The sequence below is a fragment of the Mirounga angustirostris genome, unplaced genomic scaffold (assembly GCF_029215605.1).
Source record: "Mirounga angustirostris isolate CCGP_5_RB_7025 unplaced genomic scaffold, mMirAng1.0.hap1 SCAF_5, whole genome shotgun sequence".
Lineage (NCBI taxonomy): Eukaryota > Metazoa > Chordata > Mammalia > Carnivora > Phocidae > Mirounga > Mirounga angustirostris.
Window position 1 is genome coordinate 128,240,209 of NW_026991713.1, and position 209,886 is coordinate 128,450,094.

Here is a 209,886-nt window from a genome sequence, read left to right on the forward strand (position 1 = left end):
TTAGACTAGTTTTGACTAGTTTAAGAACAGCTTGAGCTTCCACTTTCTAATTAGAAAAAAAAAAAAGAGTCCTTGATACATTATCCATTGGATTTAAAAGTTAAAGAATACCGATTGAGATTTCCCCAACCCAGTATCAACAATCATAAAGGAAGGAATCTGACTGCTTCACAGAAAAATATATTTTTAAATTATAATTACCTTTGTTTGAGAAAAAAATGTCATGCAGGGATTCAAGCTTTAGACTATGTTGTACTATCTCAGGTCCAAATAGTTTAAAAGGTAAGGGAATTTTTCCAGATGGTCACTGATAGATTGGTTTCAAACAACCTGAAAGGAACTCAAGGTCTGGGCACATGGACTCTGGATTTTTCTATTTACTTTTTTTAATCTTGAGAAAAGGTTAACCAGTGTTGGGGTCTCCCTGAAATTCACATGTCAAGGGTGCAGGGCATCCTGTGCACTTATGAAAACCACGCAATTGAATGTGTACCTGCAAAACCGGAACTGAAACAAAGCTTTCCTCACTTCTAGTCCCATGGTCTTCGCTATAGATCTGAGTGCTCGGTGTAGTGAACCCACACTGGCTAGGAGTGGTATGAAGTTGGACGTTTTAGGTGGTTATGAGATCAGAGTGACAGACCTGTGGTTGGAGAGTCAAGGGGAGACACCTGAGCAGTATGCCCAGACCTGTCAAGCTGGGGACTGGAGATGGCTCAGGTCACATTCAGGACTCTTTTGTTGCCTGACCAACCTTATAGTAAACAGACCCCAAAATTCACCAACCTGTCAAACACACCAGCCCCTAAAAGCTTCCCAAATCCTTCTCTTCATGGTGATACCACTGTGCCAAATTCACAGAAAGTGCTCAGTGGACACTCTTGCCCAGTTGACTGCTGATACATCTCATCACAGTGAACATCATAAGAACCCAATGCCTGGAACATAATGGCCACTAAATACCTGATTGTACTTTCAAAAAAATGTAAATCAGAATTCTCTCTTGCTCAAACTCTGAGTTCTTTTGTTCAGATTCAGATTAACCAAACATTTACTGAATGCCCACTGGTATGTTCCAGGCAGAGTCACAGATATCTCCACTTGTAGCTATGTGTATACAGCCAGCCCTTTTATCCTTTTATCCTTTTATCCTTCAGTAAACATGTATCTTTATGTTGGGAAGTCACTCCACCGGAAGAAATAAGCAGTGAAGGACAAGAGGTTTCACAATTAGATTTCAGGGAATTGAGCGATGAGGGCGTGACTGAAAATTATTTTTCTGGGTCAGGAGAGCATCTGAGTTCAGCTCTCAGAAAGCCAGGTGCCGGGCATAGCATAAAGAAGAGACAGAGAGGGGCGCCTGGGTGGCTCAGTCGGTTAAGCATCTGCCTTTGGCTCAGGTCATGATCCAGGGGTCCTGGCATTGAGCCCCGCATCGGGCTCCTAGCTCGGCGGGAAGCCTGCTTCTCCTTCTCCCATTCCCCCTGCTTGTGTTCCTGCTCTCACTGTCTCTCTCTCTGTGTCAAATAAATAAATAAAATCTTTAAAGAAAAAAAAAAGAAGAGACAGAGCCACAAATGATGCCATCAGTTAGAGAGAGACAGAAGAAGGATGTGGTCAGAGAAAAAGGGAAAGATGAAAAGCGATGTGGTTGGAAGTTTGCCGTCAGGTTCTGAGGAAAGAAGGATCATCAAAGGAGGCCCAATGGCAGAAATTATTCTGGGGAGAATCTTCAAGTGGATCAAAGCGTGTTGACAGGAGGTAAACTAGATGAATGAGTCTGAGAATTTTGTTATCTCCCCAGTTTCCTGCCCACTGACATTTCATGGAGGGGAGAAATCAAGGGTCTAAAATGAGAAACATTTGGGGCACCTGGGTGGCTCAGTCAGTTAAGTGTCTGCCTTTGGCTCAGGTCATGATCTCAGGGTCCTGGGATAGAACCCCACATGGGGCTCCTTGCTCAGTGGGGAGCCTGCTTCTCCCTCTCCCTCTACCTGCTGCTCCCCCTGTTTGTGCCTTCTCTCTTTCTGTCAAATAAATAAATAAAAATCTTTAAATAAAATAAAATGAGAAACATTCATTTTTGTTGATCTTCACAGCCCACCGAAAAATGTTAGAAGGGAAAGAAAATTAACACAAATGATTAAGGGAATTGAGGGTATGGTGGTGACAAAGTATGGATTTTGGGTGTCTATTTTCTTCTTGTTCCATTACTAGAGTACTCCAGGGACATGTTTGTGATGCACCAACTTGGAAGGAAGGGGAGAGGTCCCAGAAGATAGGGTACAGATGGAAGGAGAAACGCCTAGGGCATAATTAGACAGTGGGAGGCAGGTTGGAGAAGAGAAAACAGTCTTGGGAGAAGCAATGGAAATAGTTGCAAGGCTCCAGAGAGAAGCTGAAAGTAGCACTTAGAAGTCATCATTGAAGAGGCAGGGGACAGCCGTGCACAGAACAGGTGAGGAGGTGAGGGGTGATGGGGTGTAAAGTGGTGGGGAGGGGGATGTAGAAGTGGTGGGGAGAGATGGGGAAAGGAGGTGGGGAGGGCAGACAGGTACAGAGCCTTACAGTGGGAGGGCACCATCACACCCTTGAGTGAAACCTGCTGTTCTGAGGAGACCAATTCAGTTGCTGCCCACTCCAAAGGCCCCTGCCTCCACCTTTGTCATCAGGCCAATGATTAAATCACAAACTCAGTTTCAGGTAAGGGCAACTGCAGCTAAAACTCATGATATACTATAAGGGAAGACATATAAGGACTCTGCTCCCTATTCTCCCACCTGCATCTCCCAAAGAGAATGTCCATTATCCTGGAGCCATCTTGAATAACAAACTCCAAGGGAAGAGAAAGAGAAAAACAGAAGCAATGCAAAAGTTTTGCTAAGAGCAGAATTTTCCATGAGGCAATAGCCACTACGTTCTCTGCTGTTCACAGCCCATTGTGTATAACACATTGCCTGATGATCTGGTGGCAATGAAGCCCCTTGGGATGGAGGGATGGCTCTCCCTAGTCTGTTCAAGGCCACTGGGTGTAAGCAGCCTGTGGGAAGTAACCTCTCTGTGGCCTGCCTCCATGCTTCCTGCCTCCATGCTTCCTCCACCCAACTCTCCAACTCCACCCTGAATGAAGCACACATCTCCTGTTGCAGATGGGAATAGATAATAAAAATGAATGTTTCTCATTTTATTTTGAATATTCAACATCCACAAGCACATCCACACAGTGGGTTTCAAGAAGCTTGTGCCTTTGGCACTCAAAGAGATCCGGAAATTTGCCATGAAGGAGATGGGAATTCCAGATGTGTGCATTGACACAAGGCTCAACAAAACTGTCTGGGCCAAAGGAATAAGGAATATTCTATACCATATCTGTGTGCAGTTGTTCAGAAAATGTAATGAGAATAAAGATTCACCAAACAAGCTCTATACGTTGGTTACCTATGTAGCTATCAGCACTTTCAAAAGCCTACATTAATGTGAAGGAGAACTACCAGCTGATTGTCAAATAAAAAGGTATAAAACTGCAAAAGAAAGAAAGAAGGAAAGGAAAGGGAGAAAGGAAAGAAAGGAAAGGAAAGGAAAGGAAAGGAAAGGAGGGAAGGAAGGAAGGAAGGAAGGAAGGAAGGAAGGAAGGAAGAAGAGTATAGAGAGAGAACCTGAATAGACATTTCTCCAAAGCAGATATCCAGATGGTCAACCGATACATGAAAAGATGCTGAACATCACAAATAATCAGGGAAATGCAAATCAAAACCACAATGAGACATCACCTCACACCTGTCAGAATGGCTAAAATCAGAAAGACAAGAAATAACAAGTGCTGACAAGGATGTGGAGAAAATGGAACCCTGGTGCACTGTTGGTGGGAACGCAAACTATTGCAGCCACTGTGGAAAACAGTATGGCAGTTCCTCAAAAAGTTAAAAATAGAAATACCGTATGATCCAATAACTCTACTATTGGGTATTTACCCAAAGAAAATGAAAACACTAATTTGAAAAGATATATGCACCCCTATGTTTATTGCAGCATTATTTACAATAGCCAAGATATGGAAGCAACCTAAATGTTCACCAATAAATGAATGAAGATGTGGTGTACATATATATATATACACACACACATATATATTCACATATATAAAATGGAACATCTCTCAGCCATGAAAAGGGAGGAAATCTTGCCATTTGCGATATGGATGGATCTAGAGGATATTATGCTAAGTGAAATAAGTCAGAAAGACAAATGCCATATTATCTCCTCATATGTGGAATCTAAAAAAAACCAAATGAATAAACAAACAAATAGCAGAATCAGACCCATAAATACAGAGAACAAACTGATGGTTGCCAAAGGAAAGGGGGTGGGGAGGATGGGTAAAATGTATGAAGGGGAATGGGAGATACAGGCTTCCAGTGATGGAATGAATAGGTCACGGAGATAAAAAGTACAGCTTAAGGAATATAGTCAATGGTACTGTAATAGCCTCGTATGGTGGTACATGGTAGCTACACTTATGGTGAGCACAGCATAATGTATAGGGATGTTGAATCACTATTTTGTATACTTGAAACTAATGTAACATTGTGTATCAACTATACTTAAGTAAAAACTTTTTAAAGAAATAGCCATATAAATATCTTTGCATTTTCTGCAAAACCATTTAGGTATAAAGGCGTAAAGACATTCTCCATGACACAAATTTCACAATATAAAATCCCAAAACATAATGTATCTCTCCTAATAGATCAGTATGGGTGGTTTTGAATAAAGATAACATTTTGGTGGTTCACCACCAAGGCTACATATGAGAATCACCTGGGGCGGCTTGAACAGTTCTTGGTGCTCTGTCTTTACACTGTACCAATTAAGTCAGAATCCCAGTACATGGGACTCGGGCACTGATGATTTTTAATAAGTACTGAGAATCCCTCCTATAGTTTATCATTTTACCTCTCTAAAAATATCTTGACTTCTAAGAAATTCAGAGTTAAATTCCTTATAATACTTGCCCAAGATTTTTCAAAATTTTCATATCTCATCCTCCATGGTTTATAATTTCTATTTGTCTTTTTAATTATCATTAAACATGCCTTATAAAAGTCACCTCAAATCATTTTGGGAAGCAAGTAGAGAACAAGCTCTCATTTTTTAGGAAGGTCATCCATGGAAATCCTTCTAAAACCTATTTGTTTTTTTGATGCTACGGGTTCTTTGGATAACTGGTTCCATAAATTTAGTCTCTGGTGTGGCGCCTGGGTGGCCCAGTCGTTAAGCGTCTGCCTTCGGCTCAGGTCATGATCCCGGGGTCCTGGGATCGAGCCCCGCATCGGGCTCCCTATTCAGCGGGAAGCCTGCTTCTCCCTCTCCCACTCCCCCTGCTTGTGTTCCCTCTCTGGCTGTGTCTCTCTCTAATAAATAAATAAAATCTTTTAAAAATAAATAAATAAATAAAATTTAGTCTCTGGTGTGCAAAGTCATGTTAACTTTTAGGTGTTCAAAAACTAATTTCCTGGGGCACCTGGGTGGCTCAGTTGGTTAAGCGACTGCCTTCGGCTCAGGTCATGATCCTGGAGTCCCAGGATCGAGTCCCGCACCGGGCTCCCTGCTCGGCAGGGAGTCTGCTTCTCCCTCTGACCCTCCCCCCCTCTCATGTGCTCTCTGTCTCTCTCATTCTCTCTGTCTCAAATAAATAAAATCTTAAAAAAAAAACAAAACTAATTTCCTTTGAGCTTTCAATGATGGGCCCTAGTTCTAAACTTCCAGGATTTAGTAAGTAAGTTCTGTATCAGTTTTCTATTGCTATGTAAAAAATATCCACAAATTAATGGTTTAAAACAACACACAGTTGTTTCAGCTCACAGTTTCTGGAGGTCAGAAGCACGAGCTTATCTGATTTCTCCGCTCAGGGACTCACCAGGCTGAAATCTAGGTGTTGGTTTGTCTGTGTTCACAAATGGAAGCTTGACTGAAGAAGGATCAGCTTCCAGGTGGTTGCTGGGGCTCCTGGATGAAGGCAGCTTGCATCTTCAAACAGCAGGACAGATAAAAATCCTGCCGGTTTGAGTAAGAGTACTTGAGGAAAGAGCTTACCTGAATTGCACACATAGCCCCCCAGATGTCAACGTTTCTCTGCTTCGTGTGTGGGGGTGTTTGTGTGTTTCTAGTATCCTTTGTGAAGGCATCCCTGCATTTAGTAATGAACGCATCGGGCTATTGCCTAGGAGGACGCCCTACAATGGTGTCTGATTCTGTTAATGAGTGGTATCTGACAGCTCAGAGTTTACAAGTATAATTTAGACTACCTGCCCCAAATTCATCATTTTAATTTCCCCACCCCCTTATTTCATATATTAGTCTGCTAGGGCGGCCATAACAAAATACCACAGACTGGGGGGGCTTAAACAATAGAAAGTAATCTTTTTCCAGTTCCGGAGGCTGGAAATCTGAGATCAAGGTGTTGGAGGGTTTGGTTTCTTCTGAGGCCTCTCCGGTTTGCAGATATTCTTCTTCTCACTTGTTCTCAGTTGGTTTTTCTTCTGTGTGTGTGTCTCTCTGTGTGTCCACATTTCCTCTTTTTATAAGGACACCAGTTAGATTAGATCAGGGCTCACCCTAACCACCTCATTTTAACTTAATGACCTCTTTAAAAAGCCCCATCTCCAAATTCAATCCCATTCTGATGTACTAGGGGTTAGTCAACATGTGAATTTGGGAAAGGACACAATTCAGTCCATAACACTTCACTGCCCATGCAGAGGCAACTGAAACATTCTTGGATCGATTTCCATCGACTGTATATGTCATTAGCTAGAAGAGCTTACTAATTGTCTAAGCCTTTTATTCCTGCCCTCGAGGAGCTTGTGATATAATCAAACACCAGAGACAACTAGGAAAAAATACAGTGAAGTAGGGAATTAGCTGCTGGTTTGGACAAAGTGGACTGTAGTTTTCTAGAAGTTCAAAGAAAGACATGGATTGAAGGCACCGGTGGCTGTAGCAGGTCAGGAGGGGCTCAGGAGCAGGACTGGTTTGTAGACACTGGCAGCAAGCCTGAGGTTTAACTAGTTGTGCTAAACTCTAGCAGTACCTTAGAATTATCTGGGGGATCAAGCTGGGTCCTTCACTTAAAAAACAAAACAATGGGGTGCCTGGATGGCTGAGTCACTTAAGCATCTGACTCTTGATTTCGGCTCAGGGCATGGTCTCGGGGTTGTGAGATTGAGCCCCACATAAGGCTCCATGCTCAGTGGGGAGTATGCTTGAGATTCTCTCTCCCTCTCCTTGTGCCCCTCTCCCCACCCCCCACCCCCTGCTCACACACTCTTTCTCTAAAATAAATAAATAAATCTTAAAAGAAAAAAAAAAGGCAAAAACAACCCATCTAACCTACGATTAGAATGCATAGCCAGGCTGCATAGCCAGGCTGCGAACTGCTGGTTTGAATGGGTAGATGAGATACAAGAGGGCACCGCAGGTGAGGAGGAGGAGAATACAAGCAAGAGTATGAAAGCAAAAACCTGGGATATCTGAAGGACAAGACCCACCTGCCTGGAGGGGTGGATGTGTTGGGAGTAGTGGAATATAAGTTTGCATTGGCCAGAGTGAAATTCCTGGAGGGTCTATGGAACCCGTGTATAGACCGGAAAGGCGGGAGGAATGCAGACACCAAGTTAGCAAGCTCAGCTATTTGGGTATTGCAGCAAAATGGGTGTAAGAGAACGAGGGCTTTGACAAGCAGTGGCACAAACCCAGAAATGCAGACATGGGTTTAAGGCTGGGAAGGACAGATTAGTAGGACTACCTAAGGGGATAAGTCGATAAGAGATATAAATATGGGAGATTAAGGTTAAGAAAATATGAGTTATAAATGATTTCAAGGTTTCGAGGCTGACGGTCTGGGCATATACTATTAACAAAAAGTAAATGCATAAGAGAAATTGCTGTGGAGTAAAGAGCATAAATTTGGCTAAGTCCTGAGCTTCCCTCTAGGAGATGTTAAATCAGAGATAACATCTTATTTATTCACACTTGGCTTGACAACTCTTAAATTTAACAACCGCTCCACACACTGTGGTTGACTAGAGTTAAATGAGGTAAAATTGGAACATCGAAGTAGACATCAGGTATGAAACCACACATGACAGAGAAGAGAAATGAACAGAGAAGAGATAAGAACTCAGGCTTTGATACAGCGGAGGCCTTGGAGCGCTGTCCCTGATCTCCAATAAGGATTGCTAAGAATCTCGAGCAGTGTCTCCACGCAGCACCTTTTCTCTTCCCCATCTCCTGCCCATGTGGAATGAATGGGCCTCTGCTGTTTTGTCACCCAGGACTCCGTTCCTTTGTTGGTTCCTCTTTTCTCTTGGGGAACTTCCCTTCCCCCAAGTGCACGCAGTCTTGCTGGGCCTGTCAATCAAAGTGCTCTGCCCCACCCTGGCTAGGGTTTCCAACCACTACCTACTTGTTAGGCCTTGTGCCTTACATTAAACCTCTCCTCTTCCCTGAGAGCTTCCCAGACCACTGTACCTACCATCCCCCTCCTCCGCTGAATTTCTAGAGAACTATGCTTCACATTGTTCAAACTAGCAGTGATTTCCCCTTGACCTCAGCTGGGCCCATCAGACTCTCTCCTGGGATTCTGGGTCGTGAGCAGACTAAGAGCAGTAGAGAACCCACATTCTCTTTGGTGACCAAGTCCTGGTGACACTCTCCCCTGGATCTCTGAAATTGCCTGGGTCCCTGTTTATTGAGCTTTGCTGTTAAGTCTCTGAGGTCCCTCAAATCCTTCCAGTTCATCCTTTTTCCTAGAGTTAATCAGAACTAGTTTCCGTTGCTTGCACTAAAGCTTCTTTACTGATTGACCACATTCCTTCCCTTTATTCAAATTGTGTCACAGCTTTATTTTGCATTCCAAATCCAGAAGTGAGTGTACCGTATCCTAGGATCTTTATCTCTCCTTTTCTTTCTTTCTTTTTTTTTTTTAAAGTAAGTTCTATGCCCAGTGTGGGGCTTGAAATCATAACCCTGAGATCAAGAGTCACATGCTCTAACAACGGAGACAGCCAGGCGCCCCTGTCTCTTCTTTTCTAAAGCTGCTCACCCCAGGGATTCTCATTTCCTTTTCAAACAACAGATAGTGATGCGCAGCAGCCTTGCACCTTTTCACTTCTCATACCTACTAACATGGGAAGAGGTCCCCATGATCCTTTTGCCCTGGACCATATTTTAAAGTCGTCTGTTTAAAATGTTGTGTCTTTTCCTACTCCATCTATTTCTCCAACCCTAAATTCCCTTGCAGTCAAGGTCAGATGCCACTGAAGAGTATTTGAGATTATGCCTCTCCATCCCTTCTTTCCTGCATCCCTACCCAATGTCCTCTTTCTTTGGGTGACCACTTTATTTTAAAAACTAAGAACAATGATGCTCTCAGCATCCTCGACGCATGCACCGGAGGCTCTGCTTCTCTTGTATATGAGAGAAACAGGCCGTGGAAGTTTGGGCTTCCAGTGAGTCTAGAGATAAATGCCTTTTACCATCCTGACAACACACACTCTTTTAAAAGCAATGTTACTTGGCATCGATGCAACACTTCTCACCTACAAAGCAATTTGTAGACATTGAAGGGTAAGCTGTCAGTTCTTCCCACAAGAATAAATGCATAGGGGAACCTGGGTGGCTCAGATGGTTAAGCGTCTGCATTCGGCTCAGGTTATGATCCCAGGGTCCTGGGATCAAGCCCCGCATCCGGCTCCCTGCTTGGCAGGGAACCTGCTTCTCCCTCTCTCTCTCTCTACTGTTCCCTCTCGCTCTATCAAATAAATAAATAAAATCTTCAAAAAAAAAAAAGAATAAATGCATAATCCTGGGTATATAGTCCTGTCCAGTTCCTCAGACCCCAACAATGGGGCCCCACATATAAATTGTGGGTGCACAAGATGACTTCTTGGGAGGAAAAAGGGGACAAAGGTGGGGGAACGGAAAGAGGAAGAAAGAAAAGAAGACCTACAATTTATCTAGTTAATGTTGTGAGTCTGGCATGATGGTTTGGAGAAAAACCGCCAGTGTTCTGGCCTGGCTCCTGTTTATCCTACTTCATGACCCGCTGAGAAGTTTCCACGGAGGTTGTTTCCAGTCACCTCTCAAGCCCGTATTTTATCTTTTCTTTTCTTTTTTTTTTTTTTTAAAGATTTTATTTATTTATTTGACAGAAAGATAGAGAGCACAAGTAGGCAGAGAGGCAGGCAGAGGGAGAGGGAGAAGCAGGCTCTCCGCTGAACAGGGAGCCCGATGCGGGGCTCGATCCCAGGACCCTGGGATCATGACCCGAGCCGAAGGCAGCAGTTTAACCGACTGAGCCACCCAGGCGCCCCCCGTATTTTATCTTTTGATGAGTCTTCCTTCGTGTCCCTGGCACACGTCCTTATTCCCCCTTCAAGACCTACCTAGCACACCAAAGCAAATCAACTTTAACATTTGTGAGCGCATGTGTCCACATATGTGTACATACATAACCTCTGTGCTCTTTCTTGCCTCATTACCCGCCACCCGCCACCCACCCCGCTCCCTTCTTATTTGGGGCTGGGAACTGGGAAGGAAGGTAAATAATGAACTATGCCTGTTAGCCCAATGTCTTGCAATGATGTGACCGGAAAGAACTCAATGAGATTAAGGATGGGCTTACTTCTTAAGAAATCATCCCATCAAAAGAAAGACGAGCCTCCACCTGCTCAGAGAAATCGTTGGCTGAACTGAGCAGTTAAGACACCCTGTGAACTGCAAATAAATGCAGGGCGTGAAGGCAGGAGCCAAAGCCTTTCAATGCTTTGCACACAGGTCTTCCAAAAAGACCACTGTATATCACGGTTTAGGCACCCACATAGTATCCTCTTGTGTCCTGATTCTCCAATCACAGCCAGGAAAGTACAATTCTGTCAACAAGCCCCATCTCCCTTCTCAAATACCATTCTATTATGTGTATGAAGCTGTGTGGCATTAAAGAAAACAGATATGCAGAAAACCATATTTAGGACTGATCATTTGATGAATAGGTATTTGTATAATGGGACATAATGGGAGGATTTTTTTTAACTACAAAGTCCTGTTCTCATAAACTCAATAAATTATATTAAACTTTCAATTATAAAATTTCACTTTCCACATCTTATAAAATGAACTATAAATCAAGGCACATCTTCACTTACTATTTGGCTGTTAACACATATGTGTATCCATTTATCTTTTCTTGGACATTCTCAAAGTGTGTGTGTCCCTATTTTACCAGTGGACTGTAAACCTCCTCAAGGTCAGGGACTATCGCCTCCTACCAGTCCAGGGGAATCAAAAAAAAAGGGAAATCAGAGAAAAGAAATATAGTAACCTAAATCTCAGAAACAAGTGAAAATTCTAAAATACTGCACTGGTCCTGATGCTTATTCCCAGCAGCCACAGATGCATTATGCTTATACGCTGAAGTGGAGAAAGGCAAGAAAAAGGTGCCCAGTATGAACACATAAGCTTTCAGTTTTTTAGGTGTGTTGCTACCTTCCTTAAAATGTAATGAAAGTTGAGCAATCTATTCAATCACAATCTACTTAGAACAAGAATACAAGGGCACAACACCCAGCCATGCAGCATCACTACTGCTTTAGTAAACGGGATCCCATTAAGCCAAAAGCTTAACTGAGGGCACACAATAAAAATACACACATGGAGCCATGAGTACCGAACTACAGAACCAAGACAAAGCAGAGGGCGCTCATCAAGTCCAGAGCACAGTGCACATGCTCTCTGGCAGGGCTGTCTCCCTGCCTGCCAGGAAGAATGGCTGGCCTCCTGGAATTTCTTCGTGGAACTACAATAAACCAATTTGACTGATTTAAGTGAGCAGTGACAGGTATGGTGGGAGAATCAGAACAATGAAGGTCAGATTCAGACCTTCAGACAGACCTCTTGAAACAGAACAATGAGGTCTGTCCTAGAAGTACTAAGGAGATTCCAAGTCTTATTTTGTATGCTTCCAATTTTTTTCCTTTACTTAGAATCTAGTTTGTGAAAATAGGAGCCACTTCTATCAGTGGCCTCCACTAGGATTTTTTGAGAATGCTATATATATTTTACTTGTAGGGGAAAGTTAAAAGGGCCACAGATTAATTAAAGACTGTCTGGATAAACCTGCACAGACTTCAGGATATTCTGTGATTTTTGTAATAAAACATAGGGTGAATATGGGTTTGAATCATAGGTCTATAACTTACTGCTTATTATCTAGAGCAAATTATCTGAGCAACAGAGGCATTTTCTGTAAAATGGGAAAAACTGTTTAATTCATACAGCTATAGAGTTAAAAATTAGGTAATATCCACAGGCACTTGGCATTCCCTTACCCTAGAATTTTTTACTACCAGGTTAGTCATTTCTTATGTCTCCTGAATGAATGCATTTGTTCTGGTCCCTACTCTGTTGCTTTAATATAAATGCATTTGAAGCATTCTTGATACATTTGTTCTTTTTTTTTTTTTAAGATTTTATTTATTTATTTGAGAGAGAGAAAGAGAGAGAGCATGAGCGGGGTGAGTGGCAGAGGGAGAAGCAGACTCCCCGCTGAGCAGAGTGCCCAATGCAGGGCTCACTCCCGGAACCCCAGGATCATGACCTGAGCCAAAGGCAGACGCTGAACCAACTGAGCCACCCAGGCGCCCCGATACATCTGTTCTGTTCTCAACTAAATGTTTACCCCCCATGCTGCTCCCTCCTGTCCCAGACCAAGTGGAGTGGCTCTGGAAATGCACACACAGACACTCAGGAAATCAGAGTCTTGGGAAGCTGGGTGAATGTTGGTTCCCTTCCCCCAAACACAGGAAAGCAGAAAGCAGAAAATATTATTGGATTATTATAATATAGAGGTTAACAGCTCACTGAAATCACATGATGACAGTGATATAGTACAGCAAGTAAGAGCTTATATATACCGAGCATTGACTATGATGCCAGGAACTGTCCTACATTGACTTCTGGCAACAACCCAGAAAGGTGCTATTGCCATCTCTGTTTTGCAGACTGGGAAACAGAGGGCCAGAGAGATCCAATACCTTGCCCTGGATCATGCTATCAGCAGGTGACAAAGCCAATTCTAACCCAGGCAGTTTGGTTCCTAGGGCTGTGCTGACATTTGACAACACATAAGCATAATTTTTCACTTAAATGTAAAACAAAACAAAAACAGAATTACGTCCTAAGAGGTTATCATTCTGAATGACTCTTAAACATGGAAAGCATAGCTCCCTAGGCAGGGGTTACAGTTCTGTCTGGGCCTGCCTCATTCGGAGACAGTGCTCGTTAGTGCTGGGCATGCGGACGGGGAAGGGGTGTAAATGTCTGAAAGATGAAAGGCAAGCAAACATAGAATATACTGAAGTTCTACAGCATTTTTTAGAATAGGCAGAAATAATTACTCAGTTGGTGTCTATTCACAGTTTAAGGGCCAGCACATGCTCTATCATGAATGCTGTGGGTTGAGATATCAGCAATAGGTTTTGATGATCTGGTTTAGTTAAGGGAAGACAAGAACTCTAATAACCTTTGGGAGTAGTGATTCTATAACGTGAATAGAAAAGATTAACATATATAATTCAGTGTTGCATTTTTCAAATTGTCAACCTTAAGAGTGATGCATTATTAGCTTGGGTGATGCTCCTGTTGTGGAAAGCGTTTTGGGAACTCATTTTGAACTGCTTCTAAGTCAGAATGCCTTCAATGATGTTAAATCACGTTTCATTTGGCCAAGATAAAGCACCAAATCACTATGAGAAAACAAAGCAAGTACATTATTCTTTTTTTTTTAAGATGTTAAGTTTTTGTTTTGTTTTTTAAGATTTATTTATTTGAAAGAGACAGAGCGTGAGCAAGGGGAGGAGCGGGAGGGAGAGGGACAAGCGGACTCTGAGCTGAGGGTGGAGCCCAACACAGGGCTCAATCCCAAGACCCTGAGACCATGACCTGGGCCCAAACCAAGATTCTGACCTGACTGAACTGCCCAGGCACCCCACAAGTACACCATTTTTGTCCTAAGTTTACAATTAGTAGAAAAGATCATGACAGCTACATCCTACAAATACTGCACAGGATTCTAAATGTAAGAGGAACAGTAATATCAGAGTGCTATGAAAATTCCAGCACAAAAGAAAATCTTTGGATAATTTCATGAGGAACATACCACTTGAGCCAGGCTGTGAAAGCTGGCTTTTAATAACCAGAAGACTGGGCAGGGGGTGAGTGGGGGTCGGGGGGTGGGGGAAGCACAGCAAAGGGAGCAGATGAGAAAGATAAAGACATCCTCAGCTATCTCAAGTAATCTAGGTTGGCTGGAGAATAGTATATGCTGCTAGGATGAAATTAGCCTATAAAGGCAGATTGAGGCAACACTGCAGAGGGCTTTGGATGCCCACTGAAGTCTACTTTAACTTGTAAGCAATGGGAAGCTGGCAGGCTGTAAGCATTAGAATGACTGGAATTGTGCTTCAGGAAGATTAATGTCCTAGTGGTGCATAAAATGGATTAAGGCATCTTGAGGCTGACATCTGAATTTTGGAAAAATTCTGAACCAAGTCTGATGAATAAGAAAAGTGATATGGAACTGTATATCATTTTTGGTCAAAAAAACAAGGTATTGAATAAAATAGTAAGATAGATTTTCTTCTGTGGCTTATAAATGGATCTGAGGGAACTTCCAAAAAAACAAAAAACAAAACTCAAAGGTTTTGGAGTGGCGGCAGCATCACAAAGTAAGTATACAGTCTTTTCTAAAGCACCTGCTTCCAAGGATAACACCTATCCCAGTGAATAGGCAGTTGCTTCTTTAAACACAATCAGAATTATTTAAGTCACACAGTATACTTTTTAAATAGATTATAATCCATCACAGGAATTAGCTTCTAATGTACAATGTGACCTTCTTATCCAGTCTGTGATGGCTTCCAGCAGTTACACAACACTTTTAACTAGATTCTGCTGCCAAGAAATTTTTGCAGACATAATTAAAGTCTTTATCAATTAACTTTAAATAAGGAAGAATATCATGGTGGGCTTGACTTAACCAGCTGGAAGGCATTAAAAGCTGGGCTGAGGCTTTCCTGAGATTAAAAGATGAAAATCAACCTGTGGACAATAGCTTTGGCCCATGCCCACAGAGTTCCAGCCTGGTCTACAGACTTCAGACTTGCGTGGCCAGCCCACCTCAACTGCATAAATCAATCCCTTGTAATAAAACCCTTATTTTATTTACACACACAAATGTATGTACTTAAGGGTTATGTGTGTATATAATGTCTACATACAAACACACATGTAGTGAGATTTTATATACACATCTATATGCATGTACTTATGTATCTCATACTGGTTCTGCTTCTCTGGTTGAATTCTAACACACAGTTTACTTTATGAAAGCTGACAACCTGAAATGGATGCATTATAAATGAATTATAAGAATACCATTGTTAGAAACTATTAAGTTAAAAGTGCGGTACACTACACATTATGAAATGGCTCCATTCTTAAAACTACAGAATCTTTGGCTTCCAATCTGATTCTACATGGCTTCTGACAGGGATCTTAATCGGGGATCTATGACACCCTCAGGAGAGCCCGTAGCTTTCACTAGATTCTCAGAGAAATTGATTTCTCCTCAAATTATTAAGAATTGCTGTAGGGCGCCTGGGTGGCTCAGTTGGTTAGGCAACTGCCTTCAGCTCAGGTCGTGATCCTGGAGTCCCTGGATCGAGTCCCGCATCGGGCTCCCTGCTCGGCAGGGAGCCTGCTTCTCCCTCTGATCCTCCCCCCTCTCATGTGCTCTCTGTCTCTCTCATTCTCTCTGTCTCAAATAAATCAATAAAATCTTTAAAAAAAAAAAAAAAGAATTGCTGTAGCTTATTTTGAAGGTTATAAGGTTATTTATACTCAATTTCCCAATGATTGCTTTTATATACAACTATAAATGGGTAGTTGACTCTCTGCTTGCCTTGTTCCAAAATTAGTGCTGACATTTTACAGATTTTGGGGGGGAAGGGGGACAGGGCATTTGTAATTTGCAGGAGAAATTCACTTCAAGTCTTTCTTTTTTTTAATGTTTTATTTATTTATTCATGAGAGTCAGAGAGAGAGAGAGAGAGGCAGAGGGAGAAGCAGGCTCCCCACCTAGCAGGGAGCCCGATGCGGGACTCGATCCCAGGACTCTGGGATCATGACCTGAGCCGAAGGCAGACAGACGCTTAACCATCTGAGCCACCCAGGCGCCCCTCACTTTTAAGTCTTTACCTGGCTAAAAGTCCATAAATCCACGAAGAGGTGATCCACCTAAGAACTCTACATATTAAACCCAAGCCTCAAATAGTCAAGAAAATCAGTGATGCAGAAAATATAATTTAAGTCATATTTGGTTCACACTGAGACTTTTAACAAAACTAATGATGATCAATAAGAGAATTTCAAAATAATTATATTGCCATATAGTGTCAACTTGTATTGTGTGAAAATTTATACTTTACACATAAAACTCTGTAAGGAAAAAAAGAATTCTAAATTCACATTAAATACCCACGTTGTCTTTTCTTTAAGATTTTATTTATTTATTTGAGAGAGAGAGCGAGCGAGCGAGCATGGGGGGCGGGGCGCAGAGGGAGCGGGAGAGAACCTTGAGCAGCCCGCCCTGGAGCCCAACTGGGCCCTCAGTCTCAGACCCGAGATCATGCCCTGAGCCAAAAACAGGAGTGGGATGCTTAACCGACTGAGCCCCCCAGGAGCCCCCCACATTAAGTCTTTTAACAAATTGAAAGACTACTGCCCATAATATGTAAGAACAATGGTTTTTCTTCAACTTCCTTGCTGTATCCCACACAGAACAGAGCCATCCCTGGATCTCCTTCCGGTGTGCCCTGCGTGCCTTCCCGACCCACTCCTACCACTCGTTCCACACTTCTGATGGCTGAATCCAACTGTGTCTGCACATCTCTGGGTGAGTCACTGGGACCTTCGGTTCTCCGTGTCCAGGACCACTCTCTCGATTGCCCTCCTCTGCCCGTGTTTCCCATCAGACAAACTGCGGTCCCCTTGCGCCTGACGGCTCAAACCCGAGGCCGCGGCTCCGGTGGGCTCCCTGCTTCTCCTTCCCGCCCTGCATCCGGCCCGTGCTCCCCCTCAGCGGCGCCCCCCGGCCCGGCCCCCTTGGCTGCCCCCAAGGCCACCCACACGATTGCCACGAGGCATCCTTCTCCCAGCCGATTTGCTTTCCACACAAACCAGAAAACCACTTCGAAAACCTAACCCCGACCAGCTGTCTCCCTTGTTTCAAGCCCCGCACTGGCTTCCCGCCTCCCGCAAGAAGGTAATCCCAACGTGTCGGCAGCCACGGGCAGCGCCCGGCCCTCACCCCAGCCGCCTCTCCCGCCTCGGGGCGCCTCGGGGCCGGCGTGTGCTTCCGCGCACGCTCCCGTGGGGCGTCCCTGCCCCCTTCACGTGGCTGGCTTCTCCCCACCTCTGGTCTCGCTTCCCTAGCGCCACCTCAGGAGCCCCGCTCACCAGAGCAGGCGTCTTGCGTCCACGGTGCCCACCTCCGCGGCTGCTCGCTCCGGGGCGGTGCCCCCTCGCGCGGCCTGTGCGGCGGCACCGCTCGGACGCGCGCGCGCACAGCACCCAACACCCGCCCGGCCCACAAGGCTCTGCCCCAGGGACGGGTCGCTGCGGCAGCGTTGGGGCCCCGCGTCTACCCGTCTGTCTGTCCTCACAGCGGTGTTTTGGTTTGGTTTCCCTTGATTGAAAAAAGACGCATCTGAATGCATTCTCTCTCAGATAATTAATGCGTGACCCCTTGCCCAACCACTTTTTTATGAGGTCTTACATTTCCTTTTCCTCGAGCCTCTCCATGTGTACACATGACACACCTGTGCTGTGTGTGTGGTGAGCTAATCATTCCTTATTTTCTCAGATTACTTACTGAAGCTGTTTTCTGTGAGCCAACACAGGTAAATACAACAATAACCATGAACTAAATAGGAATTTTGTCTTTAAAATGTCTAAAAATGGTTAAGTCACCTCTCAGGATGCGCCTGGTTAATATAAACATGGAACTGAATTAATCTTTCAGAGACAGTTATTTCCTCATTTAATTTCTGTATTTAGTATCTCTTCTCATCTAGTTCTTCCACACAAACGTGAATTTGTACTTACCTTTATTTAAAAAAAAAAAATTCCTAGCTACACTTGTAAACATAGCATCATGTATAAAGTTACGGAATCACTATGTTGTACACCTGAAACTAATGTGATGTTGTGGGTCAACCGGTCAACTATACTCAAAAAAATTTTTTTTGAAAATTCTATTATTAAAATACTAATTTGTTCTGGTTGAAACTTATCTATAAAAAAGACTAGGCTAAAAGCCCTTAGAGAACAGCGTTAGAATAGAAGTTCTTTTGTGGTCCTGATTCCGCTATAATTTTGGACAAATCTTAACTCCTCTGGGCAGCAGTTTTCTGCTGTGTTAAAATAGGAAGAAAGGACAGGGAGGAAGAAAGGACAAAAGGAAAAGAAACTGGGCCGAATGATCTCTGAAGTCCTTTGCCACTCAAAATTTTTTTGATTCTATTAAAAAAAGAACTTGCTTTTAATACACAGAGGTCTGCAAAGCAGAATGATAATGACAGCTACCATGTATTGGGGGGTTAGCATGTATGTATTGACACACTATATGAAAAGTGTTACATGGGCTCTCATTTAACAAATGCATGAATTTTCGATTTATTTTCCTAATTTATAGGTAAGAAAACAAACTTAAGGCAAAAAACTCAGTCATGTAACATTTCTGTTTGTTTTTTAACGGCAGAAACAATCCTCAATCACCCTAAGAGAAATGGCTCTGTAGATGGGAAAAGTTTATGAAAATGCACATGAAAATGAGACTTAAAAATAGAACTTTTTGGCAGTCTGCTGTATTGGAGGCCCATGCTACATGCCACTGTTCTGCAGGACAAAGTAAACATGTCTGTCCCAACTTGACTAAACCAACTTCAAAAGGTAGGATTTCAGGACCAAGCTAACAAATTCCCTTTCTAAATTCAAGCACAAACATGAAGTACTGCAAAAAAAAAAAAAAAAGAACAACAGATAATGCCAGTGAAATAAAAGGATAATTCAAAACTAATCTTCAGGCAAGCATAAATGATATTTGAATGTAGGAGAATATTTCCTGCACATTGTCCTATATTTACTATTAACATCAAGATAATCAACAAAAATTAAATATACTAGGGAAATAATGTATAAAAATCACATTTTTAAAAGTGAGAGTTGAACTCAATAATGCCCCAGGAAAATTAATGCAAAAATTTAGTGAGTTTTATACCAAGAATTGTACTTTTTATAAAATATTTGCCAAATTTTGCTTAAGTCTTTTTATTATTTATAGTCCAATTTTTTTCAGTTGGTATTAAATACATTTTTTTTTTTTTGGACTGGTGAAGTACCACCTTGATAAAGCCAGCTTCCAAAGCTAAGGTTAAGTCAACTCATGATAATAAATCCCTCTATTATGAGTTAACAGTCAAGTCCCTCAACTGCAGTTTAAAAAACGAAAATATGTCGAAGCACTTCAACTTCAAACAACTGGCCTCAGAAATGGCATATGATATAATGAGTACAAAGATCACAATTTGATCTGTGTATTTTGTTTTTAAAATACTAATATGCAAGTGATTATAACCACACAAAAAGATACGGAGTTTGAGATAACCAAAAAAGAAATCTCTCTCATCATTATGTATAATCTGCCATAACCACACAGAAAGGGGAAATTCTACTCCATTTTTGTATCTTCTTATGTGAGCATTCAAATGTGCACTCCTAAGTTGAAAAACGTATCTCCAACTATTAAAATATTGATACCACATTAGATAGATGCCCTGGGAAACTGTAATGTCAATTTCTTTAAAAATTTTCCAGGATGTAAAACAATAAACAAAAAGCACATAGGAGAGTGTCTCAGCATATTAAGCTAACTGTAATATACTGGCATTTTCTGGTTATTTGATAGCTTGAGAATTCTGTATTATTTTTAGCTATATGCAAACCAAAGCTAAACCAATAGAAAAATTATATGAAAATCTTTTCAAAGTAGGAAAAATATTTTCTATAGTAATAGAAGGTTCTATTTTTTCCATGAAAAAATAATGATTAAGAAAGAACCCATTTCTGTATAACAAATATAAATTTGCCCACTACCCAACAGGTAGCACAAGAAACATAAATAGCACAAGAAAACATAGATAAATCTCAAAAGACTGAGCCAAGAGTGAGGTATTTCAGAGAAGGTATTTTATCATCAGAACAGTATGGTTTCCTATATTTAAGATCTATTTATTATTTATTTTTACAAGTAGCAAAGTCCCTCCATTTTTTTCCCAGCTTAATATACAGGGATATAAAAAGCTATTGATTTCACTCTGCCTCCCACCCCAACCTGAGTGGGGTAACAGGAAGTTGTGAGCTCAGAGCAGGCTCCTGATGTCAAGGTGGTTTCCTCTTTACCTCGGACTTAACTCTGGCACTCTAATCAGTCATCCTCTTGCTGATTTCTTTTCTGTCAAAGGAAACCAAGATACATTATTTGTATATTTGGGGTATTTGTTCAGCCAAGATCACTTTTTCTGTCAGCAAGTATAATTTTCTTGGCAACAGATATGGCTGAAAATCATCATGGGAAAACATGCCTTAACTAATTCATCAGACAAGTTTATCACTTTGGCTCCTGGCCACATTATCCTCAGGTATTCTCTTTCTTCCATTTGTACAAACATTCCCACATAGAAACACACACACACGAGTACAAATACACACATTCGCCCTGAATAATACAGCAGAGAGCTGGACCTTCTCTTAGCTCTATTAACAGTATATAGACTTTCTTCAAAAGCACAAGTATTGTGAAAATTATTTAAAAAGCATAATCATAAAACACATTTTCTATCATTCTAAGCAATAAATTATTCCTTCAGCTTACTTTATATTATTTCATTATAAAATAACCTAACCAAATAAAATCTAGGGAGTGTACAAGTACAGTTAAATATTACAAAGTCAATTTGAAAACAAAGGTGTACACATATGTGTACTAAGTACACATATACTTTACCAGTTTAAGAAAATCTATGAGTTTGTGAGCATCCTCGCCAGTAGACAGGTCTACAAAGTCCTTGGGAAGTCGGTAACTCAGATAGGGACTGGGCTGAACTGTCACTTCACTGTTTGTGCAACGGAAAGCTGGAGAATCCTTTACAAAGAAAAAAAGGGAAAGTCTATGAGAAATTATCTTTTTAAGTCTATTCTTCAAAGTGAAAAAGATACTAGTATAACAATTTCAGCTTCATATTCCCTTCTGTACTAGGTAAGGAAGAAAGTAAGATTCTGAAGTAAAAGAAACACCAAGATTTTAAGAATATTTCCACATGTTCACTAGAAAATAAATATATAGTATCTGAAAACAATGTCCTCATGGAGAGCTATGGCCAATCCCTAAATGCTACCAGCCACTATTCACTGCGAATGGGTCATGGGTTCCTTAGTCCTTGAATGGGCCTGAGGCCTGCATCTAGTTCTCTCTGGCCTTGAGCAATCTCATGCAGGTCAGAGTGCTTTATCAATATTATCATTTTCTACAGGTGCATAGTTGGGAAGTACTGCCCTGGAGAATAAAGTTAATAGTGAGGGCAAGCAAGTGCTTTGAATTCCTAACACTTTTGTGCTTCTCTTAGTCATTTAACTTACGTATTTGTGTATCTCTCTCAGTATCTATGGAAAATTGCAAATTTGAGTATCATATTTAACAAGTCTTCACATTCTTCAATGTACTTGCTTAGAGTCTTGCATTTGAATTTACATGCTGCCTTGTGCCAAAAAGGATTTCAGAGACAGAAGGCCTTGGGTTTGGGCTTCATGGGTGGCAGGTATCTAGGTGAGGGATGGATGGTGTCCAGCAGATGGAGACAGGCCAGGAACTTGAGTGGAACAGGACTGTAGAGCCCTAGAAAGCAGGCCATATCTTATGACAGACCAATCATCTGACAAATACTTAGGAAATACCCATTTTGCGCGGACCTTGTCCTAGGTATAAGAGATCAACTGGTAAACCAGACTGGCAGAGAGCCAATAAGTAAGCAAATAAATACAACAGCAAGATAATTTCAGATAGTAATAGGTATTATAAAAACACAACAGGGTGCTATAGTAAGAGGAGAAAAACACAGATCACTTCACAGGGGTGGTCAGGTAACACTTTGCTGAGGAGGGAACATGTGGACTGAAAGGTATGATGAAAGCAGCCCCATGAGGCCTGGGAACTCAGATAGGGACTGGGCACAGCTTAGAAGGCAGTGGGCACAACCAGAGCAAAGATCCTGAGGTAGGGCTTTGTAGCTGTGAGAACCAGAAGAAAAGCCAGGTCTCTGTGGAGGGGAATAAGGATGGGGAGACAGGCAGGACATGACTCTGTGGAAAAGGTAGGAGCCTGTTCCTGTTTCCCTGTCATCCCCTGACCTCCAATATAATGTTGTTTAAATTAAAAAGAAAGAAAGGATTTGGATCAGAGTGAATTTTGTACAAACTGTTTCTATCCACTGTGTCCCTCGTATTTAAAAATAACCCTGTGCTGAATAATTTACATTCTCTTTCCTTGACATTCAGATTTAATGGCCCCCAAGTCTAAGATGCCAGCACAAAAAAAAATTCTTTCAGTCATTAATTTAACAAAAAATCAACTGTGCCTGAATTGTGCTAAGCCACACAGCTCTGTGGAGAACATGAGAGATACGCCCCCTGTGCTGAGAAACTTACAGTCTGCGGCAGGACACAGGCAAGTACAACACAACAGGGCAAGAGCCATGACACGGAAACAGCCATCTGAGCCAGATCCAGGAAAATAGGGCCAAAGAGGGCCCAGACAGCATAATGATGGAAAGAACTATTTCTGAGATAAGACAAAAGAAAAGATGCTCACACTGAAAGCAAGGCAGCAGCCAGAAAAGCAGGAAGAAACCCAGGAGGAGAGCTTGTATCACAGAAACCAAGAGAAGATGTGCGGTGAAAACACAGAAGAGGGTAACACGTTCAAATGCCGCCGTGCCTCATCCAGCGGCACTCGCGGCGAGCCGGCAGAGCCATTGCCAAGAGCAGTTTCCGTGGAGCGGCAGGGCCAGAGGCTCACTGCAGCGGGTGGAGGGGCGGCCGGAGGAGGAAGCTGGCCGTGAGGCTGTACAGCCACTGAGCAGGTACAGAACAGCGTGAGGGCAGCTAGTATGATCCCATGGGTGTAAAAGTACGTGTGTATACCCACGTCTGGACAAGGTTAACTGAAGGGGTAAGGATGGCAATTTCCAGATGGTAGGATTTCAAGTCTTACCTCTTTCTTTTTTTTTTTTAAGATTTATTTATTTATTTGAGAGAGCGAGAATGAGAGAGAGAGAGAGAGCACATGAGACAGGGGAGGGTCAGAGGGAGAAGCAGGCTCCTCGTTGAGCAGGGAGCCCGATGTGGAACTCGATCCAGGGACTCCAGGATCATGACCTGAGCCGAAGGCAGTCGCTTAACCAACTGAGCCACCCGGGCGCCCCAAGTCTTGCCTCTTTCTAATTTTCTGGGTTTTTTTAAATGACTTGTAAAAATAAAAGTATTTTTTAAAAGATATAAAAAACACAAAGATAATACATATGTAGTACAAACTCATTTATTTTTAAAAGTTTATGTGTATGTATACAGGCATGTTATACATACCATAATGTGTACCACATACGATTTATAAAATATAAACCATGGTTCTCAAAGTGGTAGGACTGCAGGTAATTCAGAATGCTCTTTAAAAATGGGCATGTATTACTTTTATAAGCAGAAAAGGGCAACACAATGGTGTTGTTCAAAGAAAGTTTGGCTGTGAAGGTGAGGAGACAGAGAGAGTTGCTGGCTGAAGACATGAGGTTGAAGGAGGTTTGTCTCTTCAGACAGAAGGTATCTGAACACAGACCCGGCCGGTGGACAAGAAGAGAACCGGAAACAGGAAGGAGTGACTGGCAGCACAGGTATCAGGAGAGACGGTAAGGAACATGCTGAGCAGGTGCAACTGTTAGACAGAGGAGGAGGGACAGAGGGACACTCATAGGTTTGAGGACGATTATATGAAGTCATTTCGCACCAGAGGATTCTCTTCCTGTGAAGAAGGATGTGGCATCATCTGCTGAGGGGAGGAAAGGGATAATGGGCAAGGAGGTCTGAGGGGTTACACAGAGGTGTGGAAAGCCACCATGGGTGGAAGAGAAAGCTGGTGAGGCAAACACTGCAGCAGGGCCCCCTTGATGGGGTCATGACTAGGACTATGACTATGATGAGACCCCGGGCTGGGCACCTGTACAGTTTTCCTCTCTCAGGGGTCAGGAGCCTGGGGCTAGGATCAGGGTCAACATATGAACTGACCCAGGGTCAAGACTCTTCCAGGTGAGGGCGCCTGGGTGGCTTAGTCGGTTAAGTGACTGCCTTCGGCTCAGGTCATGATCCCAGGGTCCTGGGATCGAGCCCCACATCAGGCTGCCTGCTCAGCGGGGAGCCTGCTTCTCCCTCTTCCTCTGCCTGCCACTCCCCCTGCTGTGCTCTCTCTCTGACAAATAAATAAATAAAATCTTTAAAAAAAAAAAAGGTTCTTCCAGGTGAATCACAATGCACACACTCTTTCTGGTCACCTCCATGAGCTAATTATCTATTAGTAAATATGTGTTAGTGCCTAAAGAACAAGTGAGCAATTATTTAATGGATTACAAGGTTTCCTGTAATCCTTTTTTACCCTCTTACCTGCTCCAGAGCATCTCCTTCACTAAAATCACCTTTTAAGTTTCTTCCAGATATCAGTTCTTCCCAAGTAAACAGCAGTGAATCAGTTACTTCACCAAACGGATTAAAATCAATCAGCCACACCTTCCCCTAGAGTACAGACAGAAAAATTAGTAAGCACGGAATAAAAACAAACAAGTCTGTCATCTGTCTTATCCAAAAAGATCGTCTTCATATTATTTTACCCAGACAATAATCTTAAAAATCTTGTAATTTATTTCCAAAGACAGTTCCTACAGGTCCCAGCTGAGAAAGGATCACTTATCTAAAGAAAGGAGTGCCAGATCCAGAGGGAAGTCTGCCAGTGCATTCTGCATTCAGAGAAGGGACCTAGGAAAGAAAAGCCCTGACAAAGGCAGATATGCCATCTCCTGCCTAAAATCACACAAGAACTCTAAGTCAAAAATCCAAGCAGGAGAAAGGACAATTCCACCAAAATAGCATGACTGGAATGCTTTCAAGGGCGTCTGCAATTATCTCGCCTGAGGAAGCTAGGTGGAGGCAGGGAAGAGCCAGCAGATCTGCGAGCACCTTCCTTACCCTTGAGAGGCTGATGAAAAAGGGGCCTTAAAAAAAAAAAAAAAAAAAAAACACATGAAAAACGCAGGAAAATTCTCAGTTTTCTTTAATCTTAATGTAATATTTGCTTTGTCTGCATGATAGTGCTTGTGGCACTTGAAGGGGAAATGAAAAATATCAACCTTTAAAAGAAATTTCTATCTTCTGTTCTGAGTACTGGTAGGCAATCTGAACAGGTTCTAGACTCAGTTATACTAGTTATACTGAGTTTGATTGAATCAGGTGCATCTTAGTACGTAAAGCAACAGAACACTGATACAACAGACCTGGGGAATCTGTGAAATCCTGCCAAGAGATTAAAGCCATATTTGATCACAAAGATACATGTGACATTTAGTAAATGTTTCCTTGAGACTTTTATCTTTGCTCCTCTTGATTTTTCTTCCTGAAACATTCATAAAATTACACCGTTTTGCTGTTGATAATTTTTTGGGTAAATATGTAATGTCTTGATCAGATTTCAATGTATAAAATTACATCCACCTAAGGAACTAGACTGCTGAGCCGGCATTATTAATCTCTAGCACTGCTTCTCATCTGGATTAAAAGACAATTTTAAGAAAGATGAAACATCTTACTAGGACTAACTTCAAACATCAGAAACATCTAGTAAGTAGCCAAAAACCATTATAGAAAGTTTGGACCACATATTTTTTGGTAAGTTGCCTATTATATACTACCCCCAACCCAGGGGAAAGCCTATAACTCTTGCCACCTGAGCTGTTTTCTCACATAGATTCCACAACCACTTGTACAGTGTTTGTGTGAAATAATGTCAGCCATTAATCAACTTCTTTGTGTGACGTTAGCTTTGCTTTAGGGTGATTACAAAGATGTCTTTAACATATTGTATGTTACTTTAACAAAACGGTATTTTCTAACCTCCAAACCCTTTCTACTTGAGTTTTTATAACCAATAAAACCACCTCTTTATTAAAAGGGGGGAGGGAAACCCTATCATACTTGTTAGTAGGGGAATACTGAGCTCTATAAACTAAAAATATGCCATACTATAAAAAACAAGCAAAACAAAAACAGATCACCACTGTTGGGACTAATAGCTGGCAGAGTTTGTTCTGTAGTTCAGAAGGCATCCTCTAGTTTACAAAGGAAAAAGAAACCAGCTATAATCAGGCAGGAAACTATCAAGATGAGGATTTTATAGCTCTAACATATTTTTTATGTAACATCTCAGGCACAAGACATCCTGAGAAATTCTGTTTTTACGCAATCCATCAGATAAGAGTGGGCACACTGACCTTCCTAATACCTAACAACTAACCACCCCACTACCTGCCCAAAGAAATCTCTACGTACCAAACACTACCAGGCATTGAAGCATAAAGACCAGTAACACAAAATTTATTCCTTCAAAGAGCTCAGGCCAGGATACACACACACACACACACACCCCCATGTATACAGAACTGTTCACAGCACAGTCCGTAAAAGACCAGAAATAAGCTATGTGTTCGATAGGAAAATGGCTAAACAAACTATATAGTATATCCACAAAACTAAATACTGCAGCATTGTAAGAACTAGAAAACTCTCCAAAAATACAATGTTTTAGACAAATGTATATAAAGCAAAGTGCAAGAGTAATATCATATACTAACTCTTGTGTATGAAAGATGGAAAAAGACAAGTATATTGCTTGTTTTTGCATCAAGAAATACTGGAAGGATATATAAAAAACTAATAAAAGCGTACCTGTAGGCGTATAGAGGAACAGAGGTAAGAGCAAGACTTTCTACATGTACTTTCACGTTGATTTAATTTTTGAGCAATGTGAATATATTCTCAACTAAAAAGTTTAAAACTCAGTAGGTTTTACAGAGCAGTGTTTGCCAGGGACTACAGTGCAGGGAGGGTCATGAGGAAATTTGGGGCAGTGATGGAGTTCTACATGTTCATTGTAGTAATGGTTATACAAATGGATGTATTTGTCAAAACTCATAGAACTGTACCCTAAAAAGGATTAATTTTACTCTGTGTAAATGATTTCTCAAAAACTCTGACCAAAAAAATTCAGTAGTTTTAAATGATTGAAAATATAGGGATGCCTGGGTGGCTCAGTCAGTTGGGTGTCTGGCACTTAATTTCAGCTCATGTCATGATCTCGGGGTCATGGCCCCACATCTGGCTCTGTGCTTAGCAGGAAGTCTACTTGGGGTTCTCGCTCTCCCTCTCCTCCTGCCCTTCCCCCCCACTTGTGTGTGTGCACACTCCCTCTAAAATAAATAAATCTTTTTTTTTTAAATGATTGAAAATAAAAGAAATGAAAACCCTAAAACATAAGATACTATGAAAAAAATACAAAGAACTGAAATTACCAAATGGAACCTACAGATATGAAAAAATATAGCTAATACAACTTATATTTAGTGAAAGGTTAAATGTATCCAATCGGACACCGCTGAAAGAGAACTAGTGAACCAGAAGACGTATCTGAGAAAGTTACACAACACAGTACAGGAAAGAAAGGAGGTGGAAAACAAGAAGCTGAGACACATGAAGATAAAATGAGATGTGCTAACATTCCTCTAAACAGATTTCCAAAGGACAGAAGACAGAAACAAAGAGGTAACATTTGAAAAGATAGCTGAGAGTTCTTCACAACTGACAAAGGAAATGAATTCTTAAACTTAGGAAGTATTCAAAAAAGACAAAAGAAAAGGAAAAAAATCCCGCCAACAACAAAGGAGCACTGTCTTCAATATGCTGAGACAACAGAACTGGTCAACCAAAAATTCTATACCCAGCTAAGCCTGTCATCCATACATGAAAGCTAAACAAGTTTTCCAGCCAATGGCTGAGGGAATTTCTACTAAAGGATATACTACTAAAGAGAAACTGGATCAAAAAAGCAGTGGTAAGAAGCACTGGTAAGCAAAGAAAGTGAAAATCAACAGTCATGACTAATTTAGGGATATTAAATACAAAGTAGAACTAAAAATCAGAAATCACATGCACTGAGAATTTGTTCTAAGGTCCTTGTATCATGAGGGCAACAGGAAGTGAGATTAACTTTTGAACTTATTAAATAGCCAATTAAGATTTAACGATAAAAGATTTAATGATAACTACCAAAATAACAAGTAAAAAATAAAACTTCAAAATTTGGGGGGGGGGGGAGGGTAGAGTGGAAAGAATAAAGAAAAACCAGTAATATAAAAGAAAGGAGAAAACAAAAACATAGAAAAGCAAATTGAAAACTCAAGATAATATGGTGTAAAACAGGGGCCCCTGGGTGGCTGAGATGGTTGGGTGTCTGCCTTCGGCTCAGGTTATGATCTCCAGGTCCTGGGACTGAGCCCCATGTCAGGCTCCCAGCTCGGCGGGGAGTCTGCTTCTCCCTCTCCCTCTGCCTCTCCCCCTACTGTGCTCTCTCTGTCTCTCTCTCTCAAATGAATAAATTTTTTAAAAATCTTAAAAAAAAAAAGGTGTAAAGCATTCAGATATCAAATACAATATATGCAAACTACACTCACTGTTAAAACCAGAAATTGTCAGTGATTAAAAAAACAAAACCCAGCAATATGCCACTTACAAAATACATGCACACACCTAAAACCTAACAGCTAAAAACAAAAGGAATGAAAAAGGTAAATTCTAAGACCAAAAGAAAACTGTAGTAACACTATTAATACCAGACAAAACATACTTTAATGCAAAACCACAAAAGCATTCTTATAGATAGAGATGGTCACTGCCTAGTGGTAAGAATTCACTGGGAAAACAAAACCATTATGAACATATGTTCTTGTCTAAGACCATAACCTCAAGTATTTAACACAAAAACTGACAGAATTCAAAAGCAGGAGATTTTACATTTTAACATACCCTGTTGAATAATTGATAAATTAAGTAGACCAAAAATTAGGGAAGATACAGATTTTTTTTCATGGTTTTTAGAGTTAAAAAAAATTTTGTATGGAAAAGTTTAAACATATACAAAGTAGACAAAATATAAAGAACCTCAAATACCTGTCACTCAGGTATTTATTATCTTATTGAACCCCAAAGCCAATCTTATTACATCTATATCCCATCCATTCCATTCAAACCTGTATTATTTTGAAGGTCTCCTCAGACATCATTTCATTCATAAGATACAAAAAGATTTTCACAATTATTATTACCAAGATTAATCTAGCAAACATCTACAGAATACTTCACACATTAGTTGTAATTTTTCAAACACACATAGAACAGTCACAAAAATGTGGCCAAGTTGCAAAGCCAATCTCAACAACATCAAAGACTCAAGATCAGAAATGTTTAGTCCTTAGAGCAATGAAATTAGTAACACAACAATAGCCATCACTAAAAGAATACATAAGGAGACTGTAATAATTTTCAAGTCTCTTAAATAGTTATTCTAAATTCTAGTTTTGTGTTGTCATCACTTAAGGAGCTCCTTAAAATACATATACCAAGGCCTCATCCCAGACCTACTGAATGTGTGGGCCATCTCTGACATATGTGATAGTTAGAATCTATCAACACTGAGTCAACTTGCCCAGCTGCAGTAAGAAAAGTAGACACATCAAAATATTGCCAAATTCAAACATACTTCAGTTCCATTGCACATGAGAGACCACCATAAAGAGTTCGTTTTCTACAATAGTCATAAAACCATATATTCAACAAAGTACCTAACAAACACTGATGATACAAGTGCCACCAAGTAAATACAAATGTGTTTTACATCACAGTTTAAATCGCTTCTCAGAAACTGTCAGCATGCTTACACTGGCATGGTTCTCACTTTAAAAACATGCAACTACTTTCAGTTCTGTTAGATCATAGCAGTAATTACATCTGTACATGTCCAACTTCACTTCAGACATTTATGTAACTCTTTCACCAAATTACACATTTGTACTGACCTGCCAGCAATAGTGAATCAAAGCAGATCTGGACATTTTTCAGGGAAACATTGAGAGACCTTGGCAAATTCCAAATTTTTAAATGCCACTAAATATAATTGCATTAAAATATAACTGCTTCAGTTTTAGTATCTATAAAATGAGAATAACACATACCTCACAGGATTAGATGGATAATCTGAGTTAAATACAAATAAAGTTCTTCTGAGCTGCATATTAGGGTAACAAGCTAGGTTTACTCACTCACTAATTGGCTGATTTGATTCCACTTACAACCAGGCCAATTCCCTGGAATGTTTAAGTCTCGAAGATAAGCTCCTTGTAGGTCAGGAGACCATCTTGTTGAAAGCTTTTTGGTAGAAGCATGGCATCTGACAGGACGGGCTCCCTATAAATGCTGGCTGTGTGAGTGACTGATGTGGCCAGTGTCCATCGGTCAGAAGCAGAGCAGGGACCAGAGCCTCGGCTCCTGTCGATCAGCTCCGGTTTCTATCCATTCCATCACACCAGCTTCCCATCCTTTCTCTAAGGTTTGTTTCCACTAGACTGAAAGTGCAAAGTAACATCCCTCTTCCTTACCACATCTCAATTTATAACTCCTCTTTCTAGCTCTTAATAGACACTCTCACCCTTGAACACATAGAGGTGAAAACAGAGTAAGTGATGTCTTTTGGGTAAAAAGAGGCAAGTCAACAGTTAACAGTTATTTTGGGACATGACCATATGGGCCATATCCTTTTGTCCAAAAAATGATTCAAAGTTATCACAAGCATCACAACAGTGAGGCTGATATGAGCTTGGAGAGGGAATGAGAAATACGTGGGTAACATTTGGAAAACATGGTCACATATTCGGAAAAACCTACTGTCTTCTCAACAGCTAAGTCAAGAAGCACTAATCACAGGACATTTAGTGACCCAAATTTTTTTCAAAAGATTGCATGTCTTGATAATGAAACCTCTGCTTTAGGATTAATGAAGTCAGGTTTTTGTTCTCTTTTTCATTACACAAGTTTCCGTCACTTGTAAGATTTAAAGAATAAGCAAATCCTCATCTTCAGTATAAAGATAAAAGTGATTCCAATCGTGCTAAAGATCTTTTAGTTGACTAAAAATAATTATCTAAATATCAAAAGACAAACTCCTGGCCACACTTAAGTGTGCAAACTGAGCTATTTTAAGCAGGCCCAGACCCCTGACAAAAGTGGAAAGCAGGACATCAAGCAGCCATCATCTGTTAAATTAATAAACCCCAATCTACAAAACTATTGAAGATACGTCTCCCAATGTTAAGTATATGTTAAGGGAGATTCTTGACCATTGTGACTTTCAAACACCTTAGCTAGTTTGAGAAAGTACTTTTTAAGCAGTGGGCCCTCACATACATAATGGCTATACACTCTATAAGCCCTGATTTTAAAGCATATCAGATAATTGTTACTTACCCTACTGTCTCTATATATATCGAACACAACTGTAAAGGAGAAAAAACTCAAAGTTAACAATGAGCTACTATTTTCATGATCTAAGCCTCCTTTTGAAAATTAAAATGAATCTTATTATTAGTTACTCAAATAGCAGAATGTAAGTACTTTGAGAACTCAATGCTTCCAAATCTCAAAATTTTTAAAAATGATAAGATAGCCTACAATATTTTATTTATACGATTTCATTTTCCTTTTTTCTACCCTCAGCCATAATCCTTTATACAGCTGATCCTTAACCAATGCAGGGGTTAGGGATGCTGACTTCCCTGCAGAGTTGGAAAATGCACGTTTAAGTTTTGACTTCCCTGAAACTTAACTACTGACAGCCTACTGTTGACCCAAATCCCTACAAATAACATAAATAGTCGATTAACACATATTTTGTGCATTATATGCTGTATTCTTACAATAAAAGTAGAAAAAAGAAAATATTAGTAAAATCATAAGGAAAATATATTTACGGTCCTATACTGCATGTATCAGGAAAAAAAAATCCACATATAAGTGGATTCATGCAGTTCAAACCTGGGTTGTTCAAGGGTCAATTGTATTTAAAACTTCAAACCAAACACACCATCTCAATGAATTCACCACTATAAACAAATTATATGTACTAGTGAAAAAAACATCAATCACTTAACTCATTTGATGAGGAATAATCGACTTCAGTAAAATCTGTAGTAGGAAAGCATAAAATCTAGCTATGGTTATGGCATGATTAATCTTTTTTAAAATCAAATCTGCCATAGAACCCATGTTTGGCAAGTAGAAATCAGAGTAGATTTTAGGATGCACGAAAACTCTCTTTCATATACAATATACTTTCTTAAAAACAAGTCACAAATGTTTACCTTATAACTGATACTATCTGATCATTCAAATAAAAAATCCAGAAAAGTAGATCAGTCAACTGAGCTGATTTAGTCTGAATAACACAAGCATTTTGTTCTCTGTAGATAGACCCTTTGAAATGAATATCTAAAATGATGAGAAATAACTGCCTCAGTATTAAAAAATGACCGATTAAAATAAGGTAAAATTAACATGCCAACCATCAGTAATACCAAATAGTAATACAGCAAAATGCTTAAAAATAGTGTTTCAAATCCAGTTTTAAATCTGTACCACCAGGGTGCCTGGGTGGCTCAGTCGGTTATGCATCTGCCTTCAGCTCAGGTCATGATCTCAGGTTCCTGGGATCGAGCCCCACGTCGGGCTCCCTGCTCAGTGGGGAGTCTGTTTCTCCCTCTGCCCCTCCACTCACTGGTACTCTCTCTCTCTCTAATAAATAAATTCTTCAAAAAAAAATCTGCACCACTATGAAGTAAGGTTCAGTAATATCATGTACTTCATTTCACTGGGTCAATAAAAAATACTCACAGTCTTCATCCAAGAATTTGTACTGTATGTGTTTCTTAAAAAAGTCTTGTATGCATCTGCAAATCTCCTCCTTTTGTTTAGAAATATGATCATAGTACTGTGTATAGTCCCTTTGAGAAATACCTGACAAGAAAATATTTTATATCCATTGTTATGTAACATTCTTTTCAAAAACACCAAAATGTAATTTAAACGTCTTTTTGAGAGAACTATTAAAGTAGATCAGACAACCAGGGTGCCTGGGTGGCTCAGTTGGTTAAGCGACTGCCTTCGGCTCAGGTCATGATCCTGGAGTCCTGGGATCGAGTCCCGCATCGGGCTCCCTGCTCAGCAGGGAGTCTGCTTCTCCCTCTGACCCTCCCCCTTCTCATGCTCTCTCTATCTCATTCTCGCTCTCAAATAAATAAATAAAATCTTAAAAAAAAAAAAAGTAGATCAGAGGACCAATCAGATGAATATTGCATAATACATGATTCAGCATTTTATAGAGATAAAAAACTTATCAGCTGTAAAAAGTTATCCAATCATATGGATAGATATATCCTAAGTTCCATATTGTCATGCATTCTTACTTTAGAAATATTTTTATTTAGTACAATAGAAAGAACTCAGTCATAAATACGTTTATAATGTAAAAAATGAAAGAAGCAGTTTTAAACCTGCGTACACAGTCAATTGCCTCTTCTTTTTTTCCAACAAATTTTCTACAAATTGGTATTCTTTTCCACTTTTCTTTGGGAAACTTAAACTATTCCACGTCTTCCAACTCATATTGTATTTCATAGAAATAGGCTATTTTTCCTGCACACATACTACCCTGCCTTCACAAGCCTGATCTTTCAAGCCATGGAAAACTAAACATTCCTTTCTTCAGAGTGACTTGATGATTTTATTCCAAATACACTAAAGGGATTATTGTAAAAACTCCCTCAATTTGCTCTAGGCATAGGAAAGTTTTCCGCTCTGAAAGAAGGGCTTCTACCCTATTTCTTAATCAATGCCAATATGCCTTCCTTCTTTAGCTCTACTTGTATTGTAGTTTCTCCAGGAATATCTAGCAAAACAATAAACTCAAACACCCCAAGTTTCTTTTAGGTAAGTTAACAGATGTCAACATCATATTCACTAAATAGTGCTGATGTGGGGCACCTGGGTGGCTCAGTCGGTTAAGCATCCGACTCTTGGTTTCAGCTCAGGTCATGATCTCAGGGTTGTGAGGTTGAGCTGTGCATCCGGCTCCACGCTGGGCGTGGAGCCTGCTTAACATTCTCTCTCTTTCCCTCTCTAAAAAAAAAAATAATAAAAAAATAATTTTTTAAAATAATAAATTTAAAAAAAAAATTTTAAATAGTGCTGATAGGATTCTATTCAAATCACGCTTTTCTTGGTTACTGCATGGAAAACATGCAAAGACAAAAAAAAGCAGACGGTCTTTAATACTTAACTTGAGTACATTACAGCAAACAAAATAATAATCTGAGAGGAAGAAAATGGGTGGCTTTTTAAGTAATGCACTTATCTGTCCACATATTTCCTCTTGCTAGAATAATAAACACTGTTCCAATAATAGAAATAAAGATCCCCAAACTTGGCTTTTTATGATGCTTAAAATAAGTAGTGTGTGTTGCTAACAATTCTTAGGAAGGTCCCAAAGAGAAAGCAGGTAACATGAAAATAGCCTTAACTGGGATTGGCCAAGACCATCACTTTCATCTCCAGAATCCAGACAGACATGATTACTGCACAAGATACTTCTCTGTGGAAACTGAATATGACCTCAGGAGCATTATCAATATAGAATTCCAGAGCGTCACTACCAATTGGCTAGAGGTAGCATCTGAGATAAAAACTGATTACTACCCTCTCCTAATTACTAGAAATTCACTTCCATCAAAAGCTTCTCTTCTTGGGGCACCTGGCTGGCTCAGTTGGAGGAGCATGCAACTCTTGATCTTAGGGTCATGAGTTTGAGCCCTACCCTGGGAAAGAAATTACTAAAAATAAATAAACTTTAGAGATGCCTAGCTGGCTCTGTGGGTGGAGCACATGACTCTTGATCTCAGGGTTGTGAGTTCAAGCCCCATGTGTGGTGTAGAGTTTACTTAAAAAAAAAAAAAAAGTAAAATAAATAAACTTAAAAAGAAAAAAAAAATCTTGTCTTCTTTTAATGGGTAAAAAAAACTCACCAATAAGCTTGTTTTCCTTGACAAAACATCGGAACTCAGCCCCAGGAATTAATTCACACCATTTTCGAAGAACAAGCTGTAGAAAGAGGAAAAATGTAACACAACCATGTAACAAGGGAATGTTTCATGGTCTAAAAGACAATTTTATGCCAAGGGTATATTTTAATAATTGCCAATATCAAATAGTTTGGAAGAAAAGGCATCATAAACCATTCTTATCATGAGATGTAGGGGACAGATTTATTAGTCTAGTAAGTGGGGGAAATGCTGTTAAAATTCTTTATGACAAAATGCACCTTTGTCATTTATTTATCACTTTGAGAGTTCTGACATAATATACAAATCCAAGGATGATGAAGGCGAATCCTGTCATCATTGTGTATAGTTGCCCTGTAATTATGTTCCTCACCCCTTTAGCTATATCAAAAAATAAAAGGATATTCTAGTTATCTACCTTAGCACCACTGTGTAATACTCTGATAAAATTATTATTTTATCACGAAAAATCACTATAACCCTCCCATGATTTTGCCACTACTTTAAAGGAAAACAATTCTACAACTGGCCCAAGTCATAAATGGGTTCTACTACTATAATTAATTATTATGTACAAATTCTCCTATATTACTGAATTGCTACAATTTTATAAATATTATAGTTGACAAATGTATGCTTCCAAGTCTGTTTTTAAAATGTTCTTTGGAGAAAACCAGTCCTACTCCTGTGAAGTATTAATTGTAATAAGTGGCCAGTGCCTCCAGCCTCCCTTATGCTGGCATATACTTCTTTGCCCTTTAAGACCTAAGAGATGGAACTAAGCCCCATTCCTGGAATAACCTCCAGTGGGCTCAGTATCCTCCCTTCCCATACCCTGTGCTCCCAGTTTCTTGCACCTAACATTCTATAGTATGCACATACATACCAAGTTGTACTATGATAATTTGATACAAGTCTCTCTTCCCTCCTAACTAGCAACTCAGCAAGGGCAAGGAACTGGGTCTTACTTATCTTTATGTTCCCAGCACAAGTACGTAATACCTAGCAGGTGCTTAAAAAATGTTACAAAACAAAACTGTCAATATATAAGATACACAGCCACTAAAAATCCTGATATAAAAAAATAATTAATGAACTGGAAAAATACACTGTAAGTGAAAAAAAAAACGGTATGCACGGTATTTTATGAAGAGAGTGTGTATATACACACACATATACACTTATTTCAAGAAAGGGAAGTTAAATGCCAAACTGCTAATACTGAGGATATATGTGGGTGGTAAGTTCCTCATATTTTCTTGTACTTCTTAATTTTTGATAATTGCTTTTTTTAAAAAAAAACAAACATATTGTTAAAATATGGCTAAGATTTTAAAATGCACTGATTCCAATTTTCAATTTTGTAAGCTCTTAGTCAAGATTTCTATGTGCTGTATTTTTTTTTTTTAATTTTTATTTATTTATTTGACAGAGAGAGAGATAGCGAGAGCAGGAACACAAGCAGGGGGAGTGGGGGAGGGAGAAGCAGGCTTCCCGCCGAACAGGGAGCCCGATGCGGGACTCCATCCCAGGACCCTGGGATCATGACCTGAGCCGAAGGCAGACGCCCAACGACTGAGCCACCCAGGTGCCCTGTATTTTTTAAAAAGAACCTAATTATTAAATGAAGAACTAAAAAACTAAAAATGTACACAGTTGTCATCTATTAAAAGCTGATACTGGCAAATATAGTTTTTTAGGGCTACAGTAATTTTTATTTAAACAACAAAGAAATAAGTAATTGTTGTAAACTAACATTAATTTTTTGGAAAATCTGCATAATCTTTACTGAAATAATATTTTGGACAAGTAACGCATACATTGTGTGGTTGACTGAAAAAACACAAAAGGGTAAAATGTGAATTATCCCTACCCCGACCCTACCCAGTCCCTCTATCCTCCGCAGAGGTAACCAGTGCTGTCAATTACTCATATAGCTTTCCAGAAGTAATCTACAAATAAATGAGCATGGAGCACATGTATATATCTTTTTAAATACACAAAGAAGGAATACACAGTATACAGGATTCTGCTTGCAACTTTTTTTCATTTTAATTATTCTAAGAATATCACTTTCCTGAGCTTTTAAAAAACTGAGTTTTAAACCCTATGCACTAACATGATAATGGCATAGTCCCAAAAAAGCAATAAAAGAGCAAACTGCTGGTAAAATGAATCTTGGGGATAAAAGATAACATCTCAAAGATTATGGGAAGACTCGAGAAATAATCTTTGTCATTTTGTGTTTTCCAGCACCAAGTGATAAGACACAGCAGGTGTTTAATAGATGTTTGTTCAATGAAACAATAGATATGAATATAACATATACAAATAAAGAATGTTATAAAAATGTTTAATGATTGGGAATATGCTCATGCTATGCTATTAAGTCAAAAAAACCTTCATAACTGGTATGTAAAAAGCTCAATTATAAGTGCTAAAAGATCCAATTTGGTGGCCTGGTAAATAGTAAATGAACTGTTCTACAAACATGGTATGATCACAGACGATATACCAATATACATTCAACACACTAAAAATTTCTTGATACAGAGAGTCAGTGGGCAAGTTTTGAAAGCATGTGTATACAAAGGTGATGAAGCAAACAATGAATTTTTTTTTTAAATGAAGAATTTTTTTTAAAAAAGACCACTGGACTATTTCTAATTGGTGTTACAAATCCAAAAATGCAAATGCTTTGCAATTATAGAGCAGGATGACCACTCTCTTCAACAAATTATGAGCTGTCAAAGTTTTCAAAAGTATTACATTCTGACGATCCAAGTGCAAGAACAACCAGGAGTAGTGATAAGGAAGAGCCTATCAGGGATGTAGCTGAAACCTGGAATCAGATTCACTCATAACAGTTGATGAGTAGTTATTTGAGTCCAAGAACACTACCCATTTCAGGGAGGCGTATGGGGGCGGGGGGGGAGGATATACCTTCAAACTAGGAAAATATGGAATACAAATTTGGGTTTGCTATGTTTGAATTCTTATTGCTATTTCTAAAAATGTTTTTCACTATCCTTTCAATCTAACTTCTGATGTAATTTGTAAAATGAGTGAACAACAAAAAAAATAAAAAGGTCCACTGGGCCTAAATGGTAGAATTGGGGATGATTATTTTTCTTCATATACCAGGTTAAAAAGCTTACCCAGCTTAAGCCAGATGATGGGTATAAAGTATTAGTTTTATCACAAAATACGTACATTCTATAGTATGTATATACTGTGTATACGTGTGTATATATTCATTTATACATATATTTTTTACATATTTAAAAATTCAGTGGCTCTAGGTTCCCAGAGAAATTGATCCAAAAAATTTTATTCATTTTGCTTAAGAATAGATAGCAATTTCCAACACATCTTCATCTAGGATTATCAATTTCAAGATTTAAAAAATAAATCCTTACCTCATATTCTATACAAGGATCTGGAGAATCATCAGTACAATGAATAAATCTTTAAGAGAAAAAAAGGCAATTGAATATTTTTTTTTAGTGGCAGTTTATGTACACACATTACTTATATTCAATGCGATACGTGTAAGGTATTACTGGAAGAATCCAGGAACAGGAGGCTAATTCAAATCCAATGAACATTTATTAAGCACTATTCAACACCAGATGTTAGCCAAGGTACCCCGAAATGGTATTTCACTAGTCCTCAAAACCACCATATAAGCTACTATTATCTCCATTTTTCTGTCAAAAAACAAAGAAACTTAGACCCAGAAACCACCAAATCTAGTGACCAAGCCAGGACTAAAACTCAGATCGTCTAAATACAGATTCCAAATGAAAGCAGGATGGTACTGCTGTTCTCTAACCTTCACTGCCTTCTCTGTGGCTACACCAGAAGTCTACTTCTCTGCTGACATTACCTCTACCATCTAAAGCCACACAAAGTTAATCCAAACCTTACCCTGCAAGCCATTTAAAAAAATATTTGATAGAACTACTCATTCCTTCATTAAGTATACTGCTTCCCCCTCTAAAAGTCCTCCATTTCATGAACAATTTTTCATATGTTTTCTAAATGCCTTTGTTAAATGCCTCCCTATGCCAAGGACTGGCGAGGCACCAGAAATGCTAAAATGACCTGAGTCCCTTGTTCTTTAGGAGGTTAGTCTGGTGGGGAAAGTCTAACAAGTAGACAAAAAAATTCAAACCACTGAAAGCAAATAAAAATACTCTGATAGCACAAAGGAAAAACTGATTAGCTCTCTGTTGGGGGGGGAGGGGAGGGAAGGTGGCAGTCAAGAAGGCTTCATTCAACAGGAAGGGAAGGGTCCACATTTAAGGCAAAGGGAAGCATGCACTAAAGCAGGACAAGAAATGAGAACTGTCACGCTGTATACAGGGAACTATGACGGATTCGCGCCGATGGGAGTGTAGAGCGCAAGGAGAACCACGGGAAGATGAGGTTAGATCTCGTGCACTGTTGGTGGGAATGTAAGCTGGTGTAGCTGCTGTATGGAGTTTCCTCAAAACAGTAAAACTGTATGGAGTTTCCTCAAAACAGTAAAAGTAGAACTACCATATGATCCAGTAATTCCACGAATAGGTATTTACCCAAAGAAAACAAAAACACTAATTCAAAAAGATTTATGCACCCCTATCTTTATTGCAGCATTATTTATAACAGCCAAGATATGCAAGCAGCCTAAGTGTCCATCAACAGATGAATAGATAAAGCAGATATGGAGTATGTTAAACAAACAAACAAAAAGCAGAAACAGACTCATATTTGTAAGAAAGAGACTCATAAATACAGAGAACAAACTGGTGGCTGCCAGAGGGGAGGGGAGTAGGGGGAATGGGCAAAAAGGTGAAGCGGGGTGGGAGATACAGGTTTCCAGTTACAGAATGAGTAAGTCATGGGGATAAAAGACAGCACAGGCGAATTGTGCAAGACTGTTGAATCTCAGATCTGTACCTCTGAAACAAATAATGCAATATATGTTAAGAAAAAAAAAAAAGAAGAAGAAGGTAGCGGGAGGGGAAGAATGAAGCGGGGGAAATTGGAGGGGTAGACGAACCATGAGAGACGATGGACTCTGAAAAACAAACAGGGTTCTAGAGGGGAGGGGGGTGGGAGGATGGGTTAGCCTGGTGGTGGGTATTGAGGAGGGCACATTCTGCATGGAGCACTGGGTGTTATGCACAAACAATGAATCATGGAACACTTCATCTAAAACTAATGATGTAATGTATGGGGATTAACATAAGAATAATAAAAAAAAAGATAGCACAGGCAATCTAGTCAGTGGCACTGGAAGAGTGTTGTATGGGGACAGATGGCAGCTATACCTGTGGTGAGCATAAAATACAGACATGTTAAATCACTATGTTTTACACCCAAAACTAATGTAACATTGTGTTAACTATAATCCAATTAAAAAAACGACACTGAAGAGAAGTTTTTGATGAAGAGGAGTATCCAGATTGTGAAGGGTCTTGTTTGTGTCTCTAGGGAGGCTGTACTTTATTATATATACACTGAGGAGCTAAAAGTTTCTGAACATGTGAGGGCTTTAGGACTACCACTGTGGCAATGGTACTGGATAGCTGAGGGTGGGGGGGGCGGTGGGTGGGTGGAGGGGTGGCAAGTAGGGAGGCAGAGAGACCAGTTAGAAGGCTCGGTCCAATAGACTTGGGGGTGATAAGGGTCTAGGGGCTGCAGTGGGAGTGGGGAGGAGAAAAGCACTATATAAAGATATTCAGGAGGCAAAACCAATATTGCCTGGCGCCCTGTTGAAAGTGAGGGATGGGCGCCTGGGTGGCTCAGTTGGTTAAGCAACTGCCTTCGGCTCAGGTCATGATCCCGGAGTCCTGGGATCGAGTCCCACATCGGGCTCCTGGCTCAGCGGGGAGCCTGCTTCTCCCTCTGACCCTCTCCCCTCTCATGCTGTTTCTCTGTCTCTCTCTCTTTCTCTCAAATAAATAAATAAATAAATAAATAAATAAATAAATAAATAAAAAGAAAGTGAGGGATGAGGGAGAGAGGTCGGGATGACTGAGGTCTGGTTTCGATGACTAGCTGGACAGTGATGGGAATGCCATTCACCGAGACTAAGAGAAAAGTAGGTAACAGGGGTGAGGGAAAGACGGGAGAGAATTATGTTTATATTTGGAGAGTTGGAGACATCCTCGGAGAAGCGCACAGAAATGTCTAGGAAACAACCAGAAATAAGGAAACTCAAAGAGAGGGAGGAGTTGAAGACAATTATCTGGAGGTAATCACATAGGTGTAAGAACTGAAGTCAAGGAAGTAAATAGAAGCGTCACCTCAGGCAGATGACAGAACCTTGGAGAATACCAACAATTAAAGAGTGAGCAAAACTTGCAGTCGAGAGACATTTTTATTAAGAAGAAAAACCCCACGCATAGAAAACAAAAAATACTTTTAAAGATCTCTTAAGCAATTTACAAGTAAAACTGAGTTTGAAAAGCTTTTCAATTCCCCTGACTATTTCATTAGGTTGGAATTCTCTATAATCATTTGTAATTTATACTACAAACAACAACAATTCCAATTTATTTGACTGGCTGAGATTCTCAGAAAAAAACCTTTATTCCTACTAACAACTGGGCATGGGTGGATATAATCTGAATTACAAAGAAAAGTACACCCAACGTGCTTTGTTGAAAACCAGTGGGCTTTCTCTGTATTAATGAACATGCACCAATAATCCTATGAGAAAGTGCCATTAATATCAATGTTTATCACATGAGGTTACCAAGGCTCTGAAAGGTGAGAGATCAAATAAGTGGTAGGGAGGGCACTAAACCCGCAAGGATGGAGGTTCTAGAGCTGCTGTTAGGGGCGCCTGGGTGGCTCAGTCAGTTAAGCATCCGACCCTTGATTTCGGCTCAGGTCATGATTTCAGGGTCATGTGATTAAGCCCCACACTCAGTGTGGAGTCTGCTTGTCTCTCTTGCCCTCTGCCCCACCCACCGTCTTGCGCACGCGTGTTCTCTCTCTCTAAAAGAGCTGTTGTTAAAGCTCTCAGATTTCAGCTAAAAAAATAAAACAAAACACCATAAGTATCAGATGCATCTAAAAAAATGTCCTTGATCATCTTTAATAGTTCCACATAATAAATTTTTCATTTCAAAAGATTCCTTGCGCCTTTTTTTCTAGTTTACGTGTAAACATTTTAATTGTGGGGCGCCTGGGTGGCTCAGTTGGTTAAGCGACTGCCTTCAGCTCAGGTCATGATCCCGGAGTCCCGGGATCGAGTCCCATATCGGGCTCCCTGCTCGGCGGGGAGTCTGCTTCTCCCTCTAACCCTACCCCCTCTTGCGCTCTCTCTCTCTCAAATAAATAAATAAAAAAAATCTTTTAAAAAATAAATAAACATTTTAATTGTAAAAAACTGCTATTTTATGAATTCTTTTACCCTTAAAACAGATACATACTTTTATTCTGACTTTTAATTTTGAGGAATTAAAAAATACATAAAAGTACAAAGTGCACATGTATTGCTTTTATAAGAAGCCTATTCAAGTTTACTTTAGAATTTAATATTTTGTTTTGTAACATATACAAATATGGAATTACTATGTTGTACACCTGAAACTTAAATATAACATTATGCCAATTATACCTCCATAGGAAAAAAAGGTAATATTTTGGCTTCCAACTAACCATTAGTTCATGATCAATGATAAAACTGAACTGTCTCTTTTCTTAATTTAAATGTATCTAAAACATACAGGGAGATGGAAGGAGAGAAATGACTAAGGAACTTGAATAAAGAACAGGGCATTATCTTAATGGTTAGTGTAGTAGCAGAACTACTACCATTCTCATATTTGAAATGTGATTTAATCATGTGGGTGCCATAGTTTTTATAAATCTGGTAACAGAGGATAGTTACTATGATTCTATAAAGAACAAGCCAGATTAAGATTCTATATCTACCTGTTTTTAAAATACTACAGGAAACCCAAAAGGCACAATTCCAAAACACAAATCTTCATTGTCTAATGTTTTTAATGCTTCGATATTCCTACAAATACTGATTTCAGCCCTCGGTTAATCCTCATATTGCTACTTTAAAACACGTATACATTTTAATGTATATTTGCATTCTCCCATCCTGTAACATTTATTTTTTGGTGTTGATTGGTTTAACATTTAATGTTAGTTTAAAAGCCTGATTAGTTTCAGAATGTAGAAGTGAGAATGTCTGTGGTATGTGAGATTATTGTATAAGGCTTTTTCTTATTAAGATGATTAACCAGATGGCCCAGTACAGTTCTTGCAAGAGAAGAGTGCAGAGCCAACTAGTTAAGCCTGAATGTAAAGGTCAACGATAGCATTTTCAAGAGCTCAGCTGAAATACTGCAAAGAACGCTGTGTGTGAATATTTAGATTCCATTTACATTCTGGAGAAGGTAGGTTTAAAAAGCAAAAATGAGTAAGATAATCAGGGTACTGACAACACTGGAATTTTTACAATCCTTATACATAAATTAATGGACCTAAAACTTGTTCTAAGAGTCTCAATTCTTTTTATGAGTTTAATTAAAACACTTCCTTTATATTATCTTTGAGACTTCTGTTATTTTAAATTCATACAGCTCTACTTCCTCCTCTTGTCTGCTGTCTCACCTTGAGGCATGATGTAGTTTTCTCACGATCTTGTTATTTCTACATAAGCGCCTACTTGGTGCAGCTCATTTCTCTGGGGGTCTCACAGGCCTGGGTTGTGGAGTCTTCCCAGAGCACTTTGTATTTGCATCTTCTAGGTGTCTCAAGGGTAAAAATGACTGGAGGACTGACTTTTACATTAATTTCTTAGTTAATGGAAGCTCTTCAACAGGCAGGTGGTTCAAATTCCATTTTCCAAAGTTCATAATGAGATATAGGCCTGAGGTTTCAACTTTTTAAAACTAAAAACCCAAAGCCCAAGGGGTTTCAGTCCTGCTTCCCTGTCTCTGTGCCAATGGATGAATTTTTTTTCTTGTTCACCCTTTACTGAAGGTGCAAAAAACGGTCTCTTTTCCAAATCCTCACTTTATTTTGGCTTAATGCTTGGCTTCCAGTCCTATAAAGGGATTAAAAGTTATGTCTCTTATCAGCTCTGATAATGACCCCTAAAAGGCTTACCTACCTAACCCTCTGATTTTCCATCCTCTTTACATTTCTTGCATCTGGGATTTACCTTTTGTTTCTGTGAATTCAGCTATGCATTAATTTCTGTGCTATAGTTTATATTTTACCCAGCATCTCTAGGTAATGTGTAACAAAAGATTTTTCAAGTTATCTTAGCCTGCTACTTAGCTAAAACCAAAAATTAATGATCAGTTTCTTAAAGCTCTTTTATAATTACAAATAAGAACATTTTGAATCTCATTTGAATATCTCTGCCAACCTGAACAGTACTAGCTGTAATTAGTACTTACTAACCATTTTCATGTACACTTATGAGCTTATTGTGTGTGTCTGTGTGTGTGTGACTGTGTGTTTAAATCCCACTTCTAAATTTTTTTTCCTGGGTAAGTATTTTATTATAACTTGGAAGATTTCTTTGAAATTTTCAACAGGTTAACAACATAAAGTAGTATTAAATCAAAGTCACTGCTTTACAGTCTGGATAGAAAGGAAACTCCTATACTGAATTATAATTATAGTTCCTCTAGCTAGCCATTAAAAATCCAAATATACACAAATGTTATTAAATGATGAATGTTACATTATCTACAATGGAAATTACAAACTAAAAAAAATTCTCAGGTACAAAAATAGTGAAGATTTTATTTTGGAAAAAAACCAACAAAACCCAAAAGTCTATCCTGATGAAAGCTACTATGAAATTATACCAGTGCATTTTAAAAACATTTTGAAATTAGCCAGTTAATAGGAATTTTTGAGAGTAATGTTCTAGATCCAAATTTTTAAAAAGAAAAGAAAGGAAAAAAAGTCTTAGCCCCAAACTGCAAGGACTGTGCTCAGCCAGCACTGATCCCTGGCAGGCAGGAAGGCCATCTTTTTTCTTTCATTTCTACTCAAGGTACTGCCCTAATTATTCCCTCAACTTCAACAAGATTGCATTTCCTGTCAGCCACCAGGTCTTAGCATAAACAGACCCATTCGTTATGCCCTAAACCATGTCTTAAGATTGACATACTTTTTTCTGTGAACTTCCTGTGATCAACAAGTTTTTATCATGCTGTTCCAAATATTTCATACATCAAAAGAGAACAAATGTAATATATTCAATGATAAGGATGTGGGTGTGTGGAACAGAGGGGAGCACAATCAAGAAAATATGGATGTACTCTAGTATACAGATGAGGCGGAATGTGTCCCCTGCTTTGTTACAAGGAAAGGAGGAGAGGACCAGAAAAGGATCCATGTGCCTGCACTGTGCTGAGCTGTGCTACAATTCAGAAACAGACTACAAGAAAGAGCTAGATGGAGATGAAAACAGAGACTACGCTAGTGGAAAACTTTTTTTTTTTTTTTAAGATTTTATTTATTTATTTGACAGAGAGAGACACTGCAGGAGAGGGAACACAAGCAGGGGGAGTGGGAGAGGGAGAAGCAGGCTTCCCGCAGAGCAGGGAGCCCGATGTGGGGCTCAATTCCAGGACCCTGGGATCATAACCTGAGCCGAGGGCAGACGCTTAACGACTGAGCCACCCAGGTGCCCTGCTAGTGGAAAACTTTTAAGTTGAAGATGAAGCCTATGTGTTGGGGCTAAGGGGTGAGATTCTGGCACTGGATGTACAGATTTACAATATTACCTACTCACAGGATATGAGCTGGGCCTCTAATTTGGGCCAGTCACATGGCAGGAGTAGGGGAAGGAGAATCACACTATTGGTATACTCTGAGAATAATACCTACATGAATTTACTCTAGGCAACTTAGATACTACCTAAGTCCATTGGCTGAGATCACAATTTCACCATTTTTATAAGTAGTGAGAAAACATCTTCATTAAAGCTTTCTGAAGTGGCTGTAAACACAATCATTAATGTTTTAAAGTGGCATACCACCCTAGATATTTACTAGGGCACAAGTCTGATTGGTAAGCTTTTTTTAAAAGTTGGAAGGTTACATTATACTTCACTGTAAACAGTAAGTATAAGAAAAAGTGTAAATTATGGGCAAGAAAAACAAAATGCAGAACCATGGAACCTTAAGCGTCAAAGTTCTGGTGGTGTAGACTATTGCTCATGGGGAACCAAGAGAACCAGGTTAAGAGTACTGGTCACAGATTCCATTCCAGATTTCACTGGTGCTGGAAAAACAAAGATAAAAGTAAAACGATACTGAACTAAGGATCATTGGGTACGTTCATCTGAATTTTCATAGAATTCTTCTTCAGAAAGAGATAAAATATGCTATCTAAAATTAAAACAATCTACAGCAGAGAAAGTGTCATCTCATTAATCACAAGGTAAAGATTCTATCAGGTCCAACTTACACACAAAATTTTACTCCTGAGACTACTTGCTGCATTTTAGGATTAATAACCAGTGTTGTGATAATCTTAAGAATGCATACAAATTACGTCAAGCATGGCTGAGTTAAATTACTAAGACAAGTGAAATTTCCTGACCTCTAATCAAATCTATCTTGTGCGTGACAAATCCCTCAGAGAAACACTTAATGGATTAATTTTTTCACTCGCTCAGCCCTATCTTCCAAGTGCCAATTGAATACCAGGTATTATTTTCTTGCCTTGGCTAACTGAAGTGACATTAATCAATAAAATAATTACTGAAAGCAGCCTTGAGCCTCAACAAGTCTAACCACATAAAATGTTTCTATCTGGGGGCACCTGGGTGGCTCAGTCGTTAAGCATCTGCCTTCAGCTCGGGTCGTGGTCCCAGGGTCCTGGGATCGAGCCCCACATCAGGCTCCCTGATCAGCGGGAAGCCTGCTTCTCCCTCTCCCGCTCCCCCTGCTTGTGTTCCCTCTCTCGCTGTGTCTCTCTCTGTCAAATAAATAAATAAATTCTTTAAAAAAAAAAAATGTTTCTATCTGGGCAAATAGTTTGCTCAGTGAATCTAGTGCAGACTGTGTTAAATGTGTCATATTGCAACTTCCACTTTTTAAAGCTCCTATGTACAATAACCAGTTGAGGAACAGGAAAAATAAGAGTACTTAATATTCTGTATCAGCTTACAACTCTGACAGATAGCACAGCTTGTCTCCCTCGAGCTATTCCCAACCTTCATCCTTGCTAACACAATTGTGATTGCTGGATCAGGTAGCACTTGTATTCTGCAGTCCCCTCCGGAATCCCAGGGATGCATGTGCTGCTTAATCTAAGCAGTCCTCAAGGCGTGGGCCTGCACAACCATCATCAGGATAACCTGGGAACTTCTTTGAAATTATATTCTTGGGCCCCACTCCCAGCCTACTGAACCAGAACTTTGGGGAAGGGACCAGCAATCTGTGTTTCATCAAACTCTTTAGATGATCCTGATGCATGCTAACGTCTGACAGCCCTGGTCTAAACCAGTCATTGCAATTCTGTTCCCTCTGCCAACTGCTGGATTAGGCTGGGTCTCTGTATGACCAATGAGCCTACAGAGGCCTCCTGGGAAGCTTCCAGAATGCTCTACTTGCTCACATACAGAGAGGAGTGAGAGGAAACACACCACCCCTTCTATTTTTGGTTCAGATACTGTCATGTCTTCATGTGCTGCCCAGAACTGTAGCAGCAATCTTGAAACCAGTGGGCGATAATCCCAAGTACTTACCACATCAGTAAGCCAAGCATGACCACAGGGGAAAAACTGGAAGAGCCTGGCTCCATGGAGACCTTGAGGAGCAGCTCAATTAACCCCAAAAATACCCACGCTCCAGAGTCCTTGTTAAGTAATATACTTTTTAAAACTCTGTATGTGTAAAATACTTTTAGTTGGCCTTCTGTTATCTTGCAATCCTGACTGGAATATCTTTCTTTTTTTGAGGTAAGCTCCAAAATAATATAAACAATATAAAGTCACTTTTATAATATTATATAATCTTATACATATCACAGATTATTATATAACTCTATAATGTCTTTTTACATTCTATATTTATACTTATTGTTTTTACTTATATTTTTATTATATAAATTCTTACAAAATTAAATTTTTTTTTTTTAAAGATTTTATTTATTTATTCATGAGAGACAGAGAGAGAGGCAGAAGCAGAGGGAGAAGTAGGCTCCCCGCGGAGCAGGGAGCCCGATGCAGGACTCGATCCCAGGACCCTGGGATCATGACCTGAGCCGAAGGCAGACGCTTAACCGACTGAGCCACCCAGGCGTCCCACAAAATTAAATTCTTTATGATATTCCGTATTTTAATTTGAAGCATTTTTAAAAGGAGGAATTTATGACTTTACTAAGTGAAAATATAGAAACCATTTAGAATGGCATTACTGAAATTATATTCTGGTTTTGGTTCTACTAACTAGTTTGTGGGAACAAACGACCAAGCAGATTTAGGCCTCAATTTTTAGCCTATAGAAGGAAAGAGATTAAATTACTGACAGAATCCTGTCTAATTTAAAGAATTACACTCCAAATTTAATCTTTCAGGGGTCCTTAAAGGCCTATGCGACAAAAGTTCATCTTTCACTAAAGATCCCATCAATACAGATTTTTACGGTGACAAGACTTACAGCTCTGCAGCCTCCTACCGACAAATTCTTCCAGAAGGGGGTGACTAATTAGAGCCGCCCAGCTGAAAGACTGCAAGCCCGGTACTTGGGGTTTGTTCCTGCCAACTCCCAATTATTTAGACTAGGAGAAGCATGGTATTCTGTGAGTAAACACTCTTAATCCCAGGCCTCAAATTCACCTGCTGACTGAACTTCCCTCCCATGCAAAAGCCAAAGAGCACAGAAGGCCAAATAGCTGACTGCTATTTCGACCTTCTATTGGGCTCACGTTAGATTCAAGCACGATGAAGAGGGGGAGAGGTGGGCTGGGGAGCAGCAGCATTCACCAAGCCACAAAGACGATTTAAAAAAGCATCAGCCACAGGGAATTAAAAGCAACTTATAGGAATTTGGGGAAAGGAAAAGATGTCCTCATACTCTCACTGCAACTAGTGTTAAAGGGACAGGGAAACTCCTATCTGATGAACTAACAGGTACAGAGCATTTTTAATGTAATATATTTTAAGACCTCTTTACTTAAAAGCATTAGGTATTTAAAAGCTTTATAATGGACAAAGAAGACAGCGACTACTTCCTCGAATCAGAGGGCCTCTCCTAGAACGGAAATGCCACAGCATTATTACTACAACAGGGGCCGCCAAACACCTAGTAACATCTGTGCCAACGTGACCACAAAGGGTGGACAATGAAATATCAAAACAATATAAAGCTCTTCTCTGTAAATGAACCAGAAATATCAATACTGGTAAACCCCCTTTATAATAAACTTACAATTTAACCAGACTCATTTATTATCACCGAACTTCATTCCCTTCATTCTTATAATACTAAAAACAATGGCCAAGCTACACAACTCAGAGGCAAAAGACTAGGTGCACAACTGACATGCAGTGAATTTATTTTTCTGTGCCCGGCTTCTCCTCAAAAAAGGATCTGAAGCTGAAATGGGGTGAATGGGCAGGGCAGACTCCACGGACGGATAGGGAAGAAGTGGCATGGGTACACAGTATTTGCACCCCTATTCACCCGCTTAGTTGCTGGATTTTGTGATATGCTTTACTTTAGAGACCAGTTTAAATATTAGTTTAAGTGTGATAACTGGTCTGTTTACGATGGGTAAGATGGGAAATCTAGAAGAATACCTATTTGATGACAGAACAAGAGAGCATAAAGAGCTCACTGGCAGGTCACCAGTGCAAGTCGGTTACCTGCCTATGAGTCCTTTAGCTAAAGAGTAACTGGCAAAGAAAGGAAAACAGCAATTCCCCTTCCTGAAATGTATGCTGAGAAAAAAATTAGGAACATGCACAAAAATTTAGCTCAGGGATATTCACTGTAGGACTATATAAAAATAGAATGCTGATCAAACAAATCATGCTGTAGCTATCCAGTGGAATACCATTAAGGTAATTTTAAACAATGATACATATAAGTATTAAATGACACATAAAGATATTAGCTATATACTGCAGGCCACTAAGGAATATGAACTACAGGATCCCATTTTTGTCTTAAAATATCACAATATGGTTAGAGACAGGTATATTTATATTATACGTATGCACAGAAAGAATTCTGGAACTATATAAAACCAACTGTGGTGAGATCATGGGTGCTTCTACATTTCCTGTTTTTGTTTAGCTCAAATTCTTAATTTTGTTTTTCTATGATAAGCATATACTGATTTTACAATGAGAAAAAAAGATTACCAAATTAATGGGCAGATACAAAGAAAGCCCTTGATATTTACAAATATTCATTTACTGTCCAAGGAAAAGAAATGTTTGCTTTAATAGGTCCTGTCATATGGAACTGCTGTTGTGTTGTTGGGTTTTTTTTTTTAAGATTTTATTTATTTATCTATTTGAGAGAGAGAGAGAGCACACGTTGCATGGAGGGACAGAGGGAGAGGGAGAAGCAGACTCCCTGCTGAGCAGTGAGCCGGACGTGAGGCTCAATCCTAGGACCTGAGCTGAAGTCAGACGCTTAACTGACTGAGCCACCCAGGTGCCCCGGAACTATTGTTTTTAACGGTACTAGAAGTAATGGGATTTCACCTTCAGCAAAACTCTCATAAGTACAGAAACTACTGACACGGGAGATCAAGAGACATACTTACGGCTGAGTGAAGTCACGAGTGATGAAATCAGAACTCTTGAACAACAGAAAGATGTCGCTGAGGGTTTTACATTTCAGAGAACTGTTCATTGCTATCCAGTATGCATCCTAAATAATAATAATAAAGCACATGCAACTTAGCATATATTTCAAGTCGGTTGCTATGAATGAGGCTCAGGCCGACATACAAAGCTGATAATGCACACTACTTTTAAAGAAAAAGCTCAGTTGAGACATTTTAGCTATACCATTCAATGTCAAATCACACTTCTGAACAACCGACAGCAGGGCCACTGCATGTTGCTTGCTGGGTTATGAACACTGAGCTGTTAAGGCCCTCACCTTCCCACTCAGGCCCAAGCACTTCCCCGTGTTTGTCTTACTGATGATGAAAGAGGGGTGAAGAGCATATCAGAAGTGCTGACACTTCAGCTAAAAGATCAAGATGCAAAGAAAGAGCCTAACCAGCTACTCTCTAAGAAAAAGGAGATCCTTTCTCTCTTCTTGTTCCTGGGTAGTGACAGCCCGGACACCTGAAGTGTGAGGACTGGAGCAGTTCAGACCCATGTCTACCAAATCAGGGAGAGAGGAGATGAGAGATTCTGCATCACTGCAGCTTTCAGTGGTGAATGTCTCCTACCTATGAACCAAAAAAAGGTAAGAACAGCAGGCACACCAGGCACAAAGCTTAGCAAAACACGCCTAAAAATGACAGAATAATTAAGTCATTTATTAAACATACTTCTCCCACAGATCAGACACAGGGCAGTAATCTAATGTTGAGAAAACAAATGATTGCAAAAAACTACCTAATTATCCACACATGAAAGACAGCCGTGGCACATGGCAGGCACACAAAATAAAATATAAATGAACAAAGGAATAACTTCAAACCACAAATAATCTACCATTCGTAAGTGGAAAGCCCCAGCCCAGCTCAGCAGTAAGAAATGATTCAAATTACTGCTCATGTACAAACTAAAAATGAGTTTTGATAACTTCTTTATAATAACTTTTATAATTTCTCCCAGTGAAAAAGATGCTGAACTTCTGGTGGAGAATGGCACACCACTGAAACAACAGCAGATGCACAGAAAACCGTGACCTCCAGGGAAAGCAAAAGGGTGAACAAGAACACCAAGTCATCCTGTACGGTCTCCATCCGATGTGCGCAGAGTGTCTGCGCTACCGGAGTTGCAGGAACACTGCATCCTGACCTAAGCGGAACGGGACAGTACTCGAATGAGGAGAGTGGAAGATCAATCAGCGGGAACGGGAGGTGAGAGGACAGAATCGTCTCGTTCCTGAGGGGGCAGCAATAATGAATATGGACAGCTAAAGGACGGAGCGGTAGAGGAAAACAACGAAAGGATGAACTGAAACAGGGACAGCAGCTGCCGCTGGGGAGTGAGACATGGGGCAGCAAAGGACGTGTCAGGACCTGCTGGTTTGGGGAGCAAAAGTCCAGCTCTTTTAAAAATGTAAATGATGTACATATGGAACTAATTTTAATCAGTAAAAATAAAGGCTAGATTAGGTACAACTTGTCATTCATCTTAGAGTAAGAGAAGAAAGACACATGGGATGATTTTTGAAAATGCAAGTAAGTCTTTGATTCCTTAAGTGAACTTTGCTGCCATAGTGGTTTTCTACTGGATTAGAAAGAAGAGTGAATTTTTCCACAGACCTTGATGTAAAGAAAAAATTTTGTCAATGCAATGTCATAACGATAAAACACAATTTAAGAAAATGTCAGCTGATTTCCCGAATGGCTCTATGTCTAGGTCCTGTGACATTTTAATTCTCATTATTTTTCAATAGAGAAAAATTTCTCTGTTACACTGAACAGCTGAAGTTTTGAAAGGGGCAGAGAATGGCCTTCCTCTGATTCTAGCACGATCAGCAACACAAGAGGTTACAACTGTCTTTTAGCAAAATATATAGTATTTTACAGACTCAGGAAACTGCAAAATCAGGAAAGTGGGAGGGGGAAAATAAAAATAAATACCACAGTGTTTTCCCTAGAATTAGGAATAAAATTCTAGGCTCTCTGTGGGTATATAAAAAGAAATGAATAGCAAAACAAAGAATATTCAAATAGTAAGAGATTTACTGATGTGTTCCTACCCTTGGGGCACTCCAGTTAAGCTTAGGAAATACACTGCCCCCCAGGGAATTGATAGCTTCTTGGACTTTCGTGGTGAACTCGGGAAATTCCGGTGCCTACAGAGAAAAAGGAGAAATCATTTAGACAGGTTGATAACATCACAATAAATACAGAAAACAAGATCAAAATCTCAAACAATTAAGCATGTTAAAAATAAGTTAGAATACAAATTACTATCAGAATTTCTGAACTGAATCAATGATCAAATATTTACCAGAAAGGGAAAAAAATAACAAGTGCCCAAACGGTACTTTCCAAAAACAATCAAAACCCAGGAAGCTTAAAAGACAGATGTCACGAGGCATCTGGGGATATGAGGAAGGACTGAATGGTTCTCTGAACATCTAAAGAACCAACAGTTATTAAGTGAAGAGACAGATGGAATGTCACCTGCACCCATACTCCAAGGCTCCGAAATACCACCTCACATTTAAAGGGCCAGAAGCCTTTCCATCTGGAGGAAAAGATTCTTGGACATATCCCCAAAAGCCTTCAGGAGAATGAGAAATAAATGATGTGCTTAACTGTATTTAAACACTGCTATTTCCAGACAAGTTTTAATATAAACAAAACTCAAAAATAGGATGGTGGTGCAGTTAAAATGTTCTTTCCTTTTTGACTGATTTTAAAATGCAGTTTATATATGCAAGTAACCAAAACGTCCTAAGTGTCACTTCAACTAGGAAGTAAAGAGAAATTGTGTGAAGAAACACTCTTCTGCACTCTTCTGTGAGCCTTATGTCCCTAGCTAAGGAGCACATGAACATTAGCAGAGAAAAGGGGACTAAGAGAATAGGAAGTGTAGCCTGCAAGGGACAGAATACAAAAATATTAACAGGTTTGCTACAGTCACATTATCCCTTTATATCTGCCGCCCCCTATTGGGCAACTGCAAATTTTGAAAAAGTCCAGTAATGACAAGTTCTTCCACAGGGGCAAAAAAAGTTAGACTAGGTCTAGAATGAGCCAAACTACACACTGCAAAAATATATCAAATGGCTTCTGTTGATCCCCTTAATCTAATCCAGTTACAACGGAGAGAAAACTGTGTTAAGAAGGGCGCCTGGGTGGCTTAGTCGTTAAGCGTCTGCCTTTGGCTCAGGTCATGATCCCAGAGTCCTGGGATGGAGCCCCGCATCGGGCTCCCTGCTCAGCGGGAAGCCTGCTTCTCCCTCTCCTACTCCCCCGATTGTGTTCCCTCTCTTGCTGTGTCTGTCAAATAAATAAATAAAATCTTTAAAAAAAAAAAGGCCTTTCCCCTTTTAAAAAAAAACTGTTAAGAGTCTGGGAAACAGGGGCGCCTGGGTGGCTCAGTTGGTTGAGTGTCTGCCTTAGGCTCAGGTCATGATCTCAGGGTCCTGGGATGGAGCCCCGCATCAGGCTCCCTGCTCAGTGGAAAGCCTGCTTCTCTCTGTCTCTGCTGTTCCCCCTGCTTGTGTGTTCTCTCTGTCAAGTAAATTTAAAAATCTTAAAAAAAAAAAAAAAAAAAAAAGTCTGGGAAACAGACCAAAAAACGTCAGTTTAAAACAAAAGGTGACCTATCCCCCAAACTAGAAACCAGCTTTAAGCAGTAAGCTAGTGAGTAAAGGAGGGAGAGATCACAGCAGACTGGACTGGACCCCCCCTTCCTTTCTGCTACAGATGTCTGTGATCTCTAGACAGGTTGGCAGCATCTTTAGTATCTGCCACCGTGTCCATCTTCCGTGTGACATTGTCAGCTTAGACACAGGAAATCAAACAGGAGCCATTCTGAGAGGCTTTCAAAATGAGTAACAGCCTGAGTCCTCTACCATTTGCCTCTCCCCATGAGAAGGAATTATGATCTATGTTAAGCCAATAATTTCCTTATGATCCACTGAAGTTACTGATGTGGCTCAGCTAGGGTTCTATGCATAAAAACTTATCTAAAATCTGCATTAGCAATATTTTCGATGAATGGTGTAGTTATACAAAATTTACAACATGAAAGGATTCATTCTTCAAAGACAAAACAATTTAATTTTCCTAACCCATAAAATTTCACATTGCTTTATATTTATGTATTATATTTTGAGAAGTGACAAATTACCTCAAATCCTCAAATTATTCAACTTCAGGAAATCCTGCTATAAGTATCCTAAAACAAATTTAAATTATAAAAAGTTTATGTATTGTGGAGAAAAATGTGTGCTTCAGTGGAAGACTATGTATTATCTACCTACAGCATACCCTCTGGATTATCTGATTCTAGCTAGGTCTATGAGCTGTTTTATAACTTGGCAAACTGTAGGTTAAGTGATAACAATGAAAAGTTTTTCTATGGACATAAAAATTCTATCCTGCCTGACAGAGAGCCAGTTGTCTTCCCCCGACACACACACCCTTGAGGGAGGCAAAACCAGTTCTGCTTCATTTATGTATTCATTTCAGTATTTCTAATCTATGTGTCTGTCCTTTGGATTCTCTTTGGAACCAGTTAAAACATCTGCCTAGATCCCTCATGAGTTAAATAAAACCTTCAACATGTGTTAGAGTTTTATATCAATATGGAATCATGATTCTACCTTTTTCTGAAAATTACCTTTCAACAGATTTAATAGAATTCTTTTAAGCTCATAGCTCAAGGAGTTGATTCAAATATGCAATATACCTCAGTTTTCCAGGAAAAGGTTCCTGTTGTGATTGATAAAATCTACATTTTTTATCATATCTGGGGACTTTCTGTGATCCAAACCCTCCTGTCTTTCCAACTACACCTACCATACCCATTCTTTTTTTTAATTATGAAATATTTAAAATATACAAAAAATATATATACACCTGTGTTCCTGGATCCATACATTCAACAATTTGGTATACTTTTTTTTTTTTTAAAGATTTTATTTATTTATTGAGAGAGAGAATGAGATAAAGAGAGAGAGCATGAGAGGGGGGAGGGTCAGAAGGAGAAGCAGACTCCCCACTGAGCAGGGAGCCCGATGCAGGACTCGATCCCGGGACTCCAGGATCGTGACCTGAGCCGAAGGCAGTCGCTTAACCAACTGAGCCACCCAGGCGCCCAACAATTTGGTATATTTAACCCAGACCTTTAAATTTCCTAAGGGAACAAGTAAATATACATTTACAATATAAATGAAGCTTCTTACCTCCTCACTCTCCTCCCTAATCCTAATCCTTCCCCTCCCCACAGGCAATCAGCATTACAGACTTGGGCGTATTCTTCCAGAATCATGATTTATACTTAATAATAATATATGCCTGTCCATTAATTATAGCATTTTAAAAATTTAATATAACTGTCATTGATATGTATACTTTTAGCAAACTGCTCTCACTTTTGAGATTTACCCCCCTCAACTGAGTTTTCCCATTTTTAATTCCATGTTTCTGTATCTAGATTAATGGACTATTACCACTCGTCAAAGCTTATATTTCCCTCGTTGGGTCTTGGCCCACACTCCTTACTAAGAGTCTTCTGCCATGAATGTTTCCCTGCTCAACAACATCTAGTTCCACCCAGCGAAACCTGTCACTTTAGTAACTTTTTATTTTGAAATAATGTCAGACTTTAAGAAGCATTAAAAGAAGAGTAATAAGAATTTCCATATACTCCTCAGCCAGGCGTTTACCACATGTTTTAGCCTTCCCCATCCCAAAACTCTCTCTTACAGATCTATGCAGATGTGTGCATTTATTTATATATATGCACATATAAAACAAAATTTTTTCTTACATTCTTAAAGTATGTAGAAGTCACGATGCCCTTTTACCCCCAAATACTTCAGTATGTTTCCTAAAAGATCAGTAACATTCTTTTACAGAACCTAGCAAAATTATCAAAGTCAGGGAGCTAACACTGATAGAATACCATTATCTCATTTACAGATCTTATTCAAAATGTACCCACTTTCCCAATGTCTTTTATAGCAGAAGAAAAACATTTCTTTTTGACTTAGGATCCAGTCTAGAACCACACCACTGCATTTAGCCGTCATGTCTGCGCAATCTTTAATCTGTAACAGTTCTTCTTTCTGTTGTCCTTTATCTTTCGTGACCTTGACATTTTTGAAGAGTACTGGCAGTTATGCTATATAATTTCCAAAAAATTGCATTTGCTGGAGGTTTCCTCATCATTAGATTTAGGTTATGCATGTTTGGCAGGAGATGTGTCCTTCTTAGCGCATCATCAGGAGGTATCAGGAGGTACACAATGCAGGTTTGTCCCATCACTGGCAAGGTTTTTGATCACTTGGCTTCCAGGTCTTTCCACTGTAAACTATTTTCGTCTTTATAATTAATAAGTAATTTTGGTGGAAATATCTTGAGAATATTCAAGTATCCTCTTTCTCATCAAATACTCACCCACGAGTTTTAACATCTATTCCATCAATTATTACTGTGATGGTTGCCAAATGGTGATTTCCAATTCTATAATTCCTTATACATTTGTGAGCTGGTGCCTTTTCTACTATAAAGGGCTTTCCTTTCTGCTCCCATTTATTGAATATAGCCATTTATTTGTCAGTATGGGATCACAGACCACTGATCTTAGCAAATGGCTATACTCCACTAATATCCCTGTTTTGACACTCAGCTATTTGGCCAGTGGGAACCCATTTGAGCTGGCCTCTGTGTCCTTTCTGTCATGTCTGCCTCATTCTTACTTTCTGACACAAGCTGTCGCAAGTTCATCTTCATGTTCCTACCCCCAGCCTTGACTTTCTCCAAGGAGCTTCAATTCCTTTTAGTTGAGAAGGTATCTAGAAACCAAGATCAGGGCACTGGGTATGCTCACTGCTACCATGATGTCACCGTATCACTGCTTCCAGTCCTTAGTAAATGGAGCATGGTAGATACACACATAAATTATTAATTTCCCTATCTAGTCATCTATTAGAAAGCATGAGTTGGCACTGATAATCCTCACCACTTTTAGGGTCCAGGTCAAATATCATGTCTCCCTTTACCCCTTTCTAGATGACCTCAGTTCTAACTGTTCTCTGTTCTGATAGCACTTTGTCTTCTACTCCCAAACTGAGACATCTTTCCCTGGTTTATAAACTCCCTAATGGCAGGAATCAAACCAAATTCATCTTTGTTCAGAATCCACTATAGTGCCCTGAATATAAGAGATAACTAAGATGCATGTTTAACTGAACAGGATTTTCAGAAACGAAGAGTGACTGACTTGCACGATATCCAGAGTAAAATGAACCATGGAAACTTGCCCTTTCTGTATATGTTGGCATGCTTTTTATACAGGAAATATATTGGTTTAGGCATCTCCACTTACTTTTCTTATATCAGGTCTCTTCCATTAAAATAAACAGAAGTATCTTCTTTAGAATTGTATCAGAATATAACCTTCCCTAAAACTAGTTTCCCTTGTGCCTTGTGTATATTTGCAGGGAATTGTATAAAAACCTTTCTCTTTTATCTCAAGGTATAAAAAGTTTCTTCTTATCTACCGTATTTTTAGAAATACGTTTTACTGCACCATTCCTTTAAAAATATTTTTATTAAAAATATATTTCAAGTTGAATTAGACAACAGCATTCTTATCCTGAAAGACTGTAATACACTCAATCAACTTCTACATTTTTATATAAGATATTGGTTAAAGCCACACACTTCTCTACTCTCACTTGAAAGAAACTGTAATTTTCATGCCATTTAAATATAGTTGAATAAGTGACTACATATTTCATTTTTAGGTTCCAGGTATCTGGGAACCTCAAAGTTCAATGTTAGACTTGATTACTTTTTTCAGAGCTCAACAGAAACAAGTCAAAGCACCAACTATGCACTTAAAATATTTCCTTTAAAATCAAAGGGAAAGAAGGGCAGGCCATGTTTGCCTATAAACAATGATTCAAGTTATTTTTCAAAATAATAGATCAAAGCCAACAGAGAAACACACATTTGAAACAGTGAGTAAAAGGGAATTGAGAGAGATGTGTACTGAAACCCTGAAGCACCTGACGTAGCAGCGTGAGGCTGTCCCCACACTGGAATGGCTCTGCTCTTACCGTAAGCGTAGCCGTGTTCTCATCATCCGACCACTGCACGAAGAGGACAGAAACAAAATATTAAATGTGGATAGTGTACTGGGCTTCCAAAAAGCAATGCTCTATCTAAAAATTATACATAGGGCGCCTGGGTGGCTCAGTTGGTTAAGCGACTGCCTTCAGCTCAGGTCATGATCCCACGGTCCTGGGATCGAGTCCCGCATCGGGCTCCCTGCTCTGCGGGGAGCCTGCTTCTCCCTCTCCCACTCCCCCTGCTTGTGTTCCCTCTCTCGCTGTATCTCTCTCTGTCAAATAAATAAATAAAATCTTTAAAAAAAATAAAAATAAAAATAAAAATTATACATAAACGAGAAAGACATCTCTTTCTGAACACAAACTACATGTCAAAGTGAGGTTTCCGTGTAATTTCTCACTTTACCAAATGTATGCTAAGACGTAAATATCAGAACCATTTCAGGGATCATTTAAATTACAATAGTCTATGGAATGGATTATTTTTTTTGAACCAACCTGTATTTCTTCTGCCTCATCATCACTATCTGGTTGAGAATGTGTTGGTGGATCTTCCCTAGAAGAACATAAAACAAAAATTAAGCAAGAAAAATGCTTCGGTACCATGTATGTAGTCCTAATTTCAGGTATATTGACTACATATGGAAAAAAAAAAAGCCTCAGACTTGGAGGAGGTTAGGAAAAGTTCATTTTTTGAGGAGCACCTGGGGGCTCAGTCAGTTAAGCGTCTGCCTTCAGTTCATGATCTCGGGGTCCTGGGATCAAGCCCCACGTCGGGCTCCCTGCTCAGCAGGAGTCTGCTTCTCCCTCTCCCTCTGCCCCCCATCCCACTCATGCTCTGTCTCTCTCTCTCTCAAATAAATTAATAAAATCGTTTTTTAAAAAGTTCATTTTTTTGAGACAGAAACTAATAAAAGTTGATATAAAATTAATGAGTACACTTCCAATAAGAGACAGCAGAAGAAACACTTTCTGCCCTCTTCTCAGAAATCACTAGAACCAAGGAAAAGAAAAACTCAAACTCCAGCTCTGAGGACACGAGCAATCATCTACAACTCTGAATCCCAATATATGAGAAAAGCTGCCACAGACAAGGAAGATCAAGTGAGATGAAGAAGCCAAAAGGAATCATCCAAAGAGCTGTTCTACCGAAGAGCTGGAATACCCCCAAAAGGCAAAATCAAGAATTCTTTGCTTATATAGTGAAAACAGAGCATGTGGGCTGGTGTCAAGAATTACCCTGGATCCTGAGGGTTGCTGGAGTGGAGGGGGGTGGAAGGGATGGGGTGGCTGGGTGATGGACACTGGGGAGGGTATGTGCTATGGTGAGCGCTGTGAATTGTGTAAGACTGATGAATCACAGACCTGTACCCCTGAAACAAATAACACATTATATGTTAATTAAAAAAAATGTGTTCCTGAATAAAAATAATGGTTACCTTAAAATACTCCATCACTGGGGCAAACGGATGGCTCAGCTGGCTGAGCATCCGACTCGATTTCAGCTTAGGTCATAATCTCAGGGTTGTGAGATCGAGCCCTGTGTTGGGCTCCATGCTGGGTGTGGAGCCTACTTGAAAAAAGAGGGGGGAGGATTTACCTAAAATACTCCACCATACCCATCTCCCCAAATGTGGAGGGGAGAAATGAGACAAAAATAGCAAATTTGATTATTGATGTAAGCTGAATGAGGGGTAGGTGGGGTTTAATCATACTGTTTTCTCACATTGTGTTTGAAAATGTTCCGTGAAAAAGTTAAAATAAAATCTGTCCATGGAGGGCAAAAAAAGAATTACTCTGGATCTGGACGGGCACCACAGAAAGCTACGGGGGAAAGAGGGAAAGAAAAACTCGGACATGCTATCTTTAAAGAAGCCTGTGAGCAAAGCACATGTTGAAAAGGACCAGCTAGCAGCCAATCTTCATTGCCTGGGGAGGAAGCAAAGGCTGAAAACACTCAAGAGTATTCCCTCTCATCAACACAAAACCACAAATAATTGGCCTATGAAGAACTCACCACATCAATGAAAACAATAATAATCAGAACAAGAACCAGCATAGGATCTGTACCAAGAAACTATAAGAAGGGAGAGAGAGGCTCCTGGTTGGCCATGGGCATTTATCTATCCCTATGCTCCTCTTGAAACTCTTATTAAAATGGTAGAAAAAAATCCCAAGGAAATAAAGGACCAAAAAGGAGACAACTGCAGAAAAGAGACAGCAATAAAAGTTTGGGAAACAGAAAGCCATTGAGGAGGATAACCCAGACAGCAACAGGCAGAACCTAGACCTACCACAGATGATGAGATGGAAGCTCTGGGCTACCGACAAGTGACCTGTGTGAAGTCCATAGAAAGGGCAGTAAGACACACACAGCCCTCCTCACCCTGCACACCCTAACAACTAATCCTCCTCCATGAACCAAAGAGGCTAAGGACTCAGGTCCATAATGCCCCAAAGGAAAATGAGGGTGAAATGCTAGAGTATGACGAGAAGCCATGTGAAAATCACACTAACAGCGAGGCCACCAGTCCCCTTCCTCCCACCCTGCTCCCAGAACAGAGATTACATTCTTCTCTGTAGAATGTGAACCACCCAGGAGGACAGACCTACAGATAAGCGTTATCTGGAAAACTTCCATCAATACCTGCTGATTGCTGGCACTCTTAGTCAGCAAGTCCCACCTGGATATATAGTGAGTAAGTGTGAGTGTGAGTGTATGTGTTCTCACTCTTAAATATAAATAAAAGCCTAGAATCATTACAAAACTAAAGAAAGGCTCCAAGATGAAAAAAAAAAATTTTTTTAAAGGAGAGAAAAAAGGTATATATAAGAAATAGACAATAAAGGGACCAGATGAAAAATGTTTTTAAATCATTAATATAAAGATAAAACATAAAGAAGGTAAAAGATAAAAAGATAAAAGAAGATACTGCATCCATGAGAGGAAAACAGGAAGCTGTAAGAAAGGAACAGAGGAGGGGTTCCTGGGTGGCTTAGTCGGTTAAGCATCTGACTCTTGATCTTAGCTCAGGCCTTGATCTCAGGGTCATGAGTTCAAGCCCCACCTTGTGCTCCATGCTGGGCATGGAAAGTACTTTAAAAAAAATTTTTTTTCCAAAGACGAAAAAGAAAGAAAGAAAGAGAGAGAGAGAAAGAGAGAGAGAGAAAGAAAGAGAGAAAGAGAGAAAGAGAGAAAGAGAGAGAGAGAGAAAGAAAGAAAGAAAGAAAGAAAGAAAGAAAGAAAGAAAGAAAGGAAGGAAGGAAGGAAGGAAGAAATAAAGGAAGCAAGGAAGGAAAAAGAGGGCGCCTGGGTGGCTCAGTCGGTTAAGCGACTGCCTTCGGCTCAGGTCATGATCCTGGAGTCCCTGGATCGAGTCCCGTATCGGGCTCCCTGCTCAGCGGGGAGCCTGCTTCTCCCTCTGCCTCTGCGTCTCTCTCTCTCTCTCTCTGACTTTCATGAATAAATAAATAAAACATTAAAAAAAAAAAAAGGAAAAAGAAGGAAAGGAAAGGAAAAGAAAAGAAAAGAAAAGAAACAAATGAACGGGGGACAGGACTGAACCTGCAGAAATGAAAACATGGTAGCTGCTATTCAAAAATTCAATAGAGGGGCACCTGGGGGCTCAGTGGGTTAAGTGTTTGACTTCAGCTCAGGTCATGACTTCAGGGTCCTGGGACCAAGCCCCACGACGGGCTCCCTGCTCGGCGGGGAGTCTGCTTCTTCCTCTCCCTCTGCCTGCCACTCCCCCTGCTTGTGCTCTCTCTCTTTCTCTGTGTCAAATAAATAAATAAAATCTTTTTTAAAAAATTCAATAGAATGAATGGCGAAATTAAGGAAATTTCCCAGAAAGAACTAAGAAGAGATAAACAACAGAGAATGAAATAAAATTCAGAGAATCCAACAAGATCCAGTATCTAAATAACAGGAGTTCAAGAAAGAGAAACCTGAAAATAAGAGAAAATTGTCAAAGATATAGTATTTTTAAATGTTCCCAAACTGAAAAATACATCTCTAGAATGGAAGGGCTCACCAGGTACATAGCACAGTGAACGGTGGGGGCGGGGAAGGACTCAGGCAATGCGCAAAGATGGCCACAATAATTCTTCCCATCTAGTCTGACACGCTCCTCTGTGGGGCAACTTTGCCACTCTTCCCATCAAAAAATGGTATTTATGTCCCCATTCCTTTAATTTAAACTGGCTTCAAGACTCATTGTGACCAACAAAATGTAGCACAAGTGACACCATGTAATTCTAGGTGTCAGAAGACTTTACAGCCTCTACTCTCACACTTGGAATGCTGCCACCTATGTAAAGAAGCTAAGGGTATTCTTCTGAGATGAGAGACCGCATGGAAAGGAGGCCCAGCATCAACGGCCAGACATGGGAGTAAGGCCACCTTAAAAGCACCCAGGTGTTCAGCAGAACCACCAAATGACAACAGCAACACGATCTTAGCAAGACCAACAGAGGACTCACCCAGTGTCAAGAAGTGTAAAGGCTCTGAGATTTTACCCTTGCAAGCTGACAGGTTAGTTGGCCAGTTTCGTGGACTCTGACAGAAGACGTTAAGACTCCTAGGTCAGAAACAAAGGACTCTTTGACTGACAGCACAGCGTGAAGCATGAGCTTCATCTGTCCATCAGTTCCCGCTGGCCCCTCTGTCCCAGGGGAGGTCAAGGAGTGGCCCAGGTTTGCGTCACAACTGAGGAACCCTGAATTTAGGGAACCTCATCTTTTATAACGGGCTGCAGGTGAACCTGTTCAGTCTCTGACCCAAGGGCAGGGCAGAGACACGGTCTTTACCTGTGCCAGATAGTAAATAAACCTGCTCTCTGCTAGGGAGAGAGCCATCATATCTACCTTCCAAGGCTGTTTGCTATATAAACATCCTGGAAAAGACAATCAAGAACAAAAGCTGTCAGTGCCTCTGCGTGCAAGACAAGCAGTAACTGAGACCCAAGAATTGTCTCTCAACACCCACCTGAGCAATCACTGACAAACAAAATGTTTCTTGTTCTAAGTCACTATGTTTGGGCAATTCAGAGGACTATCATGAAATACAAAAACATGGAAGAGGAATTCTCAAAAACATTCATAAAGAAAACTGGGTCACAATAAAGGAACACAAATCAAAATGACAGAGGACTTCATAGCATTCTAGAAGACAGTAGACCAGACCTTCAAAATCACAAGGGAAATTTTCTGCCTAGAATCCCATGCTAAGCCAATAATTCACCCCCAAATCTACAGTATAATAAAAAATTTTTTCAGGTATGAAAAGACTCAAAAGTGTTTCCTCCTATGCATTGTAGAGCACGAGATTCGATAAAACGAGTAACTCAAGAGACCCAAAAATGTGATATCCCAGGGACAGAAAATCCAACACAAAATAGTAAAGTATCAAGGTGACAACTGTATACCAGACCTGAAGAGCTACCAGATTGGAACAGGAGGATGGGGGATTGCTAAAGTGAAATCTCCAGGAACGGAAAATGGAACTCCTCCATTTGGAAGTGTCCATAAGTATTTAGAGAAATAGCTAACAGGTTATGACCTGTCTATTGGAACAGTTACTAGGTGACAGCCACATGGGAAACAAAGCAAATTCAAAGAATTTGGTTATTAGTAAAGAAAAGGGAATCATAGTACACAATGTGGCTCAGCAGCCACTATAATGTAATAATACTGTGATCACGGACTACTGATTTAACCAAAAACTGTAATGAAGAGAAGAGACTGCATAAGAACTAAATCTTCAAATACTATAACACACAGTCAAGAAATAATATCTAAGGTGGAGATAATATTAAGAAATAATTAGTGTAAGTATATTGTTAAGAAATACAAAGCTACAGACAGAAGCTCCTTTCAAATCTGTTGAGGGTGTATTATATGGTAAGTGTTACAGTAGCAATCACTGGAAAGGCATATCCTCCTCTATAAATCAAGAAATTGACACACTGACTTGTCAATCATTCAATTAATCAATCTGGTGTAATTCTGGTTAACACGTATCAATTAGTTCCCTAAATTTTCTTTTTTTAAAGTAATCTCTACACCCAGTGTGGGGCTTGAACTCACAACCCCGAGATCAAGAGTCGCATGCTCTACCGACTGAGCCAACCAGGCACCCCAGTTCCTAAATTTTTATCAACCCTTTGCACTCCTAAAGAACTGACTTGCCAGATCCATGAAGCTAAGAACCAGACACTGTGATAATACTAACACACTGTCACTTGTGAATCCCTGTCCAAGGAGCTAGCCTTTCTTTCTCTTGCATCTCTCTTTAAATACCACATATTTTTTTTTATTTTTTTACTATGTTATATTAATCACCATACATTATTACATCATTAGTTTTGGATGTAGTGTTCCATGATTCATTGTTTGTGTATAACACCCAGTGCTCCATGCAGTACGTGCCCTCCTTAATACCCATCACCAGGCTAACCCATCCCCCACCCCCCTCCCCTCTAGAACCCTCAGTTTGTTTCTCACAGTCCATAGTCTCTCATGGTTTGTCTCCCCCTACGATTCCCCCCTTCATTTTTCCCTTCCTGCTATCTTCTTTTTTTTTAACATATAATTTATTATTTGTTTCAGAGGTGCAGGTCTGTGATTCAACAGTCTCACACAATTCACAGCGCTCACCATAGCACATACCCTCTCCAATGTCTATCACCCAGCCGCCCCATCCCTCCCACCCCAATACCACATATTTTTACATACAACATGGTTATCTTTAATATGGCTTATTTAACCTTATAATACAAAAGGCACACAATGAACTTGAAAATGTATCACTTTGTTAGTATAATGAAATACATTTTTTAAATCATATTTATAGCCAGTGTATCCATACAGCTCTTCAGAAGAATTTATTGCAGTGCCTACTGCAAGGTACGTCCCAAAACCTGGTCACCATAAGTGATGGAGAGTATAAATTTGCAAGTTTACTAGACTGGCTTTCTAAGGTGTATCTCTGAAAACTGAGGACTGAATTGGCGAAGTATGATGCTAATATTTAAAATATTCTACATTTCCTGTATCACATTCGCACAGAGCTGGAACATTAAGAGCGATGGGAAACCTTAAGAGCACTGGCTTTTGGAGGCAGACAGAGCTTGAGTGTGTCCGTTCCAGCACTATCAGTCAAGAGCTGTGCCCCATTATCCCATCTATAAAACCAGGATAGTGGCAGCAGTTCTACAGTCATGAAGATTCAAATCATGAACATACCTAACATGGGTTTTATAGCTGGCGTCTATTATTATTCTGCCTTAAGGGAGACAGGTCAGGAAAGAACAAACTCGGGATCAGAAAGGGACAAGTAAAGATTAGTTCCTGGAAGCAGTGAGTCAGACCACCTGAGTCAGATCCAACCTGTGAGCCCAGTTCCAATATCACCTCTACCATAAAAACTTCCTCAATCACCCCACTGATTATTTAAACTTCAAAAACATTATCAGAATAACGGATGCTTTTATTCCAAAAAAAACAGCTTCTATTTATTTACATCTTTGACTTGGCTACAAACAGGGACTCCCCGGGCAGGATATCCCACCCATCTCGTTATTTCTGTAGCACACTCAGCACCCACCTCATGAGGGTGGGACACACCCAATAATGTGCAATAAAATGAGTCACCGTCTATACCAGAAACGCATGCTACCAACCTCTTTTCCCATACCCACTGTAGGCAATAATAATCGAATCAAGCATTCTTTCTCATTGAGCCCTGGATACAGCCTCAGAACCGTTCTCAACACACCACTCCAAAAAACCATTACCAGTAGATCTGAGCTGGCAAACAAGATAAATCCAGTTATCATCCTTAGTCTGTACTATTCATCTGACTCCATTTAGGCCGCCATGGAAAAGAGTGAAGGAATCATGTTCATTCGTTCACTCATTCAACAAATACTTATTGAGCCCAGACTCTGTTTAAGTTATAAGTGTAAACAAGACACCTTATAGAACTGAAAGTCTGGAGTGAACAAAATGTCCTCTATGTGGAGGTAATGGGAGATCAGGCATGAAGAATCGAGAGCTATGGCAGACCCCAATAGCCACTTCCCCATTTCTCTGTTAATAAAACCTCCAATGTGTTCAGAAACTAAGTGCCCTGTGCCTTATGGACTTCTCCCCCAGCCACGACAGTACATACAGACTAATCTACCACCCATGGCTATTCCATCCCCCTTGCCCGTGAGGGACCCGCCCCTGACCAACAAGGGCGAGAGAGCTCCTGAGAAAGTTTGTCCTGCTCTTAAAGAGGGACATGAAACAGGATCTCTGGATATGATAGTGTGAGGACATGATTTTGAACCGACTATGGAGAACCTGGACACTGGAGAGGAAAACCAGGAAATTCACAGAGAAGCTGATTTTGAGTCCTAGCATCCCTGAACTACTATACCATAACTGTCATGCCTTAGGGCTCCTTATGAAATAAGTTATTTGCCTCCTTATTTAAGCCATGTTTAAAACCGGACACTGTCTTTGTCTGGGCTACTCTAACAAAATAACATACACCAGGTATAAACAGGAATTTGTGTCTCACAGTTCTGGAGCCTAGAAGTCCAAGATCAGGGTGCCAGCAGGGTAGGTGCTGGTGACAGCCCTCTTCCGGGGTCTGGCCACCTTCTTGCTGTGTCCTTACATGGCAGAAGGGGCAAGGGAGTTCTCTGGGGCACCTTTTATAGGGCATAAAGACCATTCAATGAAGCCTCTGCCCTCATGACCTTATCACCTCCCAAAGATCCTGCCTTCTAATACCCAGTATCTTTGGGGGTTAGGATTTCAACATATGAATTTGGGGGCCACACAAACACTTGGAGCACAGCAGATCTTCTATTACTTGAGACCAAAATCACCCCAACTGACCCAGGGAGCAAACACAGGGAGTGCTGGATGGCAGGTTAAGGAGATAAAAGGCCACATTCACTTCATGGGAGATGAAACTGAAGAAATTATATTCAGAGGCTTGGTCTGCCTTTTTTTTTTTTTTTTAAGATTTTATTTATTTATTTGACAGAGAGAGACACAGCAAGAGAGGGAACACAACCAGGGGGAGTGGGAGAGGGAGAAGCAGGCTTCCCGCTGAGCAGGGAGCCTGATGCGGGGCTTGATCCCAGGACCCTGAGATCATGACCTGAGCTGAAGGCAGATGCTTAATGACTGAGCCACCCAGGTGCCCCCTTGGTCTGCCTTTTAATTTCTTTGTTGTAACAACTAACTTGGAAACCTAGAGGAAAGCATTTAATTAAGAATTTCACTTTCTGAGATACAGACCCTAATACATTAGTGTTGAGAGCATAAACTGGTACAATGGTTAGTGAAAGCTATTTGGCAATGCTGGTCAAATGTCTTTTTTTTTTTTTTTAAGATTTTATTTATTTATTTGAGAGAAAGAGCGGGGACACGAGCAGGGGAAAGGGCAGAGGGAGAGGCAGAAGCAGACCCCTGCTGAGCAGGGAGCCTGATGCAGGGCTGGATCCCAGAACCCTGGGATCATGACCTAAACTGAAGGCACATGCTTAACTGACAGCCACCCAGGCATCCCCTGGTCAAGAGTCTTAAAAATTTTTATAACCTTTGCCCTGTGACTAGGGCCTGGGATTCTTATTGCATAGAAATAATCTCAGTGTTCCATGCAAATATGTTCACTGAAAAGTTACTTTTCAGTAAAGCTGTAAATGACCTAAATGTCCAAAAACTATGAAATTAGATCAGTAGTAACAAGTACATAAACATGAAAATTAAGCAGTTATTAAAAATAATTTAAAAATTTTCCATTTTAAAAACATGGAAAAATTATGCTATGGTTTCAATGATAAAAGAATAAAAAATCATACATGTAATATGCTCTTAACTTAGACTAAAAACATATTTAAAAAGACTAGAGAAGATGTGCCAATATTTGAACAGCATTTGCTTTTAAGGTGGTGGAACTATAAGTGATTTTTTTCAGCTTCTTTATATTTTCTGTGGTTTTCAAGTTTACCATAATGAGGAAGTATTACTTTGATAATTAAAAATGAGGTGGGGGCAATTTTACACATGATGGAATTCTAAGCATTCATATTGCTCCCACTCCCTACCATTTCAGAATTTATCTTACCAAACAAAACCAAGTCATACATATTCCCAGAGTCTACGCTAAGGAAAGATGCTTAATTGCTCTATCTCAATATCTACAAATAACAAGTAGTAGTTCACTACTGGTCCACTCACAATAAAAAGAATATTCAGTAACTCTAATTCATTAACTCCACTCTACTTATCTGTAACTATAATACTGTATTCTTTGATGCAGGGAAATATTCCATATGGAGCTAAAATGTTCACATACTAATAGATGCAGTTATGGTACTCTATAAATAATATTTGAAATACACACTCATTCACCTGTTACTATCTGAACTCAGGGAGAAATTACTGATAGGAACCAACCTGGATTACTCTGGCCTGAACTCAGATTATGTAGGACTTCAATTGCTGAACAAATGAAAACCATTAGGATGTCCTGATCCAAGGCCGTGAGTCCTATTGCTGATACGAAATCTAGAATAGGATTGTGCTGTTATCTGTAGGGTAACTTGCTCTGTTGATCAATAAGTGATGACTGATACTGTGACTAGTGAGTCTAGATTTTAATCACTTGGAGGTTGTTTTGTTCTCTAAAGTCACACCAACCAAAATTGTTAACTAATATCCGCTTAGATTAGGTTAAATGACATTATTTTTGGGTAAATTAAAGCTCCATAGGGTCTTCTCATCTTATTTTTTTATTCGCCCACTCTTCACTGGAAGGTCAAACAGATTAAGATAGCAAGTGTTGTATGAACTGAGAGGTTAGCATTCCCCTTTACAAGGATGGAAGAGACTCTCAGGCCTAACAACACACATATGGTTAAGGCACTGCCACCTACTTTGAGGCATCTAACCATCTTTTTTCAAGAAACAGACTCTTAACAATAGAGAACAAACTGATGGTTACCAGAGGGGAGGTGGGTGAGGGATGGGTGAACTAGGTGATGGGGATTAAGGAGCGCACTTGTCATGATGGGCACCGGGTGATGTATGGAAGTGTTGAATCGCTATACTATACACCTAAAACTAATATTACACTGTATGTTAACTGGAATTCGAATAAAAACTTTAAAAAAAATAAATATTCATAAATAAAATAAAATAATAAAACAATATAAAATAAAATACCATTGACTCTAAGAAAAAAAAAGATTAGGATAGCAAGGAATATACTAAGAGGGATACACAACCAAGTCCACACACAAAACACAAACACTGAGCTTTAAAAACACACATTTAGGGGCACCTGGCTGGCTCAGTCGGTGGAGCATAGGACTCTTGATCTCAGGGTTTTAAGTTCGAGTAGGTAGAGATTACTTAAAAATAAAATCTTTAAAAGAAAAAAAGAAGACGCATTTGAAGAAAGCTACTTAGCAATGAAACACAGCAACACAGATGAATCCCAAAAGCATTATGTGAAGTTAAAGCAGCCAGACACAAAAGAACACATACTATACAATTTCACTTAACATGAAGTCCTAGAACTGGCAGAACTAAGGTATGGAGATATAAATCAGATCAGTGTTTGTCTGGGGTGGGGCGGGGGGAGGTAGGCAGCATCGGCCAAAAAGGTGCAGCAGGGATTTTCCTGGGGAATGGAAATGTTTGGTATTTTTTATGGAAGAGGTGATGAAACAGGTATATGTATTTATCAAAACTCACCAAACGTTACACTCAGGATCTGTGCATTTTGTAAATGTCCCTCATTTAAATTACACCTATAATTTTCAAGTTTTTAACCAAAAAAGGAATCCAATCTAAAACTACTACCCTTTTCAGGGATGCCTGGGTGGCTCAGTCGGTTAAGCGTCTGCCTTTGGCTCAGGTCATGATCCCGGGGTCCTGGGATCGAGTCCCACATCGGGCTCCTTGCTCAGTGAGGAGCCTGTTTCTCCCTCTGCCTGCCACTCCCCCTGCTTGTGCTTGCTCTCGTTCATGCTTATTAATAAAATCTTAAATTAATTAATTAATTTTAAAAAATTACTACCCTTTTCAAATCAAAGGCTTTTCTCAGCCTGAGCAAATGACATCTTCATTCATCTAGCTGTTCAGCCGGAAATGAGAGGGTGATTCTTACCACCTCCTTCTCTGTCACCAAGTTCTGAAGGTGCAGCTCCAAGACATCTCAAATCCATTCACTTCTCCCCCTCCAGGGTCACCACCATAGGTCAAGCCACTGTCAGTTCACATTGGATCCAATGCAGTATCCCCCTAACTGGTCTTCAGTATCTACATGGCAACCAGTCCTAGTTCAAAACCTGAAATCTGCTCAAGTCACTCTCTTGCTCAGAGCTCTTCAATGCACTCCCACCGACCTCAGAATAAATTCTAGGATCTTTAACAGAACTCCCACACACCCTCTTACCACCTCCCCCATGGCAGCAACCAACTCTTCACCATTCAGCCCTCCACACTCCAGCCACATGACTCCCTTGTAGTGTCCTGCAGGTCAAGACCTTCCATGCCTCAGAGCCCTCCTTAATGCTGTTCCCTCAGCCTGAAGATTCCTCCCTCCACCCTTCACCTGACTACCTTCCACCCAAACTTCCTGTCTCAGAGACGCTTTTAAGTTACTTCTTCCGGGTATTCCCTGCAATCCTTAGCCAGCCCACCCCCAGTGATTTAATGTCTCATCACAATTTTCACTTACACCTTTACTGGTGTGCTTGTTTAATATTCAGACTGAGATCCATGATGATGGTGAGTGCAGTTAATGTTTCCTAATTGCATACAATAACAGTATTGGGTGAGACATTTTACACATGATCTCTTTTCATCTATGTAACAACCCAAGGTAAGTTCTAGGACATCAGTCACCCCATTTACAGACAGACAGAGAAAATGAGGCACAGAACACGAGAAATTACAAAGATATGATCTGACAGTAGGCAGTGGGACTAGAGGACCAGCACTATGCTGTATCAACTCCCACAAAATAGGAAGCTGAACCATCAACTCCAAAAGGGCTGGGTCCCTCTCTGATCGGTACATCCCTGTGAAGCAGAGTGCCCCACAGAGCTGTTCAACAGTATTTAACAGGACCGGCCACAAGCTCCCACAAACATCTGGCCAATGAAAACCACCACAGGGGCTCTTCAGTATGCTTACAGTACTTTCTAATGTTAGAAATTATTTTCTTTATAGACCCATTTATATGACCTCATTATTGTTTTTTTTTGAGAATAAAATTATGTCTTTAAGTATCCCAAAGTTGAGTCTTGGCTGACTATTCTGTTTACTTATCCTGCAGTTATTCCAAGTTAATGAGGCTCTCCATTAATAATTTTCAAGTTATTATGAGGCTGAGAATACCAAAAACAGAAATATAATCCAGAAAGCTACACAGAAAATGCATGACAAGAAAAGCGGGGAGGGTTTTAAAATTAGCGTTACTGTGGAGCACCTGGGTGGCTCAGTTGGTTAAGCGTCTGACTCTTGATTTCAGCTCAGGTCATGATTTCAGGGTTGTGAGATCAAGGCCCACATCAGGCTCTCTGCTCAACGTGAAGTCTGTTTAAGACTCTCTCCCCCTCTCCCTCTGCCCCCCCACTCACGCACTCTCTCTCTCTAAAATAAAAATACATCTTTAAAAAAATTAGTGTTATTGAAAACATATACAATTCTAATTACATTTCTAAGTTCCTTCATCCAACAAATGTCTATCAGGCACCTCTTATGTGTCAGGCATTGCTCCAAAAGCTAGGAACAAAACTGTCTAAGTCCCAGTTTCATGAAGCCGGCATTCTAATACCTGGACAGTTATGGGAATTATGTCAGATGGAAAGAAGTATTATGCAGAAAAATGAAGTGAGGCAAGGGGGTGAAGAGTACAGCACCAAAATGTGCCCACTCATACCGCGGAGCAGTATTCAGCTAAAAGGAAGGAAACTGACACACGCCACAACATGGACAAACCCCAATGATATCATGCTGGTGAAATAAAGCTGGTCATAAAAGGACAAATACTGCACACTTCCACTCATATGAGGTACTAAGAGTACTCAAAATCACAGGCACAGAAAGTAGAACGGTGGTGGCCAGGGGCTAGGGGGAGGAGGAATGGGGAGCCAGTGTTTCCATGGGGACCGAGTTTCAGTTTTACAAGATGAACAGAGTTCTGGAGGTGGACGGTGGTGATGGTTGCACAACATTATAAATGTACTTAGTACCACTGAGCCGTACACTTAAAAGGTAATTAAGATAGTATATCTTGCACTATGTGTATTTTACCATAATAAAAAATTTTTCTAATAATTCCAAGGGAAAATGATTTCCAACCTAGAATCCTACAAAAATGGAGTACAGTACAGCAAGGGTTCCTGTTAGGCTATTTTAGAAAGGCACGTGAGGGATGAGCACTTAGGTGACATGAACTCTGAGCAGAAACCTGAATGAAAAAATAGGAACTTCATTAAATTCTATGATTCTTAAATTTCTTCAAGTTTGCACTAAAAAGACTGAAGCATAGCAATGTTTTCCCTTTATGAACAGAGGAACTACATGAACAGAGAAGGCAGAGGTAGGGTTAACCACGGAGAAGAAAAAGTTAAGGAATTACATAATACACCTAGTGAAGCTGTCTGTTTTTAACGGACAATTAATTTTTATCTTAAAAGCTGAAGTATTTTGGGGCACCTGGCTGGCTCGGTCAGAAGACCATGCAACTTTTGATCTCAGGGTCATGAGTTTGAGCCCCACACTGGGTACAGAGATTACTTAAATAAACTTAAAAAAAAAGGTGAAGGATCTCAAAGGATCATACCATGCCCTCCTCCCCCTGCCACCCTCTCCCTACCTCCAGACAGTAGAGTTATTATCATACCTATTTTCTCAAGGAAAAGATGACAGGAACTGCCCAATTTCATAACCAGTGACTACGAGAGGAGGAAGTACCCAATTCTGAATCTTATAAATTCAGCATTGACAAGAAATAGAGGACAAAGATCAGGACATAATTTTAGCTAGGAAAAAAAACGGGAGAAAATGGGCGGTGCCTGGGTGGCTCAGTCGTTAAGTGTCTGCCTTCTGCTCAGGTCATGATTCTGGGGTCCTGGGATCGAGCCCTGCATCGGGCTCCCTGCTCAGTGGGAAGCCTACTTCTCCCTCTCCCACTCCCCCTGCTTGTGTTCCCTCTCTCACTGTGTCTCTCTGTCAAATAAATATTTAAAAAAAAAAAACGAGAGAGAATGGTTCCAAAGCTAATGTATTTATTTTACATGGTAATCACTGAGATTCAATCATCACAACATTTCTTCATGATAAAGTTTCAAGAATTTTTTCTGGTATACTTTACCTTCCTGAAACCACCAGAGTTCCATCGTCGAGTAAATAATCCTTCACATTCTGAGGAAGTGGAAGAATGACACTTAAAAAAAAAAAAAAAAAAAAAAGGCATTTACCAAAAAGGCATCATTCTAAAAGACCAACCATAAGCAGAGAGAAAAAAATCCAAACTCAATTAATTTTTTAAACACTTGTTCCCTTTATTTTTAATATAAAATGGGAAATGTTAATGATGTACATTTGGTAGTAGCACATTAAAAATTAGAATTAATATGAATAAATCCTGTGGTAAACTAAACTTTGGCTCATGTATTACCACAGTCATGGTAAAGACACAAAACGAGCCAACTACAAAGGACCATACTGAAATTAGAGCATGAAAGGCATTAGCGCAAGAGAATTTTGAGTGAGTACCTGTGTCTTTAAGAAATCAGACACCAGCAGATATTTGCAGCAACACAGGAAATGTAGCAAACTAAGCAGAAACAGCATCTGACCATCTTCTAAGATAGAGGGCAGAGGCAGACTTAAGATCTGGAAACCATTCTTTGTTTGCCAATGAGCACAAAAGGCTAAGAATTCATGATGTCTCTGGGGTGTGTTTTGGTGGTCTTCCGTTCAACTGACTGCTAGAGCTATAAAGCTGCTTTAGTTTACTTTGTTTCAGATAATTAAGGGATGGCAAAGCCATAACTGAAAGTCACTTCAAAATCTCATGGGATCATTTGTTTTTTTACTCTGTAATAATAAATCATCAAGCGATTCTGCCACAGGTACGTAAAAGCAATGCTATTATTTTGAGGCATATATTCTTTAAAAAGTGAAAAGAAATGATGGCCTGCTTTCACAGAGTCAAGAGAATGTCATCGACTTATGCATCATCTAATTTTCTGGCATATTAAAAATGGTTTTTGTGCACAGAAAACATTATTCATGGGCTATTTCAGTTTTAAAGACTAATAGCTGATCTATCAAATTTACAATTTTACATTCAAAAGCCTAGTCCTTCAGGCCTTTAAGGTCAACCACCAGATCTTACTACTCTATTTGTAAATCTGCTAAATTTTAACCAATTTCAAGTGAGCCTTTGAAACTTAAAAGTTGCTCTAAAATTTTTAACTCTTTTATCAAAAGAATCTATTCAATTTTATTTTTAAATATGTCAATTGTCTAATCACAAACAAGACTTCCCAAATATTTACCTCGTAATGGAGCCAGCAAACTAAACCGTAAGTGCAGTCAATCTCAAGTTTTTGCACGCATTCCAATACTACCTAAAACCTTGAAAAAATTTCTTATTCATTCTCCAAGAGAATTTTTGAAGTTTATCTTCTCAGGGGCCTGAGCCTGAAAATGCTGGCAGGGATGCCAGTTCCCAGACATCTAGGGTGGTTTTCCTCACCACGATGAGAACACACGGAGCCCTCTTTCCTTAGTCATGTCTCTAAGCCCCAAATCAATGATTTCAGAGTCCACGTCCCTTGTTTTTGAGTTACACTAATTCTCAAGTCTGATTCTGAATCTGTACTTTCCCTCCAGGTTACATCACCCCTTGACTGGATTCAAAACATCTGTTTACTGTTGGATTCTATTCTGAATTCTTTGCATATTCTTCCTACTGGAGGGTCTTCAACTCTTAAAAGATATTAGCTGACGTCAAGTTAGATTCTGCTTACTTCTCATCAGTCACTGAGTTCTACAGTCCCAGTTATGAAGTCATCCTAATGAGGATATCGTGCATTACGTTATGTAAGTCAAGGAGGATACCAAAGTGATTCCATTACAAACTCAAAGCCTATGACGGGGGAAAAAATACAAAAGAAAAAATCATAGTACAACATGTTAAATGCTGTCCCAGGTGAGGATGTACCAAGTGCTACCAAAATTCAGAAGGAGGAACCGTGCCTGAAAGACTGAGGCCATAAACAAGTCATCGCCAGGCAAGCTTTACACAAAGTTAACGAGGCCGTCAGAGAAGGGCTTAAATCGGTCGCTGAAATCCAAGTGCAGGTAAGAATCCAATGAGGCCTGACTGACGGATGTAAAAGAATTAAATGATGAAGTACCTATCCCATTCTATATCCTATTCAATATCTTATATATTCAACATCCCATTCCATATCCAATTCAAGTGAATATAATTATGCACATAGAGACAAGTTATTCTAATACAATTTTAAAGGTAAAAACAGGCTTTAAAAGATTACTTAATATAGCCTTTATGTTTGAGGAAAGTAACAGATTTAGAAAAGTAAAGGGGCCCAAAGTCATCTAGCTCATGATTCTTAAGCCCGAGTCAAAGTTCTAGGACTTGTCAAAAAGTAAACTTGTATTCTTCCCCACCTAATCATCTCTGACCCATGATTAATAAACACTGGAAAATAATGCTGACTCAATAACAAGAATATGATCTCAGCATTAAAGCTGACAATGACAATGACAAAGCTAATACAACCCCACCAGATTGGCCCAGATGATGGAGGGATATCCTGTCATATGTGAGGTTCCAGTGATATCACCACAGAACTAAACAGACTGAAGAAAGAGTTTAAAGACAGAGTAAAGAACAGTTTCAGGCCACACAGTTTAGTTGTAGACTGTTCAGAAAATCCCACCTCCTGGTTTATTTTTCATTCTCAGCTTCCAATGAATGGTACACATTCTAAAATTATTGTGCTTCAAAGTAGCTTTGATTAAATCCAAAATGTAACAACAAGCAGCATTTCCGTATGTCTACTACATGCCAGAAACTGTGACAAGCATTTTAAATGTTTTATCTCATTTAATTCCCATGACAATCCTATTATTTTCTCAAATTTCCAGATGGGGCTTAGAGAGATTAAGCAATTTGCTCAAGATGCTGGTGGAACCAAAATTCAAAGCCAGGCAGATGGCCCTGATTCCAGAATCTAATTCTTAACCATTGTGCTCTACTGCTGAAGGCAAAGGAAAACTATGCGAGAGGTTGCAAAAGGCACCTGCACAGATTGCAGTTCAAGTGAACAGTGTGAAATGTCTGGCAGGTTCACAATATACCTTCTCTTACACCAACACAAATAACTCTAGCATCATCTCAGACCCAAAGCCTATCTCAACTACATAAGGTAAGACTGGAATATCCTAAGGAAAGATAACTTCTATGTTAGGATGTACTGTCCGCTGCTGCTGTTGAAGCTCTTCCTTTTATTTTGGTGTGACTTCAACCACCTTCAAATGCAAGGATGATCTATCTTCCTTTGAGCTGCTCTAACCTCCAACTAAAAGCAGATTCTATGTATGAATTAACAGGATGGAAAAGAACTGCCCTCTGAATAAATCTCCTTATGCTCTTCCAATCCCTCAGGATTTCAAAACCATTTCCCTCTCTGTATTCACACCCTGCACCAAGAGGACAAAATGAGAAAAGGACAGTTGATACCTAAATACGTGATAATCTAGGCCTAAAGGGTGACGGGACAAAATACAGAAAATCCTGTTCATGAATATGCAGTTCTTTGATTTATCCCTCTTAGTGAGTGAAAGCCTACTCCTTCATCATTCTCCAGATGTCATGATTGCTGTTGAACATTTGGGGGTATTCTCCTAGCTGCCTTGCCTCTATTACCTTGAGTGACCCCGTGAAGGATGAAACAGTTACTCCTCTGTTTGACCTGCAAACCAGGGACGGATTCCCTGTTGTAGGCCAGAGAGATAGAAAACAAATACTGTTCTATTCCTTTTCCAGGAATGGCTTCCTCTCACAGTACGTTACCAACCCTAACAATATATAACTACACTAACGCTTTCCATGCACACTATCATATGGGAGCTTCGCAATAGGATTTCAGGCAGGGTCTGTATCACTGTTCTCATTTCACAGCGACTGAAAGCAATTAAGTCCACCGGGGTCAGTGGCAAAGTCCAGACTACCTAGTTCTCCTGATCACGTCCTCTCTCTGGCAATTCTAAAAGCAGTGATGGTGAACCCCCAAGCCTTGAACTAGCTTAATCCCCCAGTCACCCCGCCTCTGACCTTCACTGTACCACGACATGCCCTTCTGCCTCCCTTAGCACCCCCCCCCCCGAACGCAACACGAGGCACAGAAAACAAGGATCGACTTCATTAATCCCCCCCCACTGAAATACCACTAGGAAGTCGAAATCTCGGCACTGGCCCTCCCATCCAATCGCTATAAGGCCTGCATTTTTTTATTTAATTTTTTTTTTTTTTTTTTTTTTGGATGGAGCTAGGACTCGCCCAAAATGTCGCAGTTCCCTTTTGCCTATCGGCCCGACGTAACCCCTCCTGTCTTACCTCTTGATGGTAAGGCTTCGGAACAGTGGATACCAGGCGGAGAACTGACAGTGCAGCACATGCTCCTTCTTCATCCTCCAGCTGCCGCCGCCGCCGCCGCCGCCTCTCCCTCTCCTTCCAGCACCCTCCCGGAACCCAGGTCTCCCGTCCCGGAAGTACCCGCCGAGCTATTTTGGCTCAAGGACTCTTCCGGTCCATAAAGTAAGGAGGTGGTAGCAGAAAAGAGAGCGAGGAGAATCGCAGGGACTCCTTTTAGTATTCACTCATACACGCACACACGCACACACACACACAAAGCGTTCGCGTCCCGGAAAAGGAATTCCGGAAGTGTTACGCAGGGGATTCTAAGACTTGCACCGCCCCGGAAGGTAATTATCTCAGGCGAGGTTACGGGCGGGGGATTCTACGGGTGCCGGGAGGGGCCGAGTGCACATCCTCTGATCACCGCGAGGTGCGGCTGTGCCTGAAGCAGTAGCACCCGGTCTTCTGAGATTGCTGCCTCGGATTCGTGCTTTCTTCTCTCGTCCCCCTCCCCAAAGGAGTACCCTCCCCTTCACCCCACACCTTGGAGTAGGTAACTGGGCGCGGGCCAATCATGTACAATCCCCTCTTTGGGGACGAGGGAGGGAGCACAGCTGGTGCGTGCGGGCAGCCGCGCGCGCGTGTCCCAGTCTGCGGACTGGGCTCGAGTCCCGGAAAGCGAGGGGGCGGAAAGGAGGGCCAGTTTAGAGAAAACCAGAGACTGGGGTAGAAGAGCTCGGGCTCTTCGGAGTAGAGAAAGCAGGAAACGCCGCAGGTACCTGTTCATGGGAGTGCAGTGGTTGAAGCATCTGCAAAGGGGGGAATGGCACCTCTTCGTTCGTGGAAGAGGATTATGAGAGAGAGAGAGAGAGAATCCTGTCGGTCCGCTCCTGGAGAGTTCGACTTTGAAGGTAGAAGGGAGAGATAAATTGGGGGGAAACCGACAAAAAGGGGAGAGGTGACTCCTTTGAGCGTGAAATTCATTTATCCCAGCCCTGCCAAAGTAGCAGCCTGGAAAAATACAGCCAGATTGTATCAGTAGCCGGGCCATGCTGGAATCATAAGACTGGAAGAATTCTAGCCTGGTGAAATTTGCAGTATCATTCTTTTTCCCTCTTTTCTCCATCATTGTTATTTTCCTTATTCCTTCCGTGATGATGTATCAGATGGCAAGCAGACAATAGAATATTTTAAAAGTTCACTTTTGTTTGTTTCTTCAGAAGAATCAGGTTCTAGCTGCTGAGTAACTTGCCTTGGGCTTGTCCCCGTCACGTCTAAGGGCACACATTTTAGGTATCTCGTTAAAACTGCACACTCTCTGGTCTGTCTAAGCAGTTTTAGATTAGAAAGAGGTGGAAACCCCACCGACTACAGGCCTCTTTGGAAAAGTATTCATTAGGGTAATTACAGGATCCTCTGCCTATTTGGAGTTAGAAACTCCTCCCCCAAAGAGTTTCATGGTTTGTTTTTCTCAAAAATGTTACTGGCTAAGTGGTTTAGTTGGGAGCATCGTTTTTAAAGATACATTTTCCAAAGCAGAGGTAAATTACAATGTTGCAGTGTATGCTGGGGGAGGGGCGGCAGTAGTTTTCCTAAGTACTTCTGAGATCCAGGATTATGTAGTCCTTTCTGTTTTGAGGGGGAAATGAAGCAATATTCCATATATGCTGGGAGAATCGTGCCAGACTGCCAGATCTAAGAGAGACCTAAAGCAGGATCACTCCAAATGTCCGTTTTGATTTGACCTAGAAATAAACAGGTTGCTGCTGAAGGAAATGTTAGCACTGATGAGGTGAATTAGGGTTAAGGTATTTTCTGTTGAAGATAGGAATTAATAGATGTATAGGAGAAAGTAGAAACCGGGAATATAGTCCTTCTGGAAGGAGTAATATGTTAACAGCCCAGGAAACTTGAGTGTAGAGGTTGAGGCAGCTGCAAAGCATTAATACAGAACTGGTTATTTGTAGAGAAGCAGCCAAGTTTGTAAACTTAAATATAAACACTACAGGGCCAGAATTTATTACAGATGTCTTTTATTCGGGCTGTATACTTTAGAAGTGAGTTCGGTGACTTTTTAGTATTACAGTTGATTTTTAGTTAACTAGTTACACATTTAACTAGCCTCAAATAAATCAACATTACAAACAGATGCTCAGGTATTTTAAATGGATACAGCTAAATTCCCTTTGATTATTTTTTAGCCACCATGTTTGTCTTTTCTTCACTTAGCCATGAAGTGTTTATTCTCAAGTTTCTTCAATAAAACCTTTACAACAATGGAAATAGTTGCTTTTTCTCATGCATGCCTAAAAATATCAGTAGCTAAACGATTGTGGGGGAGGGGGTTTATTGGGCAATTCTAAATTAAATAATGAAAAACATTTCCTGCCCTGAATCCCACATGACTAATCCTTCTAAATTAATACTTCCATCTACCTGCTGGTTTTATCCACTTGGATATCATGCCAACATCTCAAACTCCCGTGTATCCGTATTTGACCACCGTACTACCCCTTTCTCCTGATGCCCCAATGTCCTTTGAGAACATCGTGAAATTAGCTTTGAAAACCCCTTCCCTAGACGCTGGGTTAGGACAAGTAATAAGGTTTCATATGCAAGGAATTAAGTCTGTTACCTTGCCACTGCTACCACCCTAGGCCAAACCTATGGTATCTCTTGCTTGGGCTATTGCAAGAGGTTCTTTACTGGTCACATTATTATATGGCTGTAACCAGTTAACCTTCCCAAGGGTGATTAGTTCACAACCCAAACTAAATGTAATGATTATAAATCACCAAGTAGCGTAATTTCAGGAAAATGTTAGTTACCTCTCTGCTCACTCAACCCCGTACCTGCCAGAAAAGAAAAGAAACTCGGGGCTTTCCATAATTAACAAATTACAGGAAGTCTTCATTATCTGAGGATAATTGTCAGCAAAGGAAAGTTCACTTAAAGTAGATCCATTCGATGTGGATACCAAAATTTTACCATAAGTGGTACAAAAGAAGGAATGATCAAAACATCTTTAAAAAAATTCAATTTGGGGGGCGCCCGGGTGGCTCAGTCGTTAAGCGGCTGCCTTCGGCTCGGGTCGTGGTCCCAGGGTCCTGGGATCGAGCCCCGCATCAGGCTCCCTGCTCGGCGGAGAGCCTGCTTCTCCCTCTCCCTCTCTCTGCTGCTCTGCCTACTTGTGCTCTCTCTCTCTGTGTTAAACAAATAAATAAAAATCTTAAAAAAAAAAAAATTAAATTTTTAAAAGTTTTATGATTATAACCAAGACCATTAAATGTAACTATACTAATCAATTACTTGTTTATTATAACTCAAGTGGCTTTTCTGTGTAATTATTCTGAAAGAATGTGGAATGGCATCTTGGACAGGCCTAAGCATTTAATGCTTGACTTTACATAGTCATAAAGTTATTTTTTGCAAAAATTAATCCTCTCCCACTTAACTTCTTTCAAAATGCCTTATTGGAAATTTCTCAATCCAATTATTAAACTGTTTCAACTGCCTGACCTTGGTCAATCAGAAGCTTTGCTTATGATGTGAGCTTCTACAACTTTTATTTGATTGAGCATAAATGATGTTGACAATACTTTTATCTGGGAGAGAGTCACCAGCGTGTTATTTCTTGTGATTTTTTGCTTCACTTTGCAATGTCAGCAAACTGCAGGGATTCCAATATGGTAATAACTGAATAATGAGAAGTCTGAGTGCAAACTCCGCTCCCCTTAACCTGAATCCAGCTGTTGTTACTAGGACTGAAATACCCAAGATTGTGAAAAAATAATCATTTTTCTTCCTCCCTTCAGTCGAGAATTATAAATGCTATCCCCCAAGAGGAAGGAGCTTACATAGTTACAAGAGCTTGTGGCATGCCAGTTAGAGTTGTTGGGTGCTTTATTTGCCCGCAAATTTGGGGGAGGGGGCAGGCATCCAGCCAAATCTGTGTAAGCCCTTAGAAATGTGTTTGCATATGTTGACATTATCCATCATATGGGGTTTGTTCGGCGGGTGCGGGATGATTGAGAACCACAGAGCTTGCCAAACTACTATAATTTCTCAACCCTTCCCCTAATTAATGTCTCTGTTTTTCATGTGGTTCCTTCTTGAAATGCTTTCTATGTCTTCTTGGTATCTAAATCCTATCTTAATATCAAATGGCCTCTTAGTAGTAGCCTTTTCAAAGTCTACTACTTTCCCTGCCTCCCAAGTGGGTGTGATTTGTTGCTCACTTAAAACACCATGGTATTACATTATCTCTATAATAGGCATTTACCCTTCTGGTCCTTTGCAAGTTGAACTATGAAGTCCCCAAGGGCAGGATTATGGGTCAGTTTGCACTTAGTATGTGTGTGTGTGTGTGTGTATTTTTTTTCCCAAGCATTTGAACTGCCCCTCATAAAGCCAGTTAACCTCCTGCCTACCACTGTATGGCAATTCTAAGAATCCTGTGATGTTTCCCTTACAAGAGTTTTTGGTGCCCTGGAAAAATCATACAGCTAACACATCATAGACCTTCAGTGTTCAGACCAAACTAAAACCACATAAAAGTTATGTGAGTTAAAACAGTTGAACACAACATTATGTACACAGGTATTATTTTAAGTATAACATGTACATATTAGCAGCTTAGCAGCAAAATGTAAATGACCTGAAATTCTAGCTAATGAAGTGGATAAAATTTAAATTACACTTTACTTTTAAAATCTAAAAGTAGCATTGAGTCAGCTCAGGAAAGCTCTATCACAGTAACTGAGACAGGAGTGTGCAGCATGCATTAGAGCTTCATTTCTTTCTGCCCTGCCTTACTTGGAGGGACTGGTCCCCAAATGGCACCATTTAGCTTACAGTTTTGAAATGGTGCTAAAAATAATATTCTTTTTCTGGTTCAGTAGTATTTTTGAAATGCTTTTATAATCCTGAACATTTTGGGAATCTCAGAATAAAGAATATATTTTGAAATCACCCTTTAACCACACTTTTTGGTTATATTACAGTCAGCAGATTGCTACAAAATACTGTTGCCTCTTGGGGCTGATTGCATTCCAAGTAATTACCCTGGAGAGGCCCAGCCCTGCTTGCCACTTTTTTTTTCTTTTTTGTAATTTATGTCTGTAGTTTGTTGTCTTTCTAGCTCTCTAACATTCTAGCTTAAATATTTTTTAATACAATCTGTTTGAAACAACTGTTTATAGCTTAACATTTGCTGACCAAAAATCCATCTTCTAATTACTGAGACTGTGTTGTAATGGAGTTTAACTAACCTGGTTAAATGAAGAGTAGTAGATCTGAGGGACCATCCTTCAGAATAGTACTTTTTCACCTTTTGGCCATCAACAATCCCTTTGACAATCTGAAGGAAGCTATAAAGATATAAAGATAAGGGGACCTAGCACATAATTTAAATGTCTTAAAGTTGTATGTAAATCTGAAGGAGCTAGTGGCCCTTCTGCCACCATCATTACTCACCTGGGGACGGGGGGACAACCTTCATTTTGTCCAGACTTTCTGGGAGTCCAGATTAGGAACCCTTTTAACAGAAAAAGTTACAGATGATCTAGTTACAGATGATTCAAGAACTTCAGGTGGTGCATATACTTTTGAGGCCTGCAGTTCTCTGTCTTTAAGAAGTTTGGGTAGGCATCAGAAAAAGTTATTTGGGGTCAAAATACAACTTTTCAAAAGGAGGTCCAAATTTAACTTAACCCAAGCATCTTGCACCTAAATCGTAAACCGATTACGTTGTGCACTAAATGGGGTCCCTTGGTTGCCTGAAAGTTTTCTCTTAAGTGACAGAATTAAAAGCAGAGGAAATATTCCTTCTGTGATGTATATGTTCCTAATAGAAGGGAATGGAAATCTGGAAGATAAAAATCTAGGTAGAGAAAGTTCTTTTATCTAGGTGTGGAGACCACACAGGCAGTGAGCAGTAGCCAACCTTTGATTTAACCCATGGTTAGTTTTCATCTGGGTCAGCAAACTACTTTGATTGCCTCTAACAATGTAAATTATTTGTCATATATAAACCAGTGATAGTTAAAAGATTACCAGGAATAACTGCCTTTTATGCTATAGGCATATAGTCAATATGCTAAATGACTGGCTAGTCTAAATACCCACATAGCTTACTGTTTTGTTACTTTCAAGCCTCTGTTTAGAAGTTACCAGATTAGGGGCGCCTGGGTGGCTCAGTCGTTAGGCGTCTGCCTTCAGCTCGGGTCATGATCCCAGGGTCCTGGGATCGAGCCCCACATCGGGCTCCCTGCTCCGCGGGAAGCCTGCTTCTCCCTCTCCCATTCCACCTGCTTGTATTCCCTCTCTCGCTGTGTCTCTCTCTGTCAAATAAATAAATAAAAAAAATCTAAAAAAAAAAAAAAAGAAGTTACCAGATTAAAGGGGGCTTTCATGATGATGCTCTAAAGATACCAACCCCCACCCCACACCTTCTCTACTCTTCTTATCCTTCTTCATCTTCCTCTGTAAAACTTAGCGTCTCCCACATAAATTTTGTATATTGTTCCTCTGTTTTCTCCCCTTCCTCCCACCAGAAAGTAAGCTCCTGGCGGACAGGGCCTTTGTGTAGTCCACTGCTGCCTTCCCAGCACCAAGGACACAACTTCACTCCCAGCCCCTCTGCCACAGGGTGCTCTAGCCAAGCTACCTAGATACAGTCGATGTTCATTTTTTACGAACATTGATACAGTTTGTGCATACTTCTTCATGGTTTAAATGAGTGTGAAAATGTATACATGTTTCTTTCTCTCATCTTCATTAAGTGGTTTTTACGTCTTTAGCATAACGTCATTTTTTTCTTCCCTAAGGCCTCAAGTTTTGCTTCTTTGCTGAAATCCTTACTGGAAATTGAATTCCTAGGTTTGCCCACAAAATAATCTGCAAGCAACAGTATTGATTACATCTTCATGATACAACAGAAATACGGTTAATTTTACAACAGAAGTATGTGTTGAGTATCAGGCAAAATATACACCCAGAGGACAGTAAAGTGGTCACTTGGGTACAGGAATGCCATGCATACATTACTAGCCTGTTGAGTCCAAAGCAGAGCTCCTTGAACTAGTCTCCTAGGTGTGATCAACCTTTGGACCTAACATGACTTTCAACAACCCAATTATTTGTCTCTTGGGGATTTTAAGACTGCAAAGGTGTTTGTTAATTGAGATGCAATTCACATACCATAAAATTCACGCTCCTAGACTGTAAAATTCTATAGTTTTAGTGTATTTGCCAGATGGTGTCACCATCACCACTATTCAATTCTAGAACATTTTCCATCAAAAAGAAACCCCATACCCATAAGTAGTCACTCCCTATTCTCTCCTTCCCCCCAGTCCCTTGGCAACCTCTAATCTGCTTTCTGTATCTTTGGATTTGCTCTTCTGGATATTTCATATACATGGAATCTTAAAATATTTGGCCTCTTGTATCTGGCTTCTCTCACTTAGCATATTGTTTTCAAGGTTCATCCATTTTGTAGCATGCATCAGTACTTCATTCCTTTTCATGGGTGAATATTATTCCATTGAATGAAATACCACATTTTATTTATCCACTCATCAACTGATAGTCATTTAGGTTGTTTCCACTCTGGGGCTATTACGAATTATACTGTCATGAACAGATATTTGTGTACAAGTTTTTGTGAGAGTATGTTTCATTTCTCCTGGGTATATATAGGCATGAAATTGCTGCGTCGTATGGGAATTCTGTCGTTAACCTTTTGAGGATTGTTTCCCAAAATGGCTGCACCATCTTGCATTCCTTCCAGCAGAATATGAGGGTCTCAGTTTCTCTACATCCTCACTGATACTTGCTGTTATGTCTTTATAGTTATAATCATCATAATAGGGGTGAAGTGTGTGGTATCTCATTGTGGTTTTGATTTGCCTTCCTCTGATGGCTAAAAATGCCCAACATATTTTCATGGGCTTATTGGCCATTTGTGTGTCTTCTTTGGAAAAATGTCTATTCAGGTCCTTTGGCTATTTTTAATTAGGTTGTCTTTTAATTATTGCATTTTAAGAGTTTTTTGCATATTTCAGATACAGTTCTATCAGATTTGCAAACTTTTTTTCCCATTCTGTGGGTTGTTTTTTCCCTATCTTCATGGTATCCTATGAAGCACACAAGTTTTTAATTTTGAGGAAGTCCGATTTATCTGTATTTTCTTTAGTTGCTTGTGCTTTATGTGTCACATCTAAGAGATCATTGCCTAACCCAAGATCATGAAGATTTACACGTATGCTTTCTTCTAAGAGTTTTGTAGGTTTGGCTCTTACATTAGCTCTTTAATCCACTTTGAGTTAATTTTTATATACAGTGTTAGGTAGAGGTTCACTTTTTTTTTTTTCCTGAAGATTCCATCTATTTAGAGAGAGGGTGCATGTGCGCAAGCGGGGGGGGGGTGGGGGAGGAACAGAGGGAGAGAGAAAGAAAGAATCTCCAGCAGACTCTGCACTGAGCGTGGAACCTGACGCCGGGCCCAATCCCATGACCCCAAAATCACAACCTGAGCTGAAATCAAGAGGCAGATGTTCAACTGACTGAGCCACCCAGGTACCTGTGAGGTTCTTTTTCATTCTCATGAATGTATATATCTAAGCCCAGAACAATCTCTTGAAAAGGCTACCCCTTACCCCCCTTGATTGGTGGCATTCTTGTTGAAAATCAATGGACCATGAATCTGTGGGTTTAATTCTGGACTTTCTATTCCATCAGTTTATATGTCTGTCCTTAGGCTGGTACCCACGCCATCTTGATTACTGTGTCTTTTATAGTAACTTCTGAAATCAGGAAGTGTGAATCTCTTTAACTATGTGCCAAGAAAATTTTGAAATTGAGTTAAACTAAGTTAGTCAAATAAAGACAAGTACACAAGGAACTATTCTTCAAAATAAGTCTAAGCAGGCCCCAAACTAACCTAATTTACTTAGGAACAGAATGGCTATCTAGACTTACCCAGCCAGATTCATTTTACTCCTTCTTTCTTTTTTTTTTTTTTTTTTAAGATTTTATTTATTTGTCAGAGAGAGAGAGAATGTTCAAGCAGGGGGAGAAGCAGGCTCCCCACTAAGCAAGGAGCCCAATGCAGGACTCGATCCCAGGACCCTGGTATCATGACTTGAGCCAAAGACAGACGCTTAACCAACTGAGCCACCCAGGCATCCCACCTTCCTTCATTTATTCAGCGGTGATTTTAGGGAGTTTCTATACCAACACAACTGTGAGCAGTGTTGAACACTGGACAACATAAAAATCTAACGTCCAGGAGATGGTTTTGGAAATTTCATCCCAGGTGGGAGGTTTTCAGCCAGAGCAGTGATGGTAAGGATAGGACACTCTTAAGAAATGTTGAGACAGAATTTTTAGGACTTATAATGGATAAATTATAAGTGGTGAAGGAGAATAAGGGATTGGAGCTACTTCTATTTCTGGCTTGGGGGTGATGAGTAGATGGGTGGATGGGATGGTAAAGGAGTAGACTGCACTGGGCTGAGTAAATACACTCAATAGTATCATCTGTTCTTTCAAGAAGTCCAGGAAGGCGGAAGGAAAGAACAGGGTTATGAGAAGGTTAAATGTGTTTTGTTGGGTGTGTTTTAGGATGGAGGATGTTTGCCATCTGGGATAAAAATTGCAAATGAGATGGGTAGTTTCATTATTACTTTAGGCCTCAGAAGAAACAGAGCGGGGCACCTGGGTGGCTCAGTCAGTTAAGTGGTGGCCTTTGGCCCAAGTCATGATCCCAGTGTCCTGGGATCATGGCCCCGCATCGGGCTCCTTGCTCAGCAGGGTGTCTGCTTCTCCCTCTCCCTCTACCTGCCGCTCCCCCTGCTTGTGCGTGCTCTTTCTCTCTCTCTCTCTCAAATAAATAAATAACAGCTTAAAAAAAAAAAAAATAGAGCAAAGACACTCTTTCCTCCAAGACATTTGGTAGGAGGGTTGATGTTGATACTCTGTATTTTCCCTGTAGTAAACATTAGGAGGTGGGGTAGGTTAGGGAACCACAGATCTTAAGAGTAGTAAAGCCTTGGAGTAGCCACTGAGAACTGTAGATAAAATAACAAGGAAACAGAAAATAGGAATGAAAAAGACAAGACAGAGGATCGGTTCAGGAAGTCTAACAGCTAAATACCAGTTCCTAAAAGAAAGAACATAGAAAATAGAGGGGAGGAGATTATTAGTGAAATATTTCAAGAGAAGTTCCCCATAAAGAAGCACAGTATGGTTTCCAGATTGAAAGGACCCATTTGACAAAACAGGGGAAGGGGATTAAAGGTACAGATTTACAGGGGCACCTGGGTGGCTCAGACTGTTAAGCATCCAACTCTTGATTCCAGCTCAGGTCATGATCTCAGGGTTGTGAGATAAAGCTCTATGCTCAGCTGGGAGAATCTGCTTGAGACTCTCTCCCTCTGCCCCTACCCCACTCATATGCGGACATGCGTGCTCGCTCGCTCTCTCTCTCTCTCTCAAAAATAAAAAAAAAAAAAACAGAAAAGATACAAACTTCCAGTCATAAAATAAATGAGACATGGGAATGCAATGTACGGCATAGAGAATATAGTTAACAATATCGTAACAAGTTTATATGGTGACAGATGGTACCCAGATTTTCGTGGCAATGACTTCATAATATATGTAAACGTTGAGCACTATGTTGCACACCTGAAACTAATATAATATTGTATGTCAACTACACTTCAATAAAAAAAGGAAGGACCTGTTTGAGTTCCCAATACAGTAACATCAACACGAAGACATGAATAACTACAGGTTTCCAGAGAAAGAAAATAGGCCAGAGAGGAAAAGGATCAGGAATCAGAATGGCTTCAGATGTCACAACAGCCAATACCAGAAGCAAGACAACTGAGCAAGGCCTCCATATTTCCAGTAGAAAGTGATTTTCGGCCCATACTTCTATATGCAGCCAGGTTATTCAGTCCACTTTGAGGGCAGAGAAAGATTTTCAGACACTCGGTACAAAAAGCAGGAGAACAAGCCAAGAAGAGAGACTGGAGTAGGGTACAATACGGGATGGGGCCTGCTCTTTCCGCGACAGAGCTGGTGCTCCCAGTCAACTCCTGCACAACTCTTTTATACATGTTGAAGCTTTAAAGTGAACAGGCCACAACAATGTGAATGTGTTGAATTCCACTGAGCTGCACATTTTAACATTATTAAAATGGTATATCCATTTACCACAAGTTTAAAAAAAAAAAGATATATGGGAGGTAGACACAGGCAGCACATACAAGTCTTACAGTTTAGCTGTCAAGGGTAGATAAGGGACAGTGGTGAAGGGGTGGGAATGGGGAGTGGTATACAATTATTCTACTGTTTCCCCCTTGGAAAGTTTTTAAATTTGGAGTCAGAAAAATCCAAGAATGTCTGTGTAAGTGCCCAGCTCCCGCCCAGTAGGAGTTTAGTTAACGTGGGCTGAATCTGACTGGGATGGCTGCACGTTCTTTCCTGGCTGTTTCCTGGGGCCTTGGCATTGACATTCCATCTGGGGCAGTCCTCCCAGGTTCCCGTGAGGAAAGCAGCATTGATGACATCAGATAAGTTTTTCACCGTTTAAGTACTTTGAGCGATGGCCTCCGGACAAATGTTTAATTCAGAAAAATAAATGTAGCCTAAACAAATCTTATTATCTTACAGCGTGAACTTCCTGCCTGAGGACTATAAAGACTAAGTAGTTTGAAAATGGAAAACCAAGAACCAGCGGATCCTTCTCAAAATACCAAACAGTCTATTATTTCAGAGGAGGTATAAACTGTTTTTCTCTTCTCTGCCCCCTCCCACACAGAGCTGAGTTTAAATGAAATGTAGAAACTTGTTTCAAATGCTTATATTTAATTCTTTGTGTGTGTGTATTCAATTATTAAACACAGTTTCTTAAACATTGTTCCTACTCCCTTTTTAGGACTCAGGGACACTTTGCTCTTGTGTGGGAGCAATAGTGTATCTCTTAATTATATGTACTAGTGAAGTATTTTTATTTTTATTTTTTTTAAAGATTTTATTTATTTATTAGAGAGAGGCACAGCGAGAGAGGGCACACAAGCAGGGGGAGTGGGAGAGGGAGAAGCAGGCTTTCCGCTGAGCAGGGAGCCCGATGTGGGGCTCGATCCCAGGACCCTGGGACCGCGACCTGAGCCTGAAGGCAGACGCTTAATGACTGAGCCACCCAGGCGCCCCTAGTGAAGTGTTTTTAAAGTGGATTTGGGCTGTTGATACAAAAATTCTCAAAATTTTATTAAAAGTTTCCCTGGGTAGAAGAATAAGTCATATGTGAGTTTTAGGGTTTAGACATTTCATACCTAAGTATCACGTCTTAGTTAGCTGCTTATGGTCTCAATATATATGTTTAAGAACAATAAGAATTTAAGTTGTTAGTTGTAGTCTGAATTCCAGAACTAATGTATGTGTTATATGTTATTTGGTTTAGCTTTTAATAAGTCTCTTTCTGCAGGAACCATTGCAGTGGATAAATTTTAAATCCTTCACCTTGGAACTCTGACCTTGACATCTTCCTGCAGTTGTTTATGATTTAAAAATCTTTCCATGTTGTCTGTGAATAGATCTGCTGATAATTATTAGGTTGCTGCTGGCCAGAAGTGAAAGATAGGATAGTGAGAAAAAGGCTACTGCTTTATGTCTGCAGTGACTCTCTTCTGTCAGTTCAGTATAGTGCCGTAGGTAAGTTAGTCCAGGTAACTGAAACTCAATGTCTAGGCAGAACGATCCTGGGCCACCTGTCTTGGATGGGGTGGGAAACCCATGTGTTCCTAGAAATGCGGTTGTTGGACATGGTTTCCTCAGTCAGCCTTCCGGTGTGGTCATTGACTATAAACCACAACTGAGGAGTCTCTACCCACGAAACACACCTCTGTGATGAGCACCCAGCTCAGAGGATAGAACACTAGGTCCCCGAAAACCCCTCACTCCTGGTCCTCCCTCTCCACTTCCCCGCACCCCCCGTTTTTTAACTCTCATCTCTTTTCACCTCTCAGTATCACTTCCCAAACTCCAGAAAGAAACTGAACCACCCTTCAGAAAAAAAACTTTCCGTACTTTGAACTGAAAACCTTCCTGCAACTACTGGGAGGGGCACATGAGCACCGGGAGGGCCAGGCAGAGAAAATCTGAAAGAAAACAAACCTTCTAAGTAAAATCCTCAGTTTGAAAATCTCCCAACTTAATGTCTCCTTTTAGTTAATTTCCGAAGGAAAATGGGTCAAGCTTGAAAAAACAACGTACATGGATCCTACTGGGAAAATAAGGTAAATGATTTTTTTCCCTTTTGTAAAATGCGCAGTATTTGGGTTCTCAGTCGGGTCTCCATTTAGCATTTGACATAAACTCTGATAGCTTCCTCATTATAAACTTGGTCTTAAATGAAAACTCTAATTCAGTGCTTTCTGTCAGAATGTCTGGATCGCTTATAATCTCTGAATAAAATTACATTGTCAGTTTGTTATAACAACTAATCAGGAATTGATTTTTAACACCATTCTCCCTGAGGAGATTCTTATGAACCTGAAATTTGGGGCCTGCCTCACTTAAGCTGATAAAGCAGCAGAATAATTAGCCATCCGGCTGCCTCCTTCTGGTCACACCAATTTTTAATTTGTAAATTAGAAGGATTGAGGAGGGAATAGTGCTGGGTTTGAGGTAAAACTTACATCCTTTACACCTTGCTTGTGGAAATGTGAATTGGGGGGGAAAAAAAGTTTTGCAAAGCATTTCACTGTATGTACCAGACATAAAGATATGACCGACACCCTTCGACCTAAGTAATCCCATTCCTGAGACTGTTTGGAGTCAGGTTTGTGCATGAAAAATGTTCATCAAAATTTAAAAAGACAACAAATTGAAAGCACCCTAATCATTTTAAAAATTGGGAAATGATTGTTATAGTGCAACATAAGAGAATATGATGTACAGTATGAGGGAACATAGTCAATGATATTGTAACAACTTTGGTGACTACCCTTGCGACTATTTTGTAATGTATATAATTATTGAGTCACTATGTTGCACACCTCAGATACAATATTGTGTGCCAATTCTTCTTCAATCTGAAAGGGGGAAAATAATTTTTTAGTGTATTCGTTTGGTAAAATCTCTGCAGTCATCTACAAAGCAGATTCTGAAGACAAGCTAGCAATATGAGAAAAGTGATTAAGTTGTTCACAACATAGGAAATGGTATATATGCTTTTTAAATTCTTTCCAAATAATGTATTTAAGAAAAGGCTAGAAGGGAAGCTGGCAAAATATTAAAGGCAGCTGTGCGGTAAACCTTTTCTGTTTTCCAAATTTTCTGTTCAGGAAGTTTTTGATTTTATAATTAACTATCAGAGAAAAATGTGTTAAAAATAGATTAAGCATTTCCCTAGTGAAATATAAAAAGGAATGAAGTGGTGAATGAGAAAATACAAAAATATAATTAAATTTAGTATCCAGATTATATGATATAAATTAATATAAAAAGTCCATTTGCTAAGTGATCAGATCACAGAGTTTCTTCATGAGAAAATATATCTTATCATCCCTGTGAAAGTATGCGGACTTGTCAGTAATAACTGAGACCACTTTAATTACATTTACTAAACTATTAAAAGTATTAATAAGGGCCAGTGTTGGAGAGCTGCAGGAAACATTAAGCTATCCAAAGCACTATTAAATTAAAACCTGAAAGTAAGAAACTGGGCACACTGCAGTCCAACACAGGGGAAGCATACAGAACACTTATTTACGTGAGTTTGATGTGCAGAACTAAGTAGGAAATTACTAGCGGGTATAGGAATACAGAAATGTGGCCAGGCCCAAGCCTTCAGGAACACAATATGCTCAAATGTACTTGTATTTGTGAAAATGTAGACAGATTAGAACCCAATTTGTAGTGATATGGTTTGACTCTCTTTTCCCTACAAAGTTGTTTAAGTTTGTAACAGATACAACCCTTAACACTAATTGATCGAAAGAGTACATGTTGGTTTGCACCAGCTCATCTCTTCACCTGACTCATCTTCCTCCATCAGCATTTCTTAACAGGGATGTGCATCAGAATCACTTGGAGGCTTTTTATCACAATATTCGCATCCAGGTCTCACCTCCAGGGCGTCTGTCTCAGTATTGAGGGGGGCACCCGAAAGCCTACCAGATACCATGCTTACATGGCCCTTTATAGCATGTTCACCTCTGTTCTTGCACATGGACGTCTTCCCCATGACTTCCAAGGAGCTCTTTCCAGACACACTGACATTTTGTACCAGCATGTCAGACTTTGCAGAGTGAATCTCTGGACTTTCCCATAGGTCATGATGTATAAACTTATCAAATGTTTTATCTGGTACCTGATACATAAGCATGTTGGTAAGGATGAAATAGCAGCTCGAAAATCGTTTGTGCCACCATGTTATTTGTGGATAAAGATATGGAATTGATTTTAGTTGTGTAAGAATTGCTGGCAGCATCCCCCTTTATGGCCATTCAGGACTGAGCCAAAGTCATCCTTTATTGCCATTCCTGCCTTTTGTGTTTGTTGACTAGGCTAACAATATGTCCTGGGAAAACAGGCTTTCCTATAACAAAGACTCAAAAACTGGAGTAGCTTAACTAGAATCAGAATTCGAAAGCTACAAGAGGCATTTGAGATAACTTACTCTTAATGCCCTAGTTTTACAACTGAGAACAGGTTCAAGGAGTTTGTGGCTATGGGGTTAGCTGGTAGGCAGGCAGAGACTAAGATTTTCTGACTCAATCAAATGTCTGTCTCTCAGAGTCCCTTGAAGATGATTGGAGCTCTCATGGGGCATTCCTGATCTAGGATTCCTTATAAATGCATTTATATTTCCTTGCTCATGATTCATGGCTTGTTACTGGTTATTTTACTTCATCTTAACCACTGTAATGATGCTACTCTTTTTGTTTCCCTTATTCCTAGTGTTTTTGGGGTGGCACCTTCAGTGTTCCTCAGCACTGTCTTCTTCAGTCTTTACAACTAACCTTAAGAGGTAGCAGAGAGAGCTATGCCAAAAGGTGTTTTGTCTCTTGCAGTCTGTATTATTTACTGATCAGAATTGCTTGTTGGTTGGCTTCTTGTTACTAACAGGAATGTTGGGCAGTTGTGAGTTGTCATAATAGTGTTTGGTTTCTGTAGGTTCATTTTGACACATTTGCCATTAGAATTTGCATATAATACCAAAAGATCTACAGTTTACAGAAAGGTTCTTTTTTTTTTTTTTTTTAAGATTTTATTTATTTATTTGAGAGAGAGCACAAGCAGGGGGGAAGGGCAGAGAGAGAAGCAGACTCCCCGATGAGCAGGGAGCCCGATGTGGGGCTTGATCCCAGGACCCTGAGATCACGACCTGAGCCGAAGGCAGATGCTTAACTGACTGAGCCACCCAGGCGCCCCCAGAAAGGTTTTTTTGTTTTGTTTTTTTAACTAGATGAAATAGCTAGATTTTTTCCATAGAAATGTGGCACAGCCCAACCCTTAAGGACAAGCTGGTCAAAAGTGTGAGGGCCCCTCTGGGCAGCCCATCTCCTCAAACCCACTCTTCTGTGGGGAGGCAGACGTTGATGCCTTTCTTACCCTAGTCTCCAGCGCCACTCAGATGTCTTATTTCTCTTAGATCCAAAGTTGATCTGCTTCTTCACTCCCATCTCTTAGCACTGCTCCTTTCTGTTTAAGGGATAAGAGAGTGAAGGGGAATTTCCCTCACGTGTCCTTCCCCTTCAAACACAATTGACACAATTGTAGCAATAACTGGATTTTCAGGACAGCTTTCCCCAGAAAAAAACAGCTAACCACGGAAAGGGAGCAGGAACCTGCCATTGCTCATCTCACTTTTTCCTCTGTGGACCATTTTCCCCTTAGGTAAAGATAGATCTCACACATGCAAAAGAGAGCACTTACCTAAATTTAGTAATTCCTCAATGAATAAATGGAATGGTCCTGCTTTCTTAAATTGTTATTTTAGGTCATGTGTAAATAACATCTCAGGAGTTCATATTCATATTATGCAGAATATCTTTTGTTCTTAGCAAAAAGACTGGACTTTTCATAGGGGCGTAATTTGCACAGACCACTCAGTAGCTTTGTAGCTTAATTGACTGCTCACCTGTAGATTTATGATCCAACCTGAAATATTTCCAGTGGACGATTTGAAAGGCAGCTCAAGCGAACAACAGGCCTTCTCTTTAGATAGCATCAGAGGGTTAGATGTAGGGCGGCATGTTTTCTTTGGAAAAATTTTCAGGAGCTACAGGAAAGCATAGTTGGCTTTTGCTGTACAGACGTGTATGGCTGTGGTCTTCTTGACCATGATCATTAGAACACTTGCATGCTTGGCATTTGAAAGTTCTGGTTGTGGACCGAAAACCCAAGGACATTCCCCCTCTGTAACACCAGTGATTTTGTTTTTTCTTCTCTGCCTGAACAGAACTTGGGAAACTGTGAAACGTACAACCAGGAAAGGACAGTCGGCTGATGGTAGGAGTGCAAACCTGTTACAGCTCTTCATGAAGGAAGTCGCTGCGCATTATTGCAGGAGGCGGGGTTCTTTTTACTTTAACCAAGACCTCAGAGCAGTTCTCTTCAATTATGATCTTTCATCTTTAAACCTACTATTGCTTTTTGCATTGCTACATGACTAAATCAGGCTTTCTTTTTTTTTTTTAAAGATTTTATTTATTTATTTGAGAGAGAGAGCACATGAGAGGGGGGAGGGTCGGAGGGAGGAGCAGGCTCCCTGCCGAGCAGGGAGCCCGATGCGGGACTCGATCCCGGGACTCCAGGATCATGGCCTGAGCCGAAGACAGTCGCTTAACCAACTGAGCCACCCAGGCGCCCTTTTTTTATTTTTTTTAAGATTTTATTTATTTGCGAGAGAGAGAGAATGAGAGACAGAGAGCATGAGAGGGAGGAGGGTCAGAGGGAGAAGCAGACTCCCTGCCGAGCAGGGAGCCCGATGCGGGACTCGATCCCGGGACTCCGGGATCATGACCTGAGCCGAAGGCAGTCGCCTAACCGACTGAGCCACCCAGGCGCCCTAAATCAGGCTTTCTTTTACAGATTTATTTATTTATTTGAGAGAGCGTGGCAGGTGGAGGGAGAGAGAGTTTAAGCAGACCCCGTGCTGATGTGGGGCTTGATCTCACGACCCTGAGATCACGACCTGAGCCGAAAGCAAGAATCAAGACGCTTAACCAAAGGCACCACCCAGGCATCCCAGTCGGGCTTTCTTTATAAATAATCCTGGCTCCTGTTATCTCGGCTCGGTACAATATTTTGAGGGGCAGGTATACTAATATTTAGAGCCAAATTTAAGTCAGTATAACTTGAAGCCACACACTGTCGTCTAGATGCGACTTTTCGAAACCCTTTGTATTCTCTTCAGAGGACCTAGGGGAAAGCCTTTAATTTGGAAAAGTATTTGGCCCTACTTTATGATGGACCAGTTGCTTTATAAGCTGATGAGGAAATGGAATTAGGAGACTATTCCACGCATTCATTTCACTGTCCTTTCCGCGCACAAATGCTTTGACTGCAAAGATCCTGAGAATCACCTCTGATCTAGGGGAGGTTGGGCAGTAGGTCTTTGTTTTTCCCTTTCATTTTGTTGTCTGTTTTTACTGAAAGTACACAGAGTAGCTACAACAGCTGCTGTTTCTGCCTGTGGGGATAGTCGGGGGCAAGGGAGTAGCCAAGAGCTCCCCGTAGGCAATTTGTGTTTTCCAGAACACAGTGGGATTTTGCCTATGTTTTAAGGCCATGCAAAAGGTTTCTCTCTTGGGAGAAAAGGTCCTCGATCCTAAAACAATCAAATCCAGTGTAGCTAGCGTTTACCATAAACAGCAAGACTGACTTGATTCATTGCTTCAAGGACGTACAAGCACACGTAGATGACTGTCCCTTCCCCCGCGGCCTGGCTTGCTGCAGGGTGAGAAATGGGCCTCTGCAGAGGTTAGCGTAAGGCAGGAATGAGTCCTTGACCCTGTGCTAAATGTCCACGGACATTTCATTAGGGATTCCCTTGGTTTGATCTCCTTCTCACAGGCGTGGCGGTCATCCCGGTGCTGCAGCGGACTCTTCATTACGAGTGCATCGTTCTGGTGAAGCAGTTCCGGCCACCGATGGGAGGCTACTGCCTAGAATTCCCTGCAGGTGAGTCCCCGAACCGAGGGACCGCCGGGCCCGGCGCCGAGCACTGCAGCGCGTGGACCCTGAACGCTTTCACCTGTCCCTGTGGTTTTAAGTAAAACAGAAGCATCCCTGCAGCAAGCTGCCCCCGGTCATGTTCTAGTGACGCGCTAAGCCTGAGAGCGAGGCAAGGGTAGTGTCCCAGCTGGCCTTTCCCGGCCACATCTCAGCAACATTCTAACTTCTCTTTGAGGAATTGCGTTTCCCTAGTTTGTCAACTGAGTTCCATTTTCTATCACTAGCGATCTGCCTCCGACCAGAAACTCACAGTAATAACGAGGTCAGACTCTTAACTCCAAAAATTATGAAGGGAAAAGACATCTTGATCTTCCTATATGTACACAGGCTAGGGAAACGGTCTTAACTTCCACTAGAATATTCTCTTGAGTTGCACGGTTAAGTAGAGCTATCCAGAATTTGAAGCTCTTATGGCATAGGACTTAACTGGGTTGTTCCCATCTGAAGAGATTAGATCTCATTTATTTATCATTAGCGGTATAGGTTTTGTACTTTGAAATTCCAGCCCATGAGAAGGCACACCAACTTTCCTTCTCATTTACCAGCCATTTCACTGGAGAAATTAATAACTTTAAAAGTAACAGAATAGGCTGTATTTTGCTTTTTCATTGCGTTATTTCGAGTAAAATAATCCAAGTTCTGTGGTCCTCCCCACTTGGCCTCCCTATCAGCTGCCTCGAGTCCGCCAGCCTCCCAGCCTTCTCCCTCGCAGGTGATGCTCATGCCGGCCTTTCTGTCCAGGCCGCAGGATCGCTCTGCGAGGGAGGAAAGCAAGTAGGTGACACTGTGACCTGAGAAAACTGGAAAGAGTACCAGGCTTCCTGGGCGGGGGCACATAGCTGGGTCCGTCACCGAGGCCAGTGGGCCAACACCACCGAGCCACTTCTCACAGGAATCCGCGCTTTCCGGGCTGCAGAACACAAGTGCCGAGACACTCGTGGGAACAGTTGAGGTCTAAGTAAGACGAACAGATGGGAGCTACCGGAACCTATTCGATCTGCCTAGGGTTTTTTCTTAAAAAAGTTCCAAACCTCAGTCAGTTGTACCTGTACAACCACATTCCACAGTCCTCTGGTTCTTCTCATGTAGCTCAACCGCAATTATACTAGAAGGAGAGGTTCCAAAACCCTGGATTTCTCTAGCCCACCTCACAAATGGTTTGAACTTCCAGGGCTCATCGATGATAATGAGAGCCCAGAAGCAGCCGCTCTTCGGGAGCTTGAGGAAGAAACTGGCTACAAGGGCGATGTTGCCGAGTGTTCTCCAGGTGTGTATTGCTGTCCAGGTGTGCGCTAGGGGACAGACTCTTGAAAATTAGTCAAGCCGTAGATTCTTCTGTGTGTAAAGGATAATGCGGGTGTTCTTTATGCTCAGGATTCAGATGGCTTCTGTCTTGGCTAATTCACTGACAAGAAATCCTAGTTAGATTGGGTCACCCCCTACCCGTGAGCCTCCCCTCCGCAGGGCAGCCAGTTTGACCAAGAAGGCCCTGAAGCTGGAGCAGAAATGTGAAATCCGTTACCTTCCCGAGTTTCCCACGTCCTAAGCTTTATGCTTTCTTACCTCATCCATGTGCCAAGCACCTCACTAGAGTTTGTTTCTTGTTGTGGTGACAGGAGTTGACAGCATGGCAGTACCACCTAACCCCTCAGACTTAGCACACTTAGGAACTCGGGGGACGGTACGAGTGCTGGCTACGCGTACGCTCGGCGGTCCTGCAGCTCCACTAAGCGGATCGGGTCAACCGTCGTTTGCCTGCACGAGTTCTGTGTTAACTATGAATCACGAGCCCAGGTTTCTTCCGAAGACATTTAAGTAATGAAAGAAGTGGCACGTGACTAGTGTCTGTCAAGGTGATCTGTCGCTTCTCTCCGTAGCTGTATGTATGGATCCAGGTTTGACAAACTGTACCACACACATCGTGACAGTGACTATTAATGGGGACGATGCTGAAAACGTGAGGCCTAAGCCAAAGCCAGGTGAGTGTGCAGTGGATACGCTTAAGGTGCTTCTGTTGCGTTAAAGACCGTTGAACTTGCCGCTGATTCGGCTTCTGGCTTGTCAGAATAGGCTTGTAGGTCCTCCGTCAGTACTCCAGGCCCTTTTCCTAATCTTGGGTCCTTTAGCATTTTTCTTTCAACGCTTACTGAGCTTTATGCTTTCTTTTATAAAATGTCAAATTAACAATATTTACGTATTTTCTGTGTGGAGTTTATGCCCACATGGTAGTATGAGCCACAAATCTGAATAGTAAACAGTGAAAATCTTCAGAATCACTCATTTCTGTCTTCGTGTGTTTTAAGAATGGCATAAATTATTGTGAGCAGATAGCAGCTGACTAGTCTTCATGGGGTTCCGTACTTAGAGAAGCGTGTAGGAGGTTCCTGGCTCTATTATTAATTTCTCAGCAAGTCTGGACTCGAGCTTTGATGCCTCTGTCTGTCCATGTCGTCTCCCACCCCGTTACAGGTGGTGATCTCACACACACACACACGGTCACGTGTCACAGCCGTACTCTTCCATTTCTCACCGCCTCACGTGCTCCTGAATGTTCCAGTCCCTTTGCAGCTGATTCTAAATGCTCGGTTCAAACTTGCTAATACGCGTATGACATGCAGTGCAAGAGCCGTCCTCAGAGGTGAACAGGATCACCATTAGCCAGCAGTTCCACTCCTAGCTCTACACCGCAAAGCACTGAAAGCAGGGGCAGGGGCTCACCCGGACACTTGCACACCAGCGTTCACGTAGCCGCCCTCACAGTACCCAAAAGGTGTCCATTAGCCGATGCACAGCAGGACAGCATCCAGCCCTTAAAGAGACCTGCTGGTGCAGCCTGTAACAGGATGAAGTCTGAAACGCTGTGCCGAGTGCTTAGTGCAGCCAGACAAAAAAGTGTAAATAGGGACACCGGGCTGGCCCAGTCCCTAGAGCATGCGACTCTTGATCTCCAGGTCATGAGTTCAGGCCCCACGTTGGGCGTAGAGCTCACTTTAAAAAAGAAAAAAAATTTTTAAGCGTAAATCCTGTGCTTCCACCCATATGAGGTTACCTAAAATCCGTGTATTCATAGAGACAGAAAGTAGAATAGAGGTCAGCGTGTATGGGGACGCACTGCTTAGTGGCTACCACGCTTCTCTTTGTGAGGCTGACAAAGCTCCAGAGAAGGATAATGCTGATAACTGCACAGCAGCGTGAATGTATTTAATGCCTCTGAACTGTACCTTTAAAAGTGGTTAAAATGGTGAATTGTGTGTATTTTAACAACTTAAAAATGCACGTGTCGTGTATCCTAGAACATGCTTTACATGTTGCTATTACACATTTGATTTGGAGAACGATAATTTTGCACTGTTGGAATGCTTTTTACCATGTACCCAGATCAAATTAGTAGAGACCCAGGTTTCTGTTGAATTCTTCCGCCCTTCTCGGTGTGTGTGTTGCACAAAAGCCTTGCGGTGTTTGCCCGCAGCGGGCCCTGCTCTAACGCCGTCCCTCTTGTCTGTTTTCAGGAGAAGGAGGTATGTTACCCAGCTAGCCGTGGCTGACCGTGTGTGTGGCTTAGCGCGGTGGAAATGGCTGCAGGCATTTGGTGGTGTTCTGGTAGGCCCTCTTATTCTTCAGCTTTGTTTTCACTTGCACTTTGTTTGTTTAGAATTTGTCGAAGTAATTTCCTTACCAAAGAATGACCTGCTGAAGAGACTTGATGGTAAGCATTAAGACTATTCCCCAACTTCCTCAATTTTCCCCATCCTCAGCCCCATCCAGTGGGGCACTAAATAGAATTCCCCTTCTGTAATTACAGTCTTCCTCATTAAAGTCAAATACCTAGAAACTGTTGTACAACTGCAGTTCACCAACAGTAATTTTCCTTTCTGGGTGGCAGAGTTTGAAAATGTGAGCAAAACATTCTACGTCAAGTGAAAGCTTTCAGTAGTGTGGATTTTTTTTTTTTTTTCTATAGAAGAGTCAGGATGATATTCCTGTAGATTTGCCAAAACTCTATACCTCAAATCTCTAATCCATGGCAATGCAGAGGCCTAAGTAGGTATCTCTTAGCTGATCCTCCAAGATGCTAACCTGCTGGATGGTTCTCTGTGCAGGATTGAAGCTAAAGGAGAATTTAACACTATTCCTTCTGCAAAGATGGAGGTATAGGAAGAGCAATATATGCTGATATAATGAATCAGACTACCGGTGTGACCCCTAGTAAATCACTGGTCATGTAATTCCTGGTCAAGCCATCTCCTAGGGATCTGGTAAAAAAATTAAATAAGGTTATGTGGACAAATGTCCCCTGATAGAACGACAGTAGGAGGTACTGTACCGGAGACAGACAGAGGCCCGGCTGGGAGGGCCCCATTCACTCATTTGTAAAGAAACAGATAATCTTCCTAATTTGAATGTTTTAAAATTTTTACTTCGAAAAGTAACTTGAAGCACTGTTTGACCTGAGGCTTTGAGGGCTCTCTCTTCCTCTCCTTCTATAAGAACCAGTGGCTTACCATTTTATTTCTGATGTCTGTGTTGTTTTAGAAGTAAGTATGAGCTTCCAAAAACGACTGTGATTTCAGAATTCCCAGAAAGCACTCCTTCCTACTTTACCTTTTTAAAAACTAGACCTAGGGGCGCCTGGGTGGCTCAGTCGTTAAGCATCTGCCTTCAGCTCAGGTCATGGTCCTGGGGTCCTGGGACCAAGCCCCACATCGGGCTCCCTGCTCGGCGGGAAGCCTGCTTCTCCCTCTCCCTCTGCCCCTCCCCCAGCTCATGCTCACTCTCTGTCAAATAAATAAATAAAATCTTAAAAAAAAATAAAATAAGATAAAAAACATAAAAACTAGGCCTGAGGTAAAAAGCACCAGGGTCTCAGATTAGAAACGCTCACACCGAAGCAAGCCACGGTTTACTCAGAGAAAGCTGTAGCTGCCAGTGACGGACAGCACAACTCGGAGTCTGTCGCGTCTGCCTGGGTCCCCTCAGCCGACCGTGTATCAGTCACGAACCAGAACACGTTTCGCAGCCTCTCCCGGCTTTTCTCCTAAAACAGGACAAGGGGTAACCCCCATCTCTGAGGAGGCAGCAATAAAATTAAACAAGATAATGTTGGCACTAAAGGGCTTAAATGTTAGACACCGTGGGTCTTACAGAAGTATTCTCTCAAAGAACTAACTTCCTTCTCCCTTCCGTCCAACTTCACCTCCTTCTAGCCTTAGAAGAGGGGAAGACAGAGACAGATCTGTAGAAAGAGGAAGGGGGAAAAGAACCCTTTTTCCTGGCTTTATTAGAATCAAAATACAGCAATCAAACCATTTATTCAACAAGTTAACATTTGGGAAGGTATTTTGAGTTGTTTGCTCTAAGGAGTAACTTTCAACACTTACCAGGCACCTACCATGCACAGAGGAGGACCTAACCCTGCCTTCCAGGATCAGCATGTCTCTGAGCGTGTTCCTGCACCAGCGGCTAGGAAAACAAGTGACAGGTGCCAAGTCTGATCACCCCCACCAGAGCGACACAGAAGTTCTCGTTAAAGCCCACTGTACAGCGTAAGATTCTGAGACGTCATTCTTTAAAAAAAGAAAAAGATTTTCTTTATTTGAAAGAGAGAGTAAGCACCACCAGGGGAAGGGAGAGGGAGAAGCAGGCTCCCCGCTGAGCAGGGAGCCCGATGCGGGGCTGGATCCCAGGACCCCGCGATCATGACCTGAGCCGAAGGCAGACGCTAAACCAACTGAGCCATCCAGGCGCCCCTCAAACCTCATTCTTGCTGGAATTCCAGTCCCGTCGTGCACACAGCTTAACTTGTGGATAGAAAATACGTATTCCCTAGCAGTGGAGAAGACAGATGAACCCCTCTTTGAGGGACTGAAGAATCACCACTGAGCCCTAGAACGAGCTATAAATGAACAAATCAATCTACAAACTTAGAACGTTGCTGTTTTAACACATAAAACCATCTCGAATGTGTGATCTTCTGCCTTTATGCTTTTTTCTTGTTCTTGTCTCTTGCTGGAACTGTAATCCTGCTTATATATCCTTTCATCTTCTATCTCACTAGAGTAAGATCCTTGAAGGCAGAAAATGTCTTGTTCACCACTTTACCTCCGGCATCCGGCACAGGACCTGGCACATAGTAGTAGCTCAGTAAAGACGGACTGATGGATAAGGGGCATTGTCCTTGATTAACTTCATTATCTAACTTGTATCCTTTGCTTCCTCTAGCTCTGGTAGCTGAAGAACATCTGACCGTGGACGCCAGGGTCTATTCCTACGCTCTGGCACTGAAACATGCAAACACGAAGCCGTTTGAAGTGCCTTTCCTGAAGTTTTAAGGCCAAAGGACAGTAGCCATGTTTTTATAAATAAGACCACCAGGCCTCCTTCACTAAGACTTTGTATTCAGCTTAGCTTACTGTAGACTTGAAATTAGTTTTCATTAAATAAAAGCAACACAGAATACATGTGGTGATATGGAATTGTAATTACAGGTAGGCTGTAGTCTTCATTTAAATGCTAAACTCCAGCAAATAGTTATGAAAAAGAACATAAATGCAGATACCCAGTTTTTACTCCAGTTTATTTTTAAAGTTCAGCTGTTCCTTATCTAATCTACTCCAACAGGTAGGATATTTCTAGAAGAAAAATGACCTAAATTCCAAATTAGGTCAATTATTCCCACCCTCAGCCCCCATATAAACTTCTGTAACTAGGTATGCAAATAACTATCTACTACATCAGTGTTTAAACAAAAGTTTTTTGTTTTTTTTTTAAAGACAGACCTATACAGGTACTTTACTGGTCCTCCTAATTATCCGCTATAGCATAGCAGAGTGTAAAATCAAGAGAGAGTAACATTCATGAGAAGCAAATGTTTACACTTGGCTAGTGTCCTCCTACCCACCTAACTACTGAAGGTAAACAGGCTGTTAGGTAATGAAAAATGGTTGATTCCATTCACTTAGAACAAGGTTAAGAAGCTAATGAAAATACAGGGCCCTTCCCTCAAGCAGGTGTATATACTTTAGAATTTCACTTCCTATCCTTACCTCAGAAGGTACTTCAAGTTTCTAAAACCAAATCCATTTACGTGGCTGGGGGGGCATCCCTGTCTTGGTGTTGAACCCGGAGTGTAGCTACTAGCAAGGTCAGCAAATACCAGAAACCCAATACAACTACCTTACAGGGGAGAACAGGGGCACTGTCTCCGGCTCGGGCCATGCCTAAAGCCCCCATCATCCAAAAGGTCTACAAGTGGTCCTGGGCCGTTTTCTCATCTTTTGGCTGAGCTCGGCCCTTGTGTTGACTTCTGTGGCCTCCAGCAGCTCCAGGAACTATCTTGCTGGATATTCTGAAGAGCCCCCAGTGGAAGTCTCAGAGTGATGCTCCCTGGCCAGCCCTAAATCGGGGCTCAGGCCCCTAAAACCAGATAAAACCAGGATACGAATGCCAGGAATGCTGTAATATAGTTCATTTGTCTACAGCGTCACTGTGTATTCAGTGTATCACTGTGTTCATCTCTGTATGCAAAGATGTTTTTGTGGGCAAAAGTACAAGATCTATTAGACTTCCTAAACAAAGGGGGAAAATATGGAACTGGAGAACTGTCTAGATTAAGTCTACTCTATAAATATTGCAAAAATTAGGCCCCCAACTACTTGCTCTAATAGTAGCCTTCCCCTGTGCCCCTAACCTTTTAAAAAAAAATCCTTATTTTTAATCCTAGGCATCATGATTCTCCAGAGATCTTACTCCTTCTCCCTGAGCTCCCAAAGGCCAAGTTCTCTAATCTCCCCTGTTACTGCCCTCCTTCAAAAATCAAGGAACAGAAGGCATATGGAAAATATACAGACTCGGGCACAGACCAGTCTCCAAACAGACCAGCTCTTCCAAAGCCACTCCCCACAAGAACGGAGAAACCTTTTAAATGTTGGTGGAAGAGAGATCTTTATAACTCCTACCTGTCCTTTCTACCTTTTTCTCTTCCCAAGAGTGCAAATTAGAAGTGACAGCTAAATCCTAGAACATACCCCTAATGCCCTTTATGTTAACCTTTAAACGTCCAAGGCTGTACTTGGGAAGTCAGGTCAGTTCGAAAGCCGGCAGTCTGGATGTTTCCCGTGGCTCACACTGGTCATTCAAGAGCATTTGAAAGTTCAAGCTTTCCCATAAAAAGCCCTATTTCCACCTTCTCTTGGGGGAAAAAAAAAATCATGTATGACAACATTGGATCCACATTTCTATGGTCACAGTGGTCTGAGTCCCTGAGGAGATGTCCTCCAGATGACCACTGTTCCTGTCCTGCAGGTTCTGTTTTATCTGCCTCCCTGTAGCCATTTGGCTTTGTGATCCTGGCCTAAATAAGATGCACTTCCTGCACTTACTCAGAAAGTAAACAATGGAAACCCTGACTTCTGAAAAGGATCTTTCAAAAATGAAGTGTGATCTCTTTGAGGCCGACAGAGCACACAGTTTAAAAAATATAATTATAAAGAGCTATGCTACTTCGGATGGAGACTGGGACGTTACCTGAGACTGCTGTTTTCCTACTCTTTCCGGTGTCAGTCGCGTAACTGAGCACCTTTAAGCTGGTCCCTGTTCCTCAACAGGTTTAGGATTAAACACTAAATGATAATTACATTTGACCTCTTGCCACAACCTCTCAGGATGGGTTTTGTAGGATTATGATGAACCTATACAAATAATCTTAGAAATCATTTAATATCCGATTTTATTTTTCCAACACAACCGAAACAGTTTTATTAAATAAAGTTTTATTTTCTACTGTTTACACCCATGTTGCTGCTGTCACGTACAACAACGTACACAAATTCCTAGCATGAATTACCCATCGTTCACCCCCACTGAACCACAGACATTGCGTGAGAATCAGAGCTTTGCTTTAGGGATTTAAAAAAAAAGATCAGAGCTGGGGCATTGTATCTGCAAAGAGTATTCTCAAGTGATGTGTTGGAATTCGAAGGCATAGCCAATACAGTAAAACAGCACCGACTGCTGTCACTGGGAAGAAAGGAATGAAAACCAGGAGGAGTAATTACAAGCAGGGGTTTCTAGGACCCGCTGGAACTGAAGCCCCACGTGGCCCATGTGGGCTGAGGGGCAGCTCTGAGAGGGGACAAGTCGGGGGGGGGGGGGCGGAGCGGGAGGGTGGGACCGTGGATACGAGGAGTTAAAAAAGTATAAAAAGTTAATTATATCTAAAATACAGATTAGATACAAATGTTCCAGAACTCATTAAATAAGCTCAAAAATACTGGAAAGTGGCAATTTGAACTACATTTATTTTGAACCAAGTGGGGGGAAGAGTGAGTGTTCTGAACGTTGTGTGCAAAACTGATCCACACCACCGTCTGGCCGCCACAAGTGAGCAGGGCACGGCAGCTACACTGCTTTCCAGCATCACAGGCAACACTACACGGACGTTTCCGAACGAATAATGTAAACTTTAGTTTTAAGGCAGCCGGTACTCGTGCTGCACACAGGCTCAGCTCGGCGCCCATTTCACAAATGGGCCAGTGAGCACGTGAACACAAACTGTGAGGGAAGAAAAGGGGAACCAGCGTTACTGGACAAAAACAACGTGTCAAAAGTATTCTCCCTTTCACACACACGAGAAGAAATATTGGAACATCTAGAAAAACAAAGCACCCATCCCACCGACTTCAGCCTGTTCCTTGACAAAAATTTCAAAATACTGATAAATAATAGTGACCGCGAGCAGGATGCCGGTGCCGGAGCCGATGGCCCCGAGGAAGTCGGCTAACACCGACAGGGCGCCGATGCACAGGCCACCAAACGCGGCCGCCGTGGGGATGTACCTGCAAGACAGAGCCTCAGTCAGCCAGCGCGGGACACGGGAGCTGTGTCGTCGGCACACTACACCAGCGGGGGGGGGGGGGGGGGCACCATCTGTGGGATGGCGTGCGTGTCCCACACAGTGCTGACATGCTGATGGAGACTTTGTGACTCAGGGAAGGACGGGACCCCGGTTTCCAGAAACCAGGCAACAGCCAAGAAAAGCAATACGTGATTTTTATGGCAGAAGGCTAGAATCCTCAACAGATTTAAGTATTAAAATAGGTACCGTTTGAAATAGGTCCTCTTTAGCTCACTCTTGTAGATGAAGAGTAAATTTCAAAATGCTTTTTAAGTATCAAATTTACATGACAAGATATGGATGATCCTCTTTTACGGTAACTCAATCTTGGCTGCACGTTAGAATCACCTGAAGAACTCTTAGAAACAATGGGATTGTGTTTAAAATACTCCAGAAAGAAGCGGGGGAGAAGGCGTGGGGGAGATGGTGGATGAACAGGAATGGCAGAATGAGGCTAACTACTGAAGCTGGACACAAGCTGGGTACCTGGAGGTTCATTCTACTACTCTCTGCAACCTAGGTGTGAAATAAATAAAAAGTTTACATAAAAATACAAGTGCCTTTCAACCAATGGCTCTGGAACTGGATATCCACATGCACAAAAAGAAATCTGGATCCCTATTTCACACTAAACACAAAACAAATTTGCGCAAAGCGGTTCAAAGACCTGAATGTAAGAGCCGAGACTCCTAATGGAAAACAAGAATAAATCTTTGTGACCTTGGGGTTAGGAGATGGTTTCTTAAACACTAAGAGCAGCACAAAGCAACCAAGAGAAACTGAACTTCATCTAAATTTATAACTTGTACATCAAAGGACACCAAGAAAGTGAAAAGACAACCCATAGAATGGCAATAAAATATTTATAAATCATATACCTGAGAAGAGGCATATCCAAAATACTTTTTTTTTTAAAGAATCTTACAACTCGGTAACAAAGAGACAATACGATTAAAACAAGCAAAAGATCTGAAAAGACATTTCTCCAAAGAAGATACACAAATAGCTAATTAAATGCATGAAAAGATGTTCAACGTCATTACTCATCAGGGAAATGCAAATCAAAGCCACCAAAAAGCTGCCACTTCCTACCCACTATAATCAAAAAGCACGAAGTGGTGCTTGCAAGGATGTGAACAACTGGAAGCTTCATCCACTGCTGGTGGGAATGCAGACCGGTACAGCCACGCTAGAAAATAGCTGCCGGTTCCTCGGTTGTTAAACACAGAGTTACTAGATGACCCAACAAAATTCCACTCCTACAGCAATGAAAACATGGCCACACAAAACGTGTACAAACATGTTCTTAATAGCATTATTCCTGACAGTCAAAAACTGGAAACAACCAAAATCTCCCATCAACTGATGAATGGATAAACAAATGTGATTTAGCACATCTGTATGATGGAATATCGTTCACAAATAATGCATGAACCCTGAAAACTTTATGCCAAGTGAAAAAAGCTCTTCACCAAAGATCACAAGTCCATTTATATGAAATGTCCAGAAGAGGCAAATCTGTAGAGATCAAAACTAAAAAGTTGGCTCGGGGATGGGAGGTAAGATAGGAATGGGGAATAACCAATAGGTACAAGGTTTCTTTCTGGGTGATGAAAATATTTCTGGTTTGTTTTTTAAGTTGTGTTGTGTTGTGTTTTGTTTTGTTTTGTTTTTAGTACTCTCTACACCCTATGTTGGGCTCAAACTCACGACCTGAGATCAAGAGTCTCACGCTCTTCTGAGCCAGCCAGGCACTCTGGTGACAAAAACGTTTTTTAAATTACATTGTAATGATTACACACACTGAATATACTAAAAACAAGAACACTAAACCATATAATTCAAATGAATGAATTACATGGGATGTGAATTATACCTCAATAAAGCTGTTATCAAAAAATAAACTAATGATGGGATCCACCCTAGACCAAATAAATCACAATTCCTAGAGGTGGAACATCAGTACTTTTTAAAAGCTCCCAGGGGGCACCTGGGTGGCTCAGTCATTGGGTGTCTGCCTTCGGCTCAGGTCATGATCCCAGGGCCCTGGTATCGAGTCCCGCATCAGGCTCCCTGCTCCGCGGGAAGCCTGCTTCTCCCTCTCCCACTCCCCCTGCTTGTGTTCCCTCTCTCGCTGTGTCTCTCTTTGTCAAATAAATAGATGGAATCGTTAAAAAAAAATAAAAATAAAAAAAATAAAAGCTCCCAGGTGATTTTATGTGCAACCAGACAATGAGGACCTCCAATCAGGAATATTTTAAATACTGGGCTGAGCAGTGAAGGGAACACAATTTTAAAAAATAATTTAGATGTCAACTTTGATGGGGAATAATTTTAGAGAACAATTCAGTATTGTGTTAAATTTTGCTTCTTCTGTGTGAAGTAGAAGAAAGATGCTTCATATTCAAACAGGATAACTAACATGACAATAAATTAAAGATTGAAAAACCAAATACATGTATACGTACACACACACACACACACACATCAAGGATTAAATCTCATGACCTTACCTATTAAGCTCATGAACCATAGAGGTATCTCTGTGGCCCCTCATTACCATTTGCTGTTCTTTAAGCTGCTTAGCTACCTGCCAAGAGAAAAACAACTTATAAAATCAAACTATAAATATTTCACTGTTTACTACCTACCAGGTTCTGTGTGAAGTGGCTTTCCACACACCAATAAATCAAATATGAGACCGTTAAGTAGGCACTGTCATATCATTCCCATTACACCTGAGACTCAATGTTGCACACCACCTACTACCCACACATTAAACCAGTGTTTCTCAATCTTTTCTATTTTTCACCTCCCTAAACAGAAATTAAATACTAAGGAATAAGAATTTGTTGGGTACGGTTCAGCTTTGGAGGGTTCACAAACCACTGTAAAAATCTAAGAATTTTTCCACCTTCCAAACCCCTTAGGGGTGATAGTACCTCATTATTAAGACTGTATGACTTAAAAGTTTAAATTATAAAAGTAATTAAAAGTGTTTCAATTACCATTTTGAAAATAAAAACGTTTATTTTCAAATGCAATAAATACTTACATCTTTGGCTGAGGAACCAGACACCTCTATCCATGTCTTAGAAAAGAATGCACATGATCCCAACATGAAGATGATATAAACAACCACATGGACAGGATCCTCAAATATGGCGCCCATGGACTCGGGAGGAGAAAGATAGTAACAAAGGCCTCCCACCGGGTAAGAACGAGCAGGTCCTCCCCCACTGACATCCTACATAACAAGAATAAAAAGGATAGATGGTGAACGCAACTGGTCAAGATACATTTTTATGACTTTTCAAACTCCTCAAAAATTACAACAATGCTTTAAGCTCAGAGCACCTACAGCTAACAATTCTATGTAACTTAAAGATTTACTTTTGTGTCTAATATCTTCACTCCTTCAAAATTATATAGTGAGCATCTATTATATAAAAGACACTGGGAATTTATTACTAACAGAAGAGTGATCTTTTAAAAACCAACATTATAATACATTTACCAAAAAAATCTCTCTTCTTTTCCTAAAGACAGGAATATCATTACGTTTATTGTCAATCTCTGATTACATTTAGAATCTGAAACTTTCTGCACTTTAACTATACAAGAGTTTGCTACATATTTTTTCACTTCAAAGTATTCTATGAAGAATACAATCAATTGAAATATTGACGGACGACTAACAACTCACTGCCTAAACTTTATATGTTTTGTGTAAGAAATAGTCCTTTAATAAATATTTATCAGAGGATTTTTAGCCAGACAAACATTTAAGAATTTTTATAGTAACAGAACTGGGAACAGTGTAAATTCTGGGGTACAGGGGGTGTGAAAGCAATTTCTGGCTGCAATGATTACAATGTCTAGTTCCTGAATACATATTTCAAACTGATTTCTTTACTGTGCCCCTAGAATCACTAATCCCCAATCAAAAGTACTCTTTATAGACATAATTCAATTTCCCAGTAATTCTCTCATTAAAAAGGAACTTAGTTAAGATCACAACACAATCTATATACAGCCACTCAATGCACTTATTGCTATGAAATCATTACAGTAATAATTACTGATGGATTATTAGCTCTCAAAGGGAGGGACCGCATCTTCCCTCATCACAGGCAATCACATTTCCGTTACATGAGCAGAGAAAAAGTACTGTGGATAAAGGGAATCCTATTTCCTTCAACTAACACTCAAAAGTACTGTCTTATCCTGTTAAACTTAAAAAAAGGGGAAAAAAAAAAGACCTTTAGTGGAAGCAGAAAGATAGGTCACTGTAACTTACAATGTAGTAGGTAGCACATTAAGATAAATGCAAAGAATAAGCACCATATTTCAGAAATAATGACTATAAAAAATAACAGTTGGTGAAATATAAATTGTACAATTACATATCCTGTAAAAGAATAAAGAATCATGGTCTCTTTTAATTCTATAGCTTTAAGGAGGAAAAATACTCCTTGGTCATATGACAATTTAAACCAATTAAAATTCGATCTGACAATAACTCACACTTCAGTAACAATGGGGCTGGACTGCTTTGGAAGAAGCTATGACGACAGGATCTCTAAAGGGGAAGTCAGAAAGTGCTGGATTCTATTTCTGGTAACTCTGTGCTCTCTCCATATAGTAATCACAGGCCTATCTCTAGCCCAGTTAACACAACTAGTTTATTGCCACCCAGGCCATGAAAGATGGGGGTATAACGTCTTTCCAAAAAATTATAAACTCTGCGACAGGGAAGTGAATCTGAACATGTTATAGCAACTGCTTCAGTTATGGCTCATCTCTTTCAGTTAAAAATATAACCATGAAATGGAAATTACAATAAATACGAATGCTTAGAATAAATAAAATACTCACAGCCCACTGTCCTAGTAAATTTACTAAAAAGTTGCCACTAAATCGAACAGACAGCATCTGGGAAATAACATACAGGTTTGACACTAAGGCCGACTGGAGAATAATGGGAATGTTCGAGGTGTAGAAGAGCTTGATGGGATAGCTACTGTACTGTCCTCGATACCGGGCCGACTTGATGGGCAAGTCAACACGAAATCCCTAAAAAATGAAAATGAAGAGGAAGTAAGAGCAAGTGCACAACTCAAGTAAAGAACACAGATGACAGGCAGAACAATACACCAGAGAGTGTGAGAAGCAACGCCAGCATTTTCCCTGCACGCCTCTCCCCCACACACACACACGGAACTCCTGTTCTATGCCATCACCACCAATATTTTGCACCTCAGAGTTGAAAGAATAGAATTATTTGCTTGACTAGACTCTGCAGCACTGACTTGTTAGATACTGACATTTCAAATGGCATTCTTTTCTTTAAGAGCATAATAAAAATCCACATTCCACCAATTTCGGTGAAAAAAGTATACATACCTGAAAATATATAACAACGGCAAACACAAAAACCGTAGCAATGAGGTTCATGAGATTGGGTAAGTTCTGACGATAGAAAGCCTCCCTTAAAGCACGGACCTTGTCTGTCCTGGTGGCCAGTAAGTGAAAAAGCGCTATGACTGCACCCTCAAACTCAGTACCTGATAAATCAAGAGAGAAATTCACTGTAGACTCTTTCTCCAAAGCTGTCCCGAAGATCAAACAAATAACCTTGAACCTCCAGTACATGGCAGAAAATAGGAGTCAAAATCATTCATCAATGCTTACGTTATAATACAGCCATGTGTGGAGCTTCCAAAAATCTTCACATCATTGAGGCAAATGTATCTTTTTTATTAGCACAAATCTCAAGTTTTCTCAAGAGACTATTCTTGATGAAAACAGCCAAAGTAGAATAAACCTAAGCAAATATTTAGGTCATAATGATTTGCCTCTCCTTTACTTTAGGGAAGGGAAAGGAGTATTTTTAAGGAGGGGGGAAAGCAAGAGCAAAGCAGAATAAAGATGTCAGACTCAAAAGATCTATGTCACTCTCTCGAGCTGGCTTTTAAGTTTATTTTACCAAGAATACTAGTAAACCATCATTGCTCTTTTCTTAAGGCTGGGATCAGTTTAGACATTAACCGTTATGGAGCCTGGATGGCATTTGAGATAAACGGAGATGGGTAAGGGGAAAGACAGAATGCAGGATTTCAAAATTTAGTTGCTATTACAAAGCCAAGGAGAATAGCAGCAAAAGTATTAGTGCTCCCTGATGATACAATAAATAATAGCGTTTTCATTTGAAAAATCTTAATCCACTACCTTTTTATCCCCCTGGGAATGCGGAAATAGGTCAATGACTTCTGCAGCAGTGGCTTAAGCAAGTAACATTTTAAAAAGCTGTTTGCAACCACTGAAATTTTCAACGAGCAGAGGCTAAGACTTAGATCTAATTCTTTCTGAAGTATTGTTTCATACTCCACAAATCTCTGCTGCTCAACTCTTGAGCAGTTAGCATCAGGTGTCCCCTGGGACGGCAAACCAGGACGTTTACAGGCACGTCCTGCTCCGTGACGGGTTACTCTCCAGCACACACCCAGCAAAACTCGTGCAGTCGCAGTCACTGTGCAATGTACCTCTGCCAGTGTTAATAGTAGTGGGACTAAAGGCCTTCCAGACAATGGTTTCACAGATGTTGGTGGCAATAAAGAGGGAAATACCAGACCCCAAGCCGTAACCCTTCTGTAGCAGCTCATCTAACAGCAGCACAATCAAACCAGCAACAAACAACTGTGGGGAAAGAAATGCAAGTAAGCTGAAGCAAGAATAAACTCAAGAAAGGGGAAGAGGAACACCATTGACTACTTGCAAAGTATGGGCATTTTTAATATTAAAACCTAATTGTTGCAATAGCACTGTTAGGATTCTGCATCTTTTTAAACCCCACTTTAGTCAGAAGTCAGTTCTGCAAGTCAGAGGGGTGGAAACATTGCTACATCATAAAGCAGACATTTCAACATTTAAAGCATATTTATAAACCATCTGAATAGTTTCTCTTACAATGTTTAAGTAAAGCCTATTGAAAAGCACACTAAAAAATGTTCAAACTTGTTCAATTTAGGACAGCAAAAAACTGAAAACATTCCAAACAGTTCCAAGGAAGTGAAAGACCAAATGAAATATGGTATAATAACAAGACACAATTGTATACTGCCACTAAAGAAAAAGTATGGAAACTATGCTGATACATTTTTAAGGTATTCTATGTAATACTTTAATACATTATATTACATATACACTTACCATTGAACAACACAGGTTTGAACTACACAGGTCCACATATACACAGATTTTTTTTTTTTATAAATACTATAAATGTATTTTCTCTTCCTTCTGATTTTTTTAATAATCTTTTCTCTAGCTTACTATATCATATAAATATGGTATATAACATACAAAATGTGAGTTAATCGACCATTTATGCTATCGGCAAGGCTTCAGGTAAACAGTGGGCTGTCAGTAGTTAAGGTTTGAGGGAGTCAAAAGGTGTATGTGGTTTTCAACTGCATGGGGGGTGGTCAGCGCCCCAACACCTATGTTGTTCAAGGGTCAACTGTAATATATAGAGAAAATAAGTCAAAAAGAGCACAAATTAATATGTATAGAGATTATAACAATGTCAAAAATGCACTCCATACCCACAGTGACAAAGACTGAAGGTAAAGGTAAATAAAGTAAAGGATTAAATAAAAAATAAAGTCAAGGATTTGCCAGGTTCTTAAGCTCATCCTTTTTTAAAAAATAAAAGCATACTAAGTTTAATTTATGTGAAATTGAAAATTCTTAATTTTCCTCTTGGAGAAGACATTTCCGTAAAAGTATGCACCAATTAAAAATAATCCATAGCCTGGCAAGTGACCTCCCCAGTCATGTCTACTGCACTGCAGTAACCTCATCAAGAGGGGAAGAAAATATGCTCCTACGCCTCCAACCTCACACCTGTCCCCATTTTAAAAACCCCATCCCACATAAGTAAGGAAATGCCATTTCCAATGCATTCTGCCCAGCTCTGAAGCCTCCCACCCTATTACTTACTCAGTTTACCTGACATCCCCTGTTACAAAAGAGAGCAAACAAGCTACAGTCCACCATTTTAAGCATGCTTACCTTCCGCAGTGGTTTTTTTTCCTTAACTGTCATTTCAGTGGTTGTACAGAGCCTAAATGGTCTATTACAGTCTTTTAGTTTGATTTTCAAAGGATTGGAAAAAGGGCACAATTCTTCAAACTTCTAAGAGTGCTCATCCTTTACTGTTTGAAAACCAAGTTTAACACTTTGACAAGATAAAAGAGAAGTTAGGCCTTACTACTGAGATTTTACTTTGACCACAATTATGTAGTAAGTAAATAAATACTCCCGATCAGAAAACTAACCTTGTGCAGGGAATAGCAGCTGTCCACAAACTATCAGCCCACCAAAAAGTCTGATCATGGGCTTCTGATTAAATGGCCTGTCCAGAGTCATAAAGTCATTCTGAAATACCTGTAATTCTCCAAACCCCCTGTTCAGACCAATAACCATCAGACTACAGGGTGATTCATGTATGTCCTGCAAAAATCAAACTCATATTTTTCTAACTGGCATACAGAAGTCTAAATGAGAAATGGTTTCTATAATCAAAAGAGTAAGATAAAAGACAGTAAAAAGCATGTGAACTATGCCTCCGAGGCGGGAGACATTGAGAAACCAGGAAGTTACAAGCATCTCGTTGACTACAACAGTGAGAGAGACTGAATGCTACCTGCATGCGCTTGTGGAATGTGCCATGCCTATAAATCTCTAAATTAGGCACAAAAATAACTCTTTACATTTCAACTGTTTGTGCATGCGCGCACACACACACACGCAACTGGACAAAACAATACTTACCTTTCCTATGTGCCATGCACACTGATATTTTCTATTCTGTTATTTTAATCAAGACCCACTATTTAGATTTCAAATCTCACTAGTGCAAAGACATGACCACATGAAGGAAACAAGAATAATTAAGGTGAGAAATACCTTACCTAACAGCATGCAAACAGTTTTCAAAGTCTATGTTTCTGGGTGAAACACACTGATCCAATCATCTCTCTTCAGTGTAGCCACATATTTTCAATGTTAGCAATGCCTTAAAAGACACACTACCCACCTATGATCAAACACATTTCTCTATACATTAACACTGAAAGGATTAACCACAAGTATTTGTATGCCAGAATTTCTGTAAAAAAAAAAAGTATATATATCCATTTATTTCATTCCTAGGATATAACTATTCCTTGACTTCTGATACTGGGGAAAAAATTAAAATAGCTTAACTCTGTTTTTATATCAAATTCAAATTTGTAACGACTCTACAGGAGTCAGTGCTTTAACCCACAACTGGTCAGATGAGGTTCTTCAAGAATCCAAAAATACCTTACTAAAATACTAGAAAAATTGTACTGGAGCATAATGTTCTAAGAGCTAGGTGCCAATTCTGTCTTTTAACAATCGGGGTTATTCTGGGGCACTTGGGTGGCTCAGTTGGTTAGTGTCTGTCTCTGGCTCGGGTCATGATCCCAGGGTCCTGGGGTTGGGCTCCCTGCTAGGCGGGGGTCTGCTTCTCCCTCTCCCCCTCCCCCGCTCATGCTCGCTCTCTCTCTCCCTCCCTCTCTCTCAAATAAATAAATAAAATCTTTAAAATATATATAAATAAAAATCAGAGCTATTCTGAACTACAAGCTGCATAAAGCAAAGGCTATTATAAAGAAACAAAATAAGACAACAACTGATGCATTGGTATCAACAATGTCAAAAGCATGTGGAGAGATCCTAAGCACTGAAAGACATCCAAATCAGTTTTCAGAGGATCTTCTCTCCCCAAGCCACAGCAACTCTTCTTTTTCTAATTCTCAAAGGTTATAAATTTGCCAATCAGGGTATTTTTTAAAATGGAGAAATAAGGACAATGTTATGGGAACTTACTAGGGCTCAGAAACCTACCAAAGACTGATATGATAATCCATTAAAAATTCCTCACCTGGTCAAAAGACAAAATATTTCCATCTAGTTAGAAGAGCCCCCCCTTGTTGTTAATGACACCAATAAATACTTGAACAACCCAATTCTCCTTGTTCTAATCATACTCACTACATGATCTTATTTTGATCTGCTTCCTATATAAGGTTTCTCATTAAAAAAGAATGGTCAACCATGCCAATCTGAAATGGTCCTATTTCTCAATGTATATAAGTTGGTATTTCACTTTTATTTAAAAATATTTTTCTGAAATTAATGCTTTGACCATTTAAAAAAAATGTTCCTGGGGCACCTGGGTGGCTCAGTCATTAAGCATCTGCGTTCGGCTCAGGTCATGATCCCAGGGTGCTGGAATTGAGCCCGCATCGGGCTCCCTGCTCAGCAGGGAGTCTGCTTCTCCCTCTCCCACTCCCCCTGCTTGGGTTCTCTCTATTGCTGTGTCTCTCTCTGTCAAATAAATAAATAAATCTTTAAAAAAAAAAAAAATGTTCCTTAGTGAATCCTAATTCCATAGAGTGAGCAAGAAGAGGCATTTCCAAAATAACAAGGACTCTAGATGCTGCATTTATCAAACTTCTTTTCAAAATGCCATAAATAACTATTACATAACTTAAGTACACTCCATTCTTGGGTAGCTTCTCTAAATGATTTTTAAGGACCGTACATTAGAGAAATATCTTCTAAATTTGACATACTTTGAGATACTTAGTACAGGGATAATTATGTTGGACTTTAAAAGTTTAATTCCAAAGGGTCTATTTTTAAAAATCCATGGAATATATGTATACAGGTTCATGTATTTTACTAGCTGTGAGATATTATTTGTAATGTCATTATTTTGTATACTAACAAAGAAAAAAATACTGTTAATTAAACTATGACAATAATTTATCACAAAGAATTTTTATTTTCTATTTACAAAGAAAATATTTTAGATCTACACACAGATTTTACCATCCAGCCTGTTCTGTGCCTTTGCGTACACACAGTGACTGTTCCATAACAAACCAGAGACTTCTGCAGACATTTTAAACAGCAACTAATCTCAAAAACATGTTACACCAACAATGCACATAACCAACTGATGCAATGAACATGTGAATAGCTCTAACCAGCTGACACACATATGCAGACAATGACTACCATCACAACTGCTGCCTGGCTGACGACAAACGTGGGGCACTATCCGCTATAAGAAAAAACATCCTGGGCACACTTAACTCAGTCGTTAAGTGTCTGACTTCAGCTCAGGTCATGATACCAGGATCCTGGGATTGAGCCCCGTATCGGCTCCCTGCTCAGCGGGGAATCTGCTTCTGCTTCTCCCTCTCCCTCTGCCCCTTCCCCTGCTCCGTCTCTCTCACCCTCAAATAAATAAAAATCTTAAAAAAAAAAAAATCCTGATCTCAGAAACATCAAAAAGTAAAAAATGTGCATCTAAGAATCAGTGAAATACAGTTGATCCATAATTCCTTATACTATGCAGCAATCAGGCTATTAAAACAAATTTTAATTTTTTTATATCAACACAATTTATACATGTCACTTCAATAATCAAAATCTTATAATTAAATAATTCAAAAGTAAGAAAACTAATGTATCAACCACTTAAAGAGTTGTTAGAAAAGAAAAAAGGGATCAAACTGTTTTGTTATCTGCAGATGAAAAACTGGATTTCTTACCTGAATAATGATAAGGAGACAGATGCCAGCACCCATTTCAGCAGGATCCCCATACATGCCCGTCATGACATACACAATGGCTTGCCCAATGGTAATGATCATACCAAATACTGACAAAAATTGGGGGAAAAGGAGTACATGCTTACAACCAAAGACAAGACTAGAAAAATATCTTTACCACAAAATTCTCAAATTTGGAAAAGACTCTTTAAGTGTATTAATAGCTCACGTTTCTGGGCTCCATTGAATAGAGCTCTATCTTTAGGTGTGTCTCCAACTTCAATGATTTTGGCTCCAGCTAACAACTGCATAATCAAACCAGATGTTACAATTGGGGAGATACCCAATTCCATTAAAGTTCCTGTAGAGAAGGAAAAAAGTAAATAATCTTTACTATACCCAATGAAGATTAGTTTACAAGTGTTGCAATCCTTCATTATGTCTATTAAAACACATGCTCAAATGTTAACAGGCATATATTCATTCTTTAAACATTGATTTATTAACACATTTATTTACTTAACTTATTTTTTTTTAAGATTTTATTTATTTATTTCAGAGAGAGAGAGAGCATGAGAGGGGGTTGGACCAGAGGGAGAAGCGATGCGGGACTCAATTGCGGGACTCCAGGATCATGACCTGAACCGAAGGCAGTCGCCCAACCAACTGAGCCACGAGGCGCCCTATTTAATTCACTTATTAACATAACCTTGCAACAACTCATTGAGTCAAAATTACTATCCCCAAAAAAGGTAAATTTCTGTAAATTCTAAACTTAAAATGTTAAATCCTTTGAAAGAAATCTTCCAAAATTTCTGTCCAAATCATTTTTAAAACTTACACTGAACATTTTATTTTAATGCAAAATAAGAAGTACATACCAAGCCTGAGAATTAAATACCAAGTTAATAAAAAAATGACATTTAAGGGGTGCCTGGGTGGCTCAGTTGTTAAGTGTTTGCCTTCGGCTCAGGTCCTGATCCCAGGGTCCTGGGATCGAGCCCCGCGTCGGGCTCCCTGCTCCACGGGAAGCCTGCTTCTCCCTTTCCCACTCCGCCTGCTTGTGTTCCCTCTCTCGCTGTGTCTCTCTGTGTCAAATAAATAAATAAAATCTTTAAAAAAAAAAAAAAAGACATTTAAGAATGTTTGTGACTCTTCTAATTCAAATTCTAAAATTACACAGAGAGTCATCTAAATCAATGTTGTAGAACATTTAGTGAGTGGCATGAAAAATATTCATGACTTAGTGGATAGAAAAATAAAACATTTGAAAAATAGTATTACAGTTTGATTTCAGTTAATACTTAGGTGGAAAAATAGTTTCCTGATATTTTAGTCAGGTTGTCAAGATATGGTTATTTTTACCCAGTGAGATTATTTTTCTTTCTTTTTGCCTCTCTTAAGTTCTTTTTTTTTTTTTTACATAAAATACATATTGTACTTATAGTGAAAAATAAGAAAACCAAATATGCCAGTGTACAAGTTAACATGTAAAACAAGTAATTCTACATCATCAAGAATATGTTTCCACTGGTCATTCTGTCATACCACAACCTTAAATCCTGGCTTTTATAAATGTTGAAAAGGTACCCTTAATATGAGAAGAGATTCCATCCTAGGAGGATTCTTCATGTCTTCTCAAATACTTCAACAGTAAAAGGTAACATTTCTATTGTTAAAACCAGTAGGTAGAGATACCATTGCCCAATGGTAATGATCATACCAAATACTGACAAAAATTGGGGGAAAAGGAGTACATGCTTACAACCAAAGACAAGAAAGACTAGAAAAATATCTTTACCACAAAATTGGGTGGGAAGGTAAACATTTTTTTTTTTAAATCAAATCACAAAATTTTAACTGTCAAATGGATCTAGTCTGAGAATAAATACAGTCAAACTTTGATGACAATTTCATATAAGAAATATGGCACCTCCAGGGCGCCTGGGTGGCTCAGTTGTTAAGCGTCTGCCTTCAGCTCAGGTCATGATCCCAGGGCCCTGGGATTGAGCCCCACATCAGGCTCCCTGCTCAATGGGAAGCCTGCTTCTCCCTCTCCCACTCCCCCTGCTTGTGTTCCCTCTCTCACTGTGTCTCTCTCTGTCAAAAAAAATAAATAAAATCTTTAAAAAAAAAAAAAAAGAAATATGGCACCTCCAATCAGTAGGGAAAAGGATAAGTGGACCTCACCAAATGACTGGCCATTTATAAAAAATCACGCCTGCATTTCTTACCTCATGACTTACATCAAAATAAAGGCCCGATGCATAGAAAATTTAACCGTAAGAGACAAATGACAAAAATACTAGAAGTAAGTATGCTTATCATCTTGGAAAAGAAAAAAGCTTTCTAAGCATGACAAAAAAAACCTAGAGCCCACAATGACAAAGATAGATGCTATGGTTAGATACAACTACGAAAATTCCACGTGGTAAAACACTGCATAAAAGTTAAAAAAAAAAAAAAAGGGCAGCATAAAAGAAGAAAAATACTTGAACACAAATGAGAGTTCCTCCAATATGCGAAGAGTTCTTCCAAATCAATTAAAAATGAACAAACCAATAGGAAAAAAAATTTAAAAAGGAAAAAGAGAGAACACAATATGGCTGCTCCCAATGACGGTCTTTCTCAGGAAATACTGACAGTACAGGAGGGGACCCCCACACCCAAATCTGAAATATGTAACCCTGACACTCTAACCAAAGCTGACTCAGCCCAGTGTAAATCCTGTAGTTTTTTTGAGCTAAGAACCGAAGAACCCAGGAATTTGGGGAGCTAAATCCCAAAGAAAAAGTTCCCAATCCCTGCTGCCAATCTAAAGCTGCCCTGGTTTTCTCTCCCAGCCCAGGCTTAGTTGTTCTACCTCCTCTATGGAGTCCAAAAAATAATCACTACCTTTCTAATAAATTCCACTTTTGTGTTTAAACCGGTCAATAATTTTCTATTACTTAAAACAAGTCCACTCAAAAAAAAATTCAAATATTCAATAAAAATAGAAGATGATGTTCAAAGCTCGCCAATATATAAAGAAATACAAATTAAATAACAGATACCAATTTTTACCTGTCCAACTTCCAAAGACTAGAAAGACTAATAATATCCACTGTTGGAAGAAAAATGTCATTCTCATATACAACTGCTCAGTGTATAAAATAATACAAATCTTTTTGGAAGTTAATTTAGCATTATTTATCAAAAATTTAGGTGTTATGTACCTTGCACAGTTAAACTTCTAGAAATTAATTCTATTAAAAAATGACAGGAGGGGCGCCTGGGTGGCTCAGTCGTTAAGCGTCTGCCTTCGGCTCAGGTCACGATCTCAGGGTCCTGGGATCGAGCCCCACATCGGGTTCCCTGCTCCACGGGAGGCCTGCTTCTCCCTTTCCCACTCCCCCTGCTTGTGTTCTCTCTCCCTCTGTCAAATAAATAAATAAAATCTTAAAAAAAAAAAAATGACAGGAGATAGCATTACAGTGATAGCATTCATGGTAGCACTGGTTAAAATGATACAAAACTGGGGAAAAACCTAAATGTGTGACAGAAGAGGACCCTAATGGCCTGGAATCACACTTAAAGGACCCTCCTTACTTTGTCTCTAAGCCCTTTATGATCTGGCTCTTGGACTCATCTGCAACACCGTGTTCTCCCTCATTACTCCTTTTTTTTTTTTTCTTCTAGCCACACTGACTCCTCATCCTTCCCTGAACATTTAAGCACACTCCCATCTCGGGGCCTGAGCACATGCTATTCCCTACAATGTTCCCCCCCCAGATCTTCACATGGCCTTCTCTCTCGTGTCCTGTAGGTCTCTGCTCAGATGTCCCTCCCCTCACCCAAAATGTACTTCATGTAGAGGATATCTCCCCAAATAGAATAATATAAACTCCATGACAACGGGGACATTGTCTTGATCACTGCTCTCATCTCAGCACCTAGCACAAAGCTTGCCACAGAGTAAGAACTCAAAAAAGACCTGAATGATTAAATAATTCACAACATATCCAAAGAATGGAACAGTATATAGCCTGTAAATGAAACCACTCTTTCAAGAAATTGAGTAAACACACTAAGTAGAATAGTTACATAATTTATCTTATTTTTCAGTTTAAAAAAAAAAAAAAAACAAGCACAGGGGCGCCTGGGTGGCTCAGTCATTAAGCGTCTGACTTTGGCTCAGGTCATGATCCAGTGGCCCTGGGATCGAGCCCTGCATTGGGCTCCCTGCTCCGCGGGAAGCCTGCTTCTCCTTCTCCCACTCCCCCTGCTTGTGTTCCCTCTCTCGCTGTGTCTCTCTCTCGGTCAAATAAATAAATCTTCAAAACAAACAAACAAACAAAAAAAAACCCCAGCTGACCCTTGAACAACGGAGGGGTTATAGACACTGACTCCCCCATGCAGTCAAAAATCCACGTATAACTTTTGACTCCCCCAAACCAAAAACTTAACTACTAATAGCCTACTGTTGACCGGAAGCCTTACCAATAACATCGTCAATTAACACATATTTTGTATGTTATGTATTATATACTATATTCTTGTAATTAAGTCAGCTAGAAAAGAATATGTTATGAAAAATGTCCTAAGGAAGAAAAAATACATTTACAACACTGCGCTGTATTTATTAAAAAAAAAAAAAAAATCCACATATAAGTGGACCCACACAGTTCAAACCTGTGTTGTTCAAGGGTCAAAAAAATATAAATTTATATATGTGAATGTATATGCAGAGAAAAGGTCTGGATAGATATTCACCAACCTATTATCTTCCCAGGAGTTACCCCTGAGATGCAAGACTTTCATTTTCAGCTTTATATAAAACTGCATCAAATTTTGGTGCATTTTTTAATGATTAACCATTTTTTCTAATCTAAAAAAATTACCAACAAAACCCCTCATGATCCAGTCCCTATCTCTTTAGCCACTGCCTTATGCACATGGGCTTTTAGCTCAGTCTTCCCTCTCCCATCGCTCCACATATTGAACTCCAATTCAAATACTATTCCAGTACTATCGCCTCTGACACTGCAGATCAGGGTCTTTCAGGCCCATGCAAAACCCATGGACCAGACTGCAGAGGGTCCATGAAGCTCCAAAGGTTTTACGCAAAATCTGTGAGTGTGAGTGTATATGATTTTTTCTTGGGAGAGTATACATAAATTTAGTTATATTCAACTAATGAATCATTAAACATTATATCAAAAACTCATGATGTACTATACCTTGGCTAATTGAATTTAAATTAAATAAATAGGTAAATAAAGTAATACTATACAAAAAAAAAAATTTGAGTCTCAAAGAAAATATGACCCACAAAAGGATGGAGGACAAAGCTCCAGACGGTGCTATCACTCCGTTCTCTATTGTACATCTACACTCTGTACATATTTCTATTATTACAATACACACAGTGTTTTGTAAGTATTTATGTGTTGGTCTCTTTTCCTAGGCAACGGGTTTCTTTTACCATATGCTCCCCACCCCTGTAGACATCAAAATAGTTTTTTCCACATTTTCACATCTACTTGATGTCAATACTAATGTCTCGTATGGAGGCAAAAAAAAAAAAAAAAAGAAGAAAAAAAGAAGTACATACCTCTGTTGGATGCAAGAATAACTCTCATCCAGTAGAAAGGATCTGCAGAATCTGATGACATGATTCCAAATAGTGGTATCTATAGTATTACATAAAACAGTTTCTAAAAATGCATTATATAAATTAAGTTGTAACTTAATTCATAGTTCTTTTACTTAATATTTGCAATACTTAAAAGAAAAAAAAAAACCACTACTTCTCATGTTCTGTAACAAAGCAAGCGTACCCTAAAGGAAGTTTTTTAACAAAAAAAAAACAATAGAAATTACTACTTACACAAATCTACTAGTACACATACCTATCAGGATGAAGATTTGTTGCACAACAATGTGAATACACTTAACACTACTGAACTGTACGCTTAAAAATGACTAAGGTATAAATTTTTTACAATTAAAAAAACACCCCATCAGTAAATTACAGGATATATCCATCCAGTCACAGAATAATTTTGCTAAGCTATGGGTACTAATGACAGCCACAGTCACACTCCAAATGTAAGACTGAAGATTATTTATATATACATATATATGTGCATGTATATATATATAGTGGAATATTATGCAACCACTGAAAAGCAGCTTAAAGAAGCTTGTAATAGCATAAAAGAAGTGCTTATGTTGTAATACCAAGTATGACACTGTGGTTCTCAACCTGGGGCAATTCTGCCCCCCAGAGGACATCTGGCAATATCCAAAGACATTTTGGTTGTCACAACTTGAAGGGAAATGCTACAGGCATCTAGTGCGTAGAGGTCAGGGATGCTGCTGAACATCCTACAATGACCCCACAACAAAGAATTAACTGGCCTAAAATTCAGTGCCATTGTTGAGAAACCCTGCTATAAAAAGAAAGGTACAGAATTATATAAATGAAAGTTCAATACTGTAAAAATGTGTAAAAGATAAAACTAAGTGTAAATACATAAAGTCCTGAAGAGTAATTATCTGTAGGTAGTAGGATTATGGCTGACTTTTTCTTTATTCTTCCCAGCATTTATCAAATTTTCTATAATAAGCGCATATTACTTTCTCATCAGAAAGAAAAAGTAACTCTTCACTTCAGAATGTTTCCTGTTATATGACCAACGTTCAGGACACAGCACCTGGTCATACCCCCTCCCTCACCATGTGGGGATCAGACACAAAGAAAAATACATTTCCAATTTCAAAAACCTTCTTTATACAAAGCTGATTTTTTTTTTTAAGTTCCAAAAGATGCTGCCAACGATTCTGAACAATCCATCTGGTCAACCTCACCCTTTCTGGACATCTGGATTTATCAGCTGGGTAGCAAAACTGGTGAAGCAAGAAACATGGATATTTTATGTACCCTAACGCTGCAGACACTCTTCAGCTAGTGTGAGAGACAGGGAGGAAGAAGTTACTGTATAAAAACCAATTAACACTACAGGGCAGTCCACACCACAATATTCCCTAAGTGGGAGAGAGGTCAATCAGTCAAATTACTCTGCTTAATGGCACCTGATAGAGATGGCCATTACCTCCACAATTAGATGATTTGTGGGACAATGAACAAGAAAAAGTCAGCCAACTTCCCCTAAGTAATGGCATTCCCTCCTTTCCTGAAGACAACAGGATTATTAAACTCAGTGTCTGATTTTATTCCTCTCAGTAAAATCTGTAGCTATGGGTTTATGTACAACAATAGTTGAGCAGCAACTCCACAATGCATAAGAAAACACACTTTTTTTTTTTTTTTAAAGATTTTATTTGACAGAGAGAGATAGAGAGAGAGGGAACACAACCAGGGGGTAGTGGGAGAGGGAGAAGCAGGCTTCCCACCGAGCAGGGAGCCCGATGCCCGGCTCGATCCCAGGACCCTGGGATCATGACCTGAGCCGAAGGCAGACACTTAGCGACTGAGCCACCCAGGTGCCCTAAGAAAACACACTTTTTTAAACATGTACAATAGTAGAAGCTAACAAGAGTGAAAAAAGCTAAGGAAAAAAGGGGTGCCTGGGTAGCTCAGTCGGTTGAGCATCCGACTCGATCTCAGCTCAGATCTTGAGATCAACTCAGGGTACTGAAATCAAGCCCCACATTGGGTTCCATGCTGGATATGGAGCCTACAAAAAAAAAAAAACTAAGGGAAAAGAAAAAAATCCATAAAGCAGCCAAAGAAAAGGGATCGTGAACATGAAGCACTGGCGGTCATGGGGGCGAGAAAACTTCAGACAACTGAGAAGCAGAGAGCCCAGCACAAAGCTGCTCCAAACATCAGGATGGGAAGGCAACACAATCCTCACAATTCCCACAACATTCCAAGCCTGGAGAAGAGCAGGCTGCACAAATAGCCTTATCTTTTTGCCTCCTTTGGTTAGAAGGGACTAGAAACAGCAGCTGAGAAGAAATGGATGAGAGAAGTGAGCAACGGGGCTCTCTCCTGGTGACAATTACAGGGCCACCGTGAGTTGGGAATGAGGGATGATCTGAGGTAAGCAATGGAACAGGCTTCTTCAGTCACCTGGTGAGAACCACCTCGGAAGAAGAGACAGCTGACCCAGGTAACAATTACTGCACTTATCACACCTTATCTCACCTCCCACCACTCCCTCAAGCTAAAGAAAACTGGGTGAGGGGCACCTGGGTGGCTCAGTCGTTAAGCATCTGCCTTCGGCTCAGGTCATGATCCCAGGATACTGGGATCGAGCCCCACATCAGGCTCCCTGCTCCGAGGGAAGCCTGCTTCTCCTTCTCCCACTCCCCCTGCTTATATTCCCTCTCTCGCTGTCTCTCTCTGTCAAATAAATAAGATCTTTAAAAAAAAGAAAGAAAGAAAGAAAACTGAGTGAAACAGGAGACCCCAAACCCTTTTAACTGTGGCTGGGAGGGGAAAATAAACCTGTCTGAGATTCAGTGGAAAGACAATCAAGAAATCACCAGCACTGGGCAGGACTGCCTAAACATGAGAAAGACATGAAACACAGCGTGGCAACTATGCAATTATACTGCAGAAGAAAATAATAAAGTAACATAAAATGCACAAATTAATTCATTGCATGAAACAGTTGTGAGAAATACCACACTTTCTGAGTGACACAGTTGCTATGGTTCTTGGGTTCTAGCAGCCAAGCTTAAAATATTTTACTACCTAGCCCTTCACAGAACAATGTTTGCTGACCCTTAGATTAGAAGATTCAATACTGTCAAGAGGTAATTTTCTCTAAATTTATCTATAAATTCAAAGCAATACAAATCATAATCCCAGCAAGCTTTCTTACAGAAACTGACAAGCTGATTCAAAAATCTATACAGAAATATGAAGAACCTAGAATAACCAAAAACCACTTTGAAAAGGAAAAACAAAGTTGAAAGACTTTTACAACCTGATTACAGGACTTAATATAAAGCTACGGTAATCAGTGTGACCATAACGATGGAATATACACGTATGGAACAGAACAGAGTACAAAAATATATCCACACTTATGCAGTTAACTAATTTTCAACAAAGATGCCAAGATAATTCAATGGAGAAAGAATAGCCTTTTCTGGCTATCCAAACAGAAAAAAATGAACCCCAACCTTACTTACACCATACACAAAAATTAACTTGGACTAGATCACAGTCCAAAACATACAAGCTAAGAGTATAAAATATTTAGAATACAGGAGAAAATCTTCACAACCTTAGAAGATAGGAAACAAAAACCATGAACCATCAAAGAAAAAAGACACACTGAACTTCAAAATGAAGGATTTTTGCTCTTCACAAGATAATCTGAAAATGAAAAGGCAAGCCACAGACTAGGAAAACATAGTCACAGTACATTTACCTGACAAAGGACCTGTATCCAGAAAATATTTTAAAATGCATATAATTCGGGGCACCTGGGTGGCTCAGTCGATTAAGCATCTGCCTTCAGCTCAGGTCATGATCTCAGGGTCCTGGGATCGAGCCCTACATCAGGCTCTCTGCTCAGCAGGGAGTCTGCTTCTCCTTCTCCCTCTGTTCCTCCCCCCTGCTTGTGCTCACTCTCTCTCTCTCAAATAAATTTTAAAAATCTTTAAAAAATGCATATAATTCAATGACAATATAATTTTTTTTAATGGGCAAAATATATGAAAAAGAAACTTCACAGAAGATAAACAAATGCCCTATAAGCACAGGGGGCGCCTGGGTGGCTCAGTCGTTAAGCGTCTGCCTTCGGCTCAGGTCATGATCCCAGGGTCCTGGGATCAAGCCCCGCATCAGGCTCCCTGCTCAGTGGGAAGCCTGCTTCTCCCTCTCCCCCTCCCCCTGCTTGTGTTCCCTCTCTCGCTGTGTCTCTCTCTGTCAAATAAAGAAATAAATAAAATCTTAAAAAAAAAAAAAAATGCCCTATAAGTACATGAACAAATTGCTCAATATCGTTTACCAGGGAAATGCAAATTAAATTTAAAACCACACCCATTAGAATGACTAATACTAAAATGCTCAACACTAAAATGCTCAACAATACCAAGGGCAGGCAAGGATGGGAAGTAACTGGAACTCCTATTCTTGACTGGTAAAAATATAAAACGGGACAACAACTTAGAAAAAAGTTTGACAATTTCTTATAAAGCTGAACCTGTAATTACCATACAACCCAGCAATTCTACTCCTAGGTATTCACCCAAGAGAAATGAAAACAAATATTCACAGAAAGTCTTGCCCAGGAATGTTCACGGCAACTTTATTAGAGCCAAAATTTGGAAACAACCCAAACATCCAACAACAAATGAACAGATGAACAAATGGTGTATAGTCATCCAGTAGAACACTCCTCAGAAATAAGAAGGGATGAATTACTGCTCTACCAATCACATGGACAAATCTCAAAATGCTCATGATAAAGCCAGATGCTAAGGAATGATACTGTATGATTCCACTTAGATGAAATTCTAAAAAAAAAAAAAACAAATCAAATTATAGGAACAGAAAGCAGATCAGTGCTTGCCTGACACTGGGGGGTGAGGTGGAGACTGACTAAGAGATTACACAGAACTTTCTGGAGTGACAGAATGTTCTGTATCCACTGAGGTAGTAGGTATGTGGGTGTATGCATTTGTCAAAACTCTTCAAAATGTACACTTAAAAAATAAATGTATTTTACCATACATAAATTATACCTTTATAAATTGGATTTTTTTATGGAGGGGAGGGGAATTTCTAAGATGTTAAAAATAGGTGGTAAAAATATGGATGATTATTCTTTTTTTCTCTCTACTTTTCTGTATTTAAAAAAAGTTCTCTCCCCCTGATCACCCAAAACAATTTTAAACTAAGTACAGTTTATCTTAATGACCAAATGACCAAATCACTTTACTCTTCAAAAAAAAAATACATTTGGCTTTTCCCCAGACTATGGACTTAATCTGCTCTACCACTTCCTAATATAATTTTTTTTATATTAGGAATGTTATATGTATTTCAATAGCTCTTCAAAATCCTCAAAAAACTTGCAACTAAATAATCTAATTTAATCCTCACAACAATCCTGTGACAGGGACAGGTCACATTTTATCCTCATTTTGTGAACTTAATCTCTGCAAAATATTAATAAAAAGTATCACTGAGTTCTATCAATTTATAAATACAGTATATCACTGGGGTTCTAAAATTTGACTTTTTGGGATTTTTAAACTAATACATGCTATTTACAACATGATTAGAGGCCAACAAAATAGGGAAAAAATATTTGCAATGTATTATGTCAAAGCTTTAACACTTTCATATATAAAAATCTGTCTTAATACGAAAAAAATCTCAAGAAAAAATGGGTAAAGATCATTAACTGCACACTAAGAGAAAAAAAGAAAAAAATGTTCAAACACACTAATAAAAAAAATACACAGCAGGACAAGATAACCATTTTCACCATCAACTCAGATTAAAAATAACAATGCTCAAAATAATTCAGGATATTTATTATTTTAACTAAAATAAATTTCTCAAATTGCAACCAATCAAAACCCTCCAACAACAGCATAGACACTTAATTAATACTTTGGTTACATACCTGACAACATACTAAGAAAATGAAGAGAGTTATGGCAGTCCATAGTACCTTCTCTCTAAACTGGATCTACAACAAAATAAGGATGATCAATCAAAACCAAGAAATAGCAAATACAAAGCAAAATTCCACATTAAAGCGTAACATTCTGCATCATGACAGGTTCCTATTATTTACTATTAAGATACTCTCATCTAGTTATTACCAGCTAAAGCAAACAGCTCAACTTTTCAAACATATTCTTTTTTTTTTTTTTTTAAAGATTTTTTTAATTGATTTATCTGAGAGAGAGAATGGGAGACAGAGAGCATGAGAGGGGGAGGATCCGAGGGAGAAGCAGACTCCCCGCTAAGCAGGGAGTCCGATGCGGGACTCGATCCAGGGACTCCAGGATCATGACCTGAGCCGAAGGCAGTCGCTCAACCAACTGAGCCACCCAGGCGCCCTCAAACATAATCTTCTTTACTTTTCCAAAAATTAAGTAAATTAAATACAGGCAGGCCTCATCACACTGTACTTTGTTAACTGAAACCAAAAAGGATGAAAAGCAAGACACAGATCCAATATGTATGCATTTCAGTTAACACAGCATTGTGCAAAGCGTGGACTGCCCATGATAATATTACATGAATATTTCATGGAATATGAAAAGCTAGAGTTTCTTGGGATTCCTAACATGTAACTGAAACAACTATTTTTAAAACCTCAAAGCAATTGGGCGCCTGGGTGGCTCAGTTGGTTAAGCGACTGCCTTTGGCTCAGGTCATGATCCTGGAGTCCCTGGATCGAGTCCCGCATCGGGCTCCCTGCTCGGCAGGGAGTCTGCTTCTCCCTCTGACCCTCCCCCCTCTCTTGTGCTCTCTCTCATTCTCTCTCTCTCAAATAAATAAGTAAAATCTTAAAAAAAAAAAAACCCTCAAAGCAATTAAAAAAAAAAAAACCACTTCTAAATAAAGCAGTAAGTTTAACAAAAGTTTTACTTATCTCTTTCTACACACCTATTCCTGTTAGTTTTGTGAGATATCAAAAGCACAGAAGGGAATCGGCCAGTGTGGGAATAACAATATTTCTGAATTTAAATACCTGGGCTCCAAAAGTGCACAATGACTGAGGAATAATCTGATGCAGTCATATTATTTTCTGAATGCATTTCTGTGATTTTTCTGTGTATCCAATGATCAAGAAACGGGAGGCATATACTTGCACAATTGTAATTCATTTATGTAGAACAGTCGTATTCATCAAAAGTGACCCAGCAGACTCAGTCATTCACAGTGCAGTGGGTCACTAGAAATAGGAGAATATCTTATCTAACACAGAGGCCAAAGAAACGCTTGGTTTGGAAATGTCTCAACTTAAAGAAAAGTCATTTTTAAAACCAGAAGAGAGGGTGCCTGGGTGGCTCAGTTGGTTAAGCGACTGCCTTCGGCTCAGGTCATGATCCTGGAGTCCCGGGATCGAGTCCCGCATCGGGATCCCTGCTCAGCGGGGAGCCTGCTTCTCCCTCTGACCCTATCCCCTCTCATGCTGTTTCTCTCTGTCTCTCTCTCTCTCAAATAAATAAATAAATAAATAAATAAATCTTTAAAAAAAAAAACCCAGAAGAGAACCTATCTAAACTGGTTTAAACTAGTTTTACTTACTTAGTGCCTCTTGCAAGAAGCAGCAGGTACTATTTTCTCCAAATACACCAGAAAAGGGTTGGGGACAGTAAATCAATCTTGCTAGTTCAGTAGAATAAGTCCTTTAGCTACCCTCTATATTACCAAAATTTTATACTTACTTTCCTTTCAGGTTTCTGAATTTCTGGTAGAACTGCACAGAAAGGTTTGATAACTTCTAAAAATTTGACTGTTAAAAAAAAAAAAAGAATGTCTCTGTTACAAAGTTTTTAAAGAGATGTACCTTTTTATAGAAACAAATACAAACGTTCTCTAACTTTTAATGACGATTCATCCCATTCCTACCTCCAAAAGTAATCACAGTGCTCTCCATTTCAAATATATCGGGGAACAGAAATAATCAAGGGACAAAAGAATCCAAAAGATTTAAGGGTTTAGTCAGTAGAAGCAAATACAAACACCCTTCTACCATGATTTTGCTTCCTCATGCTTTTTATCCAGCCCTTTTATATATACAGAAAAAGAATAATTCCATGAGCATCACTACGTCAAAAAAAAAAAGCAAATGCAGTCTACTATGTTACCCCCACGATAATGCACTATAGACAAAAATAAGACGTATCAGGGGAGAAATACAGGAGGAAAGTATAATAGGAAATGGGCTGAAATTGCAGGACTTAATTTAGACTGAAAGATGATGAAATGCATAAGTGAGAAAGATCATGGAATCATAGAGAAGTTTGTTTTGTTTTTTTTTTAAGGTATACAATCTCTACTTCATTTCACTTAAGTCAACATTCATTGCTTGGTTGCTCTCCCACATAATGATCTTCAAAGTACTTGTGTATGTAGGATATTCAGCCCAGAAAATGACCATGACATTTCAAGAGAAAGTACTGCTTTCCCAGATAACTCATTATATATCAAAGTAAGACAAACCAAGGTTCTTTAAGGATAGACACTATATTCTGGCATAGCTTAAGTCAATTCCTGCCAAAGAACTGGAGAATGAAGATGATATTCTCTCAGTCTTTGCCAGCGTCTGTAATGTGCAGAAACACAAGAAGGCTGGTTCAACCAGCTTAGCTATTAGTTATGATCATCTTCCCCTACAGACGCTGGATTCTGCATCCTAACATCATGACATTGTTTTAAAACTGACCTGGGTAATTACACTTAACATAGTTAGCCAAAAGCTGACTATATAATCTTCTCAAGAAACCTCTCAAAATGATGGCAGTCACCGATGTCTGACAGAAGAATTCAGAAATTCCCATAGGCAGATACTCATTGCCCAAGGGCCATTTTGGACTATTTGGAAAGTAAACCTGAATTATAGAAGCATTCTTCTCTAATGCAACACAAATTATCAACCACGTCAGGAAACTTTCCTAGACTCCTTACCCTTTTCCATCCCACCTCAATCAAAACCACCCTCCCAGATTTCTTGGCATTTTAGGATCATCGGTGTTGGAGAGTTCATGCGTCTGTCGGCCACTTGTCTATTCTTGTGTTGCAGAATGTCACCGATTATACTGTGTCAATTCAAGGTCAGGGGTCTCTTCTACTTCCTTTCTAAATGTCCACTAGTTGGCCAAAGGGTGTACCGCTCAGGTTTGCACTTAACCATTCATCCAACAAACATGTGAACAGCTATGTAAGTATACACGTGAATGCATGTGGGGTTGAGTGTTCAGGAGATGGCTCTCAAAGATCGCCATAATTCAAGGCCTGGTCCCTAAGGCTTATACAACCTTACACACAGTGAGTTTTCAGTGAACGCTACAAAATAACTGAAAATTTTAGGGAAAACGCTATGCTGCCAATCGCACTTCTTTCCTCCCCTAAAATACATGCCTTGCATCACTTTTTAAAAAATCGAAATAAGTCAGAGAGCTTTATTCATCACAACATGCCAAGGAAGGGTGACTTGGAAATAAAAATATGAGCTTCCTAAGCTCCTGAAAAATTCGAAGCGGTCCAGGTTTCGCTCGGTTCCCTAACTCCCCGCCCCCAAAACCAATGGCTTCCCCTCGCCGTCCTCCGCTCCCCGCCACCTAGCGAGTGCAAACGCCGCGACTCCGGGCCCGGGTCCCCGCAGCCGGCCCCGGCAAGGCCGCACCGCCGGAGGAGCCCTGGCGGAGGCCCCCGGCCCGCAGCCTCCGCAGCGCCCGCCGCGGCCCGCTCCTCTCCGGCCCCCGGCCTGGGAGACCCCGGGGCGGACGCCAGCCCCACCGCCCGCAGCCGGTCGGGGCCCGGAGCCCAGCGAGAGTCGCGCGGCCGCTACTCACTGCCCATGGCGGCGGCTGGGGGGGCCCGGCGGGGCACGGCGGCCTCGGCGCTGCCTTCGCTCGGGTCCCACGGCTCGGGTTCTCGCCGCCTGCTCCCGACGCGCTCCTGGCTGGCCCCGCGCAGGCTCCGCCCCGAGCCACGTGACCCGCGCGCCCGCCCCGCCCGGCCCCGCCCCCCAACAGGAGCCCGGCCGTTGGCAACCGGCGCGGCGGACGTCCGCGGGTTGCCATGGTCACCGCCGGCGCTCCTGTGGGCGTGCTCCACTCGGCGGCAGAGTCCAGAAGCCTCCGCAGGATCGCCGCGGCCGGGCCCTTTCCTGCCTGAGCGCTTCTCCGAGCGCACTGTCAAGCAATGCCCGTTTCCTCGGCCTCCTGGTCCGGCCCAGGCCTCCCCGGCCAGGACCCGGCCAAAGCGGCTGCCCGAGGGTCGCGGGCCAGGGTTGCGTCTCTGAGTGTGACCCTAACAGCCCTTTTATTTTGCTCCCCCCTTATCGGAACTTCATGGAAGTTGTCAAAAATGTGTGACACTCTGTCTATAATTAATAGCTTATGGGGCGCCTGGGTGGCTCAGTTGGTTAAGCGACTGCCTTCGGCTCAGGTCATGGTCCTGGAGTCCCGGGATCGAGTCCCGCATCGGGCTCCCTGCTCGGCGGGGAGTCTGCTTCTCCCTCTGACCCTCCTCCCTCTCATGCTCTCTGTCTCTCATTCTCTCTCTCAGATAAATAAATAAAAAATCTTTAAAAAATAAAAAAAAATTTAAAAAAATAAGATTTTATTTATTTGGGCGCCTGGGTGGCTCAGTTGGTTAAGCGACTGCCTTCGGCTCAGGTCATGGTCCTGGAGTCCCGGGATCGAGTCCCGCATCGGGCTCCCTGCTCAGCGGGGGGTCTGCTTCTCCCTCTGACCCTCCCCCCTCATGCTCTCTCTCTTTATCTCATTCTCTCTCTCAAATAAATAAATAAAATCTTAAAAAAAAAAAGAAATATTATAATTAATAGCTTATGAACTCCGCACTATCTCTTACGTGTGCTCCTTCTTCAGCTTCTCCGATAGACGGAGATCAGCATTTTGTCCCCCGTTATTCCTTCTTGAACAGCGTGCATAAGGGAAAGCAGTCTCAGAAATCAGCCTACATTTTAATCCCTCCTCTCCTTCTTAATGGCTTTGGGCAATTAACCTTTCTGAGCTACATCAGTCAGATAAGGGTAATAGCCACATCCTACAGGTGTGAAAAAGGACGAGATTGACACACAGAAGGCCCTCAAATGTATTCTCCTAACTCAATTTTAAACCCCTGCAATGTAACTTCTGCTCTAACTTCTAATGAAACAAGCTATTTCAAAGGTCACTAATGACCCATAATCACCAAATCCAATGATCTGTTCTAATGCTTCCATCTGTGTCCAAAAAGGAAACCAATGACTCGTGTGTGTGTGTGTGTGTGTGTGTGTGTGTGTGTGTGAGAGAGAGAGAGAGAGAGAGAGAGAGAGAGAGAGAGAGAGAGAAAGGGAGGGAGGGAGAGAGAAAGGTTGATTTTCTCCTTGACCAAACTCCAGCCAGGCTCCTGTGAGCCCTTTCTTCACTAAGCCTTACCCTGGCCTGTAAAGACTTAAACATAGATTCTAACAGATCCATCCCTAAGGTGACCCTAGCCCTGCCTTAAAGAATCTGCCTGCGAAAACTCAAAGCTGCCAAAAGAATTTACCATTTGTTCCAACACCTGAAGATAGGATTTCTGTCTTCCAGCCTCTGTGGGAGGGTAGGGGCCTAACTTCCACAAGCTCCAATTAACAAACCCAGATGGGTGTTACATGGACCAATCCCTCCTCCTTCCAGCTTTTTGTCATTTTTCACTTCCTGACTCTGAGCCCGACCCACCCTGTTCTGTCATTCTCCCTTTAAAACTCCAGTCTCCTCCGTATAAATCAAAGTTGAGTTCAGTTCATGTGGGACTCTATTTTCTACTGCAATAGTATACTGCTGATTAAAATCTGTCCTGACCACTTTACCTGGTGTGGGGCATTATCTTTACACACACACACAAGGCAAGCGTAGGCTGGGCAGGCACAGATCTCTGTTCCACTTGGGGTCATCTGGGACACTCCAAGACTGGGGACTTGAATGAGCAGAAGGCTCTCCCACTCACAAGCCCAGCATTTGCAGCTGGCTGTCAGCTTCAACATCTCCATGGGGCTTCTTCATGTTGCCTGGGCTTCCTCAAAACATGGCTGCTGGGTGCCAAGGGATGTCCTTGTTAGTGACCCAGCATCACTTTTAGTGCATTATATTGACAGAGGCAGCCACAAAATCCTGCTCAATCTCAAGAGAGAAGGAAAACAGACTCTACCTCTAGGTGAAGTTGTGGCAAGGTTCTGGAGCAAAATACTGCTCTTTGGGAAAACACAATTTGCCATAGTTAATAACCTCCCATCCTATGACTTCATTCCTACCTCACTCTACTTTGTATTAGTCATTTTTATACTTGTTTAAGCTCCCCTATCCATAAACTTCTAGATGGCAAAAACTTAATTTTTGAATCTCAATTTTGTCATCTATGGTGACTTGCAAATTGTTGGCTTACACACAGTTTTGGCCCTAGGCTGTGAGCTAGTTTCATGAATATAATATCCTTTCAATAAAGATGCAATAAATTGAAAGCCTAATTGACAGAAGAGTTGCCTCCATTTCTCTTTACTTCCTATTTCTGGGACAGCTCCATGTTTCAGGTAAAAGAGCCTGAGAATAAGCTCTGACACGTTAGGTAACTGCTGTGAATTATCCTTCCAACATTCTTCAGTCTTCCTACTACTCATATGCTACCCAGGACTTGTCCTTGTGTGACTACAAGATGCCAATTAATCTACATCAGGAATATCACTCTACCTTGGCCTCCCACAGTGTTTTAGCACATCCAACAAGAACATTTCTCTCTATGTGTAAAATGCTTTGTCATCTCAAATAGATTGTTAGTCCTTTGAGGACAAAGGGCATTTTCTGTTTTACTCCCATGTATTTCTAACGTCCAGAACAATGCCATATATGCAGTAAGTGTCCAATAAACTACTGGGGAGATACCATCCTACTCTTACAGGGTCATTTCTCACTTTTATTCAGTTACAGTTGATTCTGCATATGAATCAGAGAAGAACAGGGAAGCAACACTAAAGTAACATACTTTTATTAAAAGTTTTCTAAGATCGGGAAGCCTGGGTGGCTCAGTCAGTGAAGCATCTGCCTTCGGCTCAGGTCATGATCCCAGCGTCCTGGAATCAAGTCCCACATGGGGCTCCCTGCTCAGCAGGGTGTTGGCTTCTCCCTCTGCCCACTCCTCTGCCTACTTGTGCACTTGCTCTCTCTCTCTGTCAAATCAATAAATAAAATCTTTAACAAAAAGAAAAAAACAAAGTTTTCTAAGATTAACTGATTTTGCAAACGGCAATGGGGAAATAACAGTCTGCTTTAGACTGCGTAGTCAGATTTAAATACAAACATGACAATGAGTTACTACTCCCATTGAATAATTTAGTTGTTTGTTTGTATAAAAGTACGTTGTAAATATTGAGGATTTAAAAACATTTTGTCCAGATTTCCCCCAAATACAATGGCTTTAGCCTGAAACTTAGGAGAAGCTGAAGATGAAAAGCAAATATCCAAGCACATCCAAGGGAAATGGAGGTGAAGCTTTTGGAACCTCAAGATCCAAAAGTCTTGATTCTTATCTGTGACTTCCTTCCTGTGGAACCTCTAATTTCTTTAAACTGCATTTCCTCAATTTTGTAAAATAGATACTATTTCTATTGTCAGTCAAGGAATTTTTAAAAAATAAAACTTCAGAGGTAATATAGTCAGGCTAAAAGAAGTTATGCTTTAGAATATTTTCTAAATAGCATGCATACAGAAAACTGGTTCTTAAGGAAGAAAATTTTATTTTACTAAGAATACGTCACTTTAGACAAAATCAACATTGTTTTCCATGGTTGTTAATACTTCTCTTCAACGAATACCCAATTTGAGCTCTATTCTTCATTGAATATGAAATTAGCATAGATAGATATAAACAGGATACAAATATCACATTATCAAATTTCTCAGAGGAATACAGTAAGTATTTTTATTTTACTTTGCTATGATATTTTTATCCCCTACTTTATTACGGGAGTATTTGATTTGGTCCCTTCCTACAAAGTAATTCAAAATGCTGACCCATGTTGCAATAGTGATTGAGAGTAAGAAGGTTAAAATACAGAAGACAAATTTTTTTTTTAGAAGACACATTTCATGGCTCATGGTGGAGAATATATAAGATACCAGAGATATTCAGAGAAATCTAAACTTTAAAAAAAAAACAAAACCCTAGTTTTCCATCTCATTTTGTGCTTAGACTTTGAAATTTTTAACTCAAGAAACCAAGAGATCTGAAAAAAATGACAGGGCTTTCCTGTTTTTCTAGTTCAGTATACAACACTGATAACCGTTTTCATTAAATAGACCTTTGTAATTGTACCGACTTACTTGCATGGCCCCAAGTTACTTGATTTATAAGGCTTGACACAGGAAGGAAGCATTAAGGTGCATAGGAATAAAAGGGCTGTGAATATTACAGAAATATTAAATCAATACACTAATGCATACATTTAAGATGTGAATCACGAATCTCCTCCTGTGGCCCGAACAACCTACATGTTGATTTTGAAAGATGTCACCAGTTGCCAGGAAAAATGGAGAGGCCATTCCAGTGCTCCGCCACTTCTCCATTACTTCTGAGAAAAACTGTCGTGGCACCAGAATGGTAGATGGCCGAGCCTCTGCAGCACCAAGTCATGGAAAGCTACATACACAGATTGCTGCTGTTTAGTTATGCTTCCATGAAATTTCAGAAGTAATGCAGTGGGTTGGTGATCTCCATAAACCCCCAAGAACCTGGTGCTGGAAAGTTTCCAGTAAACACCACGAATGAACAACATCACTTCATCATACCTTTTAGCCGCAAGACGGACTAACCAGGAGCTGAAATCCCCATGTCAGATACCGAAAGTCAATTAAAAATATTAAGATATCACTGCAATAACAATTTAGGGGGAGAAAAGATACTATGACAAAGCAGACCACAAATCAATTTCACTGTAGCTAAAGCTCCTTAATAATACTATGCCAAAAGATTGTACATCCAGAGTCGTCTGTAATGGGGTGGATATTTAAGGACAATGGGTGAAAACAACTCTCTTGAAGAACATGCATCAGGACTAGTATGGCTCTGCTACAGCGTTTGCTGAAACATTTTCCACGGCGGCTGGGAAGCAGCACCTGAGATCACATAAAATGAAAATATTGGTAGTCACAGGACTTTGAATAAAGAACTGCAAAATTAATGAAAATGACATGCATCAGGCAAATTGAGAAGTAATGTCGAGGTGATCTGTATGTAAGTTCTGTAAGTTCTGTAAATTCAAACTAAAGAATCTTTCCTGGGCACATATAGTTAATGAGAAAATGTAGTCCGACGAAGTCTGGATAAGGCACTAGCTCTCCAACTCACTCAGATCTAAGCAAAACTTAACACTGTTGTACGTTTTTTTGTTTGTTTTTTTTTTCTTTTTTTGTTTGTTTTATTTATTTATTCATGAGAGTCAGAGAGAGAGATAGAGAGAGGCAGCGGCAGAGGGAGAAGCAGACTCCCTGCCTAGCAGGGAGCCCGATGCGGGACTCGATCCCAGGACCCTGGGATCGTGACCTGAGCCAAAGGCAGACGCTTAACCATCTGAGCCACCCAGGCGTCCCAACACTGTTGTACGTTTAAAGATAAAGGTGACTCGTCAGATTCATGGATTGATGGATAATTCCCTTGGCTATTCTGCGTATTCCGATTAAACTGTCCTCATCAATCCCAACGAGGAACACAGACTTTTCATGTCACCTAACAGAAGAAGACAGTAGAGGAGCCGGCTTTTCTTTTCATGGTTGTTTTCTTTTTTCTTTTTTTTTTTTTAAAGATTTTTATTTATTTATTTAACAGAGATAGACAGAGAGCACAAGTAGGCAGAGCGGCAGACAGAGGGGGAGGGAGAACCAGGCTCTCCACCGAGCAGGGAGCCCGATGCGGGGCTCGATCCCAGGACCCCGGGATCATGACCTGAGCTGAAGGCAGCCGCTTAACCGACTGAGCCACCCAGGCGCCCCTCATGGTTGTTTTCTTAAAAGGAAGTAATGCTGGTTCAAAGGACACCATCAAGCAAAGGTCTTGGTGAGGACATCTTCATGCTGCTGCAGATGAAGGGTGCCAATTCCTACAGCAGGGGCTGACAGAGGGGGTCGGCTCACAAGACGGAGCTATGATTAGAGCAGAAAAGAAATAAAATGACCTTTTGACCTGATCAGAGCCCTGCTTTATTCTCCCGAGGCAGTGCATGCATTTCTCTTAGCTTGTTTAACCACAAATCACCTTTCTGGAAAAATAACGGGTTACCTAGAATAGACTGGAAGGAGATATTTGTCACAACTAAAAACTAAATTCCAGGCACCATAAGGGGAGATCAATGCTTGAATCTGTCCTGTTCTTCAGTAACTATTAGTTGATTTCAGCAGTAGAGTTTCCTAAAGTAGAACAAATGAAAATGATTTGATCCAGCAAACTAGTAACAAATGTGTGAACTGCGTTCTAATCAAAGCAGAATAGGAAGATAAACAGAAGCCCATTTGCTCTTCTCATTGTTCTTCCCTCCTGACAGTATAATCAGGAAGAATGTGGCCTTTGATGGACTATGTGCATGAGCTTTGTGCATGAGCCTCAAAGAAGCGTTAGTGGGCACCTCTTCTCCCATATTGTAAAACAAGCCTGCTCGTCACCCTGCTCCCCAGGGCTTGGATTGTGACCTTTAGGACAAGACTAGTGGGAAAGAAAGCTGACAGGTAAGGGCTTTTACTTTAAGTATAATCACTTTTTCTTACATGATACTCGCACATACACACATATATCTTGATAAACATTCAGCATTTTATTCCGAAAAAATAGCGTAAGTTAGATTTTATAGTTCAGTTTATCTTTAAAAGAATTGGACGGCTACTAGGGGAGAAAGCCATTTATTGGCATGCCAGGAGAAATAACACACATACACAAAACACTATAAGAGAGAAAGCTATTACCTTGCAGGCCAGTTGCTTTTCAAACCTTGGAGAAACAAAGCACCATGGACCCATGTTCTGAGGCTCCTCCTGACTCCAAATAAAATCTATAGCAGAAGAAATTTCATTTCAGTACTCCAGGTAAACCTACAATACACACACACTATATATATACAGTATATATGTACATACACAGACACATTATAGCCATATGTACACACATAGGTACATAGTGTATATGTATGTATAGGTCTCTTCAAGTAAATATATGACTTTCCAATATGGCATGGTGTTGCTTTTTTTTTTTTTTTTGACAAATGACAGTCATGTATCCAGCACCTCATTCATGATACAGAACCATTCTATCGACCCCCAAAATTCCCTCATCCTGGCCCTTTCAAGGCAACTTTCCTCCAGCCCCAACCTCTGGCAACCACTGAGGTTTTCTCTCTCCCCATAGTTTTGCCTTTTCCAGAATGTCAGATAAATGGAATTATATGATATGGAGCCTTTGGTTCTGGCTCCCTTGAACTAGCAAAATCCCAAAGGGGGTCCCAAAGCCATAGTTCACTCTCTTTTATTGTTGAATAGTATGCTATTGTAAGGATGTACCCTACATCCTTGTTTATTCATCCACAGGTTGAAGGACATCCTGGTGGCTTCCAGTTTGGGGCAGTTATGAATGAAGCTGCTGTAGACATTTTTCTGTGAACATGTCATTTCTCTTGGGTAAATACCTCGAGTAGACTGGCAACTCTCTGTTGGAACTGACAGACTGTTTTCCAGAGTGGCTGTACCACTTTCCATTTCCTCCTGCAGTGAAGGAGGCTTCCAACTGCTCTGCTTCCTCATCAGCTCTTGATATCGCCAACTTATTGTTTTGTTTTCATTTTAGCCATTCTAATAGGTGTGTAGCCATATCTCATTTTGGTTTCAATTGCATTTCCCTTATCACTACGGGATAAGATGCTGAGCATCTTTTCATATAGTTATTTGTCATCCCATTCTTTGGCTCAAATCTTTTGCCTAACCAAAGGTCATGAAGATTTTCTCCTTTTTCTCCCAGACGTTTTAGAGTTTTATGTTTTACATTTAGGTCTGTGATCTTGAGTTAATGTCTGTACCCAGGGCAGTCTGTACCCACATGTTGAAAAGGCTTGCCTTTTACAGTTACATCGATCTATCCTAGACAATAGTATAACACTGGTTACGTCCAACCTCTCAAGAAATGACAGGTCTTAAAGTGAGAGAAGGGGGGTGGGGCACAGAAAGGGACACCAGAAAAGACAAGGAAACATTGGCTCTAGCATGATTTTTTTTTTTTTCATATTTCCAGATTCCAAAAGATTCAGTCTCCTAAGGACCCTCACTGCCCCTGGAACCTCTTTTGATATGAGACGTTGGAACAGGTTTCAGGTATCTAAAACCCAAAGAACCCCACCAAGAACAACGCTGTACCTTTAACATGTTTGTATTTGCTCATCTCTTGCTGTAACAAATCCAGTGGGAAAGGACAGAGTTCCTCTAACCGGATGATGGCAAAGTCATGCTTTTTGGCCTCCAAGGATTCTCTTTGCTTCAGCAGGGCGTAGAAATGTTTACCGCAGCAGAACACGAGACTCTTGACCCTGTTGGGTAGAATGGAGTGAAGGAGAAATATCTGAAAGAATTGTATCAAAAGAAAGAGGAGACTGTGTAGATGAAAACGCTTCATTACAGAAGCAGGGAGGGGCTCTGCAGTTGGGTTCAGAAACATACTTTGCCCTGACAAGCCTTCTTCAGCAACACATGCCTCCAAAGCTCAATCTTCCACACATACTCTAACTTCTGCCCCGTGGATGCAAAGGACTTCTATCAGGATAGAGGAGATGTGGGTCACTTTGGGTTCCTTAGCATGAAGTAGGTTTCCCACTAATTAAAATTCTACTGCAGGGCGCCTGAGTGGCTCAGATGGTTAAGCGTCTGCCTTCAGCTCAGGTCATGATCCCAGGGTCCTGGGATCGAGTCCCGCATCGGGCTTCCCGCTCCTTGGGAGCCTGCTTCTCCCTCTGTTTCTCTCTGTCTCTCATGAATAAATAAATAAAATCTTTAAAAAAAATAAATAAATAAAATTCTACTGCAGAGCGTGAAAACAGATACACATCAAGTTACTTTTTGGGATCCACAGATGAATCGCCAATGACCGGCTTGAATGTTGTTCCTGGTGCCATTTCTTGAAGAGCTGACACAGCTGCCTAAGGAGGGGGAAAAAGCCACAAATCTATCAACCAAAGGAAGGAGCTGAAGATGGCTTGACTTTTAAGGGGTCTTTACCAAGAAATAACATCAAACTTTCCTCCTAGGACCGTAAGTAAACATATGTACTGATAAACACAATATCTTTCAAAAAAATGCCAATTGTGTGTATTTCGGAATAAAATTATTTTTTCAAGATTACGTAAGATTGCCTTTCGTCTGACGCTGCAACAAAATTTTAAGAATCAAAATTTCAGTTTGATCCCACTTTAGTCTCAATAAAAATATGCTTTCATCTGTTGGAGTCAGAAATGACATTTGTGAACAAAAACAGCTAAACTAGGACAAGGATTTCTGTCTTTAGGATTTTGACTATAATTTATAAGTGAAACCTAACAAGTCAGAACAAGCAAGAACAATACATGAATATTTCTGTGATGAAAAGAAATTTTATTCATGAGCTCAATTTAAGTAAGTACTTGTCTCAAAGAACTTAGCATAGACAACTCTAATACATTTCCCTATAGTCTAGTCCCAAATGGGAATACATTTTGACTGGTCTACTGATAGGTAGCCATGCTGATGTGGGATACTGTGATATAATTTAAAAAATTAATATTAGGGGCACCTGGGTGGCTCAGTCGTTTAGCGTCTGCCTTCAGCTCAGGTCATGATCCCAGGGTCCTGGGATCGAGCCCCCCATCAGGCTCCCTGCTCTGCGGGAAGCCTGCTTCTCCCTCTCCCACTCCCCCTGCTTGTGTCCCCTCTCTCGCTGTGTCTCTGTCTGTCAAATGAATAAATAAAATCTTTTTAAAAAAATTATTAACTAAAAGAATGAAATAAAAATATGTACTTTATATATTATCTATTGTATATATAATAATCTATTATATATAGATATATATTTATTTTATATCATATATATTTATTTTATTCTTATTTTTTATTTATTCTTATTGCTAAATAATGAATGATAGAAGCCATCTTTCTCCATCCTGAACCCTTGGTCAGCTCCCACTTCCTAGGGCAGGAATCAAAGGGAGCTGGAGGGGCGCCTGGCTGGCTCAGTCAGTGCAGCAAGTGACTCTTGATCTTAGGGCCATGAGTTCAAGCCCCACATGGGTGCATAGAGCTTACTAAGAAGAAAAAAAGAAAAAAGGGAATTGGAGTTCAGAGCTGGGTGGAAAATTTCGGTAGAATTTAGGTACCACTTGTCAGGCAAACTCCTGAGTCATGTTTGTCACATGGCAAGCCATCTCTGAATATGCATGGAGAGGGTGGACTTCTGTTCTGCTAGATCACTTGTACCAATAATCTAATTTTCAGTAAGAAATCAGACTTCAATAATGGTGGTACTCACAGTTAATAAAAGGACTTACATGTTTAATGAAGACAGTCAGCTACTTAATAAGAGTAGTTTTTCACTTGAAAATCTATAGGATAGCTGTTGTTATTTTTTGGGGGGGACAGGAGGGGAGAATCTTAAGCTCCATGCTCAGTGCGGAGCCTGATGCGGGGCTTCATCTGACGATCCTGAGATCATGACCTGAGCCAAAATCTAGAGTCGTACATTTACCCGTCAGAGCCACCCAGGTACCCCAGCTTTTGATATTTTTAAGGTTCCAAAGCAAGGCCTCACTTATTTGGTATTTTATATATATTAGACATGGGGAGAGGAGTGGACTATTGGGGCCAGAATGTGAACTCTTATTCTCATTAGAAACAGCAAAAAAATTCTCAATAAAATTTCCAATTGTTCACTCAGTACTTAGTTATACATATATATATTACATTTAATATGATTATACTCCTTTATAGTAACGATTGAGGGAGCAGGTGACACCCTTAGGGGTACAATGAAAGTTGGGTCAAGAATCCCAAACGTACATATTTCTTAGAAATAAATGATAGTAATTTGCATTATGACTTAGCCCCTTTCACACTGCAGTTTCAAAATATCTCTGTCAAAAGAGCCCCATCAGAAAGACTGTGTTAACGGGATTGCATTAATTTTTCCTGAATGTCCTGTGATGCTACTGGACCCCCGAGGCCATCTCAAAATGTGCATGGTGGGTTCGAGGAACAGTCGGTGGAGCAAGTGAGAATGAGGAGATCAAACCCGTGAACCCTGCCATGGGTGAGAGAACGGGCAGTGCCTTGCCCCAGTACGGGCTCCCAGAGTCGGCAGCAGGGAGAGGCAGGGGAGAAGCACGGAGGGCAGGATTTAAGGAGGCACCCACTCTGGGCTCAGGCAGGTGCTGACCGCCGGTGGACGCAACGCACTCACCGCTTTCAACACCCCTTGATTCCAAATATACATTCTCAAACCTTGGTGAGAAGCACAAGGAAGTCTTGAAGAGCCAAATCCTGAATGACTTATTTCACCTCATTTGCCTAGCATCCAAATAAGTGCAAAGGTTTTTTGAATGTTAATCCTAATTAAGACTCTCATATAAAACTGGAAAAAATTCTTGCCAATGGGAAAATATATGCTTAGTGATATTTATTATCTTGAACTCTGCGTATTTTTGTGATTTTAAAAAACATATTGTGGGGCGCTTGGGTGGCTCAGTTGGTTAAGCGTCCGACTCTTGATTTCGGCTCAGGTCATGATCTCAGGGTGGTGAGATCGAGCCCCATGTCTGTCTCTGCGCTGAGTGTGGAGCCTGCTTAGGATTCTCTCTCTTCCTTTCCCTCTGCTCTTCCCCCTCCTGCTCGCATGTGCATCCTCACTCTCTCGCGCTCTCTCTCCCCCACTCTCAAAAAAATAAAAATAAAAATAAAATAAAAAACATACTGTGTGCTTAACACTTAGTTCAGGTGAACCAAGATAAAATGTACCTTTTTAAAAAATATATTTATTTATTTGAGAGAGAGCAGGAGAGAGAGAAAATACATACCCTTTTAAATGTTACAGCAATAAGCTATATTGTCATAATGTTTGAAACAGGAGTCTACCCACAGGTAAATCATTTAACAAAAAAACCTCAGTAAAAGCCAATGAATATCACCCTGGTTTTCATCAAAATACTTAAAATTCCCAACCTGCTACTGTCAATATAGTACATTAGATCTGGTTTTCTCTGGTTTTGCTTTCAACAGTTTGTGTTACCCACAGTCAACCTAGGTCCAGAAACAGATGATCTTCCTCCTGACATATGGTCAGAAGGTCACTAGTAGCCTCACGCTATGTCACAATGCCTACATCATTCACCTACTTCATCTCATCGCATAGGCATTTTATCATCTCGCTCCATCACAAGAAGAAGGGTGAGCACAACAAGGTATTTTTAAAAAAGACCATATTCACATAACCTCTATTACAATATATTGTCATGATTGTTATATTTTATTATTAGTTCTTGTTAAGCTCTTACTGTGCCCAATTAAGAAATTAAACTTTATTATAGGTATGTATGTATAGGAAAAGACATGGTGAATGCAGGGTTTAGTACTATCTGCGACCTCAGGCATCCAATGGGAGTCTTAGAATGTATTCCCCACAAATAAGGGAAGGATATTGATGCTTCCACTATTTGCACTTTAAAACTTTTTCTAAAAAATTATTTCTGCTCACAGTGAGACTGAGTGCTCCCTATATACAAGTTATTCCGGAAAGATTTTTTTTTAAAAGAGAGAAAGCAGTGAGGCCAATTAAAACTAAAAGGATATTTCTGTTTAAATATAATTAGACACAAGGGGAGGTTGGGGGGGGGATAGGTGAAACAGGTGATGGGGATTAAGGAGTGCACATCTCAGATGAGCACCGAGTGATGTATGGAAGTGCTCAATCACCATATTGTACACCTGAAATCATGTAACATTGTATGTTAACTGGAATTAAAATTTAAATTTAAAAAGCCAATAAAATTTAAATAAATAAATAAAATTAGACACAGGAAAGAGAGGAAAGTATGTACAAAAATGACAAAAGGACATTACAGACCAATATCCCTGATGAACATGGAGGCAAAAATTCTCAACAAGATACTAGCTAATTGGATCCAACTGTACATTAAAAGGATTATTTACCACGATCAGGTGGGATTTATTCCTGGGCTGCAGGGGTGGTTCAATATCTGCAAATCAACCAACCTAATATACTACCTTAATAAAAGAAAGGATAAGAACCATACAATCCTCTTAATAGACGCAGAAAAAGCATTTGGCAAAATACAGCATCCTTTCTTAATAAAAACCCTCGACAAAGTAGGAATAGAGGGAACACACCAACATCATAAAGGCCATGTTGGAAGACCCACAGCAAATATCATTCTCAATGGGGAAAACCTGAGACCTTTTCCCCTAAGGTCAGGAACACAACAGGGATGTCCACTCTCACCACTGTTGTTCAACATAGTACTGCAAGCCCTAGCCTCAGCAATCAGACAACAAAATGAAATAAAAGGCATCTGAATTGGCAAAGAAGAAGTCAAACTCTCACTCTTCACAGATGACATGATACTCTATGTAGAAAACCCAGAAGACTCCACCAAAAAATTGCTAGAACTGATACGGGAATTCAGCAAAGTCGCAGTATATAAAATCAATGCACAGAAGTCTGTTGCATTTCTATATACTAATAATGAAGCAGCAGAAAGAGAAATCAAGGAATCAGTCCCATTTACAATTGCACCAAAAACCATAAGATACCTAGGAATAAATCTAACCAAAGAGGTAAAAGATCTGTACTCTGAAAACCATAGAACACTTCTGAAAGAAATTGAGAAAGACACAAAGAAATGGAAAAACATCCCATGCTCATGGATTAGAGGAAGAAATATTGTTAAAATGTCTACACTACCTGGGGTGCCTAGGTGGCTCAGTTAATCCCCTGCCTTTGGCTCAGGTCATGATCCCAGGGTCCTGAGATCAAGCCCCAGATTGGGCTCCCTGCTCAGCAGGGAGTCTGCTTCTCCTTCTGCCCCTCCCCTACCCCAGTTCATGCTCTTTCTCTCTCCCTCTCTGTGTGTCTGATATAAATAAATAAAATATTTTTTAAAAATGTCTATCCTACCCATAGCAATTTACACATTCAGTGCAATTCCTATCAAAATACCACCAGCACTTTTCACAGAGCTGGAACAAACAATTCTAAAATCTGTATAGAACCAGAAAAGACCCCGAATAGCCAAAGTAATGTTGAAAAAGAACCAAAGCTGGAGGCATCACAATTCCGGACTTCAAGCTGTACTATGAAGCTATATCATCAAGACAGTATGGTACTGACACAAAAACAGAGACAGAGATCAATAGAACAGAATAGAGAACCCAGAAATGGACCCTCAACTATATGGTCAAACAATCTTGGACAAAGCAGGAAAGAATATCCAATGGACGGGACGCCTGGGTGGCTCAGTCGGTTAAACGTTTGACTTCGGCTCAGGTCATGATCCCAGGGTCCTGGGATCGAGTCCCACATCAGACTCCTTGCTCATCGGAGAGCCTGCTTCTCCCTCTGCCACTCCCCCTGCTTGTGCTTTCTCTCTCTGACAAATAAAATCTTTAAAAAAAAAAAAAGAAAAGAAAAAGAATATCCAATGGAAAAAAGATAGTCTCTTCAACAAATGGTGTTGGGAAAATTGGACAGCAACACTCAGAAGAATGAAACTGGACCACTTTGTTACACCATACACAAAAATAAATTTAAAATAGATGAAAGACCTAAATGTGAGGCAGAAATCCATCAAAATCCTACAGGAGAACATAGGCAGCAACCTCTCTGACCTCAGCTGCAGCAAATTCCTACTAGATACCTCTCCAGAGGCAAGGGAAACAAACAAAAATAAATAATAATAATTATTTGGACTTATCAAGATAAAAAGCTTCTACACAACAAAGGAAACAATCAACAAAACTAAAAGGCAGCCTAGGGAATGGGGATACTTGCAAGCGACTATCAGACAAAGGGCTAGTATCCAAAATCTATAAAGAACTCATCAAACACAATACCCAAAAGCAAAAAATCCAGTCAAGAAATGGGCAGAAGACATGAACAGACATTTCTCCAAACAAGACACACAGATGGCCAACAGACACATGAAGAAGTGCTCAATGTTACTCATCATCAGGGAAACACAAATCAAAACCACAGTGAGATACTACCTCACACTGGACAGAATGGCTAAAATTAACCACTCAGGAAACAGCAAATGTTGGAGAGGATGCAGAGAAAGGAGAACCTTCTTAAACTGTTTGTAGGAATGCAAGGCTGGTGCAGCCACTCTGGGAAACAGTTTCCTCAAAAAGTTAAAAATAGAGCTACCCGGGTGCCTGGGTGGCTCAGTTGGTTAAGCAACTGCCTTCGGCTCAGGTCATGATCCTGGAGTCCCGGGATCGAATTCCGCATCCGCTTCTCCCTCTGACCCTCCCCGCTCTCATGTGCTCTCTCTCTCTTCTCTCATCCTCTCTCTCAAATAAATAAATAAAATCTTTAAAAATAAATAAATAAATAAATAAAAATAAAAATAGAGCTACCCTATGACCCAGCAACAGCACTAGGTATTAATCGAAAGGATACAAAAATAGTGACTCAAAGGGGCACCTGCACCCCAATGTTTATAGCAGCAATGTCCACAGTAGCCAAACTATGGAAAGAGCCCAGGTGTCCATCAACGGATGAATGGATAAAGATGATGTGGTATATATATACAATGGAATGTTACTCAGCCATCAAAAAGAATGAAATCTTGCCATTTGCAACAATGTGGATAGAACTAGAGGGTATTATGATAAGTGAAATAAGTCAGTCAGAGAAAGACAAATACCATATGATTTCACTCATATGTGGAATTTAAGAAACAAAACAGATGAACATAGGGGACAGGAAGGAAAAATAAAATAAGATGAAAATAAGAGAGAGAAACCAACCATAAGAGACTCTTAACTGCAGGAAACAAACTGAGGGTTGCTGGAGGGGAGGGGGGTGGGGAGATGGGGTAACTGGGTGATGGGCATTAAGGAAGGCACGTGATGTGATGAGCACTGGGTGTTCTATGCAACTGATGAGTCACTGAATTCTACCCCTGAAACTAATAATGCATCATATGTTAACAAACTTGAATTTAAATAAAAATTTTTATTTATTTTTGTTTTTTATTTTTTTTAAAGATTTTATTTATTTATTTGACAGAGAGAGACACAGCAAGAGAGGGAACACAAGCAGGGGGAGGGGGAGAGGGAGAAGCAGGCTTCCTGCTGAGCAGGGAGCCTAATGCAGGGCTCGATCCCAGGACCCTGGGATCATGACCTGAGCCAAAGGCAGATGCTCAACGACTGAGCCACGCAGGCGCCCCTAAATAAAAATTTTTAAAAATGACAAAAGGAGAAAAGCTTCCTAACTAGCTTTTTCTACTTACAGGGAACCTGAGTAACATCTTCGGAGAAGCAACGATGAGGGGTTTTCGGAAGTTCCGGACCATCTGTCTCCTGAGCAAGTGGAAATACTGTGCAGGAGTAGTCGGGTGCACCACGAACATGTTCACTGTGTCTCCATCTACCCCCTCTTCGACGCTGTCACACATCTGAGGGAGAAATGGAAGAAAGGAGCAAATGTTCAGGTTATCGCATTCAATCATAATGACCTGGGCTGTCCTAAGGGAAAGACATCTGTATACTGATAACTCCCAAACCGCATCTTCTACATAGATATGTATGGATCCTGTATTTCTTCCCCAAACTGTAGTTTTGTGTTTGCATCACACATAGTCTTTAATTTGCCTGCAATTTATTTCTGTATTCTAATTTTTATAAAATCATTTTTCTGTATTTTTACCTATCAATATAACTGTCCATCTGTCTATCTACTGTTCTATCTACCTTTCTACTGATCTGTCGTTTAGTTGTATGTTTTATCTGCACATATGCCAAAATCACTAATGATATTCACATACTAAGGTGATGTGTACAGGTATTTCCATTTACTCTGAAATACATCAGAAGATACTACAGGTTTATAGATAGAAGGATGATAATGAGTAGATGTGATAAAACAAGTATAGTATAATAAAATATTAATGGTAGAATCTAAGGGGTTGGCATATGAATGTTCACTGGAAAATCTTACAACTTTTCTGTATGTTTGAAAATTTTAATAATAAAATATTGGAAAGCCATATGCATAAAAAGACGTAGGTTAATGATCCTTACCAACGAATAACTGTGGATATTTCTGGGTGGTTACTTAAGTTTTTTTTTTAATGATCATGAATCATTTTATAAAAATACTATCACTACTTGAAAAAAATTTTAGGTAAAAATACAGATTCCTAGGCCCCACCCCGAAGAATCTGATCTGGTGTTGGTCCCTGTATCTCTATTTACAAAAAGCTCCACAGGTGATTCTGACGATCAGCCTGGTTTGGGAACCCCGACCTTTGCCATACAAGAACCACGTTAATGGCCATAAAACCATGACGCTGGTGTACCCAGATATCACGTTGATAAGGAATATTGACGTTGCATTAAATCTGTGTCTCAAATACTCCAAGGTCTTACAGTTTGAGGTGTGCATGAAGTGTCTACAGGAAGTAGCTCTATTTCAAAGCACCTCGGAAGCAGGAAGCATTTCTTGGAATCCAGAAGGCATGGGACATACCTGCAGGAACCGCTCTATGCGGCAAGAGGAGTGGTCGGGTCCAGCCCCGTCGTACCCGTGGGGAAGGAGAATAACGATGCCGCTCTGTAGGAGCCACTTGGCCTCCCCTGGAAAACCATGTGACAGGGAGTAAGAACTCTCTGAAGCAGGAACAGAACAGCCTGATGTGACTTGGGTAGTGAAACAAATTGAGTTTGCTGTCTGATCCCCTAAAATCATTTCCATTCCATGCACTTTCCAGCAGCGTTACATGCTTCAGAGGAAAATATCCACCCTACTGGCTGAAACCCAATAGGACATGTTCACTGAACGGGCTTTAGCAGATGAAGACAAATTAAAAGGGGAATGTCCCAGTTTCAAGGACAGCATGTATCTCTGATTCCAGGTGGCTCTTGCCTTTCCTCATGGCACCACTTACAACATAGGTCACCGTCCTCAGCCTGAGGGAGCAGGCACTTGAGGACGGCCTCTGGAGACATGTCAAAGCCCAGTCTCCTCAAGGCACTTTTCTTCCCTTTTTTTTTTTTTAAGTTCTTATTTATTTATTTGTCAGAAAGGGCAAGTGTGAGAGAGAGAGCACAAGCAGGGAGAGCGGCAGGCAGAAGGAGAAGCAGGCTCCCCACTGAGCAGGGAGCCCAATGCAGGACTCGATCCCAGGACCCTGAGATCATGACCTGGGCTGAAGGCAGACACTTAACCGACTGAGCCACCCAGGCATCCTGGCACTTTTCCTTCCTTACAAGTACAAGGTTACAGAGAAACACAGCAAAGGGAGGCCTGAAGTGTACAAATTCCAATCGTGGTTCCCCCAGAGAATGGGGTGACAGGGACTCACACTTGTACTTTACTACGTACCTTTGAATTTTACAATAAGCAGGTTCTGCTTTTGTAAATGATGATTAAAAACAATAAAGATGCACAACTACCAGTTTTCAGATACTTGAATATCCCTGGGTTGAGGGAAGTGGATTTTCAAGGCCGCCATTCGCTGACCACAAATCCTCACTAATGTCTCCATTGCCTGCTTGGTATTCATGTCACAGCTGCTCAACATGCCCCAAGCGCAGACCCGGAAGTCCATTGCCTAGGAGCTGGTGGGTACATGCCCTGCTCCCTACAGCCAAGCACACTCCCCTGGAGAAGGTGCTGCCTACAGTCAGAGTGGCCCCCAGCCCTCTGGCAGCGTTCATAACCATCCCATAGCTGCCAGGCCCCAAAAGATGGCAGGGCAGCCCCCCAACTCTCCTGAGGGGCTGTGCTACAGCATCTCATAAGCAGCTATGGCCCTGTCCATTCATTTGTCCCCAAGGGGCTAAGGCTGTGCCCCACATGCACATGCCAACACCAACCTCCAGAGATGAACGTGTCAAAAATGATCTGAGCACCATTGAAGAAATCACCAAACTGAGCCTCCCAGAGGGGCAGTAACTTGGGGCTTTCAATGCTCATTCCATATTCAAACCCCAGGACAGCTTCTTCTGACAACGGGCTGTTGCTGACCTGATGCAAAGGAAGAGAACAGAAACACTGTCATGCAAGGAAAGGTGAGACAAGAATCAGTAAAGCATCACAAACCTCTCAAAAGGGAGGAGGGGCACAGAGGGGAGCTTTCTTTCCATTCATCTCCGCGTTTCTTTGAGAAAGGAGATCTGCTCTCTGTGAATGACACATTTGGGGAACGTTGGCACAAAGAGAGAAGGAGGGGAAAGAATGGAATATGGGCATTAATGATTTTCTTTAAAGATAAGCAAAATTAGGGGTGCCTGGGTGGCTCAGTTGGTTAAGCATCCAACTCTTGATCTCAGCTTGGGTCTTGAGTTCAGGGTTGTGAGTTCAAGCCCCATGTTGGGGTCTACTTAAAAAAATAAAAAATAAAAAGTTATTTAAAAATTTTTTAAATGATAAACAAAATTAACTTCTCAGATAACCTATCTTTATTGCTGAGAGTAAAACTGTGTCATACAAGCTTTAAAAAAATGTATCACAAAACAAAGTCGGGGGAAGTTACCAAAAGTAAGCCTACCTTTGGTTAGAATCCACTATTCTAATATCCTAGCTGCACAATAAAGCAAAAGAACCATCACAACATGTTAAGATAAAAAAGAAAATCAGAACATAAAATTAGATCTCTGAGGAGGCAAAAAAGACAGGACAATTAAATGCAACACAATTCTACTCAGTCAGAGGATAACATGAGTGGATCTAAGGGTACCATGCTAAGTGAAATAAGTCACACAGAGAAAGACAAATACCATATGATTTCATTTGTATGTGAAATCTAAAAAAAAACAAGAGAAACGAAAAAACAAACAAAAGCAGAAACAGACCCATAAATACAGAGAACGAATTGGTGATCGCCAGGGGAGGGGGGGGATGGGCAAAGTGGATGGAAGAGAGACTGGGAAGTCCAGGCTTCCAGTGATGGAATGAATAAGTCACGGGGTGAAAGGTACAGCACAGGGAATATTGTCAATGGTAGTGGAACAGCGTAAGGTGACAGATGGTAGCTAGACTTGTGAGCACATCATGGTGTTGTACACCTGAAACTAAGACAACATTGTGCATCACTCTACTTCAATCAAAAAAAAAAAAAAAAGAGGGGTGCCTGGGTGGCTCAGTCATTAAATGTCTGCCTTCGGCTCGGGTCGTGATCCCAGGGTCCTGGGATCGAGCCCTGCATCGGGCTTCTTGCTCAGAGGGAAGCCTGCTGCCCTCTCCCATTCCCCCTGCTCGTGTTCCCTCTCTCACTGTGTCTCTCTCTGTCAAATAAATAAATAAAATCTTTAAAACAAAGATAAAATAAAAAATAAATAGAAATAAACACAACATGATTCTGAATGGGGTTGGAGGATGAGATGGTAGTCACATTTCAAGGTTCATTTCCTGACGTGGATGGTTGTACTGCGTGGTGGAGGAAAAGGTCCTTGTTTGCGGAAACATGCATTCAGGGCAGGAGGTGAGCAACCTGGTATTTCCAACTTGGTGTCTCAAATGTTTCAGAAGGAGAAAGAGTTCCTTTTGTATTGTACATCGAACTTTTTTTATAATTTCATCTTTGTTTCAAAATGTTTCTAAAAGATATTTGTAAGTCATGTATTTATAGAATATTAGCTGGCAATAAAAAGGAATGAGGTAGTGACAGGTGCCACTTGGATGAGCCCTGAAAACATGATGCTAAGAGAAAGAAGCCAGTCACAAAAGGCTGCTTATTTATACGATTCTGTCTGTACGAAAAGTCCAAAATAGGCAAATCAATAGAAAGAGAAAGTAGATTAACGGTTGTCAGCGGCAGAGTGGAGGAAGGCATGGGGAGACTCCTCCTGGGTATGGGATTTCTTTCTGGGGGTGATGAAAATGTTCCGAGACTAGATAGTGGTGATATTTGCAGCACTCTGTGAATATACTAAAAACCACTGAATTGTATACATTGAAAGACTGAATTCAAAAAGTTGTATCTCTTGGGGTGCCTGGGTGGCTCAGATGGTTAAGCGTCTGCCTTCAGCTCAGGTCATGGTCCCAGCGTCCTGGGATCGAGCGCGGCATCGGGCTCTCTGCTCAGCGGGGAGTCTGCTTCTCCCTCTTCCTCTGCCTCTCTCCCTGCTCATGCTCTCTCTCTCTCTCTGTATCTCTGTGTCTCAAATGAATAAATAAAATCTTTAAAAAAAAAAAAAGTTGTATCTCAATAAATCTTTTATTTATAAAAAAAACTCTTGAGGTGCCTAGGAGGCTCAGTCAGTTAAGCGTCCTACTCTTGGTTTCAGCTCAGGTCATGATCTCAGGGTCGTAAGATCTAGCCCCGGGCCAGGCTCCGCGCCTAACAGGGAGTCTGCTTGAGATTATCTCTGTCCCTCTCCCTCTGCCCCTTACCCTGAGAGGGCAGATGTGCACACTATCTCTCTAAAAACAAAACAAAACAAACAAAAAACTCTGTGAAAAAACTACATCTCCACTATGACTACAAGTATAAAAATTTGTGATTTATATGGTTAAGTTACTCAGTGACAATATAGAAAAATAAAAATAGATGATTTATTACCATGGTTAGGATTGTGTATAATTTGTCTTTTCTGATTTCTCTTTTGATTTCAGTTATAATTTGTATGTTACATTAATTTTAGAAGACAGCTACATTTCTCAGATTCCCGAGTGCATTGTAAATGGGGTTTAGACTGGAACCCACACCTTCTGTCTGTCCTCACCTCCTCATCTGTCTTCCTACCTGAAGCTGACATACCCACCCATGTTCTAAATTCATTCTTCCTTTCTGCTTCTTCACAAGCTTCATCACCTAATGCCTGTTTTCTGAACCCCTCCTCACTGGCTTTCCCCTCACAGCAGATAGAAATCAATAGCTCAAAAATGCAACGAGAAACATTCCCCTGACCCATGCTCTACAGCTGTAGCTTCCTTTCACAGTTAAGCTTCTAGAAGAATTATCTAATCCACTTGTCTCCAGTTCTGTAACTCCTGTTTACCCATCAAGCTAGTGCAATCCAGCTTCTGTTCTCACCGCTCCATGAAAACAGCTCTATGTGAGGTCGACCCTTGACCTTCCAGTTGCTAAATCCAATGGCCATGCTGTTCTTTCTCATCTATGACTTCTCCCTCCTTCAGTTCATGACACAGCGACTCCCAGTGCTCCTCCCGCCTTTCCGAATGCTCTTTTGGGAAATACTTTTCCTCTGCCAGCACCTTAAAAACTGTTTTTCCGAAGACCCTATCCCTTGGCCCTCTTCCCGTTCTGCTCTCTCCCAGGGACATAATCCCACCCTGTGGTTTCAAACATTTCTACACCCTGATGATGTCCAAACGTGTATCTCAAGACTAGATTCCTTCTTTAACTCCAGACATACGTATCTAATTGCCTTTCTGTAATGGACAAAACCTTCCATGTTCTTCAGCCACCTCAAAGGCAAATGTCCAAAACTGAATCCATCATCTTTCCTTACCAAACCCGTTCCTTCTCTTTACTCTGTATTTCGGTGAATGCCACCATCATATAGCAAATGTCCGAGTCAGGAAGCAGGACATAAGCAAGACTAGTCTTTCTTCTCCACTCCCTACATCTACCACTAAGTCCTATAGCTCTTCTCAAATCTGGCCCCATATTCCGTCTGCACTGCTACTGCTCTAATTCAGGTCCCTGCGATTTTCTGCCTAGACAACTGAGAAGCCTCCTTAGAAATTGTCCTTACCTCAGTAAAGCTGGGACAGAGAAACTGTCCAAAATTCTCATCCATCTTCAGCTTCCCAAGTACCATCAGGAGGGCTCTTTCTGATACAAAAACCTGATCACCTGTTCAAAATTCCTCCAAGGTTTCCAGCTTCCGTTACATTCCAAGTCTTTCACAATGTGGGGAGTCTGGCCAGGCTCCTCTTCCTTGCCCCTGTACCCACTTTGCAGCTGACTCTCCAGTCACATGAAGCTATTTGGAGTTCCTGTCCTCTCACTTCACAGGTTTTGTGTGTACGATTGTGCCCACCTGGAATGTCCTCCCTGCATGCATCAGACTAGGCAACTCCTCATGTCCCACCAGCCCCAGCTCAAATCTGCCTTCCTCTCCCAAGCTTCTCCTGATTTCCCAAGTAGACTTGCTGCACCTTCACCTATACATACAATGTACTTTATAAACTTGTATACGCATATCTACCTTCATGTCTTGGATTTATTAATGCTTTTATTTATTCCGAAATGCACTTGAGGTGGCTCATGATATACATAATATACAATGTGATAATGTAAATGTAAGTAGAGAGAAAAAAGATAAAGATTGAGACACAGAACAGAGGGGACAGACAACCTGGTTGTCTTTTGTAGAAACCTGTCTACAGACACCAAGGGTACCATGGCCTTCACCCCTTCCTGGGAGCCAGTGCTGACTGGGGAATGCCACACGGTTGCAGAACTCACGGTGCATATACAAGACAAACCACTGCTCAGTGAGCTGCAACCACTCTCAGGACCACGAGCAAGGAGTTCCTCCCAGGGTCTTCATATAAAGGACATGCTATTAGACAATTAATGAAATCTTTGACAGCATCCTCTTAATAGATGCAAGGCATTTACTTGGGGCTTTCTAAATAGTAATAGTCAAAATGAACTGATACTATGTATCAAGTCACAATTCAGAGAAGGACATGGGGGTGGCAGTATACTTCACATTTCAGTATCTAGATCCCCAATCTGACTTGATGAGGGGTAGATTTCAGACTAATGCAAAGAAAAGATGAGCTTCATGTCCTTTTAAGTAATTGTTCTGGAATCTTGCTTTTGACAAGCTAATTTTTTTAAATATTGAGTATCAGTAAACTCAAGATTATACTCAAACAAATGACTAGAATAGGAAGAAAGATTACATGACACTAAGCATACCTTGAAGGTTAATTTAACAAACATCATGTGCCCAGCACTATGCTAGCTATTAGAGAGATAAAAATGAAAAGACCCAGCCCCTGCCTTTGACTCTAATGACTAGAGCTCAGTGACTAGCACATAGAAGTATATGGTAATAGATATATTTGTCAAGCCCACTAAACTTTAGAAAATAAGGTAACCTTGAGAAAGCTGGGCATTTTTTAAAAAATAAGCTCTGTGCCCACTATGGTGCTTGAACCCATGACCCAAAGATCAAGAGTTTCACGCTCTACTGACTAAGCCAACCAAGTGCTCTAGGGTTTTTTTATTTTTTTTTAATAGGCAAGAAATGTTGACTTATTATCCACATCTTTGGCTTCCTTTAATGAATTCAGCAACACACAGATTACAACGTCACTTCTGGATTGACAAAATGAACATCCTTTTGACATTTACAAGTCTACAGATAAGTAGATGGAGTAACAGCTCTAGTCTACTCACTAGTATGCTCCTTCCATCCCAAGTGTATAGACCTCCATTCTCCACCCATTCAGCACCCTTTATTTCAAAAAGGATTGAACCCATGTTGCTAATGGCAAGATTTCATTTTTTTTTATGGCTGAGTAATATCTAGGTGGTATAACGCTAGGTGAAATAAGTCAGTCAGAAAAAGATAAATACCATATGACTTCACTCATGTATGGAATTTAAGAAATGAACAAAATGAATGAAAAGAAAAAGAGACAACAAACCAGACTCAGAGAACAAACTGGTCATGACCAGAGGGGAGGTGGTTAGGTAGATGGGGGGATGGAGGGAGGGAGGGATGGGGGGATGGGTGAAATACATGAAGGGATTAAAAGTACACTTATCTAGATGAGTACCAGGTGATGTATGGAAATGTTGAATCACTATATTGTATATCTGAAACTAATATAACACCATGTTAATTATACTAATTTAAAAAAAAATTGAACTCAAAGTTGCTAACATCTGCTTCTAGTTGCTTTAAGAATCCTGTAACTATAATTATTGGCACCTGGGTTTTACAATAAATTAAAAAGACATTCTACCTCTAGAAACCCCTTCTGATTAGGGTCCATATGGTTCAGAGGGATATAGGTGTCATCGGTCTTCTGGCAAACAACCATTGCGTGCCTCTGACTAAAAGTTCCACGGCCAACATCTTGCCCACTCAGACGCACATCAAAACCTTAAGCAAACAGGTAGGAAAAAAGAAAAATCCAGATTCCCATGAATAACTTAAGTATTAACAAGGCATGGTGACTCTGAATTCTTACACATCAGCTCATCCTGAAAATTTTCCTTAGCAGAGATTATCCTTATTAAAATAAACCTCTCCTATATTCAAAAGTCTGTGTAAGGTGAGAATATACAAGAGTGGAGAGTCATCATCCACTCTACAATCTTTAGAGGAAAATATCTTTCCAACTCATCCAGCACAGAGCCCTTTGGTTTCCCAGCAAGAAACGTTCTGCCATTTATTCTCTGATGAAGGTTACCAACATGACTTATACTAAGATCAAATTATATTGTCGAAAAGTTTAGAACCTCTCTAGTCGATGAAAATGACAGGAGATAGTTCTAATTCAAAACCTCAGGGGTCACATATAACAAATGTCATACAAAGCACTCCCTACCAGCTGTGCAGCTAACCAGAAACTTCTTACCCTGAGCAAGTAATGAGCCCAAGGCAAGAGCTTCTGCCGTGGCCCAGTCTAACTTTGTTCCATCCATCACTTTCTCCAGTCTGGACTGCAAAAAATGGAAGGGGAGGAAAAAAAAAAAGACACTTTTAAGAGTCTATCCCCTTTTTCACACTGAGTCCAAAAAATGTAATGCAACAACAGTAAGTATCAAAAGCACAATGTTAAGTAAAAGAGTAAGTGCAGAAGGAAACGTAAGAGGATGATAGCACTTCTAGGTTTTCAACCAGGCAAAACAAGCAGGCGCTTGGGTTAGTGGTTAACCTGTGCATGAAGGAGAGGAGATGGTGCCAGGGAGGGCACGAGGGAAACTATGTCTAATATTCTACTTCTTCAGCTGGATGGTAAGTACATAGATTGTTTTAAGAGTCTCTATGCCTGGGGCGCCTGGGTGGCTCAGTCGGTTAAGCATCCAACTTTTGGATTTGGCTCAGGCTATGATCTCATGGGTCATGAGATCGAGCCCCTCGAGGGGCTCCCTGCTCAGCGGGAGTCTGCTTGAACATTCTCTCCCTCTTCCCCTCCCCTCTCACCTCAAATAAATAAATCTTAAAAAATAAAGTCTCTTTACAGACAATAGTAACTTAAAAGGAAGTTAGGATTACAAAAATCATCCAGAGGACAGTGCCTCCATTCAAGTTTAAGAAAGGCGAAGGCCTTTGGCTCCTTGCTCCCCCACTTTCAGCATGGAGAGTCCCACGTTCTAGGAAACTCCAAGGCGCAGGCAAACCAAGACTTCAATCTGTATTTAACCTGAGACAATATGTAAAACTGAGACCTGCGTAAGGGTCTAAACAGTCGCCTTTGGGGTATGCGTGTTGACTTTTATTCATTTTTATTTAAGCTACCCCCCAAATGAAAGTGTTTTCTGCTCACTGGTCAGAAAAATCAAAACAGGCATTCCTGTGCCGCCATATCTATGATAATGGGCACGCAGTCCACATGCATATGATGTACTAAACATGTATGAATAAATAAATAAATGGAGGAAATGAGAAGTAGACCAAATCTGCAATGACTCTCAGTACCAAACCATGTGTGTGTAGGAAGGGAAGAAGAAAGAAAAAAGGAGAAGGGGACAAATCGGAGTTCAGTGACTATCAGTACCAAAACATCACCAGGATCGGCTCCCAGAACCTGGCGACCCACAATCAGTAACTCTCAAATTCGTTAGCCAACCGAAAAGACCAGATCAGTGCCGATTTCTTTGCTGCACGAGACAGTCACTGGAAATCGTAAGGCTCCCTACCTGAACGTACATCTTCAGAAGGTGACTGTGCATCTGGAGGTCCTCTGGCACCTCCACAGACTTCCCACCAATAAACCGCAGGAGGTCGAGGGGCACACCCGTGTCCCAGGTGCTAATGCAGGCTGGCGGCTGGACCAGGCCCTGCCAGTGGGCCTGCAGGTTGGTGGCCAGGGGGCTATAGTGTGCCATGTTGGTTAAATGGTTATTTAACTTCGAGTAGTAGGAGGATTTGATTTCCGACACCTCTTCCTGGGTCATGAGTCCACTGGCAATCAGGTGTTCTGCATAGGTGTCCGGGATGCTCTTTCGGGCTCTGTCCAGGAAACAGGGGAGAAAAGTCCATCTGATTTGCAACAATTGAAGACTGACAGACACAGTCATTGTCAAAGATATCACAGGGCATCATCACCATAAGAAGGCACACAGGGCACGTTCTGGAACTAGACAGCGGGGGTGGTTGCACAAATTGTTGAGTGTACTAGATGCCTCTGAATTGTTCATTTTAAAATGATCCATTTTATGTAACTTTCACTCCAATACCTTATTTTTTGTTTAAGGCAATGGTGAGTAACAACCTCTTGCAAGTAAGCAAGAAAAAAACAAATTCCTCTTTATAAGCTTTCAGCTACATCAAGGTAGAAATAATTAGTAGAGTTTCTCTATGAATTGGTACATTCTGGACAGTTACTTATAAGACTGATCTACATTGTCTACCCCTTTATTTCAAAAAGTATTGAACTCAACGTCACCAACATCTGTTTCCGGTGGCTTTAATAATCCAGTAACTATAATAATCAGTATCTCAGTTTTACAACAGTAATAATGCCACTCTATGTTCACGTAATACTTTAAACTACAAAGTTTGCTCACATACTTTATCGTATTTAGTCCTGACAAAAGTGAGAGGTAGACCAGATAGATTTTTTTTAATGGGGCCCTAAGCCACACCAAGCCACTCAGCATCTAAATTCAAAGCTAAACAGAGAACCCAGACTTGTTCTTCCAAGAGCAGTCTGCTACCTATGACCAGAAAGACCTGTAAAATGTCACTCAATTTATTCCTCTGCTTTCCTTTATACCTATGAAGAAATAAGGTGGGGAAGGGGCTCTGTTGTACTCTCTAATATCAAAAAAAATAAAATTCCAAATAACACATTCCTCTCTGTCACATTACTCTTCTATCCCAGTGCTGTCCAGCAGAAATGTAGTATGAGCCAATGTGTAATTAAAAATTTCTTAGTGGTCACATTAGAAAAAGCTTAAAAAAAATAGGTGGAATTAATTTTAGTAACATATTTATTTAACCCAATATATGCAGAATATGGTCACGTCAATGCTTTATCAACATAAAAATAACTATTGAGATAGTTTACATTTTTCTTGTCAGATGAAGTCTTTGGAATCTGGTGTGTATATTCCACTTACAGCCCCTCTCCAGCAGGACTGGCCACATTTCAAGTGTTCAGTAGCCACGTATGGTAGTGGCCTCCATATTGGATGGCATGGTTCTCAAGATTCCTTATAATCCATCATATTACCTCTTGCCGAGGCACCAAGTGAATCATGGAGGATCTGCTTCTGGTCCTGTCGATGGTATACTAAGTAGCTTCAGGCTACAGGCTCTGCCCAAGTCCTCCTACTTCAGTTTCCCATCTGCCAAGTGGGGTTGGTAAATTGCCTTTGTTTATTCCATGAGCAAACGAGTAGAGGTTGAAGAATATGGGGAGCTTTCCTGGGACCCATAGGGTGACCATCCCAGTTTGCTCAGGACTGTCCCAGTTTTAGCACTGGAAGTTCTGTGTACCCGGCAACCCAGGGAGTTGGTCACCCTACCTCAGAGTGTCTAATAAAAATAGTAAAACTAATGTGAGCACTATGGGGACGAGGGGATCTTCAAAGGAGGTTTAAAATTGTACCTGATGATTTTGTACATGACTGGGTTGGTGAAGAAGGGCTCGTCAAGCTCGTTGTGGCCCCACTGCCTGTAGCATAACAAATCAATAATCACATCCTTCCGGAAATGGCGCTGGTATTCAAAAGCCAGCTGTGTGGCACGGACCACTTCCTCTGGGCTGTCTCCATTGACATGGATGATGGCGCAGCCCACAAGCTTCCCTGAAACAGAGAAGACAGATGAAACCAGCCAGCTATCCCCAAACGACATTAGCCCACCTCCAAGTCCTGTTGCCTGTGTGGGGAGGCAGCCCACATACTCAGAGGTGATTTGGCTGGTTTCTTAAGAACCCATACTTTGGAGTCCAGCTGACAGGAAAGGGGTCATGTCCCAGCTCTGCAACTTACTCTGTGACCTTGGTAAAGTTATAAATCTCAGTCTTCTTATCTATAAAACTGAGATAATAGCTCCTACCTCTTAGCAATGTTGTAAAGATTGCATGAGTTAACAAAGAGAAGTCCTAGAATGTGTTCCCAGTATCTCTATCAAACTAATCACAAAAAATTCATAGGGACCTCTGGCTGGCTCAGTTGGAGGAGCAAGGGACTCTTGATCGTGGGGTCCTGAGTTCAAGCCTCACACTGGGTATAGAGATTACTTAAGAATAAATGAACTTGGGGTGCCTGGGTGGCTCAGTCATTAAGCGTCTGCCTTCGGCTCAGGTCATGATCCCGGGGTCCTGGGATCGAGCCCCATATCGGGCTCCCTGCTCGGCGGGAAGCCTGCTTCTCCCTCTCCCACTCCCCCTGCTTGTGTTCCCTCTCTCGCTGTGTCTCTCTCTGTCAAATAAATAAATAAAATCTTAAAAAAAAAAAAAAAGAATAAATGAACTTTAGGGGCGCCTGGGTGGCTCAGTCGTTAAGTGCCTGCCTTCAGCTCGGATCATGATCCCAGGGTCCTGGAATCGAGCCCCACATTGGGCTCCCTGCTCCGTGGGAAGTTGGCTTCTCCCTCTCCCTCTGTCCCTGCTTGTGTTCCCTCTCTCACTGTGTCTCTCTCTGTCAAATAAATAAATAAATAAAATCTTAAAAAAAAAAAAAGAATAAATGAACTTTAAAAGAAAATTCACATAGATAGCCCCAAAAGGCATCCAGAGCAGGGTCTGGGCGCAAAAATGGAATAATTCCTATCACCTAAGAGTTTTTGTAACTCATGAACTGGATGATGGGTAAAAAAGCCCTGCCTTTCTCCTAATTCTGCCCAATTTCCAGGGTAAAATGAGTCAACTTTGCTTCCTCACATCTGATTTCTAACCAAGACCACTTAGCCAAATTCACTGATTGAATATATCCTTCTTGACTAGGGTTTTGGGTACGCCAGGTCTGAATCTCCTAAGACGAGTACCCTGGTGTTCTACCAACTATATTGATCTTTGGTTTTCACCAGATCATTCAACTGGATACTTGGACAATTTGAGATGGCACACTCTCAGTTCTGCTCTTGTCTTACTTCCTTGGATTCAAAGATCACACTCAGACTTTTTTTTTTTTTTTAAGATTTTATTTATTTATTTGACAGAGAGAGATAACAAGAGCAGGAACACAAGCAGGGGAGTGGGAGAGGGAGAAGCAGGCTTCCTGCTGAGCAGGGAGCCTGTTGCGGGGCTCGATCCCAGGACCCCAGGGTCATGACCTGAATGGAAGGCAGACGCTTAACGACTGAGCCACCCAGGTGCCCCCACACTCAAGACTTTTAAAGGAATATTAATAACACTGTTGGTAATTACTGACCATATCCGATCCAAAATTTAAAATGGGATAACCAGCGAGATTCACTCTTCCAAGTGAACTAGATGTTTCTCTAGGGCGGCCTCCCTGTGTCACGTACCAATATCACTGCAGTATAAGGAAGACCTTCCTCTTTCTGCAGGAGTGGTGTAACCCAGCTGGTTATTGACAATCAGATGGACACTCCCACCAATTCTGAAATGTGGGAGATTAGACAGCGTAAATGTTTCAGGAACAATCCCCTGACCACAGAAAGATGCATCACCGTGAACCTAAATCATGGAGGAGAAAATGAGAAAATGAACATAAGGGGTGTAGAAATTTATGTTTCTAATTGGAATAAATTGTTTTCAAATAATAAACGGAATAAAAACAACCACACTCTCACTGCTCCTCTGCCCTCCCAAAACTCTGCTGGTTCTGTACAGGATTTTCTAGAAGGTTAGGCTGATCTCAAGCAGGTTTCAAAGCCCTTCTCCTCTTGTGGCCACCACCAGCTGATCCATTCTACCCACCCCCACATTATCACTCACACCCATCATTTCTAATATACCCATCAACATTCTAGAACAAACAGCAGCACCACAGAAGGAAGGGCTATTGGAGGTATAGAAGGAAAATCAGCTCCAGCACAGGTTTCACAAAAACAGCCTGCAAGACATGAGGAACAGTGCACAGCTTTGAACCTTCTCTCTTCCCCAGTCATCCTGCCCCTGAAAAGAGTCTGTGTGCAGCTTGCATCCCCTGATCCCCACTGGGTGTGTTGGCCACCACTGTAAACATAAAGGAGGGTGATGTGACTGCAAAGAAGGAGGCGGGGGGGTGGTGTCTCTCACAAGTGGGTGAAAGGATGCTTTGAGGAACCAACAAAATACTACCACACAACGTCTGAAATGTGCTATTCTTCCATTTGAAATCTGTTAGATCACAACATCATCACAAAACCTGACAGACAGGAAGTGATAGAGAAAAAGTGAAATCTCTTTTAGAAAAGTTGAAAGCAAATAATGAGGGAATTGTAGATCTTAGAAAATCTTAGAAGATATGAGTTCTACTGACTTCAGGCTAAAAGGAGATTACCTGTCAAATCAACATATTATACCCCTTAAACTTACGTAACATTATTGTTAAATATATTGCAGTAAAAAATAAATTAAATAAAAGGCTAATATCAGAAACAGTCAAAATGCCGGAGTAAAAAATAAAATGATCTGAGATGCCCTAACAGTGTGACCGTTGGAACTCTAAAAATAACAGAAGTAAAAGACCTAAATAGGAGTGAAGAAAGAATACTTGGATGTAGATTTTTTTAAAGGACATTAAAAATGTCCTTAAAATAGTCTTTTTTTTAACGTAAATAGAATATTTTGGCTAAGAAAGGAAGCACTCCTTTGCAGAAGTAACATTTCCAGGCCACACCTTCCCTTGGCTAGAGTCTATAGAGATGACTCCCATTTTGGAGTATCTACACCTAGTAATAACAAATACCCTCACATTATCTCCACAGCATTAATCCACTCAGTGGGGGGGGGAGGTGCAGATAAGAAAGTCACTACTGTCCTTTTTACAGATGAGAAAACCAAGGTTCACCAAGAGTGCATATTTCACACTGGAGCAGACACTGGGCCTTCTATGGTACCTCTGGGTTTTTTTCTATGTATCTCTCTATCCCTCCACGCCTTTTTCCTGGATCAAGGAACTTATTATGTACATGCTCTCATTTAATTCTCAGAACACTATGAGGAATGTAATATACTCCCATTTACCTATGATATTCAGAGAACACAGGGTAACAGAACCAAGCACACCAAGCCAGAAAGCAGCAAAGGCAGGATTTGAACTCAAGTCTTTGTCTTTTCTGCACCACATTACACTGTAAAGTCCAACCCTTAGCCACCAGGTCCAGGGGCTCTGGGCATCTGAACGCTCCTCCTTGATGATGGGATTTCTGAGGGATAGTGGTGTAAGAGGAGTCAGTAAAGCAAGGAAGAGGGAGGGATTTGTGCCTCTTCTGCTCCTTTACAAAAATGTTACAGTAGAGGCATTGATAAGAACATACCATCTGGGGGAGGGGGGCACCTGGGTGGCCCAGTCTGATAAGCATCTGACTCTTGATTTCAGCTCAGTTCATGATCTCAGGGTTGTGGAACGGAGACCCCCACCGGGCTCCATGCCCAGCGCTGGGGGTGGAACCTGCTTAAGATTCTCTCTCTCACCCTACCTTTCTGTCCCTCCCGGCCCCCTCCCTCTCTCCCTCTCTAAAAAAAAGAGCATAACATCTGGCGTCAACTATACTCAAACAAAAATTTCTCAAAAAAAGAACATAACATCTGCTCATAACTTGCATCGTTTTATCATGGTCTTTGGATTCTTGGCACGAAAGCACACATGTGCCATTTGCTAATTTTATTTTCTTCTTAAATCACAAGAGAAACCACTCCACTATGCCCCATAAAGCTTTTTGGGAATAAGGGTCCAGAAGCACAAACAAATGCTGAGTGAGGTGGGAGCTACTCAGCCAAACACGGCCAGGGGGCTAGACAGACGTACCCATCACAAAGGACAATCTACCTTCACCAGGTTCCGGACCCAGATAAACAGAAGACAGGCAGAAAAAGTAACATCCAGAATCTCACCCACCATGATATTATAGGCTCCAAATTTAGAGTTCCCAGAAGAAATTAGAATTACATCCTTGAACAAGGCAAGACATGTACAGACACAGCAGGGCAAAATAATTTTGGAACACAAAGTAGACAAAAGAGGGCAGTCAGTTTCTCATCACTTTAAAGAAAATGCCATTTTCACCTCTTACTTCTGGAGTCCATGTGAAGACCTGCTTCATGCACTGGGCAAACGTGAATGACAGAAATATTTTAGAGTATCATGAATTAAGTCAAGTGAAAGGTAAAGAGAATGGCTAACAATGTAACATTTCCATTTCAAAATACCATAGTGTAGTCAAAGGCAATGCTGCTACCCTCAATTTACTTACTACAAGTTTCTGGCCCATGAGAAATTAACATGCGATAATAAGATACAGTTGTTATTCGGATAAGTAGCCAAATATTCTCCTGCCTTACAGATTTACCTATTCCTGTGGGGTTTAAAGACTCAGTTACTGATATCCAGAATTAATTACTGCCCAGTAGTTAAAAGTTCATATTTAAAAGAATACTCATAGGAAAAAAATGTGACCCACAGTCCAAACCTCTAGGCTGTTGGGTTACCAAAACTGGGGGTGACTGGGGTGACTGGGGGTGACTAGGGGTGGAGGTGGGGGTGGGGGTGGGTAAAGGAAGCAAGAACCACGCTCATAATTAGTATTGGCTGCCTTAATGCCAAAGACCTTTATTTTATTTCATTATTATTTTTTAAGTAGGCTCTACACCCAGCATGGAGCCCAACGCGGGGCTTGAACTTACAACTCTGAGATCAAGACCTGAGCTGAGACCAAGACTCGGATGCTTTACTGTAAAACAAGCAAGCCTTGTTAGATATATGGATACCACGTAGTTTCCTAAAAGTAATGACATCTGTCCTCTGAAAAGCATCAGGGATACCAGTCGATACTCCCTTAAATAACATGCACAACTCAAGAAAGAAAAACATAAGACAAACCATAAGAGACTCTTAAGCATAGAAAACAAATGGAGGGTTGCTGGAGGGGAGGGGGTCAGGGGATAGGGTAACTGGGTGATGGGCATGAAGGAGGGCATGTATAATGAGCACTGGGTGTTATATAAGACTGACGAATCACAGACCTGTACCTCTGAAACCAATAATACATTATATATTAATTGAATTTAAATTTTAAAAATGTTTAAAGTGGTTCTTAAAAAAAAAAAAAAACAGTGAAACCTCAGTCTAAAAAGTCAGTTGCCTTGAGACTAGACCTCATACCTGCTATTAATTTTAAAAACAAGCCCGGAATCTTCCTTTCCCAAAAGTTAATCTCAATTTCATCTTGAACGTCTACCATCTCCCTTCCCTTCCTCTTGCTCTCCTCAGCCTCCAGCCTCCCTTCCTGAAGCTACAAGTACCTGTAAGCAAATGACTTTGTCCCCAGGCTGAGCCGAACTGTCTGGAGAGTAGTCCCCATCCTGTCTAGACTGCTGCCTTCCTCGAGTCTTCCCCACGGCCACAGGGTTGACGGCTTCCAGGTGTGAGGGGTTAGGCAGCATGGTCACGTGGAGGGGATGGTGCGCGCCGAAGTCCAGGTCAACCGAGGAGGTCAAGTGAGACAGGACATCTCCAGTGGCCGAAACATTTTCCGGAAATTCACTTAAGCCTCTCATTTTACGGAACATCAGCTGTTATGAATAAACATACAAGAGAAAATGTCTTTTATCACAATGGACACCAGAGAAGAGGTGGTTAGTTTAAATCATGCAATTGAAAGAAGTTGACACACATGCTTGTATAACTATGATCACCATGCATTCTTTAAAAAGAAAGGCACAAGCTTCTAACTGCTTAAATGCACAGAACTATTTGGAGATCTTCACCATCAAATGAAATACCAACACTCTGAGAAGAGTCTAACATGACTAGTTAGACATGTAGATAGTAAGAGAGTAAGATGTTAGATAGTAAGTTACCTCTGCCTTGCAATATGCAAAATAATTTTTCTTAAATACACCTGTTAGAATATATTCTCCAAAAGAACTTTTTATGAATCTTGTTAAAGGTAGACAGGAAAGAGGTGCCAGGGTGGCTCGTCAGTTAAGCATCTGCCTTCAGCTCAGGTCATGATCCCAGGGTCCTGGGATGGAGCCCCATGTCGGGCTCCCTGCTCAAGTGGAGAGCCTGCCTCTGCCCCTTCCGCCCTCCCCATTCATGCTCTCTTTTTCTCTCAATTAAATAAATAAAATCTTTGGGGTGCCTGGGTGGCTCAGTCGGTTAAGCATCTGCCTTCAGCCCAGGTCATGATCCCAGGGTCCTGGGATCCAGCCCCGAGTTGGGCTCCCTGCTCAGTAGGGAGTCTGCTTCTCCCTCTCCCTCTGCCCCTCCCTGCTTATGCTTGCTTGTGCACGTGCTCTCTCTCTCTCTCTCTCTGTCAAATAAATATATAAATAAATAAAATCTAAAAAAAAAATCTTTAAAAAAAAAAGAGGTAGACAGGAAAATGATAGAATAGAACATAATCCCATTTAGACACAAGATGACATCCAGGATTAGCTCAAGTCATGCCTAAAAAATTCTACTGTCCAATTCTCAAAGGACTTCACTTCATTTTCACAGTCTACCTAGATATAACCATTACTACCCATTTTTAAAATGCACAAGCAAGAGAAATTAACTAAATTGTTAAAGGTCCTTAGCTAGTAAGTAATGAAGCCGGGTCTCAAGCCAAGGTAGTTACCAAAAACAGCATGTTATCCTCATTTATCCAAATGGTTTGAATGACCCAAAAGCTTCTTACTGACCTATCGACAAATAGGAGCACACATACTTAGACAGTATGGGTACATCCATGTTTCTCACAAATATGATCATTTATAATTCAGCATCTTTGAGTCATGTTTTTGTCTGCAATATTTTAGGAATGCAATTTCTGGTTTAGGGATTTCTGCCTGTGTTTAAGCACATTCCTCCATCTGTCAATCACTTTATTCTGTTGTCTGCCTTTTCGAAAATATTTGTCTTTCAAGAGCTGATTATCAATCTCTCTCTCGCATCAGAAAAACTGAGGTATGAGAAACAGTGGTAAAGCTTGGCCCCAAGACATGATGTCATGTGTACTTTCTAGTGGTTTAAGGATAACGCATCCTTCCATGGGCTCTATTCGCTCCATTAACTCTCACAGTCCCTTTAACACTTACAATTACTTTTAATCTCCTGGCCAACATCAGTAGTGAGGTTTATCCACGCATAGCAGCCATGATCTGATTAAATAGCAAGTCACTCTGATATTCCCGGACATAAAATCTGCAGCCCTAACTCTCCAGTCTTTTGAGAGACTGATAGAGCAGCTGAGTTGGACAGAACAGGAACACCAAGATCCAATTACCTATAAAACCTCTCATGTGGTGGTCTCCCAGGATAACAATGTATTATTAGTTTTAGTACAGTATGTTAAGTATAAACTCTGCACATAAATGGAAGGTAAAATGGACTTCTTGGAAGGTAAAATTATAAATAATTGCACAGATCTTAATGTTTGTTTGAACGATTTCTATTAAATTAGGAAAGCGTTCTTCAAAGAAAAGAAATTATGTATTCACATCATCCTTGAGAAAACAAACTAACCTTTAACTTCCCTGAGAGAAGAAAGAATCCATACAAAAGGACACAGAAAATCAACCCAAATACCAGATCTATCCATCAATTCATTAGGCTACCTCCTGGACCAACTGCGCAGATGTTTACTCGGGTTTCTAAAAGGAATTATTACCATCGGTTCTATTCTGTTACAGCCAATTGTGCATCATAGAAAGTATCTTACCTCTGGAGGGAACTGCAGAAGGCCTGTCAATAAATTAAGCCTCCCTCTGTGGGGCATGCCAATAATCACATCCGTTATCCCGCTGTAGGCTGACATTTTCAGCAACTCGTGGAAAAAGCCCATCATGCTTTCGGCTCCTTCGCCCCCATACCGCTTCACTGTGGCAAACTTGGTGGCCAAAAAGTGGTCAAACTCCTGTGGAACATCACGTCAGACACATTTGTTGCAGGAAGAGAGCCAGCTACTCGGGTCCAAGTCAGACACGTTTATGAGGGTTGTGGGAAGACCCTAAACTACTTCAAGTGGCTGCAGCAATGCCCCTTCATGACATACGCCAGAGACAGGCGTTAACTAGTCCGGAGCATGGCAGGAACGTCTTGCCAAGGACTCCAGGCAGCAGGGGGAATGCAGAGAAAATAACGTGAGTGGTAGAATAACTTAGCCCCAGAGGAAGCCTCTTAGAATTTATTCCTCAGGGGGAAAAAAAAGCATGTGTTCTTCTATTTTTTTTTTTTTTAAGATTTTATTTATTTATTTGAGAGAGAGAGAGCACATGAGAGGGGGGAGGGTCAGAGGGAGAAGCAGACTCCCTGCCAAGCAGGGAGCCCGATGCGGGACTCGATCCCAGGACTCCAGGATCATGACTTGAGCCGAAGGCAGTCGCTTAACTGACTGAGCCACCCAGGCGCCCCGCATGTGTTCTTCTAAAGCAAGGGCTGGGCCTTCGATTCTGCCCTGGCTAGCCCCTGAGTTTCAGTAGCGGACTCAACAGTACTATCTCATCAAGGCGGCAAACCACCCAACTATCCAAATGACTGGGAATCGTTTTCTCCTCATCTTGACATGCTGGAGCCTGATCCGAGCCCTGACAGATTCACTTCCATTTATTTGTAACCAAGAGCTTTCATGCATAGCTTCCTTTGATCACTTGAGGTAATAAAAAGAGATGATCTTAAGGATTTTGCAGTCTTTTAGAGAGTGAATAGGCAAATATATAAAAAGTATTTTGACTCGGAGGAGAACCAGTAGCTCTGGTGTTTGGTGATCTATTTTCTTCTACTTAGAACCAAGTGGTGTGTGTTATATTGTCTGTTGTGTTGAGGCAAGGGGATAAATGGGGTAAGTAAATGCTTTAATTCCCTCTCTTCAATATTTATGTTATCTTTATAGAAGAGGAGTCATCCTATTCCATTGATATTAGCTGGTACTTCTATACCTGAGATTCTAGCATTAGTTTTGACAGGTGTTTTCGCTCTTCTGTGCTAAAAGTCTCTTTTTTCAGTTCTTCAAATCGCTTGGCAAACCAGTCTTTCTCCTCCTGGCTCTGAAGTTGAGAGGTTTCAATAGAAATTTGCCCACAGTAGATTTGGTTGAGATAGGCCAATACTTCCTCAAGAGAGGCCTCCTCCTTCCCCATGTTCAATAATCCTACAAAATGGAATCAAGGGGACCATTTTAAAAAGCAATCAACCACGTAATTAATTATAGAACATACAAAATATTTCAATTCAGAGCATTTTGTTCTGGATAACTCGGGTCATCATCAATGGCTATCCAGATTTTTCTAAAGGCAAAACTAGAAATATGGTCAAAGGCCATGAAGTAGTCATATTAGAAGAGGGAATTAAATCTTTGCTTTAGGCCAAATTTTGATTCTATTGTAATTTCAAAATAAAAATTGGAACCTGACATTCATTTGCTTTATAGCTAGAAATCAGAGGTCCTACCTTTATCTGAAATATCTTTCCAAATGTTCAAGTCTTATTAATAGCTATAAAGCAATTCTACCATTGAACAGTTGGTCTTAATGTGATTTAATATTGATAGCAAAGCAGTATTTTAAGGTAAAGGGAAATCTACCCAACCCTCAGTCAAAACAAGGGAAGGTTTGTAATATATCAATAGCTCAGCACCAAATCAATTATCAGTCATTTGCCTAAACCTACAAACCTACTTTATTACTGCTTATGGTTTCTTACAATAAACTTCAGCTCTTTGATACTGACCATTCAAGTTATAGATATTGCTTTGTGTATTGCTTAGCTTCTCTGCCTCACATTTTAATCTGTAAACGGGAACAGTCAAAGCACCTCAGGGGAGAGTTGCTAAGATTACATGAGATAGGAAATAACCCAATGTCCATTGATAGGATAAACCAAATGTGATGTAGCCATACGATGGAATATTATTCAGCCACGTAAAGGAATAAAGTACCAATTTATGTTACAATATGGGTGAAACTTGGAAACATTATGCTAAGTGAAAAAAGCCAGACACAAAAGGCCACATAGTATGACTTTTATTTATACAGAATGTCAAGAACAGGCAAATCCATAGACACGGAAAGTAGATTCGTGGTTGCCAGGGACTGGGGAGACGGCAAAATGGGGAGTAACTGCTAAGTAGGCACAAGATTTCCTTTTGGGGTGATAAAAATGTTCTGGAACTAACTTGATGGTTGCACAACACTGTGGATATATTTAATGTCACTGAAGTGTATACTTTAAAATGGCTAAAGCTCTGGGTAGCTCTGCCTCGCAGCGCAGGGAATGCTTGTTGAATGCTTAAAAATCAACAGGAATGTCCTAGGTTCATCAGGTAGATGAAAGGGTATTCCATGCAAAGTTATGGACGTATGAGTTGACACAGTATCAGGGACCTGTATGTAGACTCAGCAAGAATAAGGTACAACAAGGGGACAGGGATGACACTAAAACAGCTTTTCCACTCCTGAAGGGCCATTCAAATTATGCTAGTAGCATAGATTTTTGTCTCAGAGACCCTGAACTGAGAATTACCTAGCTAAGTCCAGTCAAATCCTAGAACTGAAAGATAACAAAATTGTTGTGCCCTTAAAGATCACTACATTTTGGAATGGTTTATTACACTGCAATAATTACCAGACATAACTAACTGATGCATGTACCAGAATTTGACACTGGCTTAAGATTAACTTTAAAAAAATGACATGAGGGGCACCTGGCTGGCTCAGTCCTAAGAGCGTGTGACTCTCAACCTTGGGGCTGGGAGTTTGAGCCCCATGTTGGGTATAGAGATTACTTAAGAATAAATATTTAAAAATAATAAATAAAAATTAAAATAATAAAATAAAAGTAAAATAAAATATGACATGAGGTAGGAGCCCAGGATCCTGATGGGTTATCCATTCCCAACTTCAAGTTCCCAGGCTGGGCAAGAAAAAAGGCAGAAAAAGTTCAGGCTGCAGAAATGGAAGGTGATGTGGGTTGTCACCTTACCTCTGCCACTTTCTCGCTATGAGCTGCTTAAGTTCTCTGAGTGTCTGTCTTCCTATCAGTAACTTCTTTAGGTAGTAGGTATGAGAATTAATTGACATAATGGATATAAAGTGCATGGCACATAATGGGAGTCTGACGATTTTTTTTTTAATTTCAGGACTTGGAATTTTTTTACTCATTTTTGAAATAATTTATTTTCTTTTGTGGAAAGAGCACTGACCATAAGATCTGTTTTCTTACCAAAGTTTTAAGTATACAATATACTTATAGTTAACAAACTATAAGCCCATGTTGTATAGAAGATCTTCAGAACTTATCTTTCATAATTGAAACTTTGTATCTTTTGACCCACACCTTCCCTTTCCCACCCCTCCCCAGACCCTGGGAACCATTATTCTATTGGTTCGAGGAGTTTGACTATTTTATTTCATTATTTTTCTTAAATACAGAATGCTTCATGAATTTGCATGCTGTTCTTGTGCAGGGGCCATGCTAATCCTCTCTATATCATTCCAATTTTAATATCTGTGCTGCTGAAGCTAGCACGAGTTTGACTACTTTAGATTCCTCATACAGTGGGATCATGCAGTATCTGTCCTTCTGTGACTGGTTTTATTTCACTTAGCATAATGCCCTCCAGCTTCATCCATGTTGTCCCAAATGGCATGATTTCCTCCTTTTTTAAGGCTGAATAATATTCCATTCTGTACATAAACTGCATTTTCTTTCTTTTTTTTTTTTAAGTTGGCTCTACGCCCAATGTGGGGCTTGAACTCATGTCCCCAAGAGCAAGAGTTGTATACTCTACCAACTGAGCCAGCCAGGTGCCCCTCCACTGCATTTCTTTATTCATTCATCCAATGATGGACATTTTGGTTGTTTCCATATTTTGGCTATTCTAATAATGCCACAATAAACATGAGAGTACAGATAACTCTTCAAGATCCTGATTTCAATTCCTTTGGATAAATACTCAGAAATGGGATTATTGGATCATATGGTAATTCTATTTTTAATTTTTTGAGGGAACCTCTAAATTGTTTTCCACAGTAGCTATACCTACTTGCATTCCCAACAGTACACGAGGGCTCCCTTTTCTCCACATCCTTACCAACACTTGTTATCTGCTGTCTTTTTAATAGCCGTTCTAATAGGTGTGAGATGATAATATCTCATTGTGGTTTTGATTTGCATTTCCCTGATGATGAGTGATACTGAATAACTTTCCATATATCTGTTGGCTATTTGTATGTCTTCTTTGGTGAATATGTTTTTAAACTCAGAGGAAATGGGCCCTATTGAAAGACTACTCTAGAACCTCAAGACAGGTCCTCTTAGTGCTTGAATGTGCCCCTCACTGTCACTCACACCCCATGGAAGCCGCAGCTCCAGTTGGCATGTGGATTCTTTAAGAACAGAGAAAGGAGCCCTACCTCATGTTGGCAGTTAACTGTCACATGGACAGTCTAGTGTCAATGAGCTTTACCTGTGGTATTAAAGGGTCCCTGCAGGGTCTGCACAAGAGCTTGGATTTCAGGCACATTCTCCTGCAAGGCTTGTCCACTGAAGAGGGGGTTGATTTTGGCAGCTTTATGACCATGTTCACAGTATACTGTCACCAACCTGGCAAGGCCATGATCAACTAATTCAAGGGGGAAAGAACACAGTACAAACAATTTAGGAAATGCCCACAAACCAAAAAAAAAAAAAAAAAAAAAAAAATCAGTTTTTTCAAATAAGTCTTTGCAGGCTTAGACTTTTTTAATGCATTGCTCCTACCCACCACATCTCAGGATTAAAGACTACCATAATCCAAGAAAACACACTTACTTCTTTAAATTTATCTCATGATAGCTAAAGTCACTAGAAAAAAAAAAAAAGGAGACAGAACTATGAGTGTACCTTTGTAAAAACAACTATGCCCATCGATCGTAAAAGGAAACACCTCAAACTGAAAAGACTTGTTAGAAGGCTGAGATTCTGGATAATTATAGTTCTTGTAATTATTATTTGAGATTTTTAAATATTTTACATAAAAAGGGATGCCTGGGTGGCTCAGTCGGTTAGACGTTTGCCTTCTGCTCAGATCATTACCATTCCCTGCTCAGCAGGGAACCTGCTTCTCCCTCTACCTGCCACTCCCCCTGCTTGTACACTCATGCTCTCTTCCCCTGCTTGTGCACTCATGCTCTCTCTCTCTCTGGCAAAGAAATAAATAAAATCTTTAAAAGTATATATTTTACATAAAAAAATAGAAATAGGTAGAACTACAAAATCAATGTTATATTTCCTTCTCTATTTCTTAAAGGCCAGGTACCTAGTTATTTCATAGACTCATGAAATCTTACACTAGAAAAAGATCTTAAAAATGATCTTGTCACTCACATAATGCAAACAAACAAACAAAAACAAAACAAAAAAATCCCTTTTATAAAGCCCTAAATGAGTGGTTCCTTGGTCTCGGCTTGGAGGAGAGGCATTATCTCTCAATGAATCCAACTGGTGATTTTATATTGAGCCAAAAACTGCTTTTCTTCTCTTTTTCACATGGAAGTTCTTCCAAATTTTAAAGAAAAAAAAAAAATCCTTCATACCCACACTCAATTCACCTGCAGTTAATCAAGGCAGCCTTACAAACTGAACGTAAATCTCTGAAGATGAGCAGATCTGCTCTTGAGGGCACACGTTTTCTGAATGTTTTTTCAGTTTGTGTTTTTCTTCTTAGAACCCAGAGAAAATTGTTAGCATATTTTGAACGATTTAATGACCATTTCATGAATATTTATTGCCATGCAAGGAGTACACATGTGCTTGGGTTTGTAGTCAGAGGATTGCAAAATATATGTCTTGTTGCAGGCTCACAGGAAAGAACAGAGATGAAATGAGTATGTAAAAGATACGTTTGCACTAATACAACAGTTAGGAGGTTCCATACTATGTCTAATAAACTAGTAAACCAATCAATCAATCCCAGTAAATGAATTGATTTCAGTCTGGAGGGCAGTCATATGAATTGCTATAGGGTTCTATTCTGAATCCTACTGAAGTTCTCAATTGCTGTGTTGTGAAGTAGGAAACCTTCAGATTTGTGGCTAAAATCCAGACAGACCATGTCCAAAGCATTGTCCCCAACGGCCACTCCTTAAAAACACATTGTCCCTCCCCCACCCCCAAAAAACAAAACAAAACACAACAGAACAAAAAAACCCCACATTCTTCCCTGGGCTCTGTTTGCAAGATCCTGCTTTTCTTCTAACTCACTGGCTACTCAACCTCAGTCATTTGCGGGGACCTCCTCTTCTTTGCCCATCTCTAAAATATTAGTGCTCTGCAGGTCTGCCCAGAGCCTTTTTCTCAGTCTGTTTTCTCCTGCAGGGTGATCTCCTGCACTTTCTGCAGCTTCTAGTAATGTGTATAAGACTACATCTCTAGGAGGACAAGTCCAATAGTAAATATGTAGGGTTATCATCACCATTCTCAAATTAGTAGCCCTGTTGAAAACATTCTCGTAGTGAACCTACATCAGCTCACAGAGGTCACTGCTCACTGGACTTTTCATGCTACTCCAAAGCAATGGCGTGGGCATCGGCACACAGGTATGCTGCTCACTCCCAAGAACACATGGCCACTGCTATGTGAGAGAGAGCCAGAGAAAGAGGTCCGTCCCCTCCGCACCTCTAGGTACATCCTACCTCCATCCTGGCAATCTGTTTTCTCTCGGACCCTCCTTCCACTGTTCTGGTTTCTTCTCGCAGACCCAATCCCGTACCCCTTCCCTCTGCCTCCCAGATCCTTCCATTGTCACCTCTGGAATTCTGCTCCATGATTAACAAACCTCTCTGCATTCTTACCCTCTTCTTTAAACTTTCCTTATACCCCTGTCCGAACTGGAACCTGCTTGCCCCCCACCTCCCTAGCCCCCGGAGGACAGCAGGAGGTGAAGCTACTCATCACCACACCCACCCCTCAGGTATTGAAGGTGGAGTCGAAGCCTCCTTGTTCCTCACAGGACATTCGCCTATCGTTATTTGCATTCCTGAATTGTTAGTGTTGTTTTGGTTTTTTTTTTTTTAAGATTTTATTTATTTATTTGACAGAGAGAGATACAGTGGGAGAGGGAACACAAGCAGGGGGAGTGGGAGAGGGAGAAGCAGGCTTCCCGCCAAGCAGGGAGCCCGATGCGGGGCTCGATCCCAGGACCCTGGGATCATGACCTGGGCTGAGGGCAGACGCTTAACGACTGAGCCACCCAGGCGCCCCAAATTGTTAGTGTTCTAACTCTGCAAACCCCCAGTCCTCTGAGGCACAACGACATAGTGTTGTCAACTAATCTCCATTTGCCAATAGCCATTACAAAACAATGTTGTAGGAGAAGCTTAATGGAAAAGTGTCAGTGTATGTAGATGAAAAAAGACTATAACAGTATATATAGCATGAGCCTGTTCTTTGTTAAAATGTGTATAACACATAATGCATATTTCATTATATAGTCTATCTAGCATAATATTAGTATCTATATACTTCACATATATGTATGTGTGTATATATATTTCATATATGCGAAGGAAATGGACCAAAAAATTGGGGATTATTCTATATTAAAATTCCTGATTTTTGGTTTTTTGCTTATCATATTTACTAAGTTTTCCACAGTGAACATGTATAGAGCTCTTTAAATTGTATCCATTTAACTGACTTGTTGCCTCCTGCACTCTGAAAGCTTTTTTTTTTTAAGATTTTATTTATTTATTTTGACAGAGAGAGCACAAGCAGGGGAAGCATCAGACAGAGGGAGAGGGAGAAGCAGGCTCCCCGCTGAGCAAGGAGCCGGATGCGGGACTCAATCCCAGGACCCTGAGATCATGACCTGAGCCAAAGGCAGACGCTTAACCAACTGAGCCACCCAGGCGCCCCTGAAAACTTTTGATTAGTGGGTTTTCTCCAGTGCACCTGGCACACCTGTCCCCACCAGGGGACTTCTTGCCTGTAAGAATCAGTTATATTTGTTCCCACGGCTGTTGCTGTGGGAGAAAGTAAAATATTAGGGGGAAAATCATAAAAATCTAGAGAGACATTGTATTCAGATTACTTCCGTAAGTGCTCTTAATTTTAAAAATTTGCAAACACAAAAAAATAAATATATTTGTTAAAATACTTAAAGCATCTCTCATTTCTTTATCATACTCCTTGCTTTAATAACCCTTTTTGAAATTAACTGACATGAAATTAACGTGTTCTAGTTTCAAATGCATTGGATAAAAGTGCTTCACCTGTATTACTTTTGTAGCAAATAGTGAAATTAAAAGATTTAAAAGGATGCTAGCATCGCAATTGAATATATATATTTCTCATAAAAATAACTTCCTATCACTGTATAAATAAACCAAGGGATTACTGTAAAAGAAAAATGACTATCTTCATGTTAGGCATCATACCACCCAAACAACTTAGTACTTAGGATATCTATAGAAGTTCAGAAGAATTTAATTTGGTGTTTAAATCCTTAAGATGCCAGAGAGAATAGGGAAAACAACAGCACATATACACAACTCTTCTTCAAAATGAAATGGAAAATACCGAAGGCAGGCTTCTGGCTCAAGAGACTGGCACAGAGTAGATGCTCAAGAAACATTTGTTATGAACTGAGTGAAGTCCTGAGAGTCAGTGTATTATAAGAGTCACAGAACCCTCGTGATGAAAGTTTCCCAGAGCCCTCAAATGTGCAGTACAAGAGCTGCTGTGGATCCTTCTTCCTTACTTTGAGCCTCTCTTTTCTGAGAACTGCATCCTCCCATTCCAGGAAGTGGGTTCCCGAGGCCATGTCTACCTCATTCCCTTCTGCCTCCCTCCCAATTAACAGATTGCAAAGACACCAGAGTCGAGGTGGGTCCAATTTAATCTTTCCAGACTTTATGACTTGGGATTGGGAGATAAGGATGGTTCACTATGCCTCCTGTTTGTGCAAACAATGTGGTTTATGCTGAACACCTGCTTTCCTTCTGGAAGTCTGGAATTTTGGCACATGCAGAGGATGCTTACATGAACATCTGCTGATAAAAACCTTGGGTGCAGAGCTTCTAATGGACTTCCAGGTTAGCAACATCGCACATCTATTACTGTGTTTATGTTACTTGAAGAGGAGATCATTCTGTATCACTCCTCATGGGGGAGAGAGTATAAGAAAGGCTGCACAAAGGTGTCTCCAGAGCTGCCTTTTCCTGTGCTTCTTCCCATTATGATCCCGCTGTGTATCCTTATTACATCACTGTGATAAATCTGAGCCATGAATACAACTATAGGCTGAGTGCCGTGAGTCTTTCTGGTGACTCTCTAAATGTGGGGGTGGTCTCGAGGACCCCCGACTCACATTATGGGTGGCAGAGGAGCTGAGTACATTAACAGCTGTGCCCTGTGGGCCCACGTGCAGCTTTTGCCAATATTCCCTAAGTTAGTTCTGGTCTTCTTCCCCCCCACTGAGTCTTGGTTGCTACACATATCCTTCGGTTCTGGGAGATACCCTTGTATCTTTCAAATAAAGTCCCCTCTTTGCGTTAGATAGCCACAGTTGGTTTCTGTTGCTTGTGACCAAAAGAACCTAGGCTAATAGGGGAGTGAAAAAAAAATATGACAGGGATATCTACATCAGTGACTTTATTCTCTCCATAAGCAAGCACAGCAGGGGCGCTAAAGGGTTTTGATTTTCAGGAAGGGTTCATATTAACCATCATGAAGTACACAGGCAGATAAACTAAACTTAGTACTTAAACTTAAAGTCAGTAGAGTTCTTTCTCATCATCCGGTCATAAATAGCCTCCCCCAAAATATCTAGATCACATCCAATAATCTTCCACTCAAGGCAGCATATGCTTATAGCAAGTGGGAATGTTGGATAAAATGACTGAAGACTCCAAGAAAGAGAATTTCATAACTGGAGTCCCTCTGAACCCCATTAAAATGTGATGCCTGCCTCCCAGCTTCAGCTTAGGAACTTCATAGATAACCACATTAAAACCAAGACTTTGTACCAGAATACTATATTCTGTACAGCAAACTCAGACCGAGGCTGTGCAACCGAGTTCATTTTATATCATACCCTCTCTTTCCATCTCAAACACAGTATCTTTATTAAATAAATTTATTTCGCCAGATATTTCTTCCTTAAAAAAAAAAACACTAAACAAAACAACAACAACAACAAAACAAAAAAATCCTTGTTCTGATCCTTTCTGTTTTTCTCCCAATCCTTTCCTAAATCACTGCCAAGATAGATAAGTGTCACAGATTGATAGTAAATGATTATGAGAACTAACTTTTTAAAAAAAATTTATTTATTTATTTGATGGAGAGAGCAATTGAGCACGCGCATGCGCACGCACACAAGGGGGGGGAGGGGCAGAGGGAGAGGGAGAAGGAGACTCCTTGCCTAGCAGGGAAGCCGATGCAGGGCTCAATCCCAGGATCCTGGGAGCATGACCTGAGCCAAAGGCAGATGCTTGACTGAGCCACCCAGGCGCCCTGAGAACTAACTTTTGCCACACACTGTGCTCAGTGTTTCACACACAGCATCTTACTTAACTCTTAGAACACTGAAATAGGTATCCTTAGCTGCAGAAGAGTAAACTGAGGCTCAAAGAGGTTAAGTGACTTGCAAAATGTCACATAGGTAGTAAAGAAGGTAGAATTTGAACTCAAGCATATTTGACTTCAATCCAGTCTTTTTCCATTATACTATATCAAAAATTGAAAAGGAAAGTCCAGAGCCTACAGCAAAAGGGATGAGAGAACTGGACATCCCTGGGACATAAAAAAAAAAAAAAAAAAAAAGAGCTAATGTCATTAGCCTTTTTTGGTCTACATTTGTATTCCAGAATTATTGAGATTTTTAAAAATCTCTAATGCAATAAGATTTTCTTCGACTACTTTTCCCATGACTCCAGTAGAGGTTCCCGCTATTTCTAATATGCAACATACCCACAACCTCACTTCAACCATTAAAGCTCAATGCCAAGTTCAGTAATCACTCAACACTATTTGGAATCCTATGGCTCCCATCTTCTGCTGGTCCCTAATTTCCGCCATTTTTTGTAATCCAAATCCTCCATAATTAAACTTATACTCATGAATCAGCACTCTTCCATTTTTAACTGGGATTGTTGATAAATAAATTCAAGCTTACCCGAATTGAAGTTTACAGAGGCTAAAGTACAAGCTGTTACTAATATCCAGCTACAAAAAACACTAATTGTAGGTCAAATTTTAACTAATGAAACCACTGCCATCTAAGAGGTTATTAGAAGCAAATTCAGTATCTCCTTAAAGCCTCCATGCAATGGAAGTCTTAGAAAATGATGCAGTCGTCCTATGCAGGCACTGATTTTCAGCCAAGATAAATATTTGAAGAAAGAAGGCTGATGAAGGAAGGGCAAAGAGGAGGAGCGAGGCACCATAACTTTGATCATACCTCCTCCCACTTCACTATGTCACCTTTGATGTGGGAGGATGCCATGTGTCCATTTTCAGTAGGGCTTGTCCTTTGATTAACTTTGCCAATACCAAAAAGTTGTATACATGATCCATCACACCAACTCAATCATTCCTCTCAACCAAGATGGTACCTTTTAAGACAACTGGCAGGCGTTAATTAAACCATGTACTCCTGTTCTAATTAATAGAACTGACCGTAAGCACACACTTAAATGGAACTTAAGAAAAACCCCCAGCAAGTCTTCATTGTGTTCATCAGTAAAAAAGAAATTATTACTTTTTCTAAAACATAGTAATACAGTACATTACCCAATGTATCTCAAAGGTGCTTCCTTTCTTGATACTTGGTGTTATGCTGATAACATGCAAAATTCAATGCACTAAATGTTATAAATAAATTGCATATACAGAATCATATTTCCATTTCTTAGTAGGAATAAATCATTTCATAAGTATTCAGTTAACTGTGGAGCTGAGAGGAATGTAGGACAAGGTCTTCACCAGGCAGGATCTTACAATGTGAGCGGATGGTCCCTACACAAAACTGCACAATCATAAAACGTTCAGTAGAGTCCAAGGGGTCCCATAATGAGAGTTGAAGGAGCTCAGATTAGGATTGGCTGGAGTTGTCTGGACAGATGTCACGGAGGAGATGGGAATGGAGATGCATAAGAAGTGGAAAGGCATATAGGATAAAGAATATGGGGGAATTTATGTTGGAGAGAGGTAAGAAAGAAGGCAGAATGTGTCAGGAAACATGAAGCGCACTGAATATTAAGCTAAAGAATCCGGATTTGGGGCGCCTGGGTGGCTCAGTTGGTTAGGCGACTGCCTTCGGCTCAGGTCATGATCCTAGAGTCCCGGGATCGAGTCCCGCATCGGGCTCCCTGCTCAGCAGGGAGTCTGCTTCTCCCTCTGACTCTCCCCCCTCTCATGCTCTATCACTATCTCTCTCAATCAATCAATAAATAAAAACCTTTAAAAAAAAAAAAGAATCTGGATTTTATTCTGAGAGGCAAAGTAGAGCCTTTGGACATCTGAGTTAAGAAAATGACCCAAAAAAAGAAAGAAAGAAAGAAAATGACTCAATGAAACCAACGTTTCAGAAAGACTAAACTAAGCCAGACAGGAACTAGGCTACGAATTTTAATACCAGTGAGGCTAGCCGTTTTATCTTTGTGAAGTCATGCATCTCTTTGAGAATTCAATGAAACCTACAGGCTCTTTGCCTAGATACACAGAGAGTTGTGCAAAGTCCACAGACCCTCTGAAACTTTTTCATATGGATCCATGGACCTTGGTTAGGAACACCTGAATTAAACTTTTTTTTTTGGCAGCAGACCAGAATTAAAGGCCTAGACTAGGATCCCAATAGTGAAAACAGAAAGAAAGCAAGGCTTTGAGAAACACAGTGCTCAAAATTTGATATGAAGTATGAGGTGAAAAAGTTGAAGGTGGGTTGCTTGCCCCGGATTTCTACAATTCGTCTGTAGCAGAGACTCCTCCAACTCCCAATATCCATTTTCCCTTCTCTTTCATAGTAATAGATATTCGAACATATGGCCACCCAGAATAAAGATACGCGTCCCGGCCCCCCAGGCAGCCAGCTGACCACGTAACTAAGTTCTGATGAGTGAGAAGGGAGTAGCACTGATGTCTGCACCTCCTGGGTCTTGTCCTTAAAGGGAGAGGTCTCTTCTCCCCCCTTTCCTCTGTCCTACTGGCCAGTCTGTGGATGCAATGGTGACCCATTCCGGACCAGAGTAGAGAGCAACACCCACAGGATGATGAAGAAACAACACAGAAGGAGCTTGAACCCCATATGGCTTTGCAGAGCAAAGCAGCTGTAACAGCTCAGACCTTTGGTCATCTTACTTAAGTCACTGTTATTCCAGGTCTCTGACATGGCCCTTGGACTTATCCTATCTAACACACAATTTGGTACCCGAGGTGGGTGGCTACCATAACAGAGCCTAAAATACATATGACGTTGGCTTAGCAGTCCGACAGTGGGTGCCAGGGACCAGACATTTCAGACTAGAAAGCTAATGAGCACTGTGTTCTGCTGTCTGACAAAACACGCAGTGAAACTGTCCCCTGTGATATCCTGTGGGCAGACTTATGTCCATGGGGCTGTAGCTTAGTAGCATGTGATCAGTTTCTTGTCACTTTCAGGAAAGCCCGGGGAGAAAGATGAGGTCAAGGGAGATCAAACAAGAAGAGATGGAGGGAAATTCAGCTCTGCTAACAGGAGGCCTCTGTACCTAGAAGGCAGATCCTGGCAAGTTTGGGAAATTAGAAGCACTTAGAAAAGGCGGTTCAAGGGATACCTGGATGGCTCAGTCGGTTAAGTGAGCGTCTGCCTTTGGCTCAGGTCATGATCCTGGGGTCCTGGGATCAAGCCCCATGTGGGGCTCCCTGCTTAGCAGGGAGTCTGCCTCTCCCTCTCCCCCTCCCCCCAGGTTGTTCTCTCTCTCTCTCTCTCTCAAATAAATAAATAAAATCTAAAAAAAAAAAAGAAAGAAAGAAAGAAAGAAAAGGTGGTTCAGAAGAGGCTGCCTCAGCAGGAGGTAAGAGAACAGGCAAACCCTTCTTCAAGTACCTTCTAGAAAGCACACTGTTAGACAATGGGAGCCAGCTGAGCCTGCAAGGTCCAATAAAGGGTGTTGCCTTCCCACTATTATTTTAGATGGTCTCAAGGTAAGCACATTAAGTTTAGGGAGCTGAGTGGGTAGGGCACAGAAGCAGTAAATAAAAGACCAGAGGTTTCAAGGCTTAAAAAGTAGGTCTAGATAAGATCTTTGACTGAAGGCAATTTGCTCATAGAATGACCACAGGCAAAAAGACTGCAGACCTATGACTGTTACAAGAAAATTGTACTGCTGGGCGCCTGGGTGGCTCAGTCGGTTGAGCGACTGGCTCTTGATTTCGGCTCAGGTCAGGATCTCAGGGTCCTGGGATGGAATCCCGCGCTCAGCAGGGAGTCTGCTTCAGGATTCTCTCTCCCTCCCTCCCTGCCCCTCCCCCCTCACATTAACAAATAACCTTAAAAAAGAAAGAAAGAAAAAGAAAATCGTACTGCCAAACAAATCCCCGTTCTGGTCATAGAAAATGCCTGTAATTGATGACCCCAAAAATAACTCTCAGGCTCCTAACCTTACCAAAATAAAGTAGGCTATGGAAGGTATGCAGCCCCCAAGGATGGCACACTCCCCAATGCTCACGTCAGAGATGGCCACAGAGGACAACGGATAAAGGAAGACAGAAGGCAAAGCCAGGGGCCTGTAGTGAACTTACAACAAAGTTCCACATCAAGGAGCTTTTATCATTCCCCTCCAACAGGATTTGATAACTGGTTTGAATAGTGACTGCTGTAGTTCCCTCTTTCCTTTCCCAGATGAGAGTTTTCTTTGTATATTGAATGTGTCCATAGGGTGTGTGTGGCAGTTCATAAAATTCCAGAGCATGAAAAGACCCGGCCAGCCCTGACAGAGAGGACTCTACATTCTCCGGACATAAGAGACTTTGAGATGGAGTCAAGAACCGAAAGGAGGAGAAAGGAGGTGAATGCATCCTATGTATGGGAAGAAAAGCTTAGGTTATTTGAGTGGTCAGAGGGGTGGAGTGCAGTGATTACTAGCTTTTTTCCCAATATTTTCCCCACATAATTTTTAGCTAGTACCTGGCCACCCTAAATAAAAATTATGCTTTCCAGGGACGCCTGGGTGGCTCAGTTTGTTAAGCATCTGCCTTCAGCTCAGGTCATGATCCCGGGGTCTTGGGATCGAGCCCCATTTCAGGCTCCTTGCTCAGTGGAGAGCCTACTTCTCTCTCTGTCTGTTCTGCCTGCCGCTCCCCCCTGCTTGTGTTCTCTCTCTGACAAATAAATTTTTTAAAAATTATGCTTTCCAGTCTCCTTCGCAGATATATACTGACGAAGTTCTGGCCAGGGAGATGCTACACGAAGCGATAGACCCAACTCTCCTCCCCCTTTCTCCTACCCAGCCTAGTAGGAGATAGTGATCTACAGAGTCACTACAAAATAATGGAGTAAATTCTGAAACAGAGAGAAGAAAAACCTGCCAAAGATCTGCATGCAACGGTAATTTTGAAGAAAGTTGCAGGGTTGCCCACTTGCCTTTCAGTTTTATTCAGAGTAGTTAAAAGATAAGAAGAATGAAAAGAAAATTATTGCCCTTAGCAACAAAATTCCTTAAGCTAGATCCTATAACCATGCAACAATTGCTCCCAGGCACTGATTTCACTCTTGCCTCCCATTACCACAAGAGGCCACCATTGGCCTGCAGTTCCAACTCAATACTGAACTTTTCAAAGGTCACCAAGCACCTCACAGTAGAGCAAATTCATTACTGGGGGTGGGGAAAATTTGGTGATGAAGGGGAGGAAAGGGTTTATATACAAAATCAACCCCAGAGATAATTTTCAAACCACACCAGCCCAAAGCTCCCAAGATGATTTGGATACAGTCTTCCAGTTAAAAACCACTGGCCCATGGGATGCCTCAGTGGCTCAGTTGGTTAAGCGTCTGCCTTTGGCTCAGGTCATGATCCCAGGGTCCTGGGATCGAGCCCCACGTTGGGCTCCCTGCTCAGCAGAAGCCTGCTTCTCCCTCTCCTCTCCGCTTGTGCTCTCTCTCGTTATCTCTGTCTCTCAAATAAATAAATAAAAATAAAATCTTAAAAACAAAACAAAACAAAAACACTGGCCCAGGTTTTTCCAAGGCAAGGCTGTTTTCAGCTATCAGGCTGTTATTAAGAATCAAATAGAGGGGCGCCTGGCTGGCTCAGTCCCTGGAGTATGCAACTCTTGATCATGGGGCTATACGTTCGAGCCCCATGTTTGCATGTGGAGATTACTTAAAAATAAAATCTTAAAAAAAAAATCAAATAGAGACCCAACTGTGAGAGAAAATCTTAAACAAGATCACAGTAATTGTGTACTGAGTACACACTAATATGATTTTAAATGAAGAAGAGATTGTCAAACATGTCCTATATAGACATCCCTTAAAACTATAACAGTATTTGGCCATAGCTGGCTATGGACTTTCTGCTAGAGAATCAACCTGGGATGCCTGATAAAAATCTGTATTTTTGAACCAGATCTCAGACCACTGAATTAGAACCCTGGGGTGGGGGGATGGTTGGGAACTGGCATTTTATTTTTTTAAAGATTTATTTATTTGAGAGAGAGAGAGAGCACGCTGGTGTAGGGGTAGAGGGAGTGGGATAGCACCTCCAGCAGACTCCCTGCTGAGCTTGGAGCCCCATGCCGGGCTCCATCTCATGACCCTGAGATCACAACCTAAGCCAAAATCAAGAGTCAGATGCTCAACTGACTGAGCCACCCAGGCTCCCCAGGAACTGGCATTTTAAAAATCATCTCAAAATGATTTGAATATACACTTAAATGTTTGAGAATAATTGACATATAAAATTCTTGACACTTGATTTGCAAAGTGAAAGAAGACATCAGTAGTCTTACCCTCATGGGATTACTAGTTGGCCAAAATGCTTTCCCTAAAGAAATCCCACTGCATCCAAGAGACAGAAATCAGGTTTACTATTAACATCCCCTGAGGTCAAGAGCAAAATACTGAGGTCCCAATACATAATATAAGATTCAAAGTTCGGGTTCTTATATGATGAAGAGGATCTTCATTGTTAACCTAATAGCTGGATTGAAGATGCCAAATGATCTTCCTCTAATAATCAGTCTGTATTCATCTTCTACTCTATGAGGATTAAATATAGACAACTTTGGGGGCACCTGGGTGGCTCAGTCATGATCTCATGGGTCATGGAGCCCCAGGAAGCAGGCTCACACTCAGGAGGAGTCTGCTAGAAGATTCTCTCCCTCAGCTCCTCCCCTCACTCACCAGCGCCAGCAGCGTTCTCTCTCTTTAATAAATAAATAAATATTAAAAAAAAAAAAAAAAGAAAAGAAAACATAGACAGTTTTGCAGCATAAACCAAATACCCAAAATAGGTCTCTTGCACATGAGCATGCAAAGAGAGGTCTCAAGAACTGATATTCATGTCTCCTAATCCATTAAAAGCACCAGTAACATACTTCTAAATTCAGAAAGGAGTTTAAAACTCTGAAATTAAAGTTAAAGGCTAGTTAGGTCAGGGAGACAAATAATTAATACCATGCTGTGGTCCAAGACCACCAACTAACTGCCCCCTTCACCCTCGCAGTACAGTCGTGATCCCCACACATTCTGCTCACACGAGCCTTCGAGATGGCCTTGGAAGTGTATCTTTGAGTAAACTCGAGGAGCTGGGAGTTTTTTTTTCTCCGCCGCCCCGCCTTCGCAATGAGCTAAGTTTCCAAAAGTTTACATCCAAGGAATAGAAAAGACAAGGGCTCACAAAACCAGTCGGAACACGAACGCTGGGAAGATCACCCAAGCGTGGAACCAAGGCCGACACCTCGACCTCAAGATTCCCCAGCTACCGAGTCGGCTGGACAGACTATGACCCTGACCCTAGCAACACCCATGCCCGCCTCCCTTGGGCCCCTCACCTCCCCTTACTCCCCACCCGCCTGAGCACACTTTGCAGACCCCAGAAGCCCGACCTCCCCGACAACAGCACCCCACTTCAGGCCTGTCGGGGAGGCCCCGTGCCTCCCCGGACCCTGCGCCCACGATCCCGGCCCTATCCCAGACCTGGAGGGCGCGCCAGGCCGCCCCGGGGCTCCCGGCTCTCGGGCTTCCTCGGCCGGTAGCCATAGACGCCCTTCTCCGTCTGGTAACCGCGCCGGAGGAGGAGTGGACGGGCTCGGCAGAAGCCTCGTCTTGCTGCTGCCACAGTGGCCGTGGCCATGTCCCGCCTGGACCTCTGGGTCGGGAGACGAAGGGCACCACCCACCCGGAGCAAAGAAGGGTCGCTTCTGGGCCGCCTGCACCCCGCGCCGCTGGAAGCGAGGCGGGGGCAACGCCCCCGCGCCTGATTGGCCAGGGGCCGGCCCCTGGGAGCCAATCCCGGTCAGCGGCCGACGGGGCGGAGCCTCGTCCCGGGATCCCGCAGGGCTCGTGCGGCCCCGGAGGCCGAGGCGAGTAGGAAGTGTTGAGCCGAGCGTCATCTGCTGTCCGGTACAAAACTCGTTATCTCTGTATGATCTAAGGACTCCCGCCAGGAGTATTATTCACCCACCACCCCTCTGCTGGAAGCCCCAGAACACAACCACACAGACAGGAAATTGGTTTTCATACCGAAGGGGAAAATCAGCGACAGGGTGCAAAAAAAGTAGTGGGACGGAGACCAAGGGACGCAAGAAGATAGAGGTCATATGAAGGAGCCAGAAAATCAATATTGCTCCTTTTTTTCTTCAGAAACATTGAGGAAGAAAGTAGAAAATAGTAGAGGAGGAGGTAAGAAGGGGATAAAATAAAAGTGAAAAGAAATTGGGCATGAAGATTGCAGGCAGTGTGGAGATATTGAGATTCTCCGTTGGTCTATCTCCGATAGATTTTCCCGAACTATTTAATTCCACAACTCACCCTTAACTTTCTCAATGAGGTGGCGGATGGAAGGGCTCTGAATCCTTCCCTAGTCAGTCATCCATCATTCCAGTCAGCCGTGCAGCTATACCCCATACTCCTAAGAACATTACACCTGTGAGCCCAAGAGATCTCTCTACCTCACTCACTGAAGCACGGTGCCCACAGAGCACTTCGCTAGGTTCCAAGGATTAATAAGATACAGTGTCTGCCTTTAATCAGTTCCCAGGCCAGTTGTATACTGAACTCAACACACAGTATGAGAGATACTTGGACAGAGGCATGTGCCCTGCAAGCATAGAAAATCAGCATTGAGTACAAACAGGTGTGCCAGGGGAACCTCCTAAGTGGAAAGGACACTAGAACAGAATCCTCAGGGATGAAGCTGGTTATGGCGATTAGGATTTTTTTTAATAATTTTAACACAAAAGAGTCTAGAACACGATTGAAAGATGTTGCAAAGTACTAAATCAAAAATACAATATTTGGGAGGGATAATCCAATAGAATGAGGCTGTGCAATGGGAAGGGATAGGATCCGAGCACAGATGATGCTAGAAAGGGAGAAGACACGTGTTTTTCATTGATTCAGGTGGAAATAAGAGAAGATTGGTGCAAAAGCAATCAGAGTTATAGATTCAATGGTAGAATTCTGAAGGAATTTCTTCTATGTGAAGTATGAGGCTATAGTTTCCCCCCAAAAGAATTATCTGAGAAGGTGCTGGGGACTGGGGAAGTGAATCAGAGTTGAGAAAGGTGGGGACAGTAGGAAACTGTCATTGAGGAAAGTAGTAAAATGTAAAAGATTGTCCTAAAGTTTTGGGAGCCACCCAGTTGAGGTTGACAACCATGAATAGAGATACCAATTTCTGCTCTTTTGTGATTTTCTTTGTTAATGCTCAGCTGGCTTGGCACAGAGAAGGTGGGAAGGATGATGATTGGATCCATTCATGGCTGTAATTTTTCCAGGTAGATGTGATAGAAAGGCCAAGAGACAAAGACGTTCAAGATACTAGTTGGCAAACTATTGAAATTAAAAACAAACAAACAAACATGGGCTCTATGCTGGAAAAAAAAGGGCTAGAAATATAAGAATGGACTGATAAAAGAAGGGAAGGGCCAATGGGTTGGTAGTTCCAATGAGGTTGAAGAATAGGTAAACTAGGGGTGCCTGAGAATCTGACTAGAACAGAAGGTTGTAGAAAGAAAATGGGGTATTTGAAGAAGCTCTTTCTGCCATGCCAAGAAGCTCTGTCCTGTCCCTGTGCTTTAATAAAAACACTTTTTCGTGCTGAAAAAAAAAGAAAGAAAGAAAATGGGGTGTTTGATGTGATGATTGCAGAAGTAATGATAAGGAAGGTTGGTTGGCTAAAGTAGGGTGAGGGAGAATGTCATCAGAGCTGAGAAGGTCAGAACTGAGAGGTCAGATTTTTAGATGAGGTGCCACAGGAACACTCACATCACCTTGGAAGTGGCAGGAACTGAAGTAGAGGAAGACTCTTAGTCATATATTGAAGCCTCTGGTGAATGATGAGGAACAACTAGGAAGTTAGCAGATGATGCTGAGGAAGGGGAAAAGGTGTGGCATAGCCCTAATGCATGGATTCAAATCAGCAGGGAAATGGGCAAAAATGTAGGCAGCAACTGGGAATAGAGATGACACAGATCCCATCCCTGGACCCCAGGTACAATCTATCCAAAATAGTTCTCAAATCTATCCACTCTCCTTCGTTACTGCCTAGTCCGGGCCATCAGCACCTCTCTCCAGGAGGACCACAGTAGCTTCCTCAATGGCATTCTGGCCTTGGGTCATTCCTTGCCTTGCCATACTTCTTCCACATTGAGTGAGACGTATTTCCTAAAATTAATATCTGATTCACAGGGCTGTTGTCTGAATTAGAATAAGAGCATTTAATTAAAAAAATACATAGCAGACTGTGGGAAAAGAACTATTATAATCATTACAATATTACTTATGCTGTGTTAAAACCACAGTTTATATAGTTTAATAGTTTTATTATTCCTGGAAAACTTAAATGTTTTGTTCTCTTTTCTACTATTATGTTATTTTTACATAGGACATGGATATAGACAGTTATATAGAGAAGGTTCTATATACAGTTTTATATAGATTTCTAGAATTGAAATGTAATGCTGTGGAAGTTGCACGAGTGCTGTGCTGGGGATCAGGCTACCAAATTCTAATTCCATTTTTTCCATTGATTGGCTATGTGACCTTGAGAGGACACAACCTCTCTATTTCCCCATGGTCTACACGTTCTTTAAAGTTCATTCAAGTTCTAAATGTTTTTTATTCTAAAGCTTAATGTAAAAAGTAAGAGGATATGTATTGGGCCACTAGAGGAGAAGGGGAGAGTGTAGGCCTTACTTATTTGTACAATGGAATATTATACAGAAATTAAAAATGAATGAACTAGATGTACACATAGAACATAAATAGTTTCCCAGAATATAAAACTGAGAAGAAAAAGTGATAGGAATGATATTCACACAAATTTTAAAAATATATCAAATTAGTCTATGTGTTTTTAATGAATCTGTACATATATAGTAAAAGTATAAATATATAATTAGGTAGGATGCATATCAATTTCAGTAAATTGTTTGGGGGGCATGGAGAGGAATAGGATGGGTGGGGCAGGAGTTTTATGATTTCTACAGTGCTATAGTTCTGAAAATTCTGATATAAATATTTCAAAATGTTAGTCTCTGTTAGCATTTCAAAATGTTAGTATCTGTCGGGCGCCTGGGTGGCTCAGTTGGTTAAGCGACTGCCTTCGGCTCGGGTCATGATCCTGGAGTCCCGGGATCGAGTCCCACATCGGGCTCCCTGCTCAGCGGGGGGTCTGCTTCTCCCTCTGACCCTCCCCCCTCTCATGCTCTCTCTCTCTCATTCTCTCTCTCAAATAAATAAATAAATAAAAATTTAAAAAAAATGTTAGTATCTGTCAAATTGTGGGTGATGAGAATATGGATATTTGGTTTATGATCCTTTGTATTTTTCATCTTTTAAAAATATTTTACATTTTAGAGGTGCCTGGCTGGTTCAGTCAGTAGAACATGTGACTCTTGATCTCAAGATTGTGAGTTTGAGCCCCACATTGGGTGCAGAGATTACTCAAAAATAAAATCTTTAAAATAAAAAATATATTTTATGTAAGTATTACCTACATTGGGAAAAAAATAAAATAATATATTTTAAATTTTAAGCATTTATGAAATATTTTTAAATTATAACTGAAAATTAGGGGCACCTGGGTGGCTCAGTTGTTAAGCATCTGCCTTCGGCTCAGGTCATGATCCCGGGATCCTGGGATCGAGCCCCGCATCAGGCTCCCTACTCTGCAGAAAGCCTGCTTCTCCCTCTCCACTCTCCCTGCTTGTGTTCCCTCTCTCGCTGTCTCTCTCTCTGTCAAATAAATAAATAAAATCTTAAATAAATAAATAAATAAATTATAACTGAAAATTAGAAAGATCTACCCTGATATCCTTCTTAAAATTGCAACTAACCTCATCACCCTTTATACTTCTGCTCCCCCTTACTCTACTCTTCTTCTTCTTCTTTTTTTTTTTAAAGATTTTATTTATTTATTTGACAGAGAGAGCAGGAACACAAGCAGGGGGAGTGGGAGAGGGAGAAGCAGGCCTCCCGCCGAGCAGGGAACCCGATGTGGGACTCGATCCCAGGACCCTGGGATCATGACCTGAGCCGAAGGCAGTCGCTTAACCAACTGAGCCACCCAGGCGCCCTACTCTTCTTATTTTTATCATTACATATATCATTTCCTAACATACCATAAAATCTGCTTATCATTTTTTGTCTATCTCCCTTAACTAATATGTAAGCCCCATAAGGACAAAGGTCTTCGTAGGTTTTGCTCACAGATGTATCTTAAGTGCTTAGAAGAGTGCCTGGCACAAAATAGGTACCCCAGAAACATTTGCTCAGTGAATGTATGGATTTTAGAGCCTGACTGCCTGTGGTGAAATTCTAGTTTCTAGCTGTGGGATCATGGCCAAGTTACTTACACACTCTAAGCCTTAGTTTCCCTATCCATAAAATGGGACTTGTAATAGTACCTACCTAATAGGGTTGGTGTAACTACCTGTAAAACACTTTAGAACAATGCCTGGCATAATGTAAATACTCAATACATATTAGCTATTACTATTATTATTATTATTATATTGTTATTATAAGGTTTTAATCATGGTAGTGGCCCTCAGCATGATTCTTGGGATGTGATCGTCTTGAGCCTGCATGAGGCCTGATAAGTAAGTCTGTGTGTCAGGGTACAAGACAATTAGCAATGATTGAGTATGAGAAAAGGAATATTCTAGGTATCAACTAGGAGTTCGGAGTATGCCACCCCAAAATATGCCTCTCTGGCATAAGGATCATCTTGAGCTGAAAGCAATTGGAAAGAAACAAATATAAGAAGAGCAGGATGATTCTTAATCACTGGAGACAACTATAGACTCTAATCAGCCCAGAGAAGGTGCCAGAGGAATCTACATAACAAACTCATTAAAACAAACCTTATCTTCCATTGGTCCCCTTGTATATTTACCTTTCCACAATTTGCCATCCCTAAAAACCTAAACCCTTTTTCCTTTGTCTCATCTTTTTGGCAAATTCATTGTTCTTTTGTTAAGATGCTATACAAGCCCAAGTTCTAACCACTTCTTTTGAATTACTCATCACTGAATTTCTCCCACGTGTGCATGCGGGCAGTGCCTGTGTTGATAAACTCTGTTTTTCTCTTGTAAATCTGTCTTGTCAGTCTAATTTGCAGGACCCCAGGCAGAGAGTCTAGGAGGGTAGAGAGAGAAAGTTTTTCTTCCTTTATACAGCTAATTCTGTCTTATTAATAGAATGTTCAAATACGGGAATGGTCAATTCAACAGGCTTATTTTATTTTATTTTATTTTATTTTATTTTATTTTATTTTTGAGAGAGAGAGTAAGCGTAGGGGGAGGAACAGAGGGCGAGGGAGAGAGAGAATATTAAGCAGGCTTCACGCCTAGTGCAGAGCCCAATGAGGGGCTCGATTTCACAACCCTGAGATCATGACCTGAGTCAAAATCAAGAGTTGGATGCTTAACCCAGCTAAGTCACCCAGGCCTATTTTATTTTTGAAGAAAGGTCTTTCCTTGGGTTCTTTGCCCTATTATTTGAAGCACTGAGCATGCTAGAATTTATACTTTTGAAGGTAGACAAATTTCTTGCAGTAGCAACTTTCTATTAAAAGGAATTTTCAAATTATCATGATAATGGGGCACATACACACATTGTTCCTTTTTATACATAACCCAAAATTTATCTATTGCCAAAAGTAATTGATTTCATTTTCTTTCCTTACCCCTGCACACTTTTAATAGAGATGTTAAAAGTAAGGTATACATAACCAACTATTCTGGCCCAGGAAAGTGAGGAGCAAAAAGTGAAATTAAAAAAAAAAAAAAAAGGTAAAATTTATTCAAATGAATCCTTTAGGCTAAAAAATAACGTCTTTTCTCTATTGCTGATACTTAATCTCATTTCTTCCCCGATTAATGGAAATTCCTTAAAAAATGACTACTTCTTAATATCTTTTCTTTCCTCTGGCTAATAGCAAAGATCTTCTCTTTGGGGGCGCCTGAGTGGCTCAGTCATTAAGTGTCTGCCTTCGGCTCATGTCACGATCCCAGAGTCCTGGGATCGAGCCCCGCATCGGGCTTCCTGCTCAGCGGGAAGCCTGCTTCTCCTTCTGCGGCTCCCCCTGCTTGTGTTCCCTCTCTCGCTATGTCTCTCTCTGTCAAATAAATAAAATCTGTAAAAAAAAAAAAGATCTTCTCTTTGTTCTCATGAGTTTCTGCCATACATTGTGAAATATCTAACTTATAAAATATATTTATATAAGTATATGTATATAACATATAACATTAAAAATAATTTTGGTTGGGCGCCTGGGTGGCTCAGTTGGTTAAGCGACTGCCTTCGGCTCAGGTCATGATCCTGGAGTCCCTGGATCGAGTCCCGCATCGGGCTCCCTGCTCTGCAGGGAGTCTGCTTCTCCTTCCGACCCTCCCTCCTCTCATGTGCTCTCTCTCATTCTCTCTCTCTCAAATAAATAAATAAAATCTTTAATAAAAAATAAATAAATAAATAATAATTTTGGTTATTATGGCACCTGCCTGGCTCAGTCAATGGAGCATGTGACTCTTGGTCTTGGGGCTGTGAGTTTGAGCTCCATGTTGGGTGTAGAGATCCCTTAAAAATAAAATCTAAAAAATAATAATAATTTTGATTACCATCGTATTAGTTGTCTGTTCCTGTATAACAAATTACCCCACAATGTAGTAGCTTGAAACAAGAAGCATAGTATCTCACAGTTTTTGTAGGTCAGTAATCCAGACAAAGCTTAGCTCAGTAGCTGGGGCTCAAGCCCTCTCACAAATTTGCAGTCGGACTGCTGGTTGAGATTGTGATTTCATCTGAAGGCTCACCCGGGAGCGATTCAACTTTCACTTCACCCATGTGGTTGTTGGCAGGATTGAATTCCTCATTGGCTGTTGGCCAGAAGCTTCCCTCAGTTCTTTGCTGTTCGGGCCTTTCCAAAGTGTAGGTCACAACATGGCAGCTGGTTGCCCTCAGGGAGAGAGGGAGAGAGAGAAAGCTCCAAAACTTCATAAACTAGCATTAGTACTAACACAGAATAACTTGTGCTGTATTATACCCACTAGAAATAGTCACTAAACTCAGCCTATGCTCAAGGGAAGGGGATTACATGAGGGTGTAAAGACCAGGAGCTGGGCATCCTTGAGTGCCATCTTAAAAGGCCATCTACCACAGCCTGTGACCACATGACCATTTCTAGAAATGTATGACTGAAGGGTGCACCACACTCATCTTTTTGACTTGTCACCCATGCATCCTCTCATGTAACTCCTTCACTGGCTACCACAACACTCTGCCTTGTTAGTCCTCTATCTTTTCTGTTTCTATTCCGAATGCTTTTTCAGTCATTTTCCTTTTCCAACTTCTTTTTGTTTTGTTTTTAAGGATTTATTTATTTATTTATTTTTTAAAAGATTTTATTTACTTGACAGAGAAAGCACAAGCAGAGGGAGAGGGAGAAGCAGGCTCCCTGCTGAGCAAGGAGCCTGATGTGGGACTCGATCCCAGGACCCTGGGATCACGACCCGGGCCGAAGGCAGCCGCTTAACCAACTGAGCCACCCAGGCATCCCTAAGGATTTATTTATTTATATGAGAAAGAGAGAGCATGCATGAGTGGGGGTAGGGGCAGAGGGAGAGGGAGAGAGATTCTCAAGCAGATTCTGCGCTGAGCATGGAGCCAGACATGGGGCTTGATCTCACAACCCTGAGATCACAACCTGAGCCAAAACCAAGAGTCTGAGCCACCCAGGCACCCCCCTTTTCCATCTTCTGATTTTCATCTCTATACTCTTGCAGAAAGTCCATCTGTCACCATTGAGACTTCCAGCCCAGCTCTCCCACCTGATGTTCTGTGAAACTGCTAACTGATACACCCAAGCTGACCCCTTCCTCTCCTGAATTCCTGTGACACGTAGAAGCAGTGTCTTCAGTTGAACATTTTTTTTTTCTCTGCTTATCTTGTCTCCCAAAAGATAAAATGTTTGAGTGGGGATAATGATTTTTTTTTTTTTTTTACTGTTTGCTTGTATATCTTGAGTGCTCTGTGAGAGTACTTCCAATTCTAACATTCTGTAACTCAATGACTCCCATCTCCTACCTAACACAGTAGAAGAATGACATTGTTTTACTTTATTGAAAATCAATCTGGCATATATTCATCTGGTGGAAAGTAATAGGCACTTACTTACTGAATTAATATTTATTGAGTACCTACTATATGCCAGCATTGTGCTAGATGCTTTGGAATATAGAAGTGAAGAAGTCAGACATGGTTCCTACGTTCAGGAGCTTACAATCTCAGATAGAAGTTAAGTAATCACACAACTAATTAATTATAAGTATAAAAGAATTGTGAAAGATGGGTATAAGATACTATGAAACTGCATAACTGAGGGGAAGGTTATCTAGTCTGGAGGATTATGTAAACTGAAATCTTGAAAATGAAATAGGAGTTAGGCAAGCAAAAAGAGGTGTTGAGGATGGATAACTCAAGGGCAACGTGAAGTTCTAACAAGCTCCTTATCCTCTCCTACTGCTTAGTGAAGGAGGGAGTATATTTTTAAAGTGCCCTTTTTAAAAAACCATGTTCTCTACCTGTGCCATGGTCTTACTTTCACTTTCCTTCCTCTTACATCACTTCATCAGAGTGGTAACAACTCTTATGTCAACATATTGTCTTTAAAACTATTTGTGAATGTGGCTCCTTCAGAAAATGTCTGCAAGGTAAGTGACCCATCCACTGCCCCCCTTCTTTGCTTTGTTTCTGGAGCAACTGAGTTGATGTTGATGCCACTGACTGAGATGAGGAAGAGTGGAAGGGGAGAAAACTTGGCAAAGTTCACTTGGGACATTTGAGTTTTATCTGGGATACTAAGTAGATCTGTCAACGAGGCAGTTGGATGCACCTGTCAGAATTCAGAAGAAAAGCACGGACCGAAAAAAACACATTTGACAGTTTTCAATGTACAGATGTTATTGAGAACCTGGGTATGAATGAGAAGTCCTGGATTTAGAATTCTGAAGAACTCAAAAGTTTAAAGGTTGGGATGAGAAGGAGTTGCCAGCAAAGGAAACGAGATAAAGCCAGAGAATTTTGAGGAAACGGGGCTTTTGAAGGGACACATCTAGGTTCAAATTCTAGCTTTGTCCGTTATTAACTGTGTGTCTGCACAGCTAATATTGGTCACATCTCATGGTGGAACACATCTTGCTTTCCATCTGAAAATGGAGATAATTATGCCTATCTTAGAGAAAGCTAGCATAGGCTCATGGCTAAGTAACTTCATCTAAACTGCCTGACTCCAAATCTTGGCTCCGTCTCTGACCAGCTGGGAGCATGGGCAGGTTCCCTAATTTCTCTATCCCTCATTTTTCCCCATTAGTAAAATGAGCTTAATAGTACTTATAACATTGGATTATTGTGAGGATTAAATAATCAGTGCATGTAAAATGTTTAGAACAATGCCTGACGCCTAGTAACATTAGCTATATTATGATTGCACCGTTTTAAAATTTAAAAAAGAATGGTTGTATAGAACTTGCAAAATAGTAAGTACCAAAAGATGATAGCTGTTATTATTAGTTTATCATCATTATCATCATCATTATTATTTTGAGAGAGAGAGTGCACATGTGCAAGTGTAGAGGGAGGGGTAGAGGGAGAGAGAGAGAGAATCCTAAGCAGGCTCCATGCCCAATGTGGAGCCCAATGTGGAGCTTGATCCCACAACCCTGAGGTCATGACCTGAACTGAAATCAAGATTTGGACCCCTAACCGACTGAGCTACCCAGGCACCCCTTGCTTATTATCATTATTATTAAACTGATAGTGAATGTTGCATATGAAAAATTTAATCCAAAGTGTTTAGATGAGTCTTTCATGAAGATGGAAGGAAGGGGCAAAACACAATGGAATGGCTATCTGTACAGCTTCTATGGGGAAAACTTAGGGAAGTATAATGTATACATAATAGGTCTGTAGGACAGAATCTTCCCAAAGAAAACTAAGCTAGAAATTACACCCATTCTCTTACCTTACCCTTAGCAACTGACACAAGAAGGGAAGTGATGTCAGACTCTTCAGGCAGTAACTTTTTTCCCCAGCTCTATTTCTCATTGTGACAATATCGTCCTGGGTTATGAAGACAACCACTTTTCTTTCTTTTTTTTTTTTTTTAAAGATTTTATTTATTTATTTGAGAGAGAGAATGAGCTAGAGAGAGTGAGCACATGAGAGGGGGGAGGGTCAGAGGGAGAAGCAGACTCCCCGCCGAGCAGGGAGCCCAATGCGGGACTCGATCCAGGGACTCCAGGATCATGACCTGAGCCGAAGGCAGTCGCTTAACCAACTGACCCACCCAGGCGCCCCGAAGACAACCACTTTTCATTTGGATTCTTAAACACTTGGAAGCAGTGACAAGAGGTGTGGCCAAATTAAATTAAAATAATGAAGTTAGGGATCATAAAGTCTAATCTACTGATTTTTAAAATAAAGCATCTGAGTCACAGGTTTACAAGTGACTTGCCCTAGTTTCATTGTGTTACATGTACAGTAGTAGCCAGGCTCCAAGACCAGACACCGGTTGATTAATTTCTAGCCCTTCCTCTTACCTTTGTGTTATCGTGGGTATAGTTTTAGCAACACACTGGTCTGACCCAGGCAGACATTCTTGTTTTATTATATGTATTGGCCAGTCTTGTTAGAGCTAGGTTATAAAATCATGTCTTTTCTTATTCTATATTCTGTGTAACTGTGTAAAAGGGGATATCGGTATTATTATGTGTGTGGAGTTCAGATATATAAAGTGGGGAAAACATCCTAGAATGGGAAGAAATAATGCATAAAAGCATGAACGTTGGAATCAGAAAGTTCCGACAAGAATGGAGATTCTATTTAGTAGCTATGCCATCCTGGCCACATTATCTAACCACACTGAACGCTAGTTTCCCCATCTCTAAAAGCAAGGAAAATAACCAAATAGGATCATTGGGTTGATTAATGCCGGAAGCACACTAAGAAAGAGGCATCTGTTTCTTTCTCTCCATTTATCCAGTGAATCACTCAGTATTAAAAACTTGAATTAGCTTTAATGCAAATCATGAAAAGGAGCATGGAGGCCTATATTTGGGCTGCTAAGCATTGGTATATTGCTTGGTAAATAAAAATGAGACTCCAGTATATGATTGTTTCCTCTAAAATAATGTGTTCTTTTCACTCTAGTTTAATCCTACTTTCCTGCATCAGTACACAGATTTTTCTCCCTCTTCCATGACAGCATTTGTAGAAGAGGGAAAACTTTTCCTCTACCCTCTTAGGTGTGTATCTGAGGTGTGTGAATTAAACTGACAAAAGACAAATTAAAGGGGGAAATGGTATACAACTTTAATGGATGTTTTTAATTTTACATGCAAGGAGACTACACAGAAAAGAAGTGAAAACCTAAAGAAATAGATACGGAAGCTTACATTCCATTTTAACAAAGGGTGATAAATTATGGAAAAGTGACTGGACAAGGGGAGTTTGGACTTCTAGGGGCAGCAAGTTGTGGAAAAGTAAATATATGTGGAAACTAATGGAACTTAAGGCTGGTTTTAGTAAGGTTTGTTTGTCCAGACTCATCTTGGTGTCAACTTTCCATCTTCTTCATGGTCACAAATCTCTCAAAGAGAGGATCAATGGAAGTCCTCATTTCATAGAAGTTTATACTTTCAGTCAGATAATGGAAGATCTGTGAAGGCTTCTTTGTGCATCTGTTAATTCTCAATTACCTTCAGCTCAAAATAATCCATATGCCAAAGTGGCATATTTTGGAGTGGAATATTCTAATCCCCTTCATATTCATTCACTTAATAATACCTTCTATCAAAATATCATTAAGTGCCTACTATGCACAAAGATTAATAAACTATAAATCATATCTTCAAGGAGCTCACAGTTTTAATGCGAAAACAAATATAAACAAATCATTTCCATATAACATAATGAATGTTATAACAGAGATGTTCAGAGGCTGCTAGGAACCCAGGGAGGGGCAGGGACCTAATCTGATATACGTGGGGTGCTGGTGATGAAGAATGGCTTCCCTAGGGAAATAATCCTTGAGTTCCTAGTTAGGAAACATTCATGGGAGAAAGGGCATTCTAGACGGAAGCATAATACGTGCACTAAGGAAAGAGGAAGTCCAGTCTATGCAGGTTATCTATTGTGGCTAGAACTTAGACCTGTGGGGGAAGTAGCAGGAAGTGAAACTAGACATATAAGTAAGAGCTATGCATTATTAAGGACTCCTGCTAAAGACTCTGAATTTTACCCTGTAAGTCAGTGACTTCCAAAGTGGGTTGGCACCAAGGGGTATGTAAAATGATTTCCTTAGGCAAAAATACTGGAACTTCTGCTTTGTTTTGTTTTTTAATTCTTACCTTTGTATTTGGGAGAATGTACTGTAATGTATATATTTGTGTAGTACACACAATTTGTATCTAAGTAAATATACATGGATTGGGAGGATGACCTCCACCCCTCCCCATATAATTGTATGATCAAGGAGGTTTGGGGAGGATTGCCATTAAGGGGAGTTAAATGATCTAATACTCTCCAAGGTCGGTAGAGGGCAAGAGTAGAAGCAATTTGGGCGCCTGGGTGGTTCAGTTGGTTAAGTGACTGCCTTCGGCTCAGGTCATGATCCTGGAGTCCCGGGATTGAGTCCCACATCGGGCTCCCTGCTCGGTAGGGAGTCTGCTTCTCCCTCCTCCCTCTCATGCTCTCTGTCTCTCATTCTCTCTCTCTCAAATAAATAAATAAAATCTTTAAAAAAAAAAAAAGAGTAGAAGCAATTAGGAAGGAGAACTAAGAGATGGTTGCCAGTAGTGTGGGTTTGAGTTACGTGGCTGTGAACTAAGGCTGTCGGGGTGGGGCTATGGGTAAGGACCCAGGCAAGATCTTTCTGAGACATATCAATTGCATTTGGACAAGGGATGAGGACTGAGGACTACCTAACTACTGGAGAGGAAAAGCTTTTCCTCTACCCTCCTACGTTCTTCATTTGGAAGTGTGTGAATTAAACTAACAAAGGACAGATGAACAGGAGAGAAGGCACACTATTTTTTATTAATATTTACATGCACAGGCGTTCACCAAAAAGAAGCAAAACACAAACAAGCAGTTAGACTCAGGGTTTACACACCATTTTAACAAAGGAGAAGGGGCTGGGGCCTTAAAGGACAACTAAATACGGGAGTGACTTGGAAATATATGGAGAAGTGATGGAAGATAAGTCCGATCTGTGTATGCAAACCCTTCTGGGTGTTGACTCTCTATCACCAGCGATAAGAGTCCCTCTCTTCTTCCTGACACAGAGGTTGGGGTGGGGGGCAGACACCTTCACAAAGGGAAATTCATGCACTGCTTTTAGGCAGATAAGGGGAGATCTAGAGAATTCTTCCAGCATCGTTGATTCTCAATTGCCTTCAGCTCAAAATAATCATTATGCTGAAGTGCCATGTTTTGGGGTGACATATCCTAATACCCTTTAGCACCATTAACTGAAAGAATAAAAATAAATCATGAAGTAGATGGAGTTGGAGACCAACATGAAGTTCAATTTTGGACATTTTACGTTTGAAGTATATGTGGAATATTTCATCATAGCTGCCCCACAGCAAAGACTTAGAAATATGGGTTGGGAATTAAATTAAGACAATTAGATGACATAGGTTACTTTCTCACCACTTATCATTAGTCCCCTCCCCCAAATATTGAGATTGGTTATTCTCCTGGACAAACTGAAGTGAAACCAGAATTAGAAATGATGTTTACAAATTTCTGCGTTTATTTGTTACAATAGCTGAGAAATCTCATTCTTTTTTCCCCTCCCCCCCCCCAGCTTTACTGGGGTATAACTGAAAAATGAAATTGTAAAATATTTAAAGTGTACATTTGTACATTGTGGTGATTTGATTTTTGCCCCTTTTTAATTTTCATTTTAAGTTCTTTTTCTTAGCACGGATTTCCAGTGCTTGGAGTAAAAGATTTCAGGCACACTGATTTCACACCAGAGTTAAGGGCTATTGAAGCATTATTTACTTCAACTGCAAAGCCATTTAGATGACTGTGTTTCGTATTTCCAAAATGGTTTAGTAACAGCTACCACAGAGCATACCCTGTGAGCACTGTGCTAAGTGCTTTTATTTGAATCACCTCATTTACTGTTCACAAAACCCTATGAAAAGGTACTGTTATTATCAAGATTTTTAAAAAGATTTTATTTATTTATTTATTTATTTATTTGAGAAGGGGGTGGCATGCGAGTGGGGGTCAGGGCAGAGGGAGAGGGAGAGACAGAATCCCAAGCTGACTCCACGCCAAGCATGGAGTCAAGGTGGGGTTCAATCTCATGACCCTGAGATCACCACCCGAGCCGAAATCAAGAGTTGGTCGCTTAACCAACTGAGCCATCAGGCACCTCTATTACCAAGATTTTTTAAGAATTAAAAGCTGTGATCTAAACTGGTTAAAGAATTAGCCAAGCTCAAATAGCTGGTATATTTTGGAACTAGAATTTGAATTCATGTAGTCTGACTTCAGAGAGGCATGCATCTTGCTTTCCATGGTGGCTTCTAAACCAGTTCTCTTTTATCCTCTTTCAAAAGCCTCAGCTCCTCTGGATTTGTTCCTTCTGTCTATAGTCCCAGTTACTGCAGCTCTCCAGAACCACATTCTGATGTCCTCATCTGTCCCTTTTAATTCACTAAAGTTCCTGGCTTTGTTAAGAAAAGCACAGGCCCCAAATGGAGTCACTTAGGTTAAAGGCCTCACATCAGCAAAGCAAGACTTAATACCTAACCTAATTGCAGTTTCAATTCCCACAGGAACGTGGAATTACCTGGTCAGTACCAGAAAATATACCGATAGGCCCCTTCCATTCCCCTCAGGAGGGTTACCTTGCCTAAAACAATGCATTCTTTGCTAATAATTTCCTTTATTCTCCTCTCTGCCTTTAAAAACTGTCCCCTTTCTGCAGCTTGATGGAACTTTTTTCTATTTGCTAGACGGGATGCTGCCCAATTCATGAATCATTTAATAAAGCCAATTAAATCTTCAAATTTACTCAGTTGAATTTTTGTTATTAAACAGCTCTTTCATCACCATTTTCTTGGCAACCTCTGCTCCTGTCAATCCATTAACCCTATCCACACTCACACATACACTGCATTCCCCTTAACTTCCCTCCATACCCAGCTGAGATTCCATGATCCTTCGTGATTATCATCTTCTTGCAAACACACAATCCCCTTACTCTTCACTTTCTTTTTCATCACGCTCAAGGGGGGCAAAAAAGCCACAACCTTGACTGAAACTAACTGTTCATCTCTTCTGGAGAAATTGGCATATGTAGGCTGCATGGTTTTAAATTCATGATCAGAAACACCAAGTAGTGTGTCAGCAGCAATCCTTAGTATGCATCTCCATTGCTTTCATGTTCTTCAAGCCGCCTCTTTCCTATTTTCCCCTCTGTTTTCAAACCTCCCCCAATCTCTCCCTCACCCCACTCTTAGCTGATGATCTTGCCTCCAATTTCATTGAGAAAATAGGAATGATCAAGGTGGAAGTCCTTTACAATCCCCCCTCCAAGTCTACAAGCCTATCTGTCCATGCATTCATCTTCTTTGTTTCCCTCTTAATATCTTACGGGCACTACTTCTATCAAAGACACTCTTTCTTTTTTTTTTTTTTCCCTAAGATTTATTTATTTAGGGGGCCCGGGTGGCTCAGTCCCTTAAGCATCTGCCTTAGGCTCAGGTCATGATCCTAGGGTCCTGGGATCGAGCCCCACACTGGGCTCCCTGCTCAGCGAGGAGTCTGCTTCTCCCTCTCCCTCTGCTTGTGCTCTCTCTCCCAAATAAATAAAATCTTTTAATTATTTGAGAGAGAGAGAGGGAGAGAGAGTGGAGGCAGGGGACAGGGGCAGCAGGAAAGGGAGAGAATCTCAAGCAGACTCCACGCTCTGCGCAGAGCCCAACACATGGGCTTGATCTCACAATCCTGAGATCAGGACCTGAGCTGAAAGCAAGAGTTGGATGCTTAACCGACAAAGCCACCCAGGCACCCCTCAAAGGCACTCTTTCTCCTTGTACTTCAGATTCCATTCCTTCTTACCACTGCAAGGATTTTGCTCATTGTTACCTGTTTTCTCTCTCCCTGCATCATTAATATTTACCTCCCTATTGGATCATGCCCAGGAATATACTTCCTTTTTATCTTTCATTAAAAATACAAAAAGATACAAATGTAAAAGATACAAATCTAGCTTAAATTAGTCAAGCTAGACATCAGCTTCTAAAAGACGGAGGTGAATTTGTTCAAGGTACAGCACATATTCAGCAGGGCACCAGGCAGTTCATGTCACATGAGCCCTGTTTTGTTTTTTTTTTTTAATTTAGGATTTATCTTGCCCTGAAATTGTAATCCCTTTCTCTTGCCTTTGCTTTCTAATGCGAAGCAGCATTGTAACTGGGGTTTAAATAGAAAATAGTATCATGTAAATTATGTTTATCAGTTTTTCTTTTTTCATATGGTATAGTTCTGTCAACTGAAGCAGGCAGAGGAAAAGGCATTTTTTAGAATTTCCTCAAATAATGAAATATCTAGATAGACACTTAAAAACTAAATATAATGTAGTTACAGGAAATAGTGAAACTTGAATGATCAGAATGCAAAAATGATGACTTCTTCAGAGAAGTGTGTTTCTTCTAGTTAGAGATTGCAACAATAGCCTCTTATCAGAAAGCTTTGGTGGCTTTTGACATCTTTCTTTGGAAAGAAAACAATGGGGAGCATCTTCAGTCTACGAAAAAGTATAGGCATTAAGGCAGTGGGATACATCAGAAAAAACTTGGGTTTTTGGGGTTGGACTTGTGTGTAATAGTATGCTTATTAGTTTTGTGATATTGAATTAATCTTTTTGTGACTCAGTTTCTATAAAATGGGGATCATAATACCTATAAGATTATTATGATTATTAATTAAAATAACAAATTTAAAATAAGCAAAAGCTCAATAAAAAGGCTCTCTCTCTTTTTTTTTTTTTGATCCCTGTAGTCACAGGATTTCCTTTTAATACCTCATGAAAGGTAAAGATTGACTTGGATAGGCAGATTTATTCATTAACAGCATAGAGATAAATTTTCTTAAGGTAGGCAGACAAAATGAGGAAAACTTTTGAAAAGAACAGTGGTGGCCATCCCCAGTATAGTGGTTTGGGACAGTTCTCTCCTGTTTTGTTATTGTTGTTTTTAAGTAGGCTCCACGCCTAGCAATACTGAGATCCAGACCTGATTATCAAGAACAAAATGCTTAACCAACTGAGCCACCCAGGTGCCTTCCTCCACTTACTTGTTTATCAGTGGTACAGAATAGCAGCATTTATCTTTCTCTTTCACTACCCTTTAAATGATCGACCTATTAGTGTTTCGAAAAAAAAAAAAAATCTAAGTACAGGAAACATCGACACTCAATTTGTGAAGGCGATTTATTTGCATGCTACTAATAAATGGAAAGCGAACCACTAGAGGCAAATGGGCAAAAGCTGAAAACAAATGAACCTCATGTATTTGAGGTTGGTAGCAGCTCATTTTGTGAGCTTGTATATCGGGTGAGGCGCCACATGTCAAGCAAGAATCAAGACCAGTTTTGTACCCTTGTTCCTTTGGCTCCTGACCAGTCAAAGCCAACCAGTACGAGATCATGTTAGCAGATCTAAGCAGTGTTTCGATAAAAATCGGAAGCCAGATACACAAACTCCGCAATTTAAGAGGAGTTAAGTTGTGTGGATAAACTAATGCCCTTTTAAAAAGTTGACTTGGTTTCGCAATCGGAAGAAATGACAAGAGTAGCCAACTTTTTAAACCAGTGATTACATTCAGTAATTCAGGGAGGTCATTCCATTTTAATTTTTTTTTAAATTTGTTTGCTACGACAGGGTACTTTCTAAGATCCGTTGAGAAAAACCTTTCTTTTCTTCACTCTGGGTTGTTTTTATGTCGAACAACTAAAAAAGTGCTTCTGGAAATTCCC

The 209,886-nt window shown here is 40.7% G+C and overlaps 4 protein-coding genes, 1 long non-coding RNA gene and 2 other non-coding genes across 18 annotated transcripts; 3 read left to right on the forward strand and 4 right to left on the reverse strand.

The window, feature by feature from the left end:
* Positions 1-20,342: 20,342 nt before the first annotated feature.
* CDC123 (cell division cycle 123) lies at positions 20,343-79,247 on the reverse strand. Of its 3 annotated transcripts, XM_045874427.3 has the most exons (13): positions 79,114-79,247; positions 74,830-74,901; positions 59,934-59,991; positions 59,424-59,456; positions 53,376-53,471; positions 51,250-51,356; positions 38,900-38,948; positions 35,445-35,520; positions 33,259-33,381; positions 31,837-31,865; positions 24,880-25,008; positions 21,182-21,319; positions 20,343-20,629 (listed from the first exon to the last, which is right to left on the reverse strand). In XM_045874427.3, exons 1-13 carry the CDS (start codon positions 79,185-79,187, stop codon positions 20,603-20,605), a joined length of 1,011 nt encoding a protein of 336 aa, XP_045730383.1. In that variant the 5' UTR covers positions 79,188-79,247; the 3' UTR covers positions 20,343-20,602. The 3 variants fall into 3 exon arrangements, with proteins under 3 accessions (XP_045730383.1, XP_054363339.1, XP_045730384.1); XM_054507364.2 differs by lacking the exon at positions 59,424-59,456; XM_045874428.3 differs by lacking the exon at positions 33,259-33,381.
* Positions 70,279-70,401, forward strand: LOC123845161 (U6atac minor spliceosomal RNA). Its single transcript, XR_006790994.1, has one exon. It is a non-coding gene; the product is annotated as a U6atac minor spliceosomal RNA (small nuclear RNA).
* Positions 75,421-77,934, forward strand: LOC129045813 (uncharacterized). Its single transcript, XR_008506058.1, has 3 exons — positions 75,421-75,592; positions 76,359-76,829; positions 77,643-77,934. It is a non-coding gene; the product is annotated as an uncharacterized LOC129045813 (long non-coding RNA).
* A 93-nt stretch (positions 79,248-79,340) lies between the features above and the next one.
* NUDT5 (nudix hydrolase 5) lies at positions 79,341-104,850 on the forward strand. Of its 5 annotated transcripts, none has more exons than XM_064592075.1 (9): positions 79,341-79,481; positions 90,820-90,927; positions 92,377-92,444; positions 96,617-96,666; positions 98,233-98,340; positions 99,566-99,661; positions 100,272-100,373; positions 102,047-102,100; positions 104,614-104,850. In XM_064592075.1, exons 2-9 carry the CDS (start codon positions 90,865-90,867, stop codon positions 104,721-104,723), a joined length of 651 nt encoding a protein of 216 aa, XP_064448145.1. In that variant the 5' UTR covers positions 79,341-79,481; positions 90,820-90,864; the 3' UTR covers positions 104,724-104,850. The 5 variants fall into 5 exon arrangements, with proteins under 5 accessions (XP_064448145.1, XP_064448142.1, XP_064448144.1 ...); XM_064592072.1 differs by having other exon boundaries at positions 79,470-79,683; XM_064592074.1 differs by lacking the exon at positions 79,341-79,481 and adding an exon at positions 79,525-79,687.
* A 2,295-nt stretch (positions 104,851-107,145) lies between these two features.
* SEC61A2 (SEC61 translocon subunit alpha 2) lies at positions 107,146-135,581 on the reverse strand. 3 transcript variants are annotated; one of them, XM_064592069.1, is made up of 12 exons: positions 135,454-135,581; positions 133,324-133,391; positions 131,544-131,609; positions 125,537-125,615; positions 120,173-120,304; positions 119,944-120,053; positions 114,832-114,985; positions 113,693-113,853; positions 113,165-113,362; positions 111,342-111,533; positions 110,800-110,876; positions 107,146-107,943 (listed from the first exon to the last, which is right to left on the reverse strand). In XM_064592069.1, the coding sequence occupies exons 1-12, from the start codon at positions 135,458-135,460 to the stop codon at positions 107,619-107,621; spliced, it is 1,569 nt and encodes a 522-aa protein (XP_064448139.1). In that variant the 5' UTR covers positions 135,461-135,581; the 3' UTR covers positions 107,146-107,618. The 3 variants fall into 3 exon arrangements, with proteins under 3 accessions (XP_064448139.1, XP_064448141.1, XP_045730380.1); XM_045874424.3 differs by having other exon boundaries at positions 107,659-108,227; XM_064592071.1 differs by lacking the exons at positions 113,693-113,853; positions 114,832-114,985.
* A 5,601-nt stretch (positions 135,582-141,182) lies between these two features.
* On the reverse strand, positions 141,183-191,551 carry DHTKD1 (dehydrogenase E1 and transketolase domain containing 1). 4 transcript variants are annotated; one of them, XR_010411712.1, is made up of 18 exons: positions 191,299-191,551; positions 177,607-177,762; positions 174,080-174,291; positions 172,864-173,058; positions 170,459-170,728; positions 166,516-166,687; positions 164,651-164,849; positions 162,735-163,047; positions 161,450-161,534; positions 160,832-160,971; positions 154,753-154,903; positions 153,404-153,510; positions 152,166-152,330; positions 144,724-144,806; positions 144,031-144,200; positions 142,594-142,679; positions 141,917-142,044; positions 141,183-141,780 (listed from the first exon to the last, which is right to left on the reverse strand). XR_010411712.1 is itself a non-coding variant. In XM_045874430.3 (17 exons), exons 1-17 carry the CDS (start codon positions 191,453-191,455, stop codon positions 141,679-141,681), a joined length of 2,763 nt encoding a protein of 920 aa, XP_045730386.1. In that variant the 5' UTR covers positions 191,456-191,551; the 3' UTR covers positions 141,183-141,678. The 4 variants fall into 4 exon arrangements, 3 of the variants coding, with proteins under 3 accessions (XP_045730386.1, XP_054363341.1, XP_064448147.1); XM_045874430.3 differs by lacking the exon at positions 141,917-142,044; XM_054507366.2 differs by lacking the exons at positions 141,917-142,044; positions 160,832-160,971; positions 161,450-161,534.
* On the reverse strand, positions 176,560-176,666 carry LOC123845085 (U6 spliceosomal RNA). The gene has a single exon (XR_006790930.1). It is a non-coding gene; the product is annotated as a U6 spliceosomal RNA (small nuclear RNA).
* Positions 191,552-209,886: the final 18,335 nt, after the last annotated feature.

What these genes read in the sequence shown, in the direction of transcription:
- CDC123 (XM_045874427.3), bottom strand. Translation starts at nt 79,187, where the DNA reads ATGAAGAAGGAGCATGTGCTGCACTGTCAGTTCTCCGCCTGGTATCCA. An exon ending in ATGAGGCAGAAGAAATACAG is followed by an intron (nt 59,457 to 59,933) that starts GTTGGTTCAAAA and finishes CTCTTCGTGCAG; the next exon opens with TGGTCGGATGATGAGAACAC. An exon ending in CAAGGAAAACAAGCTTATTG is followed by an intron (nt 33,382 to 35,444) that starts GTGAGTTTTTTT and finishes TTTTCTTGTCAG; the next exon opens with GTATTTCTCAAAGGGACTAT.
- NUDT5 (XM_064592075.1), top strand. Translation starts at nt 90,865, where the DNA reads ATGGAAAACCAAGAACCAGCGGATCCTTCTCAAAATACCAAACAGTCT. An exon ending in AGTCTATTATTTCAGAGGAG is followed by an intron (nt 90,928 to 92,376) that starts GTATAAACTGTT and finishes GTCTCCTTTTAG; the next exon opens with TTAATTTCCGAAGGAAAATG. An exon ending in TGTTGCCGAGTGTTCTCCAG is followed by an intron (nt 99,662 to 100,271) that starts GTGTGTATTGCT and finishes TTCTCTCCGTAG; the next exon opens with CTGTATGTATGGATCCAGGT.
- SEC61A2 (XM_064592069.1), bottom strand. An exon ending in ATTCAATGGAGCCCAGAAAC is followed by an intron (nt 120,054 to 120,172) that starts GTGAGCTATTAA and finishes AATTTTTGTCAG; the next exon opens with TATTTGGTATGATCATTACC. An exon ending in TACTATTAACACTGGCAGAG is followed by an intron (nt 113,854 to 114,831) that starts GTACATTGCACA and finishes TTGATTTATCAG; the next exon opens with GTACTGAGTTTGAGGGTGCA.
- DHTKD1 (XM_045874430.3), bottom strand. Translation starts at nt 191,455, where the DNA reads ATGGCCACGGCCACTGTGGCAGCAGCAAGACGAGGCTTCTGCCGAGCC. An exon ending in CGGCCTGGCGCGCCCTCCAG is followed by an intron (nt 177,763 to 191,298) that starts GTCTGGGATAGG and finishes CCCTTGAATTAG; the next exon opens with TTGATCATGGCCTTGCCAGG. An exon ending in TCATCTGTGGATCCCAAAAA is followed by an intron (nt 144,201 to 144,723) that starts GTAACTTGATGT and finishes TCTACCCAACAG; the next exon opens with GGTCAAGAGTCTCGTGTTCT.